Source organism: Panthera pardus, unplaced genomic scaffold (assembly GCF_024362965.1).
Source record: "Panthera pardus isolate Hobbes unplaced genomic scaffold, ASM2436296v1 HiC_scaffold_6, whole genome shotgun sequence".
NCBI lineage: Eukaryota > Metazoa > Chordata > Mammalia > Carnivora > Felidae > Panthera > Panthera pardus.
Window position 1 is genome coordinate 74,995,797 of NW_026526991.1, and position 288,358 is coordinate 75,284,154.

Sequence of the window (288,358 nt, forward strand, 5' to 3'; positions counted from 1 at the left end):
TGAGTCAATGGAGAAAGGTTGATCTTTTTAATGATGGTGCTAGAAAAATTTGATGTTGATGTGCAAAAAAGAGAACTTTGATTTAAAAAACTCAAATTAATCATGGGTCTAAATGGAAAGCCTGAAAATACAAAATTTCTAGAAGAAAACATAGAAGATAATTTTTGCCTTAGATTAGGTAAAGATTTCTTTAATTCGACACCAACATTATAATCAGTATTAGAATAAAGTTGAATAACTGGATTCATCAACATTAGGAACTTCTGCTCTTTGACAGACCGTTAAAATGAAAATACAGGCCGGGGGCCTGGGTGACTCAGTGGGTTGAGCATCTGACTTTGGCTCGGGTCATGATCTCACAGTATGTGGGTTTGAGCCCTGTGTGGGGCTCTGTGCTGACAGCTCGGAGCCTGGAGCCTCCTTTGCATTCTGTGTCTCTGTCTGCCCCTCCCCTGCTCGTAGGTGTGTGTTCTCTCTCTCTCAAATACAAATAAACATTAAAAATTAAAAAAAAAAATACAAGCCACAGACTGGCAGAAGTTATTTTGTAAATTGTGTAGAAAATATATAAAGAACTCTCAAAACTCAGGAATAATACAACTAATAATGCAATAAAAACGAGCAGGGGTGCCTGGGTTGTTCAGCCGTTAAGCGACTGATTCTTGATTTTGACTCAGGTCAAGATCTAAGGGATCCTTAGTTTGAGCCCCACATCAGGAGGCTCTGAGCTTACAGTGTGGAGCCTGCTTGGGATCTCTCTCTCCCTGTCTCTCTGCCTCTCCCCCGTGTACTCGCATGCGTGTATTCTCTTTCTCTTTCTGTCTCTTTTTCTAATAAATAAAAAAAAAATTGCAAAAGATTTGAATAGACACTTTACCAAAAAAGATATACAGATAGCAAATAAGCACAGAAAAATATTCTCATCACTAGTGATTACTCCACAACGAGGTCCATAATTACAACATCAGTAGTCATTAACCCACTCTAAGACACCTATTGGATTGACTAAAATTTAAGAGAATAACAATAATATGTATTGATAAGGTTATGAAGCAACTGGAACTCATATAATGTTCATGGATCAGAAGACAAATAATGTTATCCACTCATATAATGTTGTGGGAAAGGAAAATAGTAAAACTATTTTGGAAAACAGTTTAGTAGTTTCTTAAAAAGTTAAACATTCACATTCCTTATGACCCAGGTATTTCACTTCTAAGTTTTTTTTCCTCAAAACTAATGAAAGCATATGCCCACATAAAGACTTATACATAAATGTTCATGGCGGTTTTGTTTGTTATAGCCCAAACCTGGAAAAAACTAAAATGTCCACTAACATGTGAATGGGTAAACAATTTGTGGCACATCTATACTGTGAAATACTAGTGGACAATAAAAAAGAAATGCTCTATTGATGCACTCAACAAGGTGGATAAATCTCAAAAGAATTTTGCTTAATGGAAAAAGTCACACAAAAAAGAGTACAGGTTATATGATTCCATATATATATGGATATATATATCTCCATATACAATTATATACAATTGTATATACAATTGTGTATATATATATATAATTATACATATACAATTACAATTGTACATATATACAATTATATATATACATATACAATACATATACATATACATACAATACATATATATACGTATATATATATATATATATATATATATAATTATAGAAATGCAAACATCCATAGTGATATAAAGAAGACCAGTGGTTGCCGGGAGGGTTGTTTTTAGTGGTGAAAGGAGGGACTGATTACAAAGGAGACATGAGAAAACTTTTGGGGTGATGGAATGGCTCGTTATTTTGATTGTGGTGATGGATTTACAGGAGTATATATGTATTGAAATTTATTAAATGGTACACTTTAAATATGTGCAATTTATTATATATCAATTATAGGTCAATAAAGTGGGAAAAATTAAGAAGTAAAGGACCTACGGGCTGGGTACTATTTTAAAGTTCTAAACTTTTATTTCTTCTGTTGGCTTCTGTGAGATAAGTCTGGTTACCTTAAAAAAATTCACCTAGGTCTCGTCCTCCAAATTAATTTTGGGCAGCATAAGAGAAATGTCTGGAGTTTTAGGACATTTCCAAAATAGTAATAAACCACAGGTTAATCTGTGATGGGAAAAGAGAATCAGAGAACCTCTGGATTTAAGGGATGAAAAGGGGTGGGCTGGGAGATGAGGAAAGGAGACAAGACTGAAGCGCAGGAAGGATCTTGACAGGGGGGAGAGAGGCAAGACTACGCCTACACATCCTCACGGGCAACTGTACAGATTCTCCGGGCAGGTGGCTCCAAGTGGATTAAAATGTTACAACGTATGGCTGGTTCTGAACCATGAAAACAGTTCCTTTCTGAGTTAGTCCTGCCAGCTGGAAACTCCGTGCTTGGCGCGTTGAGAAGGCGGCCAACCAGCCGACGCTCCCAGCTTCTTTACCTAAAGCCGCGTCCAGCTCTCCGTCGCCCCCTGGTGGCGAGCGCTCGGGGACCCGTAGGCGCACGGGTGAGGCCGGAGGGAAGGTGCAGCCAATGAGGTCATGGCAATGGAGGGGAGCCTCGGGTACCTCCCCAGGCTTTGTCCGCTTCGGCATTCTGGCACCAGCACGGCTGCCCCAGAATCCAGTTTCCCAAATGCGGCGCTCACTCCGGCTCCTCTGTGCTAGCGTCCGTCCAGTGTCATTCGGGTCTTACTGGGTGGGAGTCGGGGTGAGGGAGCTGCATTAGATAGTAGTGACCTCCAGGTTTCAGGGCAGAACTTTTCATGCATTTGGGAACGAGGGGCCGCAGCAGGGCCCTGGCTATAAGGACTGTCCCTATTAGACCCCTATGTTCCGAGGAATTGAGGGAAGAGGGAAACCAGATGGCCCCCTTAAATCCCAAATAGTTTTTCTCCCCACATTAGAGTCCACCCTGTTCCCGCCTTGTCCCAGATATTGATATGTCACTTTAGCACCGCGTACAGAACGTTGGAGATCGTCCTTCTGCCCCATTGTCCTCAACCCTCAAGGGGCCGAGGGTGGGCAGTTCAGAAGCTCGGACCGGCTCTTCGGCCCGAGGGCAAGGACCTCCATGAGTTTTGAGGGTGCGGTGAGGACCAGCGCGGGGTGGGGAGGGGTGGACCTACGGTAGGGGGGGGGGTTAGGAGCGGGCAGAGGCGCCCACACCTCCAGCTTCCAGCTCAGGCAGGCGAACTGCGTGACATTCCCGTCCACACCTGATTGACAGGAGGAGGGAGTCGCGGCCCAGGAGGCGGGAGTGGGTGTGTAGAGGCGGAGACAACCCCAGCCGCACGCCCAGCCGGCCGGGGCTTGCGCTCCTAGACGGTTGAGGTCTGGGTCTCTTGCCCACCCCCCCCCCCCACACCCCCCTCGCCGGGTGGCCCGCTGGCTGCTCAGAGCCTGACACCCAGAGCGTGGAAAGGATCACGGAGTGTCCCTTGCTGGGGCTGCTGCCTGCAAGGAGGGGGCAGGGAAGCCCGGAGCCCCGTGCGCCACTTCCCCGGCAGCCTCGGCCTGGGTCAGGACTGGCTCGCGGTTCCCTCGCGGCTCTGCGCGGGTCCGCCTCCCCTTCCCTCCCCCTTCCCGCGAGCTGCCTCCGCCCTCCTTCCTCTGCCTCCACCCTCAACCCCCATCCCCGGCTGTCGGGAGCTGGGCTCGGAGCCCTCAGTCTGCCGGAGCTCTGCATGTGGGCGCCGGACAAGTCCGCGGCGCCTCCACCCAAGATGGACAGCCGCTACACCAGCACTGCGGGCATCGGGGACTTGAACCAGCTGAGCGCGGCCATCCCGGCCACGCGGGTGGAGGTGTCGGTGTCCTGCAGGTGAGGAGGCTAGCCCTTCCCCTCCCTCCACCTGCTCTCCCGTTTGCTGGGTGGGTAGCGCTTGCGAAGCGCTCGGGGCACCCCGAGGCTTTGCTGGGGTGAGAAGTTGCGCGACGAGTGGGAAGCACCCCAGCTGTGGGTCCGAGTCACCCCCGGCTCCAGTGACACGGGGCGGAGAGCGGGAACGAGAAGCGAGTGGTGGGCTACGGAACTGAGACTTTTCGTTTTCTTTCTGGGAAATGCTGTAAAAGTAAAAGTTGGCTGGGCTGTGACTCAGCGGCGGGAACGCCGGCCGCCGCCCACTTTGCAAGCCCTTTTTACGTCCCAGACCCGAGCTGTTGGGTTGGGTGATGACGGGAGTCGAAGGGGGACAGCATTGCCAAAAGCGCTTGCGACCGCTGCGCGCGGTGGCCCGGGACTCCCTCCGCTAGGCGTGTGCGAACCTGCTAGTGCCACAGTTGGCACCAAACCCGGCAGCTGCCTCCCCACCCACTTCCTGGAGCCATCCAGCTTGCTTCCCCCCACCCTTCCGGGCTTCTTGCCTCGTGCCTGTTAGGTAGAGATTTGGGCTCCAGCCCTGTTTGCAGACGAATCTGTGCCGTACCTGAAATCTGGGAAGTCACGACTTTCTACTTGCAGGCAGTAGACACAGTTTTGAGTGCTTGTAACAACTGACACTCTGCCCAAGGACTGTAAGTTTCAACTCCTTTGCCTGACGTTGCTCGGGTCAGTTTTCCTGTAAACAAAGCAGCATAATTGCTGTTTCGCAGAAGATTTTGAGAAGGAGATAGGCGGACTGTATACTAAATTGATAACGGCACCAGGAGAGGGAGAATTTGCATAATATTGACTCTGGAGCCCACTTTCTTGTTTGCATACTTGGGTCTCTCTCAGTGGAAAACTCTCTTCCCTTTTGCCCACTTTGGCCTCAGGATTGTTTTCAGTGCTTCAAATTCCCCGCCCCCCTCCAATTCTTTTCCTTAGCAAAACTTGCGGTGAGAGAATGTAACAAACAAGGGGAATCTTGGATGTAAATAAACCCGGAAACTTAAAATGCTGTCACCCCAGTCGTACTTTATTTTGCATTTTCACAGGACTAAGTCTAAAGCCCAAGGGATGGATTTTCTTTTTTGTGGAAATTCAAGCACCTGCAACCTTAATTGAGGTGTTAATTAGAGGCGAGGCTTTCGGCTATCCCTGAAACTGTATCCCATGATTGCTTGCTTCCTCTTAAGGCTGACCTCACAACTGTGGAGATAACTAATGCTGATAGTGATAGCTAAGGTGGGGCTCTTGCCTTATTATGTTTATTGCTTTAAGGGTTGCCTGAGATTTCTTCCTGTCAACTGAACAGGTGAAACTATATGGAAAACACTTTTCAGGCATTAATTTCTAGGCCTTTTTCTTTTCCCTGAAGCTGGCATTGGATGCTCGAGGGAAGTCATTAGTATATACACATCATACATAGCCAAAAGTCCTACAATAAGTGTGTTTTCTAGAGTTCTTCTCTGCTGAACATCCTGCAAAGCCTGAATGGCATGTGGCCTGTATCTGGCATGAATATAAAAATGTTATAAATTAAATCTGAGTTTCCCAAAAGCTCTTTAGGACTGATGGGGAAATTGTACCTTCACTGGTCTTTCTACCAGTGGGATCCACATTTAACCACTCTTTTTGTGTGTGTGTGTTGGGTGTGCCTGGAATCTTGTAATTAATTGGCTTTAACCCAGTTTGTTTAAGCTTGATACCTCAGACCCTGGACATCCTTGTTCCAGCCTTTTTTCCGTATCATTGATTTGGTGTCTTGTTTTTTGTTTTTAAGTTTTCAAAAGAAAAAAAAAAAGTCCTGAAATAGAACCCAAGTACTTATAGTACTTACATTGTTGAGAATTGAATCTTGTAAACATAGATGGTGTCCTCCGGGCTTTGGCATAAGAGACCTGGTTACGGATTCTGGCTTTGTGTCTCAGTCATGTTCCTTTGGAGTTCTTAATCTGAGCTCCTTCATCTCTAAAATGAGGATAATTGTGGTATTTATCTTATATAGAATGTTATCAGAGCTTCGTAACATGATGTCTGAAAAGTGCTCACACAATTTGTGACACAAAAGGAAGTGTTAAAACAACATTAACTATTTTGAAATTGGAAATAGTATTTACTGAATAAATGTTTTCTATATGTTTCAGTATGGAATTCTGTAAATATTCCTCTTTTGTTCTGCAGTCAATTAGTAAAGAAGACAGGGATAGAGGCAGTCTTGGGATACCTGCTCTCTCTTTCTCTTTCTTCTTTGATGAAAGTATAAAGAGCGTATATTCTAGGATGTGTGGGGGGAATTTCACTTAGCAACAAGGCTCAACTGGAGGTCTCTCAGTCTTACTCTGGACGAGCAGAGTAGGGAATTCCCTTGCTTTCTATGTTAGAGACCTCTGATGATTTGCTGACACTCCGAAAGCAACTCAGGAATAGAATCCTTTTTAATAACCTCCTTTCATTGTCCCCAGTCGAAGGCCTTTAAAAAAATCTTTATGACATTTTCATCTTCATTTTGGGGGAGGTGAGAAAATTAACAATTGAAGCTTGAAGCTAAATATAATTCACGGAAATCAATTAGTCTATTCCCTCACCAACTGTTTAATGTCTTTTGTATGTCAAGAATTATGCTCTGCTCCAGGAGAAATGTAAGAGAAGTTCTCTGAAAATGTAAAGTCTGGTTGGGAGAGAAGTATTACGTAATATGTGATGACGTCGGACTAAATCCAAAGATGTGGTTCGTGCACAGAGAGGGAAGAGACCATAGTGGAGTGGAGTGCTTGGAACATATTACAAAGAGAAGATGGGGCTTGAGGGGAGACGAGAAGAATGGGCAAGGCTTGCATTACAGAAGGGACAGTAGTATAGCGTGGAGGTTTTGGGATGGCTACAAACTTGGTGTGTAACGTGATGAGTGCTTTTTTCTAGCTGTGTTTATGTAGAGACAAGCTCCTACCCTATGACTTCCCTTCTATCCACTGTTTAGTTCTGCCAGCATTCATTTTTCTCATTATGTTAATTCATAGATTTTTTTTAAGTTAATTGGGTTACCTAATTAAAATGTCTATAGCTGAAATGATACAACCTTACACACATAAAATAACATTTACAACATTCCCATTGTATTCTGAAAACGGATTAATTAGAATGAGGTAAAAACCAGTGGGAAAAATAATATGCAGTAATCACCTGTTTCCCTGGGCCTTTGGTTTAGTGAACTGTTTCCAACACATAATTTTGGTCATTTTCTCTGAGAAGTTAGCTTATCAATGAAAAAAAAAAACAGGGAGAACATTCTGTATTTCTAGACTTTGTGGGTTAGCCATCACATGTAAATTCTTTCACAGCAATAATTTTATAATGGTGATACAACCAATTTTAACTACTCAGGTTGAGGGAAGGATACAAAATGTGAGCCCCTACTTTGTGCTAGATATTCCGTGAGGTCCTATCTGACCTGGCCATGACTCTTTTGCCTAATCTACCACCACTTCTCGCATGAACACTGTGACTGAATATAGTCCAACCAGTATGTGTTTACCATATGCTAGAACTGGTGACAGATAAATGTGGCTGCAATACACGAATAAGTGGTACAGTCCCATAGCACGTGCCGTTTTGCCAGTGAACTGACTTCCTCTTTGCCTATGGGGCTATGCTGAATGCCACTCTCTCTGCCTTGAATAGCCCTTCCTCCCTTCTTCCCCCTTGTCTTTTTGATTAGCTTGTGCTCTTTTCTTCAAGACTCAGGTCAAACATCTCTCTCACGACTCCTCTCCCCAACTGGGTTTTGCTGTTTTCCCAAAGCAGCTGGTATGTACTAGTATCATAGTTATGTTGTTAATTCTTGGTCTCTGCATTCACCTTGAGGACAAGTTTTGTTTCTTGAATAATCCATGTATCCTGAGTCTGGCACAGAATATGTAGTCCATCAATGCTGGATGCTGTCATTCTCTGAATAAATCAGCTGGCATGGAGAGGGCTGCGTGCCTGTTAAAATACAGATTTCTAGGTACCCACACCAGATCTACTCAATCAAAATCTCTGGGACTAGGGCCCAGGAATCTGGGCTTTTAACAAGTTTACCATGTGCTGATGATACACATTAAAATGTTTACCTGTTTGATGAGGAAATGACTGTGACTGTAGTCATTTTATACGGATTAGCAATCCCTGCCCTACACAGGTGCGAGGAGATAACTTTTCAGGGGTGTGCTGGACCAGACTTAAATGGGATTGGGACAGGAATTTGTCCACCAGTTGTTAAATATAGTGGTTATTAAAAATTAAATGATATAAACCTAAAATTAATGCATTATATTTTAAAATAAAGGCATAGTCAAAAGTTGTCACTTCCTAATTGTTTTACTACAGTTCACTGTTTACTCTTTCATGACATCTATGCTCTTTTTAATCCGCGTGGTGAAAATATTATGCAATCTTGTGCTACTGCTCATCTCTTCAGTCCTGTTCAGTGACGTCCTATTGGTAGACTGAAGTTGGCCATGGCGAATATTTACACCATGGAAACTGGCAAATACTGAAAGTCAAGATCAGGGCTTGATTTATGATTTTGTTGTTGTCTGTACTTAAGACCTTCTGTGGGAATCAATTGGCCTTATGGAATTTAAGTAAAAATATTATTATTATTATTATTATTATTTAGAAGTTGTGTGCTCAGCTACACATACTATATGTCGGTAAGTTTATAACAAATTATATAAATACACACATGCATACACACATTTATGCATCTAGTTTTTTGTTTTTTGGTTTTTTTTTGGAGAGCCCATTGTTAAACATGTGTTACTTACATACACCTCACTGTTCAGAGGCCTTTTGTAAAAGATTATACAAAGGAAAAAGTTTGTTGCTGTTGGACTGTCACTATTAGAAATGACACATTAGAAATGACAGTGTCCGGTTCAGCACTTTTGTGGTCTTGCTTCTCTGCTTAGAATAAGTGGGGCCGTGTGGTTTCAGAATCCATGAGAGGCTGTGACAGTTTGCAAGTGTATTGTGAATGAAACAAGAAGATAATTGAAATTCTGTATGCTTTTTGCTTTCTTCACTTTTTCATGTGTTTCTTTCCGCTTCTTCCTTATTCTCTTACTTTGAAGACTTTGTTTTTCTGTTTCTCCATCCACTGGTAGCATATACTTTGCAAGTTTACATGTTACAGTTCCAGTTCCAGACCACCTGGGAAAGCAAATTCGTATTGCAAGAGAGAAAATCTGCTTGGTCCAGCGGGGATTGGCCCAGTTTGGTTGAAGTAGGTGCATTCGCTGTTCTTATTATCTATGGCAAAAGAGGAAAGAGTTCAAACACAGCAATTGGGGTTTATACCCCAGTCCCTGTTGGTTTATCTTTTAGACATATTCTACCCTTTTCAAAAAAGACAAGAAGTTTGAAGTTAATTGTTAACTGATAATGTTACTATATGCTAGGGGAAGTAGAACGCCTGTTATGCTGTTAATAATAGGTAAACTGAGGGCCAAGTGTGGTATGGGCATAGCATCCTATTCTTCTGGCTCTGTAGTTCCTGAAGTCCTGTGGTTCAAAATTGTAGTGACCCCACGATGCTTTTTTCAGCCCTATTTGGGTTTGGCTTAGCCCCAGAGTTTCAGGAATATTTGTACTGGGGCATTTGTACTGTGATCTTAAAGTCTCAATGTGCAAGGTGTCCAGGTATATCTTAGCAGACAAAAGCCTTACTCATGTGGTTGTTCCACCAATGTTTTGGTCTGCCCTTTGTATTTTTTAATATTTGGGGCCTGCGATGTTCTAAAACAGCCCTGGGATGTGGAGAATGTGAGTCTGGACGCAATTCACAAAGCAGGGCCCCAAGGAAAAGGGTGTAAACGTCTGTGCTCTTTTACATACCTTTTTGTGGCAGAACAGGCAGAAGCCTCCCTACTTGTTTCACTCAAGACAGGGAAGAAAAACAATCCCTCTCAAAGGGGTTTTATGCAGTTGTTAGCCTGTTTTATAATAATAACATTTGCTTATTAGAGCCAGTTTTACTTAGCCTTGAAGAGCATGGGTGTGGAACTAGACCAGTTCTACCACTACTGGCTGTGAAACGTTGGAAAGTTACTTAATGACTCTGTTCCTTAATTTCCTCATCTGTAAAGTGGGGAGAATAATAGCCCCTGTGACTTGTATTTGTTTTGAGGGTTAAATAAGTTGTTGCATCTATGTGCGTTAAAATACTGCTTTTCATACTAGTTAAGTACTCAGAATTACAAATGGATATCCATACAAAATAAAAATCGCTCATATTCCATCCAACTATGAATGTTAAAATTGTTTTAATGTTTTATTTTTGAAAGAGAGAGAGAGAGAGAGGGGGAGAGAGAGAGAGAGAGAGAGAGAGGGAGAGAGAGAGAATGAGTGGGGGAGGGGCAGAGAGAAAGGGAGACCCAAAATCTGAAGCAGGCTTCAGGCTCTGAGCTGTCACATAGAGCCCAAAACGGGGCTAGAACTCGCAAACCATGAGATCATGACCTGAGCTGAAGTCAGACGCTTAACCAACTGAGCCACCCAGGCGCCCCAAACTATGAACATTTAGTTCACTTCTTTCCCATTTATAACGCCATACTTACAGTCCCTCTCTTTCCCTTGAGTGTGTGTGTGTGTGTGTGTGTGTGTGTGTGTGTGTATGCTCACATTATATAATGGGATCATACTATATTCTACATAATTTATCTTCTGTATTTTTTGTATTATATCATGTATATATTGCTGTCATTCGTTTTTGAAAAAATAACCCTCTGTGTCTCTAGCCTATTTTATGCACACACTATTTATTTGACTTCTCTCTTATTTTCCAAAATTTATTTCAAAAAGTTACTATTCACAATAACGCTAATGAGTATTCTTATTCACGAACACTTGACAGCAGTTATGTTTTTTTTTTCTCCTGAGGATAGTTTTCTAGGACTGAAGTTATTAGTAAGCTATCTTCTCAAGGGGATTTTAATAGCTTATTTTCATTATTCCCCCCTATTCCTCTTTAAGTGAGCAGAGTCAAGTCTAAACTACTGGCTGCACCTTTCTAAATACTTTTATTCCCATGAGAAAGTTGCATTTAAAGATTAATGAGAATTTGGGGCAGCAGAGTATAGCAGCAAGAAAGTGGAATTAGGAGCCAGACAGATGTCTTTAAATCCCAGTTTTATCCCTTTTTGGAACGTTATTTTGGGTATCTTATTTCAACTTCTAGAATTTAATTTCCTAATCAGTAATACAGAAATGATTTTAAAACTAGATTTATAGTCTTCTTGGAGAGGTAAATGAAATAAAGTCTACAAAGTGCCCAGGAATGTGCCTGTCACAAGAAATGCACTTAGTAGTTGTTAGTCTTAGCTAAGTTTTTTATGAATACGTTACGAGGTGGCATACAAGCAACACAGAAGAGAGGGCACCTGTATTTTGGACAAATTTATAATCAGTATGGGAAGTCATAGAAACGTGAAATGCAGTGTGGGGGAGGTACAGAGTAAAAGTGGTCACAAGAGTGTGGATTTGGAAATGCATAGGAAGTTCCTACAGATTCTACCCCATGGCTCCCAACACCACACAACAACACACACAGTGAGACACGTGGCCCCAATGGGATTTGACAGATTGGAAGTAGTGTTTAACAACAAAGTTTTAGAAGGAAAGCATATTCTTGTATCCCACCCACAAAATCAGTGGGCTGGCATTTAGACAACTCTTTCGTGTCTTACATGTGATAAAACGGATCCAACTAGATGATAATTCAGGCTGATGGCGGAGAAGGTTTTTATTGCCAATAATAAAGTGAGATATATTTAAAAGGTGCCTTGTCCCAAGGGCCAATGTTCACGGCCTGACTTACAATACCTTAGTGTTTTCAAATGTATTACAACCATCAATGTTTATAGCCTCTTCAGCCAGAGACATTAGTTCTTGCGTATTCTTGTTCGAATTATGAGACCTTTTGTCAATTTTAGTCTATAAAGAATAAAACTCCAAGCACTGAGGGAATTATCAGTTAAATTTGTGAAACACCGAAGAAGCAAAGTATCATTGATAGTCCCTGGGAAGCATTTCTATCTGTTAGACCGTACAACTATTCAATTATAAGCTAAAGTAATGAAGTCAAGAAACATGCTATATATTTTATTTAAAGTCAAAATGTATGCGAGACAATGTAGAAAACACTTAACATATACTGATTCACTCAGTCCTCACAATTTCTATAAAACAGGAGATTTATGTCCTATTTTATAGGTGAGGAGATTGAGGTTCAAAGAAGGTTTAAATAATTTGGCCTAAGTCGCACATCAAGGAGGTGGTGAGGTTGAGTTCCCAGTCCATATATGTCTGGTTCTTAGGTGCATGCTTCTGTCCACTAGACATACTCTGGCATTCTTCCATAAGTTACTCATTTTAGGCTTTAAGGGTGGGATTCTTTCCTATCAGTATTGATGTGTTGGGAACTAAAGAGAAAGGACAAAGCTGAGAGACACAATTATAGTAGATGATATCAATACCATCACAAAGGGGAGTACAGTTCCTCTGTGCCGTTTCTGTTCCCTGTTGGTGAGAGCTGTGGGTAGAAACAGTTCAGATGAGTGCCATAAACCTTAACAATTTGGTGTTTGACTTCCAAGTATCGATTCTTACCTTTTTCTGCTGCTGAGTTACCTAATGAAGCTGTGGGAAATTAAGTAATGAGAGGGCTTTTTAACTAGAAATCAGCAGGCAGCGTGAGATGAAAGTTAAATGCTGGACAAAGGTGATGGACCTGGTAAATGAAAAGTAGAGGGAAATTAATTGAATTGACTATGTGACATTCATACATACCATTGGAGTTGAGAACCGACTGCAAGCTCTGTCATTTCCATCCCCTGCTTTCTTAATAATGAAGTCACCACTTAACTTGCTTGCTTTTCAATAATAGATTCCAGGGTTTCCTTTCACGACAAATATGCTCTTCAGAATTCTGTGTAAATAAAATAATTGTTTAGATATTGAAAATGTCAGCAAGTATTCTGACTAACTGCGTTGTGACGTAACTGTAAAAGTCAATATTTTCTACTTGGCTAATTAGTTGCTCTCTCTCTGCAAATATATATATATATATACATCCTTAATATATATATTAAGGATGTATATATATATATTAAGAATATCTCAATTGTCAAGAGAGTGCAGAGAACCAGATATGGTTATAATTGTCATACCTGATCGAAACTAACATGTTTCTCAGCGTTAGTTAGTATATTAGTGGTTTTAGAGTCATTTTGAGAAATTTGCTTCTCAGTGCCCACAGAACTTTATATTTTGTGTCATCTCTGTGTGTATGATGTTGTGGGCATTCTTAACAATCTTTTTTTATCTAAATGTACTCCTGTAAAGGGAAGATCACATTATTTGTGGCTTTCTAGGTAATTGAAAGCTCAATCATTCTTCTTTAATGTCTTCAATAGGTTTTCATGTTTCCCAGCCATAAAGCAAAGAATGAGAGAGAGTTTGGACAGAGCTTATTACCTTGCTATCTCAATGTTCAAATTAATTGTGGAAGCAGAAACACTACAAAGCTGATTGCAATTGATTTTATGTTAGAGGTTTCATCCAAAGCCTCTTTGTAGGCATTGGGAAAAGGAGGCATAATCAATATTAAGTGGGTAGTGAATGTTTCTCCTAATTGGTAATTTGAATTGGTGAATTTAAAAAATGTTTTTGGAGAGAAGTTTGAAGTATACTAGCTGAAAGATGATTGATTTTCAACCTAAGATATGTCTCACAGTTTAAATTAAATGGTTTTAATTTCTTTGTTTCACTGACGTCATTTTGTCACTTGAATGTCATTTATGTGGCTTCTTCTTTCCTTGTGGAATATGTCAGTGAAGTCTGGGAAATCCCCAGGCTTACGTTGTGTTTCTGACACTGCCTCTGTGACCTTTGGCAATGCCACCAGTACTCTGAGAAAGCATCATTTCTTGGATGGTTGAATCCCTGGTTTAGATGACCTGGGATGTCACTCAGAGCTTGATAAGTCATTGGCACTGGAAGTGAGACCTTGAAATACAATGTAAACGTGCTTTGATTTGAGGAAATCTTATGATTGGCAATGCCATTTGAAAACCTAGGCCCTAATTCCAGTGTCTGAGTTTTTAAAGGGATATTAAGGTAGACTGTCTCTAATGCCAACCGCTTCCCACTTCAAAGTCCTCATTTCACTTAATATTCTCCCGAAGGGATGTCAATTCTACTGTTGCTGTTCCAGGGATCTATAGCTAGCTTTCTTCACCCTGAAAATGAACAATGTTTGATATTAATAGATATCTGTGCCTTTCTTTCAATGTACTTTTGTGATATGTTACCCCTGTGGCCCCCCACCCCCCGCCCCCAACTCTTGGCAAAGATAGAGCTTTGAGTGGAGATGGCAAATTGCTTCAATTTTGTGTTTACCAATCAGTTGTTCCTAAGCGCTGGCTGCCTGAAGTAGCACCTGGAAAGATTCTTAGGGAACATCTGGGTTTTGTGGGAAAGCATACTGTCTACATTTGACTTTGACTTTTGAAATAAAGTAAACCAATACCAACATGTATACTATTACTTTTCTATTGTTATAACCTTTAACCTACTTACAGTGTCTGCTCAGTCACAACTTTCTATTCAGCTCGGCTCTCCAAAATGTTTGTTGCTTCCCTTTCCATTCCTGCTGCCAGCCTTTTTGTTCAGGAAGTTGTATTTTCCCCCAAGAACGTTAAAATATTCTCTGAACTATTCTCTGTGACTCCAGAATTCATGTTTTTGGTCTATTCTTCACCTGTTATGTAGTTAGCTTCCCAAACAAAGGTTGAATTATGTGGTTTTCCTTTTGCAGAAACTTTCAGTCTTTCTCCTTTGCTTACAAAATAGAATCCAAGCACCTTAACGTGGTGTTCACAGTCTCCCCTCATCCTGGACAGACATCCCCTGCCAGTCACATCTCAGACATGGACTCTAGCCAAAGTGGAGTACTTGCCAATCTCCATGTCTCTTGTGTATGCTCTTGCTTCTCACCATTGTTGGTACTTTCCTTGAGGCTGAAAAGCCTCCCACCATGCCCCCCCCCCCCAATTTCTGTACCTATCCTTGATTGTGAGGGTATACATTGGAGATATTGTGGGTTTGGTTCTAGACTGCCACAGTAATGGGAATATTGCATTAAAATGAGTCAAATAATTTTTTTGGTTTCTCAGTGCATGCGAAAGTTATGTTTATACTATACTGCAGTCTGTTAAGTATGCAGTAGCACTGTGTATAACAAAACGTGCATTCTTTAATAAAAAATCCTTTATTGCTAACAAATGCTGACCATCCTCTGAGCTTTCTGCAAGCCATCACTTTGCTGGTGGAGGTTCTTGCCTCGATGTTGATGCTGCTGACTGATCACGGTGGCGGTTGCTGAAGATTGGGATGTCTGTGGCAAGTTCTTAAAATAAGGGAACAACAAAGTTTGCTGCATTGATTGACTTTTCCTTCCATGAAAGATTTCTCTCTAGCATGTGATGCTGTTTGAGAGCATTTTATCCACAGAACTTCTTTCAAAATGGGAGTCAGTTTTCTCAAACCCTGCCACTTCTTATCAATTAAATTTATCTAATATTCTAAATCCTTTGTTATTTTAAGAATCTTCACAGTATCTTTACTAGAAGTGGATGCCATCTCAAGAAACCACTTTTCAGGCGCCTGGGTGGCTCAGTCAGTTAAGCGTCCAACCCTTGATTTTGGTTCAGGCCATGATCTCCCTTTTTTTCTGCCCCTCTCCCCCTCTCAAAAAACAAACAAAGAAACAAAAAATGACTTTCTTTGCTCATCCATAACAAGCAATAACAAGCACCCCCTCATCCATTCAAATTTTATCAGGAGGTTGCTGCAATTCAGTCACATCTTCAGGCTCCACTTCTAATTCTAGTCACTATTTCCACCACCTCTGCAGTTATTTCCTCACTGAAGTCTTGAACCCCTGAAACTCATCCGTGAGATTTGGAATCAACTTCTTCCAAACTCTTGTTAATGTTAATATTTAACCTCTTCTTATGAATCACAAATGTTCTTAATGTTGTCTAGAATGGTGAATGCTTTCCAGAAGGCGTTCAATTTTCTTTGCCCAGATCCATCAGAAGAATCACTGACTGTGGCAGCTTTTGCCTTATGAAAGGTATTTCTTAAATAATAATTCTTGAAAGTCAATATCACTCTTTGATCCTTGGGCTGCAGAATGAATGTGTTAGTGGGCATAAGAACAACGTTAATCTCACTGCACACCTTCATCAGAGCTCTTGCATGGTCAGGCGCATTGTCAATAACCAGTATTTTGAAAGAAATCTTTTTTTTTTTTTTTTCCTGAGTAATAGTTCTCAATAGGGGGCTTAAAAGATTCAGTGAACCATGTTCTAAATAGATGTACAGCCATCCAGGCTTTGTTGTTCCTTAAATGGAGAACAGGCAGAGTAGATTTAGCATAATTCTTAAGGGCCCTAGGATTTTGGGAATGATCCATAAGCGCTGGCTTCAACTTCAAGTCACGAGCTGCATCAGCCTCTTGTTAGGGGGTCAGCCTGAGGAGAAGGTATTGGCTTCTCTTCTCTACCTATGAAATCGCATCTTCTTCTACTAGAAGGCTGTTTCATCTACACTGAAAATCTGTTGTGTAGCGTAACCACCTTCATTAATGATCTTAGCTAGAGTTTCTGGATAACTCGCTGCAGCTTCTCCATAAGCAGCTGCTGCTTTGTCTTGCATTTTTATGTTATGGAGACGGCTTCTTTCCTTAAGCCTCATGAGCCAACCTCTGCCAGCTTCCAACTTTTCTCCTGCAGCTTCCTCACCTCTCTCAGCCATCACAAAATTGAAGAGAGTTTGTGCCTTGTTCTGGATTAGGCTTTGGCTTAAGGGAACGTTGAATGTTGTGGCCAGTTTGATATTCTATCCGGACCTCTCAAGCTTTCTCCATATCAGCAACATAGCTTTTATGCTTTCTTATCGTTTGTATGTCCACTGGAGTAGCACTTTTAATATCCTTCAAGAACTTTTTCTTTGCATTCACAACTTGGCTAACTGGCTCCAGAGGCCTACCTTTTTGCCTCTCTTGGCTTTCGACATGCCTTCCTGACTAAGCTTCATCGTTTCTAGCTTTTGATTTAAAGTGAGAGGGGCGCCTGGGTGGCTCAGTTTGTTAAGCCTCCGACTCTTGATTTTGGCTCAGGTCATGATCTTACGGTTCATGAGTTTGAGCCCTGTGTCGGGCTGTGTGTTGACAGTATAGCCCCTGCTTGGGATTCTCTCTCTCCCCCTCTCTCTGCCTCTCTCCTGCTCCCAATCTCTCTCTCTAAATAAATGAATAAACTTAAAAATAAAGTGAGAGATGTGCGACTCTTTCTCTCACTTGAATAATAATTTCGGTATTGTTGAGTCTCAGGGAATAGAGTAGCCTGAGAAGGAGAGAGATGGGGGAACATTAGGTCAGTAGAGTGGTCAGAGCACACACAACATTTACGATTAAGTTCGCTGTCTTCTATGTTATATGGGTGTGGTACATGGTGCCATAAACAATTAGGTGTTACAATAGTAACGTCAAAGACCACTGATTCACAGATCACCATAACAAACAATGCAAAAGCTTGCAATATTAGGAGAATTACCAAAATGTGGACACAAAGTGAGCAAAAATGTTCCTGGGAAAATAGCACCGAGTGACTTGCTCGACATGGGGTAGCCGCAAGCTTCAGTCTGTTAAAAAAAAAACAACAACAACAAAACAAACAAAAAAAAACACCACAGTTATCTGTGAAACACAATAAAGGAAATCAAAATAAAGTGAGGTATGCCTGTATACCATAAAATAGATTCCCAAAGTGGAATTAATAATTTCTTCCTTGGAGTTCCTACACTACATTTCTTGTGGTTTTCTTTTATTCTGACGTAATTATGTAGGTTTTTCGCATGTTTGTCTCTATCAGCTTCAAGAGTGCAATATTTGTCTTACCATTGATTTTCACAAAACCTGTGTGCTTTGCACATGGAAGGAGTTTAATAAACATTTGCTGCCTTATGGACAGATTGGAAGAATAATTCTGGACACATGAATTTACACATGTGTAAAGACATGAATTTGTGTATATCTGTACTTTAAAAATATTGGTTTGTATATATAATAAAAGCATAAAAATGACTTGTCTTACTAGTATAATTTGATAAAAACATACAATGAATCAAACTTAGTTTATCTAAAACATCCCATAAAGTTTTATTTGTGAACAATTGAAAGACAAATAAATAATTTTAAATGAACTTACTTTGCCTCCAAGTAACAAAACTAGTTTTAGAAGTGGACACTTAGTACTTTCTGAATACTGACAGGTATTTTGCTTCTTTAATCTGGGATGAATAATATGTGAAAAAGAAAAATGATAGAATTTGTATGTATGGGGATATCATCTATAATATACCCAAATAAGAACATAAATGAGCAAATCTTTGACCCAAGGAAGATTTTGTCTTGGGGAGAGCTGTTTCTAATAAATGACTTGGTGAGCTGATAAGGTGCATCGACCTGATGGTTTCACTTAGGTATAATCTTGGGGAAGGAGATCTGTTTGGTGGCCTGGCCTCTTCGAGAAGCAACGGGTTTCTTATCTAATGGATTTTCTGTCAGTCCCTGTGTTTTTGTTCCACCAATTTTAGTTTTGTGCCATAAAGTGGTAAAACAAAATTTCAGAAAAGTCTAAATTCAACTAAAAAAAAAGTATTAAGAATGGGATGATGGAAGAGGAAACAATGCTTTCTATAGAAAAAGGAAAAAAAAAAAAACCCTCACAGAACTTCTTCTCATGTGCACAAGTAAAAAATGAATATATTACTTAAGTCATTATCCATCAACCACATTGTTTCCTGGACTTGCTTGGTGATAAAGTTTTGTTGGATAGGCTAAATGGTTTACAAAGTGCTTGTGACACAGCTGAAGTATCTAAGCGCTCAATTGATTGTATTTTGCCTAAAATGTTATATCCTGCCTGATTACAAATCAAATCATTCCAGAGACACTGACCTCAATAGTGGTTCTTACTAGGAAAACAGAAACAAAAACAAAAAACAAAATTATGAAAGTGTTTTGTTTCGGTGAGGGCCATAAATGGATGAATTAGTTTAATACACGATGATATGATGATGATGATTGGTGAATATTTTCCAGTACACATATAAAAAGCTGTGATTTAAAAAAATGAAATTATTGGGTGGTTGTATCATTTTCATTTTGGGGGAATGATTTACACCATCTGTTCTAAACTAGGGTTATCATTATAAGAATTGATTCAGAGATTTTTCAGACTGTGTATGGGCACTCCTTAGAATTCCAGTTTGCCTCCCTCAAGGGAATGACTCCTCAACTCCATTTTCTCTATCCCCCCAAGTCCCTTAGAATTTCTGTCAGTTGAGCCTCAAACCTTGATCTCCTGCCTCTTCTACTTCCACGTTAGCTCTTTAATGTGGCCGACTTCTCTGGTTCTGACTGGGCCCAGACCTATCTGACTCCTGCGGACACCATGGCAAACTGTTTCAACCCCACATCTTGTTCTGTCCCCTTGCCTCCTTCCTGCCATGAATCCTGCTCTTTGGGCTACTAGAGGCCTGTTCAGAAAGCACAAATACCATCATACTCTTACTCCCTTGTGTTATACCCTTTAATTGTCTATACATTAAGGCCATGAGAACGTTACAAACCCTCACTTAGCTATTCAGCCTCTTCTCTTTCTCTCTATGTCCCATCACCCTCTTCTTCCCCCACTGGGCTCTAAAAACTCTTTCCAAAACTCTAAGTCATTTCAGGCCCCCTGTATTTCCTGAGGCAACTATGATGCTTAATCCTTGTTTTTTGTGGCAATAGTTCTGCCTCACTTTATTATCTCACTCGATCGATAGAATCTACTGATGGTTCAGGCATCACTCTCACTATGAAGACATTCCCTGATCCTTCAGGTAGAATTGACTATTCCTCCTTTTCTGTCTTATGTGATGAATTTGTTATACACATTCCACATTCTGCTGCACGCATTTGTTTACGAATCTGTCCTCTTAATAGAATATAAATAATCCAGGGTCAGGAGCCCATGTGTTCATATCACAGTCTCCAATGCCAAATCTTTTTTCTGTCATTTAGTAACTTAGTGTTTGTTGAATAAACATTTGAGAGTATCAGACAACTATTACATTATAAATTCCTATAGGACAGGAACTGTGTTTTCCCTTTGTATCCATTTAATATCTAGTAAAATGTTTTGCATATAGATAGTGTTTACTTATTTATTCAATGTATAGTTGACGAAAGGAAAGTAGAGCATCCCAGATGAATGGAACCATGACTGGAAGGCATTAGTACAGGAAAGAGAGTAACATCATTTGATTTGATAAAAAAAAAAATCAGTTGTATAAAGGCAGGAACAATGAGGCTTGGCTGAACAATTGCCTATATCTGTTTCACTGTGTTATTTTTAGGATTTGTATAATATTATAGGCAGCATGGGTTCATAGTTGCTTCTGAGCTTTATTTGTTTATATATTTATTTTTTGGACCTAGAGGAGTATTTTTGAGTCAGGGGAAATTCCTTGTGTAATCATTAGTAACAAGTATAACAGATGGTATTAGAAAATTATTTTCCATCATCCTGTCTCACCTGGTCATTTATGTTTACACACAAATTTCCTTTCCAGATTAATTCTTTCTGTTTAAAGTTTTTTTTTTTTTTGATGTTTGTTTATTTTTGAGAGACAGAGAGAGAGAGAGAGAGAGAGACAGAGAGAGAGAGAGAGAATGAGTTAGGGAGGGGCAGAGAGCGAGGGAGACACAGAATCCAAAGCAGGCTCTAGGCTCAGAGAGCAGCACAGAGTCCAACGTGGGGCTTGAACCCGCGAGATGTGAGATCATGACCTGAGGTGAAGTCCTAATCTGAGCTGCAGTGGGCACTTAACTGACTGAGCCACTCACGTGCCCCCTAATTCTTTCTATTTAAATTCTGTTGTTGATTCTCAGATTGCTCTTAAGGACATTTCAATTGTTCAATGATCAGTGATCCAAAGAAATTACAGAAGATGTTACTTAAAATCTGGAGGACCGGGGCGCCTGGGTGGCTCAGTCGGTTGAGCGTCCGACTTCGGCTCAGGTCATGATCTCGCGATCCGTGAGTTCGAGCCCCGCGTCGGGCTCTGTGCTGACAGCTCAGAGCCTGGAGCCTGTTTCAGATTCTGTGCCTCCCTCTTCCTCTAACCCTCCCCTGTTCATGCTCTCTTTCTCTCTCTGTCTCAAAAATAAATAAATGTTAAAAAAAAATTAAAAAAAAAAAAAAAATCTGGAGGACCAAAACTCAGCCAATCTAGCCTTACCTTCATAGGCATATTATTTTTCTCATTGGCATAACTGTGCATTGATTAATAAATCTTAAAGAGAGCTGACTCAAGACAACCTTACATATAAAGATTCTTTTTGGCAATATTGAGCCTGGAGACACATTACTTCTTTCCCACATAGAAGCAATATGTTGCTCAACAGTTAATAGATAAACAGTTAGAAAGCCTAGTCATGTGACCAATATATTGTTGAAATGGTGCACAGAAGGCAGCTACCTCTGAGCTGATGTTGACAGAGTAGTGTTAGCCTTCAGCTTTTTACTTGGTGGTGATTTGTGGACCTATCACGGTCACTAGCTCTTAGTGTTTGGACAAGTGATTGTCACCTGCAAATATGCTTTGTGCAATGACTCTGGGAGAAGTAATAAACCCTGAAAATTGTTTAAAATATGTGCAAGGTCATTGCCCACCTAGCTGTTAGCAAGTGAGCTGAAAGCAGTTCCTGCTTTTAGAGCAAGCAGGAGGAGAGATTGGGGAAAATGATGATCCCTAGTCTCAAGTGTTGTGACATAATAAGGGAAATGGTGTAATGTATTAAGGAGCAGAGCACAGGTTTAGAGATGGAAATATTTGTATTGAAACTGCAGCTCCATATTTGCCAACTAAGTTTAGGTAAATTAATCTCTCTCAGCTTTGGTGTATAAGTGAGGATAAAAGTTCCTTCTTGTATAGTTGCTACAAGGATTGTATGATATAAAATCATTTAAGTGTATAGAAAGTTCCTGTCACTTAGCAAGGAACTCTTATTTTTATACTGGTATTCAACAGAAATAGTTGGAAAACAGTGGATCACCTCATGAAGCTGGCAAAGGTTCTCTAAAAAATCTATTATTTTAGAAAAGTGCTACATGCTTGGATAAAAACCCATGTGCACATGCACACACGCATAGACACACATACACAGACATATACACACAAAACCAAGCAGCACCGGAAAGAACAAAGAAGAATGTACAAATCACCCCAAATCCCGCCCAGTGATAGAGCATATCAACCTAGGCATCTCTTTGTGCCTTTTAAAAATTTAAACAGTATCTTTTTAATGAAAAAAAAAAAAAATTGCTTTTTGAGAGAGAGAGTGAGCCGGGGAGGGGCAGAGTGAGAGGGAGACTGAGGGTGTGAAGCAGGCTCTGTGCTGACAGCAGAGAGCCCAATGCGGGGCTTGAACCCAAAGAACCATGAGATCATGACCTGAGACCAAGTTGAGGCTTAACCGACTGAGCTAGCCCGGCGTCCCTCTTTGTGCCTTTATTTAGATATATTTAAAGAATATATCCATTTATATCCATGTTATGATGACTTAGACAAGATGGTAGTCTGTTTTTTTTTTTCTTGGATTTTCTACTCCGGATATAAGTACCTGAACTTGATTTCCTTTCTACAAGCCTGGAGAGCAGGAACTCAGAGCACACGACTCCATGTGAATGATCTCCGCTGCCATCCCGATAAATCCCTTTCCACCGCCTCCACAGAACCCTCACTGCTATTGTTAAAATGCTCCTGTTGACATGCCACTGGAAAGTTTCAGGAGGCCTCGCATGTGGTCTTGCTGTCTGCCGACGCTGGATTCATGTTCATTGCCTCATGGTGTTCTCTGCTGATTTGTCAGGGCTTTGTGGTTCAGTTCTTTCCACGGGGACTGCTACATTCCTAATTCTGGGTTCCATAAAACATCACCATGTTTTCATCCTAAGTTTCCCTCTTTTATGTCACTTACAATTAAATGAGCCTTAATTCACGCAGCTAGTATTTATATCACAGGAGAACACTATCTTAGTGTATTTGCATGTCATTGATGACTACTGAGTATGAACTTCATTTAGCACGTTCAGTGAGTAACTGTATTTCTTTTCTTACAAAATGCCTATTCACTTCTTTAGCCCATTATTTACAGAATGCTTTGCATATTTATAGCTTTAACATTTTATCTACCGTATATGTAACAAATATTGCATTTTAATTTTAATTACTGTATCATTTCTGTGTAGAAGTTTAAAATGCATTTATTAACTGTGGTGCCTGGGTGGCTCAGTCGGTTGAGCACCCAACTCTTGATTTCAGCTCATGTCATGATCCTAGGGTCTCAGGATCAAGCCCCACCTCAGGCTCCACACTGAGCATGGAGTCTGCTTAAGATTCTCTCTCTCTCTCTCTCTCTCTCTCTCTCTCTCTCTCTCTCTCTCTGTCTCTCACTCCCTCAGCCCCTCTCCCCTGCTTGCTCTCTCACTAAAATAAAAAAAAATGCATTCATTATCAATGAATCAATGTTCTCTGAGCTTTGTATAAAGCTTAGAAAGTATTCTTCCTGCCAAGATTTTAAAAACAGTATGTTAAATTTTCTTCCAGTCTTTTTTAATTGATTCTGGCTGATGTTATATTTTCCATAATTTACTTTCAAATATTTCAGCAGAGACAGTATCATATAGATGTGTGTGTTAGATTGTAGAGTTAAATCTAACATATCTTAGGACCACATACTTTGGATGTGATCTGGTAGTATTTGCAGTTAATCAGAAGTCCACACTCCAGAAGTGCCTGCTCTGGACTGTTCTACTCTCTTTATCTTGTTCAACCCTAGAGGGTTATGTTATTAATATGGATATCAGAAATGATCAGATTTGTGGGTTTACCACTTTATGCAACTAGATGATCATAATAAAAAAAACACCAGACAATAATAAGCACTGGAGAAGATATAGAGAAATTGCAACCCTCATTTATTGCTGGTGGGGATGTCAAGTGGTACAGCTGCTTTGAAAAGTACTTTGGCAGTTCTCCACATGTAAAAAACAGAGTTATCATGCGATCTAGAAATTCCACTCCTAAGTATATACCCAAGAGAAATGAGATCATGTGTGCCCATAAAAACTTGTATGCAAATGTTCATGACAGCATTATCGACAAGAGCCAAAAACTGGAAACAGCCCCAATGTGTATTATCTAATGAGCATGTGATATATCCATACAATGGAATATTATTTGCCATTAAAAAGGAATAAAGCACTGATACTTACTGCAACATGGATGAATCTTCTTTTTACGTTTATTTATTTTCAGAGAGACAGAGAGAGAGAGAGAGAGAGCATGCGTGTGCACGCACGTGTTAGTGGGGGAGGGGCAGAGGGAGAAGAGAATCCCAAGCAGGCTGCATGCTAATAGGGGGGCTTGATCTCACAAACTGTGAGATTATGACCTGAACCGAAATCAAGAGTCAGATGCTCAACTGGCTGAGCCACTCAGGTACCTCCAATATGGATGAATCTTAAAAACATTAGCCTAAGTGAAATAATCTAGTCATGAAAGATTATATATTGTATGATTTCATTTAGCCAAATACATAGAGACAAAGTGGATTAGTGATTACCAGGGGCTGTGGAAGGTGGAATAGGGAGTGATTACTAATGGGTAGAGGTTTTGGGGGGATGGATGTGGATGGTGCCAATGTTTTAACATGAGACAGTGGTGATGATTGATTATCGTATATTTCACAATCATTGCCACTATCTCATGTTAAAACATTGGCACCATCCACATCCACCCCCCAAAACCTCTACCCATTAGTAATCACTCCCTATTCCACCTTCCACAGCCCCTGGTAACACTTTAAAAGGGTGAACTTTACAGTAAGGCAATTATATCTGAGTAAAGTTGTTATAAAAGAAAGATATGTATATTAACTAGAAATATTGCACGAGTGAACAGGTCACATACATACCTCGTGAATCCTGTGATTCTGCCATTTGTAGTGGTGCTTTAGGCCTAAGGACTTCCTTGGTTATAGGCACAGAATGTTTAGAGGATTCTCTAGACTGATTTGACCAGAAGGTTAGTTGAATCTTGCTACCAGAACATTGTCACATAAGCCTTACTGTGCTATTTGGAATGCCTGAAATCAGCAACAGAGAGCTGGAACTTGGTTAAACCTGTAAAGCATATTGCCTGACTGTTTTGAGTTCCACTTGGTAACAAATGTTTCTTTGTCAGAATTTGGTCTGAGTCTTGGTAGCAAGGTTATAGTATACTGAAAGAGTTGCATAGTCCTCACAATACTTCAGCAATTGAAGGCAACAGACAACTACCAAAAAGTCCACATGGCATAGAAGAATTATTAACAGTTGATACCTAGGAAAATTATTGGCTTTTATGTATTCATCATGTCTCCAATTGCTTTTTACTGAATTATCTCATTAATTTTGAAAAATTTTATTAACCAATTCTCTTGGTTTTTTTTTCCCTAGGTACAAAATTAAATCTGCAAGCAATGATAATTTGCAATACTGTGTCTCATTATCACTTTATATCTTACTCCCTAGTGCTTCCAAAGTGATGAATGATAACATTAGTTGCAGTTCATTTCATTTTGTTCAGAATGTAGCAGGTATTTAGTGCTATGTTAAGGAATTTGAAGTTTTTGTAGATGTAATGGATTTTATGCAATGAAGCCATTTGATTAGGTTTTACTGTGGAGAACTTTCTCTTGGAGGTGTCTTGACAAATGAACTGAGATACAGGAGGCAGAAAGATGACTTAAAGCTCCAGGGTCTGGGAAGTAGTTGGGACTTGGAAACAGAAGCCAAGGTGGAGAAAAAGCATTAAGGGAGAGAGGGATAGGGAAATGGGGGGTTGGGGAGGATGACTCTGGACTCTGTCTTGGAAGACAGAGATGTGAGTTGGATCGTGTTGCTGTATTAGCGTCCTGTGTAACAAAGGACCACAAACTTGTTGGCTTAAAACATCAGAAATTTATTTTCTCACAGTTCTGGAGGCTGGAAGTGTGAAGTCAGTAGCGGAAACCGAGATGCTGGCCAGGCTGCTCTCCCTCTGGGACTGTGATGGAGAATCCCTTTCTTGCCTTTTCCAATTTCTGATGGCTCCCAGCATGCCTTGGCTTGTGGCTGCATCATTTCAGTCTCTGAGGCCAGAGTCTTCTAATCTCTTTCTGCTTTGTTCATGTCATTGTCTCTTGTCAGTGTCAAATCTCCCTCTGGCTTCCTATTATAAGGATATATGTGATTGTGTTTGGGGCTCACTCAGATAATCCAGAATAATCTCCTCATCTCAGGATCCATGTCTATGCAGGATTTTTTCCTCTCACATTAAGGCACTTTTAGGTTCTAGGGATGAGGACCTGTCTGGTATGTTTGGGAGGGAGCATTATGCTGCCTTCCATGGTTGCCACTTACTGAGATATGAAATGGAGCCACAAGATTGGGGTAAATATAATGAGATTAGTTTTGTGCATGACTTTTTGTTTTTTAAGAAGCTCCATGTTCTGTTTTCAGTTTCTTTTTATCCTGCCCATTTTTTTTCTTTTTTCTTCTCTCTCTCTTTCTCTTTTATTTTTATTTTTATTTTTTGGTTAAATGTTATGTATCATTTCTCTAGGTGAAAGAAGAGGATTGGGTTTTGTACCTTTTTCTGAAAGCTCGTATTGCCCCAAGCTGACCTTACATTACTTCAAACCAATGGGTTCTTCTGTTTACCTTAGCTCGGGCAAACCAGAGCTCTGATATGTCACATTTTGAAAAAGCCTGGGTTTTCTTTTAAGTAATTTCCAAGAATATCAATCATACTGAATGCCTCTAGAGAAGCATAAAACTTTTCAGCATTATCTGCCCCTGAAATTTCTTTTAATATCAAAACCAAATTCAACCCATGCAAAGGTTGAAAATAGTTTTTGTCACTAACTCATTCAGCTCGGCAGTACTAATAAATACTTTAAACAGCCAATTTCAGCAAAACTGAGAAACACTTAAAGCTTATTTTATTTCCAGTTTTAGTGGGGTAATATGTATCACACGTGAAAGAGTTCTCCTTGGTTGCTCAGGCTATGAGAGGCAGCTCTCGAACTGAATTTTTAGTCTATTTGCACAACTTCAAACCTGAAAGTCTATTCTTATTTTCTTGAAAGCCAGATAATCTTGTTAAGTACTTTCCAATGACCCTATCCTTCAGAATTACTTGGTATCTTAGAGTCTAGCTGACTTCAGCTTTTCAGTAAGCTTCAGTTTTTTGTTTTTTTTTTCCTAACATTTATTTCTGAGACAGAGAGAGAGCATGAACAGGGGAGGGTCAGAGAGAGGGAGACACAGAATCCGAAACAGGCTCCAGGCTCTGAGCTGTCAGCACAGAGCCTGACGCGGGGCTCAAACTCACGGACCGCGAGTTCATGATCTGAGCCGAAGTCGGCTGCCCAACCAACTGAGCCACCCAGGCGCCCCATGCTTCAGTTTCAAAATACTTCATTTTTTCATTTCTGAAAGCTTTACTTTTTGCCTGTGCATAATCTGTTTGTCCTTTGCCATAGAAATTGTAGTTTCAAGGCACCTGGGTCGTTCAGTCAAACTTCTGACTCTTGATTTGGGCTCAGGTCATCATCTTACAGTTGTTAGACTGAGCCCCATGTTGTTGGGCTTAGTGTGGGGGTGTTGAGCCTGCCTGGGATTTTCTCTGTCCCCCTCTCTCTACCCACTTCCCTGCTCATGCTTGCTCTCTGTCTCTCAAAATAAATAAATAAACTTTTTTAAAAAAGAAATTGTAGTTTCAGGAAAAATATTTTTTTCCTTAAATTTGTGTGCTAAATTTCCAGAGATAATATTTGTTCAGTGAATAATAATAAAAAGATGACTAAGTGAGTCAAAGAGGATTAAATATTACATTCAAATCACTTCAAAGATGGGATACATTTTCTTTCAGTTGCTCAAAAAAGGTTTGATTTCCTTGTTTTAGATAAAAAAATCTGGGGGTACCTGGGTGGCTCAGTTAAGTGTCTGACTTTAGCTCAGGTCATGATTTCACATTCATGATTTTGAGCCCCATGTTGGACTCTGTGCTGACAGCTCGGAGCCTGGAGCCTTCTTCGGATTCTGTGTCTCCCTCTCTCTCTGCCCCTCCCCCACTCACACTCTGTCTCTCTGTCTCTCTCGCTCTCAAAAATAAATGAACATTAAAAAATAAAAATATTAAAAGTATCTGAAAACCATTTTGTGTGTATGTGCGTTAAAATATGTGTTGTGTGTGTGTGTGTGTGTGTGTGTGTGTGTGTGTGTGTGGATATAGTGGATATATATATATCTATATATCAAGAACTTCCTCGTTCTAGTCTATAAGACAATATAATGCCCAGAGTAAGGACCCTGGGCATGGCCTAGTGACATGGAGCATATTTATGATGCCAGTAAAGAAGTCATAGGTTTTTTCAGTTAATGGATTACTTATTAGGGCAAAGGCCATAAATGCCACCTTCTTCTGTTCTTCTTTCCGTAATAAGATACTTCACCATACCTAAAGTGAAAAATGCTGATGCTTTTGACTGGATACTAAAACCATTCACTCATTCAATTGGTGCATGTTGAGCCTGTGCTTAGTGCTAGGTTCTGTGGCTGCCTAAGCAGTGTTTGATAAAGACCTTGAAGGCAGTCGATGATGCCAAGACTATACTGAATAACAGGTAAATAAAAGGCTCCCAATAATTTCCTAAATTTTAATTAAGCCCAGAATCATTCTGTTTATAGATACAAAACAATTTTTCAGGAGAGATTGTATGATTCAGAGATGTGGTTCTCTGTCCACATGTGGAAAATTTAAGCTGGACCCTGTTTATTTATAGCTTATATTTTTGCTCCTATGGAAAATTAAATACAACAGTATCTTATTTGGCTCTATTCATAAACTATATTTTTGTTTTAATTAAAAAGTAAGTAGATCAATTCCAATCATGTATAGCAGTATAACCCTTTATGTGTAAACTTTGTTGACCACAAGTAGCTGTACTTTTGGAGCTCACTTCATATCTTCAATTTGAAGATTTAGTCCCTAAAACAACTATGTTGTGTGTTTTGTTAAATTAGCACTTTAGAAGGTCACAAATAGCAAAATTGTTTCTACAGTGAAACTATTAACTTTAAAATTCATAACATATATAGAGTAGATTTTCTTGTCCAAATTGCATTTGTGTTAGAATGATGATATGTTTCCCTTTTAAAGAATTTTAAATCAAAAAGAATATTTATCAGGTGATTTCATTTACTGAGTGGGAAAGAATGAGCAGCATGCCTACAGCTTTTAGGTTAACTTGCTTACAGATCACTTTATCTTAATCGATCGTGTTATTCTATGATCACTGTACATATGAAGTATTAGAAGTTTTAATAATCCACTCATAAAGCCAAATTATATATAACAGAGATGGATACTTGAACTTTTTATTTATTTTATTTTATTATTATTATTTTAAATATTTATTTATTTAGAGAGAGAGGGCGTGAGCATGTGTGAGCGGGGAAGAAGGGGCAGAGAGAGAGGGAGAGACAGAATCCCAAGAGGCTCCAGGCTGTCAGCAAAGATCCAGATGCCGGTCTTAATCCCACAAACCATGAGATCATGACCTGAGCCAAAATCAAGAGTCAGATACTTAACCAGCTGAGCTGCTCAGGTACCCCTAACTTTTTACAAATAAGGTAGTTCAAGATGTTCATTTTTTAAGGTTTTAATTACATAGACATACCTATAAATTGTTTTTTCCCACTAGTATATTTTTAAAAATATAGGATAAAAGCTAACCATTGTACGTGATTTGTTTTGATGTTGTATCTTAGTCAATTTGACTATTTTTAGGTTACTGTTCCTTCTCCCCATAATCTACTGTTATTTTCTATACCATCCAATGTTGCTAATTAGTTATTTCTGTGAATTTGTTTACCTAGCACAGTTCAGGTTTCTTCAAATAAAGGAACATGTCTTTAATATTTATTCTATCTTTGGTAGTGTTTAATTAGGTCTTGGGCATAGAGTATTTGCTTGAAAAACACTTGCAGAATTGTCCTGAAGCTTTAAGAAAATTACTATTTTCCAGTGAGAAAAAGACAAGCCTGAGAGGTCGTTTTAAGGGACTAGTCAGCTGTTCAGTATGGGTCTTGGAATGATAATTAATAATAAAAACTAGAGGGGTGCATGGGTGTCTGAGTCGGTTGAGCGTCTGACCCTTGATTTCTGCTCAGGTCATAATCCCACGGTGGTGAGATCAAGCTCTGCATGGGGCTCTGCACTGATCATGGAGCCTGCTTGGGATTCTTTCTCTCCCTTGGCCCCTCTCTCGTGCTGGTCTGTGTTCTCTCTCTCTCTCTCAAAAAAAAAAATAAAAAAAAAAAGAATAAAAACTACAATGATCAAAAAAAAAATTGTGATTTTCATGTTGGTCACTCAGTATAGTTCTGTGCTAATAATGATATGAGAACTATCTTACAATTGGAAGGTGACTTGGGCATAAAATCAGAGAAGGCAGGGTTATAGAAGGAGCTGACTTGTCATCAAGGGGGGGTAGCTTGATGTATCAGTCACTGTTACAAGGGATCAGTACCTATGAGGATTGAATAGTTAAGGGGGAGTCAGGGAAGCCTTTCTCCTGGATGGTCCTGGAAAGGTGTTACTAAATTCTTGCTTATCTGTTCTCCTATTTCAGGTTTCGTGCAAAATACACCTCTTCCATTAACCTAGTATTTCTTCATGCAGGTTAGAGTTTAATTAATTGGGCCTCAGTTTTAGTGATGCTATTTCAATTGTACTCTTTTAAGTCCAGGCATTTTAATTGAAATTTGAGAATGAATGGTTACTAGAACAACTCAGGCAATTCGTGGATTATAATTTTGATTGGGTTATTTCTTCAGGTAAATTTTCTTCTCATATACTGTATTTTTCAATAATTTATTTCAGGACTTTGCTCTCTTTCTTGTTTTGGCTACATCTAGATTTACAGAATAGAAAGATACATTCAGGATTTTTAATCTATTGAAATGCAACATCACATTATAAAATTATAGGCATAAAGGGATAGGTATCCTGACTCAAGCAAATGACAACCCCATGGAGGGAAGAGTAACTTTCCCATATAAATGTTAATGAGTGGGGTGTGTGTGTGTGTGTGTGTGTGTGTGTGTGTGTGTGTGTTGTTTCTTATAGTGCCTCATATGGAAAACTAAGACATTTTTCTATGAATAAATACGGTTATGTTTGGCCTCTTATCCTAATGTCTCTATTCTGTAGTCAGGATCACTCTTCATATTGGTCTATGGACAGGAATTTATTTTATTTTATACTCCAGTGGCTCAACCAGCAGATGTAATGGGAGACCTTCCAGATTTCCCAACCCTCATAGGAAAATAAGTTGTTTCTTTTGGACTTCTCCAGACACTGTGGCATTTTGTAAAGAACAGAGAAATCCAGTTCAGAGATACAGAAGGGTTGACTCCTTTGGATTAGTCAGTCCCAGGCTGTGTGTACTCTTATTCATTTATTCAGTGCCTCCGAGCCTCAGCTTAGCTTCTTTTTTATAAAACAGCCTTTGCAATAACACCTCTTATTTTACTTAATGTGAATGTGCTTTATTTTTAATAGGATGTTGAAAAGGTAAAAACCTTCATTCCTATCATCAAACCAAACTTTGTGATGCATTTTGGTAATTGCTGGCCTTTTACAGTATATATACTATTTAAGAATATTTGCCTTTTCTGAACTTTTAAATTCATACATGTTTGAATTTTATTAATGAAATTTATTGTCAAACAGCAATGGGAAAGTCAAATTGCAAATTTCAGGGGCTAATTTATGATGAGATTATGGAGTTTTATTTCTCATCATATATTGAACCTAAGATTTTTTTATTTCTTTATTTTTGGCCTTACCATGTGTAATATGGACCGTAATGGTTAGAAGAAACCATGTGACCTCTAGAATCTATGTTTTAAAATATTTGTCTTTATTATTGATAGAAATCCATTATTGTATATTTGGGGCTAAAAACTGTAGTGTTTTTTTTTTTTTAAAGAAACTGTAGGGTTTTTTTTAAAGCATGGAAATCACATTATTTTCTTTTAAATATGTGTATAACGTAGTTTTTGAGTCCCAACCACATTGCAATATTTTGCACTATCTTCTCTCCTACATTTTTACGAACTCTGAAAGGAAGAGCTAAATTACATTTTTAAGGACACTAATGAGTGAAAAGCTAGACATATGGGAAGGGCTGAAGAACTTCCACTTAAGTGGAGAAGCACCTTTGTAAATATGTATCACAGTAATTTTTCAAATGAAAATGCTTTAATTTACTGTTTGCTAACCATTGCTGGAGTCACTATGTCTGCTTAGGATACAGAGGATTATTTTAATTTGATTTTTGACTAGTGGTTCTTTGAAGCTGACTTAATTCCAAATATAAATATATCTGATATTTTCTCTTCCTTTTAGGAACATTTCAAGACATAATGTCATTTATTTTGGTCTGTGCTGCATTGTTCTGTTGACTGTTTTAATTTTCTCTTTGTACAGTGATTCTATGGATGCAGTAACTTTTGAGAACCTGAAATAAGAAAGGATATCATTGGATAATATCAAAGGATAACACTGATATTAAAATAGGCCTTTCAAATACCATGGGCAGCACAGATATATGCACATGAGTAGCAGTCCTGAGTGGAGGAATAAGACAGTTTGTAAATATGAGATTTTTAGTATAAGTATTAAGAATAAAAATGTAATTAATGATTACAAATTATTACCCATTAATAAAAGATGAATATGAAATTTAACTTTGGAACCTTTAAATCATTCTAGATAGCCACATTTTTCATGCAAGGATATAGCTTCAAATTACTACGTTTTAGGAAAAAATATGGTTTTGATGGAAACTTTTCTTTTTTATCAAAGTTTATTTTTGAGAGAGAGAGAGAGAGAGCAAGTGGGAGAGGGACAGGGAGAGAGGGGGATGGAGACTTTGACGTGAGCTCTGCTCTGACAACAAAGAACCCAATGCAGGGCTTGAACTCACCAACTGTGAGTTCACGATCTGAGCGGTAGTCAGATGCTTAATTGACTGAATCACCCAGGTGTCCCTAGATGGAAATTTTTCTAATTGCCTTATTAATCAGGGCACACCGAGTTAACTTTTTTTGATTACTCAGGGTTATTGTTATGAGCATATTGTTATGAGCATAAATGACAGCATTACTGTCATTGAAGGTAACAGGATACCCCAGTACCAGAGGAACTGAGACCTTCACAGTTACTGATTTTCCATTTTTATTCTGGTTTAGATACAGAAATATCTGTAAATAAGAACCAGTAGATGCTAATGATGGCCTCTTCTACCTTTTGAACGTTTTATTCTACTGAAAAAATCTTCAGGCAAGATCTGTATGTTCATCTTGAATTCCCAAACCACAATAGCAGTGTAAAATTCCTCAGAATTGATGTCACAGAAATGTCAATAGATGGTGCTTCCCTGTCACCTTCTAATTGTGTGAACTAATGTGATCATGTGCTCTGAATCCAAAACAATTTTTCATCAGTAACAGCTCACAGTTCAATTCAGGAAACATTTCTGACCATCTGTATACTGATTAATGAAGGGATAAAAGGAAACTTGATATAGTTAAATTTCTTTCTTTTTTTTAATGTTTTATTTATTTTTGAGAGAGAGAGCATGAGCAGGGGAGGGGCAGAGAAAGAGAGGGGGACAGAGGATCCGAAACAGGCTCTGCACTGACAGCAGACAGCCCTATGTGGGGTTCGAACTCATGAACCATGAGATCATGGCCTGAGCCGAACTTGGATGCTCAACTGACTGAGCCACCCAGGTGCTCCAATAGTTAAGTTTCTCAAAGAGATTTTAATATAAGAATGTGGAACGTTTTTGATATCAACCAGCTGTAGTACAAGACTGAACAAATAGGCCTCCCTCACCCTGGCTTCCTGAACTTCAGTGATGTTCATTTTGAATAAGTATAACCAGATCTTTGGTGAATTTTTATTTAGTCATACGTGTATACATAATATACATATATAATGTGTATATAACGTATATCAAAGACCTATATATTACAATATATACTCTATATGTATTACATATATAATCTATATAAAGGTTACATATTTATATACATTTATGTATTTATGTAAATGTTTTGGCCTTATATTCATTTAACATTTTCTTTTATTCAACAGAAATCTCCTTGACAGAGACACATTCTCCAAATCTGATCCAAGTAAGTATCTTTTACTTGCTTTTTTGAAACAGTCTACTCATATTTCTTACTTGATTTTGCAAAATTTGTATGAAACTTATAGTTCTTGTTTATTTTTTAATTTAATTTTTTTAAGTTTATTAATTTTGAGAGAGGAGAGAGCACAAGCACTAGCAGTGGAGGGAAAGAGAGGGAGAGAGGAAATCCCAAGCAGGCTCCGCCCTGTTAGGGTGGAGCCAAATGGGAGGCTCTATCCTAGGGAGCAGTGAGATCTTGACTGGAGCCCAAGTCAAGAGTCATATACTCAACTGACTGGGCCACGGGGGCGTCCCCTCCCCTTTTTATCTTAAATACAGTTCTTGTTTAAATATTTGTTTTAAAGAGCAGACAGCACGAAGTGGGATAGTCTCAAGCCCTGCATCTCATGTACCTGGGCAGTAGTCTGGCTAAAGACAGGGAGTTGCTTAGCACTTTGAGAATAAGACAAAGATACAATGGGAGACAGTTCACTTTGAAATTGGAACCTCATGGTATTGCCATATGGTAGAAATTATATTTGAAAGGCGACCATAATGGACCATAATTTTAAGTGATTTAGCCCCAGAGTAAGACTTTTCCTCCTCCTCCTCCTCCTTTTTTTTTTTTTTTTTTTTTGTAAATAAAAGGAGTATGCAAAGGCAGGTTTAACCATGGATGTGCTGAATTTTTTGATTCCTAATTACATATATTGAAAAACTGGAGATAACTTGTCAAATGAAAAAGATAGTTTAAATTAGAAAGCAGCTACAGTAATGTGCACATTAACAAGTGTTTCCAAATCTTGTAGTAGTTACAAATTAATATCCTGCACCTCTTCATCTCTACAAATATGTGGGCCAATGTGGATTAATTACAGGTGGAAGGTTTTGTAAGATGTTAGAATTCTTGAGGTACTCATTGGGGAAAAAGCGTTATAATTTGTGGGTATTAAAAATTCCCGGGGCTCACTTGACAAATGACGGGGAATTTTTTTATCCCTTAATCTTTACCCCAAACACTTCATTTCTCTTTTTGTGACTTCCTTTCATGGTTGACAGGCTTTCTGACCAGTTTACAAATATTGAGGGTGGGAGTTGTAAATGTCATATGTAGACTGTGATATGCTCTAGATTGTCCTTCTTGTGATGACACTGAGCATTATAGGTATTGTAGGAAGAGCTTGCCTTATGTCTAGTAACATAACGAAATATTTCAAACTGTTAAACTGTAGTTTAAAGATTTATGTATATGTGTAGAATAATGTAGATGAAAACATTAGCGAATAATTATTACATGTTTTTGTGCCTAGATCTATGCATGTTAGGTTCTAAAGATCTGATATAGTTTTCATTTCATTTCATTTCACTTATTTTATTTTTTAGGTAGTTTTTACCATTTGATGTTTTACTAGCAAGTTTCTTATAAGAAGAAGGCTAGGAATTAGGAATTTTTTTGTTTTTGTTTTTGTTTTTGTTTTTGTTTTTTTGAGAGCAAGCAAGCAAGTGAGCAGGGGTGGGTAGCAGAAGGAGAGAGAGAGAGAATCTTTTTTTTCTAATTTTTTTTTAATGTTTATTTTTGAGAGAAAGAGAGACAGACTGACAGAACGTGAATGGGGGTGGGGCAGAGACAGAGGGACACATAGAATCTGAAGCAGGCTCCAGGCTTTGAGCTATCGGTACAGAGCCCAACATGGGGCTTGAACCCATGAACCGCGAGATCATGACCTGAGCTGAAGTTAGTCGCTCAACCAACCGATTGAACCACCCAGGTGCCCTGAGAAGTAGAGAATCTAAAGCAGGCTCCGTGCTCAGAGATGAGCCTGACTCATGTCTCCATCTCACGACTGTGAGGTCATGACCTGAGACGAAATCAAGAGTCAGACACTTAACTGACTGAGCCACCCAGGGACCCTCAGAAATTATTTTGATGTAGCTTTCGGACAGCTGGAAAAAAAATTGTATACATTCATATGTTGTATTTATAAAAAGACATTATACATTTATTTTTTCATCTTTTATAGTTTGTGTCTTATATGTACAAGGAGTTGGAAATAAAGAATGGAGAGAGGTAAGAATTAAAAAATTTTTTTAAATCATTGTACTGGAAAATGTGGTATAAGTTAAAATTTGGTCAAGGTGATACTGTCTTGATTTTAGTTATTTTAAGTGTTCTTCAACCCAAAGATTGGATTTTTTTAATTTATGAAAGTCATCTTTGTGTGTGTGTGTGTGTGTGTGTGTGTGTGTGTGTGTGTGTGTTATTTTGGAGAGCAAGAGAGAGAGCATGAGTGGGGGAGAGGGGTGGGGGGTGAGGTATTGAGAGAATGTTAGGCAGGCTCCATGCTTAGCATGGAGCCCTATGCGAGGCTTGATCCCATGGGATCATGACCTGAGCTGAAACCAAGAGTTGGAGACTCGACCAACTGAGCCATCAAGGCACCCCGTGTTTTGTTTTTAATAATCCTCAATGTTTGCCTGATTTATGGCCTTCTTACAGAATAGTCTAGCCTTGAAACTTGTCTCTGTCTAAAGTAAATTTAATAGTTGCAATCCTTACATAATTGAAGTCTGGATTTAAGTCTCACTTTTAGAAGTCAACTGCTGATTTTATAAAATATTACTTTAAAGGATTTTAAGTGTGGAGCTTGATATTAACTATCACCTTCTTTTTGCCAGTTAGTAACTTATTGTTTGAAAATGAGGTAGAAACTCAGTTTCCTAATGCAGACCTACTTTGTTTAATGAAATAAAAACAAGGAGGCAGAATTATTTTAGTTAATTTATATTCTAGAGTATCTCTCCTTTCAAATGGAAGGATGATCACTGGAAGAGAGGGGGTGCATATTAAAATAAAAGGCATTTCTATCTGCTTGTAGTTGCTGGTTATCCCAGGAAGTTAGCGCATTGTTTTAATGAGGTTACAGTTTCTGGTGAGATTTCCCTAGTGAGATCTGTGCTATTTGTTGCCATAGATTGCTTTGCGGCCAGCCATTTTACCAGCGTGTCTCAACTGTGAGATAGAGGATAAGAATAGGTCATTGTAATTTATTCTCAAAACTGGCAGAATAAACCAATTCAAAAATTGCCCCTACTGATAATGGGTCAGCGGGATAGTGAGAACCAGTTTCTCATATTTAATTGTTGCTAGACATTTCCATGTGATATTTTTCTCAAAGTCTATTTATACAAATGTAAATTCATCAGCTTTACCTTACGGCCACTGCCTCTTTGCTCCACGTATAACTAATGGCATCACCAGCCAAAATATCAAACTGCAATTTTTGCAGTCACTCTTGACTTTTCCTCCCACACCTTTCTTGTTTATCAGTTATCCAGTGGTGTGAATTCTCTTTAATCAAAAAAAAAATCTCAAATGAACCACGTCCTTCATTCATTCAGACCTATGTTATCTTAGTCTTCTCTGTTACAACATTCTCGTGAGTGCATGCTTCTCTCTCATTCCTCTAATTTTTCCTGTGATTATTTTCCTAAGAGATATGCTGTCTCTTGTCATTCAGTCTAGAGTTCCCTTTCTCAAAGGCCTGGGGCCATCCAGTGGAACTGCTGACTGACCATAAGAGTCAGGCTAGCTGGGGGTAAGCACTTACTAGGAGTCTTCAGAAAATAACATTACTGGAGGGGCCAATAAAGGAACTGAGATAAACATTCAAAAGATATGGGACCAGGCATCTGGGCCAATACAGATCCCTAGTGAAGAGGCTTTTCTGTTGCCTACACAATGAGATATGAATTTCTTTCTTACTTTATAAGATCTTTCATAATAATAATGACTAATATTCTAAGTTGTTTAGACATATTGACTAATTTAGTTTGTACAATAACCTTAAGAGGTAGAGACTATTATAATTCTTATTTTACACATGAGGAAACTAAAGCACAGAAAGCTTAATTGATATTATGAAGTCTACCCACTTATAAATACTGGAATAGGGATTTCAACCCAGGTCATCTGGCTCCAGAGCCCTTGCTATTACATCACCTTGCTTTGCAGAATCCTTATCTGATCCCAACATTCACATTCTGGTTTTATTGATGGAAGGAAATTCTAGAAATTGATTTTTGGGTTTTATTCTTATTTAAGCTTGACTCTGAATGAAAGACAAATAGGAAAAAGGTCTACTATTTAGGGAAAATAACCATAATAATAAAATAAAACAGAAAACACTATTGTTCTTGTTTATTTTTTCTCCTTGAAGGAGTAAAAAGAGTTAGTAAGAGGGAACAATACTCAAAGGGGGCATAAGAAAAAGTAGAAATTGCAAAAGTGATGAGAAGTAGGACCCAGAATTATCTAGTGTGGATAGGAGCAGATGGAGGAAGATGAAGAGAAAGCAGTTAAGAGGCAGTTTCAATAGACAGCATTTAAGAAGAATTAAGTGTTAAAAACTGGAGAATAGTCTGGAACAGTAGAAAGGAAGTCCCAGATGCAGGAGACAAGCATTTAGGGGCTAAAATCCATTGTATTTAACAGCTAATTGAACTTGCTGGATAAAGGAAAGGTGTGAAGGAATTAAATACATTATGTATATTATTAAATCTCCACAAAACCATGTGAGAAAGACAGTTTCCTTATTTTGAGAGCCAGTGTGATATAGTGGCTAAGGAAGTGCACTTGACCTCTCTTGTTTCTTAATCTGTGATGTGGGAAATGGTGGAGATTCTAGCATATGGTGGTTCAGAGGATCAAATGTGAACCACTGATAACAGTGTCTGGCACATAGTAAACGTTATATGATTAAGGATACATGGGGACTCTAAGAGATCAAAAAAACTTTTATAAGGGTAACAAAACTAGTAAGGGGCAGGTCAGTAAATTCCTGCATTATAAAATTCTGTAGAATTCATTGCACAAGCCCAGCTGTTGATGGGAAAATGACCTATGGGATTTACTTGGCCTCAAACCTAATATGAAGCAGTGGTGTTACGCAGCTGCTAAAAGGCTAATGCAATCTGAGGATGCGGTGATGGATGTGCAGCGCTTGCATCAAAGAAGATAATGCTGTTATGTTGAACTACATGAGATTGTCATTTTCGCATGTCAAAAACGGTCGAGTGTTGGCAATTTCATGTGATTCAATCAGATTCTATTGTATTTTGCTCTGGTGGGAGCAAATCTGGAGTGTTACTTCTCAGTCCTCCATTTGAGACCCCCAAAATGCCAACTATGTATTTTAGGAGGGTTACCATCTTGAAGAAAGGGATAGAGGCTATGCCATAGGAATAAAGGAATGTTTAATCTAAAAAATGCAAAGACTCTGACTATTCATAATAAATGTCTTTAAAATCTTAATGTATTTTCATTTAGAAAATGGGAGTACACTTACCTGATGTTGAAACAAACAAGGAGGAAACAAAAAAAATTTGGCTCAAAGATGGAGAGACAGACATTATTTAATCGAATGTGAGGAAGACGTTTTTAACACTTAAGAGTATCCCACGGTGGAATGTATGTGGATATAGTGGAACTGTAGCCACAGTTCCTAGAACTGTATGCTGGCACTAGAGTGGATGTCCTATATCTGGAAGTAGTCAAACGGGCTGGACTAATTCACCAGGAATGAAATTGGTCTCAGTTCTAATTTCCTAACTAGTCTGCTTTTTTATGAGACTGTAGGGTTCAAAAGAGTTTTCTAGTCATTTTATCAGTTCTTCCAATCATCTTTCAAGTATTGAACATTATTTTACAAGATGACAGCAAAAATCACCGTGGTAACTACACTCAAGATATTTGGAATCAGATAAGCAAAACAATATTATAGATACTTTATTAATAACTTTAAATCCATCCACCCATTTATCAATTTGACATATTTTTAAGTGCCTGTTATGTGGTTGCAATGGTGGGTAAGATTTTTAAATAGATAGTATTTCTGCCTCAAGGAACATGTAAAATATGGTAGAATTCTACCAGCAACTTTAGTATATCTATACTATCAATATACTGATTTAGGTATCACAACTGTGTTGTAATATAGCAGTTGTGTTTGTATTTGAATTTAGTTATATTCTGGAAAAATACATAGTAATTAGCTATATGATTTTATGTTCTGGGATGAATTATCTTTAGATAGCAAGGATTAATAAAAAAAAGGAGCTTAAAATATGTTGAAATAAATGCTCCAAATAAAGAGATGGAAAAAAATATTTAAAATTGATCTGTAGTTGAAATCTGCAATTTAAAAATTATATCTGACACTATTAGAATTACCTGCATATCTTATATAAATTCTAATGACTATGAATTATCAAAAGCTCTTGAAGTAATTGATCTTTTAAAACTAAAATTATATTTCAGTGCATAACAGTTTTGGAGCTAGAAATGATAAAGTGCCATGAATTATGAAAATATGAAAACCTCTTGGTGGCAAGTGGAAACTGCAAAGTGTTATCCCTGAGGATGCACACTTAACTTTGAGAGGTTCTGAAAATGTTGCAACTAACTTCTTTGAGTTAAATTTTAGTTATCCATAGGTAATCTATTTTGTGAATTACCTTTTTTTGTAACATTCTTTTTTTTTTTTTTTTAGACTTTATATATTTATTTACTTTGGGGGCAGGGAGAGAGAGAGAGAGAGAGAGAGAGAGAGAGAGAGAGAGAGAGAGAGAGAGAGAGAGAATCTCAAGCAGGTTCCATGCTGTTGGTGCCAAACCCGACAAGGGGCTCAATCTCAAGAACCATGAAATCATGACCTGAACGGGAATCCTATGCTTAACTGAGTGAGCCATTCAGGTACCCCCGTGAATTACTTTTAAATATTTAAAATTATAGAGTTGGTTTCAGATTCTCTAAGTTTGTATGTGATAAAAGAAAGCAAGCTGAAGTTTTTATAATCCACAGCGATCACAGTTTGGAGGCAAATCTACTGCCACAGGTTGATTACTGTAATTTGACATTGTCTCTGCTTCTGAACCATTCCTCTGACTTTGAGCTATTTTAACATGTATTTATCTCCATACTGAATAATATATGTATAATATATGAACACACAAACATATTCAGAAAGGATGAGGATATTGCTCATAGCCCAGCTTAAACGATACTTTACCTATTTGACTTTTCTAAACTTCACAACTAGAATTTCTACCTTGCCCCTTTGAAATTCTGTAATTTCTGTATGTTTCTCACGGTCCTTGTCACCTTCTTCTTTATATCATTCAACAAATATCATTGTTTTGTTTTTTTTGTGTGTGTGTGTGAACATACTGTCTTTGGAATCTCAGCTTCACTTCTTAACTCAGTGCTCCTTAAAGGTCAACCTCTTGCACAATAGCATTTAGGATAGGGCTTTGTTCTTACAAGGTGCTCAGTTAATATTTGTTAAAAGGATAATTTTGAGGATACCCTCAAACGTAGGCACACACTCAACTCTCATGGTTTCAGAACTTATGAATTGGAACAACCCCTGTAGATCATTGGGTGTAAAGGTCACATTTTTCATGTGAGAACATTTGTGTGGTACACTACCTAGTCATGAGTGCTTGTTCTTCAGCTCCTGATCATAACTTTAACTATATACTTTGGAATGTGAATTACAGCATCCATTGAAAACATATTTACCTCTTGAAGCTTAGGGGATACAAGTTTCATCCTCTCCTTTTTGTTCTATAAAAAATATTAGACTGAACGATCTAAGGTTATTGATATAGGACTGGCAGCTCCCTACAATCTTTAGGCATGCACTATGGCTAAGCCCCTGAGGGTCCTGTATGGCTACTGACACCACCTTTGCTCTTGGATTCACGGTGCAGAGCAACTGAACATTCTGTTTTGTTTAGTCTTCTTTTCTCTTTTTTTAAAAAGATCTTAAGGACAATATACTGTTGAGCATTCAATCTGCAGACATTGTACTCTTCTCATTGGCATTTGAAGGATTCTTGCGGTATATGTCATGACTTCTTCACTGTGATTGCTTGAGGGGATTGTAATGGAAGACATGTGAGGTTCTCTTACAAGAACACTTGCATGGCATACAGTTTAAAGAATTTTGTAGTACCAGTATCTTCGATGGTGTATATAGTCAATATTATGGCATTATTATTTTAGCAAAAATATTTTGTGTGCCCCTCAGGAAGATACCCTATACACTCATTTGAATTCCCAAGGTCAGCTACACCAGTGTTGGAAAGAGACCTTTGGGCCTTGAAATTTTTCTGTTTAGAAAAGGACATAAAGTAGATTGACAAATATTCCTGGTTACAGATAACTAAAAGCTGTGGCTTAATATAAGTGGTCCATTCTTTATAAGGCTCAGGGAAAGTCGATTAACTCTATGAGTATTCTATGACCCATTGAATAAGAATCATACTTTGATAGAACTTTGCTGATTGATTATTAGTTGAAGAATTAGTAGAATAATTTTTGTCTTGAGTTATTTTTTTCCTGCCATTTATTTTTTATTTTTCCAGCTTTATTAAGATATAATGGACATATAACATTATATAAGTTTAGAGTGTACAATGTAATAATTTGATATTTGCTTATATTGTAAAATGATTATCAAAATAAGGCAAGTTAACACATACATATATCACATCCCATTATATGTATTTGTGTGTGTGTGTTATGGTGAGAACTTTAAAAATGGACTCTTAGCAGGTTTCAAATTTACAAAATAGTTTTGTTAACTATCGTCACTATGTATATGTTACATTTTCAGAACTTACTCATCTTATAACTGGAAGTTTGTACTCTTTGACCACTTTTGCCTATTCCCACCACCCCTGGCAACCACTAGTCTGTTCTGTTTCTATGAGCTTTGCTTCTTTTAGAGTCCACATATAAGTGAGATCATGTAGTATTTGTCTTTCTCTGACTGACTTATTTCACTTAGCATAATATCCTCAGATTTCATCTATGTTGTCTTGCAAATGGAAGAATTAATTTCCTTTTTATTAATGGCTGAATTTCTATTCTTTTTTAAAATATGCTTTTTTTAAACTAAATTTTTTTAATGTTTATTTATTTGAGAGAGAGAGAGAGAGAGAGAGAAATAGAGCATGAGCAGGGGAGGAGCAGAGAGCCCGGGGGGACAGAGGATCCCAAACAGGCTCCATACTGACTGCAGAGAAGCCAATGTGGGGCTTGAACCTTTGAACTGCAAGATCATGACCCAAGCTGAAGTTGGACGCTTAACCGACTGAACCACCCTGGCGCCCCTTTAATATAACTTTTTATTGAAATAAAACATACTCAAACCAAAGTGAAAATAATACGGCCTAATAATTTGTTATAGTGAACACATCCATGTAACCACCACCTAGAGCAAAAAATAGAACCTTCCAGCAATCCAGCAATTCTGATTGTGCCCTTCTCTCCTTCTAGATTAAACACTATCCTGAATTCTAACATTATAGAATAATTTGTTTGACCTCCTTGACTCATATTTTTCGCTTCCCACTCTTGCCTCTGGCAGAAACCACCAATGTGTTCTTTGTACCTGTGAGCTTTTTAAATTTATTTTTTATTTATTTTGTTAATATTCTACAAGTAAGTGGGATCATGTAATATATGTCTTTGTCTGACTTATTTACTTAGTATAATGTCCTCATGGTCCATTCATGTTGTCACAAATGGCAGATTTCCTTCTTTTTTTATGGCTGAATAATATTTTACTAAATATAGTAGAATATAGTATAACCCTTTCTTTATCCATTCATTCACTGATGGACACTTAGGTTGTTTCCATCCCTTGGCTATTGTAAATAATGCTGCAATGAACATGGGGATACATGTAATTTTTTGAGTTAGTATTTTTGTTTTCTTTGGATAGATACCCAGAAACGGAATTGCTAAATCATATGATAGTTTTATTTTTAATTTTTCGAGGAACTTCCATACTGTCTTCCACAGTGGCTCCACCAGTTTACATTCCCGCCAATAGTGTAAAAGGTTTCTCTTTTTTCCACATCTGCCCCAACACTAGTAATTTCTTATCTTTTTGTTAAGAGCCATTCTAACAGGTGTGAGGTGCTATTTCACTATAGTTTTGGTTTGCATTTCCCTGATACTTAGTGATGTAGGACACCTTTCCTGTACCTGTTGGCCATCTGTATGCCTTCTTTGGAAAAATGTCTATTCAGATCCTCTGCCTATTTTTTAATTGGATCGATTTTTTTTTAAACCATTGAGTTATAGGAGTTCTTTATGTATTTTGGTTACTAAACCCTTATCAGATACATGATTTGCAAATATTTTCTCCCATTCAGTAAGTTGCCTTTTCATTTTCTTGATGGTTTCCTTTGCTGTGCAGAAGCTTTTAAATTTGAGACATTTGTTTATTATGCTTTTGTTGCTTTTGCTTCTGTTGTAAGACTGAAAAAAATTATCACCAAGACCATGTTAAATTGCTTACTGCCTATGTTTTCTTCTAGGAGTTTATGGTTTCAGGTCTTAAATTTAAGTCTAACCCATTTTGAATTACTTTTTGCATATGGTATAAGATAATGGTCCAGTTTCATTCTTTTGCATTTGACTGTCCTGTTTCCCCACCATTTACTGAAGAGACTGTCCTTTACTTACTGTTTATTCTTGGTTCCTTTGTTGTGAATTAATTGATATGCATAGGTTTATTTCTGATCTCTATTCTGATCTATTTATTTTTGTGTCTGTTTTTATACCTGTACTATACTGTTTTGATTACTGTAAGTTGGTAATATGATCTGAAATCAGGGATTTTGATATCTCCATTGGTGTGCATATTTTCATTTTCAGTACACACTATCACATCATTTTCCAGAATTTTCCATGTGTCATTCTCATTGCAAAGCATTCTTGCTAATGCTTTGTATTGCCAGTCTTTTTAATGTTCCATTCTGGTTAATGTGCAAAGATATCTTGTTTGGATTTTAACTTCCTGCTAATTAATGTGGCTGAGCACCCTTTGTCAGGCCTCATGCCCATTTGGCTATCTGTTATGAAGTGCATGTTTGTTGTTTTTCCCATTTTCTTGTTGATTTTTAGGAGTTATTTATATCGTTGGGATAGGAATTTTTGTTGCGAATATGTCTTGCGAATGTCTTCTTTCCTTTTGCAGCATGATTTTTTACTCTCTGAACTGTATTTTGATGAATAGTCCTTAATTTAGGTCAACATAGCAGTCTATTCCTTTATGAGCTATGCTTTTGTTCTGTTAGAGGAAACTTTCTTATTTGAAGACCATGATGATGTTCCCCAGTGTTATAATTCTAGAAGTTTTATTGTTTTAACTTTTATATTTAGATTTACAATTTCTCTGGGATTAATTTTTGGGTATGGTTTGAGGTAAAATTTACATTGATTCCATATGGTATCTAATTGACCCAGGAACATTTATTGAAGAAGTTTCCTTTCTCCACTGCACAATCATATTACCATTATCATAAATGAAATGACTGTATACGTGATGGCCTTGTTAGGATTCTGTTGTGGTATACTCTGTTTAATAACTGTTTTCATAACTAAATCTGGTTGTTTGTGCTTTTTTTTTTTTCCCTTCAAGATTTTCTAGGCCAAAGATTAGCATTTTTTCTTTTTTTTTCCTTGTAAAGGACCAGATGTAAATAAGGGCTGCATAAATATTTTAGGCTAGGTGGCCCTATGATCTCTCTGGCCATTGTAGCATGAGAACAGCCATGGACAATACATGAATGCTTTATCATGACTTTGCTCCAAAGAATCTTAATTTATTCAGCAGTCAGCAGGCCAGATTTGGCTCAGGGGCTGTAATTTTCTGAATCCTGTTCTAGGATAGTCTTAGGTTTTTACTTTACCACAGAAATTTTGGAATTATTTGCCAGTTTACACACATACATATGCACATATGAGATCTGAGATTGTGTTGAAACTGTAGATCAATTTCAGAGAATTGAAATATGTGAAATAGTATGCCTTACGATCTGTGAATATGGATACCCCTCTATTTAAGTTGTCATTAGTTTCTTTTAATATGTGGTAATTTTTTATGTAGAGCTCTTGCACATCTTTAGTTTGATTTTCCTTTAGTGATTTGATATTTTTATTGTAATGTAACTCATCATTTTTCCTTTTTATTTTTTATTGTGATATAGAAAATATAATTTAGCTTTTGGATAATAACTCTGAAGTGACCTTGCTCAACTTACTAAGAATAGTTTGTGGATTTTTAAAAATTTTCTGCATAAATTATGCTGATCTACACATTAGAATTTTATTTTTTCCTATCTAATCATGATATTTATTGCACTGACAAGTACTTTTTGTACAGTGTTGAATAAAGGTGGTGATAGGAAGCATCCTTGTTTTGTTCCTGATCTTAAGGGTAAAGTTTTCAGGTATGCATCTATTGAGAGGATTATGTTATTGTTCTTTATTTTGTCATTGTGGTGAATTACATGTTTGGTTTTCAGTTAAATATATTTATGGAATAAAACCAACTGATTATGATGTGTTTCCTTTTAGATATATTGCTTGCTATGCTTTGCTAATATTTATTAGAATTTTGAATTTATGTTGTGATATTGATCTATAAATTTCCTTTCTTGTCATAGACTTCAAAAGTTTATTTAGTTTTGAGAGGGGAGGAGGGAAGACAGAGAGAGGGCAGAGGATCCAAAACGGGCTCCACGCTGGAGCAGCAAGCTTGATGCCAGACTTGAACTCACAAACTGCGAGACCATGACCTGAGCTGTAGTCAGACACACTACCGACTAAACCACCCAGGCGCCCCTCTTGTGATAGACTTTAGAGTTTGTTATTTACGCTTAGCCAAGTCTCATTAATTTACTTGAAAGTATTTCCACTTTTTCTGTTCTCTGAAAGAATATATGAAAGGTTAATCTTAAATTAAATGTTTGGAAAAATTTGCTGCTAAAGCATTCTTAGCCTGGATATTTCTTTGTGGGGTATTTTAATTCCAGATTCATTTCCTTACTTACATATATGTTCACCCAAGATATTAATTTCCTCATCTGTCAATTTTGTGTGCTATGTTTTTCCAAGAATTTGTTTTGCTCAAATTCTTAAACTCATTGGTGTAAAGTTTTTTATAACATACTTTTATGATGTGCTTAATTTCTGTGTATTCTATAATGATGCCCTTTTTACTTTCTGATTTTGATAATTTGTATTTTCCCTCTTATTTTCCCCTTGATGCATCTTGGTAGAGGTTTATCAACTTTATTAGTCTTCTCAAAGAGTCAATATTTGCCTTTATTGGTTATTTAATTTATTGTTTTGAGTTTATTAATTATTGCAATTATCTTTGTTACTCTCCTCACATTGTTGGGGGTTTAATTTGCTGGTCTGTTTCTAAATTCTTCAAGTAGATAACAATATTTATTTTTAGTCATTTTTCTTTTCTACTATATGCAGTTTAAAAAAAATTAATGTTTAATTAGTTTTGAGAAAGAGAGACAGAGTGAGAAGAGGGGCGGGGCAGAGAGAGAGGGAGACACAGAATACGAAGCAGGTTCCAGATTCTGAGCTGTCAGCACAGAGCCCTATGTGGGGATCGAACCCATGAGCTGTGAGGTTATGACCTGAGTAGAAGACCAATGCCCAACCGATCGTGCCACCCAGGATCCCCTCAACTGTATGCATTTTAGGCTACATTTTTTTTAATAAGAAGCTTTATATCCAGCAAGTTTGATACGTTGTACTTTTGTTAGCTTTCAGATTCAAACTATTGTTTTTTTAAATTTTGAAACTATCTTTAAAATTTTTTTGGAAACTATCTTATATTTACAGAAAAATTGCAAATATATAAAGAATTTTTTTCCTTTAAACCATTTGAGAATAACTTGCCAATATGATGACCTACAGCACTTGAATACTTTATTGCACAAAGGATGTTCTCCTACATAGGCATAATATAATACTGAGACTTAAGGAATTGACATTGACACATTTCTGCCACCAAATCCTAAGACCCCATTCAGTTCTCACCAGTTGTCTCAATAATACATTTTAGAGCAGACAGATTCCATTCAGAATTATGTGTTGCCTTAGTTGTCATTTTTTTAGGTCTCTTTTGATCTTGAATACTTACTCAGTCTTTCCTTAACTTTGATGACCTTGACACTTTTGAAAATGGAATGTCAGCTACTGTATAGAATTTCTCTCATTTTGATTTTGTGTGATATTTTCCTTCATGATGCGACCTTGGATGAAATCACAGAGGTGATACTCCGTCGCTCTTCTTGTATCCCATCTGGTGGCACAGGATTAGGATTTGTCCCAGTTTGGGTTAGGTTATTTTTGATTACTTGATTAAAGTGATGTCTGCTAGCCTTCTCTACCTAAAAGTTACTTTTCTTTTTTGTAGTTAATACTTATTTTGGGAGGAGACTCTGGGAATTATGTTGGGAAGGTAGTTAATGAGTGTGTGGTGAGATACTTTTTAAGAGTATATAAATATCTCCTTCCTCATTAAACTTTTAATTTATTCATTGATTTTATAAGTGTGGATTCATGGCTTCCTCTTTTATTCAATGGAGTTTTATATGTTATACCGTTTATTTTGGGGTTCAAATTTTCATAAATTTGCTAAATGGAAGCACCTTCAAGTTGGCTTCTATATGTTTTAAAAATGTGCCTTGTCATTCTTTTTTAGCAGTTCCTTCCTTCCTGAGACAAGATGTCTAGGGCTTTTACTCTTTCTCTGGAAATATTTCTTAAATTCTACTTCACACGATATTTGAATAGTTAATCTGGCTCTCTTTTCTTTAAAGTTTGCATAGTTTGTCTTTTTTTTCCCAAGACTTACTTTCAATTTTCTCGTGTTTTTGTATTTATAGTGTGTTACCTGTAAGCAGCTGACACTTGGGCTTAAAAATAAATCTACATCAATAATATTTATCTTATTTGAAGTGTTTAGGTTATTTACAGTTAATGGGATTGCCAATATGTTTCAGTTTAAACCTACCATTTAGCTATCTTTTTAACTTTTAAAAATTTTATTCATATGTTTTAAATTCTTTCTCTCTCATTTCTTTTCTTCTTTGGATTTGACTAAATAATTTTTTTAGCATTACATATTTTTTCCTTATATTAGCTTGTTAGTTTTACTTTCTTTTACTATTTTTAGGAGTTACCCTAAAGATTTCAACATACCTATGACAATTTCTTGATATTTTAGAATCCGATAAATTAGTTTTGTCACAACTTTCCAGAAAATACTTAGTCCCAAAACACTTTAATATATAATGTGTGTGTGTGTGTATATATATATATATGTGTGTGTGTGTGTGTGTGTATATATATATATGTATATATATATATTTGTGTATATATATATTATGTATATATATTGTATATATATACACAAATATATATGTGTGTATATATATACTATATATATATATATAATGTAAACACACAAGATAGTTTATTATTATTTTATATCATCAATATTCTTTTTTATTCTACATATATTTACTCTACTAGGTGCTCTTCATTTCTTCGTGCATTTGAAGGTTTCCTTCAAGCATCATTTTTTAAAAAAAATTTTTTTTTAATGTTTATTTATTTTTGAGACAGAGAGAGACAGAGCATGAACGGGAGAGGGTCAGAGAGAGGGAGACACAGAATCTGAGACAGGCTCCAGGCTCTGAGCTGTCAGCACAGGGCCCGACGCGGGGCTCGAACTCACTGACCGCGAGATCATGACCTGAGCCGAAGTCGGCCCCGTAACCGACTGAGCCACCCAGGCGCCCCTCAAGCATCATTTTAATTTCATATGAAGAATTCCCTTTAAAATTTATGTTGGTGCAATTTTGCAGTTGTGTTGTCAGTAATTGTCTCAATGGCTACTCTTGTAGAGGGATGTCCTTATTTTGCATTCACTTTTCTCTGTTACTTTATTGGAAACAAATACAAAAAGCAATGCAAAAAATGAAAACCTTGGTGAATTATTAGAAGGCAAACACCCATGTAACCATTAACAAGGTCAAGAAATAGAACTTTGTCGGCACCTCAGAATTTTTTTCCATGAACTTTCCCAATCAGAGTACTCTGTTTTTAAAGAGTAATGGTGAGTGTGTTTATGGTTTTTTTATTCAAGTGTGCACTTCTCAACATTACAGTTTGGTCTTGCACATTTCAAAAAATGGTATGTATTTTCTGTGTCTTTTAGTGTACAGCTTTCCCTCCATTCCTTTGTTTTTCTTACAACTTATCTGTTACAGAAACTAGACCATTTGACCTATAGTTCCACAGTCAGGATCTTTTTGACTATATGCTTATGGTGCAGTGCAGTTCATGGGTTTTGTTTTTTATTTTTTGTTTTTCTTTTTTTTTTTTTTTTTTGTATTTCTACAATTTAACAGATTATGTCAGAAAGTTGATCAGACATGGGTTCAGTTCCTTTAGCAAATTTGTAGGTGATGGCGTGAACTTTCAGTAGGAAGCAAATGATGTCTTGTTTTTGGTCTTTTTTGATGTTAGCACCCATTGATTCTTAGTGCTTGATTTTTGTTCTTTTTCTACTTGTTAGTTGGAGTGATGTTGTATTCTATTAACATTAGCAGATCATATTGACATTGCATACTTTATTTTCTCCCTTTTAGCCCTAAATTAGTCTTAGTTCTATAAGTAGTGCTCACCACCACTCCGTATGTCAATATCTCTGTAGTAATTTTGGTTATCTAAAGCTCATTCTCTAATAGATTCTTTGGAAGAGCTCATGGGAACACTATTTATTATTCTTTTTTGTGTGTCAACAACAATTTGTATGCTTTGAATATACAGAACATAAAATTTTTTATTACATTTTCTTTCCTTAAGTATATTAAATGTTACTCATTTTCTTTTGTCATAAAGCATTTATGTCAAAAATTCTAAAGAAAAACTAATTTTATCTTTCTTTAAGCCACATGCTAATGAATTAGAGTTTTTTATACTTGTCTGTTCCTTGCTATGATTTTCCTCTTTGTGGGCTTCTCTTATTTTATGATAGGCCCACTTTGCCTCTGTTCAGTATTTGTTACTTTCTTCTCATTTTCTTTTTTTCCCATTTCTTTTTGATTCTTAAAAACAAAAATATTTTTTTTCCAATTTCTGTTAAGGCTTTATCTATTGTGATGACTCTTGGGTCCTTACTAGTTTATTCCGTTTCTAAAATGCTGTTTTCTTTATTTTATCTTTATTTCCTCTTTGATTTATATCACCTCCTTTCTCAGTACCACTAATTCTGGTTTACACAATTCTTTTAGGACTGTATGTGTTTTAGCTCTGTTTGAAATACTACATTATAGTTTTGGTTTGGTTTTTGATGATATCTTTTGGCATACTTTCATTTCCTGTAGAGATATTTATTCTGCTCTCTAATCTCTCTCTCTCTTTTTTAATGATAACATTGTAATTGAGCCTTGACACCTTTAATTTTCTTGAAATTTTAAAGAAACCTGGGTTCAGATAGCCCTTCTAACTTCACTAGGGTCCTACTTCTGTTCAGTTGTGCAGTCTTCAAAAGTATGGCTCATTGTTGCTGAGATTTCCTGGCTTTGCTTCTCTCTCCATTTTTATGTGGACTTGCTCTTTTCTGTGTCACTGCTTGTTCCAGATAAAAGTTGGGATCATGTTAATTAACTTCTTTTCTCCAGCATTGGGCCTTTCAGCACTAGGATACCCTTGCATCTCTGCAATAACATCCAACAATACATTTGTGTATTTGTCTACCATTTCTGGTTCTCCACTCGAATGCTGGTCTGTTTTAAGTGACTCCATTAGAGCTGGAAGCATGTCTTCATGCCTGATAATAATTGCGGAATATCATATAAGAACAATTAGAGATATACTTGAGGTGTTGGATGATTTTTTGTTTCTCCAGAGTTGGTTTACTTTTCTTCTGGGGAGATAACTAGACTAGGAAAAATTTATTTTAATTCAATATTAGATTTGATTCACCCTGAGCTGAGATTCATTCTTCTTCAGGGTTTCTCTTCTGATTCATCCTTATTCCTTGGTGCAGCCTCTTGGAGCCCCAACTCAAAGCCTTTGTTACCTTATTTAAAAAAAACACTTAGGGGCGCCTGGGTGGCTCAGTCGGTTAAGTGGCCGACTTTGGCTCAGGTCATGATCTCGCGGTCTGTGAGTTCGAGCCCCGCATCGGGCTTTGTGCTGACAGCTCAGAGCCTGGAGCCTGTTTCAATTCTGTGTCTCCCTCTCTCTGACCCTCCCCTGTTCATGCTCTGTCTCTCTCTGTGTCAAAAAATAAATAAACGTTAAAAAAAAATTAAAAAAAACAAAAAAAACCCACTTAAACATGTGGAAAGAAAGCATGAACATGCATATAACCCCTTTGGAGATTTTTAAAAACTCCATTGTCTCCCCTAGTTTGATGAGATTGCTGAAATCAGTTTGGTTGGTGTCTTTTCCAAATACAGGGCCCCTCTTTTGGCATCTCTTTTCTCTGGGTTTTTGGTTCCATGTGTATAATTTTTTATCAGCTCTCTGCTGCCTCCAAAAATATTATTTTAATATTTTGTCTGATTTCTTTAGCTGTTCTCAGTGGAAAAGTTAGTCTTAAGCAACCTAATTTGCCATTGGCAGAAGCAAAAGTTTGTTCTGATCACTTTTGAATGAAAATAATTCCCAGACTTAGCTTTGCAGTGTTTCTGTTTTCTTGCTAAGTTCTCAAAAAAAATAAAGTGAATAAAACTCACAAAAACAAACACACTGAGAATTTAAGAATTTCAGCATTGAAACCATGCTTGAAAGTCTATCTTACAGAATAGTTTTAGGAAGAAGAGAAAATTAAAACATAGGAATTATTCCTTTGGGGGATTTTTAAGATAATGATCAAAAATCATTGATCATTATACTTAGTTTTGAGTATATAAAATTATATATACTAATATATATAATTAGTATATATATATTAGTAATATATATACAGTATATATATATTAGTAATATATATTAGTATATACTTAGTTTTGAGTATATGAAATTAATAATTGTCTACTTTTTAATGAATGTGAATAAACAACATTTATTGTACATCTGTGTGTAGAACTGCTTTTAAATATTCAAAGACTTCAGGGTTAGTGTGAATACATTTTCAAGTTTATTTTCAATTGAATTTAGGTAATAACCTAACTCAGACAATCTAATTTAAAATAATTGGGTATATTAAAATAATAATCTACTCAATTCATTTAAAAATATTTGCCTCATAAATGAAAATTTAACTGATAATATGATAAAAATTAACCCATATTTCCCAATAAGGACCTCTCAGATAAATTGAGTCCATTTTTTTTTCTCTTCAGATGGTAAAACATGTCACTAATCACAGAATTAATGGCAAGCAATGACATGGTTATCAGTTTCTTGAAATACTGTAATTTTTTAGAGTAAGATTTCATCTTAAAATGTTTTAACTAAGGTTTTAAAGTACTATAATTTAAAAATTGATGGAGTTAATGTCCTTTCTGTATTTTATGTGTAACCATTATAGAGAGGTGATCAGGGTGTCTTTTTTTCTTGTTGTTGGCTAATGATTTATGTTCATTCCTAAAATCAGAAGATCCTAAAAAGTGAATAAAAGCCACGTATGTGTAATATACTTTTTTAACCAAGAATATTTTCTCTGTGTGTTTATTTACTTTCTTATCTACAACTACATCTCAATGATGTATAATAATGTAAGACCTAGATAAAGCCTTCAGATTTCCTACTTGTCTTTTTATACTTAAGTGACTTTCAGATCTTTGATCTGTTAAAAAAGAAGAGAAAAGAAAAGAAAAGGAAAGAAAAGTCTTGTATGATGAGATACACAAGAAGACTATATCTCTTTCCATCAGAGGAAGAGGTCCATGGATTTTCTGGTAATCCAAGTGTTTAACGTACAAGAGGAAATGGATACAAATGGTAGTAGTATGTGTGTGTGTGTGTGTGTGTGTGTGTGTGTGTGTGTGTGTGTTGTATACTTTATGCAGGGTGGATATGTATAGTCCTAAACTGAGCTTTTTAAATTGAATTTATCTTAATAGTCTCTTTGCAATACTCAGTTTCTCTAGTCTTCCTGTCTGCTTTCTGGAGACTATGCTCTGTATATCACCACCACTGAGATTTAATTCTAATCTAATAACCAAATTACAGTTGTGCACTAGTCCAGATGACCTTTTTCCTTCATCACTTTTATTTGACAAATGAACATGAACTAGGTGGCTGTTTTGGACCTTCACAATATATTAAATCTTCCTGAACATTTTTCTCAAAACAAAGGTCACCTGCTTGGTGCCATAAATAGATGAATGTTCTTCTGATACTCCTCCCTTGAAGCATTTTAACAATTAGCTGATTTAGAAATCAGGAGTATTTCCAGTCTATCATTTTCTGCAGGATTTGTTCCTAAATTGGAAAAGTAGGTATTTATCTGATTAGCTCAAGCATAAAACAAAGGAAAACTTTTCAAAAACTTGTGTTTTTTTTTTTTTTTTTGGTTAAAGTTTTACAAGAAACAATGTTTTATCTTCCAACAAAATTAAGTTTACCTACTTTTTTCAAATGACTGAAAACTTTCACACTTGCAGAGGAAAATAACATTTTTTCTCACATTTTCCTAATTATAAGGTGATGAAACTTAATACTGTATAATTATGTAAAAGTGCTTGACTGTCTCGTGTTTGGGTATGTTCATTGTTCCAGACGGTATTGTAGTCAAGTTTGCAGGTACTTCTGGCAATCTAGGGTAGTTGATACTCAGAAAAAGACTTTTTATTCATTTATTTTTATATTAAAATATTTTTAATGTTTATTTATTTTTGAGAGAGAGAGACAGCGCAAGTCGGGGAGGGACAGAGAGAGTCTGAGATACAGAATCCAAAGCAGGCTTCAGGCTCTGAGCTGTCAGCAGAGAGCCTGAAGCAGGGCTGGAACTCGAACTGTGAGATGATGACCTGAGCCAAAACTGGACACTTAACTGACTGAGCCACCCACGCACCCCAGAAAAAGACTTTTTATTTATTTTTTTAAAAAGTTTTTAGATGTTTTTATTTATTTTTGAGACAGAGAGAGACAGAGCATGAGCAAGGGAGGGGCAGAGAGAGAGGGAGACACAGAATCTGAAGCAGGCTCCAGGCTCTGAGCTGTCAGCACAGAACCCCACGCGGGGCTCGAACTCATGGACTGTGAGATCATGACCTGAGCGGAAGTCGGACGCTTAACCGACTGAGCCACCCAGGCACCCCAAGAAAAAGACTTTTTAGGATATAACTTTCAATTCTTTCAAATGTAGCTATTTCCTGGGGTATACCATCAATAAATGTTATTAATAATTGTCTTTCCTCCAAGTTTTATTTTTATAATTTATTTATTTTTAAAAATTTTATATATTTATTTTGAGAGTGAGTACATATGCAATCAGGGCAGGGACAGACAGAGAGGAAGACAGAGAGACTCCCAAGCAGGCTCCATACTGTCACTGGGGAGCCTGTCACAGGGCTCAGACTCAGGAACCTTGAAATAATGACCTGAGCCAAAATCGAGTCTGACGCTTAACCGACTAAGCCACCTAGGCACTCCTTTCCTCAACATTTTAATCCTTTCTGATCTGCATAGAATTATATGTGAATATACATTTTCCAAGGAATTAGAAATTTCTTATTTAGTAGTATAAGGCATTAGCTGAGACAAATTAGGTTTCGAGTCAAAAAGATTAATCACTTAGTTGATAGCTAATATATTCCAGCCTCTGGGAAAGAACTAATATATTTCCATGAGCTAAACCAGTCATAATGTATCTGTGATTTCTTATTATTGCCAGTTTTCACTTTTCATAGTAGAATGAATTAAAAAAAAACAAGAACATTGCTTAAAAGTTTTATGCTTCTGATTTTAAAAGTAAGACATAGTCATTGCAAGAAATTAGGAAAACCCAGAAATGCATAATAAAAAAAAAACAATTGGATGATAATTTCTACATTCTTGTATACCTTCCTCTATTTTCATTTCTATCAACATAAACATATATTTATAAAAAAATTTTTGCTGTTTATTTTTGAGAGAGACAGAGACAGAATGCGAGTGGGTTGGGGCAGAGAGAGAGGGAGGCACAGAATCTGAAGCAGGCTGCAGGCTCCAAGCTGTCAGCACAGAGCCTGACGTGGGGCTCGAACTCATGAGCTGTGAGATCATGACCTGAATGGAAGTCGGACACTCAACCGACTGAGCCACCCAGGTGCCCCAACATAAACATATTTTAATCAAAATTGGTATTATACTGTAAGTTATCCTTGATTCTTCTTTCTTTGAATAATATATTATAAATCTCCTTTAGTTAATCATTTGTTCAATTTTGTATAGGTGTAAGTAAAACAGGTATGCATGTCTTGTGCCTTCATGAAGCATACTGTCTAGTGAGGGGACTCTAAAACAAAAGTATAATTACAAAATACAAGTTTTATGGAAGAATAAACAGGTGCTATGAAGGAGAATAATTTTAGTGGTAAGGGACCAGCATTACTGTATTTAGAGCCAGAATGCTGACATTTAAAGAGAGGCTTAAGGGATGAAAAAAGTCAACCATGCGAGAGTGGGGTTAAGAGCATGCCAGGAAGAAATAACAGGTGCAAAGGCTATAGGAGAGAAAGGATTTGGTGAGTAGAGGGATCTAAAAGGCCAACAGGCTTGGATAAAGAGGAAGGGGAGATACTGGCCCATGATGAAGTTCATGAGGTAGACAAGGGTCAGTCCTACAGACAAAAGAGAAGAGGTTTAATTAGAAGTATTATGGGAAGCCATTAAAGACTTTTTGGGTGGTGAAATTGCATACCTGTGTTTACATGTTTTTAAAAGATTATTTTGGATGTGATATGGGGGGAAGAATTGGAGGGAGAGCAAGAGTTCACAAAGATGTGAGTTAGGAGGCCCTTGAGGTGGTCCATGAGAAAGATGAAAAGTTGGAATTAAGCTGTTGACAGGAGATATGGAGAGAGGTAGACAGCTGTGAGGTGTGTTTTGGGGTTGGAATTGACAGCTTATGAGGTGGTGATGAGTAGGAGTCAGTGGGTTAAAGACAAGGAGTTAAGAAGGATGACTCTCATTTATGGCCTGAGTAACTGAGTGGATGATGATGTCATTTACTGACAAGGGGTAGACTTGGTAAGGACCAAGATTGGGTATGGTTGTGATATAAAAAAAGTCTTTAAAGTCAGGTGATAATTCTGAGGGACACGTTAGACAACCACATGTATAAGCCAAGAAGGCAGTTGTGTGCATGAGTATACTCAGAGGTGAGTCTGGGCTGATGCTTGCATTTGGAAGTTACCATCATGTAGATGGGATTTAAAACCAAAGGAGCAGATAAAATCATCTAACAGAAGAGTGAATATAGACAAATAAAGAGGCCTAGAAGTGTGCTCTGACAACTAGAGATTGCATGGCTGATAATCTAGGAAGGAAGAGAAATGGGAGTGTGGTGTAAAAAGCTAGAAAAGACTGCTTCAGAAAGGAAAGTGTGGACAGCAGTGTCCCATGGTGCTAGCGATCTAGTGTGAGAAGGGTCAGAGTGACCACTAGATTTCACAGTGTGAAGGTTACCGGTGAGGTCATCAGAAGGAATTTCAGGGCTTTGTGTTGACTAGCTAAAAATTTAATGGCTACGTTATTAATCTTCACTTGAGATAGCAGAGTATATGCAGTTACCTGTAATGCTGACAAACCAGTGGTCCCTAGGAAACAAGCTTATGGGATGGCTCAGGCCCTGGGAAATTGTTGGCTTTAACTCCGGGGGCTCGCACTTGGAAATTGCACTCTCTTTTCTTCCCTCTGAGTGTGAGTTTGGGTTAAAATCCACTAGAGGGTTTTGGGTGCTAAGGAGTATGGATACTGGCTGGGTTTCTATCTGAGAGTGTTGGACATTTGTTTGGTGCTCTCTTCTTTGGTCTGGGGAGCTTCCAGGCAACAGAAAGGCTGGGAGGGCCCAGCCTGTGTCTGCTTCAGAATTAAACTTCTTGACTTCTGTACTTCTCTTATGGGGTGTGTGGGCACTGCCAGCACGTGGTTACTTGGTACATGTTCTTATTCCCACTTTTTAAAAATTAGAAAACCCTGGATAGGCTCATTGTTGGATCTTCTCAGGGCATCACATGTTTTATTCTGAAATAGAAGAGGGTCTTAGAAAGAATGTAGATATTGTAGCCAAAGTGAATGTAGATTTTGTAGCCCAAAGTTGGGACCCTTTGCCTCAATGTTCTCATCTTTAAAATGGGCTAATAATACCTACCTTTCATGGTTAAAGTAATGTGTAAAAAGTACTTGGAACAAAGTAAATACTCAATAAATGGTGACTGTTATTATTATTGTTCAAAGTAAATGTTCAATATTTTGGACATACTGAATTAGTTACTTGGGTTGTGGTTTACCTGTATGATATTGGTCCATGATTTAAAAAAATTGTCAGATACATAAAACTAGTTCTTTTTGGGGTAATTAGTTAGCAATAGCCATAGTAAATCCTTTGTCATCAATATTTTGTACCATAGTTTTATCATCAAAATTTATGTAAACATGACCTTCACCTTTTACTGGATTATCACAGTTCTCTTATTCCTATTAAAAAATCGTATTTCCATGAACTTTAATAAAAACTGGTTCTCTGATAAAATGACATGCATAATGCTGTTCACAAAGGTTTAAATTCCCTTATTAGAATTCCATGGGAGTGAGAGGGGAAGAATGTAAGCCAAATACAAAAAGATGTAAAATTTGAATATCGCTCTGTCTTTGGAAGCAGAGCCTGGTGGCCTTCCTTCACAGAGGAGGGACTAGAAAGTGTCTTTTCTTGTTTTCCACTTCCGCTAAGATGGAGAGACTTATGTTTTTAAGCAAAAGTGCAATTCACTAGCTTAAAACATGTAAGTGTCATAGGTCCCCATCTGGCTGTCTAGATGCCATAAGAATTAAAGCAAAGCCAAACAAAACTCAAATGATTAAAGTGTATATTAGATTATAAGAAAGTTCTCCCCAAAACATGGTTGATGAACTCTTTTGTGTGGAGAACTTCTGGAGTATGAATACTTGGACCCCTCCAGTTGTAAAAATATATGTTGCTTGGCCTAGTTTTACACTAGGTTAGGAAAAATAATCTGTGATACATTAAAATTAAAGGGAGAAATAACTTCTTTTGACTAGAATGAGATTTGGTTTTCAAGAGGGGAGGATGAGGAGGGAAGAAGGTGTTACAGCTTGTTATATGAATTTTCAGAAGCTGCTTTTCTAATAATGTGAATGAACTCAGTGCTCATTTTTTCTGATTTCCCTGAGGGAATAAGAGGGAATGATTTTGTCTCCAAAGACTTTTTGGTGGTACTTTATTTTATCAAGCCATTGGGATATTTTTTGCTTCTGTTTTCAAGGAACTGTATTACTACAAAGTAGTATACTGTAATAATCATGCAAGACTTGATTTTAACCTCTCTCTTTCTCTTTTTCTCTATAGTTTGGAAGGACTGAAGTAATTGATAATACTTTAAATCCTGATTTTGTAAGAAAATTTATCCTGGACTACTTTTTTGAGGAAAGGGAGAACCTTCGCTTTGACTTGTAAGTTCTGATATAACTTGCATTAAAAAAAAAAATGATTGTTAAAGACAAATTGTGTAACATAAGGCTGGGTCTGGTTGCACTGAATACTAGATTACACTGGCAGGAAACCAGATTAATTCTATTTAGAATGTGTCCTGAGCACTGTCTCTAGCATTGCTTTACATTTTATAGGTTTTTGGCTATATATTTATTGAAAAATTAGTGAGCAATTTAACCATGTAGAAATGCTGCATGGTATATATGGACATTCTTTCAAACCATGTTAAGCCTCAGTGATTTCTTTTCAACCTCTGCATATATTCCAAGGTGATCTCATGTACTCCCATGTCCCCCAGATCTTTGTTTCTCTCAGCCATTTCTTCGTATAGTATATGGATATCTGCCTTCCTTTTATCCCTTTGTGGCCTCATATTGCCAAGGCATAGGATTCTAGAGCCAGACTGCTTGATATTTTTAATATTCTTGTTATTTTGACACTAAATTAAGCAGATCAAAATATTATCGTCAAATTCAACTTCTTGTCCGCAGGGAATCTAGTGTCAGTTTGTAAGATGTTATTTGTTATTGAGTTTTTGTTTCACAGAGGTAAATTGTGGTCATTGTTGAAACATCTGGATATTGTTAAAAGAAAACCTATTGAGAGGGAAAAGTATAACATATGTTATAGCATGTATTTAATAAATTTAAATGATTAAAGAGAGTTTATGAGCATTGCAAGTATTTAAAAATATAAATGTCTTACTTTAAATAGCTGGAAACAATAAAATGTACCAGGCTGTCACAATGTATAGACTTTTTTTGATGAAAGCTATCATCTCTTATTTGAAAAAGTCATCATTTTCTTCTTAATGTAGAAAGTTGTTTACTGTTAACAGTCTTTCTTGTTGTCCCCTAAAATGTGTGCAGTAAAATAACCCACCATGCTTCTGTTTAAAAAAGGAGGATTTTATGCCAGGCCTTTTCCTTCAAGAGTTATAAGAGTTTTCACTATTCATTATATTTATCAAACAAAATTTATTATGGCCTGTTTGGTTTTTATTTTATTGAAACCCCTTCTGAAATAATAAAAATCATACTTAAGAGAAAAAGTAGAATGTAATGGTTTCCTGACCATGTTTATCGTGGAGATTACTCACAGTGATATTATTTAAAAATGACATATAAATCATGTGAATGTGGTTTCATTTTCTCATTGTTCACGGCCTTCATAGCCATTGTTTTTAAGAATTCTCTTTCATATACCAGTGTGGTACTCCCTTAATTTTTTGCCCCTGGTTTTAGACTTAACTTTATCCTAAACCAGCCATTATTTCATGATTCTTGTTCTCTTTATTTCCCTTTCCCTCTCTCTCTTTCTTATTCATTTATATTGTTTTCTCTCATTTAAAAATAGTAAATATTGATTATAAATTTTAAATAATGTAGGCATTTAAAAGTGAAAGTTTTGGCGCTTGGGTGGCTCAGTCAGTTAAGCCTCCGACTTCGGCTCAGGTCATGATCTCATGGCTCCTGAGTTCAAATGCCCTGTCGGGCTCTGTGCTGACAACTCAGAGCCTGGAGCCTGCTTCACATTCTGTGTCTCCCTCTCTCTCTGCCCTCCCCCACACGCACTCTGTCTCCTTCTCTCTCTCTCCCTCTCTCTCTCTCTCTCAAAAATAAACATGAAAAAAATTTTTTTAACATCAGAGTTTCTTGTTCTTCCAATACCAAAAAAAAAAAGGCCCAAAAAACAAAAAATTCACAAATAACCAAAAATGTACATGACTCAATGTATATACTTGCATATGGGAATCTCAGTATTTTGAAAATCACAAATATTTTCCTATTACTTGCATTTTTCAGATACCTTTTTATGCCATTATGTGTGTGTGTGTGTGTGTGTGTGTGTTTCATTCATTTTATGCTGCATAATTTTCATTGTTTGAAAAAACACTATTTATTTAGCCAAACATTTACTGATGGATCCTTTGGCTGGTTCTATTTTTACTATTACATATAATCTTGCAGTGAGTATCCTATTGGGTAAATTTCTTATATATTTTTTTCATTTTCAGAATGTAAATTATTCAGAGTCAGATTTTAGGATGAAAAGATGTATGTGGTTTATATACACAATGGAGTACTACGTGGCAATGAGAAAGAATGAAATATGGCCCTTTGTAGCAACGTGGATGGAACTGGAGAGTGTGATGCTAAGTGAAATAAGCCATACAGAGAAAGACAGATGCCATATTTTTTCACTCTTATGTGGATCCTGAGAAACTTAACAGAAACCCATGGGGGAAAGGAAATGGGAAGGAAAAAAAAAAAAAAGGAGGTTAGAGTGGGAGAGAGCCAAAGCATAAGAGACTCTTAAAAACTGAGAACTGAGGGTTGATGGGGGGGTGGGAGGGAGGGGAGGGTGGGTGATGGGTATTGAGGAGGGCATCTTTTGGGATGAGCACTGGGTGTTGTATGGAAACCAATTTGACAATAAATTTCATATATTGAAAATAAAAAGATGTAGATAAGAGTACTCTTCATGCTAATCTTTGAGACCAACTTAGAAATCTTTTTTATGTTAATTTTTAAAACTTTTAAAAATTTAATAAAATTTAATTTATATTAATTTAATTTTTTATATTTTTATATGAATTTAAATTCATTTTAATTTCATTAAATTAAATTTCATTTTCATATTTTTCATTAAATTAATTTCATTTTCATATTTTATTTTAATTTAAATTCATATAAAAATAAATTTAATTTCTGTCTGTCTCATTGTTTCCCCTTTGTTTTATTTCTTAAAATTTACATATAAGTGAAATCACATGGTATTTGTCTTTCTCTGGTTATTTTGCTTAGCATTATACTCTCTAGCTCCATTGATGTCATTGCAAATGCCAAGGTTTCATTCTTTTTGATGGCTGAGTAATATTCCATTGCATATATACACCACATCTTCTTTAACCATTCATCAATTGATGGACACTAGGGCTCTTGTGTCCATCAATTAGCCAAATAGACATTTTGGCTATTGTAAATAATACTGCTATAAACATAGGGGTGCATGTGTCCCTTTGAATTAGTATTCTTGTATTCTTTGGGTAAATACCCAGTAGTGCAATTGCTGGATCATGAGGTAGTTCTATTTTTAGCTTTTCTATACTGTTTACCATAGTGGCTGCACCAGTTTGCATTCCCACCATCAGTGCAAGAGGGTTCCTTATTCTCCATATCCTAACCAACCCCTGTTGTTTCTTGTATTGTTGATTTTAGCCATTCTGAGAGGTGTGAGGTGATAACTCATTGTAGTTTTGATTTGCATTTCCCTGATGGTGATGATGAACATCTTTTCATGTGTCTATTGGCCATCTGTATGTCATCTTTGGAGAAATAACTGTTCATGTCTTCTCCCCATTTTTAAATTGAATTATTTGTTTTTTGGGTGTTGAGTATGATAGGTTCTTCATAGGTTTTGAATACTATCCTTTTATAAGGTATGTCATTTGCAATATCAGGTATGTCATTTCTCTCATTCCATAGGTTGCCTTTTAGTTTTGTTGATTATTTTCTTTGCTGTGCAGAAGCTTTTTTATTTTGATGTAGTTCCCATGGTTTATTTTTGCCTTGATCCTTGCCTTAGGAGACATACCTAGAAAGAAGTTGCTACGGCTGATGTCAAAGAAGTTACTGCCTGTGTTTTCTTCCAGGATTTTTATGGTTTCAGATTTCACATTTGGTCTTTCATCCATTTTGCATTTATTTTTGTGTGTGGTGTAAGACAGTGGTCCAATTTCATAGTTTTGCCTGTTGCTGTCCAGTTTTCCCAGCACCGTTTGTTGAGGAGACTTTTTCCCATTGCGTATTCTTGCATGAGTTGTTGAAGATTAATTGACCATATAATTGTGGGTTTATTTCTGGGTTTTCTATTCTGTTCTATTGATCTGTGTGTCTGTTTTTGTGCCAATAATAAACTGTTTTGATTACTACTACTTTGTAATATAACTTGAAGTCCAGAACTGTGATGTGTCCAGCTTTCCTTTTCCTTTTCAGGATTGCTTTGGCTATTCAGGGTCTTTTCTGGTTCCATACAAATTTTAGGATTCTTTGTTCTAGTTCTGTGAAAAATGCTGTTTGTATTTTGATGTGGATTGCATTAAATCTGTAGATTGCTTTGGGTAGTATGGGCATTTTAGCAATATTTGTTCTTCTAATCCATGAGCATGGCATATATTTCCATTTCTTTGTTTTGTCTTCTTTCATCAGTGTTTTATAGCTTACAGAGTACAGGTCTTTCACCTGTTTTGTTAGGTTTATTCCTAGATATCTTATTATTTTTGGTGCAATTGTAAATGGGAATATTTCCTTAATTTCTTTTTTGGTTGCCTCACTGTTGGCCTATAGAAATGCAACAGATTTCTGTACATTGATTTTGTGTCCTGAGACTTTACTGAATTCGTTTATCAGTTCTAGCAGTTTTTGGTGAAGTCTTTCAGGTTTTCTGTATATAGTATCATTACATCTGCAAATAATGAAAGTTTCACTTCTTCCTTACCAATTGGGGTGCCTTTTATTTCTTTCTGTTCTCTGTTGTTGTGGCTAGGACTTCCAGTATTATATTGAATAATAATGGTGAGAGTGGGCATCCCTGTCTTGTTCCTGACCTTAGAGGGAAAACTGAGAGATTTTCCCCATTAAGGATGGTGTTAACTGTGGGTTTTTCATATATGGCCTTTATTATGTTGAGGTATGTTCCCTCTAAGCTTACTTTGTTGAGGGTTTTTTTTTTATCAATAGTTTTTTATCAATACTTTTTTTATCAATACTTTTTTATCAGTACTTTGTCAAATACTTTTTCTGTGTCTATTGAAATGATCATATGGTCTTACCCTTTCTTTTATTGATGCAATTTATCAAATTGATCAATTTATGAATATTGAGCCACCCTTGCAACCCAGGCAAAAATCCCACTTGATCATGGTGGTTGATTTTTTTAATGTGTGGTTGGATTCAGTTTGCTAGTATTTTGTTGAGAATTTTTGCATCTGTGTTAATCAGGGATTTTGGCCTGTAGTTCTCTTTGTTGATGGTGTGATTATCTGGTTTTGATATCAGGATGATACTTGCCTCATAGAACAAATTTGGAATTTTACTGTTTTTTGGAATAGTTTAAGAAGAGTAGGTATTAATTCTTCTTTAAAGTTTGGTGGAATTTGCCTTTGAAGCCAAGATCCTATATACTTTGTTCTCTGAGCGCCTTGCCTATGTTTTAGCTCCAATTTTCAGAACCCATTTCTGTTTCATTTTGGTTGCTGTCTGCCAACAGGCTCCTGTCACCATCACAAGCAGCTGCTGCCAGGTGACTGTTTCACCACTGTACCCACTTGGCCCTGGCTTCTTAAGCCCGTGTCCTACTGAGCCTTTATCACTTATATCATAACTGTGGCTATTATAGAATGTCACAAGGGAATGAAAAGAAAGGAAATAGTGCTTTCAAAAGGATGATAGCAATCAAATGTTTGTTAGAAGACGAATGAGCAAAAATTGAGAGCTGGGCTAGTCATTCTGGAGAGGAAACGAAGGTAAAGAATGATTTGCCTGTATGGAGGCTAACGATTGCATTCTCATCTCTACTGAAGATGAGGCTGTGGAAGCCAATGGGTTTTAAAACGTGTTGAGTGCAAGAAATGTAATTCCACTGAACTCAGTGCTGGTTAGTCTTCAAATATCATGCCTCTTTTAACAGATAGCATTTCAAAAATCACTCTGACAAACTAGTGAGTCCAAATGAGAATGTATTGTGGTAGGGAGGCACCTGATACTTATTTCATGTTTCTAAGCTTTCTTGGTATGCTTAGCATGGACAAGGAAAGGCTTAAAGGTAGGAAGAAGTTAGGGCATTGCTAGAACTTAACACACCTCTCTAGTATTTCATGATAAATGAATGACATTGTTCAACTTCACTGTATGTATTTCAGAGACTTCAAGACTTCAAAAGAAAGCAGGGCTCAATCTCATGACCTTGAGATCATGACCTGAACCAAAATCAAGAGTTGGACACTTAACTGAGTCACCCAGGCGCCCCTAGAACCATCTTATTTTGTTAATCATTATACTCTTTACTTTAAAACTTTAATCTCAAACTTCATAACTCTTCACTTCCTCTCCCATCAGTTGGAGCTATTTTCAGCTACTTGCGGGAGAGCAGAGGGTGGAAAAAGGAAAGGGTAGGTGAGCTGGGAGGCAGAGGTGTGGGTCTCTTATCTTCTGAAGAATCTAGACCTTAAAGGGGACAGATGTCACACATTCTACTTGTTCCTCAGCCCTCAGAAGGCACTTCCTAGGACTGTCAGCTGACATAGTTTTTAATGGCAGCCACAGGCTGGACTTGTAGGCAGTTTCTGTAGCTCAGCAGCGTCTGACTGGGGACTCAGATGCTATCTTTTTCTTCAGGCACCTCAGATTTAGGAGATCCCCTTCACTTGACTTTGGGGAATGGGACGAACCTCCCCTTGCCCCCACAAGGGGTAGGAAATAGCCTGTCACTTTATGAGTAAGTTGTGAAGAAAGGTCTGACTGGCACCTCTGAGCTAAGCATATTAGGATCTTTTGTTTTTAGCTTTGGACCTTAGCTGGAATTCCAGAAGTACAGGAAAAACTCTAGTCAACATCTGTTACCTCTAATTGAAAGGTAATCTTTAGGATCAACCCAAATCGGTTACTGCCAATTCAGTAGCAGCTTCAAGTTTGCAAAATTAACATTAGTAAATTTAGGCAGTGGGATGTACCCTTGTAGGTGTAAACTACTTAACTTCCTGCTTGCCAATATGATCTTTCTTAATAAGAGTATGGCATTCAAACATGTAAACGCGCGCGCGCGCGCGCACACACACACACACACACACACACACACACACACACACACACACTTTAACTATTTAGGATGTGGGGTTTATGTCTGAGGGTAAGGACCAGAGTAGTCTTGATACTTTTAGAAAAGTTAGAAGGAAAAGTCCATTAAAGGAAAACTCACGATAATTTCAAATGCATTATAATCCAACATATTATCTAAAGCCATCAGAACTATGCTGCAAATTACATATTTTCAAGAGAGTAGCATTCAAAAAGCTTTGTTAAAGGCAATGAAAGAAGATTATATTTGAAGATACTTAAACTTTGTGATGAAAACAAACTCCTTTTCTTTTTGCTTCTTTTAGCACAACTGAACATACCATGTTATTTTTCCCCCGTCCACAGTATACCCTTTATAGAAAACAGTTTCCATGACTGATTCTTGGGAAGGAACCAGCATAGTTATTTTTCACCTTTGATACTGCTGTAGTTGCTAATTTCAATTTTCTCTTTAAAAGTTGTCTTGAATAAGAAAAATTTCTTGAATAAGAATTTTTTTTTTTGGTGCTAACATCTGTAGGTTTTCAGTAGATGTTGGCAGTTTGCTGATTTAAAATTGTAGGTTACAGCTGTTCAGAGTTGATCAGAATGCCCTAATGTGAAGAAGAGTAATTTGTAATTCCTCCAAGGCAGGTATTTGCCTCATACAATTTGAAAGCCAATCTGTGGTAAACATTCTTAGCTGGGGAGTACGTGAACCTCTGCCCAGCATTGGTACACTCAGTGAACTCTGTTTCTTTGCCTTTTATTGATGGAGATGCTTTGTTTCTTTGTAAAAACATTCTTGTTTAGTGAGAGTGAAGGCTTTAATTAATCTTTAAAAAGGCAGTTAATTTTTGGTAGGAAGCTATGGACAAGGAATGTGAAAGGAGTATAATTTGGGAGAAACACTGGAGCCAGTGTTGAATAAGAAAAAAATATTTTCCTATTCAAGACTTCATTTATTTGAGGTTGTTTTGACTGGTAGCAACCTTTCCATTTCTAGAATTTCTTTAAAATGAGAGGTTAAGGTAATAGTGAGTGATGTTTTCCCAGAATCTTTCTAAGAAATCATTTATTTCCAGTACCAACTGGTCAAAATCAGGACCTAACGTAGTACTATATGAATGTATTTATCTTTCGTAAAATATTCGGTTTCCCTAAGTCCAGTGATTGGGGAAAAGTAACGTCTCCTTACTTTAGCCAAATTTCAAAGTCAACAGTAGCATTTAAAATATTAAATAGAAGTTAAAAGGTACACAAACGACAGACTGTTCCCAGTACCTGCTTGCTTATTGATTGATTGATTGATTGATTTTAAAAGATTTTATATTTTTAAGTAATCTCTACACCCAACATGGGTCTTGAACTCATAGCCCTGAGATTAAGAGTCGCACGTCTCACTGAGCCAGCCACGTGCCCTGAACCTGCTTATTTTTAAATGGTATCTAGAGGAGAGGAATTGCAGTTGTTAGGGAGTTTTAAACAGTTAGGATACTACTGATTCACACAAAAGAGAATGGTTTTTGTGTTTTGTTTTACTTTTCAAACTTTTTTTTTTAATGATAGTACAAAAGAGAAGTTTATAACTTTCTTATCAAGCAGCAGAATTAATGACTGAAAATATCAGGACTTCTACTTAGGTTGTGGAAATAAAAGGACTCAGAGATTGTGAATTGTCTATTGGCATATAGACTAAAGATTATAAGAAACTTCTTAATTTGCTAATTTTTCCCTACTGGTATATTTTTGGTTCATTATAATGTTACTTATTTTTTGGGAAAATACTGATATTTTTTCTGTAGCTCTCTATTTTGTGGAAATAATCTGAGTTTCATATTTTAATCTTTTAGGTATGATGTTGACTCAAAGAGCCCCAACCTGTCCAAACATGTAAGTTCACACTTTATGTTTTTAGGATGATTACATAATATAGACCGCAAAATCATAACATATGATTGGTATTTATGTTGATGCATTAATATTAAAGGTATATTCCCATAAGTTTTCATGTAATAATTGTCATAGAAAATAAATAACATTTTTAAAGGATCCTAGAATAGCACGTGAAGGAAATTCTTAAAGCAAAGGTACCTTTAGTGTGTGAAATGGATTAACCTTATTTATTTATATATTTTTAAAAGAAATTCTTTCAGTTCCCTGCAATGTTTGAAATTAATTCAGGTTGAGCAAGATGAAGCCCGTGTCATTTGGAGAGGCTTCGCTTGTGCGAGAATGAGAAGTACTTGGGTGTAGGGCAGAGTGATTTGCCATTCTTCAGTCCTTGTGGCTCATTTGTTCAACCATATTTTCTAAGTGCCTCCTCATGCTGGCACCATGTCTGCTTCAGAGGGTACAGTATGAGCAAGATGGACATACAGAGTCTGTCCTCAAGTTCACTTACAGTCTCTTTTTTTCTTTTTGGGTCCTGATCTTCCCTCCTTCTACCTATTCCTCTTTTCTCAAGAGCTCTACTTCCCAGGCCATAACTATTCCCTGGGGATGTTTTTAGGTTCAGGGGCAGCAAAGGCCTCAGAGCTAGGCAGATGCAGAGGTTGAGGTCTGGAGGGAGAGTTAGGTCAAACTAGCAGGAAGAGCTGAATGGGGGTGGAGGGGGTGCTGTTTGAGAACAGCATTCTGAAAGTTTAACCAGGTACCAAGTGGAATCTGAATACATGGATGTAGAATTGGCAGCCGTGTCAGAGTTGAGAGGTGGGAGGCTGGCTGGAGTCATGGTCATGCCCAGAGGGTCAGGCGGGTGAGATTTTTTTCACTTCTCCATTGTTGTAGCCTACTGACTAGAACAGATGGATATGATTTCCAATGTAGTTTGGAGAGGAGGGATGTCTTAATTCAGAGAAGAGAAGACACATGAGAGGTAATCCCAAGCTAAGAGGTTGAGAGGCTGATTTGGGGAAACTAGGAAGCTGGGTATGGTGGTAAAAATCACAATTTACTGTTCCTTTCCTTCATTGTAAAGAAGCTATGATATTTATTTTTGTCATGAAGCAAAGAGCAGAATCATTTGATGAAGGATTCAAAGAATAGTCTTTCTGATTGACTTTTCTACAAATTGAAAGCAAATACTGTAATAAGCTCATTCCTCCCCATAAGTAATGCTCATTACCATTGCCATGCTGCCTTCCTGCTCCTCATAAGACTCGGAGCATTGTGGCTGGATATTTAAATTTTATTTGCAAAGCTTTGTGTTGGAAGTTTTCCAAATTCCACTGGAAGAACCAGAAAAAGAATTCCATTTTCTAGTAAAAAATTTAGTTGCAAGGAAAGAAAATGCATTATATTTATTTCACATGTAGGTGGTTAATATTAAAGAGATTTAGAAGCATCTCATAAATGTGATGTGTAGCTTGTCCTTGTAGGAGCTACAGCCAAAAACAGGCCTGGAGGGTTGGGATTGAGACAGCAATTTTCTCTATTTCTTTTTCTCTGAGGCTACATATTCTTTGCATTATGACTCTTCTCTGAGCTTCTGTTTCTCTCTGAAAACCAAGTTTCTCTGTTTATTCATCTTTGTGCATGTAGGAAAAATGAACTCCCTAAACTCTTGAGTGGACATAGGCTTTCAAGTGCCCATTCTCCCTGAATATAATTTCTATGTTTCTCAGTTCAAACTACTTTTTAGAGGGCATGATAACTTGGCAGTTAAGGACTTTCCATAGGGTTGGATATTTTGAGGCTGAGTGTGAAGGTGGTAACATGTGGTCCTTACCCAAGTGGTGGCCTTGAATTCAGGGAGAGACTAGTATATGGGATAAGAAGGTACCTCAAACATGATATAACTATATTTTCGTTAAATAATCCATACTGAGGTATGTACCATAGAAGGCATGAATGTACATATCTTTTAAAATATTTTTTTTTGCAGAATAGCTTTTTATATGTTCCATAAGAAAGATTTCGTGTCTTCCTCCTGACATCTTGACTCTGCTTCACTCTCGTGCTATCTCCTTTACCACCTTCTTACTGCTGCAGTTCTTTTCAGAGCAGCCTGGGTTTCTCCCATCTTACTCTACTGTGTTCTGGTTTTCATTTCTGCTTGAACTATTCTGACATGGGTTAGAGAAAAATATCTTGGCCTCTCTTCACTTTCTGCTTTACCTGTCCTTCCCATTATTTTGGATACAATTGACTGTTCTTAACAAACTCATCTCCTCTTAATTCCACAGAAATGTCTCCCTCACTTCTTTTCTTACTTCTTTGTTTACTCATTATCTATCCTTTTTCAGTTTCTCTTCCTCCTCCTCTCCCTTATTATTGGTTTTTCCTGGTTTTGTTTTCCATTGTCATCTCATCTCAATAAGCTCTCCTTGGGAAATCTCAGCCATTTCCATGCTTTACCCTGATGACTCCCAAGTGTCTATCTCTCTTTGTACCTTAGCAAAAACAAGTTTCCAACTGCTTGTTAGCTAGTCTGCAGAAGCCTAAAACTCAAATTATCAAAAATGTATGACCTCTTCCATTCTGTTGTTGGTCCTCTGCTTGTATTTTCTATCTTGAGAATTATCATCATCACGGTATACTAAGTTAGAAAACGTGGATGTATCGTTAACCTCTTTCTGTCTCACATACCACATCTTGTGAGCTATAAATCCTGTTCATTATAATGAAGTATTATTTCTCTTCTGTCTTCTTTCCTTTCTTACTGTTACTTAATTCAGATTCTCATCACCTTTCTCCCAAAGTATTGCATAGCTTCCTATAGTTCCTGTGGTTCATATTACCTCACATTTTAATGTATTTGTTTACAGTAGTCTCTGTATTATATTTCTTAATATTAAGCAGTCAGTACAAATTAGTTAATAAGTGCCTGAGCTTACAAATGGATGAAGCATGTCAGATGAGGAAGGAAATGTGTTTTGGAATTGTGATATGAATTGTTAGAAATTAGTGTCCCGAATTTCTGTTAGAAATTAACAACAAAAGCCCTTGCTATTTGAAAGCATCCAAGTACAGATTTTATAACTCATTCAACCCAAAATGAGTTCAGGAGCGATTTAGATTAGAGAAGCCAATAAACAAACTAGGTCTACTCCCTGAGGATACAGTTGTTTAAAAGTGTGATTGTCGACCTGCCAACTTTGCAAAGTGAAATAAAAACTGGAACCTTTTAGGAAAGACTGCTAAGTGCGTGGGTTTGCATGTGGAGTGCAGGCACTTACCTTTTACAAAGGGGATTTGGTAGCAAGAGAGACTCCTTGAGTTAACAATAATAAAATCTTTTTTTTTCCTATTCTCATTTCTGATAATTTTGACAGAAACCCATTTCGGGATGACTTTATTTGATTTCCAATATTCAGGGATCTTGGGTCAAATTCTTAAATTTTTGGTACTAGTAGGGAAAATAGAGATATAATATAGCATTGTACCTTAGATTCCTAATACTGCAAATGAATACAGGGTGAGTGGATACAGGATTGGTATACTTTTAACTGATTTTATTTATTTATTTATTTATTTATTTATTTATTTATTTATTTATATTTTTTATTAAAAAATTTTTTTACACTTATTTATTTTTGAGAGACAGAGCACAAGTGGGGGAGGGGCAGAGAGAGAGGGAGACACAGAATCTGAAGCAGGCTCCAGGCTCCGAGCTGTCAGCACAGAGCCTGACGCGGGGCTTGAACTCACTGACTGCGAGATCATGACCTGAGCCGAAGTCAGATGCTTAAATGACTGAGCCACCCATGAGCCCCTATTTTTTTTTATTTAATGTTTATTTATTTTTGAGAGAGACAGAGACAGAGTGTGAGCAGGGTAGGGGCAGAGAGAGAGGGAGACAGAATCCAGAGCTGTCAGCACAGAGCCCAACGTGGGGCTTGAACCCTCCAGCCCACGAACCGTGAGATCATGACCTGAGCTGGAGTCAGACACTCAACCGACTGAGCCACCTGGTCGCCCCTTAACTGATTTTATTCATGGTAGGAAAGTTTGTAGTGGAGAAACATGCACCAGCAACATTACATGATGCAGGCACTGGAATCCAGGGACATTTTCCTTAAGAGGTTTTATCCATTTTATGATTTTCTAGGGAAATTAGTAAAATATTAGCCCCCCCAAAGTGTTAGATCCTGTGAACAAAATCTGACATTTTGAATTCCAGTTTTGTTCTCTAAGTTGCTGTCGAGCCCACTCATCTTAATGCCATTAGCAGAACTGCATAGCATACTTTCATTTGAATAATTTAATTGCACCAGCCAAATCATTAATGAAAAGATTAATAACAGGCCCATAATTGGTGTATCTAGGATTCTGGTGTATCTAGGCGCTCTAGACCAGATGACATCAAAACTGTACTTTGTGTACTAAATTTTCATACACACCAGGCAATCCAAAACGCATTTTTCCATTTGGATGATCTTGGAAGGTACCTGCTAAAATTTTTGTTTAGACATGTTAATAGCTCATTGGATTATTTGGGCCATGAAATACCAGCCTTCAGTGAGGGTGTGTATGTTCTTCAGTATATTTTCTAAATATCATATATGTATAAACTTCCACATGTAGATCAGTTGTTTTGAAAATTTCATTTGAAAGATAATTGTTTGGACCATGAGGTGCATTTTCTCATAGAAAGTGGGGTAATATTTTTCTCATCAGAAGAAAAACCAATTTAACCCATATATAACTGAACCAAATTCTAATGTATTTTCTTAAAATCAGGCAAACAATAAATATATTTAAGTGCTGTTCAAGTGCTCAGTAATGTAGCAGTGTAGAAGACAAACAAGGACCCCCTGTCCTAAAACAGCTTACATTTTGGAGTTGGGGAAGTGGAAGGGGCAAGATTTATTTAATAGAAACAAATGCAAAATGATTAAGATAACTTACTTCTTTATACACTTAAAAGAAATTGATAGTGAGAAACAGTGACTGATGAAGAATGCTAGCTAGAAGCTTAGGTTCCTCTCAACCAGGTGGAGTGATTCTGCACAAGTTCTCATCCTGGGTATACTTATGCAAAGAGAAGAAGGGAACTACTGATAATCTAGAGAAAGAGCATTCCAGGTAAAAGCAACAGCAATGCAAGGACCTTGAGTCAGGAAAATATTTGGAATGTTGATGTGACCGAAGATAGCTACCATATATGGGATTTTGTGAATGATAAGGAGAGCAGAATGAAATAGATTGAAAAGGTACACAGAATTCAGATGATGCAGAGATTTGTAGGCCATGGCTTCAAAAAAAGTTTAATGAATTTCACCGGAAGATGATTTATACATTTAAATAACAACTGACAGCTGAAGTGGAGAATGGGGCTGGGAAGCAAGACTGAAATTAAGGAAACTGTTGGAGGAGAACATGACTGGTTTACCTGTGAACTGGATCTGGTCACTCCCTTCCCTGTCCTTGAAAGGTATGTTCTGCCCACTGGCCTGTTTCATAGACATAGTCTGAGAGAGTAATGGATGTTGAGACCATCTGGACTGAATGTATGACTGAACCCCATTAAGGCCTCTGTAAAAAAGTTGTGATTCTGGCAGGCAAGTGTGGAGATCTACTCATCTTGCAGCCATCCAAGACAGCCTCATAATGTAAGTTCCCTTGCTTATTAAACCTGCCACCTACCAATCTGGAGGGACCTGCCTTTTTTCTTCAGTCTTTCCTTGCCCTCTAGGTATGGGTGCCAGTTTCAGATTTTACCCGGGGAACTCCCCTGGTGGTGACCCAAAAGAGACCAACTGTAAGGCTATTGTGATTTGGCTAAATGAATAGTATTTGGTGGGTATAGCCCTTGAAGGGCTAAGAAGTGGTCAGTTTTGGAATATGTTTTGGTGATATTATTGCTGATGAATTGGATTTCAGGTGAGAACATAAGAAAATAATTTAGAATGACTCTTACGTTACTGGCGAAAAGCCACTGAATAAATGGTGTTTAGTTTATTGCGAGGGGTACATCATGGAGGAAGAGAGTGAGGTGGTGGGGTGAGATTGGAGAACTCAGTGTTCAGAATGGGTTTATGTTGTTTGAGACCCCAATAAGCATCCAACTGGAGATATTGACTAGGCCATATCTGGAGAATAGAAAGATGGTTTTGCAAACCATCAGCCTATAGAGCTGGAACTCATTAAAGTTACCTTAAAAAAAAAAAATCTATCTATATATATATATATATATATATATATATATATATATATATATGCGCCTGAAAAAAATATAAATGGAGAAGAAAATAGAATTTAAATTAGAAATTTTGGTGAACTGAAGCATTTAGAAATTTGAGGGAAGAATATTAGCCAGAATTCGCATTTTTAGAAGCTGGTCAGAACATGTTACTTTTCAATTCAAACCCTTCAGTGGCCTCCCTCTACACTCAGGATAGAATTCACGGTCCTTCGGGTGAAGAACCAGACTCCTGGTTCTCTCTTTAATTCTTTTCCTTGCTCATTCTGTTCCAGGTCCACTGGCCATCTTGCTTTTCCTTGAATGCCCAAGTATATTCTTGTTTCAGAAACTTTGTTTTTGCTTTTCCTCCAGCCTGGAATGTTTTTATGCCAAATATTCACATGGTTCTTTTTCTTACATTATTTAAATCTCTACTAAATTGTCGCTTCCTGAGAGGCCTTTGCAGTAATAACTTTCTTTTTCTATAAACATGCTTTCAGGCCCTTACTAGATGATGAGAGCTAGCTTTTTAAGCATATTCAAGCTAAAGTATTAATGACTGATGTTTTATAAATGAATTATGTTTCCATTTGCATTTCCAGTAAGGGCTTGTAGAATCTTAGACTTTAAGAGACAATGCCTGAATTAGGTCTGATGACAGTATCTTCAGCACTCATTAAGTTATATTAGGTGTGATTGTTTGCATGCAAAGCTGGCCCTTATTTCGAATTCAATATTTAATAATGATTTTGAATGATAGTATTACATTATATTTAATACTATTATCTAGTATCGGATAATGCTATATTATATTTCATATTATTTAATAATAAGTAGTAGTAAGTTTTCTAGTTATTTGGCCTGTCAACTGTCTTACCATGACTACCAGCAGAGAGAATATTTAACTTACTTTCTGTAAGCATATTACACTTCTCGCTTCTTTGCTAATGAGAACAAACATAAAGTGATATGCCCCCAAAAGGTAAATATTTTCCATACGTTTATCTCTGAATAGTATAGCTTTATTTTGTAGTCTCTATATAGCATGGTTTTCAATTAGTTAAATATATATGTTGCGAATAATTTTAAAAATTTGTTAATTTAGCTCAATGGCCATCCCTCATTGTTGAAAGCTTAATTTTCATTCAGTGGCTTACTGCTTTCATTTGGACTCTTAACAAACAAAAACTATTTTTAAAATCAACATTTGTGCTGAGATAAAAGAAATACATTCGACTTTAGAGTATAATTTTGAAACTGTATTTGTAATTTAACCATTGATGTCTAGGTTTAGAAATTTTATTAATCTCTTGGAGGTAGAATAGCATTTTTGAATTATAGATGGATCTATCCATTAAATAGACAAATCCCTGCCTTAAAAAAGTTGTATTATTATGTTAAAACGTGACAAATTGTTTCTTCCAAAATATTGAATCCAATTGTTTCATGTTGAGTTTGCCTTATTTTCAAAATAGCATATAGATGTGCTAACAACCTTAAAGAAAGTAGAAGTCATTATTGGGGAATGGAAGCACCTATATTTGATTATTATAAATGATTGCCATATTAGCATAATATAACTAAGTCACACCTCAGTCTTTATAGTTGATGTGATTAGGATGAATTAAATAGAGAGGTAGTCAGCAATATTAGCAGGGAATACCAGCAATAAAATAGATAATGCCAACAATAAAATTTCACAGGTAATATAAGCTTTCCTCATTAATTTTTTCTGCAATGGTTAAAATATTGTAAAAGCAAAATATTTTGTATTACTTTATCTTGCTCTTAGTGGCTTAGCATGAATATGCTTAATATGAGTTAAATGATCACAAAATGGGTATGAGCAATAAATGGAGGCAAATAGTCTATCTTATCAACAAATAGAATGATTAACTACTGAACAGTTGACTGCACCCAATTACTGAGCTGTGTTAAAACTTAGCTATCATAAATCAGTTTAATGTCTTTTCATCTAAATTATCTATTAATTAGAGATATTATATTTTCAGATGTTCCTTGATCACATCATAAAATAGGAAAGCCATTTACAGACTATCTTTATAAACTTTTAGGAGAAAGATGCCACGCTTTTGAGTGCTTATGAAATTGTTTATGATGATGCTGATGATCAACTACAGTTGACTGGTTTTGTGATAGTGTAGAAATCAGAAATTTCACTTACCATGAAGGCCTCCTGGTTCACTATACCATTGTTTTAAAAATGTCATTCTTTTACATATGTATGTTTATATGTATACTACTTACCATGTAAGATAAGTTAGTGTATAAGGCACTTTAGGATTTTATAATGACACTTAATATGGGTATTTGAATGGGCTATGAGTGTAAAGGGGATATAAAAATACTTTATCCAGGTAATTATAGTATCTGCAGTACTGGAATCTAGTAGTCAGGGATAAGTTTTAAGTACATAGTAATATCCTTTTAACCCCAGGGAGGTAGGGAGGAGAAGAGAAGCATATATTTATTAGATGCTTACCATGTTCAAGTATTTGTTCTAACGGCTTTGCGTATATTATCTGCATATATAATCTTATTAAGTACCTTGCATATAATATCTTATTTAATCCTCCCAATAATTTATATATAGGCATTATTCATTATCTCTATTCTATAGGTCAGGATATTGAGACATAGAGTCATTAGTAAATGATTCAGCCAGAATATAAACACAAACAGTATAGACATTCATAATTCTCACTCTTAAGGAATATGTTATACTGTTTTGCTAAATAAATAAATAAATAAACAAACAAATAAATAAATATAAAAGATCTTTTATAAAGGATGTATCAGAATTTATACTGGTACCTAGCAAGCAAGCAAATAAACCAACAAAACAAGTTCATTTATTGTAAAGTAAGTTACCTTATTAATATGTGTGGAATTATTAAAGTACATAGCATTAATGTAATTTTTATGAATATAGATAAGTAGCTAGCCACAGTATAATATGAAATGTAGTGGAGGAATTGATCAGTAAAAATTGGTATGAAAAAATAATGAAGTAATAAGTTTGAAGGAATTAGAATATTTTGCTCATGCATGCAATTAAAGGAGACGCTCTTCTGAATGTTAAAAAGAAAAAGAAGAGAAATACAGTTGACCCTTGAACAACATGGGGTTTAAGGGTCCCAACCTCCACAATAGTCAAAAATCTGTGTATAATTTTTGACTCCCCCAAAACTTAACCGCTAATAGCCTACTGTTGACCAGAAGCCTTACTGATAACATAATCAATTAATACCTATTTTGTGTGTTATATGTATTATATACCCTAATCTTACAATCAAGTAAGCTATAGAAATAAGAAAATCATAAGGAAGAGAAAATGAATTATAGTACTATACTCTATACACTGAAAAAAAAAATCCACATATAAGTGCAACTGCACAGTTTAAACTATCATGTTGTTCAAGAGTCAACTGTGTATTTGTATAATAATCAGCTAGACTCTGATAGTATAGCAGGGTTTCCTTGGATTTTTGTCTGCATTGTATTAGTAATAAAACTAGATTTAAGTAGTTATAGGAGTAATCCAAAGACTCCTTCTGATGTGCTGATAACTTTTTAACTACCTATGTAACACAAAACTCATGGTTATATTGCTTTGTGTGCTATGCTTTCTGTTTTTTTCTTGTTTACTTTGCACTGCTAGATATTTCAGATTTAATACCAGCATATTGTATTCAGGGCGATATTGGGATATATTCAGGGTAATATTGGTAGAATGCATCCTATATACTAACAACATGTATTTATGTATGTTTAAATAGATTTCAAAACTAAGTTCTATCTGTGTATTATTTAGATTATAAAATAATAATTAAATTTGGCAAATATTTATTGATCTCTTGGCCATTTGAGGGAAAGCACAATAGTTAATATGGCTGAATAAATTGAAGCATTTCTCAATTGCCAGACACCGTGAACTAGATTTGGTCTATGTGTGTGTTAAAGCTGTGGAAACATGCCTGGATTTATTACTGCAAGTTCTATTTTAATGTAATTCTAATGACTCATCAACTGGAACACAACACCATAGTGAGAAACAGTAAAGCAGTTTGTGTTAAAGGTAATTTTTATTTCTATCTTTATCTAACTACAGACCACAATATCTAAAAATAGCCATTAAAGGACACATGTATTCTGTTACCATACTGTGTAAAATGCATACAAAATGTGAAGCATTGAGATGAGTAAAAAATAAAGATTCTGTAGAAATTTCCACCGCAAGGAGTAGTTAGTTGACAAACACTATATGCTGATTTTTTCACTGTGAGTAGTAAATGTGTTGCTTGATAAGGAGTACGGAAGCACAGACAGATTAAAGGAACTACAAAAATGCTATAAATATTTAGGGGCAAAGTGTGCAATAACTATAGAGATAGTGTGTACAGATGCATGCCATAGCTTTTTGGTATACATTTTATTTTATTATTTTAATTTCCTTTTTGTTCATCACTGATGGTATTTGTGTGTTCTCCGTTTGCTAATACGTCTTCTCTCGTAAGGATATGCTCAGTACTTCAGTTGTGTTTTCTTGAGTAATGACAGCACAGAACAGCTTTTGGTGAGACTTGGCCATATCCATTTAACATGTAGTATGCACAGCTATCTATCAGTATTAATATTTTTTAGAAAAGAGTTCCAGAATCCCCCATGCTTTTCACTGCTAACGCAGAACAATGATCTATTCCAAATCTTTAGTATTCAGCACTTTCTGCCATGAGACTTAGAGAAATTTAGGTTGTTTTTTTTTTTTTTTAACCCATAAACATACCTGTAAAGTCTCTTTTGAAATTGGGAAAGACATGTTGCTACTAAGGATATTTAATTTAAATATGTCCAGGCTGTACCTTAAGTACTTTCTAATTACTCAGAATCAAAATTTAAAATGATTTGCACTTTCATGAAGGTGTTGTAACTGAACTAATGTGAATTTGCTCCTTAGTGAGTCACCAAGGTGGAGATAACACCAGATGGAGTTGTCACACAAAGGAATCAATTTGCAGCAAATAAGGAGATCATGGGGAATAACTTCCAAAGCCCTGACTCTCCGAGCAAGAGTGGGTGGATTCTTTTACTTAGGGTTAGGATGAATATTTAGAAAGGGGAACCCTGTCATCATATGTAGAGGTGGGCATAAGGTTGCATGTTCACCTTAAGAAAAAGGCCTATACCTATATTGTGTGTTATGTTAATGAGGCTTGTGTTCCTCCTTGGACAGATAATTTAGCATTATATTGAAGTAGGAATAACTGTCCTTCACTCCATAGTCCGTCTGCGCAGGTATGAGTCTGTGGTTGAGCTCAAACTGATCTGGATGGTCTGGGCCTCTGGAACTCTTTGCCAAGCCAGTCGTTATAGCTTAAGGGGTAGTTTCAGTTTCCATCATGGATGCTGTGCCCGTTGGGCCTTTTGCCTGAGTTGAGTAATAGATAAACTGGAAAGAACTTAAGGAAAAATGTGGGACCCAAAGGTCATTGGGTACAGACAGGTGAGCAATACAGGTTATGTCTTGGGTTTAGCTGGTGATGATGTCATTCTGGAAGCCACCAAATTTCAGATCCAGAGTATTTTCTGTCCCTCCCTTCTTGTCCCCACTGTCCCCCTCCCCATCCTCATCATGTGCAAGGATAGTTTACACCAAATCCTGTCACTCTGCTCTGCACTGTTTCCTACCACTTGCTACAACTTCAGTTTGGGTCTTAACACTTGGCTTCTTATTAACTGCTATAGCCTGATTGATCCAGATTGCAGATTTTACCTCATTTGTCAGTCCATTCTTCACACTGGTACCCATGTAATCTGAATGTACTGTTCTAATGGTACCCCTGCATTGCTAAAAGACTTCCAGTTGCTTCTGATTATCCTACGACAACTTCCTTGTTTGTTTGTATTTGACCGGCCAACTGGACCTTCTACAGTCTGACTTGGCTCTTCATCTTCAATTCTCCCCTTTACTTGAAGCCCATTCTTTTCTTATTACATTCTTGCCTGTAACTCTGATCTGTTCTCTAGGATTATTTAAGGGAGGAAAAATAATTCTCCCTCTACCCTTCTTATTAGCCTCTGTAATAAAAAAGACGATTAATAGGAGAAAAACAAATGAAAGTTTAATAACATGCTATACCTCCTGTATACATGGGAGATACTAAGGAAAATGGAGTAACTCCCTGAAATGGTCCAAGCCTTATACCATCTCTAACTAAAGACAAAAAATGTTGGTGAGTGGGGAAGCGTTATGGGAGGTTTTCAGGCAAAGCATTTTAAAGAGGGCATAGTTTATGCAGATTTAAGTCTCTGCCTTCTCCACTGAGAAGAGATTTAGTAACCCCCTTCATCCTAGGAAGACAGCCTTAGAAATGGAAATTTTTCTTATAAATGTAAATGTCTCCTGCAAAAGGCTAACTTCTAACCTGGTTTTCTGAGCTTCCCCCATGTCTGCTATTTCTGAAAAATAATTAGCCTAAAATAATCCTTATGCCAGGGCACCCAGGTGGTTCGGTCGGCTAAGCATTGGACTCTTGATTTTGGCTCAGGACATGATCTCACAGTTGGTAGGATCGAGCCCTGTCAGGCTCTGCACTGACAACATGGAGCCTGCTTGGGATTCTCTCTCTCTGCCCCTTCCTTGATAGCACTTTCTCTCTCAAAGTAAATACATAAACATTAAAAAAATAATAATCCTTATGGCAAAGAGATATTTTTGGGTAGCCAATTCTCTTCTCTTTTAACTGGAATTGTAACTGTACTCAAGGAGTTCACTGCCTGGAGTGCATTAAATTGAACACAACCGAAGGAAGTGTTGAAAGCAAAGAACTTTTTATTACTTTTCACAAGTAAGGAGCTGGAGGCAGCTCTCAAAGCACTGTCTGTCCCTGAAATTATTTTTTTTTTTATCATTAATTTTTTTATTATTTTTTTTTTTTTTATTATATTTTTTTTTGTTTATTTTTTACTTTTAGTTATACATATTCTATTATTAGGCACTTGGTTCAATTCCATATGCCTAGAATGTCACCATGCTAGTACATGCACCTATGTTCAAACAACAGGTGGAAAAATAGGCGGAAAAATCTCATTTATAGGAGGGGATCCTAGTTTTATAATGAGCTAAAGGTAACTAACTGCAGGACAACTTAGGTGAGGGGTGGGGTGGGGGAACTTCTGCAGGTCCTCAACTCCAAAATGTCTCAGACTGACTCAGCTGGTTCCTGTAAGGGTCTGTAAGGGGTTATCAGGTGAAAGAAGCACCTACCAAGGGACTAACAGGTGAAACACCTTACTGGGTATCTGTTGGGAACTGCTGGTTTTTGCAAAGCGAAACACACTCCTTCCCTGCTTTTGTCCTTTCCCCCTCCTCCCTTCTCCTGATAACTTTCAGCCCTTTGATCTGAGTAACTTCCCATTGTATCCTAGCTAACAGAATATCCAACTCTCTTCTCTCCATGATCTGATTTCTACTTGGCTCTCAAGGCTTACTGCCTTTGGGAAATATTACCCTGACTATCCTAGTCTCCAGCATGGACTTCCTTCATCAGACTTAGAACACTCTCTCCTTTACTTTTTAGAACTGAATACATAGCTTTTACTTGCTAGGCATTTAAAATTTTTACTTATTAAAAACTTTGAATATTTTGTTTCTTCATTCCTGTCCATCCTTCTTAGGGCTTCCCATGGGCCAGTTCTCTACAATTTAGGGAGATCTTCCACCTTCTCTTTTAGGACAGATTGAAATCCTATACAAGCTAAACTAGAGTGTGTGTCTCTCTCTGAAATACTTCCATATTTTCTTGATTCAACACGTCCAGATGATGTTGGAACTCGTATTTTATTGGCATGTGAAATTGCATTGTGTTTATGATATTTAAATTCTTAGGCAGCATATTAATCTGGAATCAGAACATCTGGGTTAGTCTGCTATTTCTGACTGCTCAGACCATGAAAGAAATCAACCTCCTGTATGATTAGGATTTTCTTTATATGTGAAACAAAGATTAATAACAGATCTTTCATTGTGCAAGGTTATTCTGAGTCTTGAAAATAAGTATAAGATTGTACTTGAAATAAGGTACATCTAGTTTGTACATTAATGAACTTTACAATGTATTACACTTAACCTATTTTTAGGTATGTAACATATGCTAATATTAACTCGTGTAATATTAACTCGTTCCTCCTCAAAACAACTGTGAGGGGAACTAGTACAGGTTAGCAATGAGGAAACTGGAGAGCTTAATTAATTGCCCAGTCCCAGGTAATGAGTGTCAGTAGTGGAACAGACACCTGGCTGTGTGGCTTGGGACCCCCTCTGTAGCCACCTCACATAGCCTGTGTGTAGGTAACGCTGAGTATTGTTAACCACCTCTGCTCTGTGTTTTCACAGTCTACCTCCTCAGCCCAAAGCTTACTAGTTTCAGAGATATCCAAAGCCAACTGTGGATTCAAATCCTGGAACTTCTTTCTACTGTTGTTGTAATTTCAAGAAGAAAAAGAAAGTAAAAGCAGTTTCCCGCTTACTTGCATTAACAAGCTAGCTGCGATAAAAGGACAAAAGGCTTTGCCAGTTTGCAGGAAAATGACATGCTAAAATTCATGCTTGTTGAGCTCATTTTATTCATTATTGGGAGTCGGGGAATTCAGTATTTCAGCAATGAAACCAATACAGATATGATGTACAAAATATGTAGTGTAAAGACAGCTTGAGAACTTATGAGCTTTAATCCTTTTGTCTATTTTAGGACTTTCTGGGACAAGTGTTTTGTACATTGGGGGAGATTGTTGGTTCTCAGGGAAGTCGCCTGGAAAAGCCAATAGTGTAAGTATTTTTTAATGCAGACAATGAAATGTTAACTCTTCAGTTTTTATTTTGGTAGTTTGGAATTGGTAAATATGTGGTTGTAGACCAAAAGTGGGTTTAAAAATCTTCCTGAGTTTTTTCTTCTAACAAAATTGTTCTGACATGTTTGTAAAGAATCATTTATATTTTAGCTGTCATATGCCCTGCTGCAGAATGTTCACAAAATGAAAGGAGGAGACTTAAAAAAGCAAATGTATTGTTTTCTGTTTGGTTATAGTATTAATTCTTCTGTTTTTAAGAATTAAACATTTTGAAAAAGGTATTTTCCTCCTTTGGGCTAGGGACTATATGTAGCACCATTCTTCATACCGTATGTTTAATAAATGCATTTCTACTGATTGAGATTGTAATAATTTTTACTACAAAATTGGGTGAAAAAGAAAGTAAGTGTATAAAGATTAAGAGAAGATGATATCTCAGAATTATGTATTCTTCCTTCACTTTCAGTCACTGGGATCATATTTCATTTTCAATTTCAGATCAATTGCATGGGATGATCCTATTTTTCTCCAGTTCCAAATAAGACAGCAAACTAACTCCAGATATTTCTCCTAAATCTTCCCCCTTACTATCCTCCTTCCTCCTACCCTCACCCAATCTCAATTATTTGGATTCATTTAACTGTTCATAAAAATCAGATGATTTAGTAAGAATACTGAGAAAATTGCAGAACTAACCACAATATCAAAAGGTTTGGGAAATTTGGAAGTCAGATTCCTTTAAGAATCTCAAACTCATAAAATAAATTTGTCAAAACTTTCCAAAATTATTCACCTTTGACATCCAAATACTTAAATGTCCAAGGGCATCATTCTCACATTATCTGTATAAAATTGAACTTTATGTTTAGTGTATTCTTTTCAGGTTAATAAGAAATCTATGAATTCTCACTTCTCACTTATTAACTTATTACTTAGTGCCAGTTTGAAGACTTTTGCATATCAACTACCTTTTTTAACATTCTTTCATGTATAATTTTTTTTATCTTTGTAGGATTTGTAAGCTTATAATTCAAATATGTTTATGCTCACTTTAATATGTCAGTAAAAAGTAATCTGTAAGACAAATGCAGATAATTTTATTAAGTATATATAATTATTACTGTATTGTTGAGTCTAATGATTTAGGCCCATGAAAATTCTTGGAAGGTCACTGAATCACCCTTTTTACTGAAAAATGAATCAATAACATACACAATGCTACCTCAGAGGTGCCTTTAATATTCTTTGAGAGAAAACAAAAGCAATTAAAATAGAGAATTTTTATTTCAGTGTAACAGAATAGAGATTTTTATAGAACTTGCACTCATATTTTTAAATTGATCATTTTACTGGTTATTTTTATCTGGTGTTATTTTCTCCATAAAAGGAAAATATAACTCTACTTTCATAAGACTATTAAATTACTTAAAATTCTTCCCAATAGAAAATTATTTTTATGTTGGTCTTGAAACATGTTAAAAAGTTGATATGTTATTGGTTGGGGCATGTGGTGAATAGAATATAGTGTGAAATGTGGCCCTTGTTCAGGTCATTCGACAATTTCCATTAGACAAGACCAACAAAAACACAATTAGGCTAAGGGGTGAAGATGTCTAGAGTAATGATTATGCAAATGTTGAGAGTATTTTCTGGCAGTTGCATCATGATTATCTTATGTAATCAGAAAAGACGAGATGCCCTTTAGATTTTTCCTAGCTCCTGCTGAGGTTGGAGTAGCATAAGTGAGACAAAGCCTTGGAAACCTGTTCAGGCAACACGAAGCCATTGTAACCACCTGCTTTGCTTCACCTATAGGGTATTTTGTAATTTAGACAAGTTTATCGAAAGTGTTGATATTATATCTATCTTACTGACCAAGGTAGAATTCATTCAATGTTGTAAAGTGTATGTAAGTAATCTTTTATTCAACCTTGGACCTTACTAGGCAGTCTTCTCAGGCAAATAAGTATTAAGAAAAGGGTTACTGAGAGCAGATGCATCTTCTGTTCAAATGGCAATTTACTCCTTTACCTCAACATCAAATGAAAAGCAATGAAAATCATTTATCCTTTTTGTTTAAAAGTGTAGTTGGGTTGAGGAAGAGAGTGAAATGTTATTTTCATGGAAGTTTTATCTACCCATAATGTCGAAGTAGCCCTTAAAATTAGCAGGTCCACTAGATGGATGCTTTCAGATTCCACCCTCATCCCTGATCACCTTTAGTCACTGCCATGTATTTTTTTTTCCTGTACGTGGTTTTTCAAATCGATCGAATGGAGAGATGGGAAAGTTGGAAGGTATGTGATACTTCAGTGGAGGAGAGAATGGTTTTGGAAGAAAGGGTAGAGCCAGGGAGAATATTGGAGATGATGTAAGGTCAGGGAAGTGTTTTCTCACAGGAAACTCAATGACAACCATAACTTCTAAAGGAGGATACCATGTTTTATCACATAATACATAAACATAGTGGAATATCTTAAAGCATGGCAGAAACAATAAACTTTGCATTGGGAAATAATACGTATCTGACATCTTTACACTCTTACATCCATTGCTCACAGTCCCCTCTGTCTCCTCCTGCCCTGCCCTCACCCCCACCCCCATGGAGTGAACCTGCCCTGGTCAGGGCTTAGCTATCCAGTCAAAGATAACATTGTAAAATGGTCACTAAACATCCCATTGTTTTTCCATGGTTGATTCATTGTGGCTGGAGATAAAAATAGAATTTGTATACTCTCCTGTTGTAGCCGTTACTTTTGCGTATCTTGTTAGGGAGTTGGAGGATTTTCCCTGTCTGGAAGGGTATAGGCTTTGGAATTGTAGCACAGGACACCTCCGGAGGCAGATTATCCACCTGCGATTAACAAAATTGACTCATCCTGAATTTAGAAAGTCTCCCTGTGTCTCAAATGTTATTTATCTTAAATAGCATTATCCAAGTGATTTAGGGCTTATTCACCAATTTGTTTTAGATGAGAGATTTATTTTCCAGTTAGTTTTCCTTTTAAATTCTAAGTTACTCCAAAGATTCTATCGTTTTCTTCCCTTTAAAGCCTTCCCTTTAAATGGTCTAGTTTAAATTATTTTCTGTTAAGGCATGAAAAATAATTTCTTTTGGCTTTTGAATTGCGCTTGTGTTATAATATCTCCTCAGTGTTGGGCTTTTACAAATGATGATAACTATAAAATATGGAGATTTAAAGCAGATATACTAGAGCTTTAAATTGTTTGTTACTCACCAAGCCTTTGAAAACTAAGTTATATTTATTTCAAAGGAAACATGGATTTCTAGTGTATAGCCTCATGCTCTATTAAATACAGAATGTGAATTTAATGTTTATTTATTTTTGAAGTTTATTTTTATTTTTTGAAAGACAAAGAGAGAGACAAAGTATGAGCAGGGGAGGGACAGAGAGAGAGGGAGACACAGAATCCGAAGCAGGCTCCAGGCCAGGCTGTCAGCACAGAGCCCAATACAGGGCTTGAACCCACAAACCATAAGGTCATGACCTGAGCCGAAGTCAGACGCTTAGCCGACTGAGCCACCCAGGCACCCCCAGAATGTGAACTTAAAATCACTTCTTATTTTCTGTGCTTCAGTTATTGTTGTCACTTTTATTGTGAGATTCTCTTCTTTATGAGAATAAGAATTAATTTTTAAGGAGCGCCTGGGTGGCTCAGTCGGTTAAGCGTCTGGCTTTTGGTTTCACCTCAGGTCATGATCTCACAGTTCGTGGTATCAAGCCTACATAAGGCTCAGCACTGACAGCATCGAGCCTGCTTAGGATTCTCTCTCTCCCTCTCTCTGCCCCTCCCCTACTTTTGCTGTCTCTCTCTTAAGGTAAATAAACTTTAAAAAAATTATTTTTTAATATTTTGTAGGAACTTAGGTTAATTTTTTTTGAAATTGATGTTCAAGAATTTTTAATTTACTTTTTAATAGCAGCTCACGATTTTCACAATTTCCAGTAATCAGTTCTGTTGAATTCAAGTTTTGAGCAAATTTGGATTCAAGTTTTGAGCAAACACATTTCTCATATCTTAATTCCATCTAACATTTTGGTCTTTTCCCTGAGCCCTCCTAAAATGACTCTTGTGCTACTTAATTTGTCTGCAACACTTACTGTGTCTTCCTATGACTCATTGGCTCCTCGCTTTAGATCGTCCCATTATTATTTACCATTATACCCACTCAGCAGTGTGTTTTCTCATGCTGTGAGATTGTATCCAATTTTCTGCGTGATGCTGTCAGAGAGTTTTACTTCTTCTATCTTTAGGGAGCTCAGTGATGGATTCGGCAAAGCCTTCCAAAATGCTAGAATCAGCACCAGTTTAAGAAAGATTGCCATTCTCTTCTCTGGGAGGAAAGCATTTATTATATTCATCAAGTAATAGACCTGTTTGTTCCTGTTACGCTCATCCAGGCATGACTGGTCCTGTATAAAAGGATGGAGTGAGGAGGCAGGGACTGGTTGTGATTAGAAGGAAGATTCTTACCCTGGAGAGGAGGGGGAACTCCATGGGTAATTGAACCGGCAACTGTTTTAGCTAAGGGAAAAGATTATGTTCTTTGTAGGGTGGCTGTAGCAGCTTGTGATCTAGGCAATCAGGAGTGGGTAAAGGATAAAGAGAGGGATCTAAGAGTGATTAGTGAACAGTACAGTGAGAAGAGTACAGGGACAGGGGCTCAAAGGCAGGTGATAATTGGAAGACTGGCTTGCAGCTGATGGATGGACACTGGGATACCAACTCTGATAAAGGGTTTAAGGACAGAGCACATTGGGTGCTGAAGTTCAACAGGAGAAATGTGGAGAGAGGAACAGAGCAGAAGGGAAGCTGGGGAATAATGTAGAAGTAGAGGGCTTGGGAGGGACTTGAGGCAAGAGACTTAAAGGCTTGCCTTAAAGATCTGGTTCAAATGTGGCCTGATTCTGAAAGCTATTTTGTAGCTGTGGGTGCATGTAGATGAAGTCAGTGTGAGAGGAATAGGAGGAGGAAGAATGGGAGAATAATTAGTCTTGAAGGTGAGAAACATCCAAACTTAACGATGAAGCAGAGCTTGTCTTTATTGTGCAACATTTTGTATGTGAAAATATAGTCAGCTTTGGGGGAAATTTTGACCTTCAAAGTCATCTTGACTTTAGTAACTTCCTTGCAGAGTAGATTGATATTGTTATACTCCCTGTTTTTTAATTTATTTTTATTTATTTTTGTTTCTTATTGGAAAGAGCACTGGGCTGGAAATCAGAATATGATGTTTTTAGTACCATGCCTGGTACTAACTCACATGTTACATTACAAAATTTGTACATCTGTATTAAATTTCCATACCTGTGGGTTACATTTGTAGTATGGAAACTTTAGTCTAGAGATAAATAAGTAGCCTCTGTAACAGAGTTGATAGGACATGGGCTTTGGGGGCAGTCAAATCTGGGATCATAATTTATTGGGTGTATAATTTGAACAAATTGCTTTAAATTCCTGAGCTCCAGTTTCCTCATCTGAAACATATGAATAATACACTTTTAAGAGAGCTATTAAAGAAATAACAATACTTTATACAATATTTTTGTCATGGAGGACACTGGAATTTAATAAACACCCCAATTGCAGCTATTATTAATGTTGTTATTAAATATAGCTAACGTCTTTTAGGAAAGACCTTAAATGCAATCACCTAATAAGCTCAGCTTTCCATTTCTCCTTCCCTCTCTTCTTTCCTTCCTTTCCTTTTTTCCTTCCTGCCTTTCTGTCTTTTTGTCTTTCAGTATTTGCTTCCTTAGAGAAGCATTTAGCTAGGAATTCAGTAAGATTAGATAAAGGACAATTTTGAGCCAAAGTATATTACATATATATAAATTGTTAAGTGTTGACCAAATATAAATATTAAACATTATTTTGTCTATTCTCAGTTTCTGCTTGTCATTAGTTTGGGTTTTATAAGATAGTGGGTTTTTGTTTTTTGGGTTTTTTTCTGGAAATGCCCTGGATTTTTAGACCATTGCCCAGGTTCATATGTAATTGCAAAATATAATCTAAAGGACAATATCAGTTGAATTATTTTTCTCTTATTTGCAAAGATCACATTGATGTGTGTACATGTTTATAATTTTCATATGATTCCAACACATTAAAAGTTGAACCACTGATTGCATCTTAGAGAGATGTTAGGTGCTTCACTGATCTAGCCTAAGCATTTGTCTCCCTTTGGGAGAGTCTATATGAAAAGTTGTGTGTTCTCTAAAGACTAAAAGTAGAGAGAATTTCAGTACATTTCCTTATGTATCTTGCACCAGATTATGAGTCTTCCATATAACAGAAACTTAGTAAATGTTCAACTGGCCCACTTTTTTAACATTCATTTGTGGATCTGAGCTCATGCTCTGGAAAAATCTGCAGAGATGTATTTATTTAACCTGAAAGAGTGACTGCATACAGCTGTAAGCCCCCACACTTCTCTGCTCTATGCAGAAATTCCAGTTGTTCTTGGTAAAGGCATATAAATTAGGAACTGTTCTGATTAGATAGGCTTGCAAAGAATATGGCCAGTCATGAAAGATATGGATAAGATAAATACATTTTTTCTGAAAATAGTCCTTAATATCATCATCAAAGGCAAGCCCTAGAATGGTTGATCTGCTTTTCTGATTTGGATGTTATTTCCCTGTTCTTATGAAGCTTATGTACAAGTAACTCCTTTAGGCATCCAAAATTGAGAAAGAAAATAAAAGGCAAAATTATTTTATCTAGGTGCTTATTATTTAGACTGTATTTATTGACTGGATTTGTTTACTTTTCTATCAGATACCACCTCAGTTTGGTAGAGGTTCTAAGGATTCTTTTTTTTTTTTTTTTTCTTCTCTTAATTCATTTATTCAACACATCTTTACTGAGAATATATAACGGACCAGGAACTGTTAGGTACTAAGCATACAATTATGAAAACACAGTTGTTCCTGTCCTCATGGAGATAATCACCTATTCATTAAATGAATAGTCATACAAATAAATATAATTACATATTGATATAAACCCTATGAAAATTGCAGTACTGACTTAGACCAGAAGATATAGGTCATTTTTAGTAATTGAATTTTTATCATAAATACAGTGGGAAAAATCATGATTTTTGTTCAGAGAGGTTCTTTCACTTCTGTGTGCAGAATGGTTATGGGTAGTTAACAGGAACAATTAGTAAGTTAATTACTGTTGAAATAATCTAGTTCAGAGTAGACAGTAATTTGGACTAAGAAGATGAGAAATAAGCCGATCAAAATATGTTTTTAATATTCATTTCACAAGGATTGATGATAGGCTGATAGTCTTGATTGAAAAGGATTTCAAGGAAGGCTTACAGATTTCTTGCACAAGTAACTGAATGGATGGATGTATCATTTTCTGACAAGGGGAATATCATCCATGTCTGGGCTTTTCACAGTTGATCAGTGTTTTAGGAAGAGATGAGTCATTCTATCCTTGTATTGCAAGGTGTAAACATTTGCAACATTCTTTTTTGTTTGTTTATATTTGTCTAACCTCATTGAGTTGGATTAAAAACTGATAAAGCTGAAGGAAAGAACTGATAAGATGTGATCTGTGTTATTTGGAAGATGGCTTCTAAACTAAATAGTAGCTTCTTGTTGAATAAACCTACTTGTTGAATAAACATTCCTCATTTCACTTAGTTTTAGTATCAGACAAGTTTCTAAAGGGTTACCCTTAGTATAGACAATGTTTAGAGATTATGTTGGGATAAAATCTTTCAGAGAAATTATAGGTTCCTCTACAATGAAATTCATTGTTTCTTTCTTCTTTCTTCCCTCTTAGGTTATGGCATAATTTGCTGATTCTGGGATTCAAGATGTAGCCCAGGGAATATTAGTTTTATAGTTAAGCAAACTAGTTGTAAAGAAAGACCTTTATGGGCCAACCTTAGAATAAGAATCTTGGTCTGAGCTCTAGCCCACTGATGAGATGAATGTTTGGAACTAACATTTGGGGATTGTCTCTGCTCCTGTATTTATACCCAACTGGTTTTTGTCTTCAAAGCAATTGAAAGAGAGCAGTGAATTTTTAAAAAAATAATACCAGTGGCTAACTTGATTGAATTCTTATAAGGTGTCAGTCAATATACTACCTGCTTTGCACTTAAAAGTTCTGTAACCCTTACTGCACCATTGTGAGGTGGATAGGTATCATAATCATCCCCATTCATTAGAGAAAGAAACTGAGACAAGGATTCTGGAGAAACCGCGCTTCAAATAGAAGTTGTCTGGCTTGTGACCCATGTGCTTAACTACCGCATTATAATGCCTTCAACAAATGAATATATTTATATATGGCTCTGAAGGAAATTGAATTTTTTAATTTTATTTCATTTTAGTAATGAAAAAGTATTTACTTAAAAGTCAAGAACGTCTCTGAATGATAAGACGAGCTTTCAAGATACCCATCTTGGCTTAGGTCATTTCAAGGATGAGGTTCCTTTGCACGATGTCTTACCCACACAACTCTTATGCCAGCACAGTCCAGAGTAAAAACAAAAATTCCTGAGGTAAAAATTCCCGAGGTCATCTCCAGAGCGGTTTGTTTCTTGCTTCTGTCTTGAGTCATGAAGACTTAGCTTCTGTGGGCTATACCAGGTTTCCGTAGGGGATGTGCTGCACTCTTCTGTTCCCTAGGATGATTAAGAGAACAGCAGTAGCCCTGTAAGTGAGGAGAAGAGTGGCTTTCCTGTGCCAGCTATTCTCATTCTAGGGTTACTGCGCCTGCTCTCTGTGGTCAACTAGGGTGACAGAACCCTTCTCTAGGGGTAACATTAAATTTTCTCAGAGCCAACACAGTCTAAATAGGAAGACTATTGGAAGGAATTTTAAAAATAAATCCATATCTAGTTTTGGAAAGAGGTAAATAAGTGTGTGATGTTTTTTCCTGATCTTTTAGAAAATCATCATTCTGAATTCAGTGTGTTGACCAGTACATAGCACCACGTACTCATTCTTCCTGGTCATTTCTTCCATTTGGTAATGCAGGATGATGTGCTTCCATTTCTAAAAGCAACGAGCTTTCTGCTGCTTTCTTCTCTTTCAGTGTTCAGGGAAGAGAAATTAAACATATTGTCAGGGGTTTTATTTATATTATTTTTGTTGAACGCCTTTGTGAGTAATTATCCTTGATTGGGCCACAGTGCCATTTTAGGTACAGGCAGATTCTCACAATGCAGTAGGCTGCTCTGAGAATGTATTCTAGTAAGTGAAAAATCTCAGTAATCTTTGCAACTCACTGTCTGCTTTGATACCAGTATTGGTTAGAGCCAGTAATCATGGAGACAGATCAATTGAATCTCAACTGTTTCCCAATTGAGTTAATTCCGATGAAAGACTCTAAACATGGAGGGCAATTTAGTAAACTGACATTTCCAAATACATCTAGATTCCAACATATATTTTTAGTCATTTGCATAAACGTATTGTGTTGGTTTTTTTTTTTTTTTTTTTTAGTATAAATATACCACTTCTAGCTAACTGAATTGTTGGCTTCTCCCAACATTTTAATAAAGGTTTTTACCTTCTCCCTTTCATACTATTTTTGTTTGTTTTAAGTTCCCTGTTGTCCTTTCCTAAACAGGTCTACTTAAACAATAATCAAAGGAATACACAGTAGATGTTCCTGTTCTGTTCTTATTAATTCTTCTGTTCACCATGACACATGTGGGTTCCACAGCATGATGGAGCAAAGCCCCTGAACAACCTCCTAAAATTCAATCAAGCTGCTGAATGCCTTTCCTCCATCCTTTTTTTCTTTTAACAATTGTGAAAAGACTTAAAAAGAAACCATTATATCCTCTGCATTGTAGAGACCTGTTGTTGTGCCTTGTAAATGGTAAGATTTGGTAAATGTTTATTCAACTATATTTTCCAGAATAAGAATCAAATTTATATGTTTTTCTCTTTTTTGTTAAGAACACAAAATGTCTCTCCTGCGCATTATAACTTTGCACTTCAGGGCTTGGAATAGAATTTTTAGATTATAATAATGTTGCTACCTATGCATTTTACTACATCACAAATGTAAAGGGTACTTGCAATAATATTAGTAACCTAATATTTCTGTACGTAGATGGACAGATCTAGTTTATCCCAGCTGAAATAATTTCTTAAAAATTTTTGGCATATGTGGTATTTAAGAGCTAGGATCACATCATTCTTGTCAATAGTTACTTTTAAAGAAAATTTTCATCTCCAGAGATTATAAACAGTTTACTTTGTTTTTATTACTGCAAAGCTGTGTCTCAAATCACCGATTGTGTATTCCTCATAATTCTGTACTGTGATAATAACTGCCTTGCCTTTCTTTTAATGTCAGCATTTACATTCTGACCATAAAAGAAGACCACATTTAATTTAATTGTAATTTTATTTTATTTTATTTTTTTATTAAAAAAATTTTTTTTAATGTTTATTTTTGAGAGAGAGAGTGAGACAGAGCATGAGCGGGGAGGGCCAGAGAGAGGGAGACACAGAATCCGAAGGAGGCTCCAGGCTCTGAGCTGTCAGCACAGAGCCCGACGCGGGGCTCGAACCACGAACCATGAGAACATGACCTGAGCCAAAGTCGGCCGCTCAACTGACTGAGCCACCCAGGCGCCCCTAATTTAATTGTAATTTTAACAATTACAGGGGAGCAGATGGATTTCTTGAGCACAGTGTTTAAAAATTTCAACAAAATTTGCTATTGCCGTTTTCTGGCATTTAACATATTTTAACAGTGAACGTCATATATTTTCTTTTGTGATAACTGATAGAGTAAAATCTTAGAAACAATGTCTTCATAATTTTTAGAGACAAAATGTATTGCCTGGAAAGATAAATGTATGAGATTTAAATTAAAATATTCATTCGTTTTGAAAAACTACTTGCATGCATCTTTAGTTTTGCCTTTGGAAATGACATCATTTCTTCCTGTAATTAGATTTCAAAAGAAAACTAATATACGAAAAGTATGTTTCTTTTTGCTTGAACATCAGTGTTAGTTTTCAATTACTGAGCTATTTATGTGGCTTTGATTTTTTCTTTGTTTAACAAGAAACATTTGGTCTCTTATGTCATCATCCCCAGCTATTTACCTTCTCTGTATCTACACTTGTGTGATCTGAGCACCTCAGTGTCACAGTCCAGAATCAAATGGTCCGGTGATACCACTGAATCCTGATCTCCAGCCCGGCTTCAACCTTCTATGCTCTGTCATTCTTGTGGGTACATTTTTCCTTTCTTCTCAGCAGCTTTTCCAAAAGGCTACAAATAACTTTCTTCAAGCCCTCTGTCACATAACCTTTCTTCTCCTCACTCTTAGCCTTTTGCTTTTACAACTTTACCTTTTTACTTTCAGAGAAAATAATATCATAAATACTATTAGTTGCTGCATCTGTTATTTAACACTCTAACACCCTGCACCAAGAGCTTTCCATATATTGTACCATTTAATCTTTCCTCAACCTAGCAAACCAGAGATTATTAGTCATAGTTTGCAGATGAACAAATGAGGCTTAGATAAGTCAAATGCTCACCCAAAATTTGGAGAGGAAGGAAGCCAGGAGCTGAGGTGCTTTTTAAAACTCAGGTGTGACCCCTTAATCGTTCTCCCATTTTTGGCACACTACGGGGGAGATTTAGTTTACCTCCTCCCCTCCTGGTTTAGTTGAGCATATGTTACTTTTCTCCACCTGAACAACTGCCTTCTTCTAAACCCTGGATTGCACTCCACACAGACATCCCTAGAGACTTTGCTTCCGCCCTGCCATCCTCCAGACACATAACTCTGCCTCTACCTTACGCTGTGGCTCTGCCTCCGTTCTTCCCATCACAGCAAATAATCTTCAAAGACTTCTTGCACAGCTGCTCCACCGCTCCACTGCCACTACCTCGTCAACCCACTTTTCATGATTCCACTTAAATGTCTTGCTTGGGGGCTCAGCTACCTCCTGTGTGCCATATCCATAGATGCTTGCAGTTCTCATCTTACCTGGCCTCTCTGTGGTGCTTGTTGCTGTTGATCAGTTCTTTCTTGAAACTCCTCTCCCTGTGCTTTCATGACACCGTCTTTCACTGGTTCCCTCATGGCTCCCTGGATAGTCCTCTTACCTGCATCATGGGCCAAACAATGACCTGAAATTGTGCACAAAATGCTGAGTGACATTTTTCTCCTGAAAATGTCTCTGGCTCTTATTAGAGTCTCAAATGTGTCTGTCACTTAACAAAGTTTAACACCTACACCCTACAGGATATGTTACTCTGGATGATGTCTTATATGTCTCTGATTTCAGCTGTCACCTATATGACAATGATATCACATCTTATATCAATCATATTTCTTTTGTTGGCTCCAGATGCATGTATATAGCTGCCTACCAAACATAGATGTCTCAAAGAAATGTCAAATTGAATATGCCCCAAAGGTGAATTTGTCATTTATACCATCAAAATTCCTCCTGCTGTGTCCTTTCTCTGTGATGGCACTGCTAGGCAGTTTCTAAGCAAGGTAGGTGGGAGTCCTTTTATGCCCTTTATCCCTCTCTCCTTCCTTGCTCAGCAGCCAAGCTGTCCATCTTCACTTCCCCTACTCTTTTGCAGCAACCCCTCTTACTTAGTTGTACAGCTCTTCCTGACCAGCCTTGATGTCTGTAATTACAGTCCGCACCAGTTTCCTCTGCATGCAGTAACTCCTACTGGTCTTTTTAGAGTCAGACGTAGAATTCAGCTCCTTCTTCAGCTCTTCCCCATACCCTGTTGGGTAGAAAACTCAATCTGCAATGGCACTTGACACCCACCAGTGTACTCTAATATTCCTAAACACACATTATCCTCTGAGCGACTTGAATGTCCTTCATTGGATCATATTCTTACATCACTGTGTCTGATCCTTGTGTCTGGAAGGCATTTTATGCACTTTGCCCCACTTGCCAATTTGCACCCACCTTGTTAGACACAGCTCCTGTCACCTTCTCTGAAATCTTTCTGGTCTCTACCAGACTAGGATTGGTGCCCATTGTTAGTGTAGTACCTGAATCTTTGTTCAGTTATAATATTCTTCATCCTTTATTGTTTATTTCTGCATCACATGTTTTGCATTTCACTACAGGGCAAGTGTCAGTTAATTCTTTGCATAATACTTCTCCTTAAACTCTACGTCACTTCTCCCTCACAATTCAAGTGTAACAGAGCTCTCATATGTGAATAATTTATGTGTTGCCAAATTTTAGTGTAATATTACATAAATAACTCATTGTGCCACTAGGTACTACATTAATTTTTTTCATTCAATTTTTTTGAAAAGAGTTCATTCAGTTTGAGTTGTTTTTGTCCCAGTTCAAATAGATCGGCTTAGCATGGAAAGGTGTTGGATTATCCTTTATCCAGTTAAGAACTAGCTCTTATTAGAGTCTAGGTCCTTTCTCCAACTGCCTCCAATTGGGGATTTATTACTGCAGTTAAGACTAGTCCATATGTTAAGTTGGCAAATTTTGTACTGAAGATTATCTCTTAATGCCATTACCTACACAGGTGAAACACTTAGAATTCCCATTCTGCTTCTTTAGCTGCCTAACATTCTATATCAGGAACTGTTTTTTCATATTTTATCACCTCTTCCTTTTTCCTGCCTTCAGTCAGTGAATATACTTCATCCTGTTATTATCTGGCCCACTCATGATTGAGCTAGTATAATCACCGAATTAGTACTAAGTTTGAACAGAAGTCATGCTACTGGCTTAATTTGTTAGTTTTCTTGTACATCCATATTGAGTTACATTATTTCTCTGGGGACTTCTGAAATCACTCTCTTAAATCAAATGCAATGCAACTCAACAAATGCTTAGAGAATGTCAATATCAGATGTCTTTAGGTGTAGACAGGCAGAGACGGCGATGCACAACCCTTCCCCTTCTGGAGCTGCCTGCTTTTGTGAATAATACATGTAAGCACATGATAATAACTATAATGTATGGAATACTTGCTCTGTGCTGTTTATACACATTTGATATTAAAACTGAATTATTAGTCCTCAGATGAGGATACTGAGTTTCAAGAAGATTACACAACTTGTTCAAGGTCACAGTCATTAATTGATGTACCGGGGATGTGAAGTTAGCTTTGTGGAACTCTCAAATGCGGTGCCTATGTCCAGGTCTTGTAAGACAGCAGGAGTTTCTACAAGGTAGAGAGGGTGGACGAATCAACTCTAGTTATGAGAGTCAGAGAAGCAGCATTTGAGTTGGGCTTTGAAAAATGAAGTGTTTACCAGGTAGATAGCCTAAAGATGAATCTGAGATCCTAAAAATTTTCAATATTGAGAAAGGCTGATGAAGGAGATATTTTAAGGCAGGAAGCATTGTAGATTACTGAAGGCATACCTCTTTAGTGATGTGACTTACTGCCTTCAGCTCAGCATAAGCAAATTGATTTTCAGAAAAAATATTAAGCTTGATAGTAGCTCCTTCATAATGTTATTAAGTGTGATGTTTCATTTTTCATGTTTTCAACGTCTATGACTGAAATTCTACTGCATATATTTTCCTGTGACTTGATTTGTTGCTCAAAATTGTGATAGCCATATATGTAATGTGTGATGTGTGGATGTGTGAAGTTATACTTTACTCATTTATTTCATTACTGTATCAGTTTTATGAATTATAAACAGATTTACCTAATATTAAGTTGGTGGGCCTTTATAGCTTCCAGTTTTTTTTTTTTCTGTATAAACAGTGCTATAATAAAAACTATTATATATCTCCTCATTGGATATAAAATATAAAATTATTTCCATATAAAAAATATTGGATGTCTTCTTACTATATGCCTAGGAATGAAATTCTGGTGTCTTAAGGTAGGTGTGATGTGGAAGGGAGAATTTTGGCCCATGACCTTTGCTGTCTAGCGTCACACCAATGGTCATGTTACTTATGTGGCAAGAGGAACTTTGCAGACATAATTAAAATTACTATTCATCTGACTTCAAGATACAGAGGTTATCATGAATTATCTAACTAGGGTCAAATTAATCACATGAGCCTTTAAAAACAGGAAAAAAAGCAAAAATACAAATAAAAATTAAAATTAGAAGCAAAAGGCAGAACAGAATATGAGAGAGATACAGCTGATGCACGTGGGGAGGTCAAAGGACTTCAAAGCATGGGAAAGACCTGACCTGCCTTTTCTGACTGAAAGATGTAGGGGCAACATGAAAATCAAGAAAAGGCTCTCTGTTCTTTTTCATAGGTCTATTTGTCTGTCTTTGTGCTGGTACCATACTGTTTTGATTACTCTGGTTTTGTAATATGTTTTGAAATTGGGAAATGTGAGTCTTCCAGGTTTGTTCTTTGAAATTGCTTTGGCTATTTGGGGTCACTTGAGGTTTCATATAAATTTTAGGGTGAGTTTTTCTACTTTTTTTTAATGTTTATTTTCTTTTGAGGGGGGGGGGAGAGAGCGAATGGGGTAGGGGCAGACAGAGGGAGACACAGAATCTGAAGCAGGCTCCAGGCTCTGAGCTGTCAGCACAGAGCCCGATGCGGGGCTTGAACCCACGAACCGTGAGATCGTGACCTGAGCCGAAGTCGGATACTTAACTGACTGAGCCACCCAGATGCCCCTCTACTTTTTTTCTGTAAAAAAAAAAAAAAAAAAATGACACTGGGATTTTGATACGGATTATGTTAAATCTGTAGATTGTGTTGGGTGGTATGGACATCTTGACAGTATTATCTTAAAATCATGAACACAGGATGTCTTTCCATTTATCTGTGTCTTCTTTAATTTCTTCCAGTAATATTTTATAGCTTCCAGTGTGAGAGTCTTTCACCTTCTCAGGTTATTCCTAAGTATTTTATTATTTTGGTACTATTGTAAATTAAATTATTTTCTTAATTTCCTTTTTGGTTTGTTCACTGTTAATATATAGAAACATAACTGGTTTTTATGTTGATCTTGTATCCTACAGCTTTGTTGAATTTATTAGTTCTAACAGTATTTTTTACTGTGGAATCTTTAAGGTTTTCCACATATAACTTATATGACATAACCTTCACTTCTTCCTTTTCAATTTGGATGTCTTTATTTCTTTTTCATACCTAATTGCTCTGGATAGCACTTCCATTATGATGTTGAATAGAAGTGGCAAGGGTGGACATCTTGTTTTCTTCATGACTTTAGAGGAAAAGTTTTCAGTCTTTCTCCATTGAGTATGAGATTACCTGTGGATTTTTCAAATATGGCTGTTATTATGTCGAGATGTGTCATTCCATCCCTAGTTTGCTAAGTGTTTTTATCATGAAATGGTGTTGAATCTTGTCAAATGCTTTTTTGCATCAATTGGGATTGATGATCATATGGATTTTGTCCTTCATTCTGTTAATATGATATATTAAACTGACTTGGATATGTTGAGCCATCCTTGGATTCCAGGGACAAATTCCACTTGGCCATTGTGTATAATCCTTTTAATGTGCTGTTGAAATCAGTTTGCTAGTATTTTCTTTTGGATTTTTGCATCAATATTTATGGGGGATTCTAGTCTTTTTCTTATAATGTCTTTGTCTGGCTTTGGTATCAGGGTAATACTGGCCTGTTAGAATGAACTTGGAAATATTCCCTACTGTTCAGTTTATTGGAAGACTTTTAGGAAAATTGATGTCAATTCTTTAAGTGTTTGGGGAAATTCTCTAGTGAAGCCATTTTATCCTGGACTTTTCTTTGTTAATAGGTGTTTGATTACTGATTCAATCCCCCTACTAGTTACTTATCTGTTCATATTTCCTATTTGTTCATGATACAATTGTTAGATTCTGTGCTTCTTGGAATTTATCCATTTCTTCTGTGTTATCCAATATGCTGGTCTGTAATTGTTCATGATATTCTCTCATAATCCTTTTTATATCTGTGGCATTGGTTGTAATGTTCCCTCTTCCATTTTTTTTTATTTTAGTATTGTCTCTCTTTTTCTTAGTCCATCTAAAGGTTTGTCAATTTTGTTGAACTTTACAAAAACACAGCTTTTAGTTTTATTTGTGTGTGTGTGTGTTGTTTTTCTATCATCCATTTTTAAATCTCTGATCTAATCTTTATATTTCCTTACTTCTGCTAGTTTTGAGATTACTTTGTTTTGTTTTTCTAGTTCCTTGAGGTATAAAACTCGGTTGTTCATTTGTAGTCTTTGTAAAAATTTATTTTATTAAAAAATTTTTTTTGAGAGAGAGCAAGAGCAGGGGAGGGACAGAGGGAGAGAGAGAATCTCAAGCAGGCTCCATGCACAGCATGGAGACTGATGCAGGGTTCAATCTCACAACCATGAGATGATGTGAGCTGAAATCAAGAGTTGGATGCTTAACCAACTGAGACATGCATGCAGCCCTGATTTGTAGTCTTTTTTTTTTTTTAATATATGCATTTACAGTTATAAACTTCCCTCTTGGCACTTCTTTCATTGCATCCCATATATTTTATTTTAGTTTGTTGTATTTTTATTTTCATTGTTTCAAGATATTTTCTCTTTAAAATTTTTTTTTCTTTAATGTTTATTTTTGAGAGACAGAGTGTGAGTGGGGGAGGGGCACACAGAGGGGGAGACACAGAATCTGAAGCAGGCTCCAGGCTCTGAGCTGTCAGCATAGAGCCTGATGCCGACCTCAAACCCACAAATTGTGAGATCATGACCTGAGCCAAGTCGGATGCTTAACCAACTGAGCCACCCAGGTGCCCCCAAGGTATTTTCTGATTTCCTTTGTAACTTTCTCTCTGAACCATTGGTGTTTAAGAATGTGTTGTTTTATTTCTACATATTTGTGTAGTTTCCAATTTTCCTTCCACTATTGATTTCTAACTTCATTCCTTTGTCATTGGAAAGCATACTTTGTATAATTTCAAGCTGCTTGAATTTGTTAAGACTTGTTCTGTACCTAATATATAGTCTCTTCTGGAGAATATTCCATGTGAACTTGAGAAGAAGTATGTTCTGTTGTGTTGGAGTGTGATCTTTATGTCCATTAGGTCCAGTTGGTCTGTGATGTTGTCCACGTCCTCTATTTCTTTACTAAACATTGGTCCAGTTGTCCTATCTATTATTGAAAAGTGGAGTGTTAAACTTTCTTACTATTATGTGTTGGTATTGTATTATCTTTTATTAATACACTGCTGCATTTTTGTTTAATACTATTTTGTTTATTTTTTTGCATGCAAAATACTAAACTAGTAGAATCTCACAGGTCTTATTTTTGTTATTGTGCAATTCTGAGTATTCTTTCCTGTCTGCTATTCCTTCTTTTAATAATGAGTTTTCAGAAATGTCTTAAAAATTGCATTTGTCATTAATTTCTAACTCAAATTTTTTTGGTCAATAAATGTGATATAGTTTAGTAAATATTCTATGACATAGTGTGTGGTCAATTTTAGTAAATGTTTCATAAATTAAAGCAAAATTTTGAGAATGAGTGGAAATCACCGAAATGAAAAAGGGGCCTTGAGTGGTTGGTAGGGTGAGTATTCTGGGTGAAGCAGGGGGGAAGGAGACATCTGTTATGGATTCAAGGAACAAAAAGCATGGCTCTGTTCAAAAATGGCAGAAAAGATGAAATTAGATATTTTACAGTGAATGTATTTTATGAAGGATATTATGTCCTAATTAATCAGTTTGGAATTATTGTAGGATCTATGTAGAGCCACTGGAAGATGGAAGGCTTCATGGTTAGAATTCATGATCAAATCAATCTGACATCCATGGAGAGGATACATTAAAGGAGTACCAGCTTGGGGCGCCTGGGTGGCGCAGTCGGTTAAGCGTCCGACTTCAGCCAGGTCACGATCTCGCGGTCTGTGAGTTCGAGCCCCGCGTCAGGCTCTGGGCTGATGGCTCGGAGCCTGGAGCCTGTTTCCGATTCTGTGTCTCCCTCTCTCTCTGCCCCTCCCCCGTTCATGCTCTGTCTCTCTCTGTCCCAAAAATAAATAAAAAACATTGAAAAAAAATAAATAAATAAAGGAGTACCAGGCTGAGACCAGTTAGGAACATTAAAACTACAGTCATCCAAGCAAAAGAGTAAAGGTATGAACTAAGGCATACCTGCTAGAGGTAATGGAGAAGTAGTAAGAGATATGGAAAAATGTTACAGTTAGAAAACTAAAACAAACAAACAAACAACCCTGATGGCAACAATCAACAAAAAGCAAAATCAAACTAAACAAAAACAAACCACCCAGTCTCTCAAGAGACCATTTATGTGTCATGTGTCAATTTTGGAAAGGATTATTTCATCTTTAATAATTCTCTTGACATGTCTCTTCAGCTGTCTTGGGGATGAGTTCTATTATTATTACTATTATTATTATTATTATTATTATTATGTGTTGTAAAATATAATAGAAGAATAGTAGTATGGGAAACTTTTCAAAATAGACTTTTTTGAATAACTTTCTATTTTGATATAATTTCAGTTATACAGAAAATTGACTAGAATAGTACCAGAAACTTCTGGATGCCCTTTACCCAGAATAACAGACATTAACTTTGTCCGAAGTGCTTTTATCATTTTCTCCCCCACCTTCTTTCTTCTTATCCCCCTCTTTGATATTCTAGTTCTAGTAGTAAGTTGGAGGCATTGTTGGAGACACCGTGCCCCCTTTCTTAAAATTCTTGAGTGTGTGTTTCTTAATAGGGAGTTGATGATCAAAATCAGGAAATTTCACAGTGATACAATGATATGTAATCCATACTCCATATTAAAATTTCAACAATTATCCCAGTAATATCCATTAAAGTGATTTTTCCCCAGTCTAAAATTTAGTCAAGAATCATACATTGTATTTAGTTGTCCTGATTTTAGTCTCTTTCAACCTGGAATAGTTCCTCAACCTGTCTTTTCTTTCGTCACATTGTTTTTAATCTTTTTATTTTAAAATAGCCGTAGATTTATAGAAAAGTTACAAAGACAGTACAAGGAGTTCTTATACATTCTTCACCCAGTTTCTCCTAACATTAACATCTTAATTACCAATGGACATTTGTCATAACTAGTAAACCAACATTGATACATGACAGTTAACTAACTCCAGACTTCATTTGAATTTCACACTTGTTTCTTCCATTAATGTCCTTTTTCAGCTAATGTCCTTTTTTCTGTTTTACAGTTCAGGTTAGGATACCACATTGCATTTAGTTATCCTGTCTCCCAGTATCTTCTGTTTTGTGACAATTTCTTACTCTTTCCATGTTTTGATGCCCTTGACAGTTTTGAGGAGTATTAGCAGATATTTTGTAGAATGCCCCTCAATTTGGGATTGTCTAACGTTTTTCTCGTTGTAGGTTTGGAGGGGAAGTTCACAAAGGTGAGGTACCCTCATTAGATCATATCAGCAGTACATGATATCAACATGACTTATTGCTGGTGATGTTAACTGTAATCACTGGGCAAAGTCATGTTTGCCAGATTAAAATGGTCACTGTAAGGTACACATACTCTTGTATAGTATGATGAGTTTTTCATGTTTTGGAGCTATACTGTTAGATGCATAAAGTATTGAGATTTTTATATCTTTCTAATTAATTGAAACTTTTGTTAATTACATAAGAACTATTTGTAGCAATATTTTAAAATTTAAAATCTATATGTTTAGTATTAATGTAGGTCCACTGATTTTCATTGGGTTTGGTTTTTTTTCGCCTAAGCATATCTTTACATTCTGTTCTTTTGAACTTTCTAAATTCTTAAATTTTGATATCTGTAGTAAATAGCTTATAGATGAATTTTATGTTTTTTAAGTTTTTTTAAAAAAAATTAATGTTTGTGCACTACTAGGCATTTATCCACGATGTACAGGTTTGCTGTTTCAGAGGGACACATGCACCCCCCATGTTTACAGCAGCACTATCAACTATAGCCAAGTATTGAAAGATCCCAAATGTTCATAGATGGATGAATGGACAAAGAAAATGTGGTATATACATATAATGGAGTATTACTCGGCAATCAAAAAGAATGAAATCTTGCCATTTGCAACTATGTGGATGGAACTGGAGGGTATTATGCCTAGTGAAATTAGTCAGAGAAAGACAAAAACCATATGACTTCACTCATATGAGGACTTTAAGAGACAAAACAGATGAACATAAGGGAAGGGAAACAAAAATAATATAAAAACGGAGGGGGACAAGACAGAAGAGACTCATAAATATGGAGAACAAACTAAGGGTTACTGTGGGAGTGAGGGATGGGCTAAATGGGTAAGGGGCATTAAGGAATCTACTCCTGAAATCATTGTTACACTATATGCTAACTAATTTGCATGTAAATTTTAAAAAATAAAAAATAAAATTAAAAATTTTAATGTTTGTTTATTTTTGAGAGAGATAGAGCACAAGCAGGGGAGGGGCAGAGAGAGAGGGAGACACAGAATCTGAAGCAGGCTCCAGGCTGTGAGCTGTCAGCACAGCACCCGATGCGGGGCTGGAACTCATGAGCAGTGAGATCATGACCTGAACCGAAGTCGGTCATTTAACCGACTGAGCCACCCACGTGCCCCTGAATTTTATGTTTTTTATACAAAGTGACAATATGATTTTAATCTGGACCATTTGTTTCATTATCAAATGGCTTAGTGACTGTTGCCCTGGATTTATTTCCATTACTTTCTTACTGCTTTCTATCTGCTCTACCCTTTGTTTCTTTAGTTTCTTTTGAGTCGGTTGTATTTTTAAAACACTAGTTTACAATTTTCCTATTCTAAACTTTAGGTTATAAAGTCCTTTAAAGACTGTAGTTTTGCAGAAGTTTTAAAGCATATGCTTAGAGGTGCCTGGGTGGCTCAGTCGGTTGAGCGTCCAACTTTGGCTCAGGTCATGATCTCACACTCCGTGAGTTCGAGCCCCACGTTGGGCTCTGTGCTGACAGCTCAGAGCCTGGAGCCTGCTTCGGATTCTGTGTCTCCCCCTCTCTCTGCCCCTCCCCTGCTCATGCTCTGTCTCTCTCTGTCTCAAAAATAAATAAAAACATTAAAAAAAAATAAACATACATGCTTAATTTATCGAATTCTATTCACTTCAAAGCATCTTGTCCTTTCTTCTTGAACAAAGAACATCAGAAGATTTAACTTAAATTCTCACTCTCCTAATTAATCCTATCATTTGTATTGTTATGTAGTTTTTAACATTTTGATTCTTGTCTTATATTCAATATTTATTAAGATTTATTTGTATTTTACCACTTCCTTTATTGTTTCTTCTCTCATTGCAGACTTCCCATCTGTGATCATTCTCCTGTAGTTTGAAGTCCTTTAGAAAGGCCTCAAGCAAGGATCTTTGGCTATAAATCCTCAGTGCTTACTTGTTTAAAATTATTTGTGGGTCATGCTTGTTCTTAAAAGGGATGTGCACTGTATACATTCCTAGGGGGATAGTTACTTTTTTCAAACACTGAAGACGTTTTCACTTGTCTCTCACCTTCAGTGTTCTTTCTGAAATTCCCGTCCCTGTAGGCAATCTGTCTTTTCTCTCTGGCTCATTTGAACATGTGCCCTTCATCTCTGCTCTTTTGCTATGGTCCTCTTATGTGTATAGGTATAAATTTACTTTTATTTATGCTGCTTGGGATTCATTCAGCCTTTTGAGTCTGGAAATTGATTTTTTACATCACTTCTTGGAGTTTCCCAGCCATTCTCTTGTCAAATATTACATCTTCTCTATTCCTTCTTCTCCTTCTGAACCTCTGATGATATGTATATTAAAACTTTTATCTGGTTCTCCATGTCTGTAAACCTCTTTATAATAGTTTCCAGTACAGTCTGCCTCTCTGTACTGCATTGTGGATAATTATTTTACATCTGTCTTTCAGTTCACTAATTCTTCCGCTGTGTCTAATCTGTGGTTAAATCCGTTCACTGAGTTTTCATTTTCTATTATTTCCAGAAGTTCCTTATTTTTTCTCCAAATATTCTCAACTATTTTTATTATCCTTTGCTAGTTACTCATATTTCCATATCTTTGTTTAAATTTTAGGTATATTATGCACGCTTACATTCTGTAAATTATTCATAATATTTCCAGTATTCTAAGTCTGTATTTGATGCTGTAGCCTGTTGTTTCTAGACACCCTAATACATGGTACAGTTTTCCTTTAGTTTTTTTGTGATACTTTGAAGTGAACTCATATGTATTTAAAAATTTTTAATGTGAGAATCTTTCGAGATGTAGTTAGAAGGCAAACTCTGCAGAGATGTTTTCCATTTACCAGTTACCTATGATCACTTCAACCAAACAGAATTCTTGGTTAGAGTTTTTTATAACTACCAGGTAGTGAAAAACTAACAAGACTGTTTGAGGTATGAATGATTAGGAGACTTTTTTTTTTTCTCTTTTATTCGTCATCAGGTTTTAAGGCAGGGATTTACTTTTTAGGTCTCTCCCAAGTGAATGTTTGTATCTAATTCACGCTACAATCAGGCAGTGTAGTAATTGTGATCCAAGCTCTATGTTGGTATTAGTCATTTATTGAATTCTCCACCTTGTGAGTCTTTCCCTCCCCCGCTTTTTTTGGTCTCTTATTTTTATGTCCTAAGGCGTCATGAAAAAGAAGCCCAAGATCAAGCTCTACAGGGTCACCTCTGCTTGTCTTTCTGGTTTTTCTTCTTCAGGTTCTGATTGGTCCTTACTGTTTTTGCCAGGTTACTAGAGCATTTATAAAGACTTTGTGGCAAATTTTATTCAGCATTTTACAGTCTTTTCAGGTACACATTCAGTCAGGGTGTTTAGTTTGTCATAACATGTAAAATGTAAACCTGGAAATTGACAGATAGGAGGGAAAAAGGTACAGCTAGATTACAAAAATTAACCGATTAAGGTTGCTGGAAGGATGCTAAAAAAGATGTATGTAATATTCCAAGGAAAGATGTGCAAGAATAAATTAATTGATCTTTTAGTCATAAAGACTTGGAGAAAATGGAAGATCCTGACATGTAGTTAACCTAATGGGGAGGAAAGATATAAAGAAAACAAAATGTTGTGATAGGCGGTTTACTGCACAAGCTATGAGATGACATTTTTAGTTCAAAACCAAGTGGTACTCTCCAGAGGAAAATATTACAGTAGAAAGGAAGAAAGGATAGAGGAGTTTTAGAATATGTATAATTTACACTGTTAAATTTACAACTCAGCCTTTTTATTTATTTATTTATTTTTTTGCCTTCTTCCCAGTTAGGCTAAGAGCCAAGTCCCTTTACACATGGAGAACAGGGGATTATGTATTTGTTGCATCCATGCTGATATAGATTATCAGATATGAATTATATTCTTGAGGACAGACACCCTTGTTGGGCTGCAATTCCACAACTTGTAGGTCCCAGGAATAACAGAAGAGTCTGAACTATGATTTGTGATGGGACAAAAGAACCATGAAGTATACTATGAGAGCATTAGGATTACTCTTTGGGGGATTCTTATGGACTTGTCTCTGTATTCCCTCATGTAACGCAGGGAACCATACACACACCTTGCATTTTCCTAGTGCACTTTTGTGTCAGCTGGAATCTATGTGAGCATAAATATACCAGATACATGTACAAAGAAAAATGTGTGCGAGTTTGATTTTGCTTAATTTTGCTTATGTATTACATATTTTCAGTGTATATGGAGCACCTGCTATGTGTAGACATTTAACTCTATTGCTTCACAAGAGGTCTATGTCATGAACCTTTACTCTTATGGATGTGATAATCTACTTGAGAAAAGACAGGGAAAAATATGTGATGGTAACAAGTTAGGAATAATTAAATGCTAAACTTGTGTTACTTCAAGTGCCATGGGATTGTGGAGAAGGCCGAACTTTGTGTGAGGTCGACGGGATGAAGTTTCCTGGGACAAATGGAACTTCTTCTAGGGATATGGAAGGTGTGAGGTGAAATAGGAAGCAGTTAGCATGATGCGGTGTATCAGGGCATGGGAATGGCCATAAAGAGGAAATGAACACCAAGAAATAACTATGTTGATGAAAGGGGAAAGAAATATTGAAAACCAAGGTGAGGAATAGGTTTTAATCACATAGTAGAAATTTTAGAACCCATGGGAGGAAGTTTTATTACATTATAGATATTATGTTATATATTACGTATGGTAGACAATATGAAACTGTTGATGATTCTTGGGCAGATGTCTGATATGTTTAGCTTCATTAGGAAATGTGGATATATAGGATAAACTCAAGGTTGAAACTAGGACTACATTTTGTTAGGAAAGAGCTCATTTCTTAGTAGGATGCTCTTTATTTGGTTCCATAAAAATAAAACATAATATTAGTTTATGATATAAAATTAACATAAATTATTAATCTTTATAAATATATTTTTGTTGTTTTAGAGGAATTCCAGGGAAGAAATGTGGTACAATTATACTTACAGCAGAGGAATTAAACTGTTGCAGGGTAAGTAAATATTTCTTTGGTTTAAAAAATATTTCCTATACTTCTGAAAAATATTTTTGAAACTATACTTAAATGATTAATTCTTGAGTAATTTTATAATTTAGACTATGTTATATAATTCTGTGGTCTGTAAGACATCATTTTAGATACTTAGCACTTTAACCAGAGAGACTACATTTATAGTCCAAAAAGGATATCAGTTATTGTAACAGTCTTTTTAAGAAATAGAAATTATTAAAATAAAACCTAATGTCAGTGTCATTAATGGGGGAGGGGCATTACTATTAGAAATTATCAGTTGTACCAATCAGTTCAGTCCCTGTAAAAATTTTAAAGCCTTCTGTGTGATTTTCAAGGAGTGTTTCTATTCGTTTGCCTTTAGTCCTTTTGCATAACATACTTGTTTGTCCATAATTCTAATTGAATTAATTTAAAATTTATATAAGCTCCCATCTTTTGTTAGCTTGGGAAGCTCACGTTTGAAGAAAGGACCAGCTACTATTCCAACTAGGAATATGATGATATAGACTGCACAGTCAGTATTTTTAGAAAACTGCTATTTTTGTGATTTGCTGATATAGCCATTGACTCATGTTCAGTGATTTTACTGTCATCAAGAAATGAGGTGATGTCTTTGACACTCCACACTGGAACTAATGATAGCTCTCTGAATCTGAAGTCAATATTGACTATTTAGTGTGGCCCAGAGGATCCCTGGGAATTGTTGTTTCTGGGAGGGGAAAAAAGAAGATTGTCCTGGATTAAACCTCTGGGGTTTTTTATTTTCAACTTTTGCTTCATAATTTTAGGAACAGAAGTTCCCAAAGAATATTAAAAACTTAATGCTTAGACACTGGCTGCAGTTTTCGTATAGAGAACTACTATTTATTATCTGAGTGTGTAATTATTATCTGATTATGTAACTTTAATCTCTAGAGGTTGTCTTTAAAGATAATTACTATGGCTTTATATGCATAATATATTTCTAAGACAATATGGTCAGAATCCTGCCAGCAAATGATGGAAACTGAAATTTTGGTGGGGTAGGGAGTGGCCAGTGAGATAACAAAAGGGAAAGTTAGTAATAATGTTGTGGAGCTGATTAAACAAGAAATATTAGAATTTAAGTAGTTAAAATGCATTTAAATTGAGACCCTCCTCTTCTTCCTTCACTCTTTTTGGGGTATCTGACTGCTTAGATCTGTTTTTCATGTCTAAAATGCCCAGAGCCTAAATGCCCAGTACAATGCTGTTAAAGACCAAACTAAGTTGAGTTCTGGATTTGTTATGAATTTGTGTTTTATCTTATGAAATCACTTGACTTTTCTGATTTATTTTCCATATTTGCAAGTGGGGGGAAGCCAGATGTGAACCAAGTCACCAGAGTATTTTAAAAAATTCTCCCAGCTCTCATAATTGACTATCGTGACATTAAATCTGAAAGTATAACATACATGAAAACATTTTATGTATACTAAAAATGCATCACAAAAAGTATAACACTTTAATTGCAGAAATATTACTTACCGTCTTATTCTTTGTTAAAATGACACAATGATTTCTTAAAATTATATCATCTAATGATCATTTATACTTCTTGTCTCTAAATTTATATACGTGTATATATGTATTTTGTACAGTGAGGGAAGAAAGAGAAAGTGAGGTTCAAGGCCAATACGATACATGTTCTTTGTGTTGACATTAACATGCTATTTTGCCAAAATCTTGGTGTTAAGGTGATTTTGTGTTATGCCAGTGAACACATGATTATTAGTTCCATTTCAAAATAGAACCAATATACCAAGGGCATAGATTGAGTACGGCCAGGTTGCATCTTAAATACCTTCCACTTTAAATTCTATTGTTTTCCTTGGAAGAGCAGAAAGGAACAGGAAAGCTTACATGCAAATGAAGTAGAATCTGTTACTTAGTCATCTAGAGACATTTACCACTCTTTCTGCTACTAAAGCCTTTAGAATATCTGGAATTATCTTCCAATAAGTAAACACATATTTATTATACTTAACAATTATAGATCTAATATTTTAAAAACATTGCTTAGAATCTAGATTTAACTTGACTTACGTATGGTGTGTTCTCAGTCTTACCTACAGCCTTATTGATAATCAGCATCATTGAGGTGTATAAACCTTGAAATAATATTACTATGCTCATATAGTAGAAGAAGCAAATATATTCAAAACAATGTTCATAGTTACTTCAGAAGAGACAGTGCCTGTTAAACGTACATTTAAGGGTACCTTGAAAATACCAAGCATTATCATAGAAATTTGAATGAAATAACTATTTCACATTTGACATCCTACAAATTGGTGTTTTTTTTTCTTTAAAACACATTGTTAGTTATTTACTTGGGCATAACTTTGGAATCAGGGCCCCTAGATTTCAGTCTTGCCTCTTTCAATATTCAGCTGGGTGAGTTTATGTTCTTGGAGCTTTAATTTCTGCATTTGTAAAATGCTAGATGTCTTGATATCTTCCCCAGATAGTTACTTGGCAGAATAAAAAAGGGGCAGCATTTGAACGATGTGTAAATTATAAATTTGTACAAATTTTTATTTTTACTGTGATATTTTTTTTAATTTATTTATTTATTTTGAGGGAGAGAGAGACAGTGCAAGTGGGGGAGGAGCAGAGAGAGAGGGAGACAGAATCCCAAGCAGGCTCCGCACTATCAGCTCAGAGCCCAATGCAGGGCTCGATTTCATGGACCATGAGAACATAACCTGAGCCGAAATTAAGAGTCATATGCTTACCCAACTGAGCCATCCAGGTGCCCCTTAGTGTGATAATTTTAATTATCTCAACCTAGTATTACATTATTTCAAAATGCAACTTTTGTAATATATCTATCAAATGCCAGCATAAGAATTAATGCAATTTTTTAAATTATAATTATTTTTTAATGTATTTTGAGAGAGAGAAAGAGAGAGCTGGAGAGGGTCTGAAAGAGACGGAGAGAGAGAATCCCAAGCAGACTCCTCACTGTCAGTGCAGAGCCCGATGAGGGGTTCGATTTCACAAACTGAGAGATCATGGCCTGAGCCGAAATCAAGAATTAGATGCTCAACTGACTGAGCCACCCAGGTGCTCCAGAAATAATGCGATTTTGCATCAATTTGCATAATTTGATAGAGTTGTTCACTCAGTGCTTTAAAAGTAGCTTGAAATTATCCACAAATAATGTTTTTCATTCTGGTTAATTGATTGATTCCACAATATTTACAAAACATGCAATATGCTAGTCTCTGGAATGGATGCTTAGAGCACAATGGTGAGAAAAAACAACAACAAACAACCCCTGTCCTTGTCTTTAATGAACAAGTAGTTTGTGGGAAAGACAGACAGTCAGATGACTATGCAGGTAAATATGTCATGATGTATACAAGTGATCCAATGTGAGAGAGTACAATGGAGAATCTAATTTATATTGGAGAGGGGATCACTGCAGGCTTCTTTGAGAAAATGACATTTAAGCTTAACCCTAAGGAATGGTTTGCCAGTTAAATGAAAGAATTCCACTGAAACGCACAACTTGCATAAAATTGTGAGGAGGGAAGGAAGTGTGTCAGGTGTGTGGTGGCAAAGGGCTAGGAGTGGGAGATGATGGAGACAAAACTTTGGGGGATGAAGGTGGAGAAGGCTGCTCAGAGCCCATTTAGGGCTGGGCTTTGTAGACCATGTTAAATTTCTGTGTTTATCTTCAATACAAGAGAAAGCCTTGAAGCATTTTAAACTATGAACAATATTATTTCTTTTATGTTTGGGGAACACCATGGTGTCTACTGAATGGAACATAAGTTGGAAAGTTGCAAGAGTAGGAGGGGGAGAAAGGAATAAATGCCACTGTGCATGTCCCAGGCAAGAGGAGATTGGCTCAGACTAAGGGGAGGCCAGTGTAGCCAGACTGAAGATTTGAGAAATCTTTTAGAGGTGGAATGGTGTGACTTGATGGTTTGGATAAAGGGTCAGGAAAAGGAAGGAGTCAAGGGCAGCTTCCTTGAGCACTCTGAATGGATGACTAACCACTAATTGAGCTGGGAAGATTGCAGAAGGAGCAAGTTAGATTTGAATGAGTTAAAAGTGCCTGTGGCGTATTCGAGTGGATTTCTTCCACAGGAAGCTTATTTTACTGGTGTGAAGCATTGAAGACAAACCTTAATTCTCTCAGGTGGCATAAAGCACAAGAGATTTAAAAAACACAACTTTGCAACGATGCTTATATATTTCTAAAAATAAGTAAATGCTTGTCTTTTCCTCCCAGAAATTAGTTTTCTTTTGTGTTAGATGCAGATGGAATCCCTGCTAAATGACTAACTTGGGTAATTGCAAAACATATTTCCCCCAAGTTTATACAATTTAGTACACTGAAAACAATCTTTATTTTTTATTTTATTTTTTAAGGTTTCTTTTTTAAATGTTTATTTATTTTTGAGAAGAGAGTATACATGTGCATGCAAATGGGAGAGGGGCAGAGAGATTGGGGGACAGAGGATCTGAAGCCGACTTTGTGCTGACAGCTGAGAACCCAATGTGGGTCTCGAATTCACGAACTGGGAGATCATGACCTGAGCCGAAGTTGGATGGTTAACCAACTGAGCCATCCAGGCACCCCAATGTTTTTTAATCAATTATTTTTTTTGCAAATCTTAAGGAGTATAATTTGAAAAACTACAACTTGATATTACATTTACCAGTGATGAAAAGTTGTTTCATTAATATTTAATCTCTGTGAAGATTTATTCTCAATTTGAAGTATGTACATTTCACTAATCTATTATGCATTTTGAGTATATCAGAATGTTTTTTTTTGGTGGTTTATGTTTTGGTCCAGGCACTTTGAAAGAATGTGTGTGTGTGTGTGTGTGTGTGTGTGTGTGTGTGTATTTTTTTTTTCCTGTAGCAAGAACAATATCCTGTCCCTTGTTCCTAGAAAACTAGAGATCATCAAGATGGTTTTCTCACTGCTTCCTTAATAGTAAAGAGTTTTTTGCTCTTTCAACCTCAGATTTGAAAGGTGATCATGGCTGAGAGGTTTGAAGTGTTAGTGGTGCCCATATTCTTGCCTTTGTTCTTTTAATTTTCTTTAAAATACATATTGGTTATTATGCCTGTTCAGCAGTGACCTCTGCTATGAGTGTTCCTCTGTTACGAGTGTTCCTCTGGCAGAAGTTACTGCATCGGTGCTAAATTCCAAAGTAAAATGACACTATACCAATGCTTTGAAGACCAGAAATCTAGAGCTATAAACTTCTAAAAGAGCAGAAATATGTCTTATTCATCTCTCTGTTCCCGGATTCTAGTCTGAGTACTTGAGAAGTGTTTGCTAGGTAAGTGAATGAATGAATGAATGAATGAATGAAAAAGAGACATAGCATCATCTCTTGTACAGTGTTCCTTTAAATGCTGAAGTAATGGGAATTTTAGGTGGATGTTTATTTCTTTTTTATTTTTTTGAGGGAGAGTGAGCAGGGGAAGGGCACAAGGAGAGGGAGAGAGAGAATCCTAAGCCAGCTCTGCATCCAGCATGGAGCCCAACTTAGTGCCGTATCTCACAACCTTGAGAACATGACCAGAGGCGAAATCAAGAGTTGGAAGCTTGACTGACTGAGCCACCTAGACACCCCTACGTAGATTTTAATAAATAATTGCTGGACTCTGCAAAATAAAAAAGTGGTGAATAAGAGTGTGCCTTTGTAGTCATAGTTAATACCAAATAGTATTTAAAACTGCAACCTCTTGGTTGAATCTGAATTACTTTGACACTCTATGTCTTTTCAAAATTGTTAGCATCTCTTTTCAGTTAAAAAACCAAATCAAAATACTGATTTTTATTTTTAAATTATTGATTTCTACCTTTCAAAGGTACTTCTCCTACATAATTGAACAATGTTTAACTTCCTTAATGTATGATACTCCAGCTTGTTTACTTTTAAGCTAAACCATGTAGCTTATGAGTGCTTAAATATATACATTGATAACAACTACTGGTTTGGCTTAATAATTAACATACAAGTGTGTAATTAAACTACAGAGAAACATGAAAGTGCTTTACTTTTCTTGAAGCCCAATATAATAGGAATTATTATTAAGACATTGTAATACACTTACGTATAATTAAAAAGGAACCCTTTTTCCCCCTAGATAGACAACTATGTGGTCAGTCTGGATCTGTCTTGTACCTCATTTAGTGATCTAAAATATCTTAACACCTAATCCATGGCAGATATGCAGTAGATGATAAGTAATTATTTCCTGAGAAATTAAAAAAGTTATGTTCTAAAAATGTGTACTTGAATAACTGAAGGTGTGAATGGAGATCTTGTATTATAATATTGAATATCTAGAGTCATACTTAATATCACTTTTCCAGGGAGAAATGTTAGAAGTTATAAAAAAGTATTAGTTCTCTGACTAGAACAAAAACTTGCAGAGTCAGTTTTTTAGTCTCACAATCCTTTGAAAAGTAATTTATGTTGTCCGGGATTCTTGCACACTTGGCCATTTGCATTAAAATGGTAAATTTGTTTTCTTGTCAAGTCTTGTGATCTGCAGTTTCTAGTTATTTATAACCCAGGTTTTGAGATATTTTATTAATTTTGTTTGTAGGATGCTGTTCTGATGCAATTTTGTGCGAACAAATTGGACAAGAAGGACTTTTTTGGAAAGTCAGACCCTTTTCTTGTATTTTATCGAAGTAATGAAGATGGCAGGTAGATTTATCTTTTATGCTTTTTGACTCTATAGTAAGAATGATATTTGAATGATTATTTTTTCTCAGAGAAGCTCAGTAAATTGATAAACAGTAACATATTTTGGTATTTTAAAAATTGATTTGATTTTTGCATCTCAATAACAATGTGTAATTTTACAAGCATTTTATATGTTTTGTGTGATGTTTAAAATGAATGATTTTTCAGCTTCAAAGAAATATTTCTCCTGTACTTTCCCTACACTTATAATATTGCCTTAATAGTATGAAAGAGTTATATTTTTGTGGAAATCTAAAATGCTAAAACTAAGGTTTTGGGTTATAAAATTGAAAAACCATCTTTTTTGAGAAGGATTTGGATTTTATGGGTTGCTTTTTACACTGCAGGGTTTGGGATTTTTTCCCAATAATATTTACCTAACATGCAATAACATTTGTCATTACATTTTTGTAGTTTGAATTCTTTTGGCAGTCATGATTAGATTGGTTTCTACATGGCTTGAAAATTTATCCATGGGTTGCAAAATATGATTTAATATGTATGATTCTATCATTAAATATATCTTATTTTTTCTGTTGTGATTCATATTGTACTGTCAGTATCTGTGGGCAAGTTTAGTGGTAAAATTATGGGCTAAGGTTCTATTGCCCAAGTTTAAATCATGGCTTTGCTACTTAATAGCTATGAGACCATAGGCAAGGTTTTTAACCCATATGCAACTCAGTTTCCTCATCTGTAAAATGGGCTAAGAATCACAGCTGCTTCACAGGGTTGTTGACAGTACTGAGTGAGTTACTACACAAAACAATGGAAGCTTGCTTAATACATAAAACATAAATGTTAGCTGTTATTGTTATTATTAATCTTATTGTATAGTGTTCCTTTTTTTGTTTTCCTGAACTGCGTGCAAAGTATTAGCTAAAGGGAAAATATTATTTCACAGATTAAAAATGAAGGGAACAGAAAGATAAAAACCTGTGACTACTGCTACACTTACAAATGAAATTACCCATGTTAATGTTCTAAAACAAGTATATAAAATGTTACATAAAAATAGAATATTTGCTACTTAAAATATTGCTACTGAGCAATATCAAATGATGCTTTGCTCATTGTGAGATTTTTTTGGATACAACTGAGCAACTGTTGGCGATGCTGTTAGGGTGTCATATTATCACGTTTTTCGTACTTCACTTCTATCTTGGTGGTAAAAATGCTGATGTACTTTTATCCATGTGAAAAATATGGGACAATGAAGAAAATAGTTACTTGCCAGTCATTTCAAAGGTGGAAAAAAACTAAAGAGTGGTTCAAGATTTTTTAGTCAAAAGAGTGTTATCTCTCATCCTGTCTGAACTACTTATTTTCTGAACTTTCTATTTTTGTTACTACTTTTCTTTATTTATAAACATTAATTGTATAATTAGAGAATCTCAGTCCCTCACACATGAGTTATATTATGAAAATTAATTATGTGTGTAAAAAATGGTAGTAATTTATTCATTAAATAAAATGTCAATATTAAGAAAAGAGTACAATTATTCAAAAAACTCTCAAGTCATTTAAAAACTGTTGCTAAAATTTGGTGAATCTCATTTCAGAAAACTTTCCATTTTATTACACACAGCAAACTAGGTCACCGTCTATATTCAAATATATATTTTAAAGCATATATGCTAGTGCATTATGTATATTTATGCTTTGTTTTGATGACTTTTGAATGAGTAAAAATGCTTTTACTCCTAACTTTTTATGTGTAAGTCTCTATTTTTAACTGCAAAGATTTTAGCTTTATTTTTAACATTTATTTGAATATGAAGCTATTTCAAAAATTGTCTGTTGCTTACTGTGTTTGAGCCTCATTTTATAAGATAGGGTAAAACTTAGTTTTAATAGAAGCATTAATAAAGATCCTTAACAACCTATGATTATAAATTCTTATTTTCTTGCTGTCACATTTATTTAGTAACTTAAACTGTATTCATAATTAGATAACAATGTCCCCTTGGAATAGCTGCTTTTTTAGTAAAAGGTATATATAATCCTATTTGGTGTATATATATATATATATATAGAGAGAGAGAGAGAGAGAGAGAGAGAGAGATCTATAAATATAGATATATGTATTTATGTAGCAATAAATATAGATCAATAAAGTAAGTCACTTTCTTAAGAGCAAAGGTTATCAACATATTTAATTATTATGGCTGGTTATACTATGAACATAACAGAAGTTCTGATTTAACCATAAACAAAAAGACCAAAAAGTTAATAAATTGTTGGGCATGTTAGTTTGAAGGTAGTCAGGCGGTTGCTCTATCTACCTATCCATCCATGTATCTAGATATCATCTATCTAGATATCTGTCTCTACCACCATACCAAAGACTTGATATATATAAGAATATGATACAAGAAGAGAAAGTCCCTTTGTAGATTTTTAATAATGTATTATGAAGGGAGGTGGATTCCTGTTTCTAAACAGGACAGTTGACTTTTGTACAAAATGGGTTTAAATTCCACAGGTCCACTTAAACGTGGACTGTTTTTTCAATGTTTTTATTTTTTTTTTGAGAGAGAGAGTGAGTTGTGAGAGTAAGTGGGGGAGGGGCAGAGAGAGGGGACAGAGGATCAGAAGCAGGCTCTGCACTGACAGCAGTGAGCTCCATGTGGGGCTCAAGATCACGAATCATGAGATCATGACCTGAGCCAAAGTCAGATGCTCAACCGATTGAGCCACCCAGGTGCTCCAGATTTTTTTTTTTTTTGATATACTACAGTACTGTAAATGCATTTTCTCTTCCTTATGATTTTTTCAAATAATGTTTTCTTTTCTCTAGCTTACTTTATTGCAAGAACACAGAATATAATACACATACAAAATATGTGTTTATTGTTTATATTATCGGTAAGGCTTCTGATCAACAGTAGACTATTATTAGTAGTTCAGTTTTGGAGGAGTCAAAAGTTACATGCAGATTTTTGACTGTGTGGTTGGTTAATGCCTCTAACCTCTGAATTATTCAAGGGTCAACTGTATATGTAATTTTGAGGGCAAAATTACATATTTTGGGGAGAGAGAGACATAGTGTGATCTGGGGAGGGGTAGAGAAAAAGGGAGACGCAGAATCTGAAGCAGGCTCCAGGCTCTGAGCTGTCAGCACAGAGCCCGACGCGGGGCTCGAACTCACAAACTGTGAGATCATGACCTGAGCTGAAGTCAGAGGCTTAACCGACTGAGCCACCCAGGTGCCTCTCTCCCCATGAATTTTTCTTAACCATTTTTGTGTACTGTCTTTTCTTATTTGATTCCTTCTGTGTTTTTCCTGCCTATTCCTTCCTTATGTCCTTTGCTTTTCTTCCATCTTAGGTATCTCAATGACCCTTTTTTGAATCTTCTCAGTCTGTCTTCCATCTTTCTTTTCATGGCTTTTGCCCCTAAAGTGCTTTTGGGTGAGTCAACTCTGAGAACATATAACCACAGATCTGTTCTCTTGAGCTTGTGAATTTAGTGGCAGGAGTTTGTTTAGATGGGCGAGGGTACTACCAGAAAGGGGATAGCACTAATGCCATAAATCTTGTAATGAATACTTGATCCTTTTAGATTATGTTTCTATTTGATCCCTTAGTAGAAGTAGACTTTTCTTGACTGAGAGGAGGAAAATCAACTGAGAGCCTTTTTGAAATGAGAGTATTGTCTTGTGGGGGTTATGTGCAGTATGTCCCCTACAGTGATTATGTCATATTCTCATGTTCATGACTGTTACTGGGGTCCCTGTGTTTGAAACACTTCATTACTAAGGTCTTCCTGAGGATTGGGTTTGGGTATCATTCTGGCCAGGATAATTTCATAGCTCATGAACTTTGCATACATTTATGTTAGGCAAAAACATTTCCAGGACCTAATTGATATATGGAGATTGAAATGGTTCGGTGGAAACAACATTGGAATTTGAATCGGAAAACCACCTTTAAGGCTACATAGATTTGACCTCTTATTGTGTACTCTTTAGATATATAGAGCCCATGGTTTAGATAAAGAAAGAACTATAAGCTGGGTTGTCTCACTATAAATTCATGATGTTTACCTTAAGTGGGGCCCTTAGGCCTCTTCAAGAATCCTACTTTTTAACTTAATCCACCAACTTTCCCTCTCTCCCAGGCACTTGAGCACATCTGCTCACTTTCTTCTTTGCTGATGATCATGCTTCCTATTTCATAAGAAAATGGAGGCAGTTGGAGAACTTTCTCATGATCCCATCACAGCATCTCCGGTGCACTCTGCCTTCTTGAATGTTCCTAGAGAATGACTATCTGAGGTCCCAAGGCCAACTTCTGCATTGATGCCCTGGATCCCATCCACTTTCATCTATTTAAGGACATTGCTGAAGCCTTTCTCCCCTCTCTCTTATGCATCATAAATTGTTTCCCTATCTACTGGGACTTCTCCTTCAGTATACAACCTTGCTGTTTTTTCTTCCATCTTGGAGAGAAAAATTTAAAGTAACGAAAACCACAAACTTTCTAGGGACTAATCTATCCCCTGAAGCTACCCCCAATTTCTCTTTACAGTTAAACTCTCCAAACATATTGTTTCCACACTCTGTTTCTGTTTCTCTTTTCTGTCTTCAACCCACCCAACCAGGTTTTTGTTCTCAGCACTATAACAAGCTAATCTTGTTGGGCATACATAGATATTTTTCACTGTTTGATTTGTCATCACAATTTTTATAGAGATTATTTACAAAGCAACTTTAGAATTTATTGAATGTGCAAAAGATCATCTTTCACAAACTTATTGCGGAATCTCATTGCTTTGTGTTGTAGTGAGCTTATCGTTAAAGTTTTAAAACAAATCTCTTTTTGCTAAATGATATACCAGCCACAGAGAGACTGACAACATTTGTTCTACACAAGAAAGAAAAAGAAGAATTACTGCTTAAGCTGTATATAATAACTGAATTATAAAAATAACTGAAAACTTTTTTTTTTACAGTTTTACAATTTGTCATAAAACAGAAGTTGTCAAAAACACTCTAAATCCTGTATGGCAAGCATTCAAGATCTCAGTCAGAGCATTATGTAATGGTGATTATGACAGGTAAAATAAATGACGACTTTTCTGAGAGTTTTGAATATTTACTATAGATTATGTATCTGATAATCTAAGCCAAATTTAAAAAAATTAGGGTGCTTCTTTACCTATGTAAATGTGTATTTTCCAACAGACGATTTATTCAGAATTTTTGAATAGCTTTTTTTTTTTATTCATGATAATTTGGGGAAGAGGGATAATTTGACTAAAGTTTGGTTCAACTGATTGATTTTCCAAGGCCAGAAATACGCAAAATGCTAAAAATACATTAAATTTTAGTTTGTTTTGACATATTATTCAAAAGTCACTGTAGAATTTTCATTGCCTCAATGCTTTAATTTGGCATTATCTTTCTGGAGTGGAATAAGTAAACGTAGAAGACTATGACTACGTATATTATCAACTCTGAGGCATTCTTGAAAATGCTATTATTATTATTATTTAACTTACATCCAAGTTAGTTAGCATTTGGTGCAGCAATGATTTCAGGAGTAGATTCCTTGATGCCCCTTACCCATTTAGCCCATCCCCCCTCCCACAGCCCCTCCAGTAACCCTCTGTTTGTTCTCCATATTTAAGAGTCTCCTATGGAAAATGCTATTTGGCATCACTGTTCTCATGGATGTTGAATCATAAAAGTTATATAGATGGAGGACAGGGAGATTCTGGTGCTTTACAAGTAACTGGGTGAGGTGACCCTGAAGATCCTCCCACAATATATCTTAAGATTTCTTGACATTAAAGTTTTTTTTTTCTTTTTCAAATAGAAGTTGATTATGAGGTTTATAATTAAAGCCCTTACCCCCAAAGGAAAAGCAAATAAATAGAAAGTAAAAACCCAATATCTTTGCTATTTTATTTATCTTGTTACTTGAGTATTAGAAAAATGCAAATTTATTCTATTAACTAGTGTAGAAGGAACTATTGATTAGCAGCATGTCGTTAAATTTCCTTGAAAATTGAAGTTGAATGTCATTTTTATTCATTTAACAAGATCATAACTTTACCTAACTGAACTCATTTTGTAAGAAAGTGGTTCTTGCAGTGTGGTTCTTGATGAGCAGCATCAGCATCACCTGGTTTAACTTGGTAGAAATTCAAATTCTTAGGCCCCAACTCAAGCCCACTGAACTCTGGGCATGAAGCCCAACAATTCAAGGTGTGAGAAGCTTTCCATGTGATTGTGATTCATGCTAAAATCGAGAAATCCTGCTCTAACACAATGGTTTTCAAGAGTAGGAAAGTAGTTGCAGACCTTCTCATTGAGGAGCTATGTCAAATTCCGCATGCTCCTCCCATATACTTTCCCTATGCCTTTGAAGAATCAATAAGATTTGAAAAGCCCATTTTAAGATATAAATCAAAATATAGTAATAAAATCAACAAAATCAACTTCAAACTATTTCATGGAACCTACATTATTTCATCTAAGAAAATCTGCAACTTATTTTTTAATGCTCAATCTTGTTATTTTAATCTTACTAAGTAACTTTATGTGTATGTTTTCCTCATGGACAGAACAATCAAAGTAGAGGTGTATGACTGGGATCGAGATGGGAGGTAAGACAATCTCTTCTTTTATTCTTGCTCTTGAAATTTGTTTTCTTTAAAAATATATCAATATGACCATATGTTTTAATTTTAATCTTCAGATTGCAGATTGTGTGATGTTGCCAAATGTTACTGAGGTGCTTACATGGGATTTTAAGCATTAGTGTAATTTTTCAATTTGGAGAATAAAATACAGGTCTTCCTCATTTTTAGTAACATTGCAGATTTTCAACTGGGACTTGATTTTTCATTGGAAAACTTACAGATGTCTTATATAGCTGCATAGTAGTGATTCTCAAATGTCTGTGCCTCATAATTTCCCTGAAGATTCCTATAACTTTTTATGCCCTGTCATCCATGGGAACACTTGAGTACCCCTAACCCCCTAAAAAAGGCACATACCTCACAAACAAAACAAAACAAAACTCTAGAATTATGTCTGGTGATTGCCAATGTTCAGAGCTCCAAAATCATGGTTTTCCTCTGCATATCACAGTACATGTTAAATACTAACAAAGAAGTTACACACTACTTTTTTCTCTTTCTTCTTTATTTTTCCACTGTTTCTACTGTTTTAAGTAGGATTGATACTGAGGTGTTTTTAAAAACTATTTTTTTTAACATTTATTCATTTTTGAGAGACAGAGCATGAGAGTGAGGGAGGGGCAGAGAGAGAGGGAGACACAGAATTTGAAGCAGGCTCCAGGCTCTGAGCTGTCAGCACAGAGCCTGACGTGGGGCTCGAACCCACAAACTCAGATCATGTTCTGAGCCAAAGTCAGATGCTTAACTGACCCAGCCACCCAGGCGCCCCAGTACTGATGTGGTTTTAAATGATGTTAAGCCAAGGGACCCAGAAATGCTCACATCTCACTTTGCCCTAGGTCATTCCTTTTTTTTTTTTTTTTGATATAATTTATTATCGAATTGGCTTCCATACAACACCCAGTGCTCATCCTGACAAGTGCCCTCCTCATTGCCCATCACCCATTTTCCCCTCTCCCCCACCCCCATCCATTCATTTGCATACATGGTCCAATTGGTGACATGAATTTGGCCCAACTAGTATTTTCTCCTTTTTGTGGACTGATAAGGGGGGATGGAGAGAGAGGTGAAGATACTATCCCACACTTCAGCTCTCACCAAATAATTGGTTTCATTCTTCAAGTGGTATCTCAAGCATGACTGTGCTAAAGCATCCTAACACCATTTGAAGTTACTCTTTTTTTAAGTTTATTTATTTATTTTTGAAAGAGAGAGAGCACAAGTGAGGGAGGGGCAGAGAGAGAAGGAGAGAGAGAGAATCCCAAGAAGGCTCTGTACTGTCAGCGTAGAGCCCAATGGGGGGGGGGGGGGGCTCGAATGGGGGGGGGGGGGCTCAAACTCACAAACTGCAAGATCATGACCTGAGCCAAAGTCCAGAGTTGGATGCTTAACTGACTGAGCCACCCAGGCAACCCTAAAGTTACTCTGAAAGATAATCAATTTCTACATGAATTCTGGAGAAATCTCAGTAGAAAACATTATGTTTTCTCATAGAGACATATGCTCGCTCCATTGCTTCATTAAACTTTATTCACTGAGAAAATGAGTTTTGCACCTCAGAATAAATAGAAGAAATAATGCCAATCTGAGTAAAGCAGGACTTTATGCTTTATATCATACCCTGTTTTAAATTTTAATTGAGAATGCAACAATGGTGGCCTTTCTCTATTAGGAAATTAGGGAAATTTTAATTTGAACACTTTGAAATGAAGTGTATAAATTCAGATTTCATTTGCATCTATGACCTTTAATCTAAAATTTGCAGACATTGTAGATGTTTTATTGTCCTGCTTTGAAAAGTGAGATTTTATGACTCTCCTTCTGTCTTCCAGTCTACTTCTGAGCCACAAAAATTTTGAATAGTTTTGGAGATCAGAATTACCTTGGAATTTAATTATCATTTTTCTTTCTTTTTTGATATTGGAGTTTTGAGCATATGATTTATTGAATATTTTTAATATGCCAGGTATTCTTTCAGCATTTTTCATGTTATTCCTTATTTAATTTTCACAGTAGGAGATAGGTAGTGTATTAATACTATTTTACAGATAAAAAAATCAAGGCAAAGAAGTAATGTGCCTAGGTCACACAAGTAACAAATGGTGGAGCCAGGACTTGAACCCTGGCAGTGTTCTTCGTCCAACAGTTCACTCATAAATAATACACTATATTTCTCTAACATTATAATTATAAATCATGTTATATAAATAAAAGCCTTCAACCTGGACATTGGTCTTACTCTATGATTCTTTGGCAATTGATAATGTTGTAATGAAGAAGAATGCAAGTACTATTTAAGAAACGTTTTAACGTAAGTATGCCATTACCTAACATTTTATATTACTCAGAGAGGTGGATGAAGCATTCCTAGGTAGCAAGTCTTATGTAACAGGAAATTAGGAGAGGTAAATGAGTATTTCAGATTTTGAAAGAATCTTGATAGCTATCCAATTGATAAATGAGCTCTCTCAGATTATGAGAATAAGAGCTTGAGTGAGAACAAGCGCATGAGGGAGAGTAGAAATAGAAAGATGGGGGGATTATAGAATGTAGTTAAAGGAAGTGAAGCATTTGGGTCATTAGATTAGGGTGGTTTTTTTTTGATATACAATGATTTACTTTTGAGACATGAATTTAGATGGAAAGAAAACATTTAGGTGCTGAAATTTGATGAACTCATCTTGTCATTGGATCTTCACCTATTGGTGGTGGTGGATCCCATGTTGATTTAATTTTAAATTCCACCTCCATATACCATCATTAACAGCATGTTCAAAAGAACTCTCAGGAGTAAGACTGTCTGACAATCAAAAGGGGATGATGGTGGCAGGGGAAGAATTGTTAGGGGGAACTTTGAACATTCCTTGGAAATGAATTATATGATTAGCAGAATAATTGCAGGAGTGTATTATAATTTTATAACTGGTTTAATAATTTTTTAACGGGTCAAAATGCTCTTTCTTTAATCCAGAATATAGATCCATATTTTAATCTAAGAAACTTCAGTGCATAATTTTATATGACCCGGGTATAGTAATTAGCTTTTCAGTGTTAGCAAAATGATGTTTGAGAATGACATATAAAAAGAAAAATTAAAATAATTAATTTTTGATAAGTCTTTCTTCTAAATAAATATGATTTATGAAATTTAAAAGGCACATTAGTCTCTAATAACAATAATGCCTAAAAGCCATAGAATCTAGATACTAGTTTTATAATGTGTAGTAGTCACTGTGTAGATTGTTCTACAAGTTGATATTCCAGCTTGTGGTTACATATGCTTATGATAACATGGTTATTATACTTTCTACACACATTTTGCTTATCTGACATAATTTCCCAATGTAGATGTTCTTTCCTGAAATCAGGGTGAACATGATTTGACATTCATTATATTTCATGATACAATGTAATTATCAGCAGAAACTGTTTCCTGTTGTCTTTAGTATTTGTCATGAATCATGTACATGTATCAATTTTTAAATTCTGTATCTAGGTTGAGAACTTTTGTTTCCTCTATTTAGAAAAAAGATTATTTACTCAGTGGATTCCTCTCACCTGTTTTTGACAGCTATATCAGCATTGTCCAGTATAAATATAATGCAAATCACATATGTAATTTAACATTTTCTAGTAGCAACATTGAAAACTAAAAATAAACCAATGAAAATGATGTAATAATATATTTTATTTAATTCTATATATGCAAAATATTATTTTAATATAGAATCAATATCAATATAATTAGTAATGAGACATTTTACATTTTTTATACTAAGTCTTTGAAATCCGGTATGTTATTGATGCTTGCAGCATACCTCATTCAGACTGACTATATTCCAAGTGCCCTACTGCAACATCTGGTTGGCAACTGTCATACCAGATAGCACGATGTAAAGTTTAATTAAACCCATATAATATACATCTTAAGTAACTTTATATCAGCTCTTTGTTTTATTTTTAAATCAGTTTTATTTGTCTGTATGTCATAGTTTTGAGTGTCCCCTTACAAAGTGGGGGAAAACTGTCCAGATATCTATATTATTTTGTGTATGAATTTAACCATAGGTAACCCACAAAGTAACCTGATCTGTCAGTTCAGAGAGAATATTTCAGTCAAGAATTTAAGTGGACAATGCTTGACAGTGTTACTTGCTTACAATCACGTTTTGTTTTACTAGCTAGGGTGCTTCAGATAAGTGAGGTGATAATTATATTCGCAGATTAGGAACTTCACGAAGTGGTGTGATTTGGGGTCAGAAATCTAATGGTATGTTTAACGTAATTCATCAACTTGAGATTAATTCTGTAACAAACATCTTGTGCACCCTGATGCCTACAAAAATGTGGCAATGCTGTTGCGCAAGTAACCAGTTGACATTAAAATGGGTAGCCTGAGCTAATTTGCAACAGAAGAAATATAGTCACTTGTCCTTTTCTATTTAAACACCTTGGCAGTGGTCTGAGTGCAGAGACATTGCTTGACCTTAGTATGAATAATCAGTGTAAATGTACCAATTTTCAACAAGTTAAAACCACTTTACTAAAATCGTCTCCATAATCCCCACCATTTCGTCAAGTGATGTGAAGGAAGAATATTTAAAACCTCATTTTAACAATTGAAAAGCTGAAGTGCTGAGAAACTGACTTGTCTGGGTTACAAAGCAATCAGTGGTAGTATCTTTGAAAAGCTTCAATTGCTTGAAGTAGCTTCAGCTGACTTTGTGGCTCTTTAAAATTCAGGGAGCGTTCACAGAACAGCTCTGCGTTAAAACCTCGTGGCTCTGATGTGGGACTGATTGTAAATGGGCCACCGAGTAGATCGCTATCTCTCGAAGATGACTTCATGAAAAGGCTGAACTAGTGAGCTGCCAGTCATAAAATTTGACTCTTGAAATGTGCTGAACAAGGAGAGTAAAGGTTTTATTAGCGCTCTGCATGGTGTCTAATGTAGTCGTTTTAAATAGTGACACTTAGAATAAGTGCAAACTTCATTTATCTGGGAAATACCATGTAAGTGCTATCTATCATTTTCTAGTCTGTTCCCTTTGAAGATAGTTGATAAACACACTTGATGTTTTAGTTCTGCAATTATGCATCATCATGGTGTGAAATAACAGTCATTCTCGGTCCAGTGCCCCACTCAAGAATTTACTTGTAAGTTGTCTAAGGCATTTATAACTCATTTAGGAGAAGCACATGCAAACCTTTTGTAGTTTTTTCATTACTTAAAATTTTCTCACTTACTCTAATTAAACTTTCCCTAACAATAGCTGTCTGATTGCTTGCAGTTAACCCTGAATGTCCTAAATGTGTATTCACTTTCCTTTTCTTGTTCCACCACCTCCACTCCTTGGAGACTTTTTAAAAATGTAGATAAATGGAATTTCATAATCTACGTGTTGTTTACTGCCTTACCGTTTGTTCCTCCACCTCCTACGAATTTAGGTAATGATTTTCCTCACATATAGTTTGTGGGGTTTTGTCCCCTTTTCCCTCCAATCTATAATTCTTACCCTCATTAAAGACTGATTTAATTATGTATATGATGATATCTAAGGTGGTAATCATTTTTGTATGTCTCTATGTCCTAATAGAAATTCTATTAACTAATTTTGAAAGAAATTGTTATTGAGCATTTATTATGTGCTAAACAATTTGTCAGGCTAGTGAAAATACACAATTCTAATCTTTATACAAGAATATTTTAATTTTCTTTAATGTGTTTTATATGTCCTTCCATTTCTGTGTTAATTTTTGCCTGTTGGTTTTCTGTTCTGGTCCAATTTAAATTTAAAAAAAAAATTTTTTAAATGTTCATTTAATTTTGAAGGAGAGACAGAGCATGAGCAGGGGAGGGGCAGAGAGAGAGGGAGACAAAGACTCTGAAGCAGGTTCCAGGCTCTGAGCTGTCAGCACAGAGCCCAACGTGGGGCTCGAACCCATGAATGCTGAGATCATGACCTGAGCCTAAGTCAGATGCTTGACTGACTGAGCCACCCAGATGCCCCTCAGCCCAAGTTAAATAGTCTCAAATTGTCTGAAAGCTTTTCCTATACATCTAAATTCATTTAATCCCTCTCTTTTGTGTATTGTGTTTACCATTTAGGAATGCTAATTAGCATATCTAGCATATTATGATTTATGCTGAAATTTTGTTTCTGCTTTAGCTGTCATATTAAATTGTAAACTCCCTGAGGTTAAGGACTGTATTTTGTCTTACTGTTTCCCACAATGTAAGTTACAGTGTCTTTAATGGAGTAGCTTCTTGTGTTATTTCAATGTTACAGAAGAGAGTATTTGAAATAACTCTGTTGTCTTTCGGATAAACACCCAATCCTCTATCAGTTATGGTTATTTATCTTCTCATTTCTGCCCTTTACTTGAAATTATGAAATTATCTTGAATGATGTTAGCAATTATATCTCTTTAGTTGAAACTTCAGGCAGTAATTAATTCAGCTGTCATTTTCTCACTTTTTAAAAACTATTTGTAGACACCTTAGATTTTTTTTTTTGTATTTAACAAAGAAACTGAGTCTATTTAATTATGTCCAATGTGAATTAATCATCAACTTCACCGCTAAATCTGCCTTTCCTCTCATAGGTTTTATTTTATTGTGAGATTACCAGGGGTGATATTCAAAATGTTTATCAACCATCAAAATAGATGACAGCTGTGCAATTAAAATAGGTCCCTGGAAACCCTTTTCTTTGTCAGGGTCAACTTTCTAATTGTTGGATTATAGGGTGACCTGGGGAGCCCTAGGGAAGGTCCTTGGAAACTGGAGTAGTAGGAAAGGCTCATAAGAGATTGAATTGTGAAGAGTAGACAAAGAGGTTCAGAGTAGACTCACTCTGAACAGTGGTTAAGTAGACAAATGTTTTTATATTTTTACATTTACTTGGACTCTACTGGATTTCACTCTCCAGTGTTATCTCCAGACATTATCATAATCCCAGGTTTGCAGACTTGAAACATGATATTGACTCCTCCCTTGCTCTCAGCTACCATTTCCAGTCATTTGCCAAGTCCAGCATATCTAAGAAATAAGTAATGAAATCATGCCATTATTGTAATTAATGTGAATTCATGATTTTCCTACAGTTAGTTCTATAATTTTTTAGTTTCCACAAGGTTAAAAGGTGAAATAAATGTGGATATTTATGAAAAGAGTGTAAATATTTGTTACAAGGCTAAAATTGGTATTTATTTTGGCAACAGTATCATAATTCAACATTGTGATGGGAATAATTTGTTTTTAAGTCTATGGATACTGAAAGAATAGTAAAGAGAGCAACAGTACAGTAGAAAAAGTTTTTACAGTGCAGTTTAGGGAAAGAGAAAAGGAATTGGAACAAAAGAAATCCTGAATCATAGTAGTGGAGAAACAGAATTTTTAGTCATAGGATTTATATAGTTCTAGAAAAAGAATAACGGGAATTTGTAGAGAACTGTTGAGAACTGTTGAGAATAGCACAGAACATTCTGGCAAACTCTGGAAAGAGGGAAAATGGGTGGAGCTGAGGTTTTATAAATGTGTGTCAGAAAAGATGTGGGTTACAAGTCTGTGTTTTCAAAACAAGTGATTTTGTATCTCAATGCCACCATTGCTGAATTAGGATTAACTCATTGACATTGTTGGGAAGGAAAAATTTTCCTTTATCCTTCAAGAATCTTTCAACTGGTCTAAGATTTAAATTGGCATAAGACAGATTAACAAGAGAAAATCAAACTTAATTACCTATATATGGGAGTGCCATAAAGACTATAAGGACCAGAGGCAGCTAGGCAATTGAGGCTTATATCCCATTCAGAGTTAAGGAGAAATGGATAGAGGTCTGGGACTTCAAAGGGAAAGAAGATTTATTCACAGGAAGATAAAAAAAGAATAAGTGTTTGGTAAGAAATGTTTGCTGGGCCCTACAGAAATAATTGGGACACAGGAGGAATTTTAACAAACAGACTTTGATAGGTCTGTTCACCATAGGAGTTTTATAGGGGGTTTACCTCCCTGCTTACTATACCTAGTTCATAGTATAGTAATCTATGGTGATAGTTCCCTTCCTGGAGTTGGTCCTCTATCTAAATTCTGTTAGGCAATTAGGTGGAAGGTTAAAGGTTCTTCCAAGCCTTCTGTTTCTTAAAAATAATCAGCATAAAATAATCCACATGCAAAAGAGGCACATTTTGGGGGAGGTTGGCTGGCTCAGTTAGAGGAGCATACGACTCTTGATCTTGGGGTTGTAAATTTGAGCCCATGTTGGGTGTAGAGATTACTTACATGGATAAAACTTTAAAGAGACACATTTTGGAGTGGTAAATGTCGCTCCCCTACATCACAGGAAAAGAACTCAAATTACCTGAAAATGTTACTTTTTAATTTGGCTTATCAACATGATTTAGTAGTAAGATCTATAACTCTCAGGACCCAATATTCTACAATAAGTCAGGTTCAGACCTGCTGGGAAAGAAGCCTGTGTTTTCAAGGCCGGTCAAGTTTTAATTTAGAATGAGAATAGGAAGAATGACAAATTGGAAAATAACCAATTGAGCATTTTACATGATTTGAAATAATTTATGTATAAGATTTAAGTAAGATTTAAGTTTAATTAAGAATTAATTAAAACTCATACCATTGACCAAAAAATAGCCACATAAATGAAAAGAATAAAACACAAAGAAAAGAAAATAGAAGACTACAAAATAATCTCTCAATTTGGAAGGTCTTTCCAAACATAATAAGAGATGGAGCTAAAGGGTCCTTTTTTAAAATAAACTTTTTAACATTTTATTTATTTATTTTTTGAGAGACAGAGAGAGACAGAGTGTGAGCAAGGGAGAGGCAGAGAGAGAGAGGAAGACACAGAATCCAACGCAGGCTCCAGGCTCTGATCTGTCAGCACAGAGCAGGAGGTGTAAAATAAACTTTAATTCAACGTTAATGTAGTATAGAAAAGTGCACACATCATAAATATACAGCTCAATGAATTTTCACAAATTTGAATACAGCATTCAATACAGTATATTCAGCACCCACATCAAGAAACAGCTTTACCACTGGGGCTCCTGGGTGGCTCAGTCGGTTAAGTGACTTCCGCTCAGGTCATGATCTCGCCGTCCTTGAGTTCGAACCCCACATCGGGCTCTGTGTTGACAGCTCAGAGCCTGCTTTAGATTCTGTGTCTCCCTCCCTCACTCACACTCTGTCTCTAAAAAAGTAATGAATGTTAAAAAAAAATTAAAAAAAAAGAAAGAAACAGCTTTACCAGCACTGCAGAAGCCTTCCTCTTCCCTCTTCCATTCATTATTTCCCCTCCTTCTAGTTAACCACCTTCCTGACTTCTGTTAACATACTTCAGTGTTGCCTGTTTCTGAATTAAACAAATGGAATTAAGTAGTAGGTACTCTTTGGTGTCTGGCTTCCCTCAACATTAAGTTTGTGAGATTTGTTTATATTACATGTGATTTATCTTAATTTTTTCATTCATTAAATTAATATGTATTGCACTCTTATTAGTTGAAGAGACAAAAACATCTAAATCATATGCAAATTCAATCAGTATTTTCCAAATGTAGAATTCTAGATCCTATTTTAATATCGAGCAATAACAAAAAAGAAACCTTTAACTGCACTTTATTCTCCATGAAAATTAAGGTACCACCTGCTTTACCTCAGAAGGTTGTGATTCAGGTTCCTGTTAGCATCTCCATGGGTTCTTAGTTTTTGTCCTTAAAATTAAAACCTTTCTGTTTCTATTATATTTTAAAACATTCAGGAATAATTTCTCATATAGATGCTTTTAGCCAAAGAACAGTCTCCTAATGAAAGGAAGCAGAGTTTTAAATACCATTTCAATTGATGGACACTTGTATAGGCAAGATATTCAGTCATTCAGCTCTGAAGCAACACAACATTGTTTCTTTTTGGCCTTTTTATTATCATCTCATGCCATCCTTCAGACTATTTTGCAATTTGTAATTGTAGTCTGCAAAAATACAGCCTATTTATATTATAACATGCATGAAAAATGTGTTGAATTTTCCAAAAGAAGAACACAAAGCCCTACCTCTTCTTCCCATTCATGGTAATTGTTTTTCACTACGAAGTTAACATATTTGTGGGGCGCTTGGGTGGCTCAGTTGGTTAAGTGTCTGACTTCAGCTCAGGTCATGATCTCAGCGTTCGTGGGTTCAAGCCCTGCATCAGGCTCTGTGCTGACAGCTCGGAGCATGGAGCCTGCTTCAGATTCTGTGTCTCCCTCTCTCTCTGCCCCTCCCCTGCTCACATTCTGTTTCTCTCTCTCAAAAATAAATAAAAAGTTAAAAAAGTTTTAAAATTAACATATTTGTGACTTCAGGTATTTTTATCATGTGTATCCCAAAAGATTTTTCATTCATTTTCAAACAGGTTTTCTTTTTGCTTATATTGAAGAATATCTTGCACATCTCTATAATGATCTCAAGTGTCATCTCCATTCTATAAGATAGAAAACCTTGAAGTTTTCCTGTAATCAAGAGTAAAATGTGTTTTTTCATTTATTGCCAGAAACATTGTGGACCATTTGCAGCAGCTGGAGATGTAACTTGAAGCACTTTTCCTTAACATAATACCTCTCCAGATACAGATACTGGTTCAGTAGGCTTAGGATACAGTCTAAACATGAATTGTTTGAAAAAACTCCCCAGGTCAGCCTAACTCAGATTTGAGTTGAGAACCATTTTTAGAAACTCACTCAATCTGTTAGAAATGGGAAAACTAAAAACTAAAACTAAAACTACAAAAACCTTACTTATGAAATCATTATTTTTTCCCCTGAGATTAGGAACTGAATATCAACACAATTAAATAGGACGAATGCTTTCTTGAGCATCTATGAAGTGCAGATTGCTATCCTAGTTACTACAGGCTAATTAAAAAATGATTCACACACAGCCCATATGGTCTTGTAGAATGTACAGTACCATTCTAGGAGCAAAATACCAGGCAGGGCGTGTTCCTTGAGAAAGGTATAATGTGTTGTTAAATTTTAGAGAAAGACAAGTTCATATCTGAGCAGAAGTGCCAAGATGTGCTCATGACAAAGTATGATAGGTGATTTATCTGAAAGGAGAGTAGGGATTTTAAAAGAAGGGATTTTGTGAACCCATTAAGTAAAGGATTTTGTTTTGGGCCTGTGATTGTGAGTATGTTACAATGTATTAGAGGGAATTAATGGGAAATACAGATACATATACAAAGGTAGGTCAGGACCATATGATGGAAGGCTTCTGATAGACTGGAGAGTATTTTCTGAATTCCATTGGAACTTTGGAGTCATTAAGAGATTTTGTTACTGAATAATGAACCAAGGACATTCTAGCACTATGAGAGATATGGGAAAATATTTGCAGAATGATTTGGAATCAGGGAAACACAGAAGTATAAAAACTAGTTTAGAGGTTAAGGAGGTTTTGGGGATAGTAATGAAACTTATATTAGGTTGGCAGTAAAGGCAATAAAAAATCATAAAACCCTTGCTGTGAAAAACAACTAAATTACATTTTGAATATGCATAGAGCTTTGCAGTTTACAAAAGTGTTTTTCACCACTTTCTCATTTGATCCTTATAAGAATCCAGTAGGTATTATTTATTATCTTCCTAGTTTTGCTGATAAATGAATTGAGGTTAAGTTTTTTGCTTCAGATTGCATGGTTTGTGAGCTTTTCAGTTCTTTATACAAAATGAAGCTAGATACTAGAGCCAGTGTTAAGGAAATGGAGTATATAAGTTTGTAGCTGCTGGATGGTTACAGTTGAAGACTGAAGTAAAACACAGATCTCATATTCTGAATGTAGTTGAGAATGAAATATGCACATCACTAATGGAAATAGGGGGTTGCTAACTTGTCAGTTTGTGGAAATTGAGGTAGCTACGATGAACCTGATTTTGGACTGGGTGAATTTAAACTTTTTTATTAGCTTTTTTCTTAAAGTTTTTATTCAAATTCCAGTTCATTGATATACAGCGTAATATTAATTTCAAGTATACAAGACAGCAATTCAAGACTTTCGTATAATACTTAGTGTTCATCACAAGTGCCCTTCTTAATCCCCATCACCTATTTAACCATCCTCCCACCCACCTCCATTCTGGTAACCATCAGTTCTCTATAATTAAATATCTGTTTCTTGGTTGGCCTCTCTCTCTCTCCTTTTTCTCCTTTGCTCATTTGTTTTGTTTCTGAAATTCCACATGAGTGAAATCATATGTATTTGTGTTTCTCTGACTGACTTATTTTGCCTAGCATAATAATAACTCTCTAGCTCGATCTATGGCCAAGATTTCATTCTTTTCTATGGCTGAGTGATATTCCATTGTGTTTATATACCACATCCACTTTATCCATTCATCAGTTGATGGACACTTGGGCTGATTCTATAATTTGGCTATTGTAGATAATGCTGCTATAAACATCGGGGTGTATGTATCCCTTTGAATTAGTATTTTTGTATTCTTTGGGTAAATACTTAGTAGTACAATTGCTAGATTGTAGGATAGTTCTGTTTTTAACTTCTTGAGAAAACCCCATACTATTTTCCAGAGTGGCTGCACCAGTTTGCATTCCCACCAACAGTGCAAGAGGGTACCCCTTTCTCCACATCCTCACCAACACCTGTCATTTCTTGTGTTGTTGATTTCAGCCATTCTGATAGGTGTGGGGCGATGTCTCATTGTAGTTTTGATTTGTATTTCCCTGATGATGAGTGATGTTGGCCATCTGGGTGCCTTCTTTGGAGAAATATGTATTCATGTCTTCTGCCCATTTTTAAATTGGATTTTTTGTTTTTGGGGTGTTGTTTTATAAATTCTATATATATTTTGGATTCTAACCCTTTATCAGATATGTCATTTGCAAATATCTTCTTCCATTCCACAGGTTGCCTTTTAGTTTTGTTGACTGTTTCCTTAACTGTGCATAAGCTTTTTTTTTGATGAAGCTTTTGCTTAGTTTTGATGAGAGACTCCCAAATGTAAACCTAGAGAATGGTCTCATTCAAACAGTATTAGAACTCATGATGGCCTCATGCCAGAGGAGCAAAAACATTCAGATCACCTCAACCTAATTCTGTTGTGCTCTCTTCGACCATACCCAGCTCTCTCTTCCTAACAGATACATATATTTTGAAGACCTGGCTTTGCTTGCTCTCCCCCCAAGATTGCTTTTTTCATTCTATTTCTTTTTTTTTTTTCATCCCCAATTCTTTTTTAAAGTTATATATCACAGGGGAGAATGTATATCAGGCTGTTAGAAATATGAGACTAGGGGATGGGAGAGATGCTGGAATATAAATCAAAGGTATAAACTGGAGAAACATCTACCTCAAAGATCTCTTTTACACAGTGGAAGTACATGTAATTACCTACTGAGAGTTTTGAGGGAAAATTCTACAGAGCTGGTCATAAAAGTCTTCCAATTAAATGAAACTTCTAGTTGTGAGTGATGAAAAGATTCTGATAGTAATGATGCTGATCATTTATGCAATAGGATTTACTGATATGCATTGGTCACCCATTATTTTCTCCATGATTCTAAATACCAAGATGATTTGAGATTTTGTGTTATGCACATGTGTTGTATAGTTGTACAGCGTTTGTCACTCACCTACTAGTATTCCAAATACACATAAAACTAAGCTTAGTGACAACTGAGTCCTGGAAAAAGTTTATTAAAATTTAGCAGGTGACAAGGTCACTATAGATGTGCATCTGCCAAATACCTTTACTTTGTGACAATTTTAATATTTCATCGAAATTGTCTAGTCAGAAAGAGAGAAAATGAATAAGAGAGACTGTGGTGTGTACAGTCCTTTTGTTATATAAATTGTTCTACAGATAGCTTGGGAATCCCATTTTAAGATCATGCACCATACAAGTTTTAAATTTAATTTGGTATGCCAAGGAATTTTACACATTTCCTCTCAATTCTCAAAAAATTCTCAATAAAAAATATTATTATTGTTCTTTTTCCAGACATGAAAACGAAGGAAAATGTGGAAATGGTTTTTCCATTTTACATGACTAGTAACTAGTCATTGGCTGCAAATCAAACTACTGCTTATTCCTCTATCTTTCTAAGCACTGCTTTTATCTCCCATCATCTTTCGCTTCTTAGTGTAGGAGAAATGGAACATGGTATTCAGAATTCCAGAATCTTTTCTTTGAAACATGAGTTCTTAGCTTTAGCGTTTGATGTTGACTATTGTAGACATAACCTGAGAGAATTAAAAAAAGACAAAAATACATTGTAGGCATGTATTCATGTTGCATTTCAATCCTGTTTGGGAAGGAAAATTTTATAGTTGCTGATCCGGAGAAAAATTAAGACACATAGAACACTGCCACTACCAATAACAATTTAGGTTTGGTAAATATTTGTATATGTTTCAGTGCTTGGTGTTATTTATTTATTTTGTAAAAAAATTTTGACCAAATGATTGACATATGTCTCTCTGGTATGGATAGAAGCTCAGTTTCCTAAATGATTTTATGTCCTAAAGGTTGATTGGCTGCACCCCATCAAGGATTTCTGCTCTGATTTTGATATTTAAGCTCTAATGTTCAACTATGAGATTCTTAGTTCCAACCTGTTTGGGTACATAATGCTGGTACTCATAATTTCTAACTGATGTCTGTACTTACAAGTTGAAAAGGGAAAATAAAGCCTTAAAATAGCTTTACTTAAAATATACAGGTAATTACGTTTGAATTATCTAAATAATTGTCTCAACCACTTCATTAGAAATAGAAGACAGAACTTTCCTTTGTGTGTACATTTCATAATATTTGGAATAATTTTTGCATTGTAGTTTAAACCAGATAGTACAGTTTACATTCACAGTTGTTACTAAAAATCAGCAACATTTTAATATTAAGCTAACCTCGTATAAATTTGCATTTTTGGTATTGCACTGAATTTGACACCATTAAAGAATATCTGAGAATAAACCATTCTTTTGGATTTTTCTAATCTGTTCTATATATATGTTTATTTTTTTAATATGAAATTTATTGTCAAATTGGTTTCCATACAACACTCAGTGCTCATCACAACAGGTGCCCTCCTCAATACTCATCACCTACCCTGTCCTCCCTCCCACCCCCCATCAACCCTCAGATTATTCTCAGTTTTTAAGAGTCTCTTATGGTTTGGCTCTCTCCCTCTCTAACTTTTCTTTTCCTTTCCCTACCCCATGGTCTTCTGTTAAGTTTCTCAGGATCCACATAAGAGTGAAAACATATGGTATCTGTCTTTCTCTGTATGACTTATTTCACTTAGCATAATGCTCTCCAGTTCCATCCATGTTACTACAAAAGGCCATACCACTTTCTTACACCATTCACAAAAATAAACTCAAAATGGATAAAGGACCTGAATGTGAGACAAGAAACCATCAAAACCCTAGAGGAGAAAGCAGGAAAAAAACCACTCTGACCTCAGCCACAGCAATTTCTTACTTGAGACATCTCCAAAGGCAAGGGAATTAAAAGGAAAAATGAACTATTGGGACCTCATGAAGATAAAAACGTCTGCACTGCAAAGGAAACAACCATCAGAATGGGAAAAGATATTTGCAAATGACATATTGGATAAAGGGCTAGTATCCAAAATCTATAAAGAACTCACCAAACTCCACACCCGAAAAACAGATAATCCAGTGAAGAATGGGCAGAAAACATGAATTCTCTAAAGAAGACACCCAGATGGCCAACAGGCACATGAAAAGATGCTCAACGTCGCTCCTCATCAGGGAAATACAAATCAAAACCACACTCAGATATCACCTCACGCCAGTCAGAGTGGCCAAAATGAACAAATCGTGAGACTATAGATGCTGGCGAGGATGTGGAGAAACAGGAACCCTCTTGCACTGTTGGTGGGAATGCAAACTGGTGCAGCTGCTCTGGAAAACAGTATGGAGGTTCCTCAAAAAATTAAAAATAGACCTATCCTATGACCCAGCAATAGCACTGCTAGGAATTTACCCAAGGGATACAGGAGTGCTGATGCATAGGGCACTTGCACCCCAATGTTTATAGCAGCACTCTCAACAATAGCCAAATTATGGAAAGAGCCTAAATGTCCATCAACTGATGAATGGATAAAGAAATTGTGGTTTATATACACAATGGAATACTACTTGGCAATGAGAAAGAATGAAATATGGCCTTTTGTAGCAACGTCTATGTGTATATTTAAACAGATTAAGTGTAATTGTTTGGCATTGAGGTTCAGTTAAAGGAAGTACTCAGTAACAATCTTTTGACTAGGAAATAAAAGGTCCTTAAAAACAGCTAGGTATTTTTTTGGTATCACAATTTCTCCTATGATTAGTATTTATTATATCATGTATGTAAGGCTGTCAAAATTTGCAGTTTTAGATTTTTAGGTTGATTAAATACATATAGTTATAATACAAGTGGCATATATTCATTTCAATTGTGTATACTTTGCTAAGGGGTGTTGCAGAATTATTGGCAACCTTTTCCAGAAACAAAATTTTTTAAATTTCCAGATTGATATGTACATAAAAATGTATGAAAGTACATGAATATTCATAGATTATGGCACTTCAGTTGTTTGGTTTACTAGCACTATTCTATGATTATACACCACAATAGAGATAAAAGCTTATAAACATATTTTTGGCCACAATTGGTGATTTTGTACATAGAACAAAATAAACATACAAACGAGAAGAATTTTCTAATGTGCCATTTTCCGTTTATGTTTAAAATGAATTCACAATTGGAATGTTTAGATTTATAGAAAACTATCCTTACATTTAGATCTTCACACATTCATAGTGCCCATCTGAAGTCATTGCTATCTAAATAGTTCTTTAGTGTTATTTTTCCTAAAAGTGTAGAATAGGATAGTTAATATGTGGAAAAACTCTACTTTAGATCACATGCTAATACATTTGCATATATTACAGAATAGTCTAAATGAACAAGCCAATGAAATATATGTATTATAAACATATTGTAACCTCTAAATTTAACATATATTGATATTAGGGCTGCTTTTATGGCCATATTCTAATACAATATTTTTCTTCCAAGAACCCAAAACAAACTTCTGTTATTCTGTTCAGAACAACTGAAGTTAATCAACTCACCTTTTTTTTTTTTTATTTATTTATTTTTATTTTTTAATATATGAAATTTACTGTCAAATTGGTTTCCATACAACACCCAGTGCTCATCCCAAAAGGTGCCCTCCTCAATACCCATCACCCACCCTGCCCTCCCTCCCACCCTGCCCTCCCTGCCCCCCCATCAACCCTCAGTTTGTTCTCAGTTTTTTTTTTTGTTTTTTTTTTTTAAATTTTTTTTAACGTTTTTATTTATTTTTGAGACAGAGACAGAGCATGAACGGGGGAGGGTCAGAGAGAGGGAGACACAGAATCTGAAACAGGCTCCAGGCTCTGAGCTGTCAGCACAGAGCCTGACGCGGGGCTCGAACTCACTGACCGAGAGATCATGACCTGAGCCGAAGTCAGCCGCTCACCCGACTGAGCCACCCAGGTGCCCCTGTTCTCAGTTTTTAACAGTCTCTAATGCTTTGGCTCTCTCCCACTCTAACCTCTTTTTTTTTTTTTTTTTTCCTTCCCCTCCCCCATGGGTTTCTGTTATGTTTCTCAGGATCCACATAAGAGTGAAACCATATGGTATCTGTCTTTCTCTGTATGGCTTATTTCACTTAGCATCACACTCTCCAGTTCCATCCATGTTGCTACAAAAGGCCATATTTAATTTTTTTCATTGCCACGTAGTATTCCATTGTGTATATAAACCACAATTTCTTTATCCATTCATCAGTTGATGGACATTTAGGCTCTTTCCATAATTTGGCTATTGTTGAGAGTGCCGCTATAAACATTGGGGTACAGGTGCCCCTATGCATCAGTACTCCTGTATCCCTTGGATAAATTCCTAGCAGTGCTATTGCTGGGTCATAGGGTAGGTCTATTTTTAATTTTCTGAGGAACCTCCACACTGCTTTCCAGAGCGGCTGCACCAATTTGCATTCCCACCAACAGTGCAAGAGGGTTCCTGTTTCTCCACATCCTCTCCAGCATCTATAGTCTCCTGACTTCTTCATTTTGGCCACTCTGACTGGCGTGAGGTGGTATCTGAGTGTGGTTTTGATTTGTATTTCCCTGATAAGGAGCGACGTTGAACATCTTTTCATGTGCCTGTTGGCCATCCGGATGTCTTCTTTAGAGAAGTGTCTATTCATGTTTTCTGCCCATTTCTTCACTGGGTTATTTGTTTTTCGGGTGTGGAGTTTGATGAGCTCTTTATAGATTTTGGATACTAGCCCTTTGTCCGATGTGTCATTTGCAAATATCTTTTCCCATTCTGTTGGTTGCCTTTTAGTTTTGTTGGTTGTTTCCTTTGCTGTGCAGAAGCTTTTTATCTTCATAAGGTCCCAGTAATTCACTTTTGCTTTTAATTCCCTTGCCTTTGGGGATGTGCCGAGTAAGAGATTGCTACGGCTGAGGTCAGAGAGGTCTTTTCCTGCTTTCTCCTCTAAGGTTTTGATGGTTTCCTGTCTCACATTCAGGTCCTTTATCCATTTTGAGTTTATTTTTGTGAATGGTGTGAGAAAGTGGTCTAGTTTCAACCTTCTGCATGTTGCTGTCCAGTTCTCCCAGCACCATTTGTTAAAGAGACTGTCTTTTTTCCATTGGATGTTCTTTCCTGCTTTGTCAAAGATGAGTTGGCCATACGTTTGTGGGTCTAGTTCTGGGGTTTCTATTCTATTCCATTGGTCTATGTGTCTGTTTTTATGCCAATACCATGCTGTCTTGATGATGACAGCTTTGTAGTAGAGGCTAAAGTCTGGGATTGTGATGCCTCCTGCTTTGGTCTTCTTCTTCAAAATTACTTTGGCTATTCGGGGCCTTTTGTGGTTCCATATGAATTTTAGGATTGCTTGTTCTAGTTTCGAGAAGAATGCTGGTGCAATTTTGATTGGGATTGCATTGAATGTGTAGATAGCTTTGGGTAGTATTGACATTTTGACAATATTTATTCTTCCAATCCATGAGCAGGGAATGTCTTTCCATTTCTTTATATCTTCTTCAATTACCTGCATAAGCTTTCTATAGTTTTCAGCATACAGATCTTTTACATCTTTGGTTAGATTTATTCCTAGGTATTTTATGCTTCTTGGTGCAATTGTGAATGGGATCAGTTTCTTCATTTGTCTTTCTGTTGCTTCATTGTTAGTGTATAAGAATGCAACTGATTTCTGCACATTGATTTTGTATCCTGCAACTTTGCTGAATTCATGTATCAGTTCTAGCAGACTTTTGGTGGAGTCTATCGGATTTTCCATGTATAATATCATGTCATCTGCAAAAAGCGAAAGCTTGACTTCATCTTTGCCAATTTTGATGCCTTTGATTTCCTTTTGTTGTCTGATTGCTGATGCTAGAACTTCCAGCACTATATTAAACAGCAGCGGTGACAGTGGGCATCCCTGTCGTGTTCCTGATCTCAGGGAAAAAGCTCTCAGTTTTTCCCCGTTGAGGATGATGTTAGCTGTGGGCTTTTCATAAATGGCCTTTATGATCTTTAAGTATGTTCCTTCTATCCCGACTTTCTCAAGGGTTTTTATTAAGAAAGGGTGCTGGATTTTGTCAAAGGCCTTTTCTGCATCGATTGACAGGATCATATGGTTCTTCTCTTTTTTTTTGTTAATGTGATGTATCACGTTGATCGATTTGCGAATGTTGAACCAGCCCTGCATCCCAGGAATGAATCCCACTTGATCATGGTGAATAATTCTTTTTATATGCTGTTGAATTCGATTTGCTAGTATCTTATTAAGAATTTTTGCATCCATATTCATCAGGGATATTGGCCTGTAGTTCTCTTTTTTTACTGGGTCTCTGTCTGGTTTAGGAATCAAAGTTATACTGGCTTCATAGAATGAGTCTGGAAGTTTTCCTTCCCTTTCTATTTCTTGGAATAGCTTGAGAAGGATAGGTATTATCTCTGCTTTAAATGTCTGGTAGAACTCCCCTGGGAAGCCATCTGGTCCTGGACTCTTATTTGTTGGGAGATTTTTGATAACCGATTCAATTTCTTCGCTGGTTATGGGTCTGTTCAAGCTTTCTATTTCCTCCTGATCGAGTTTTGGAAGAGTGTGGGTGTTTAGAAATTTGTCCATTTCTTCCAGGTTGTCCAATTTGCTGGCATATAATTTTTCATAGTATTCCCTGATAATTGTTTGTATCTCTGAGGGATTGGTTGTAATCATTCCATTTTCATTCATGATTTTATCTATTTGGGTCATCTCCCTTTTCTTTTTGAGAAGCCTGGCTAGAGGTTTGTCAATTTTGTTTATTTTTTCAAAAAACCAACTCTTGGTTTCGTTGATCTGCTCTACAGTTTTTTTAGATTCTATATTGTTTATTTCTGCTCTGATCTTTATTATTTCTCTTCTTCTGCTGGGTTTAGGCTGCCTTTGCTGTTCTGCTTCTATTTCCTTTAGGTGTGCTGTTAGATTTTGTATTTGGGATTTTTCTTGTTTCTTGAGATAGGCCTGGATTGCAATGTATTTTCCTCTCAGGACTGCCTTCGCTGCGTCCCAAAGCGTTTGGATTGTTGTATTTTCATTTTCGTTTGTTTCCATATATGTTTTAATTTCTTCTCTAATTGCCTGGTTGACCCACTCATTCGTTAGTAGGGTGTTCTTTAACCTCCATGCTTTTGGAGGTTTTCCAGACTTTTTCCTGTGGTTGATTTCAAGCTTCATAGCATTGTGGTCTGAAAGTATGCATGGTATAATTTCAATTCTTGTAAACTTATGAAGGGCTGTTTTGTGACCCAGTATATGATCTATCTTGGAGAATGTTCCATGTGCACTCGAGAAGAAAGTATATTCTGTTGCTTTGGGATGCAGAGTTCTAAATATATCTGTCAAGTCCATCTGATCCAATGTATCATTCAGGGCCCTTGTTTCTTTATTGACTGTGTGTCTAGATGATCTATCCATTTCTGTAAGTGGGGTGTTAAAGTCCCCTGCAATGACCACATTCTTATCAATAAGGTTGCTTATGTTTATGAGTAATTGTTTTATATATCTGGGGGCTCGGGTATTTGGCGCATAGACATTTATAATAGTTAGCTCTTCCTGGTGGATAGACCCTGTGATTATTATATAATGCCCTTCTTCATCTCTTGTTACAGCCTTTAATTGAAAGTCTAGTTTGTCTGATATAAGTATGGCTACTCCAGCTTTCTTTTGGCTTCCAGGAGCATGATAAATAGTTCTCCATCCCCTCACTCTCAATCTAAAGGTGTCCTCAGATCTAAAATGAGTCTCTTGTAGACAGCAAATAGATGGGTCTTGTTTTTTTATCCATTCTGATACCCTATGTCTTTTAGTTGGCGCATTTAATCCATTTACATTCAGTGTTATTATAGAAAGATATGGGTTTAGAGTCATTGTGATGTCTGTATGTTTTATGCTTGTAGTGATGTCTCTGGTACTTTGTCTCACAGGATCCCCCTTAGGATCTCTTGTAGGGCTGGTTTCGTGGTGACAAATTCCTTCAGTTTTTGTTTGTTTGGGAAGACCTTTATCTCTCCTTCTATTCTAAATGACAGACTTGCTGGATAAAGGATTCTCGGCTGCATATTTTTTCTGTTTAGCACACTGTAGATATCGTGCCAAGCCTTTCTGGCCTGCCAAGTTTCAAAGGAGAGATCAGTCACGAGTCTTATAGGTCTCCCTTTATATGTGAGGACACGTTTATCCCTTGCTGCTTTCAGAATTTTCTCTTTATCCTTGTATTTTGCCAGTTTCACTATGATATGTCGTGCAGAAGATCGATTCAAGTTACGTCTGAAGGGAGTTCTCTGTGCCTCTTGGATTTCAATGCCTTTTTCCTTCCCCAGTTCAGGGAAGTTCTCAGCTATAATTTGTTCAAGTACCCCTTCAGCACCCTTCCCTCTCTCTTCCTCCTCTGGGATACCAATTATGCGTATATTATTTTTTTTTAGTGTATCACTTAGTTCTCTAATTTTCCCCTCATACTCCTGGATTTTTTTATCTCTCTTTCTTTCAGCTTCCTCTTTCTCCATAACTTTATCTTCTAGTTCACCTATTCTCTCCTCTGCCTCTTCAAGCCGAGCCATCGTGGATTCCGTTTTGTTTTGCAATTCGTTTAAAGCGTTTTTCAACTCCTCGTGACTATTCCTTAGTCCCTCGATCTTTGTGGCAAGAGATTCTCTGCTGTCCTGTATACTGTTTTCAAGCCCAGCGATTAATTTTATGACTATTATTCTAAATTCACTTTCTGTTATATTATTTAAATCCTTTTTGATCAGTTCATTAGCTGTTGTTATTTCCTGGAGATTCTTCTGAGGGGAATTCTTCCGTTTGGTCATTTTGGAGAGTCCCTGGCGTGGTGAGGACCTGCAGTGCACTTCCCCTGTGCTGTGGTGTATAACTGGAGTTAGTGGGCGGGGCCGCAGTCCGACCCGATGTCTGCCCCCAGCCCACTGCTGGGGCCACAGTCAGACTGGTGTGTGCCTTCTCTTCCCCTCTCCTAGGGGCGGGATTCACTGTGGGGTGGCGTGTCCCGTCTGGGCTACTTGCACACTGCCAGGCTTGTGTTGCTGGGGATCTGGCGTATTAGCTGGGGTGGGTGGGCAAGGTGCACGGGGGCTGGAGGGGCAGGCTTAGCTCGCTTCTCCTTAGGTGATCCACTTCAGGAGGAGCCCTGTGGCAGCGGGAGGGAGTCAGATCCGCTGCCGGAGGTTTGGCTCCGCAGAAGCACAGAGTTGGGTGTTTGCGCGGAGCGAGCAAGTTCCCTGGCAGGAACTGGTTCCCTTTGGGATTTTGGCTGGGGGATGGGCGGGGGAGATGGCGCTGGCGCCTTTGTTCCCCGCCAAGCTGAGCTCTGCCGTCCGGGGGCTCAGCAGCTCTCCCTCCCTTTGTCCTCCAGCCTTCCCGCTTTCCGAGCAGAGCTGTTAACTTATGACCTCCCAGATGCTAAGTCGCGCTTGCTGTCGGAACACAGTCCGTCCGGCCCCTCCGCTTTTGCCAGCCAGACTCGGGGGCTCTGCTTGGCCGGCGAGCCGCCCCTCCGCCCCGGCTCCCTCCCGCCAGTCCGTGGAGCGCGCACCGCCTCGCCGCCCTTCCTACCCTCTTCCGTGGGCCTCTGGTCTGCACTTGACTCCGGAGACTCCCTTCTGCTAATCCTCTGGCGGTTTTCTGGGTTCTTTAGGCAGGTGTAGGTGGAATCTAAGTGATCGGCAGGACGCGCTGTGAGCCCCGCGTCCTCCTACGCCGCCATCTTCCGGAACCCCCTTCTTTTTTTTTTTTTTTTTTTTTTGAAGTGAATAGGAAAATGTATTTTATGCTTTTGAGGGGTGAAAAATTTTTACTAGAAAGCTTAATGACTTATACAAATATGCAAAATCAGTAAATCCCAAAGGGAGAACTTATAGGCAGACATTATTTTTATTGGGTTGCGTAGATATTTCTTTCATTTCCACTAGAAAATTCCCAGATATTATACTATATTTTAAGGACAAGTTTTTAATTAAGCTTATCATTTAAAAGGAAGAACTTTTACACATAAGTATTATCCTATCTAAGCAACCCAAACACCAATTCACTGGGTACTTTTAATTCTTTGATTAATGTTTTAGATTTGTATCTCTTGGGAACTCAGTGATTCTGAAATTTTGCTTCATAGTCTCCTGGAGCCTCATTTGGTTCAAAAATGTATTAATTTATTCAAGCTTCTAACACACATGGAAAAACTTCTATGATGTGGGTTATTCTATTTCCATATTTTAATACTTTGAAGATATTCACACTGTTAAAACCATTAAAAAGTAACATGCCTCAAAAACACATAAAATTATTAAAGTATCTCAAAATGCCTAAAACCTTTGTTTCTCCATAAATAGTATAAGAAAAAATAATTTTCACTTCAAGAAATATAATGGGTAATAATGTAGGAATTCAAAGAAAGTATTATAAATCTTGAATGGCAATAAATGATTATTACTTTTGTATTAATATAAAAATAGCACACAATCTCCAGTGGTGAAATTCTTGCAAATCCAAAAGTTCTGAGCTGTCAAGTAAGATCTAAGTCAGTCACCTCTATCTAAATGTGAAATTTCACCAAAGTGGGGTGATCTTTTTTTTTTTCATTTTTTAATGTTTATTTTTGAGAGGGAGGGGGAGAGAGAGAGAGGGAGACACAGAATCCGAAGTAGGCTCCAGGCTCAGAGCTGTCAGCACAGAGCATGACACACGGCTCTAACCCACCAGCCACGAGGTCATGACCTGAGCTGAAGTTGGCTGCTAAATGGACTGAGCCATTCAGGTCCCCCCCTGGTATTTTGTTGTTGTTTTGCTTATTATAACAATACTATTACTATTCTCATTCAGCTGAAAAAATATCACTCACTGGCTGATAGTTTAAATTTCAAAAACAAGTTAGTGTATCACACAGACCTTCCTTTCTAGAGATTACTGTTCAAGGTAAAAACTAGAATTCAATCACTTTGAAATTATAGAGAATAAAGTATGTGACATGGATTACATAAAATAGTACAAGTTGATGAAATTGGAGAATCTAACTTCCGACCTTATCTCAGTTAACTTTTTAATTAATATAATCCTAGAAAAAAATATCTAAAGATCCTGGCTAGCTAAAGAAACTTCACCCTACCTTTCAATGGATTAAATTGCATTTGTGAAATTATTGGTAGGTAAAAGTGATTGTATATTAAGAATTTTTGGCCATATACAGTTCACTTTGTTTAATGAAGCAAATTTTTATTTGCCTGATGATATATTGGTGCATTAAGCTTATTAGAGGCAATAGAAAAGAATCAAAGGTAATTATTTTTTTAAAAGTTAGATTTTATGTGTAGTTGAAATTTGCATTATATCTAGTAAATACACTTGGACTTTAAATAATACATTTATAAATATATATTATAAAAATACTTACATATAAATATATATAAGAAAATATGTCTATACCCTGTATTTAAAAAAATGGAGTAGATATATAGGCACACAGTTTGAGCTTAAATGTGATAAATCATCATACAGAAGATTTTCTTTATGATGACATATATCATTTTCTATATAAATGTAAATCACATCAAAAATATTATCTTTATCTGAAAATGTGTTGTTTGTCCCAAGTCTTTGTATAGATGTAATAAATAAATGAAAATAAAGTTAATAAATGAAATATTAAATAATAATAGATATAATACATACATTAAAATGTACACTTACATAGATGTAATATCATATATTACTATGTAATATTTTATATGAATTTATACCTAAAATGACAATAGTATTTATTATATATATATATGCTATTTATATCCTTTTAAATTTTTGTCTGTATTAGAAATGTATTAAGGAGCTGGTATGGATAAGACTGATAAAATTAGCCTAGTTCTCCTGCTGAATTCTTGATATTTGATATGATTATATCTGTTTTCCTCTTTTTTTAAACTTTTTTTTTTACATTTATTTTTGAGAGACAGAGCGTGAGCGGGGAGGGGCAGAGAGAGGGAGACACAGAATCCAAAGCATGCTCCAGGCTCTGAGCTGTCAGCACAGAGCCTGATGTGGGCCTCAAACTCACAAACTGTGAGATCAGGACCCCAGCCGAAGTCAGTGCCCAACCCACTGAGCCACCCAGGCACCCCTGTTTTCCTCTTGAAGGCCCAGAAGTATTATTGTAATCTATGGAGGGAATAAACCAGGACTTTACAAATTAAAAAAATTACTTTTGTAAGAATGTTTATAATCTTTGTTTACTAGCACAATTAATAATCATAATAATTCTGCAAATTTATAGACAAATTCTTAATCTGGGAATATTTAAAGGTTATATTTCTAGATTTTTTTTAAAGTAAACTAAATTCTCTGTCAGGATTTGAGGAAGTTACAAGGGAAAAGAAAGATTTGATTTTGTTGAAATTTTCACATAGAACTACTTCATTTAAGAATCAGTAGGGGCTGGTATTCTCTTGTTTAAAAAGCCCCAGAAAACCAAAACATTCTTAGATGCTGAAAAGTCTTGTCAAATTTGAAGGCTTTGACTAGAAGAAAAGCAAAGAAAATTAGCAAAATCAGGCACAGCTGATAACAATATTGGACTCATAAAGATGACTTTTAGCTGATAACAATATCTGGACTCATAAAGATGACTTTTAGTGTTGATTGTGAGAAATCACAAATCTGAGGGCATAGTTTACTTGTGATCGTGGAGTTAGTGGTTTGGTTTCAGTCACCTCTAGAAAAACACTGCTGCTCTCCTACAAATACAGGTTTAACCAGTAAGAATGTCTGCAACCTATGAGTTTAATTAGGGTCACCATGACTACACTTCAATTAAAAGTGTCTCTCACTTCTGTGACTGCTTAATCTCTAGCTAATTTTAAAAATGTTGTTATGCTTGCTAGGACTGGACCAGATTAGACAAGATAGAGGAACATGGGAAGGCAGTATGTTTAAATACCAATGGAGGAGACTTTAGCATCCGGGGCTGTTGTTTCCATGGGAAAGATCATGCCCATTTTTGAGCTGGAATCTTTTCAACATCCTAGAGAAATTGTCTTTAACACATAATTTGTTTACAAATCCTTATGTGAGAGGTCCTTCAGCACACACCTGGCACACGGCACACTGTAGTGTATGTACTCCAGAGGAAAGGAATCGCATTGGAATAGTACAAGCCACAGGTGTGTGTAACTCCAGAATATCATAACGCAGCATATATCAGTTCATAAGCCTATTACGTCCTCCCAAGTTATTTTGATGGAAGCTTTCTTACAATTATATATATGTGTGTCTGGAATCATATTCTTAATAATTGGAAAAAGGTATCTTAGTAGTGTCTTTTTTGAGGAGTTAAACACTTTTCACAGAAAAAAAAGAATCAAATGAATTTTCTGAGTCTGTTTTCAAAACCGTAAGTAGACATTGCCTCCCATTTTTCGGTGAAGACTTAAGGACCCCAAAGTTGACTCACTCCAGACCACATGGTGGTAGAGAAAGGGCTGAGATGGATTCGGTACATACATGCCATTTGTATACACTATGTGCAAAAGTAGTTTATTGACAGTCAAGAAAGTAACAGTTATCTGTCCCAAGGCAGGGTGGCCTTCAGGAAGATCACCAGAAATGCCCACAGAAGGCAATATTGCCTGCTTCTCTTTTCTCTGCCTCTGGTGGGATTGTGTGGGTGCACTTCTGGGGAAAAGAACAGTTGTTCTCATTACTGTCAGAGTTGTTTTAAGGAGGTAGAGAGAGTGATGGTGGTTACTGTGATTGGCACTTGTGCCAGTCTTTTAGACTGAATATAGTCTGAGGCAAATCTGTTCATATGACCTGCAAGGTAAGATCACAGCATGACTGTGATATTACCCTGAATCTAGTTCCAACTTTCAACAGTGCCCATTTACCAGGCAATGAGGTAGATGCTGAAAACATGGAGATGAGTTTATCACCTTTCTCACCTTCAAGTACGGAGACTGAGAGGGGAGCTATGTAAAGAGCAGGTACAATACAATACAGGTTTGTGACAGTAGAGAGATATTGGCTTCTTTAAAAGCAAAGAGAGAATGGCATGAAGCAGGAAAGGCTTCTTGGAGGACATAATAGCTAGCCTCCATAGTATAGGTGACGCTGGGAAAGAAGGTGCCAAAAATGGGAGAGGGGGTGTGGTGGGAAAGACACATTTGTTAGGTAGGGACTGTCCTACAGGTTTCAAATGTAAATGTCAGTAGACACAATCGCCATTTTTCCACTCTTAGTGGAGCACAGAAATAATTGTAATATACAGATTTTATTTAACAATTTAATCACTTTGCTCAAACAAGGATTTTAGAGGCAGACTACTAGCTATATAGTTGTAATCAATTTGCTTTAAAAATCTTTATTTCCTCAAATTCTAAGCTATATAGTCATAATCAATTTGCTTTAAAAATCTCTTTATTTCCTCCCTTATAAAAAGTAGGGAGAACAAATTAGAGAGGTAAACAGACACAAATCAGATAAGCAGCCCTGAGGTACACTTTATTTTGTAAATGCAAAGACATAACATAGAATAATTATTTTAGATGCAATTAAATTAACAGGAAATAGCAAAGCAGTATTATTAAATCACAAGGAAATTGTTGGTTGTGATTTATTGTATAGTGATAATTGTTTCAATATCACAGTATTGAAAATCATGAACAGATAAAAATGTTAAAGCAAATTAAATTTTTTTTTACCTCAGTAAAATCTGGAATAGTTGATGATAGGGGAAAAGATAATTATAAATCAGTGAAAATTACATTTAATACTTTCTTGAGAGTATTTATCTATGGCGTACTAAATAATTTTTTAAGTAAGACAAGTTACAAAGGAAACTAAAAATGTCCATGTGTTCAAGAGATCTATGATGAAATTGACCTGGGAATGAGTCCACTTATCCACCCAAATTCTTAGGATGTATTCTGGAGACAAAGCACCTTATATCTAGGGTTGGCAAGTTTACTGCTACCTGCTTTTATGCTTTATGTTGATAACCTTTCAACAAATCCTCACTTCTTGGTCATCCATTTCTCTGGCTCTGAATAGATACAATAATGTGTTTTCTTTATCTCGCAGAAATGTTGTCTTGGAGGTTGAAATGCAATTTGTGACTCACTTAATACATTTTCTCCTCTACAACACATCATAGCATTGCATTTATATGACATGCACATTCAGTGTTTTATTCAAAATGATAATCTTGAACAAGATTCAGAATGGGAGGAGCAAATATTTTATTCATTCTTCCATTTATTTGTGTCCTGTCTTACTCTGAAAAGGATCCAAGGTAATTTACAGAAATGCATGTAGTAATATATGGTGAAACTGGGCGAGGAAATTGAAGCAAAGGGGGAAATTAGGGTAAGAAATTTGAAAAGCCTGCATAGGACAGCACATCATGCATACATATCCTGCAAGAAATGGCCATACATCTGGGTGTAAACCCTCTAACAACTAATGCAGAGGGGAAAATCTCCATTTATTAATAAACAGGGTGCTTTCAGATTAGGAAACACAAATGGAAGCACAAAAGTGCAGATTCATAAGCATTGAGTCCCATTGTTCATCATTCAATTCTGTAGAGAGTAACAAATTTACCAAAACAAAACAGAACCAAGTATCAGAGAAATGCTTCTTAGAGAGCTCCATAATGACTTCAACAGGAGCACATCAATGTGTGCCGTATGATAAACTTGACCATTGCAATTAGGTCCAGATTTGCCACTCTGCTGGACTTTATCCAAATGGGTATTACATGTTCTTGAGACTTGACTGAGTAATTGTATTTACTTGAGATCAGTAAATATTGCTTCTCTCTACCAAGTTTTCGATTAGTGTTGAGTGGTGGGAATTTAGTGTTAATAGTAATAGCTGCATATTGAATTTAAACAGTTAACCAGATGAGGATTACCATAGTCAGAAAACTACCATATGGGCTTAAGTGATCCAGAGTTTATTTTAAGCCCTCTATGTTAAGTCCCCACCATTAGTGTGGTAAGTTCTGTTATATAAGGCTTGGCCACAGTTACCAATACCAAAGCATTGTGCTTGAAGTGCTCTAACAGAATGTTTTATCTCTGGAACTCTTTTTTTTTTTTTAATTTTTTTTAATGTTTATTTACTTTTTGAGAGACAGAGAAACTGAGCATGAGCAGGGGAGGGGCAGAGAGAGAGAGACACACACACAGAATCTGAAGCAGACTCCAGGCTCTGCACTATCAGCACAGACCCCAATGCGGGGTTCGAACCCACAAACCATGAGATCATGACCTGAGCTGAAGTCGGATGCTTAACCGACTGAGCCACCCAGGCGCCTCGATCTCCGTGACTTTTAAGATATTTGAAGCACGCACAGCAATGGAGGAGGATAGATTCTAAACAGAATCTCTATAACTCAGTTTTTAAGGTCTCAGTGAAAGATACCAAGGTTATGAGCTTCCACCTCTGAAGGTCAAAGAAAATTATTCCACTTATTAGAAATATGTAGCACTAAAGTACTATATTATAATTTTCCTTGTGTAACTTCAATGAGTGATTCCTAGGAGATTGGGTTCATACATACAAATATATTTACCACTGTTTCCAACCCTCTTTCCTTTCACATTTTCGTGTGTGTAGATATGCTTCTGGAAGTCAAATCTAGAAGGGGTCAGCGTGGTACACCTATAAAGAGGGATGTCCCATTTCGAATATGTGTAAGATCTTTGACATAAGGGAGAACTGAGAGGCTGGAATCTAAATGAGCTGTATTTTAAATAATGTTATAAAACAATTCCTATTGCAAAAACTCTACTGAAATTAATGGCAGCTAGTTTTCTCTTCCAAATGCCATCTTCAGAAATCAGTAATTTGGTTGGCTAGATAATTTATTTGTTGGTTGTCACTGGTCATCAGGTCTATGGAGGTTTGATGGATTTTAGTGATTCGCAACTAAGCATTAAACCTACCTCGGGTTTTGGGATATATATATATATATATATATATATATATATATATATATATATGGTAATAATGAACACCTTGCATTTGCAAAGTGAATGCGCCAAGCTTAAATTCTATGATATAAATAACGGTGACATCCCTTATGGTTTGTTTTACCACTTTAGTTCCTGTAATCTTTATCTTCTTCCTCTGTCGCATTACATTTCACCACTGCACTGAAAACCAGCATTTCTTAGCAGTGTGTGTTCAGATTACATAGGGTAGCAGAATACAAGTCCCCTCTAAACTACCGAATGCATAACATGTTTTTTAGGTTGCTAGGTAAACTTCAGTAGTCACATTGACAAAGATTTTATGGTGAGAACTAACACGTACGTTTAGTCAATTCCTATCCCTCCCCAGCTAAACTGAGAAGACACCTGTAGAAGGCCTGCTTTCTGAGAAGGCAATGATGATTGTTTCAAGATGAAAAAACTCAGAATAACCATGTTGATATTAACAGTATACTTTTAAACCATTATTATTGAAAATGAAATTTGGTGACTATTATCCATGTTAACATGGGATACCCTTGAAAAATAATGTCCTATTACATCCTGGTCATTAAGTTTTAGGAGTTTTGTATATTGTATTTGTGATTATTGATGTAAATAATAGTAAGTTTTGAGTGTCTTAAGCTTTAATCCTTTTTGAATAAATTATTAATCGTTTTGGTAGTATAGATGATGAAATGTCTTTGAGATATGAGTTATTAAAACAAGTACCATTTGAAATCTTAATGTTCAAATTAATATTTTATAAATATTAATCAAATTGGGATAACTTGAATATTATTTGAATACTAACACAATGTAATTTTTGAGTGTACATAGTTCAGGGTTAAAGAACAATGAAGTTATGTATGGATTCTCTTTTAAAATATGTTATTAAATTATTCTCATAGTAATTTTTTCATGATTAGACTGTACGTTTGCGAAAAGCTTTAAGGTATAATTGGCAAATGTATGAAAGCTAATACTATATATTTTGCCCTTAATTTTAGTCATGATTTCATTGGAGAATTTACAACAAGCTATAGGGAACTTTCTAGAGGACAATCACAATTCAATGTATATGAGGTAAGGGGAATTCTATTCTATTATTATTTTCCTCTGGAATAAGTAAATTTATGCTCTGAAAGTATAGATTTTGTAAAGGATAATTGGCAAAGGTTAAGTAAGTACCAATATACGTAAGAATCTTTAAGCTTATTAAACACACTTGTTTTGGAGACTGAATGATATTATTTCTCTTAAAGTTCCATGATGTTTTAACTCTGTTTTGAGAAATTTAAACATTCTTGCCAATGAAGCTTTTTATTATTTTTAAACCTTCAATATGAATGCAAGTTCATTTTTTCATAAGCCTCACCCTTTGTGTTTTGCCTTCCTACCAACCTCCTCCCCCAAACCTCCTCCTCTTTTTAATAAAAAGAGAAAAATAGGTGTTTTCATTATGTCACCATGGTGTTATAAGATTGAGCGACTTCCCTGTTGTTTAGTTGAAGACTGAAAGGAATGACAAAGCTTGATACAGTCATGAAAGAAATCCAGGTTATTAAGGCAAGCACAGTAGTTGTTTCTGCCTTAAATCTACCTTGCCAGTTAGCTACCAGATATGTTTTGAGCACATGGTGTGTTTTGGCACTGTTAATACCTGAGCTAAGCTACCTGTACATTCTCTATAATTTTTTTTATTTAACAAACATCAATAGGAAAGGAGAATATTTTAGTATTAGTCAATAATCGTAACTCTCCCTGCCAGATTGACACTAAAATTGTACCCTCTTTTAAGTTAGGAGTGGAGCACTTTCCTTCTTCTATGGCAGTAGCATTTTATTCATTCACTTATTCATTCATTCACTTGTAAAAATGTTTATCGCATGGCTTTTATATTCCACATTCTCTGTTAAGATGGTTAAAAATTTCAGAGATACAGAGATGATTAAAAATTTCAGTGTGTAAGGGAGACTAACACATGAAATATGGTTTTTTATTTTAAAACATTTTTTTAATGTTTATTTTTAAGAGAGAGAGACAGAACATAAGCGGGGAAGGAGCAGAGAGAGAGGGAGACACAGAATCTGAAGCAGGCTCCAGGCTCTGAGCTGCCAGCAAAGAGCCCAATGTGGGGCTTGAACTCACGAACTGTGAAATCATAACCTGAACCGAAGTTGGATGCTTAACCAACTGAGCCACTCAGGCACCCCTGGTGTATTTTGTTAAGTGCTAAATACTGTATAGTATTTTACTTAGTAGAGTATGAGATATTATAGAGCAAACTTCCCAGGCAAGAGCAAAGATGGGGTAAGCATCAGTTTTTCTATCTGCGTCTTCCAGTGACGGAATATTAAGGCTCCGTATAGGCAATGAAAATAATAGAAGACAGGTGGTACTTACCGATCCCTGTTTTCTCCACCTATCCTCGGGCTTCTATATCTCCAGCAAAACCCAAGCTTTTAAAACCCCCCTACAGCTTTCCAGACTGGTTTTGGCAGATAAAGACCTCTTGTCAGTTCCTGAGCTGATGGGATTACCTCCAGAACTGCAGTCATGCTGGGTTGCTTTTGAAGCTGTTAGGTCTGCACTAGTATCTATGGTTGGGGGTGCTTTTATCAGAGTCTTGAATGGGCATGGATTCTATCTCATCCCTGGGTGGATGAGACTGGCTCTAGTACTTTATTCAGTAGGCTGGCACTGAACCAGTGTTCCTCTTGAGGGTATACAGTAGGGTCCTCAGTCAGTTGGCCTATTACTAAGTGTGAGGATGTGTGTGGCTCCGGCCAGCACTTTTTGAGAACTTGTGTCTGATCACCTGATGGGTGTCTAAGCAGGACTGGCTGTGGACCATGCCTAAGAAGGTCAGCCACTGAGTCCCATGGCTGTTTCAGGTACCATAGCCGAGACTTTGGTCTGTAGACCTGGCTTTGGAGGTACAGATGGGCATGTCTCCCACCAGGTCCCTGGGTGGGCTTCCTGATCAAGATCAGAGGGGCTGAGGCCTAATAAATATAAGGATATTTCATGATCTCCTGAGGTACAGACATGTGAGTGTCCCCTGGTGGGTCCTTGTGTCAGCAATACTGCTCACAAACTATAGCTGGAAGGAGCTGAAACTAAGTATTGGGCCCTTTCAAGGTCTGGACAATTGCAGACAGGATTGTTTCTTACTGGGACCCTGGACCCATAGGACTGTTGGTGGACTGCAGCCATGAAGGGGCTGGAGCAATGTATAGAGAGCCCTTTTGGGATCTCTAAGCTTGCAAAGAGCTTTCAGGATCTCCATGCATGCAGACAGGAGTGTCTCCTGCAGCCTTCATGTACCTGCAGGCCTTCAGGTTCATTTCAATAACATGTATTTGCACTCTGCTCCAGCCTACCTGGGCCAATTGCTTTTTCCTCTTTCTCAAATGTTGTGTCTTTCCTTTTTTATTGTAGCCTTAGTTTAAATTGATAAAGTTTAGTTCAAATACTACTTATTCATAAATTCTTTTAACTTTCTTTACCTGTCAAATGTTTCCTGTGTATTTTGGATTGGGATGTGCTGAAGGATCTTCTCTTAAAGCACTTATGTGTTTTTTTATCCTATTAGATCAACAGATTTTACTCATCTTCATATCCCCTATGTTCTTTGGTGTCTTATATAATATAGGAGTGCAAGAATATTTTCCTCATGGAATAAATGGTCAAAAATTAAATCTTAGGTCCACAACCAGACCTTTACCAATCATTGCATAGCCTGGATGTCTGGTGGAAATTACTGCCACTGACAGCAAAAGAGTAACAGAGCCCTCATATATGCACATAGCCAGGTGATTTGCTATGTTAGTGTTCTTTACCTAATAACAAATTTACGTCTCCCGAATATATTCTTCTTTGCTATACATAATTATTATTATTTAGGACCTAGGATGTTAAAGGTCTCTCTTGCATCAAGAAGATACAGCTGGATAAGGGTAATCAATGCATAAAGTGATTGAGAAGAATATTACTGAAAAAGAAATTTTTTTTTAAAGAAAACAGTCATGAGTAAATTTTATAGAGAAATTTTGGCCTAAGGACTGTACAGGAATCATAGTAAAGGCATTTGTAAATGAATAAATGCATCAGCAGTGAAGACAGCAGTTTGAACTACACATTTTTTATATATTTTGTATAAATCCTATGTATGTTATGTATAAATCCTAACACATTGTAATTATCTGCTTTCAAGGTGGTGAATCCCAAAAAGAAAGGAAAAAAGAAAAAATATACTAATTCGGGAACAGTAAGTCAAATTTTATGTTATTCACTAAAGAGCCAAATAAATGAGTTAAAAAAAAAAAAAGTGTAACATTTACATTGAATAGCACTAAAGACTAAACTCTTGAAATTTCCCAAAACCCAGACAGGGCCTGTCTTGGTAATGTATTATGGATTCTTATACCCTCGGGAATGGGAGTTTTTGTTTTTTGTTTTTGTTTTTTTCTTTTTTTTTTTTTAACGTTTATTTATTTTTGAGACAGAGAGAGACAGAGCATGAACGGGGGAGGGGCAGAGAGAGAGGGAGACACAGAATCGGAAGCAGGCTCCAGGCTCTGAGCCATCAGCCCAGAGCCTGACGCAGGGCTCGAACTCACGGACCGCGAGATCGTGACCCAGGCTGAAGTCAGACGCTTAGCCGACTGAGCCACCCAGGCGCCCCTGTTTTTTTCAATTTAACCTAGGATTTTAATATGAAGGTGTATAATAGAAAAATGAACTTGCCGTGGGAATGGTTGTAATGGAGAATACCTTATAAAAAGTAGTGACCCAGCTTCCTGCAGGTTGTCCTCAGGATTCTGTGGCCTCTGTGGGAAGCTGAAGTTTTGTTATGAAATCTTCATTGAGTGGAATCACACTAGAGAGAATCAAGTAGGTGTGAAAAAGTGTGTTAGTAAGAATGACTATACTCTTTACAGGCTACACTTAACTATTAAGACTCATGGCACATGAAAGTACTTGCTTATAGTGTGTTAAGATTTGCACCTTGTAGAATGCAGGTCTAAACCGGGACAGGAAGGTGTCGATGAAAGTATCTTAAGATTGTGAAAAAATCTTAAAATCATCCTATTCCTTCTTTTTGGAGAATTCAAGTGTGCCTTTTTTCCCCCATTGGAGTATTATTAACACACAATGTTATCATTCCAAGTGATTGATGCAACAATTCTGACCATTATTCCATGCTCACCACAGTAAGTGCAGTCACTGGATTTCACCATACAACCTTATTACAGTATTATTGCCTGCTGTACTTTTCATGTCTGTGATACTTCTATTATAATATACTGAAGATTTTTATCATCAGATTAAGTTTTCTTAGGAGAAGCAAAATCTAAGTTCTCTTCAAGTTTCCTTTTAAAGATGTATACTGCAAGACACTTAAAATATTAGATAGCCCCATTACAAGAACATGACAAAAGCACACCTTTCCTCTCATAAGGTTTAACTCACTGATTCTGATTTTTTAGTTTTAACTATGTTTCAACTCCTTTAATCTTTCCTTTTATCTAAAATGGGAAGTAACACCGTGTCATTGTAAATAATTTCCATGCTATTCTTCAAAGGAACTAAACTGCTCATGGGAAGGAGTTAGTTAATTTTTTTGACCCTTTTCCTTCTGCTAAATTTAAATATAAGAGCAGTCAGTCCTAATGGATTTTAATAAAGAATAATATCATTATTGATTTTCAAAATGTAATGTTCCTCTCTAATATGAACTATGAGTTCCTCTCTAATAGTTAGAACAAAGTCCATTTAGGTTTCCGTTAGTACCAGCAGGTAATTTTTGCCTTGTTTCTTCCCTTTTCTTTTTCAGGTAACCTTACTCTCTTTTTTGGTAGAAACAGAAGTTTCATTCCTTGACTATATTAAAGGAGGGTAAGTCATTCTCTGAAATTGTTTCATTGCTTAAACATTTCTTTCATTGTGTCTAGCAAGTTCTACCACTAGGTAACAGGCAACTGAAATGATCAACTTTAATATAGTCTGATGGCAGCCTTTTTGCACTTGTGTTACAGACTTCAGGAGATAAACACAAAGAGCTATTACTTTGGGGGAAAACTGTAACTTTCCTTTGACCAAGAGAAAAAAATTTCATTGTGTTAATAGTAGTTGCAGATAAAGCTATTATATGTACTTTCAGAGAGTATTTTCACTTGCCTAACATATGGGACTTTTTATATGCACTTTTTATTATTTTTGAGATAGAAGAAAAGCTTAAGGGCTTGTTGTAAGTGTATATTTGAGCTCCAGAATATTAAAGAATGTATCATGTCATAAAATCATAATGCAGAAATGAACGGTGAATAGTTACTTAGTTGCTCCCTACACTTCCAGGCAAGAATACATTTCAGAAAAAAAAAAAAAAAAATGTTCTTGCAACCTTTCTTGAAATGTTTCAGAGTCCAAACAGGGTCTGTGTTGGTAATATATTATGGATTCTTATACCCTAGTGAATGGGGAGGGTTATTTTTTCCATTTTGTTCCTATTTTTAACCTAGTTGTCCCTGTTTTTTTTAGGGACAAGCATCCCCAGAGATAGAATACAATCATTCATTACCATACCATCTAAAATGTCCACGTATTATAATTTATTTGCTATTACTTACATTTACAACATACAAAAATGGTGAGAGGTAAATTTGAATGTGTTTAGTAACTTCATGACAAATAATAGCAGCCAGAGACAACACACTTATAAACCTCTTCCTAATTATGATTTAGCAATCTTTTTTTTCCTAACACCAGTTCACGGATAGAATGCCATGAGGCGGAGGAAACGGATGAGGAGGCCAAAGGAACAAAGATAGTTGACCAAAAAACAGAGAGCTTGACCTTTTTGCTCTTAGTTAAGGAAACAAACAAAAACCAAAAACTATACTTGCTTAAGTGGAAAACCAATGCTATATATGGACATCTTGCAATGTGCCACCTGGCTGCACAGACTCAGAAGCTATGGTGGTTGTTTCCATAAAGTTAAAGGAAAATGTACTAAAGTAGAAAAAAAAAATGTTTGCTGTTAAAGAAAACCTTCAAGAGTGAGCCTGTGAATAAGGAGAAAGGAGATGGATCTTTATTTAGCTTTACAAACCAGAAGGACAGCCAAACTCAATTGGTGTGCTTGTCCAAAAAGGATGAGAGGAGGTGGTGTTTTTAAAGCTTCAAACCACAATGAGGGAGAAATTTCAGTTGGTATCATTTGCTCAGTGATTGGTTGGCCTCTTTTGCTCAGTATTGTGGGTTGGGGGGAAGTTTTCTAGGTGTCTAAACCTCAAAATGATTATCCTGATTCTAGTAAGTGACTGTTCTGTGACCTCCAACTGGTGACAGTTGCAAGATGGACTCAGAGTTGTCAACTGTTCCTTCACCCCTTTTCCTCTTCATTTCCCCTTTTTGATCACTGGTGTATGAAACATCACCATGGTCAATTATGGTGGGGGAAACTCATTATGGTAGAGTTCCTTGTTGCCCAAGTGCTTGTCTGCTTGGTTCTATCCAGTCCTTCATAGGGGGCATAGGGATATACATTGGAGCAGTATACACAGAAGCTTAAGTCATCATAATTAGCTTGGGAGTGGAAGAGGAAAAGAGAGGCACTTCTGGAAACAAACAAAACATATTTTATATAGCAACCAGATATTTAATCCAAACATTAATAGTCTCATTCAGTATTGTAGTCCAGGTTTAAAGATATTTCCTATTTTGTTAGGCAACCAACTAAAGAGATTGAATGACGGTAGGTAGCTTTTAATATGTTGGAGGTGGGTTTGTTGATATTGTGAAGTCAAGAGCCCTGTGTGAATTTTTTTTTTTTTTAATTTCTAATTCCATGTTGAACAAAGTATTTACCCAGGAGTAACAAGAGATATTAGCAACAGCACAGACACCCCCTTGTTCTACCAACCAGTAGTCAAGTGCTATTTGATTGTCTAGGACTACTGAAGCAAGAGAGTCCCAGGATCATTGTAAATTTTGTAGGGCTGAACCAGTTTCGTGGGATAATTCCTATAGAACATTTGTGAGATTACATTGGGTGGGTTTGTGATAAGAAAATCCTCCCCAGGGGGCCAGCATGCCTATAGCCAGACCAAATCCAACAACTATTATACCTAAAGTCCTTTGGGTTCTATTAGGGGTAGAGTTGTGGGTAGGGTAGACAGATTGGGTTATATGAATCCTAGAGTACAGTGTCCAGTGACCCAGGTATTGTTAATGCTTTTGAAGGCTAAGGCTTGGTTAGTTCTTCCATAAGGGTTTCCCATATAAGGACAGATAATTAAGAGGGCTGCCACAGATAAAAATACACCCTTCAAAACCACACCAAGATTCAGTTGCTCATGTTTTATTGCTCAGAGTGGTGCTTTTGATAATGGGGAAGGAAAAATTGGCACAGAAGGAAGATAGGGGTCCTGCAACATAAGGTTTGTGGAGATCACAGTAAGGATAGAATTTGGGATTAGTTTGATTATAGCAAAACCTCTTACATATATTCCACTGATGAGACTTTCTATATGTCATTCCCTGGGAAATCACTGGACCCAAGTATTGATAGTAAGTTTCATCATTTGTCTTTTGTTCTGCGATGACCTGGTGGAGGGAAGTAGCATTAGGGGACATGGATAAAATATGGTTGTAGCTTGATAGATTATAGTGATCAGTGACTGCAAAAGTGAGATTTACATCTGTAGAAACCAGACTAGGTCCCAGGTGGACATATCTTATTTAAGAAGTGAAATTGTGTACAGGAGTAATGTCAAAACAAGGAAAGGAGGTTAAAGCAAATGGGGTTAGGGTACCTTTGAGAGAGTGAGGGGTAACAATTATATTTGACTAGAGGTGTTGTGCATGATCTTAATGATCATTATCTGTGGGACAATCTTCTTGAACCAAGGGGAGTTAATAGAGAGTATTTTTGTATTTGGTTGGGGTGTTGTGTGGGTTATAATAACATACCCAACAATTTTTAGGGGGTATGTTTGGGACATGGGCTATGTTTGGGAAGGCTTAACAATGATATTAGTATTCCAATCACAGGGGTTCTCTCTTTGATAGAACATAGTAATACGGATATTGTTAACTGGTTTTTCTTCTTGAATTTGTATAGGAGTTGAGAACAAAGGGTAGGGACTATAGGACTAAGTCTTATTAAAGCCTGAGGGTCATTAAGGAAGTCTCCATTTAAGAACTCAAGCCACAGGAAGAGCTAAGGGTCATAAAACTTCAAGCCAGTCTTGGGAGGGGGCAATAGAACAGTGATGAAAATGAGACAAAAGGGGAAAAAATAAGAACTAAAGTAAAAGTAGAGTTCTAGGTTGGTGCTGGATCTCGGGTTTCAGTTATTTCATTGGATATTGTCTGTTTCAGTTCTGGGTCTTGGGATATCTTCTGGAAGGGGAGTGGCTCACCAGTTGTTTTCAGGATCTGGAGTCCTTTTTAAATGAGAAATGTGAATCCATGAGTTGGGCCCTGGTAGCTTTGTTGCACACGAGTTGGTTAGCAATACCTAATAAGGTCCTATTTTGGCGGTAGAGAATCTTTAAGTTGATGTCTCTTCAAGTATACTGGATCTCCAGGCTTAAGGTCATGAGTATTTTCTTCATCTCCCAGGAACATTCTGTAAAATGAATCTTTAACAAGTTTGGCCTTTTCATATGTATTCTGCAGAAGTCCCTTACAGTACTGGAGAATTTCTCCTTGTAACAAAGTGGAGGGCAAGTGACCCTTGATTAGGTTCATAGGATGCCTAGTGATGATTTGGAATGGAAACAATTGAGCTTTTCCAGTATGGCTAGATTTTAGATAAAAGGACAAGAGGCAGGGTTTGGGACCGGGTTTTTTTTTTTTTTTTTTTTTTTTTTTTTCAAATGTTTATTTATTCTTAGAGAGAGAGAGAGAGAGAGAGAGAGAGAACTGGGGTTGGAGCAGACAGAGAGGGAGACACAGAACCTGAAGCAGCTGTGAGCTGTCAGCACAGAGCCTGATGCAGGGTTCAAACCCAGGAACCGCGAGATCATGACCTGAGGTGAAGTCGGACACTCAACCAACTGAGCCTCCCAGATGTCCCTGGCCAATTGAGTTTTGATTATGCCATTAGTTTGTTCAATTAATCCTGAGGGGTGAGGATGGTAGATGCAATGAAAATGTTGAAAGATGGATTAGATTTTGCAGATCTTAAAAAAAAAAAAAAAAAAAAAAAAAAAAAAAAAAAAAAAAAAAACACCGATTTTGCAGATCTCTTGGACAATTTGACCAGTAAAATGGGTTACTTGATCACTATGTAGCTGTCAAGAAATACCCCAATGGGGAATGATTTTTTTTCTAATAGGTTTTTCGCCACTGCTTTAGCTGTTGCCTGCCTACAAAGAAATGCCTTGATCCAGTGAGAAAACTTACAGATCATTACCAATACATATTTATATTTGGTAAATGGGAAAAGCTGGATGAAATCAATTTGCAAGATGTCAAATGGCCCACTGAGAATTGACCTAAAGCAGCATGATATGGTTCTGCAGGATTGTGCAAGGGGAAAATTTTTGAAATATTTGTTGGGCAACAGTTGGAGATGGTTTCCGATACTGCTGTTGTGCCCACTGGACAATTTTACTTGTGCCCTAATGTGCCATATTTTGGATAAATTTTTAAAGGAGCTCTTTGGGCTCTTTTTAGTAGTTCAGGTTTGTTATTTGGTCCCACCCAAAGGTTGTCTTGGAGAAGTTCTCATAGGAGCCTTGTTTCATCCATTTCTCCTTTACATCTTCAGTCATGTTTTGTTGAGTTTGTTTTAAGTAATTTGGGTTAAGGGAATGAAGGTCATACAGATGGTTGTTTGTAAATCAGAAGTTTGAAGCACCACATTTTTGGCAGCCTGGTTAGCATGATTGCCCTTGGCTTCAGGGATATCAAGGTTGAAATGAGCTTGAATTTTTATAATAGCTAAGCCTAAAAGGGAAAGAGAATGGTGTCAAGGCAGTTTTCATATATAAGTTTTGTTTTTATGGATTGGCCAGAGGATGTTAGAAACTCTCACTGTTTCTGGAGCATACCAAAATCATGGGCAACCCCAAAAACATATCTGCTCCATAGACAGTGAGAGCTTTATTTATTGCCAATTGGCATACTCTTGTTAGAGCATGTAATTTAGCTTATTGGGCCTAATGAGCCTGGGGCAAGGAGCCTGCTTTGATCTTTTTTTCAGTGGATACTGCAGAGTATCCTGCACTGTATTTTCCTTGACCATTTTTAATGTAAGATCCATCAATAAACCAAGTAAAGTGTGGATTTGGTAGGGGAAATTTATGAAGGTCTAATTGAGTAGTAAGTAATGAGTCAGTTACAAGGATGCAAATGAATTCAGTTGAATCTTTGAGGGGTAAGGGAAGTCAGGTAGCAGATTGAGAAGAGGACAAGAGTGTGGAATGATTGGAAAGGATAGATGGACTGGCGGATTGATGTTTGGTGTGGTGGGAATCTAAGAGGTTTTTTTTTTTTTTCCAAATGTTTATTTTTTTTTTATTATTTATTTTGAGGGAGGGGTGGGAGGGGCAGAGGGAGAGGGAAAGAGAGAATGCTAAGCAGGCTGTGCTCTCAGCATGGACCTGACACAGGGCTTGATTTCATGACCACTAGATCATGACCTTAGTGGATATCAAGAGTAGAACACTTCACAGACTGAGCCACTCAGGCTCCCCTAAGAGAGTTTTAACTCTATGTGGGACTAATATCTATAGGGGAGAATTTAGTACGGTTGTTTTTTGTTTGTTTGTTTGTTTGTTTGTTTGTTTGTTTGTTTGTTTGGTGGCAGTAAGGAGTATTAAGGTGCCTGCTAGGGCATGGAGGCAGGGAGGTAATCCTTTGGCCAAAGGGCCTGATTAAAGTCTGCAATACCCTGTAAAGTCTGTGGGGCATTGTTGGCCTCCATACCTTTGGGTCAGGATTCCCAAGGTGTTACCAGAAAGTTCATGGACTAAAAGGAAGGGCCTGTTGGTAATTAGCGTATCCTAGAGTTGGGGAAGAGATGAGCTGTTTTTTTTAAAGGTATGAAGGCATCACAGGTCTCTTGAGGCCATGGGTTAGGGTCTAGAGGGTTGCAGTCAGGAGAGCATATGAGGGAACATTAGGAATCCAAAGGTGATAGGATCCAGTAAGACCCAGGAGACCTCATTATTGTCTTTTAGTCTGGGGTTGAGGGAATCGCGTGATGGTAGTTCCGTCTGGTTCTATTTTTAGCCCAACCGGTGTTAAAAGGTGGACTAGGAATTTGACAGAGACAGAGCAGAATTGTAATTTATCTGTAGATACTTTGTGTCCTTTGTTGGCTAATTGTTGGAGAAGATACTTCATGTCAATGAGAGAGGCCTTTAGGGTGGGGGGGGGGCATAAAATTGTTTATATATTGTAATAGTATAGATTTCCCAGGGAAATCAAAATCTTTCAAGTCAGCATGGAGGATTTGAGAGAAATAGGGCTTTTTTGATATGTCCCTGGGGTAGGGCTGTGCAAGTGTATTGTTGATTGTTCCATGTAAAAGCAAAAGGATAATGACTTTGGGGGTCCATGAGGATGTTGAAAAGGGCACTGCACAGGTCAATAACAGAAAAAGTAGTTGTTTTGGTGGGTATGTTAGAAAGGAGAGTGGAGAGGTCAGGAACAGTAGGGTGATGGGTTGTAGTGTTAACTGCCCTAAGGTCCTGAACAAAATGCCATCCTCTATTATGGGATTTTTAACTGAAAAAATGAGAGTATTGCAAGATTTCGTACTAGGCATGACCAATCCTTAGTTGATAAGGTCTTGAATAATATGAGTTATTCTTTTAATGGCCATAAGGCTTGACAAGTACTGCTTAATATTAGATAAGGACTTTGGTGGATCAATTTGAATGGTTATTGGGGAAGCTGAAATTATGTGTCCTATATTGGTAGAGGAAGTTGCCCATAACTGATCAGGTACCTTTAGGAATGGGAGGGCAGTGGACTGATGGAAGAATAGTATTTGGCAGATAGATAGAATTAGGAATTCTGAAGATTGAGACGGCAGATCTAAAAATATTTCCTTTTTCCTTTTTGTGGCTGATTAGTCACCCCGATCATGGTAAATACTTTTCTACTCCAAGGAAGGGGATTGGAAAATAGAAAGGGATTGAAGACTGACTAAATTATTCCAGAGTCTATGAGAATGAAATGGTCTTCATTTTGAATCATTATAGGAATTTCTCCTGTGGTGTTTGCTAGGAGAAAGGGAAAAATCCCCTTTGTCCTCAGAGCATCCCTAATCTGATAAGGGAATTGTGTTTGAGATTTGTGGATTCCATTGGAGGAATCTTTTGTATTTCAGGCTTTCCTTGTTGAAATGTCTAGGTGTTTTGCAAAAGAAAAAGGGTTGTATCAGTTGAGCTGGATGTTTTAACTTGTGGCATGGATTTGGGGTTTGCTATTTGTAAAGCCATAAACTTCATCATTTGTTTTTGACAGCTCAAAAGTCTATTCACTCACCTTTCTTTTTCTCCTTTGACAGCTTTTGCCACTCTTTTAGCAGTGGTTGCAAGGGTAAAGGAGTTTTGGTCTGCGAGTTGGCGTCATTTTATTTGACCAGAGTTGAGACTGAATCAAAGAGGCCCTCTGGAAACATTGAATTAAACAACTCGGTTGCTCTTTTATCCAATCTAGGGATTCCAGAATCAGACAAATTTTGTTTTGAATTATCAAAAAGCTCTGAAACAGGTTCTTCCTTTTTTTGAGTCGTTTTTTGTATTGCCTTCTAATTTGTTGGAAGTGGCCACATATAGGGAATCACATTGATTAAATTTGCAGCTATTTTTTTTTTAACTTTTTTTTAACTTTTAGAAGGTTTTTCTAGGGTTTCATTATAAGGAAGTTTAAAATCCCATAGGGAATCTTCCCATCCAGATTTATCCATCCATTCTTGGGCCTGTGTAGGTCCAACAAAGCATGCATACTAGTTGGTAAAGGTCAGGAGAACCTAGAATGTAGGCACTGATAGTCAATGTTAGTTGTCAAGTAAACTGTTCTGAATTTTGGGGTGGGGGTAGGAAATTTTGGAAGATTTAGAAGTTCTGTTTTGGACCAGGGGGGTGAAAGAAAGTACCCGACTATCAGAACTAGGGCCAATAACTCCGACTTTGACTTTAAAGAGGCTATGATGAAATCATTGGTTCATTTAGAAGCTTCTGAGTACCAATTAAAATAGACTTCCTATTGATGTTGTGAAGTAGGATAGTTTTGCCTCTAGAGTTCTGCTCTTACATATACCAATTTAGACAGCAAAGGTGCCCCAACGAGGCCAGTGAGGTTTTAAACCATCTTCAGTAATTTGAACCCAGGTTGAGACAAATGTACAGCTCCCTGGGCTATGGTTTTTATACATAAAACCAGTGGAGGGGCTAGATGACAGCAGATCAGCAAGAGCTCTTTCTGAGAGATTGGTACCCATTTTATATTGGAATAATCCCTGCGTGAATTGTTAGCAGTTCTGAAGTGAGGAAATTTCCTGAAAGAAAAGTCTCCTGACCTCTTCCAAGGTTGGAGATGTGAGAAGACTGTACCTTAATCACCTCCTGGGATTATAGAAGCCACAGGAAGAGAAGCAACAAGGGGCTTCCATGTATACTTTGGCAGGTCCAGAGGTTCATAGGAGGTACCTAGGAGGTTGCTTCACATCCCATCCTCATCGCCCATTGCTAAAGAACTTCAGGAACGAACCTATGAGCAAGGAAAAAGGAGACAAATCTTTATTTAGGTTTGCAAAAGGACAACCCAACACAGTTGGTGTGCCTATCTGAAGAGATCAAGGGAAGGTGGTGTTTTTAGAGCTTAAAACTGCAGTGATGGAGAAATTTCAGATTGCTCAGTGATTCGTTGACCTCTTTTGTTCAATATTGTAGGACAGGTCAGGAAACTTTCTAGATATCTGAACCTCAAGATGTTTATCATGCATACAGGAAATAGCTGCTCTTCCAAGAACTCTACAATAGGCGGAAGTTGCAAGATGGAGTCAGAGCTGTCAACCTCTCCCTGGCCCCTTTCTCCCTCATTGCCAACTCTCCTTAGTATTCCAATGTCTATGCATATTTTTATCTTTAGAAGATGGAAAATGGACAGTTGAATTGGTCATAAAAAATAGATTCTTGTAGGGCCGCCTGAGTGGCTCAGTTGAGCGTCTGACTTTGGCTCAGATCATGATCTCATGGTTCATGAATGTGAGCCCCACATCAGGCTCGCTGCTGTCAGCACAGAGCCTGGAACCTGCTTCAGATTCCCTGTCCCCCTCTTTCTCTGGCCCTCCCCCCCCTTAAGTAAAACATTAAAAATAGATTCCTGGGGCACCTGGGTGGCTCATTTGGTTGAGCATCCAACTTCGGCTCAGGTCATGAGCTAATAGTTCGTGGATTCAAAACCTGCGTCAGGCTCTGTGCTGATAACTCAGAGCCTGGAGCCTGCTTTGGATTTTGTGTCTCCTTCTCTCTCTCTCTCAAAAATAAAATAAACATTAAAAAAATAGATTCCTGGGGTGCCTGGGCGGCTCAGTCGGTTGAGTGTCTGACTTCAGGTCATAATCTCACAGTTTGTGAGTTCAAGCCCCGCGGCGGGCTCTGTGCTGACAGCTTGGAGCCTGGAGCCTGTTTTGGATTCTGTGTCTCTCCTTCTCTCTGCCCCTCCCATGCTCATGGCTCTGTCTCTCTCTCTCTCTCTCAATAATAAATAAATGTTATTAAAAAAATAGATTCCTGTCTAAGTAAACACCTTAGGAGCTATAAATAATAGTTGATAAAAAAAAAAGATGGTAAAACAATGGACATTCCTTAACATTCTCTTTATAAGATTTTTAAAAAAGTGCTTGCTATGTCTGGCTATAATTAGTGTGATGAAATAATGATCAGAAGCTTTAAGTGTGAAAATTTCCTTTTGGTTTTTGTTTTGTTTTCTTTTACTTTGTGACCATGTGAAATGTGTATTTATATGAAAGAAACACCCTGTATGTTTTGTCAGCAGTGCCAATCTAGTAATAGTTTGATGTGAGTCTACTAGTAAAAGACATTTTCAAAATCTGTTACCAATAAATCTCTTTTATTGGTTGTGCATATTCTCCTTTTGAGGATCCTTAGGACTAATTACGCCAAATAGGTTTTCTACAGTATCTAGAGCAATGATGGTCTTGACTATATCATGTTATCACATTTTTCTGCTGCTTATAACCTCCAAGATTCTTTTTTTTCTTTTTTGACTTACACACTTCCTACGTATAGGAAGTGTGTTCTGGAAGAAACACTAGTGACGTTTTTTTGCCAGATGTCTGTATATAAATGGAGTCCCAACCTATGAGGTACACTTTGTTCTAATCATATCTTCCTGTCTTCTAATTCTTCCTTTATTTATTTTTTTTTTAATTTTTTTTAACGTTTATTTATTTTTGAAACAGAGAGAGACAGAGCATGAACGGGGGAGGGGCAGAGAGAGAGGGAGACACAGAACCGGAAGCAGGCTCCAGGCTCTGAGCCATCAGCCCAGAGCCCGACGCGGGGCTCGAACTCACAGACTGTGAGATCGTGACCTGAGCTGAAGTCGGACGCTTAACCGACTGAGCCACCCAGGCGCCCCTAATTCTTCCTTTATAAGAATCCATTTTTGATTTAAAAATAGGGCCAGGGAAAATAAAGGTTGAATTTCAATCTAACTGGACTTATATTACTTTATATATGGATATATTCAGAACATAAACAGAACATAAAAATGTTATTTACATATAATATGTTATCTTCATATGTAGGTATATATATTAAATGTATTATCTTTTAAATATATTGCAATTACACACTTACCTATTATCATTATTTGTAATATGTATAATATAGAATTGTTAATATGCTGTTTCTTTTGATGATGAAATACACATCAATAGACAAAATAATTATCGTAGTCTGTCTTTATGTGTCTTTGCTCTTAAGGACTTGTTAAGCAATTGAGGAAAGAATTTAAATTCTGATTTTTATTAATGATACCATGAGGTGGTTTATCACGACACTCCTCATGACATATAATGGCAGACAAATAATTTCATATAGCCAAGTTTCAGTTTCCTACAGTTCACACGAGTCTCTAGTTCTATAGTTTATCTGTGAAATGATGGCATTCAACTAGATTTTCCAGCTCTTTCATGGCCTTAATGATACTTATTTTCCAGTTCTCTGAAGTTATTGTTTATATTCTTACAGAAGACTGACTCTAACCTATCAACTTACTACACAATGTAATTTGTATATAATAATAGCTAGCATCTTCTGACTACTTATGTGTCAAGCCAGAGCTAAATGCCTCATGGGAATTAACTTTAGTCATCTTTCCATTGGTCTCTTTCCCCTGGTGCTCACCTACTTTCTCCTCTTTCTTTCATGAGTAATATTTTCATTGATAATTTTCCCTTTTTCCAAAAATCATTAAAAAGAAGCTCATTTACTTAACTTTTAGTCTGTATGTATGTAATATTTATGATCTAATTGATGTCAGTCAAAAATACAGTTTAATTTACCTAGCCTAATGGAAGGTGATTGCTTAGCATGCGGAATATCTAAGAATTTTATTATTAGATATTTATGAAGATTTAAACTTCATTTAACTGTGAGTTATGGGGATTGATCAGAGTACTTACTTCATAGAATGCCTGATGGGTTCTGATTATAAGAAATGAAGGGTAAAGTTTCATGTTCCTAGCTTTCTTAAAAATTTCTGTTGGTATGAAAATAACAAATTATAGCAATTTGAGAGGAAAACACCAATATGAAAACCAAGGTGGAAGTATAGCTACAAATATCTAATCTAAATATTCAGTACATTATTTTTATTTTTATTGATAAATTTCTGTCAATTTTTTTTTTCCACCTGTTTAGACATCGAAACATTTTGGCTTTCTACCCTTGCTATTAAGAAACTCAACCTCCAAGTAGATAAATGCACTGCAGTGAAGGGAAGTCATGTAAAAAACAGACACATAACTACAAAAAATTTCTGAATAATAGTAACATGGAATATAATGAGCTGCATTCATTTTAAATTAGGAAAATTATAATAATTGACAATTATGTATAGTTTCAGTAAGTGGCTACTGACTTTTGTGAACATCAGTCAGAATTTCTTACAACTTAAAGTCTTAAAATTGTTAAATACTTTGGTTTTATTTCATATTCTTCATTATTTTTTTTTCAAAAATGAAATTCTTCTTTTTTTCTTATTTTATTAGTGTTTTATATTCAGGTTTGGGGGAAAGAAGTATTATGTCTCCCAAATTTTAGGCATAAAAATATTTGTGTTTTGCATTATAAACATAAAGTGTGAATGGTAAAAAGGAAAATTAGGTAAAATGAACATAATTTAGTATGAAGCTAGATCCTCTGTAATCATACCTTCTAGAGATGATCATAGTTAGATATTTGTGTGCACAATATTCTATAATGTATATTTTGTTCATTTAAATATATTGTGTATATGTATATATCCTTGTCAGTACTTAATCTACTTTATTTTAAGTTTTCCATTATATGGATGTACATAATTTAGTCTAAAATTTTTCTGTGATTGGGGCGCCTGGTTGGCTCAGATGGTTAAGCCTCTGACTTTGACTCAGGTCATGATCTCGCAGTCCATGAGGTCTAGCCCTGCACTGGGCTTGGTGCTGACAGTTCAGAGCCTGGAGCCTGCTTAGGACTCTGTGTCTCCATCTCTCTCTGCCCCTCCCCACTGGCACTCTGTCTCTGTCTCAAAAATAAACGTTAAAAAATTTTTTTTTTTAATTTTCATGATATACACTTCAGTTGCATCCGTTTTATTTTCTTGTTATAAACAACGCTGCAATGTTAAAATCCTGGTGCAAACTTTTTATGTACGTTACTAAGCATATCTACAGGGATGTTTCCTAGGAAGAATGTTGTTCAATGAAATGGAATGTATATTTTATAGTTTGTTAGATATTTCTAAATTGTGTTGCTGAAAGGGTAGCAGTAATAATCATTTACACTCCGAACACTTTCATTTGTATGTGAAAGTTTACTATATCCTTACCAAATAGTGCCACTCCTTTTTTATTTTTGATGAATTGATAATGTTATAAGTCATTGTCAATTTTTTTTTTTTTAGAGAGAGAGAAAGAACAAGCAGGGGGAGGGGGCAGAGGGAGAGAGAGAGAGACAGAGAGAGAACCTGAAGCAGGCTCCACGCTCAGTGCAAAGCCCAATATGATGCTTGATACCACAACCCTGGGATCGTGACCTGAGCTGAAATCAAGAGTCAGATGCTGAGCTGACTGAGCTGAGTCAGTTTTTATCCATGAAACCTCTGTTTATTAGCTCTTGTGATGTCTTTTGTAAAAGCTCATGTCTTTGGAAACCCAAGTTTCAACCCTCCCCCCCCCCCATTTTTTTTTGTTGTTGTTGTTTTGCTTTTCCTCTGCTCCTTCTTCCACCAGTTCTACCTAAAAGATTTAGTATTTTCAACTTAAGACAGAAGACAGAAAGGTAGCCGAAAGCTACATCCTTTAACTGTGGTCAAGTCTTCAGCTGAACTTCCCCAGTATTCACATCTTAGTCTTTGATTGAACTCCTCTTCAGCATACATCTCATAAGACTCTTCTTAATTTAGCCATCTGTTCTTCCCTTTTATCCTGTGATTACACTGAAGAACAATGAAATAAGCTGGCACTTTAGGCTGCAATCAGCCAAGCAACCCAAAGTAGTATTTTGGAGGTCATATTAGTACATTTGAAGATTTGTGGAATTATCAAGGTTAGCTTTTTTGAAGAACTGCTATGCCATCTTTCCAAGTAAGTATGATATTTCTGAAGTGATTGGAACAAAGTGTTCAATTCCACTTTGTTTTTATAATGAACTGTAGTAATTACTCACTTTTAACTTGCAGGAACATGGCAATAGTTGTTACAGGTGTTTGTGGATTGTTTTATGGCTGACTTGGGTTAGCATCATTGTTGCTAATTTGGGTAGTATCAGTTCAGGGGCCTATTCATATTTTTTCTAATCTAGGAGAAACTCTTGTTAATTTATGATTATGCTGAACTTTAGTTGACAAGTAAAGCTAGAGGTCTTCAAAAAAGTTAAAAAATCATCATATACAATATGAGTAACAGTTGGTATTCTGGCTGGCTCTGGGCTATCCAAAATAAAGTTAGTTGAGATTTTCCTGCATTTATTTTGTGCTCTGCATTAATTTTGTAAAATATTTCCCTTGCATGTGTAGGAGCATGAGAAAAGCAAAAGATGGCAAACAGGTGACCGATGTGGAATAACAGCTTGTGATTAAACTCTTAGAAAGGAATTCTTGAATTTCCTTTTAAAATTTCGTCTCTCTTCTTGTGTCAGCTCACAAAAAATAATTCAATAGAAAATTATAAGAACATTATTTGTTTTCTCATGAATCTAAGTAGAAATTATGCAGAGTTAAGAATGAACACATTTAAATACTAAACAAAATTATTTTCATAGTCCTTTAATATTTTCTATTCAAAGGAACATGATAGCCTAATTTTTAGTATTGGGTGTTCTAGGTTTCCATTGCTTTCGTTGTTATTGATGTAGATATTTACATGAAAATATAACCCTGATTGTTTGTGAAGCCATACTTTCATTCACAATCTCAGTTCCTCAAATATTCTGTTTAGCTGTGATAGTCAGGTTTATGGATTCAGCCACACAGTGAGCATATGAGACCGATGCATTCTAAATCAGCCAATATTTATGCAAATATTCTCTGAAATAAAAATCTGATTTTTAGAACTTGTTTTTGGTGAAACAGTCCTGTGCTTTTCCTGGAGCATGAGACATATTCTATGACTTGAGGTCATAGAGAGGTTTATTTTCTAAGTACAAGACTAATATCTATAAAGGAGGTCTCACTGTAGAGTAATAAAAACTGCCTCTTTTGGATTGTTGAATATGAGGTCATTTTTTTTAAATTATACTCTGTACATTTATCCCAGTAGTTATTTTATTGTTTACTTATTAAGAAATCATTTTAAATATTAAAAATCTGATATAATTAGCAACTAAAGATATTTATTCAGGAATCTCTAATCTATGGCTTTGAATACCCAATAACTACTAATAAGGACAATGTGAGATTCATATAAAGTCACAACTGCTCTGAAATCTGAGATTCCGCTTTAGGGTAGCATTATCATTATTACAATTATTATCTGTGAAATGTGTTTATTGACTTCTACAGATCTGTAAAATACATATTTCTATATTTCCAATGGATCACACTATAACTATCTCAGGGTAGAATCATAAATATTAATTTGGTTTTGTCTGCCCTTCAGTCCTCTATGTGTCTGAAGTCTTCATGAAACTCTTCACTCCGCCAGTAACATGACCAAGAACAAATATCTATAAAGTTTTCCATATCTCTTTGACTGGCAGATGAAGGAGGAAAACAGATCACAAATTCTGCATCTGAGTCTAAAATTCATGTTCACATGACATTCATGTCAACATTGAATCCTAGTCCATGCTTTATTAGACTATTAAATGTATTAGAAACTTGCAGGACTACAGACTGTCTTTTTCTTCCTCTGACGAAAGCCCAAACTCTCAACCAACCTCCCATGAGCTACAAAAGTCCCTACCACTTATATGGAGTGCTCACTAGTTTTGTTGGGTGTCATTTTAATTTGTCTGTTTATATGATTTATCTTCTCAAGGAGTTTGGCAATTTTAAAATATTTTTAATAGAGCTAAACACCAAGTAACCACTGAATAAATCCACATTAGTGAGAAAGCTATTTTAACCCTGTCTTTCTACTCTTTTTTCCCCCAAATCTCTTAGCATAATGAAACGTTATAAACAAATACGACTTTTAAACAAAGAGTGTGACAATTCAGTGACCTATGTTATAAACCCCCGTGTCTGTGTCTCTCAGACTTTATCTTCTTTCCACAATGCATTTCACAATCACCAAACAAAACAGATAAATCAGGGTTTCTGGAATAAGAAAAAATGCTTTTTATGTTGCCTCTGCCAGAAATTATCTCAACTTCACTGATATCTGGGTTTGTAGTGACTTCAAGGAAAGACGAGATCAAGATTAAAACCATGGACTGTTTGTTTTCCCTCAGATCTTAGCAGAAAGGGACCATGAGAGAAGGTGATAGGTAAAACACTAAGTGGGATAATTCTGGGAAGGAATTAAAATCATAAGTAAATATTTGACAAAACGTCAGGTCAATTGCAAAGATATGGTTGCTGATAACTGAGGCAGTGCATAGTAGTGATCAAGAATTTAGGTTCTGGCATTAACTGCCTAGTTCAAATTCTAAATCTGTTTCTCATTAGCATAACCTGTTTCCATTTATATGAAATAGGAATAAAAATAATAGTGCATATCTCATGCAGCGGCTATGTGGATTCAGTAGCAGAGAGTTAACCCCAATAAATGCTAGCTACTATTTTTCTGAATATTTTGAACTTGTTTAAATTTCCAATGTGTCCTATCTCATTTGGTCTTCATAATATCACTGGTGGTAATTGTCCTGCTTATCAGAGACATGGAGAGAAAAAGATATATTCAAATTTACAGAGTCAATAAAAGTAATTGTTTATAGTTCACTTCTCTTTGGAGGAATTGCCAAGACATTCCCTACATTCCAATTTCAACCCAAACTCTTGATCCTGATTCTAAAATTTGTCTGAAATTATAAATAAAAAGTTTATATTCTATTTTTAAAAAAGTAAGAAGTCTTTGAGGGGATAAAAAAGCTATCTACCATTATAAGCTAATTTTAAAGGCTAACGTGGGCTTTTGATACTGCTTATTTTAAGGGTGAGTTAAATATCAGTAAGTCCTCTTATCAACAAGTTCCATAAGGATTTCTATTCCTTAAAAATACTTGAAGCAAGTTCAATGATGTTGTAAAATGTTTGCCTTACTTTTATAAAATTGGGAGCGTTATATTGGATAGGTTGCCTCAGGGCGCACATCTTGCCAGAACATGAAATACTGTAAGTTGGTTTTTTTTTTTTTCCTAACTAATCCAATTTCTTGTTTGAAAACTGAATATCCCTGTCTAGGTTTTTTATAGTGTTTCTTGTTGTGGCACCCAAGTGTTTTATATTCATCAAATCAGTGGAGAGCTAAACCCTGCAACACTGAATGGGGGTAAATCTAATAAAAACAAAGCCATTCTGCCTTCTATAAATACATTCACACAGAATATTATCATCTATAAACTAAACTAACCTAAACTAAGATTTAGAAAATAAACTTTTATGAATATTAAAATTCATAAACTTTGTTTTGGTTAATGCATGATTCTGATTTTTACATGTTTAAATGCATGCTTGAAAAGGCTAGAGATGTCCAGGTACATCTTTTAAGAGTGTGGTTTCATTAACAGCTTATGTTATTTTTCAAATGATTTTTTCAGAGGCATTTATTTCACAGTCCAAGGAAACTGCATGTATGTTTTGTCATGAGAACTAGCACTAAGTTAGCCCAAACATTGACAATGTTTTGTATCAGGCAGTTTCTTAGTTATATTTTATGATCAGAGTATGCACTTCTAGCCACATATTCTCTAACATAGTTCCTCTCTGGTGGGCAGTTGACCTGGTGGGCAGGTTGTGATAGAGTAGGAGAATTTTATCATTTACATTGTTTAGAATTGCTGATTTATGCTTATATTAAAATGTGGACCGAGTATTAGAAGATTAAATTATTGGTTTTAAATCATCTACGGACAATGCACTTCCTACTGTCTACACTGGTTGGGAGTTTATTACCCTATCCTTGATATACCAATGACCAACACTATGAGAAGAAGTAATGAAAAAGAAATATGTGTTAATGTTAAGAGAGAACTGTCTCTTGTGACCCAGCAGAGGAAAGGATTCATATGAACTAGGAGACGATGACATGGATTCTTCAGGAGATTTGTCCTCCAGCATGTAGAGTAATTGTTATAAGCAGGTACTTCAGGGTTTTATTTTTATTAGAGGACTTCTTCAATGTAGCTATTACCTGTTTATCATATGAGAAAGCTGGGGATCAGAGACTTGGTAATCTTGCAGAGGACTCACAACTAGCTAGCTAGTTATGACTCTGGGTTTCAAGCTCCTCAATCTATGAGTCAAAAGTTCATAGTATTTCTACTAGGGTTCACTACCTCTTCAGCACCTACCTCACATTAAATGGGATGCTGTTGGATAGTGCTTGCATTTTTGTTTGTTTGTTTCTTTGGGGTGATGTTTTATTGTTTATTTTGATTAGGTCAATTGTAAGATATTTCCTAAACTAGCGATTTGAAAAAACTTTGGCCATCTTGTAATACCTTTCTTGATAAGAAGCTCTTTAACTGCAAGACTCTGTGAAGTTGTACTTCAGAACCCTCTTATTGTGTTAAAAAATACTGAACTCAATCTTCAAAGTCTAGAGAAAGCACAAAGGTTTGGTAATTGATGAAAATTGGATTTAGTAAGGATCAAGAATATTAATGTAAATAGTTGAAGAACCACATTGTTTGTCCCATTGCTTTTCATTCTTACTTTTGACATTTTACTGATCCATCAGAAATCCAGACTGTTTGGAAAGATAGAAAAGAAAATAAGGCACGAGTCATAGCTTACAGTTACTTTATGCCAAGGGATTTTGTTGATACCCATCTGGGAGGTACCCAGATAACACCATTTATAAAAAATCATTTATTTTTGAGAGAGAGAGTGTGTGTGTGTGGGGGGGGGGGTTGCTGAGAGAGTAGGGGACAGAGGATCAGAGGTGCAGTCTGCACTGACAGCACAGAGCCCGATGCGGGGCTTGAACTCATGAACTGTGAGCTCATGACCTGAGCTGAAGTCAGAATCTTAACCGACTGAGCCCCCCCAGGCGCCCCCCAGGTAGCACATTTCTACTGTGCTGCAGTTTGGAGTTGGGCAGGTTGGGACCTTTGTAGCTGGTATAAAGGAAAGAAAATCTGACATGGGAGAGTCAGGTTCTGAGAAATAACCTGAATCTCTGGTAGGTCCAGAAATTTGATAAGCACTGCGAGCTCCAGTTTTCAAAGAAGTATGCTAACTCAGATCCGAAAAAGCTAGCGTCAATAATGGTGATAAGGGGCACCTGGGTGGCTCAGTTGGTTAAGTGTCCAACTCTTGATCTCAGGTCATGATCTCAAGGTTTGTGGATTCAAGCCCCATGTCAGGCTCTGCGCTGACAGTGTGAAGCCTGCTTGGAATCCTCTCTCTCTTTCTGTCTCTCTGCCCCTACCCCACTTGTGCTCTCTCTTTCTTTCAAAAATAAATAAATATACTTTAAAATTTTTAAAAAAATATAATGGTGATAATAAGCATCAACTACTTATTGAGTGCCTGCTAAAGGACAGGTGCTTGTCCTCAAAACAACAATTCAAGAAGGTTTTATTATCCTTAACTTAGTATAAATGAGCTGCAGGGAGGTTAAATAGCTTTTGCAAGATCATATTGCAAGTAGGTGAAAGTGTTTATATTTGAATTTACATTTGTGTATCTCAAAGCTTGCCATCATTCTAGATCTCACTTGCTGAGGGCAATTAATCCTTTGACTTGTTTATGGGCACGGGAAGCAGGGATTTTGAAGATGCAGCAAAATTTAGAATCAGGTAATGTTTTTGTTGTTGTAATTGTTAGGTAGTTAAACTACTTTTAAGAAAAAGGGAAAAGCTGATAAAGGAAAGGGTTTAGGCCATGGTGAGCTAGTGGTAAGAAGGGTTGGGCTGGATGATAGTGGTGCCTGAGGCAAGTGAACCAGAGATTCAGGCTAGATTCTAGAACCCAAGAGAGAAAGAGAGTGCATGTCGGTTTATCAAGGCAGAAGCATAGTCTTGGTGCCAGCGTGGCGAGAATAAGAGGAATATTAGAGCTAAGTGGGCATCTCAATTTCATTTAAGCATTCTAAATTCCAACAGCAGGTGAATCAGAACCTGCATTTGTCAAGATTAACTTTAAAATGGAGGATGGCAACAGTTCATCTTTCATATTGATAATGTTCAGTTTGTGTAGCTGAACAGAATTTGAAATTGGGAAAAAAATAAAACGGTCCTGCACACCCTCATCACAGTTGTTTGTTCTCAATAACAAATTCATAATGACAGTTGTAGAAAAGTTGTCCAAGATAGTATTACTGTGTGTGTGTGTGTGCATGCACATGCACAGAGATGCATGCATATGTGTCATTTTCTTTGACATACATATATATGCTTGTTTTCTATGGATCTTTGCTCTGCTGGTTAAATCTTCCGTGTTGACATCTGATTTGTCATTTACAGCTTTTGGAAAGGTGGCAGAGTAAAATAAGGACATTTTCCAAGTATATATTTTAGCAGTACTAGGACATATGCATTGAGAAGTCTTATGAGATGTTACTACTAACTCATGAAATTTGGCAGGCATGCCTTTATTTATACTGTATAATATAATACTCCTATCCAGGTTTCTTGAAATTCTGTTCCTTCTTGTCTGCTTCTAAAATGCAAAATGACAGCTAAAGTAACGCTTCCTAAGCAGAATGTTTCAAGGATTTGTATGTGATCATTTTATGAATATTCTGCCAGGAGTCATCTTGTGCGACTTCAGATGTTTTACTTTGATGCTGATTGATTTTTTTTTTTTCCAACATTAGGCTTCGTGCAATACTAAAGAATGAAAAAGGATAACAGGATTACTGGTGCAGATGTTTTGTTTGGTTTACTTTTATGGCACAATTCATTTATCAAAGTCCTCAAGAAATCTGTCTTCTAGCTTAAAGTTATAGTATTGCTAGCAACTTTCTTTAAAATTTTATTAATTAATATTTCCAAAATACATAGAATGTAACACTTGGTATAGCAACTATACATTATAATATGAATGGAAACTTGGGAATCCTGGAAATAAATAAGCTGTTATCCACAGTATATGCACAGTTGAGTTTTAGGTTATGCTGTTGATTATGAATTCTATGATAAACTGCTGTGCTATTTTTGTCATTTTTTTAATAGTAAAAGCTACAATAGTAAATAAACTCTAGGAATTCAAGGATAGTTTTTGTTTTGCTCCTGTTTTCTTAACATAGTGCTTGGCAATCAGAAGATGCTCTATGAATGTTGAATTGTAGTTTTTTAAATGAATAAACCCAAATGGTATGATAAGAGGCTCCCTCTCTCTTTCTTTTTTCCTTCCTTCTTTTCTTTCTTTCCTTCCTTCCTTTCTTTTTTTTTTAAAGTTTTCTCTTCTTTTTTTTTTAATACCTCATTATTTTGGGGCTACCTAACTGGCTTGCTTTTGTAATTTAGTTTATTTAGCTAGAGGTTTTGTTAGCTAGAGGTTTCAGTCAGGTAGTTTAATAATAAATATCTACTCTTTTTTTATTCTTATATACAGTATAGCTCTTTAATAGTCATGCCTTTTCCTTATAGTTTTGCTAGGCACAGCTTTGGCTTTGAAAGGACCATTGTATCTCTGATTACTGAATTTTTTTAAAATCTGCAACTAATGCTTCTAAGAAGTTGGAGGTTATGCTACACATCCTGGGCTCTCCTGGAGAACAGATTAGAAGCATGCATAAAATGAATGCATTCGATCACCCAATAAATACAGTGAGGTTCCAATATTGGCAAAGCATTGTGCAGACAGTGTTACAAGAGACAGTTGAATCAAGACAAGGTGTCCCTACAACCTAAGGGAGATTGAATCAAAGACTCAACTCCTAAACTGCCCTTTATAATGTGCTAAAATATATGTTCTTGAAACTCAGAGTTATTTTTCATTTCTAAAGAGGTGTCATTTGAAAAAAATAACATAAAAAGATATTTATACTGATAATTTTGTGATTTATATATTTAACAACATACTTGGTAGATGAGCTAATTTGCCCAAGCACAAGAATGTGCCCTGGCATTCTTATCATAAGGATACTTGTATAGGATCATTTTTGTTTGTAACATAATAATCACTATCTTTTATTGTGTTATTATAGTCAAGCAGTTTATAAATATCTAATTGTAGAAACAGAGTAGTATGTATAGAGTTTATGAATGTGGTCTTTGAAGTTAGATGTGAATTCAGATTTCAATACTGGCATTTATTACTTGTGTCAAAAATTATGAAGTTTGTGAGCATAGAATCCTTGTCTATAAAAGGAGAATAATGGTGTCTTTTAAAAAATATTATGAAATTAGTTGATATAAGCTATGTAAAAGCACATTTTATATGCTTATAGTATATAATGTGTATCTGTAATCCACATTATATATATATACACACATATAAATATATAGAGATATAATATTTCATTTAGTTTTTCTGTTAGTTCTTGCTATTATTGCGTGCCAGGCACCTGACCTCTGAGGCACCATGTTTTGAAACATGACTAATGTCAGCAACTGGGTTGCTGGAATTGAAACCCTGTTCTTTCAGATGCAAAAGCTGCACCTTTCTAATACACCATACTACCCTCTATTAACACCATACTACCCTGTATTACAGTCACTTCTCTCCCTTGCACCAGAATGACGAAGCAATGTGCTGATGGTGACTGTTCTTTTCAGTTCCTCAAAGGGATTTATTATCTCAAAATGTTCTCCCAGATGTCTCAAAAACACTCTTTTTCTAAAAGTTTTTAACTCCTTTGGTTCATACGGGTTAGTGTCATGCTCCAAATTAGCCTATATTCTTAGCCTATAAACCTAATTTCTACTGAAAAAAATTGCTTATAGCTATAAAGAGAATCTGTATTAGTTTTATTAAATGCAAAGCACAAAAGGTTGTTCATTCCTTAGGAAAAAAAATGTGGAATATGTTTCAGTACCTGAATAGTCTAGGGATTTGGAAGCTGAATTTGTAGAAAAAGAAGGAAATATTAGTATAATTTATACTCAGAGAACCACAAGGGACCCTATGCTGTAGTACCCATCATCATCATCAACCTCATCACCATCGTCATCATTATATTCGTAATCATCAGCACCATTTAAATAGCAGTTCCAAACTTTGAAGTATTTAATGAGTTGTGCAATATGTCAAAAGTAATTTGTCTCTAAAAATAAGGTGATTTATAGCACTCATGTTTTCAAATGGCTTACTTTTTATATTAAATTATTTTTTAAATTAGGTGTGATTGTATGTTATCCAAGTAATCATCTCATTGTTGCTTATTTGTGGGTTTTTTTCCCCTTGTTTGCTAAGAAAGGGTTAAAATTACATACAGAAAGAGTCAGAGATGTGTATCCAAAAGAGTGAATTTTTTTATGAAAATGCTACCTTTTAGGTTTCTATCAGAAAAAAAAGGGAAAGAAAACAGAACTAACCCAGTAAAATAATTTTGGGGGACTGTGCTGAAAATTTAAACTATATATAACCAATATCATCTATATAAATATTTATCTATGTCTATAAATTCACACACAGAGGAATACTGATGGATCTGAAATGCTTCATTTATGAGGAAAGCAGAAGAAAGTCCTGTGTGTTCAGGATTGTGGAAAGAATTGGTTTAGGAATGATATTATTAGAGATGATTTCAGCTGTGCCACACTTTTAAGGGCATAATAATTCAACAATGACTGCAAGATGGTTTTAAAAGCAAATTGATAGTAAATGCTGGCATTGGAGACTGGCAAATCGTTATTTGCAGTTTGACTTCTTTATTATACGACCCTCACTTAGTTATTGTGTTCCCAAATAGGAGCTATTTTTATTCCTAACACTCGTTTTCATATTTTACAGCTGTATGATTGTAAAGGTGTTTTGCCACGCTTTTACCTTTTAAAACTGCCTATCTTGATGCAATCCGGTATATACTATATTTTAAGAAACTTAATGATGCTAAAAAAAAAATAACACAAATGGAAGTCAAACTCTTTTTTTATGAGATTATTTCATTATTAATGATTCTTGTTTACTTGTATTCTAGAACGCAAATCAATTTCACAGTGGCTATTGATTTTACAGCATCAAATGGTGAGTATTCTGACTATCCACTAGTAAAAAATATTAGCAATTAATTGAAAGATAGTTATTTTCATGAGTTTAGATATTTGATTCCTACATTTATATCCTTCTGAACTGTTGTTTCATATAAAATTCAGGTAACTTTTCCTTTCTTTTTACTATTATGAAATAGTTCAGGTATACAAATGACTAAAGGGAATGCAAAAAAAAAAAAAAAGGCCTAATAGTCCCATTCAAATTTATTAAATATTGAAGTATTATAATTTTTATTTCACATATTTTTTTAAAAATTTAGATCTAGTTAAGCCCATGGTGTGCTCTGTCCCACTCCTTCCTTCATCTTGATACATAACTATACTGTTGAAGTGTGTTGAATTATCCTCATTTTATAGTACCTTAAGTACCTGTACTTTATGCAACTCTCTTTGTTTTTACTTATTTGTTTTTAAAAATTACTCATGTTAACATATTTACATTTAATTTAGAGGGAGTGTCATGTAATACCCCATTATAGATATTCATAATTTGCCTATCAAACATTTCAAAAAGAAAAGAGAGTCAGCTTTTTAAATCTTATTTTGAAGTAACTTTTTCTGAAACAGAACAATCATTTGAAATGAGTGATTATGTATCCTAATAACTTAAATCTCATTATTTAACTTTTACCAGAATTTGCCATCAATTTATATTTATCTAGTTTTTCCCCCTAAATTACTTATTGTGCTTATGGCTCTCACATTATATTCCCTTTACTTCACACTTCTCTCAGTGACTCACATTGCACAAAATAGAATTTTCAGGTAAGAAAGAACCTTAGAGATCACTTACTCCAATCATCCTCTTATATAAATGAGGAAACTCATATTCATAAAATCATTTTACTAAATACATCTTGGCTTGTTAGTACTAGAATTAAGAATAGAGATGAGACCAAAATCTAATTGAACTCACCTTTGATTAAATATGAAGTTTATTCTTCAACACTATGATTTCAAGTTAATTATTTTTATTCATGTATTTTATTTAGTAAAACATGAAACATAGAATAAAACAAAGTCTAAATGATTTAAAACACTACTTTTATTCACTAATGAACATTAGCACAACTAGAAGAGCAAGAATCTATTGAATAGGAAGACACAAGCTACTGAAACTGACTTAAAAAGACATAGACAATCTGAATAGACCTATAATAAGAGATGGAATTTGTAATAAAAAAATACCCTCAAAGTTTATCAGGGTCCATGTCCATATAAGCTTCACTGGTGAATTCTACCAAATATTTAAAGAAGAGTTGCCATTAATTCTTCACAAACTCTGACGAAAAATAGAAAAGGAGAGAATACTTCCCAACTGATTCTATGAGGTTAGTATTACCTTGATATCAAAACTAGACAAAGAAAAGAAAAACTAAAGATCAATATCTTTTATGGGTATGGATATAACAATCCTCAATAAAACACTAGCAAACTGAATCCACCAACATATTAAGAAAATTATATATCCTAAGAAAGTAAAATTTATCTCAGGAATACAAGGTTGGCTTAGGATTCAAAAAGCAAATAACATACCATGTCAATAGAAGAAAATGTAAAAATCACATCATTCTCTCAATTGGTGCAGAAAAGAGCATTTGGCAAGGTCCAACATATTTTCATGATAAAAACACTTAACAAACTAGGAATTGAAATTGACTTACTAACCTTATGAAGGGAAAATATGAAAAACCCGTACCTAGCATAGCTTAATGCTTTCCCCTAAAATGAGGTATAGGGCAAGGATGACTGCTTCTGCCACTTCTGTTCAGCATTCTACTGGAAGTTGTAGTCATGGCGATCAGGCAAGATGAAATAAAAAAAAATCCAGGTTGGAAAGGAAGAAGTAAAACTATTTCTATTTGCAGATGACATAGTCTTGTGTACAAAAACCCTAAGGAATCAATTCACTAAAAATCTATTAGAACTAAGAAATGAACTTAGCAAGATGGAAAAATAAAAGATCAATATATAAAAACCCGGTCTTTTTCTATGTATTTCCAATGAAGAGTCTGAAAATGAAATTATGAAAATTCTATTGACAGTAGTATCAAAAGTAATGCAATACTTAGGAAAAATTTAACAAAGTGAGTGCAAAGTTTATACTCTAGAAACTATACTCTGAAAAAAATTATTGAAATAAATTAAAGATCTAAATAAATAGAAAAATATACAGTTTTCATGGATTGGAAAACTCAACTGTTAAGAGGACATTTCCCAAAGCAATCAACAGATACAATGCAATCTCAGTCAAAACCTGAAAGGCCTTTTTTGAATAAATGGATGATTCAAAAATTCATATCGAAGTTCAAGGGACACAGAAGAGCCAAAGCAGACATGAAAAGAGAGAACAGAGTAAGAATGTTCATACTTCCCGTTTTTGAAACTTACAGCAAAGCAACAGTAATCAAGACAGCATGATGCTGGTATAAAGATAGATATATAGTTCCATGAAGTTGAATGGCGATTCCAGGGATAAACCCATGAGACTAAGGTTAACTGATTTAAGAAAGGTGTCAAGACAATTCAATAGGGGAAAGAATAAATGGTCTTTATAACAAACAGTGCTGGGACAACAGGATAGCCACATGCAAATGATTGAAGTTCGACCTTTTTCTCATATCAAAAACAAAATTAACACAAACTAGATCAAAGACTTAAATGTATAAAAGGCTAAAAGTATAAACTATTGGAAGGAAACATAGGGATAGACCTTCATGATCTTGGATTTGACAGTTGATTCTTAAATAACATTAAAACACAAGTAACAAAAGAAAAAAAATTAAGTTGAACTCCATCAGAATAAAAATTCTTTTATTCTTCATAGGATACTATTAACTAAGTGAAAAGACAAACCCCAGAATGTGAGCAAATATTAGCAAGTCATACATCTCATAGGGGATTTGTATCTAGAACATATAAAGAACTCTTATAATTCAATAAAAAGACAAATAACCCAATTTAAAAATGGGCAAAGGTTCTGAATGACCTTTCTCCATAAAAGATGTACCCATGATCGTTAAGCACATGAAAGGATACTGAGTAAACTTAGGTATCAGGAAATGCAAATCAAAACTATAATGAGATAATATTTCACACCCACTAGAATGGCTATAATCCAGGCATAAGGAGTGTTGATGAGGATGTGGAGAAACTGGAAGCCTCATGCACTGTGTGTGAGAATGTAAAATGGTGCAGCCACCTTGGAAAATACATTGGCAGTTTTTCAAGTTGTTAAACATACAGTAACCATACGACCCAGAAATTTCACCCCTAGATGAATACACAAGAAAGATGAAAACATATGTCCACACAAAACCTTGTACACAAAAGATTATAGCAGCATAATAGCCATAATGTGGAAACAATCCAAATATTCATCAACTAATAAATGGTTTTCAAAATGTGGTATATTCATATAGGAGAATACTATTCAGGAATAAACAGGAATGAAATATGAAGTGCTGATACATAGTAGGACATAAGTGAACCTTGAAATCATCATGCTAAGTGAAAGAAGCTAGTCACAAAACACTACATATTAATCTATTTATATATAATGTCCAGAATAAGCAAATTAATAGAAACAGAAAGTAGATTAATCATTGTTTAGAGCTGGGCTGGATGGAATGATAAGGGAGCAATAGTGAATAGGTACAGTGTTTCTTTTTGAGGTAATAAAAATGTTCTAAAATCAGACTGATGGTTGTAATTATCTGTGAATATATTAAAAATCATTGAGTTGTACATTTCAAGTGGCTGAACTGTAAATTATGTGAATTATATATCAATAAAACTTCCTTAACAAGAATGTATTCAAGTGTGATTTTTTATAAAGGTATAATGTAACTCTAAAACAAAATCAAATATAAGTTTCATTATATCCAGTGTTTAAAGTATTACAAAATCCTTAAGTATAGAGTTCTAGCTATGAATAAACATTATGGAATCTGACTGCCTAGATTTACATTTGAATTTTATCAGTTTTTACTATGCCAGTAGGGGTAAGTTATTTAATCTGAAAAATGGGTACAATAAAATAGTACCCATGTTATAGGTTTGTTGAAGGACTTACCTTGAAGTAAGGTGTTCAATACATGTTAAATTCCCTGCTATCATAATTATTATTCATGTAACTCGGGCCCCAATGTTATCAACCTACCACAAGTTCATTTTCATATGCATTGTTGCAGATACAGAGATAATACAAACATGGTCCCAGATTCAAAGAATGGACAATTTGGCAAATTTTTAATTGCCAGATTTTGTGGTGCAGAACACAAGAGTCATTTGAGTAGGAGAAAAAAGACTATAAGTGTTGGAATAAACAAGGAAGGTTGTCTGGTGCAAATAAAACAAGCTGCAGAGAATGAAGTGAATTTCAGGACAAGGTGGCAATTGAGGCAGAGATAGGAAGGAAGATATCGTTAGTGATACAGTGAAGAGACTGGTCTGACACAGATGCCTGAAAGAAGTGACGTCCTTGCATGAGTGGGATCCAGCCCTGCTCTGCATGATAGGCGAAGATGTTTAGACATGCTAGGGTATGAGTGGTATTTGCATTTTAATTTTAAGTTATGATTTTCTTAATGAGATAGAATTAGTCGCCTTATTACAGCCAATAGGTAACAACTCTTCTTATATTTGAGAGTTGTGTTAGATAACCACTTAGTCAAGTAATGATATTGCTTCCCTGTGGCTCCAGTGGGCTTTTGACCAAGTGCAAAATTCTAATTTTAGAATAAAGTGTCAATGAAAAATTGCACCAGACAATTTAAACAGGCAAGGAAGACATTATTCAAGACTGTTGACATAGAGGAAAGTCTACTGGAGGTCGAGTCTACTGGGATATAGGGAAAAAATTGAACTCAACTCCTCAAAAACAAAAGGTGGGAGGGATTTTAAGTGCTTCTGTGATCTAATGAAAAAGTACTGAGGGACCTTACAGGGGTCATTGGCCTGTTTGCTAGTCAGCACTTATTGAAGCTAGGCTCCTACCTTCCCAAACAGACTAGGAGATAGGAGTGCTCTCTTTCTCCATGATTACATTTCAAAGGGATGTCTCCAGGTCCTAGAGAAAGACATCCCTGGGTAGTAGAAGATTTACATCTCAAAGGTGCAGAGAAAGAATTTATAATTGCAAGTTTTGTAAAGCAAATGCTCTAAGAAAAGGAAGGTCAGGGGTCTATATTTATGAAGAACTCTTTCCAAAGTTTAGTCAAATCGAGAGGAATGAATGTTAAGGCTATTTGGTCAGAAGATACTTTTTCAGAAATTTTGTCATGTGGGACCAGCCCTTGAATGCGGGTAATCCTTTGGAAATACAGCTGCATTTATGTAATGCATTATTTTTAGACCAAAAATGTTCTGTGTACAATTATATGTATTATAAACCAAGGGGATATCTCTTCTTAATTTTGTTTCTCTTTGGATCACAAGTGCTGATTATTATTTTTTTTTTTTTTTCTTATCAGAAAAGAACTGTGCCCTGAGGCTTTCCTTCTTCAGGCAATGTTTTAATGTAGAATTGAGCTTTATGTGCTATTACAAGTCCCATTTAGCTTTCCATTTTCACTTAAGAAACTAAGTGGACTTTCAAGCGGCCTTTGTGCTGGTAATTAGGACAACTCAATGTGAATCTCAATGTATTTGAGTGGTAGCACGTATATTTCTTTCTGACTCAAATTCATCTCTATTCAAATCCAACACCCTATAGAGTATAAGTATATTGAAATTTCAGAACCTTGTGGATGACCCAGACAGTAATAACAGTAGCAGTTAAGCCTTACATTTCTATGGAGCTTTGGTATTTTTAATCACTTCACACATAATCTCATTTTGTCCTTCAGTAAACACTGTGGTAGGATTTATTGCAGACGTTTTATAGGTGTTGTCTTGAAAATTCTGAGACTGGACTTTGAGCCTTCTGACTCTCAGTTTAATGTATAGTTAGAAACAGTGAAGAATTTTTCAAATACAGATATTTAATTAGCTTGAATTTGAAAATCGCTATGCTTTCTTTTCTTTAAGTGATTAAATTGGGATATTTCTCAAATATTCAATTTATGTTTGTAACAGAACTTTAGGAAGCTTTGTAATTATTGAAGCCCATTAAATTATTTGAGTCCTTTAATTATAGGTATAAGGATTCAAGGCAAAGGCACATGATTTTTTAAAAATAAAGATGACAATAAAATCAGTTTAACAAAAGTATTTAAATACTTCTTCTGTAAATGAGATTCAAAAATAGCCTGTGGCATTGACAGTGAGGAATAATTTCTGACAAAATCTGCATATGCTTTGGCATATCTTTGGAAAACTTTCTACATGTCTGTATAATGTAATAACTATTTCTATGTTAATATCCATCCAAAAAGAAACTATTTGACATAGTATGGATGTAGGCAGAAAACATAATTTTAAGTATTTCATTCTGAAATAGACATCAAGAAAATGTTGTCAAGAAAATGACATCTTTACTCTAATCAGTTATGTTTGAAATATTTTTTCTGTCATCAGGCAACCCTGCCCAGCCCACTTCTCTCCATTACATGAATCCTTACCAACTGAATGCCTATGGAATGGCCCTGAAAGCAGTGGGAGAAATCGTTCAAGATTATGACAGTGATAAAATGTTCCCAGCTCTAGGTTTTGGTGCAAAACTGCCTCCAGATGGAAGGATATCTCATGAATTTGCTTTGGTAAGAGTACATCACAAGGATTTGATCTTTTGAAAAAAATAATATCTTTTAATGTTGGTTCACTACTTATGCTTTAGTCAGTCACGTAGCAACTCTTTTGACTATAGACTCAGCTCAATTTTGCAAAATGATTGATTTAGAAGTGTGATATAATGGAAGAAAAAGACAGTGAAATAGATTAGTAATAAATATATCTATAGTGCATCTGGTTTCAGAGGGTCTAATCTGGTTGTCTATTGCTATATGACGAACTCCTTAAAAGTTAGAGGCATAAACCAACACTATTTCATATACTCATAATTTTGGAGTCAGGAATTTAAGCAGAATACAATAGGAAATGATATATTTCTTCAAGATGTCTGGGGTCTTAAGTAGGATGCCTTGATTGGCTAGAGGTGGCTGGAATTGTTGACTAGAACCATATATCTGGGCTTCATTTTGGCTGTTGGTTGGATTGCTCAGTTCTTCTCCATATCATGTGTTCTAGGGCCAGCATGTCCCCTAAGATGGCTTCTTTGCTCATATCTGATACTCAAGATGACTGAAATAGCTGAGTTGCCTGGACATCTCTCCCTTTTTCAACATATGACCTGCCCATGTGGTTATCATGGACCTCAGCACAGTATGGCCATCTCTTGGTAGTCAGATTTCTTACATGGCAGCCAGCTTCCCCAGAATGAGCATTCTAAAAGGCTGAGGCAGAAACTGCAGGGCTCTCTATACCATAGCATTAGAAATCCCAAAAAGTTGTTTTTGCTAAATTCTCTTAGTCAAGCAAATCACTAAGGCCAGCCAAGTTTCAAAGTAACCTTCACCTCTCAATGGGAGGCTCTCTCAAAGAATGTGTGACTATCTTAACCTACCATGTTCAAATTTAAAGGATTAGTTATGACTAAAATTAATTTCTTTTAATGTGAAGCAATAATTGTGGCTATAATTATGATTTCAATAGAATGGAATAGATATGACTGAAATAAATATTTATCTAGTTAATGTTTACATAGATCTAGTCCATATTTTGTGATTGAAGATAAGCAATGTTGATAATTGAAGATAATGCACTCTGTTTTCCAAATAAACTCTACAAAGATAATGCTTATACACCCAGTCAGCCTTATTCTCCCTGTACTTTCTGATCAAATAATGGGAAAATCAATATAGGAATGGTTGCCTGTCATTTTGGAAAAACTTTGGCTTTTTCTGTTTAGAAGTGCTTCCCTACCCTCTATACATTTCAGGAGTAAATCCTTGCATCCCCATTATCTTTGTAAGTCTTTGCTGTTTTTATTCATGTTACAGAAGCAATGCATAATCAGAGATTTTTTAGAAATTCTGCAAGCAAAATAAAAATAATAATACTACCATTTTTTGAGTAATTACTGGGTGTCAAGCCAAATATTTACAATCATTTTCTTATATGGTCTTCATAAAATTCCTATGTGGTAGGTATATCATGACTGTCACATTGCACCACTCTAGGAAGTGTCAGTCATATTGAATATAGTTAAAGAGTGTCCCATGTGTTGTATAATTCAGCTTAGGGTCACAGGAATTAACCAGGATTCCAGAAGACAGGACTTGAACCCAGATCAGTCTTATTTTAGAATACATGCTCTTTAACTACTACTAAAGCAAATTTTATAACAGTACCTATATGAATCCCACCTCTCAGATATGTGCTTTTTAACACCATGATAGAGTATGATTATGATACATACATATGCACACACACACTTCCTGAAGCTTTTGTATGATTAGATTTAAACTTCCTTAAATATCTTTTAAGAGCAGTATTTTTACATTTTTATTTCTATACTTATCCTTGCTTATCTATTCCATTGCCCACACAATTTCAGGAAAGGTTGCTGGAGGCTTTAATTCTTTCTTCCATGAAATAGCCCACATGCCACATTCCCACTGTCATATAAAAATAAATATCTATTGGGATTTTGTTGTGTCTTAGAGAATTAAAATCTCCCAGAAACTTATAAAACCATGAAAATCACTCATGTGATGCTAAGTCTTAAGTGCTTCAGGAAAAAGGTCATGAGCTATTTTAAAGCTTAAGAAAGAGAATAATTATGTTAAACTAAATGGGGCTTATTAATTTTTCCTTCCATACATTTCTTCTCACCCTTGTGTATGGTTTTTTTTTCCCTTTTATCTCTCTCTCTAAACCTCTCATTTTCTGCTTTTCCTACTTCCAAATTCTTTCCTCACAACAAAACCGATGCAAATATCTATTGCCACGGAAGGATTTTTTTTTTATTATTTGCATCTTAAAAGTTCTTGAACCCAACTCAAATACTTACAGGATAGAGATCATACCCCTTTAAAGTTATGAAAAATAGTCCCCCAAATTGAAGATGAAAACAACACTGATGATAGCGCATGAACTTTAACATTACTAACTGATTAATTTTTTCAAAGCACTTTTGTTTTCTTGGGTAAATAAGACAGGTAAGACTTAAGTAGGTCTTCAAAGAGTTAGTATTTGATTTGATTTTTTGCTAAACTATTCTGTTAACTTCATCCTTAACTGTCTCTAGGTGCTGAAATGGCAAATAGAAAAACTGTCCCATATCAATCTAACAACTAATATACTCTGTAATCCCAACAAACCCTCATATTTTCATGGTAAGAATTTGTGATGTGTATTCATAAATATTAATCTATTTATCACACTGAGTTCAAGTAATCTTTCAGTTAGCAAGGGAGGCCTTCTTAAAAATTAAATAACCCCTCATTGGTGAGTTTAGGGCTAACACAAATGTTGAAAGTTGAACATAAAAACTTATTTTTTTATGTTTTCTTTGCTGTTAATCCAAAGGGTCTCAGATAAACCCCAGCTTTTTATTTGAAATATGAATAAGAATATATTCATGTATTCCATAGTGGAAAAAGAACAGGGAATGGGAAAAGGAAAGGAAGAATGTGCTGGTACCCACCACATTAGCACAAATGTTGTGAAAAGGAGTCATTGCTCTCCTCCCATTGTGATTTTGATGACTCCTTAAGGTGTTATAACGGAAAATATAATAGCATAATAGTGTGGAGCTTTAGAGGAAGTATTTGTAATGGGCATGAGGCCAGTGACCCTTAAAGGAAAGTCTCCTGCAATGATCAATAGAGAAATGGTACACCTGTCCAAGTGATTTTTCATACTAGATCTCGAAAAGTGCTGGCCTACTTTTCACTTATCTTGTCATTTATAGATATCTGCACAATTTAACATGTGTGTGTGTTGTCATCCATCTAGATGCTAACAATCTGGGGCGTCTGGGTGGCTCAGTTGGTTAAGCATCCGACTTTCAGCTCAGGTCATGATCTCATGGTTCGTGAATTCGAGCCCTGCATTGGGCTGTGTGCTAACAGCTCAGAGCCTGGAGCCTGTTTCAGATTCTGTTTCCCTCTCTCTGTCTCTCTGCCCCTCCCTGGCTCTCACTGTCTTTCTCTCTCAAAAATAAAAATAAACATTTAAAAAAAAAATTTTAGATGCTAACAGTTTAACAAGCAAGGGTCTTAACACTGTATGCATAAAATACAAGCTCAACAGATGTTTATTTATTGAATAAAAGGGAGACTTTTCCCCACAGTAAGCAATCTCTGGGCAGCAGCAGATACATTTCAAAGAGTAAAGTAAAAACTCCTTAGAGCTTCTGTTCAACATTTTGTCAGCTTGTTAGGCCTGCTGAAAAGTATTATAGGTTCTAGGCAGCAGCAGAGACTATATATAGTCTTCTCTTTTAGAACTGAATCTAAATATTCAGTACAATCTTTCAGGGAACCAAATGGAGGGGAAAATGGAGAAGGGCCCAACTCCCTCCCCACACTTAAGTCTGCACTGTGGGAGTAGTGCTCGTTTCAAATTCTGCTCTTTATGTGCTATGTGTTCTACAAATTAACATTCATTATTTTATAAATGGAAAAGGTTGTTAATTAAAATGGAAATATAAAATAGGGCATCCACTGCCCCCTTCATTAATAAACAACAAAATTGAATGCACTTATTTTCAAAAATATCCTGTGCTTTTGGGCTAGTTGCACACATGAGCTCATTTTAATTTGTTTTAACAAGTAAAAACTAATTGCTTGTTAGTAATTAGTAACTAACACATAATTGGTTTGTGAAAGGAGTTTTAAACAGACTTAAAAAAATCTTTGTGTAACTCATTATAACTTTGTTATTAAAAGGAAAATCTCATTTTAATAGCTGTAAATTATTTTAAATAATCCTGATATCATGCCAAGCATATATTAAAAAGTGTATAATTTTACATCATAAATATTTTTATCATCCAACTCGTATGAGGAATTCTTAGAGCAATTTATTACAGAATTAGGACTAATGCAGAAATCAGTGCTTTATAATTTTTTTTTAATGTTTATTCACTTTTGTGAGACAAAGAGCATGAGCAGGGGAGAGGCAGAGAGAGAGGAGAACACAGAAATCGAAGCGGGCTCCAGGCTCTGAGCTGTCAGCACAGACCCCGACACAGGGCTCGAACCCACGAACTGTGAGATCATGACCTGAGCCGAAGTTGGACGCTCAACTGACTGAGCCACCCAGGTGCCCCAGAAATCAGTGCTTTAAATATTCCATAATGATGAATAGAACATCCACTAATTATCTTTCCACTAAGAAATAAAATGGTGAGAAAAATGGTGACCTTGTAATTTCGGTTCCACAGGAATACAGAAAATATATTATTTTCTAGAAATATAAACCCTTAGTCAAAATGTTAAAAGGATAATGAAAAAGTTGCTCAGAACCATCTTGGTTTGTATTTCTCACCCTAAAGGCAGATATGGAATACATTTTTATATGCTAAAAATCAATAATGAGTTTTAATTTTAATCAGCTTCATATCTGATTAAAGGAAAGAACACCGTAAAATTTTGTTTAAAGGAAGGTTAAATAGGTCAGCTCAGATTAACATCAAAAGCAATCATTAACTGCTTTGTGCTAAATATTAAGCTTTTACATTATAATTTCAATCAATTAATGTAACCAATTGTATAATATAAAATTATAAAGAGGTCTATATTATTATAAATTATAAGAGGGCTTTTATTATTTTTATGTTTTTAAAAATTGACATGATAGTTAATGAATAAAAAATTTGATGAAAAGACAAAATTAATAGGAAAAAGTGGGTAAAAAATTCCTCTCTCATAAATGGCAAAATTGAAGTGGTTGAAATAACTTTGGGGCACAGTTATCTAAGCTCTCAGTGCCTTAGTTTCTTCATTTGTAATGTGGAGATAATGACAATACTTTATCTGCTTTTTTTAGGGTTGTTATAAAATCTATATAATACATATAAATGCTTTAGTGTAAAGCTTAGTATATAAAATTCAACAAATTTTAGTATAAATGGCCAGTGATTGTTCAGATATAAACATGCATCATGAAATTATTATTAACTATGTTTAAATATAATTAAGGTCTCTAGTGTTTTAAAATGTATCTATAGTTTTTAATACTTCTCCCCTTTCAGACGTGGAGCCTAACTCCCCTTCCCTTGAGCATAGGCTATACTTAGGGATGCATTTTAGCAAATAGATTAAAGTAGAAGTGATGGTGTGCATCTTATGAGACTGGCTTATAAAGGGCATTGGGGCTTCCTTCTTGCTGTCTTCTTGGATTGCTCATTCTGAGGAAGTTTGCTGCCATGTTGTAAGAACACTCAAGCAGCCCTGCAGAGAGACCATGTTGACCTCCTGCCGGCAGCCATTTAAATGAGCCTTCTTGGAAGCAGATTCTGCAACTCTGGTTAAGCTCTCAGGTGTCCAGGTTGGCATACTGACTGCAAACTCATGAGAAATGCCAAACAAGAACCATCCATTAAGCTGCTGCTGACACCCAAAAGATGTTGAGATAAGAAATAATTACTGTTTTAAACCACTAACTCTTGACGTAATTTGCCACAAAGCAATAGATAACTAATATACTGCTTCATGTTATTTGTTAAATCTGGTCTAGGAGAATTAACCCTCAAGCATTTAAGGTATGGAAAAGCTGGTCTAGGTCTCCAGGTGTAAAGTTGCCCTTCTAGGTGCCATCTCCAGAATAAGAACCTAATGGCAAGCTCATTTCCCTTAAAGAACATGGATGATTCTTTGATTCTATTCCTTTTACCTTGTCTTGACATTTCTCACACCAAATTGCATTCCTTCTCTGCTTGGGGTTATTGCAACATGAAAATGTGCATGTGGCAGACGTTTCATAGTTTTCCTTCTATGAGGTAAAACTGAATGGATAGCAATTTTTTTCTTGATTTTAATAGATATCACTGCAGAAAACTCAGAAAAGACTAATAGTTTAAAGAATGAAAAAAAGCCACCAATTATATGTAATCACCCAGAGTTAACCACTGTTAATATTTACTTCTTTTCAGGATTTTTGTATGTTCTTCTCTACATATTCACAGACATGTGTAAAATGAAGCCATTAATTATGGAATGTTGTGATATTCAGCTTCTCAAGATTATTTAGAATTTTCTGCGGTTCTTTTTATGAAGAGTATCAGTTTTTAATGACTATATATTAGATTCATCATATCATAATCTACATAATATATTGTAATCTGTTGTTGACCACTTAATTTATTATGTTTTGCTATGATATTAATGTGCTTCCAAAAAATCTGTGCTTCCAAAAAATCTTTGAGAAACATATCGTTTCTCTTTTTCATTTGATCTTTATAGACACTATTAACTTTTACTCTTTTTTGCCTGTAAATTCTGCAGAATGGAAACCCTCAAAATCCCTACTGTGATGGCATTGAAGGAGTCATGGAGGCTTATTATAGGAGTCTGAAATCTGTACAACTGTATGGGCCAACCAACTTCGCTCCTGTAATTAATCATGTAGCAAGGTAAGTGGACAGAGACAAGATGTTTATCCCAGTGTCCCAGACAGCAGTGAAATTATATTATTGTTACCATGACTCCACAAATGAAAAGTATTTTCTTCTAATTTACCTCTAAGAAAATGAGGAAAAAGATACAGTGGGAAGAGTCTCCACTGAGCTATTGTAATACTTTGCTGAGAACTTTACAGCAAAATCTCAAGTGAAGAAATATACACTTAGTTATTATCAGAACCTGTATTTGTTCAACCAAGAAAAATGTTCTATTCTTTGAAAAGGCAGCCATGAGAGCAATAACAAGATCGATTATGATCTCAATGGTGTAAATCATTCAATCTAATATCACATCCCATGGTAACATAGAAGTAATAAGAGACCAAATTCCATGAAGACAACTAAAGTCTTTCAGTGATAATATAGGGCACATTATTTTAACCACTCTGAAATTAATATAATAGCTAATTTTAAGAATTCCCAGAGCTTTACCTGTATATAGTACATAGTATTGAGTTCAGAATATAATTGCTTATGATTCCAACTACATATTCTAGAAAAAAATTTAAATGTAAAAATGTACACACTTATCATTTTCTTCATCAGTGTATAAACAAATAAGTTAGACACCACTTTTAAAATCCCTAAAAAGTTTGACCCAGTTGCAGATCCTATGAAACACTGCCTTATTTTTAGAAAATTTAAAAAGTGTAGCTTTTGTGTCCTTCCAAATATGTAGTAAGAACGTGAAAATACACTGCATTTGGATAATTTTATCAATGCACAAAGGTGATATGAAAACTCAGTTCTCTGTTTAAAGGTTCTGGTACTGAATCATCTCCATACTGGACATCATGAGTGACTTAAATGTGTTCTACTTTCCATTATCTGGGACATAGACAAGATACTAAAATACCCCTGTATTGGGGCTGACCTCAGTGGAACTCTGCTGTGGAAGTCCACCTCAGGTTGACAATGATACATTGATGACCATTTTCTGAGTGTTTTTGAAATATTAGCTCAGGTTTTTGAAATATTTCCACCCACAATCTGTTTTAAGTTATGAATTTTACATCTCAACTCTGGACACAAACAACTAAAAAAAAGGATTATTTATGGAATAATACTTATCATATATTTCCTTTTTATTTCTATGGTGTCCTATTATTTTATTTCTATGGTGTCCTAATATATAATTTATTGTCAAATTGGTTTCCATACAACACCCAGTGCTCATCCCAACAGGTGCCTTCCTCAATGCCCATCACCCACTTTCCCCTCTCCCCACCCCCCCAATCAAGCCTCAGTTTGTTCTCAGCTTTTAAGAGTCTCTTATGGTTTGCCTCCTTTCCTCTCTGTAACTTTTTTTCCCCCCTTCCCCTCCCCCATGGTCTTCTGTTAAGTTTCTCGGGATCCACATATGAGTGAAAACATATGGTATCTGTCTTTCTCTGCCTGGCTTATTTCACTTAGCATAACACTCTCCAGTTCCATCCATGTTGCTACAAATGGCCATATTTCATTCTTTCTCATTGCCAAGTAGTATTCCATTGTATATATAAACCACATCTTCTTTATCCATTCGTCAGTTGGTGGACACTTAGACTCTTTCCATATTTGACTATTGTTGAAAGTGCTGCTATAAACATTTTGGTACAAGTGCCCCTATGCATCAGTACTCCTGTATCCCTTGGGTAAATTCCTAGCAGTGCTATTGCTGGGTCATAGGGTAGCGCTATTTTTAGTTTTCTGAGGAACCTCCACACTGTTTTCCAGAGCGGCTGCACCACTTTGCATTCCCACCAACAGTGCAAGAGGATTCCCATTTCTCCACATCCTCTTCAGCATCTAGTCTCCTGATTTGTTCATTTTAGCCACTGTGACCAGCTTGAGGTGGTATCTGAGTGTGGTTTTGATTTGTAATTTCCCTGATGAGGAGTGACGTTGAGCATCTTTTTATTTGGCCATCTGGATGTCTTCTTTAGAGAAGTGTCTATTCATGTTTTCTGCCCATTTCTTCACTGGATTATTTGTTTTTCGGGTGTGGAGTTTGGTGAGCTCTTTATAGATTTTGGATACTAGCACTTTATCCAATATGTCATTTGCAAATATCTTTCCCCAGTCCGTCAGTTGCCTTTTAGTTTTGTTAATTGTTTCCTTTGCAGTGCGGAAGCTTTCTATCTTCATAAGGTCCCAGTAGTTCATTTTTGCTTTTAATTCCCTTGCCTTTGGAGACGTGTCAAGTAAGAAATTGCTGCGGCTGAGGTCAGAGAGGTTTTTTCCTGCTGTCTCCTCTAGGGTTTTGATGGTTTCCTGTCTCACATTCAGGTCCTTTATCCATTTTGAGTGTATTTTTGTGAATGGTGTAAGAAAGTGGTCTAGTTTCATTCTTCTGCATGTTGCTGTCCAGTTCTCCCAGCACCATTTGTTAAAGAGACTGTCTTTTTTCCGTTGGATATTCTTTCCTGCTTTGTCAAACATTAGTTGGCTATACACTGGTGGGTCTAATTCTGGAGTCTCTATTCTATTCCGTTGGTCTATGTATCTGTTTTTGTGTCAATACCATACTGTCTTGATGATTACAGCTTTGTAGTAGAGGCTAAAGTCTGGGATTGTGATGCCTCCAGCTGTGGTTTTCTTCAATATTACTTCGGCTATTTGGGGTCTTTTGTGGTTCCATACAAATTTAGGATTGCTTGTTCTAGCCTTGAGAAGAATGCTGGTGCAATTTTGATTGGGATTGCATTGAATGTGTAGATTGCTTTGGGTAGTATTGACATTTTAACAATATTTATTCTTTCAATCCATGAGCACGAAATGTCTTTCCATTTCTTTGTATCTTCTTCAGTTTCCTTCATAACCTTTCTATAGTTTTCAACATACAGATCTTTTACATCTTTGGTTAGGTTTATTCCTAGGTATTTTATGAGTCTTGGTGCAATTGTGAATGGGATCATTTTCTTTATTTGTCTTTCTGTTGCTTCATTTATTGGTGTATGAGAATGCAGCTGATTTCTGTACATTAATTTTGTATACTGTGACTTTGCTGAATTCATGTATCAGTTCTAGTAGACTTTTGGTGGAGTCTATCGGGTTTTCCATGTAGAGTATCATGTCATCCGCAAAAAGTGAAAGCTTGACTTCATCTTTGCCAGTTTTGATGCCTTTGATTTCCTTTTGTTGTCTGATTGCTGATGCTGGAACTTCCAACACTATGTTAAACAACAGCAGTGAGAGTGGACATCCCTGTCGTGTTCCTGATCTCAGGGGGAAAGCTCTCAGTTTTTCCCCATTGGGGATGATATTAGCTGTGGGCTTTTCATATTAGCTGTGGGCTTTTCATAAATGGCTTTGATGATGTTTAAGTATGTTCCTTCTATCCCGACTTTCTCAAGGGTTTTTATTAAGAAAGGATGCTGAATTTTATCAAATGCTTTTTCTGCATTGATTGACAGGATCCTATGGTTCTTAAATTTTCTTTTATTAATGTGATGTATCACATTGATTTGCGAATATTGAACCAGACCTGCAGCCCAGGAATGAATCCCACTTGATCATGGTGAATAATTCTTTTTATATGCTGTTGAATTCGATTTTCTAGTATCTTGTTGAGAATTTTTGCATCCATATTCATCAGGGATATTGGCCTGTAGTTCTCTTTTTTTGCTGGGTCTCTGGTTTGGGAATCAAAGTAATGCTGGCTTCATAAAATGAGTCTGGAAATTTTCCTTCCCTTTCTATTTCTATTTTTTTTTTCATATATATACATATATATATATATATATATATATATATGTATATATATATATGTATATATATACAGGTCTTGACCCACAAAATTGATTTCAAAATCCACTAATGGGTCATTACCTGTAATTTGAAAAACATATCCTAGCTAATTATATTAGCCTATGTGAGTAGTGTCATCTGTACTCTATTTCCTAGTTTTTTGATGTTTGTCAAATAAAGCAGTATCAAAAAATAATATTAGTACAAAATAAATTATAGTTGTCTCATTCTCTCTCACCCAGTACTATACAGATGACTGTCTTTTATAAAAAGATAGAAAAAGGATAGGATTTCTTTTGTGTGAATTCATGCTAGTTATGATAAATGTTCTCGAGGGTTTACTAGTTAATTTTATATTTTTTACCCTGGATATCTCTACTATTAAAGTTAAACTTTTAGATATACAATTTCTAGCTGCATTTCTATATACCATTTAAAACTGTAGGCTCTATACTGTCCTATTACCATTTTTCATGTATTGTCTAGCATTTTAAGAAATTCTCAAAGATAGGGATAGATGCCAGCTAACTATCAGATTCTCAGCAATAATCCATGATCTAATAATTCTTTCTTATTTTTTTTAATGAGAGAAAATAAGAAACACATACGATACGGCTTTTGAGGAATCCTCTTTTCCTTCCAATACAATCTGAAGTCTCATGTATCTATGTCTTATTATGAAGCTACATAAGAAATGCTTTACTCCTTTATCTTTGAGAATAGGTTTACTTTAATTTTTAAACTTTTTATTAAGACAGACAATTTCTGTTTGACCCAAAATCACCATCCAAAAAATTTATCAGTTTAAAAGACAAGGTACCATTTTTTCTAAATCATGAGAAGTTCCATAGTTACAGTGTATGAGACTCCTGTTTTAAATAAAACTCAGTGAGTATTTTGTTATTTTGAAATGCATTCATCAGTTCTTCAACATGCCCATCATATAGGAGGTAAGTGTACTTAACAAATGTTTAATAACTGAATTCTGTATGTTAAGGTATTTGTCATTAAAAATACATTTTGTAAAATAAAAAGCAAATGGTTTTTTGCTTGATTTTTTCTTCTTATAAAGTGTGTTTTCTATATTGATAAAAGCTTAATTTGTGATAGTTTTCTATTAACATTTTGAAGAATTCTTATTCTTTTTAAGAATAATAATTTTAACCGTATGCTCATTTTTAGAACTTAAATCTATTTTATAAGACTATTGACTTTTTAGATAATATTGAAATAACAATATTGTGAGTTAACACCCAAAGCATCATGTTTGTGAAACTTGAAAGTTCTTTGTGATGTTCTGAGGTTATCCAACCGCTTGCTTCTAATTTCCTGTCTTACCAGTTTTCCTTTCATAGAGTTGTCTAGGGAATAACATTTCAGACAATGTAAAAATCCCACTCAACATCCATTGGTGCCCTGTGACAAGTTTAAGTTTGAACACTTTGGTTTGGTATTTAAGAACTTTTAATATCCAACTACCACCACTCATCCACTTTCATTTCCCGCCACATTCTCCCAAATGTGCCATACTTCAGCCATAGAGAATCATTACTTCTGAGCTATGAATTGTCATTTTATGAATACCTTTATCAAAACACTCACTAATTTGATTCCACTCAATTGTTACATGTAGATTTTTTTCTCCGCTGAAGACAGGAATTGTGACTTAATTATATATATATATATATATATATATATATATATATGTGTGTGTGTGTGTGTATATACACACACATATATATATAATTATATATAATATATATATACACACACACACATATATATAAATACCATGTTATAAATTATATTTAAATTAAATTATATTTAATATTTATGATAATAATATAATTTATAATGTATATGTTATAAACCAACATAAAACCCAATTCTTTGCATTTACTAATAAATCCACACCTATTTGTTTAATTGAATTTTCTGTATACCATGCATTATAACTACATTTTAATAAGCGAGTTTATAATAGAAAACTGAAGGAACTGTTAATGATAATACTTAGTCTATTTTAATGACCTATGGAAAATGTGATTGTGATAGATACCTACTGCATGAGGCAGGGTCCTCAGGAGAAACAGAACTAATAAGACATACAAATATAGATATATAGATAAATTTATTTTAAAGAATTGGCTCATGCAATAGTAGGCACTGACAAATCAGAAATTTGTAGGGAAAGCTGGCAGGTTGGAAACTTAGGTAGGATGATATTCTTGCAGTTTTGAGTCAGACTCCCTTTTCCTTTGGGAAAACCGTTTTTGTTAAGGCCTTCAACTGATTGAATGAAGCCCATCCACATTTTTGAGATAGTCTCATTTACTTAAAGTCATCCAATTGTAGATATTAACTATATCTTCAAAGTAGCTTCACGGGAACTAGATAACTGGCTATCAGAGCCTAACCAAGTTAACATGTAAGACGATCATGCCTACCAAAACTAATGCGTGACCGTTATGTTGTACACTGAAAACAAATTTAAAATCAAAGAAATCCTTTCCATGTATGAATTTATTAATACACCTAATATCTATAACACTATGTTTAATTCTCAATAACTAGCAATAGGAGGAAGAAACATGTTAAGGAAATCATGTGTCTATAGAGACATGGTTGTAATAGAGTGGAGTTTACTCATCCCCTGACTAATGTCAGTGCCCTCTTGGATATATGGCGATTACTATTTTTACATTCCTGTTTACATCTTCAAAATTTCTCTTCATCTAGAATTCTACCTCAATAACTTTAAGTTATTTGAAATATATTTTGTTGGTATTTTTTACCAGCTTATAACTTGAAAATAAACTAATATACCAATGAAAGTATCAATTATCTTTTCAGGCTATCATGAAAATTTTACTATTCCCTTGACTTGAATAATATGCATTATTTCCTAACTACTAGTCCTCTGTTTCTTGTGCCTAACCAGTTACTAGTTTTGAGGCTGTCATATTTCAGTTTCTATGAGGGATCTATCAATTTCTAACTACTGACTAGATTTTTGTATCTAGATAGCTAGATGCAGGTAATCAACTAAAATTAATTTTCAGTTTTGAACCCATAGTCTGTCTCAGACAATGTGCTCAATGCCATCATGTGGAATATTTGTTTTAATCTTCACAATAACTCTATGAGCTGTCAGTAGTGTTATTATTCCTATTTTATTGATGACAAAATGGATATGGAAGAGTGGCCATTTGAGCTGGAGCTAAAATCCCTAACAGAATAATCTTATCCCAGATAACTGTTATGATGCCTTGCATAAACTTAAGCCCTTTTAGCTGTGCTCCAAAGATAAAGGCACATAAAAGAAAGTGCAACAAAACTACATATGGTTGTGGACACACTCTGTCACTTCATCACACTGCCAAAAATACAACTTTGTAACATAAAAATTACTGTTACTTTGTATTGAAATATTTACATATTAAGATTTAACTAGTAAGATTTAATTAGTATTAAAATTTAATTCATTGCATATATCAAAATTAAACTACCTAAATAAAACATTCTTGAGTCAGTTTCTTATCTTGTTGCCCTCTTTATTCCTATGAACCAATAGTAAGCTGAAAGAATATCCCAGAAATCTGAACCAACCACTTATGCACTTTTATAAACATGATCCCAGAAAGTTGCCTGACAAAAGACTCCAGGGGAATGCGTTTGAATTCCAAACCCCTGACAAAGTTAACCTCTCTCTCAGATTTATCACAGTAATATTAAAATATAAATTATGGATTGCCTATATATGAAAAAAGACATTTAGCAGGCTTTTAATAATAAAAGTTTTAATTATGCAATTTACAGAAGGATTCATCATCAGTTTCCTTTAAGCAGCAAGCTTCTTTAATACCTTTAAAATATAATTTGAATCTGCAAGAGTATATATCAGGGTTACCTTCTGGAAGATAGATTGAGATGTGATCAGCCTCTACTTAGCACGTTTCTGTAGCATTTCAATTATTTTATCACAAATTATAATATTTTAAAGTGGACTAAATTAGAAGAAATGGTAGCTCAAAATATGATTTTGTTTGAAACTTAGCTTTACTTGCAAAGTGCAACAGTATGTCCACGCATACAGCAAATGCCATAGAAATCATGGCAAGTTTTAAAAGATTAATTTATGGTGCTTTTGGTGATAAAGACTAAAATAGATTGAATAGTTCTTATGTAAAATGAAATTTATTTTCAAATTAGTGCATCTGGCAGTAGTGAGAGCCACACAATAAGCTCATATATCTTTCTACAGCAAAGTTAAGAAATATAAAACATTAATAAAAGCACATGTTTATTATAAAGTAAAATGCAGAATCCCTATGAAGTTTTAAGATAAACAACAAAGAAATTCCAGGTTTACTATATCTGCTTCAGGTTCTATTCCTAACTCTTCTGGTGGTATGAATATATTCTCTCCTTCTCTTAGGTAAATAGTTTCTGGTGAATCAAAAGAAAACCAAAATGAAAATATATTAAACTCAGCAATGAAAAGACATGGAGTGGCTGGATGGATAAAAAACAAGTCCCAACTATATGCTGTCTATAAGAAACTCAACTTAGATCTAAGGACATACATAGGCCAAAAATGAAGGGATGAAAAAAGATACTCCATGCACATGGTAACCGAAAGAAAGCAGGGAGGGTGGCTGTACCTCTATCAGAGAAGATAGACTTTAAGTCAAAAACTGGCACAAGAGCCAAAGAAGGTTATTACATAATAAAAGGGTCAGTTTATGTGATATGTTGATTGATATACACAGGTTTCCTCCAAGTTTTCAAAAGTTCACATTACACCACTTCACTTTTACAAAAGACCTATATTAGGATCTGTTTCCACTAACCAAAAGAAATCCAGAGATTTTTGCTTTTATGAAATAGATTGCAGTGTTTGTTTTACTGCAAGTGGTCATAGAGGCAGCGTGCATCATGAGCATGACAGTGATGCCACCAGGCCCCTTCCCTGGGAACTACACTCAGCATCTCATCATCAAGGTGCCTTAGCTTTGAACCATGTCTGTGAGCATCTGTGCTTTATCTCCACTTATTCTGTGCATCTGTTAGCAAGATGTGTCCTAAGGTGTCAGAAAATCTAAGATAGACTATTGTTTAGGTCTGGGAACCAACACTCAAAAAGTTCCATATAAGCTAATGGTACTTGCTTTTTTTTTCTACTTTATACCATTTCTGCTTATAGAAGATTTCATAGCAAAGCTCTACTTTCTGATAGTGGGAGAAACGTTCATATTCATGAAGTATTATTCAGCCTTAAAAAAGGAGAGCCTACCATTTGCAACAACATGGATGAACCTGCATAATGTTATGCTAGGTGAAATAAGCAAGACTTAGGAAGAAAAATGCATGATCAGTGAAAATCACTGCATGATCTCATTTATATGTGGAATTTTAAAAAGTTTAATACATAGAAGCAGAAAGTAGAATGGTGGTTAGCAGGAGAAGGGAGGTAGGGAAAATAGAGATATTGGTCAAAGGATATGGAGTTGCATTACGTAGGATGAATAAGTCTAGAGATCTAATATGTTGCATGATGACTACAGTGAAATACTGTATTGAATACTGGAAATTTGCTAAAATAGTAAATATGGGAGCTATGTGAGGAGATGATATGTTAATTAGCGTAATTGTAATAATCATTTTACTCTCTATGTATATATCAAACCATCATGTTATATATCTTAAATAAAATATTTATCTTAAAATGAAATTTTTCTTAAAAAGTATCAATTCAACAGGAAGATATAATCATTATAAATACGTATGCACCCAATATCAAAGCACCTAAGCAAAAAATTGACATGTATGAAGGGACAAATAGACTCCAATACAATAATATTAGAAGACTTCAGTACCCCACTTTTAATAATGAATACATCATCCAGATAGATGATCAATAAGGAAACTGCAAACTTGAGCACCTCTCTGGACCAAATGGACCTAACAGATATATACAGAATATTCTACTCAGTAGCTCCAGAATACATATTCTTTTCAAGCACACATGGCACATTCTCTAGGATAGATTATAGGACACAAGGCAAGTCTTAATAAATTTAAGAAGATTGAAATAATTCCAAGTCTCCTTTGCAAACACAGTAGAAAAAAAAAAAGAAATCAGGAAGATTCATTAATGAATAGAAATCAACATACTCTCGAATGTCCACTGAGTCAAAAAAAAAATACAAAAAGAATTGGGGAATATCTTGAGATAAATGAAAGAACAATATACCAAAACTTACGGAATATTGTAAAGGCACTATTAAGAGGAAAGTTTATAGCAATAAATATTGCATGTTAATAAAGAAGAAAAATCTTAAAGGATCTAACTTTACACCAAAAGGAACTAAAAGAAGAAGAAAAAGTACAGGTTAGCAGAAGGAAAGAAATAATAATAATTAGAGCAGAAATAAATGAAATAGAGAATAGAAAAACAATAGAAAAAATTGACAAAACTAAGAGTTGGTTTTTTGAAAAGGTAAACAAAACTGACCAACCCTTAGACTAAGAAAGGAAAGCGACAAGACTCAAAAAATGAAAGAGAAAACATTACAACTGATTTCACAGGAATAAAAAATATCATAAGGGATTATTATAAACAATTGTACTTTAACAAATTGGACAACCTAGAAGAAATGGATAAATTCCTAGAAATATACGATGTACCAAGAATACATCAAGAGAAATAGAAAGGATGTACATACCAATAACAAATAAGGAGAATGAATCAGTTATCAAAAATCTCCCAACAAAGAAAAGGCTCAGGGCCAAGTGGCTACAAGGCATATCTTACCAATGACTTAAAGAAGAATTAATACCAATTCTTCTTAAACTGTTATAAAAAAAAAAAATAGAAGAGCAAATACTTCCAAGTTCATTTTATGAAGCCAGCATTACCCTGATAATAAAGTCAGACAAAGGCACCACAAGAAAACTACAAACCAACATCCTTGATAAACATGGATGTCAAAATCTTCAACAGATTATTAGCAAACTGAATACAAGAGCACATTCAACGAATTATCACCATCACCAAGTAGGATGCATTTCTAGCATGCAAAGATGGTTTGACATATGCAAATCAATAAATATGATACAACACATTAACAGAATGAGGGACCAAAATCTCATGACCATTTCAAAAGATAGGAAAAAAACATTGATAGAATTCAACAGTCTTTCCTGATAAGAACTATCAACAAATTAGGTACAGAAGGAATTTACCTCAACACAATAAAGGTCACAGCTAACATCATACTTAATGATTAAAAAAAAACCCAAAAAGTAAAAGCTTTCCTCTAAAATATAGAACAAAGCAAGGATGCCCATTCTTCCACGTCTATTCAACATATCTCTGGAAGTCTTAGCCAGAGCAATTGGACAAGAAAAATAAGTAAAAGTCATCCAAATAATAAAGGAAGAATAAAATTACCTCTGTTTACAGATGACGTGATCTTACATGTAGAAAACCCTAAAGACTGAAGGAAGTAAAACAAAGCAAAATAAAGCAAAACAAAAAACCCATTTACTGATGAACTCAGTAAAGTTTCAGGATACATAATCAACCTGTAAAAAAGTTGCATTTCTAAACAAATAACACACTATCTGAAAAGGAAATTAAGAAAATAATCCCATTTATAAAAGCACCAAAAAAGTAAAATAAAATACTTAGGCATAAACTTAAGGAAGTGAAAGGCTTTTATAGTGAAAACTATGAAACATCAATGAAAAATTGATGCAATGAATGCAATGAAAAAATTAAAGCAGACACAGATAGATGGAAAGACATGCCACATTTATGGATTAGAAAAATTAATATTGTGTAAATGTCCATACTACCCAAAGTGTTCTACAGATTCTGTGCAATCCCTACCCAAATCTTAATGATATTTCTTGAAGAAATAAAAAAAAAAACAATCCTAAAATATATGTGAAAGCACAAAGGACCTTGAATAACTGAAGCAATCTTGAGAAAGAACAAAGCTGGAGGCAAGCATCACACTGTCTGATTTTAAAACATATTCCAAAGGTGCAATAATTAAAAGAGCAAGGTACTGAAATAAAAAAAGCGTCTATACCAATAGAATAGAATAGAGATGCCCAGACAAAAACCTGCAGGTTTTTGCCAAAAGTGCCAAGAATACAAAATGAGGAAAGAATTATCTCTTCAATAATTGGTGTTGGGAAAACTGGATATACACATGAAAAAGAATGAAATTGGATCCTTTTACTACCACTCACACAAATTAACTGAAAATTGATTGAACGTAAGACATGAAACTATAAAACTCTTAGAATAAAAGAGAAAAAACCTTGACATTGGTCTTGGCAATGATTTCTTTGTCTTGGCAATGATTTCTTGGGTATGACACCAAAAGCACAAGCAGCAAAAGCAGAAATAGACAAGTGGGACTACATCAAAGTAACAAGTGTCTACACAGCAAAAGAAACCATCAACATAATGAAAAGACAACCTACAGAGTGTGAGAAAATATTTGCAACTTATATATTTGATAAGGGGTTCATTTCCAAAATATATAGGGAACTCATACAACTCAATAGCAAAAATGCAACTAATCTGATTTTAGAAATGGGCAAAGGACTGGCACTGACATTTCTTCAAAGAAGGCATACAAATGGCCAATAGGTATATACAAAATGCTCAACATTTCTAATCATCAGGGAAATGCAAATCAGAACCACAGTGAACTATCATTACTTTACACTTGTAAATGGCTTGTACACTTGTACATGGCTATTATCAAAAAGTCAAAAAGATAGTAAGTGTTGGTGAGGATATGAAGAAATTGGAACCCTTGTGCATGGTTGGTGGGAATTTTAAATTAGTGCAGCTGCTATGAAAAGCCAACATAGAGATTTCTCAAAAAATATAGAGCTACCAGAAATCCCACTTCTGAGTATACATCCAAAAAAACTGAAATCAGGATCTCGAAGAAGTGTCTGTAGCATTATTCACAACTGCCAAGTTATGCCAATGGGCAACAATGCGATATTGTGCACTTAAATTTTTGTTAAAAGGGTAGATTTTGCATTAATATTTTTTTTACCATGTGCACACACATAAAGGGGACACAGGAAAATTTAAGAATGGTATATTTATTACTGTGATTGTTTTGATGGTAACATGAATTTATGAATATGTTCAAACTCATCAAGTTATATATCTTAATTCTGTGCAGTTTTTTTGTATACCAATTATACCTCAATAAAGCTGGGGGAAAAACTATACTAACAACTGAGACTTTATGGGTGATCAGAAGTGTTGGAAGAGAAATAAAAAGTAAATACCAAAAAAAAAAAAAATTCAGACAGTTAAGCCACTTGAAATGATATTTATAGAAATGCATAATATTTTACTTTCTGTATTGTTTCTGAATCTGGTAAAAATTTGCCATTTTAAGAGCATCATTTGGTAAGAAGAGCAGAAAAGCTACATTCTTGTACTCAGAAGCTATTTATAGTCTTCCATTAATCTCATGAAATATAAAACCCTGTTTCTGAAACATAGTAAGAAATGCTTTTTAAAAATAATGGGTATTGGGGCACCTGCATGGCTCACTAGGTTAAGCGTCTGACTTTGCTCAGGTCATCATCTCACAGTCCATGGATTAGCCCCGCGTGGGGCTCTGTGCTGACAGCTCAGAACCTGGAGCCTGCTTCAGATTCTGTGTCTCCCTCTCTAATTTGCCCCTCCCCTGCTCATTCTCTCTCTCTCTCTCAAAAATAAACATTAAAATTTTTAAAAAATAATGGGTATTTAAAAATTAAAAATGAATACCTGACAGAGATTACCTGACTTCTTTTAGTAAGAAAAAAAGCTAAGCATTAAATAGAATAGTCTCAAATCTGGTTTGGACTGTTTTTCATTGATTGTGTAACCATCAAACTTATAAATTCCTTAATGGAGAAGATCATTTGTTCAATATTGTGAGAATAGTTTTGACTATACATTGTGGAACCAGTTCAATGCTATTTTTATAGGGTGTGAACATGACACTTAATGTATTCTCTTGATCAGCCTATGAAATTACCATTTTGTTAGCTGCATGAGCAATTATGAGTTTCTCTAGTCTATGGAAAAGTTGTAAACATTTTTCTTGTCCATATCGTTGTTAATTCTGCTCTCCAAGAAATAAGTTTTGCCCTGACATATGTGATTCGTCTGTCCCTGATCTGCTCAAATTTGATTCCTTTGGGTACTTCAGGTTATGAAGGAATTTTATTGGTAATAAGTAGATGTTTTCTTGAACCCAGTTTCTCTGTGATACTATCTTTCTGTGATTCTATGATACATAAATATTCAATGAGTTTTACAGAAGTCGACCAAAGTCTTCTCATTTACTGTTTATCTCCCAAGAGTACCATAATGCTTGCTTGTTACTAGCTATGACCTGCATACTAATTATATTCTAAAAATCATAAAAGTTATTCTTATTGAGGGGCACCTGGGTGGCTTAGTCCAACTCTTGATTTCCACTCAGGTCAGGATTTCACAGTTGGTGAGTTCGGGCCCCGTGTCAGGCTCTGCACTGGCAGTATGGAGCCTGCTTGGGATACTCACTCACACTCTCTCTCTCTCTCTCTCTCTCTCTCTCTCTCTATGAGTAAATTAACTTAAAAAAAATAAAAGCATTGTCTTAAAAAAAAAAAAAAAAAAGGTATTCTTGTTGAGAATATAACTTAGATACCCAGAAGGTAGAACACAATGGAAAAAAGAGGTATAATAAAACATAACATGCATAAAATTCACCTCTAAATTACTGAGTATTACTTGGTGAGAACTCTGATAAACTTCAAGAACTAGAATATACTCATTTTTTAAAAAAAATCGTTAATGTTTATTTATTTATTTTGAGAGAGAGACAGAACGTGAGCGGAGGAGGGATAGAGAAAGACACAGAATCCAAAGCAGGCTCCAGCCCTGAGGTGCCAGCACACAGCCCAACACGGGGCTTGAACCCACAAACTGTGAGATCATGACCTAAGCAGAAGTCAGACATTTAACTGAGTGAGCCACCCACGCGCCCCTAGAATATATTCTTATTACATACCTAATTTTTGTCTTTGTTTGGTATTCTTTTCCCCATCTTACATCAATTTAACACATATTAAGAACTTGAATTATGGGGCCACCTGGGTGGGTCAGTCCATTAAGCATCTGACTTCCACTTAGGTCATGATCTTGTGGTTCACGAGTTCAAGCTCCATGTTGGGCTCTGTGCTGACAGCTCAGAGCCTGGAGCCTGCTTCAGATTCTGTGTCTCCCTCCCTCTCTGCCCTTCTCCCTTTCATGCTCTCTCTCTCTCTGAAAAATAAATGAACATTAAAAAAATTAAAAAGAAAAACTTGAACTATGGATGTGTCAAAAAGCATTTCTTCTGTTGCATTTCTTAGGTGAAATTCACGTAACATAAAAGTAACTTTTGAAGTTTACAGTTAGATGATATTCAGCACATTCACTATGTTGTATAATCATTACCTGTGTCTAGTCCGAAACAAAAAGCATTTATGATTATTGTCTTTATAATAATCATACCATTTATAAAACTGTATTATATATTGGGTAGCATGCATGCGGTTTCTGTATTAACAATACAGAGGTGTGTAATCTTGATTTTAAAGGTAAAGAAATAAAGTTTAGATAGATCAAGTAATTTACTGAAGATCATATACATAATATGTTGCTTAGCCAGGGTATCTGTTTCTGAAAGCTATATCCATTCCTTTGTGCTAAACATACCCTCATCCATCTCACCTTTTATTAGTGAGTGAATTTCCAAGGCAGGCAGGCTTTTCTGTGTGCTGGCATGAAGTAATGTTGCTGTGTTCTAGTGTGCTATTTCAGAAAAATGTATTGAGAGCTTGCATGATATAGATTCCTAATGTAAGTTTAAATATTTTCTTGAGATTAAAGGTTTGTTGACTATTGCGATTATATTTAGCAACCATCACATACAAAGGAGGTGTTTTATTTTCTGAGGTATTCTTTATCTTTTTATTGCTTTAGGTATGCTTCTTCCGTAAAAGATGGTTCCCAGTATTTTGTGCTCCTGATTGTGACAGATGGTGTTATCTCGGATATGGCTCAAACCAAGGAGTCCATAGTCAATGTGAGTAGGGATCGTTCAGTCTCGAGCTGGCTAAGTGACAGCATGGTGCTTTCAACCTAAGTTGAAAGAGTTAATGTTAGTTGACTTAATAGTGAAACAAAATGCTCATGCTTTTGCAACTGATTGCATTCTTATCCTTATCCAGAAAACTCAAATGTATATGTACCATTAGTTCATAAAGACTAACCTAAGCAGTATGGATAACTGTGTTATAACAAAATTATTTTCCTCCCAGAATAAAAAAAAAATAAGATGATACCATCACCTTCATGTGCATGAGTGTGCTCACCTCTACTAGTTGGATGTACTTGTACACAATCTTACAATTTGTACAAAGTATTTCTTAATATTTACATTTCAATTATAGGAGCACTGTACTGACATTCTTATTTCTATATAACTGGAAGGGACTGGACTTTATTCAAAAACCATCCTTGTATAATTCCTAATTATTTATTTTTATGATTATTTGTCTTTTTATTAGATTATAATCTATAAAATCTATATTTATAGACTATTTTTTTTGAGAGATGGCATGAATTGGGGAGGGACAGAGAGAGAGAGAGAGAGAGAGAGAGAGAGAGAGAGAATCCAAAGCAGGCTCCACACTGTCAGAGCAAAGCCTAATGTAGGGTTGAACACATGAACTGTGAAATCATGACCTGAGCTGAAGCTGGACGCTCAACTGACTGAGCCACCCACATGCTCCTAGACTATATTGTATAGAATTATATCTTACTCACCTTTCCATGTCCAAGTTTAGACATATTTGGCACAAAGTTGACATTTAGTGAAAATGGGTTTCATGAGTGCTTTGCATATCATAGCTCATAATTATTAATAACATAGGGAATATATAATTAGCTGTTTGGTGGAGGATCATATGGGGGGAAAATTATAGACATTTACTGAAAAAAACATACATAAAAAGCAGTTGAAGTAAGGCTTACACATTTATTTGTTATTTTTTAACTAGAATTACTTGGGTTGAATTCACCTTGATTTCCTTTATGTTCTGGTCAGTGGCATTCGTGTGCACTTGAAAATAGGAATTTAATAATTTGGGATTAAACTAATAAGACATGATGTATTGAGGACCAATTATTCATAATTTGATGATCTTCATGCTGAAGATGTGGTTGGTACAGTGTTCCTTTTCTCTATTGCTGGATCTCACATTCTGACCATTAAATTCTTTAAAATGATTACATTGTTTAAGTGATACATATGATGGGAAAATATGCAAATATTTTTGAATCAAATATTCAGTATCACTCACAATCCCATGGATATTTAATACATAAATTAATCATTCTAATACTAACTTTCTGTAATTATCATCTGTATTCACTCATTTACAATGAAAATTGCTTTCCCTAACTTTGGGTATAAGTGGGATAGAGTAGGGTACTACTCTTTCACAAATATAGTACCATTTTTCCCTTACAGCGACTCAAAGATTTTTTATGGGAGAGAAAACATGAATAAAATGCCCAGAGATACCCTCAGTCAACTTAGGAAGATGTTGGCTGAGAATAGCAAGTGAAAGCAGATGTGCAATACTTTTTATTTTTCATATTGTCCAAGGCTGGTCATTCCCAGAGAATGTCCCACTGAATAAGTGTATGTACAGTTAGTTCAAAAAGAATGAGTAGAATCAAGCATATTATTGTGATGTGTTCAAACCTATTTTAGTGAACATCTGAAAAAAATATCAAAACAGGATATTATTTTCTTCTTAAATTATAATTCTTTTTTTAAGAAGTCAACTTCTTAATTGTAAACCAATTGTGTATTCTCTTTGAAGGCTTCGAAACTTCCAATGTCAATAATTATAGTGGGTGTTGGACCAGCAGAATTTGATGGTGAGTAATAAAATTTTAATAGTATTCCTTGGGAATTTATTTACTGATTCATCATGCTGTAAGGTTTCTGTTACTCTTTTTTTGTATATAAGAATGTGAATATGAATGTGGATCTGTATATAATATCCATGTACATAGAGACGTAAATGTAGATATCTCACGATGAAGTCTATTCAGTTGAGCAAAAGAAGAGATTGTCTTCTGACTAAGCCTTATCTCTCCAGTATCTATTAATTCAACATGTAGGTTTCTACTCCATTAGATATGGTTTGTACCCCAAAATAATATTTTTTATGAGTGACAGAGTGATAAATGGAGTTGTTGTTCCCAAGGCAAAACACACTCTGGGTTCACTAAAAACCTTTAAGGATGAGCACTAAATTAATAAACCATTAGATTGTGAAGAGAGATGTTAACACAAGCATAATATGCTACTTTAATGGATTTTCAGACACTAGCTAGTTGATAGACATTAGCTTTATAAATATATAAGTTCTGTCATGTGAAAGAGCAAAGTAAAATGAAAATGGAACTGAACATCTGAGATTTAATGACACTTTATAAAATTATGCTAAATTGAGTTACTGGGTAGTTCTCTGTTTGGGCTCAGACCTTGTTCAAATGCCAATTAAGTGACTGGTGTTTTTGTAACTAGTGATCTGGGGTAAACTTCTTTAAGGATAATTTGTTCCCAGTCATCTGGTGAATTCCTTTCAAAGACAACTATGCTAGATGGCAACTGCATGATCACATGGCATTCACCTGGTTCAGGTGTTTTTACTTTAACAATGACTTTATTTAGCTTGGGGCTTTGGAAATGAGAATAATTTTAGAATATTTAGAACAAGCTTTAGTACATTACAGGTTAATTTAAGCACATAGGTGGCTGATTATACTATCATCATTGCTGGGATGATTCTCCTTTAACCACCAGAGCCGCCTCCATAAGGATAGTATAGATCTATCCATCTCAGGTAAAGCACGACAGGCAAAGTTGTTATATTGCTGACCCTGGAAATCCTTTCTTTCGATTCCACGGTTGGTTGGTCATGCTTTGCTTCATTATAATCTTCCAGTGTCTAAAGCAAAAGTCATTTAGCTCTGACTGCTGCTGCTTCTGCTAATATTTTCTCTGTCTTTGAATATTCACATCTGTTTGCATTGTATGTCAGGCATGAATTTGAGACAACCTCTCTGCAGTCAGGAAAGCTAAGGGACATCTTTCTTGTTAATGCTTTGTGTACTTGATCATCTGCATTAATCAGTGATTGACTGTGATTCACAAACTTCACTAAATGCTAGGGTAAAATAACTCATGCCTTCTTCGGTTATAATTTGCATTTGCCTTAAGGATGCACCTCTCACTAGGTGCATCCCAGGTCTCCCCAACTCCTGTGGAAGTCTGAGGTTAGGTGTATGACCTAACCTCATTCACTTGTTCCTCAAGAGCCTGCACACATCATGTGTGAATACAGAGCCACTGACCCTTCCTGGCGTGTATTTCTGGTCATATATTTCTATTCAGAGCAGCAGGCACAGTTATTTGGGTACTCCCTCATCCAACTGCCACAGCTATTTATTTTCTTCATTTCTTTTGTTCTCAATGAATTATTTATTAAGGTTTGAGGCATGATAATTCATCATTTCCCTCTCTGACTTCCCAAACTGAATAAAAATATGTAGGAATCCCTCAGATGAAGACCACAATATAAGCATTATTACTAATAATGCAGAACTGAAGAATTTGGGTTAACCTCTGCACAAAATCAGACTTGTCACTATTTTCCTCCCAAGATTAAATGACCTCAGCCTTCTCTCCAGGCCTCCTCTGTGCAAGGGTAGAGCCTGGTCTATTAAGCACACCACAGGGAAAAAATACATCCAAAGCGAGGATAGCCTGTTCCTAATCAGAGAGATTTCAAAGTCAGTCCCTTCTCCTTTTAGTAATCCCATAAATCAATTAGTCCTCTTTCCATGTAGAAAAAAGAGTGAAGACTACAGGCAAAGAGGGAAATTGCCTTCCCAGTAGAATTGCTTCCTGGGTATTAGAGTGATACTTTCCTCTGGCAAACATGGGGACAGGGAATTAGGTCCTGTGACAACTGACTTGTGCTTTCACCATGACAGAAGTTTTAATAGGATGGGAAAACTTCGAGGCCAGTACTAGAAAAGTAGACTATTCCTCTAGGAGACACAAGTGCTTTTCTAAAGTATTTTTCTTTCTCTACTCTCAAAATACCTCTCTTCTCTCCATGGCTAACAAGAAAAGGACAGAATACTCATGTTTCACATAGAAAATCTTTGACTTCCATTCAGATTGTGCTGTCCTGTCAAGAAGAGCCTTTCTCTCAGCACTTCCAAATCTGCTGTAGAGTAAGTTTAAATATTACACATAGAAACTGACATAAGGAAAGACTGAGATAAAACCTGCACAATCTGAATCTAAATCTTGCACATTTTATCAGTTAACTACCTAAATCCAACATCCAAACACTTTTGACAAGAAGGACATTATTTGCATGGGCAAGAAAGGTAGTATCTTGCCATCCATTCTTTGAAGTTAGATGAATTGGGAATAACCTATTAGATTAATAAGTATTCAAATTTCTCATTTCTGTATTTTTAATGAGAACAATTTAAAACTTTCTGTGTAGTTTTTCCCCCAATGCATTGTCACTCCACCATAAAGCATCGTCATTGAGAAGAAAGATTTCTCAAGGCAGGATTTCTTTATCCTTAAAAGGCAAAAAGTCAAATTAAAGCAGCATCGGGCTACCTGCTTTAATCAGAGTTAGTAGAATGGGAGAAGTAGATGGGTTCTAGTTTCATTGTGTCTTGCACAGCTAGAAAGAAGTACATCTCTGTCTCTTATAGACCTTTTTTTCTAAGAAGTACTTGTGGGGCTTACCATCTCAGGCTCCTTGTGGACCAGATGCAAATCTAGAGGGTGAATGGTACCCTTCCACCACTTTCATGCCCTGTCTTTTTTCCTTGCTCTCAAAAAGATAGCCTCCATTTCTTGCAACAGCAGCTTTTTAATTCAAAGGATGTGCTGAAAAGTGGGAGTTATTTTATAGGATCTTGTTCTTCTATGTTATTATTATCTGGATGACTGTCCATTTCCTTAATTGGAATGAAACACAAAGACTGATGGAGATCATAGGGACCATGGACAATGACATCCAGATTATCACTGAACTCTTGTTTCCCAGTAGAGAGTAAAGGAGAACTTCCTGCAATTGCTAGGTTGTCACCATCATTGAACATTTATGTCTCAGAAGTCACATGAAAATTTTGAAACAAAACTAAACCGAAACAAAGGAATTAACATTGAAAGTATTTGAGCATCATGACATTCTTATTTACATCCCTAATAAGTATGGAAGAAAGATAGATATTTTGTATGGTAATTTATTATTATTATTAGTAGTAGTAGTAGTAGTATTTTAATCCCAATATAGTTAACATACAGTGTAATATTAGTTTCTGATCTACAATAAGTGATTTAACACTTCCATACGTCACTCTCTGCTCATCACAACAGGTGCAGTCCTTAATCCCCATCACCTATTTCACCCATCCCTCCACCCACCTCCCATTTGGTAACCATTAGCTTGTTCTCTATTATAAAGAATCTGTTTCTTGCTTTGTCTCTCTTATTTTTTCCCTTTGCTCATATGTTTTATAGGTATTTTGTATTTTAATAAGTTAATTATAGTATACACATTTTACTAAATTATGACATGTATATCTAAGCAAATTATAGAGTGGTAGCTCTCTATCAATTATGTGCAGTAACAATGTTTCAGCCCAGATACTGACTAATGAACATGTATATAAAAGTAAAAATTTAAAACAGTGTTTTTAACTCAGATGCATTATCCAAACACTGAAGAAAATAATGAAAAGGTTCTGGCTGAGCTGTAGTTTTTAGAGGGTGAAGAGGCAAACATAATTGCAAGTGGTCACTGGAGTCTGGTGAATGTCATGTGTATACGAAATGAATTATCAGTAATAGAATTATACTTTTAAACACAAATTAGCATTCCTCATGTAATTAATTATTTAGAGAATTCTCACTGAAAACTTAATAAACTCTGGAAAATGTTCTTAATTGCAGTATTACTTTACTTTATTACCAGCTGTTCTATTACATCACAGCATTTACAAATACCAGCTGAGCTGATCTATGTAATGTTGAAATTATTTCTTAACTAACAAAAAAAATCATACTTCAGAATAATCACACTTTATTCAATCAATATAAGGTAGAGCAAATGCCTCTGTTTTAAAATCCATTAATAAGGTAGAAATTGGGCAATATATTGGATATACAGTTTTGTAGTTTCTTTCTTTTTTTAAATTTAAATCCAAGTTAGTGAACATACCGTGGATTTGTTGTGGTTTCAATGGGAATAGAGTTCAAATTGTTCCTGGTAATTCTGTGATTACTGTCAAGTTTCTTAAATTAGAAAGAAGACAAAAGTTGAATGGATTAGCATCACTTGCCCAATCAGTCATGTAAGCATATAACCCAGAATTGAGAACCTCTAGGATGGGGAGATATATCTATACTACACTGGCTCTTCCATTTTTCAAGGGTCACATGAGGTCTTGGCTAGCTTCCTTCATTTGTAACATTTGCGCTCAGTCAAGTTCTGTGGTAGAAATGACTGAGGAGATGGGATCCACAAGCCTTCTGCCCTGACATAGGATGCGTTGCTACTTCATACATCTTGATTTCCTATCACCTGTGTTGTTTTAGTACATGACTGAAATGCGCTGGATAAATGGTCTTATTTTATTTTCAAGCCATGGTTGAATTGGATGGAGATGATGTAAGAGTTTCCTCCAGAGGAAAATATGCCGAGAGGGATATTGTACAGGTAAGAAACTTAATGGAAATTATTCATTTTGTTCATTGTGAGGAACCTGTCAGCTCTGATTTGTAAATAAACAACTTACATTGAAAGCAGGACTGTCAGTTTCTGTTTAATTTAGTTGGTTGATTCTCTATGAGATGCGTGGCAAGTAGGGCCTAGAATAAGTACCTAGCGATTTTTTTCTTCTATTTCAAGTTCACCATATATAAGATAGAAATGTTAATAAGTGTCTTTTCCTACTTTAATATTACCAGAAAATATCATAGAGGTCGTTGGTAAAATTAGAAGCCAGAAACATAACAGACTTTTTAATGATGCTTATCCATTATGTACTCCTCAATAAAGACTAAGTATATTTTAAGACAGCTGATTACATTTCAATGTAAATAAATTTAGTGGAAGCAAACCAAAACTATAGATATTTACATAGTCTACCTAGATTGTGGTTAGAAAAGTGGAGAAATAGATTTAAAGATTCTATGTAATATAGAATTATATATAAAAATATAAATAATATATAATTTAAGTGTAATTATATATAGATGTTATATAATATAATAATATATGATATACAATAACATAACAACCTATGTAATATATATCATTTACACTTGTTATAATCAAGAAAAATATGTAACTAAAGCCTACTATTCTAGGAGTGAATAGAAGGGAAAAATCTGCAACCAATCATTATAGTTCAAATTTATCATTGAAAGTAAGCATTTAATTCAACTAAATGGCTACATACTTTAGAGTTTCCATACTTTTAGGATTTTACAAGGGGGGAAAAAAGCTGTGAAGTATACTTTTTTAAATATGAAAGCAAAGATCTCAGCACCGTTTAAGCACATGCTATAAAAGTTTTGAAGGGGCAAACAATGGACTTCAGTGTTATCTCCTAAATAATAACCTGTATTTTCACCTAAAAAGCAGTCATTAAAAGAATCCCACAGAATTTAGAATCCTGTGGAATTTGGTTCAAATCCCAGTTTGGCCACTGTGATGATTTGAATGAGCTTTCTAAATTTCAGTGTTCTGGTGTTCTGGCATTGTTGTTAAGATCAGTAAGGGCATGTGTATAAAATACATTTCTGAAATAGAACTCAGTAAAAGACAACAAAACTGATTAAAATAATTTGAAGGAGAAATATAATCAGTAAGTATGTTAATATAGAGATTAATGTTGATAAAGATTTAAAAAAGCATTGTTCTTTATCAGGCAGCAAGATTAAATTTTAAAATAGAAACATCTATATAACAGTTTTTTTAAAGATAAATATGATTTAAACTTTTTAACCTAACGTTCTTGGTAGACTAAAAAGAACACATGCACATGAATGATTAGGTTAAAAGCACCTGAAAAAGGGAACATGATGATGTGGTCATTTATTTAAGTATCCCGTGGTGTTTTGTTTTCATAATTAGACACATGATTATTCACCTTAACCTTATTAGCATAATTATACGTCTAAGTAATTACACTTTATCTAAAAGCTCTTCATAATGTATGACTCACAGTTTCCAAAAAATCAAATTACTGAAGGGAAGTATGAATTTGAAGTTCTTTGGAATGTGTTATGCTGCTATTGTAATGCATTTTTCAAAATCAGTAGAAGCAACCTCATGTCCCATAGCGTCATCATAATGCATAAGGGAAACTTGTTACTATTTTCTTCCTTTAGAGGTAGTTAAGCTTGCCCACATGGTTAAGGTTACCTTTAAGAGGGCTAATCTGTTATATTAGTGAAAAACAATAGTCATGCCTGTTAGCATTTATAAAATAAAAATGTCCATGATCATGAAAGTATTTAGTCTCTCAGTGGAAATACTTATTGTGGAGAATATTGAGATTGAGATGCCTAGATCTATGAAAGTATAATATTGTCACTCTGATCTTGAACAAGTCAAGTAATCTTTCTGAGCCTTAATTTCATTACCTCTAGACTTTAAATTCTTTCATCTCCACTCTTTTCATGATGTGAATCTCAGAAGAAGTTAAGACATGAAAATACTTGCTATAATCATGTTTTTTCTCCTTGCAAGTCAGACAGAATCCATGAGACAGACCAGCCTGCCACCTTAAAGTGACATGGGGATCCCCAATGATCCTGAAGACATCTGGCAATATAACTAAATATTCAAGGAATTCTATCACATAAAGTTGAACTGAAGTGAAAGAGTCATTGGATCTTACAGATATTGAATAGGAAATTAAAATGTGCCCAGGGAATTAATAGCCTCTTGAATGACTGTGACTTCTTGACTTGTATGCCTACATTTGGTTAAGGACATTTAATAGACCCTTCTCTAATTTCATGGAGAAGATCCTAGGTGGTTATTGGTCTTTTCAAAATACTTAGCAAGGTAACCATTTACCTTGCTAACAACACAATATCACATTGTGTTGAAGAGGAATTAGCATTCTCTCTCACCTCAAATAAGGTTTTACAAACTTTTTCACCATCACAGTTTTCCAGGTTCTACCATACACTAAAATGTTATTTAAATTAGTTATTTGCGAAAAGGGGTTTATGGAGGATTGCCGGAAGATGGCGGCTTAGGAGGACACTGGGCTCATCGCGCGTCCTGCTGATCACTTAGATTCCACCTACACCTGCCTAACTAACCCAGAAAACCTCCAGAAGACTAGCAGAACGGAGTCTCCAGAGCCAAGCGCAGACTAGAGGCCCACGGAAGAGGGTAGGAAGGGCGGAGAGGCGGTGCGCGCTCCACGGACTGGCGGGAGGGAGCCGGGGCGGAGGGGCAGCCTGCTGGCCAAGCAGAGCCCCCGAGTCTGGCTTGCAAAAGTGGAGGGGCCGGACGGAGTTTGTTCCCACAGCAAGCGCGACTTAGCATCTGGGAGGTCATAAGTTAACAGCTCTGCTCAGAAAGCGGGAAGGCTGGAGGACAAAGGGAGGGAGAGTTGCTGAGCCCCCACAGACGACAGAGCTCTGTTTGGTGGGGAACAGAGGCGCTCGGCAGCACCATCTCCCTCGCCCATCCCCCGGCCAAAATCCCAAAGGGAACCAGTTCCTGCCAGGGAACTTGCTTGCTCCATGCAAACACCCAATGCTGTGCTTCTGCGGAGCCAACCCTCTGGCAGCGGGTCTGACTCCCTCCCGCTGCCACACGGCCCCTCCTGAAGTGGATCACCTAAGGAGAAGCGAGCTAAGCCTGCCCCTCCTGCCCCATGCACCTTGCCTACCCACCCCAGCTAATATGCCAGATCCCAGCACCACAAGCCTGGCAGTGTGCAAGTAGCCCAGACGGGCCACGCCACCCCACAGTGAATCCCGCCCCTAGGAGAGGGGAAGAGAAGGCACACACCAGTCTGACTGTGGCCCCAGTGGTGGGCTGGGGGCAGACATCAGGTCTGACTGCGGCTCCGCCCACCAGCTCCAGTTATACACCACAGCACAGGGGAAGTGCCCTGCAGGTCCTCACCACTCCAGGGACTATCCAAAATGACCAAACGGAAGAATTCCCCTCAGAAGAATCTCCAGGAAATAACAACAGCCAATGAACTGATCAAAAAGGATTTAAATAATATAACAGAAAGTGAATTTAGAATAATAGTCATAAAATTAATCACTGGGCTTGAAAACAGTATAGAGGACAACAGAGAATCTGTTGCTACAGAGATCAAGGGACTAAGGAACAGTCATGAGGAGCTGAAAAATGCTTTAAATGAAATGCAAAACAAAATGGAAACAACGACAGCTCGGATTGAACAGGCAGAGGAGAGAATAGGTAAACTAGAAGATAAAGTTATGGAAAAAAAGGAAGCTGAGAAAAAGATAAAAAAAATCCAGGAGTATGAGGGGAAAATTAGAGAACTAAGTGATACACTAAAAACAAATAATATACGCATAATTGGTATCCCAGAGGAGGAAGAGAGAGGGAAAGGTGCTGAAGGGGTACTTGAAGAAATTATAGCTGAGAACTTCCCTGAACTGGGGAAGGAAAAAGGCATTGAAATCCAAGAGGCACAGAGAACTCCCTTCAGACGTAACTTGAATCGATCTTCTGCACGACATATCATAGTGAAACTGGCAAAATACAAGGATAAAGAGAAAATTCTGAAAGCAGCAAGGGGTAAACGTGCCCTAACATATAAAGGGAGACCTATAAGACTCGTGACTGATCTCTGTTTTGAAACTTGGCAGGCCAGAAAGAATTGGCACGAGATCTTTAATGTGCTGAACAGAAAAAATATGCAGCCGAGAATCCTTTATCCAGCAAGTCTGTCATTTAGAATAGAAGGAGAGATAAAGGTCTTCCCAAACAAAAACTGAAGGAATTTGTCACCACTAAACCAGCCCTACAAGAGATCCTAAGGGGGATCCTGTGAGACAAAGTACCAGAGACATCACTACAAGCATAAATCATATAGACATCACAATGACTCTAAACCCGTATCTTTCTATAATAACACGGAATGTAAATGGATTAAATGCGCCAACCAAAATACACAGGGTATCAGAATGGATAAAAAAACAAGACCCATCTATTTGCTGTCTACAAGAGACTCATTTTAGATCTGAGGACATCTTTAGATTGAGAGTGAGGGGATGGAGAACTATTTATCATGCTCCTGGAAGCCAAAAGAAAGCTGGAGTAGCCATACTTATATCAGACAAACTAGACTTTAAATTAAAGGCTGTAACAAGAGATGAAGAAGGGCATTATATAATACTTACAAGGTCTATCCATCAGGAAGAGCTAACAATTATAAATATCTATGCGCCGAATACCGGAGCCCCCAGATATAGAAAACAATTACTCATAAACATAAGCAACCTTATTGATAAGAATGTGGTCATTGCAGGGGATTTTAACACCCCACTTACAGAAATGGATAGATCATCTAGACACACGGTCAATAAAGAAACAAGGGCGCTGAATGATATATTGGATCAGATGAACTTGACAGATATATTTAGAACTCTGCATCCCAAAGCAACAGAATATACTTTCTTCTCGAGTGCACATGGAACATTCTCCAAGATAGATCATATACTGGGTCACAAAACAACCCTTCATAAGTACACAAGAACTGAAATCATACCACGCATACTTTCAGACCACAATGCTATGAAGCTTGAAATCAACCACAGGAAAAAGTCTGGAAAACCTCCAAAAGCATGGAGGTTAAAGAACACCCTACTAACGAATGAGTGGGTCAACCAGGCAATTAGAGAAGAAATTAAAAAATAGATGGAAAAAAACGAAAATGAAAATACAACAATCCAAACGCTTTGGGACGCAGCGAAGGCAGTCCTGAGAGGAAAATACATCGCAATCCAGGCCTATCTCCAGAAACAAGAAAAATCCCAAATACAAAATCTAACAGCACACCTAAAGGAAATAGAAGCAGAACAGCAAAGGTAGCCTAAACCCAGCAGAAGAAGAGAAATAATAAAGATCAGAGCAGAAGTAAACAATATAGAATCTAAAAAAACCGTAGAGCAGATCAACGAAACCAAGAGTTGGTTTTTTGAAAAAATAAACAAAATTGACAAACCTCTAGCCAGGCTTCTCAAAAAGAAAAGGGAGATGACCCAAATAGATAAAATCATGAATGAAAATGGAATGATTACAACCAATCCCTCAGAGATACAAACAATTATCAGGGAATACTATGAAAAATTATATGCCAACAAATTGGACAACCTGGAAGAAATGGACAAATTCCTAAACACCCACACTCTTCCAAAACTCAATCAGGAGGAAATAGAAAGCTTGAACAGACCCATAACCAGCGAAGAAATTGAATCGGTTATCAAAAATCTCCCAACAAAGAAGAGTCCAGGACCAGATGGCTTCCCAGGGGAGTTCTACCAGATGTTTAAAGCAGAGATAATACCTATCCTTCTCAAGCTATTCCAAGAAATAGAAAGGGAAGGAAAACTTCCAGACTCATTCTATGAAGCCAGTATAACTTTGATTCCTAAACCAGACAGAGACCCAGTAAAAAAAGAGAACTACAGGCCAATATCCGTGATGAATATGGATGCAACAATTCTCAATAAGATACTAGCAAATCGAATTCAACAGCATATAAAAAGAATCATTCACCATGATCAAGTGGGATTCATTCCTGGGATGCAGGGCTGGTTCAACATTCGCAAATCGATCAACGTGATACATCACATTAACAAAAAAAAAGAGAAGAACCATATGATCCTGTCAATCGATGCAGAAAAGGCCTTTGATAAAATCCAGCACCCTTTCTTAATAAAAACCCTTGAGAAAGTCGGGATAGAAGGAACATACTTAAACATCATCAAAGCCATTTATGAAAAGCCCACAGCTAACATCATCCTCAACGGGGAAAAACTGAGAGCTTTTTCCCTGAGATCAGGAACACGACAGGGATGCCCACTGTCACCGCTGCTGTTTAATATAGTGCTGGAAGTTCTAGCATCAGCAATCAGACAACAAAAGGAAATCAAAGGCATCAAAATTGGCAAAGATGAAGTCAAGCTTTCGCTTTTTGCAGATGACATGATATTATACATGGAAAATCCGATAGACTCCACCAAAAGTCTGCTAGAACTGATACATGAATTCAGCAAAGTTGCAGGATACAAAATCAATGTGCAGAAATCAGTTGCATTCTTATACACTAACAATGAAGCAACAGAAAGACAAATGAAGAAACTGATCCCATTCACAATTGCACCAAGAAGCATAAAATACCTAGGAATAAATCTAACCAAAGATGTAAAAGATCTGTATGCTGAAAACTATGGAAAGCTTATGAAGGTAATTGAAGAAGATATAAAGAAATGGAAAGACATTCTCTGCTCATGGATTTGAAGAATAAATATTGTCAAAATGTCAATACTACCCAAAGCTATCTACACATTCAATGCAATCCCAATCAAAATTGCACCAGCATTCTTCTCGAAGCTAGAACAAGCAATCCTAAAATTCATATGGAACCACAAAAGGCCCCGAATAGCCAAAGTAATTTTGAAGAAGAAGACCAAAGCAGGAGGCATCACAATCCCAGACTTTAGCCTCTACTACAAAGCTGTCATCATCAAGACAGCATGGTATTGGCACAAAAACAGACACATAGACTGATGGAATAGAATAGAAACCCCAGAACTAGACCCACAAACGTATGGCCAACTCATCTTTGACAAAGCAGGAAAGAACATCCAATGGAAAAAAGACAGTCTCTTTAACAAATGGTGCTGGGAGAACTGGACAGCAACATGCAGAAGGTTGAAACTAGACCACTTTCTCACACCATTCACAAAAATAAACTCAAAATGGATAAAGGACCTGAATGTGAGACAGGAAACCATCAAAACACTAGAGGAGAAAGCAGGAAAAGACCTCTCTGACCTCAGCCGTAGCAATCTCTTACTCGACACATCCCCAAAGGCAAGGGAATTAAAAGCAAAAATGAACTACTGGGACCTTATGAAGATAAAAAGCTTCTGCACAGCAAAGGAAACAACCGACAAAACTAAAAGGCAACCAACGGAATAGGAAAAGATATTTGCAAATGACATATCGGACAAAGGGCTAGTATCCAAAATCTATAAAGAGCTCACCAAACTCCACACCCGAAAAACAAATAACCCAGTGAAGAAATGGGCAGAAAACATGAATAGACACTTCTCTAAAGAAGACATCCGGATGGCCAACAGGCACATGAAAAGATGCTCAACGTCGCTCCTTATCAGGGAAATACAAATCAAAGCCACACTCATATATCACCTCACACCAGTCAGAGTGGCCAAAATGAACAAATCAGGAGACTATAGATGCTGGTGAGGATGTGGAGAAACGGGAACCCTCTTGCACTGTTGGTGGGAATGCAAATTGGTGCAGCCGCTCTGGAAAGCAGTGTGGAGGTTCCTCAGAAAATTAAAAATAGACCTACCCTATGACCCAGCAATAGCACTGCTAGGAATTTACCCAAGGGATACAGGAGTACTGATGCATAGGGGCACTTGTACCCCAATGTTTATAGCAGCGCTCTCAACAATAGCCAAATTATGGAAAGAGCCTAAATGTACATCAACTGATGAATGGATAAAGAAATTGTGGTTTATATACACAATGGAGTACTACATGGCAATGAGAAAGAACGAAATATGGCCCCCTTTGTAGCAACGTGGATGGAACTGGAGAGTGTGATGCTAAGTGAAATAAGCCATACAGAGAAAGACAGATACCATATGGTTTCACTCTTATGTGGATCCTGAGAAACTTAACAGAAACCCATGGAGGAGGGGAAGGAAAAAAAAAAAAAAAGAGGTTAGAGTGGGAGAGAGCCAAAGCATAGGAGACTCTTAAAAACTGAGAACAAACTGAGGGTTGATGGGGGGTGGGAGGGAGGGGAGAGTGGGTGATGGGTATTGAGGAGGGCACCTTTTGGGATGAGCACTGGGTGTTGTATGGAAACCAATTTGACAATAAATTTCATATATTGAAAAATAAATAAATTAGTTATTCGCAAGAATAGAAATACTCTTGGGGAGACTGGGTGTTGCAGTCAGTTAAGCATCTGACTTTGGCTCAGGTCATGATCTCACAGTTCATGAGTTGGAGCCCCACATTGGACTCTGCTGCCTGCTCATATTCTGTAGAGCCTGCTTCAGATTCTGTGTCTTCCTCTCTCTCTCTGCCCCTCTCCCACCTGTGCACGCGCGCTCTCTCTCTCTCAAATATAAATTAAAAAAAAATTTTTTTAGTTTGACAAAAAAGAAGAGAATACTCTTAAATACTTAGAATAATGGGGTTTCAAGGGCACACAAGGATAATGTTGTCAATCTTCCCATCAGAAAATACCTAAGGCATCACAATCAATAATATCTAAGCCATCACATCAAATACTACTGGCTAAAATATTATCAAAAAATAAGGTCTGTTTAGGCTCTCTTACCTTTTCACTGCTTCCAACTTCTTATATGTTGAAGCTAATCAGGTTAATACACTGCAAATGGAACCCAAATTTTTTAAGTGGCCAAACAAAAGCCTATAACTGCAAATAATAACAAAAGCCAGAAGTAGCTGAGTTTCAGCAGAAAGTTGAGGGTAGTGGATGGGGTTCTCATTATTATGTGAAACCTTCAGTGGCTTCCAACTTCTTCATATAATAATAATATTGAGTCATTTATTAACTTCGTTGTATGCTAGGCAGCTACTTTCACTAAATCTTTAATTGAACTTATGCAGATACTTTGATTACATTTTATGAAAAAAAAAAAAAAAAGAAATGAGTTTCAATTCTTGTCCATAGTCATGTAGCTAGTAAGAAGTAGTCAGGATTTAACCTTAAAATGTCTGATTCTAAAATTCTTAACACAAATTATGTATAACTTTGATTCTATAACCTAACCATAGCATTTAAGAGTCTCCGTGATCTGACCCCAATCTTCCTCTTTAGCTACACACACACACACACACACACACACACACACACACACACTTTGTATAGATAAATAGGACTACTAGCTGTCTTTGAGTCAACATTTCCATTGTTCTTGCTTTTATTTCCTCTTATTATTTCACCTGGAATACTCTTCTTCCTTATCTGTGCTGATTAAAACCCTACATTTTGAAAGATCCCAGTATAAAGCCTTGAACAAAGCCCTCTGTACACCTGAGCTGATTTCCCCTCTGTCAATTTGTTCATATGTCACTTTATATCATCCTAAATACTGGTCTCTTTTTACTTTATGGTAGTTTATAAATGAGGAAACGGAGGCAGAGGACGAGATGTTAAACAACTTGTGCAAAATTACTTAAGTCATAAATTGGTAGAGCCAAATTTCCAACAGAGTTCTGATTCCAAACCCTGAGTTCTTTCTGTTACAACACACCTACTCTCCTAAAAGCCAAAATTCTACTGAAGATTATTAGGCTCTGTTTCCCTTTTCATACTGCTGTAGTGGTTTATATATCAGGGTTAGATTAATTTAGGTTCAAATAATGACCAATACTGATAACTATCTGACCTTGGGTAAGTTAACTAATCTAAGTTTCAGTTTCCTCTTCTGTCAATTCAAAATATGGGTAACATGCTAATAAAAATTAAATGAAATATTGTATTAAATTTTTTTGCAGAAGACCTGTTACCTACCAGTTGTTCAATAAGTGCATTAACACCAATATTAGTTACTGCTATTAGTGAGTATGTTGGCATAGTCTAATGCAAAGGCATTTTTTATGTCAGTATTTCATAGTAGCTATACCCTGACTTGGGACACTGTAGTCAGCCTTGTGTGTGATTATATTCATTGCCTCAAGATTGAATCTCATCTGACTATAGTATAAACAGTAAGCAAGATGAGATCCTATGGTTGTTTTTCTAAAACTTAAATGAGTTATTTTCTTAAATCAATATATGTAAAGGCTTTCAATATTTGTTTGTTTGTACTATGGATTGGCCCTTGTGTATAAAGCAATGTCATTTCTCTTGGCTGCATGCAGCTGTTGGCCAGCCTATCATTTACTTAAAATTTATATTTAAATCATATTTTCCATTAAAAGGAGAATAATAACCTTGAAGGCTTAGACTTGAAAATCACTAATGGAGCTCTGCACAGTAGGAACAATCGAGTAAAATTGAGCAGAACAGCAACTAAAAGTCCATTTGCCCAAACTGATTCAAACTTGTTTTCACAAATAGGCAAAACCAGCTGTTAGAGCTGCCATGTGGAACATTTTCCTTATACTGCATGGATGCTAAAAAAAAAAAAAAAAAAAAAAAAAGTAGAGTATCAAGGATATAGTATATTTCTACAGAACAGAATGCATTTGTTGGTATTCTTCAGACAAATGTGATAAATTAGTGAAAATTAAATATTGATTTATCCCTCTAGACTGAACATTTTAAGGGTCTGAGTTAATATGTGGTGATAGTCAGTGATGAACGCTCATCCACAAATGTGTGAGCAATATTTTGAACAGGAGGTCCCCGGGTACAGTGACCAGAAACGAATGATAAAAAGAGACAATAATCAGAGTGGTCTGAGAAGTTAAGTGGAAAACAGATTGTAGAAGGATATGAGCAGTAGTGTTACAGAGGGCATATTTTGTCCTAAAATCCGTAAGATCTGGCATTAATAAGAGGTCAAGGAAATGAAGAGTCACTTGTCATTTTCATCTCTCACTTAGGAGAGTACCTCATGACATGATTGAATAGCTCAATGTTCTTTTGGGAGAGGTTTACATAATTTAGGTTAGTGAGTAGAAAGTTCTCAACGTTTTTTTTTTCTACTCCCAGCACACATGTGGAATGAGCTGTACTCCTGTTGGTAACAGGAACCCGCTATAGCAGTGATTCTCACCCTGGGACCAAGGACCTTCAGTATTCACGGGCCAGGCAGAATTACTGAACAAACCTAAGTTCAATGTGATATAAACTTTCCTCTTCAGCTGAAAACTATATTTCTTCTTACCCATGATTTATAAACATATTTTAAATAAGAGCAGAACTACATGTATTATGACAATAGCGATTGTGAATGTGAGTTTTGACATCCCAGAGCATCACGACATTCTTAAAAATGAATTGTAATGTCCTTCAGTAACAAAAATTAGCAAATCTCATAGCATCTGCTGGAAATATGAAGCAATGGGTGTTTTAAAATAACAAAAAGGCCGGGAATTACTATCTTAGATGCTAATAACGATATTATACTCAAACTTGATAGAGATAAAACTGATAAAGGATATTCCTTGTATTTAATGTTTGATATGAATGTAAATAGGAAACTATTAAGAATATAGTTTCATATTTATATTGAATACATACATGTTTGAGCTGGTGAGTAATAAATAATACTAGTGATGATTGCAATGACTACCTTGTATGGCACATATTATGACTTGAACACTGTTTTAAGCAGTTTACATGTTAACTGATTTAATACAGCAACCTAATGAAGTAGGTATTACTGTTTGAAGTAGGTATTATTATTTTTATTCTCATTTTTAGAAGAGGAAACTGAGGCAAAGAGTGGAAAATCATCTGTGCAAGATCATGTAGCTATTAAGTAGAAGAACTGGGCTCTGAACTGGGGAAAGTCTAATTCCAGAGTTTGGGAGAATAGGGGGTAAAAAGAGAAAAGAGTTTAATGTCCCTGGCACAGAAGAAAAGTAAAGAATCCAATGAAAATAAAAGAGCAAAGTTGAGGTCAACACTTGATCTTAGCCAAAAGGCCGAGAAGCAATGAGGTAAACACACAAACAGGTAGGATCAACTGTTTGCCGGAGGTAACACCATCCTTTCACTGAAATGTAGGTATTAGCCACAGATTTCTGAAAAACTGAACTATTAGGAAAAAAAAGTTTAAAGGATAGTCATTGTATACTAAACATATTGATACCTTATTAGTAGTTTATTTTTAAAACGCTGTGTCTTTTAAAAGAAGAATGAGCTAAGCTATAACAATTAGATATCTTCTTCTCATTAATCCTGTCTTGTTGATTCCTATTTTCTCACTTTTCTAATTATCGTTTCAGAGAAAAAAATAAACCCCGACTTTTTTTTGCACTTCTTTGTTGTTGTTGTTGTTGTTGTTAAAAATGTCATCTTGTCCAAAGTTAGATAATTTAACCTCACAAAAGTTCACATCCCCTTAGTTCTCTTCTCAGTTGAAGACTATATTTGCTCTGTTAGATTTTTCTTACCCTTATTAGTTACCTTCAGGGGTAAGAGAAAGCTTCGTCACCTTTCTACAGTTTTCTAAAAGCTAGATTGAGTTTTCTTCCTGGTTAGCAAGACAGGGTAAAATTAAAGTCATATAGGTTGCTTCTGCCTACAGTATGTCTTATTTTATTTTATTTAAAAATTTTTTAATGTTTATTTATTTTTAAGAGATAGACAGAGACAGAGTGTGAGTGGGGGGAGGAGCAGAGAGAGAGGGAGACACAGAATCTGAAATAGGCTCCAGGCTCTGAGCTGTCAGCACAGCTCAATGCGGGGCTCGAACTCACAAACCGTGAGACCATGACCTGAGCTGAAATCGGCCGCTTAACCACCCAGGCGCCCCCAGTATGTCTTATTTTGAAAAGAAAGTAATTTTCTACTCTTGCTTAAAGAGACTGTGTTCACTGCATACAAGGTATTATACCTGCTATTTGATTTCTTAAAATTTTAATTTGGCTTCTCTGTAGGAACCTGACCATTTTAAAACTTGCTTCTTCATAATAGTTGTTTCCTGAAAGCACATCTTGAATAACTATGTAAATCAAAAGTAACTTTCAAAATAAACTTAAAACAGTTATGGCATAGTTATAGAGATGGGAGTGTGTTCTCTCTAGAGGAGAAAAAAATAATTCAGGCTGTTAAATATTATAATCCGAAATTGCTTCAACATTCTCAAATGTCTTCGCTATACCTTTTCCCTAAGACCTAAAATTACTGTGTTTCCAAACTATCACAACATTAACAGTTCAAACATTTCCAAGTGGCTTCAAGAATCATCATGTCTCTGAGGGGAAATTGAACTAATGCCCTCAAACAGCACATTTTTATTAACTTAACCATTACAAATGAAGATAGAATCAGGCAATTTATTGTCAGAGTATTTAATGTTGAGCTGATAATGGCTCTCACGTAATTGCTAATGTGAAGATAGTGCAATTATTTTTATGTGATATAAAAATAAGAATGGTGATATTTCAATAAGAATGCCAAATCTCATGCTGAATTCTTTTTCTTTTCCATTCCAAATAACAGATTAAAAGAAAAAACAATATCTGGGACATGTGGTTTTATGTTTTAGTAATAATTAAAAATACTTCACGTGTGTTTAGGATACCCACTTCTTTTTTTTACCCTCCACTGGATACTATTTCTGATTGAAAGCTGAATTAAGCATGTATTAACTCCATCTGACAGAAAACCGAGCCCTGAAGAGGTAAATGCTCCAAGTTATTGGGAATCAGGTTAGGTATAGAAGTCAAAACTGCAGAACACATGTAGCAACATGATGGACCTGTCGGGAACAGGAGATTAGAATTATCGGGAGGAACAAACATAGAAAACAATTCCATCCCTTTTTTAAAGTATATACATTAGAAAGGTTTGGTCACTGTAGTAGCTGTTGGTAATGAATCAAATCTCTTTAAAATGCGTAGTAATTATTATCCATCTAACCACTACCCCAGGCTTCTTCAGTTCTCAATGAAATGTTTACATATGTTGATTTTTGTGTCTATTAAATAGCATGCTTTCTTTCTTTCACCTCTGTTGTAGTTCGTGCCATTCAGGGATTATATTGACAGAAGCGGAAACCACATACTGAGCATGGCTAGACTGGCCAAAGATGTCCTTGCTGAGATCCCTGAGCAGTTCCTGTCCTACATGAGGGCCCGAGGAATCAAGCCATCGCCTGCACCCCCCCCATACACCCCGCCTACACATGTGTTACAGACTCAGATATGACTGTGCTCTGAACTGCTAATGTTAATTACACATCAGTTAGAACTGCTGAGTCAATGCTTTGCTCCTGGTGCTCTGTAATGAACCAGGGAATGAGATCCTTTTCTCAGTTTGTTTTCAGCAGTACTGGTTAACATGCTTTCTTGGATCCAAAATTAATTCTCTTCCTAAACCAAAACTGTAAATATGGTTGTTGCATGAGCAACAAAAAAACAATTGTTTAAATGCTTGAAGCAAAATATGGATGTCTTCTCTGAATCTTTTTTTTTTTTTTTCTTTTGGACAGAAACAGCTAATTTCCAATATATTGTTGGGAAAAAGCACAAACTATGTTTTTAACTCAAACACTGTCCTCGACTGCTGTGTGTCTAGGAAAGCAGTCTCTCTGTATCAATGTTTACATGTTACTACTTTTTAAATTTCAATACTTTTATAACTGTTCTTAAGAATAAGCGTTTTGAATATTGAATCCTTTGTCTTCTAAATTGCAATAGCTATAATCACAAGAGCAATATCTCTTTGAATGACTGTCTGGACAAATGCAATTGCAAACAAGGGGAGGGAAAGATACTTTCATATTTCTCAGTAAGTGAATTGTCTTACGAAGCTGCATCTGCTTAGTAATGAGTTCCTTTGCATTGTTTGCCGAGTGTGGGAGTTTAAGCGTCGCAGGTGTGTATCCTGTAAGGACATGCATTTTTCATGGGGTTTGGGTTCTAAATTTAGACTGCCGTCAGTTTATGTTTTGTAATTCTCCGTAGAAATAGGAAAAAGTCAAACATCGTGAACTGTAAAATGCACAGAAAATACTTTGTGTAAAAAGTAGCGTCTTTATATTATAATGCTATTTAAAAGACTAAAACCCAGAATATTTAACTGTGAAACATGTAGCAGAAGTTTTAAACTTTTTATTCCATTCTACCTTGTCTAGATATTTTAATTCAAAGGGATACTGGCTCTGTCAATTTGGACTTCTAGTTCTCACCTTTCCATGTGGCCATGCAGGGTGCACAGGCTGGAAGTTTTTTGTGTAATTCCCAGTTAAATACACACAACCTGTGACTTAGTGCACAACACATTTGTGAAATAACCTACTCCTACATACAGAACTGCCTGTCCACAATTAATTGTAAAATTTTTGCATGTACAGTTTTTACAAGAATTACAGTTTTGTGACGTTGTGTCTGAATTAAAGCATTTCTTTAGAACAAATGGCCTTAAATTCTCACAGAATTCCTGGAAATGATTGTGAATTGCCTTCAAATAATAGAAAAGTGTATTTTTTTTTCTTTTGTGTCAACAATGTAACTGCTTTATAATATTTTTCCTTACTTATGCCCTATTTACTACTTGGTTTATTTCTACTGTATGTTGTTCTCTTTGTCCCAAGTTGACTTAGGGTGACTTTTATAAGCATGAAACTATTTTAATGAAAAGAAAAATATATACACCCACATATCTCACAGTATCAATGTTATATAATTATGTAATAATAAATTGTCCATTTTTAAGTATGTATTAAAATCTTTAAAAGGATAACTATTTGCTCTATAAATTTTATGTGTGAGTGACATGGAGTGTGATGATTTCCCTTATTGATCTTAAATAATTTTGCCAGTAGAGCTTATTAACCTCCTGAATTTTTTAATTTACCTTCATCAGCCCAAAGAAACAAAAGTGAATATGGTCAGTATTCTTTCTTGTGAACATCAGTTATTTTTCTTTGATCTCATCAGAGGAAATGAAAGATGTCTACTTTCTTATCTAACTAATAGTGTACCCAAACCTAGTGGGGGCACATGGCTGAGAAACAATCTTCAGTTATAAACCTTGCCCTGTGTATGGTTGAGAATAGTGACTGGAAATGCATGTGATGTTAGTTCTATATGTTAGGTTAGAAAATACCCAGTCATATCTCATCATTGCATAAACGAAGAAACTAAGTCTGAAGGGGCTGATTTATCTAAGACTGTAACTAGGACAGAACAAAAGTAACTACCTACATTTTGTGGACCATCATTAGGGGCTTTACAATGAAATATCCCAGAAACATAAGCCATAAATGCAAACACATATCAATATCTGGACATACAAACTAGGTATGAAGGATATGCAAACATTAGATAATGAGAGACAAGAAAGGTAAGTATTGAGAGAAGAGTGATAGCTCCAAATCATAAACCTTGCTGCCAAAAGCAGATTAGGAACAAAGGTTCTGGATGCTCTCCTCTCTAATCCTATCCCTTTTCTTCTCTGATGAAAGCCATTTTAATTCTAGGATGAGCCCTTGGGCTTCTATTCAGGCATCTCCATTACTGAGTTATGTAATATGAATTCCCATTGCTTCCCAAATGAATATAATATTAAAATCATCCAGGCTTATCTCATCCTTTTCCCCAACTGATCTGAATTTATCTGGAGTCTCAGACATAGTTCATACTGTTTCCTCCCATCTCTCCTTAGGCCTCCACCTAGAATACCCTTTGTATCTTCTAGCCCAAGCCTCAACTCTTAACCATATTCTTTAAAACTTCTGGTGACAATAATTTGCACCTTCTGTGAACTCATCTATGTGTTGCATTTTAGCATATCCATTGCCTCCTATTTTTTATAAACTATTTTACTTTGTGTGGGGAATCTTGATACCTCCCCAAAGTTTTTTCCAGAATGTAACATGGGGAGAGAAGAAGAGGTGGATACAACTTTGAATGGTGGTGTGTGGGGGGAAGAGGGCCACAGTAGGAATAAGGTTGGAGGGCAGGCTGTTTTGTTCTTCAGATTTAGTGAAGAGAATCAGGTGGGCTCATATATATATATTTTATTACTGTAGCTTATCCACTGAGGACATAGATTTCTCTCACAAGGATTAGGATGATGTGATTATTGTTTCCTAGAGGAAAAGCAACTGCCCAAGATTTCACGGAAAAGCATGCTTTTCCCTTTCAGCTTGTGTGCATTTTAACTATTTTACGTCTTTGTGTTACTCAGATGTGTAATTGACACAAAATGGCAAGCTACTTAATAAAAACTCAAAGACTAATTTCTGTCATTAGCACAAATAAGATACTCTTCCTAATAAAGAAACAGAGCTGAGGATCAGACTGATTGTGAGTGCATGTGGTATCGCTTAATAAAGACTGAAAGGCTGGAAATCTACTTGTAAAGAGTTAAGATGGTGCAGGGCTTTCCCATCAGCGAGTCAGAGATCCCACACAGGTTCTTGCCATGAAGATGGGTGGAAGGCCTACACCTTGCTGACGAACTACAGGGTTTACACCTTGGGGTGTACTGGGACTCCAGTAACTGGGAGCTCCCAGGATCCAGCATCCTTATTGGTTAACCTCAGGATATCTTACATTCTTTTTTTTTTTTAATGTGTATCTTGACTGAAAAAGACAGTAAAGCTCTGCATGACAGAGATTTTTTCTCAAATAAGCTATGAATGCCCTTATGATCATCTCAAGTTTGCATTAATCACATACATCTTTTTACATTGAATGACAATTTCTGAGAAAACTTTCTTGCCCTGTCAGTCATCTCCATAAACATCCTACCACTCACAGAAAGAGTAGGTTCCTTAACCTCTGTGTCACTAGATGACTCACAAGACTTCAAGGAATAAAATCAAAGGGATTCAGTGTTGTTTTGGCCCTTAGAGTAAACAATTCTAGATGACCTCCCCTCCTCCTTACCATTGCTGTGCTCCTCACCCCACCTCCTCTCCAAATATTCTTCCATTTGCTCTGAGGATCCCTGAAAGTCATTGAGCAATTAGCTTTTCACTCCACAAAATATAGGGAGGTGCTTAGATGAAATGCATGGAACTTTTAAGAATTAATAAACACATTTTATAAATCTACAGACATAATTGTATCAAGGTTTTGTTTTTTTTTTCTGAAAGGCTTTCCTTCATCAGATTTTACAATGTGATTTTGGTGAGGAAGACTTGGTGTATCACAAGCATACAAATGCTGAAAAGAGTTTCTTTGAAAATGTGAAAGAGGAAACAGGGGAACCCGCAAATACAAGCCTGAGCTCTGTTTATCACTCTCTTCATCGATGATCATCCCGGCAACATTCACACTCAGATTTCATGCTTCACAACCAGAATAAGGAGCCACTAAATAGAAATATTTTCCCAGTAGAGAGTACAGTAAATGCCCCATAACAAGATCATTTTTCTTTAAATTAATGTGACCAACTGCTATTGTAACTGTATGGAAATATTTAAATATTTTAATTTTAATATTTAAATATTTGATATTAATATTTAATATTAATCAAAATATGCTAACATATACATGGATGTCCCCAAACATAATGATTGTACTAAGATTATTGCTTGATGACATACTGGTTCTGGTTCCTACCAAACTTCTGAACAGTTTTAGAGGAACCATCTTCAAACATCATAAGGCTGGGTTGTTGCTTATTTAATACTTTATCAAACCACCTTCAACCCTATCATCTTTTATTGCTTTTACTGCCTGGGCCTTGGAGATTCTCTGAATGTCAAAATCCAAGAAAAAGATGACCACTGAGCTCTTACCATGGAAAGAGCAAAAGCAAACTGTTTTTAAAGATTTGCTCGTTTAGTTTTAAAGCAAAAGTGGCCATGACCTTGTGATTTTCTCATCACAAAGTTATTCACTCATTTAATTTCCATGAAACAGGACTGCTGGATATTCTTAATATATTTAGATAAGCTGATTTCATACAGATAGCATTTCCTATTAGTCAAAGAGGTGGATATCACTGACCTTACAATTAGGAGGAAGGATGAAGGAAGGAATACATTTAAGGCTGGCTTAAAAATAGCTTGTCTTTCAGAGATCGTCCTCACCTTACAAAATAAGTTAATCAAAATTACAAAAAACTGGTTTGGTAATTTTACAGTGAACAACCGGTTTGATAAATCCTACAATTTCCACAAGATAATTCTGACAAGCAACACTAAATAAGGTATCTATCAAATCTTTTTTTAAAATATTTAAATCTATGGGGTGGGTGCCTGGGTGGCTCAATCGGTTGAGCAGCTGACTTCTGCTCAGGTCATGATATCGGGGTTGGTGGGTTCAAGCCTCAGGTCCGGCTCTGTGCTGACAGCTTGGAGCCTAGAGCCTGCTTGGAATTCTGTGTCTCCTTCTCTCTGTCCCTTCCCCGCTCATGCTTTCTGTCTCTCAAAAATAAATAAACGTTAAAAAAAATTAAAATATTTATATCTGAATCTACCTAAAATTAGCAAAATTATTTTACCATTTCACATCCAATAATAACAAAATAGGGGCGCCTGGGTGGCTCAGTCGGTTGAGCGGCTGACTTCGGCTCAGGTCATGATCTCACGGTCCGTGAGTTCGAGCCCCGCGTCGGGCTCTGTGCTGACCGCTCAGAGCCTGGAGCCTGTTTCTGATTCTGTGTCTCCCTCTCTCTGTGACCCTCCCCCATTCATACTCTGTCTCTCTCTGTCTCAAAAATAAATAAACGTTTAAAAAAAAAAATAATAACAAAATAATTCTATAATTAAGAGATGGGCAATTCAACATGCACTAATTCTGCATTACAAGATTTAAAAGAAAATGCGGGAACCTTGAGAAAACCAAATAGCAATTATCAGCAATCCTCTTAGGTTCATCAAGAACAAACTTTCAAGTCCCTAAACATTATTTGGACCTAATAACAACAGAAAAATTTATGATACCATTTTCAAATCCTGAGTTGGGTCATCAAATGGTAGTCTGAGAAGATGAAGAATTATAGGTAGTTTTAGTTTTAGTTTTTCATTTATTTTCTGATGGTGCAGAGCAGTTTTAAATCAATGATTTGAAATCTAAATCTGAAGGATTATATATGCACTTGGCCTCTTCCTTAAGCTTGTTATAAAATTGCTAGAAGCTTCACCAGGAGCATAACTCATTACCACACCATGTATTAGAGTCAAAAGATCTGAGTTTCTATCTCAGCTGATTTTAGAAAAATATCACTTAAATTTCTAATCCTAATTTTTATCATTCATATAATGGGGTGATAGTTCCAAGGGTCCTTAACGCACTATCCTTCTGTGATCCTCTCAAAGACAGAAGTTATTATCATTGGAGCACACCCTAAGACTTGACCCTTTAAGATCCTGATGGGAGGATTTTATTGAATGAAAGTTGATATATAATGAGCTATCAAGGAGCCTTCTCAGAGAGTGACCAGCAAGTAAGAAAGCTCAGCTTCTTATTTAAAACAGCAGGCTATTAGCTTACCCGTTAATCTAAGTCACATATTTTCACCATTCTCTTCACCTGAGAATCTGGAGTGTATAGGAAAGATGAGAGAAAAAGCCCAAGTCCCATTGCTGTGTGAAAGTCTTTGAGTTTATGTACACATGCCCCAATGCCTGTTTCCCTGCCCTTTTCCTCCTGTCATTGATTATACTTTTTTCTAAATGTTTATTCATTTTTGAGAGAGAGAGAAAGAGCAGGGGAGGGGCAGAGAGAGAGGATGGACAGAGGATCTAAAGCGGGCTCTGTGCTGACAGCAGGGAGCCAGATCCTGGGCTTGAACTCGTGAACCGTGAGATCATGACCTGAGCCAAAAACAAGAGCTGGTTGCTTAACTGACTGAGCCACCCAGGTGCCCCGATTACATTTTCAATTACTTGTTTGTTGTATGTATTTCGGTTTTGTTGTGAACTGCATAATAGCAGAAAGCAGATGAGTCTTACTCACTCTTCTCTCTCTCACATATAACATAAGGCCTAGCTCTTAGCAGGACATCAGTCGAATTATTGAAGTGAATTGAATCAAATGGTTGATCACTAAGAATGTTACATTAGTAACTGGGTATTCTAAGATAAACCTGAATCACAATGTATCCAGATGGAGAGAGATCAGTAAAAATCTTAAAACAGCACCCAACCTTACTTTTCCCGTATTTGTTTATCCCTCCTCTAAACCCGACCCGTGAAAGGGAATAAATAGAGATTAACAGCTTCTCTCTATCCACCTGCTCTCAGGTTTAATTAGCAGTGAAATTGTCAAAAGGCAGGCAGGCAGGCAGCAGGAGGGAAAGAGATAAATGAAGCTCTGACACAATCTGATAGCCACAGGTCCTGACTCAGGGTGGTCTGCGTCGAAAGTATTCGTAAAATGCCAGGATCCTATGTTATTTCTCCTCTGACCAAGCATACTAAATAAGACAAAACAAAAGACTGTGAAGTCCACATCTTACCTTAAAAATGAAAGTGGCAAGAATTTATATTAATTTTTTTTAATATTCATTTTTGAGAGACAGAGAGAGAGAGAGCAAGCAGGCAAGGGGCAGAGAGAGAGAGAGAGAGAGAGACACACACAGAATCTGAAGCAGGCTCCAGGCTCCAAGCTTTCAGCACAGAGCCCGATGTGGGGCTCAAACTCGTGAACGTGAGATCAAGACCTGAACTGAAGTCAGATGCTTAACTGACTGAGCCACCCAGTTGCCCCAAGAATTTATATTTTAGATGTTGAAAAGTATAGTGTATCCTCACTTCTGCCTTTTATCTGTGTTTTGTGTATTTCCAAGTGGATTATGCATGTTTGTGTGTGGGATGGTGGCGAATATATACCTTCACTCATGCATGTACCTGTAGCCATCAGTAAATGTGATGGCACTAAACAAAGGCATTTGTTACAGAAAAAATGACAATGATTTACAAGCATTTATTGCCTTTCCTGGTGCTGATAATCCTGGGGCAAGTATTCCCAGCCTGTACAGAATGTAGACAAGAACACAGAAGGTTAGAACTTTGCAACTGCATTCATAATAAGACAGGTTGACTTGCAAATCCTACTGTGCTAATATTTATGATTTGTAATGTATTCTTGCATCCTCTGCTTAGCAACAAGGGAAAAGGGTTTAATGAATATGAATTTGGCAGTGGGGAAGAAATGTGGAGGACTATAGTTATTACATATTGGCACCTTAGCTCAGAATTCCACCCACCATTTGATAAGATTGAATTCTATTTAACTTTCTAAGAAGAAATGAATAAATACTCAAAATGCTATATGCATCCTCTGTTAGAGATAATCTATTTCCTATAACTATTTGCTAAACCACAGCAATTTATTTGGTTTAGCAGTTAATCACTTACACATCACTATCTCATATGTAACCTCTGTCTACACCTGTCAAAACTCTGCTCACTCAGTTTCAGCTCAAATGCTGCTTTTCACCAATGTTTTTCTCTGCATTCCTTAGATTACTAGGAATCAATGCCTCTTTTTATCCAGGCTGTATATAGACATTCTGCTCTGCCTCTCTAGAGGAAGGCTATGTTTGCAGTGCAGAGGTCTTACTGCCCTAATACTATAGGGGGTCGATCTAAATCTGAGGTTCATTAACAGGAAGTCCATCTGCCTAAACATGTGAGTCACATTCTCTAAAATGATCTTCGTCAGAGATAAAGATTATCTTTATCTGCTTTACTTCTTTGTCCTATTTCTCCTTGCTTCAGAGAAGAAGGAGGTGAGTTATTCATTCTCTCAAAGACCGAGTTGTTTGCCTGCATTGTTAGTGTCCTACGTGGCTCTGCGCAGCCACTCTTAACTTGGGTTCCCCCTGCCTTGCAGGATAGAACCCACAATTCTTAGTTCATGTTTTCTCCTAGGGCAGAACCCCAGACAAAATCTTAGGTGCATGCAGTTTATTAGGGAGATAATGTCCAGAGTGGCAGCAAATGATTTGGGAAAGGGATGGAAAGGGAAAGAGGGAAATCCATTATAAGAGTATGTTATCAAAGTCACTGGAGGCAGCAAGGCTCCATCCTGACTCCAAACTTCTAAGGATCCTGTAGAATGCTTCCCAGAACCATCCACCTAAGGACTGACTAGGAGAACTATTTATCTGTAAGTCCTCTCTCCTGTTGCTTGGAGTAGCCTGTACTTTCGGGGATGCTCACACATGCTTGAGAAATGGGTACTTTAACATCTATGGCACTGGAGCCTTTCCGGGGTGAAAAGTTAAAGACGTGTAGTACAGGTTTGAGGTCAGACATTTTCTGCATAAGGTGAGTCGAAGCCTGCATCAAGCCAGCCATGGCTGAACTTAGAAGTGAGGGTAAGAGAATGAGTTCGGTCAACAGAGGCATATGTAACACTGGGCCTTCAAGATTCAACACTGAGCAGGCATTACCTATATTTGCAGCCTCATATCCTTCCAGTTCCTGCATGAAAGGTAACTTGTATTAAAGTGCATGCAGTTGTCCAAATACACCATTCCATTTCATTCTCCTTGCTTTTCCATATTCCAGTGCTTTCACGTTCTCACTGCTCCTCAGCTCCCAAAGCTCTACTTAGGTATTTCTACATAAGTTCATCTTTCCTTCCTTTATATTCTTTCACTACACTGTAGTTATATGTGCTATTTAGCACATGCAATACCATGTTTATGTAATGCAACTATTTTACTGAAGCATAATATTCAATAAAAATGCAAAATTCCTGAGCACACTGTTTAATGAATTTTCCCAAGATGAACACATCTATGTAACCACCATGTAGATAAAAAATATATTACCAGTAGCCCTCCCTTTGTCCCACTATAAACACAAATTCCTCCTCAAAGTAACCACCATCTTGACTTTTATCACTTTAGGTTATTTTTGTCTTTTTAAAAAATGTTGTCTAATTGGAATTATACAATTTGTATTCATTTGTCCAATTTCTTTCATCGAATATCCTGTTTGCGAGATCTAAGCACTTGTGCATAGCAATTTTTTCCAGATCTCTATAGTACTCCGTTGTATCAATATCTAACAATTTAGATTTCTTTATTAATGGACATTGAGGTTATTTTAAGCTTTAGAATATTATGAAGAAAGCTTTGTGATTAAAATTGTACATGGCTTTTGATACAAATGTGTATCTATTTCTATTAGGCATATACCTAGGAATGTTTCTTGTCTTAAAGTTTACTTGGGCCTACATTAGTTTAGCTGAGATAGACTTCTTTTGCTTAGCATTCTCCTGGTGTGTGTGGGTTTTTTTGTTTGTTTGTTCGTTCGTTTGGGGTGGGTTGGGGTTTTTTTGTTTTGTTTTTTCAATCTTTCAGTCTTTCTTATTCTTATGTTTAAGATTGCTGTTTTGATAGCAACATTTACCTGAGTTTATATTTCTGCTTCTCCAGGAACAAGCTTTGAATTTTCAGTGGGTATGCACGCCTGGGGTAATGCTTATAGATGGGTAAGTCTGTCTAACTCTGAGGTTGCATATTAGGGAGCCCTTCTTCCAGAAGTCACATTAATTGGTTTGGGACTAATAACTGTCTTAGTGATAAGGGTGCACTAGTGTTAACAGTGCATACATCATGTTTAGTTAGATTAAAATTTAAAATAAACAATGAATAATGTTTTAGAATAAGTATGTTCTGAATATTACATGGGCATGGGATATACTTATCCTAAAGCATTATTCATTGTTTATCTGAAATTCAAATTTAAGTGGGTATCCTATGTTTTTATTTGCTAAATCTGGCAAACTTTGGTAATTTCAGTTTGATAATCAAATATGAGTATTTTGCCTATTAAGAGTTGATGTAATTACTGATACATTTAAGTTAATATTGGGCATCATACTATTTTTTTAAAATTTACTCCACTCAGGGTGCCTGGGTGGCTCAGTTGGTTTGGTGTCCGACGTTGGCTCAGGTGATGATCTCACGGTTCATGAGTTCGAGTCCCGCATTGTACACTGTGCTGACAGATCAGAGCCTGGAGCCTGCTTCAGATTCTGTGTCTCCCTCTCTGTCTGCCCCTCCCCTACTCTCTCTCTGTCTCTCTCTGCCTCTCAAAAAATAAAGAAACAAACAAAAAAAATTTACTCCACTCATGTTGTATTTTTTCTTCTTGACTAATTTTTGATTAACCAAGAACTTTTTTGGCTGTTCTCTTGTAGAAAAACTTCTGTTTCTTGAGAGAAAATACCAAGTATTATTTGTCTTTACCTCCCAGATTCTAGCAGTATCTGTTCATATTGAGTGTTCAGTGGATGTTTGTCAAATGAATGAATGAACGAATGAGGATATTTGTTGTGCTTGGCACAACGAATCAAACTAATACAGTTTATCAGCCATTGTATGGGATGAAAAAATCCCATAAAACAACAAAAATCTTAACAATCATTCCAATGTCTTAGAAAATAATTCTAATGGCGTCAACTAAATCTGCATTTTGCATATGTCACATAGCTCTAGCCATCCTCTTCCCAATTAAAATAGCTCATATCTCCTTCCTCTTACCTTTTTCTTTTTCTCCCCTTCTGGGGTTTCAGTTACAGGTCCTATAAATTATTATACACTTCTAAAGTATATCCCATTTATCTTTCTTTTTGTGCTTGAGCTGGATATTTTTCATTAATCTATTTTCTATTTGATTAATCTTCTCTTGAATCCAATCTCCTGTTAAACTCATCTATTAAATTCTCAATTTCAATTATTGTGTTCCCCCTCTCCATGTGATTAATTTTATAAATTTCAATTCTTTAATGAAAATTGCTACCACCTCTTCTACTTTTCCAGCCTATTAACCATAGTTATTTTAAAGTTCATATCTGATAACTTGAATACCGGCATGTTAATGGATCTATTTATAATTTTTGTTTAGTCTCTTGTCCTGTTTCTTGATTTGCCTGTTAATTCTTATTAACCTGAAACATGTAAGGTAAACCTTATTACCTGAAACATGTCTAAAAAATTATTAGAATTTCTAGAAAACGTGTTCATTTATTCTTCATAGACTACTCCCTACTTTCCTATAGGATGAATCATACTGAGTCACTTTTATGTAATCAGGTGCTGAGCTGTTTCAAGGCAGGAGTGCGTAGGTCTTTGGCTAATTCTACCTCTGCTTCACCCTGGCTCCTAGTGTGCAGCTTTGCAAGGGTTCCGAATAAGATTGTAGGGTATCTACTAGGTTCTTTCCTTCATGGCAGCTCCAAATGCTAAGTTTTGTTACCTTAGCTCCATGAGATTGTTTAAGTCTTTGCTGGATTCTCTTTCTTAGTAGCTGCTCTCAGCATTTTGTCTTAAACCTGTAACTAGACTTTACTGGTTCAATCCACCCATTCACCAGATAACCTCACATTGTTTAAACCCAGTGGTAGGCCTGGCTAACCATAATCTGATATACTTTTACTTTATTCTAGTTACTAAGGTCTTAAAAATACTGATTTTGCCAAATAATAAATTTAAGAAAACATGACAATGTTCTAAAATTGGATCGTAGCGATAGCTGCACAACTCTGTACGTTTACCAAAATAAATTAATTTTACATTTATAATGGGTTAATTTCATGGCATATAAATTATACTTCAACAAAACTTTTTTTTTAATCCAGAAAAAAAGTCACCTACTATGACAGGAGTGACCATTTTAAGAGACATTACTCTAAAAGAATTACCTTATTTTTTTTTCTTTACCTGCATTCAGTTTCAATTGTTTTAGATAATAAAAAAAAATCAGTCATTCCATAAGTTGTGCATCACCTTATTTGCTTCGTATCTTCCTGACCACTTTTCTAGTACTTTCAATAACAAATTTTTGGTGAATAAATTTGTGAAAGGTGTACAAACTCCTTCTTTAACCCATTTCTCTTATAATTGGATAATCATGGGATGAATTTATGACAAGTTTGCAAAAAGGAGCATTGACCACAGTATTTTGACAGGACCCTGGTAAAGAGAACCATATGTTGGCTTACGTTCAGGAAAGAAAGAATTAGTGTACAAGGTGAAATTCATAACAAGGTTGGCAAACATTTATTAAGTTAAGATGTATGGAAAAAGCAAGTAATTTTGAAATAACTAATTGAGATAACTAAGTTGGATTGTTGCTTGGCCCACAGCGAACATTCTTGGTGGCTATTTTTCCTGTATATAAGTTCCAAGGAATTTCAATTCTTTGTAATTCTTTATTCCATTTCATTTGTTTCTTAAAGAACTTAGGTGTATCCCTTTATTTTTTAAATAAAAAGCAATGAAATAGAGGAAAATAATAAAGGAAAAATGAGAAGAGATAATATTTACAATTTTTCATCTATTTACTTATTTGTTCAAATTCCCTTTTGGCCAATTTTTCCTGCTATAGTTGTTTGAGAATGTTTCCATAAAATATTAAATTATATCACGTACTTGAGTAAATGCATGCAATTACTAAAGAACATTATTTGAATAAGCATATACCTTATAATGAAGGTGATTAGCATCATTTCAATACACAAGTTCCTTTATGGTTACTAAAGAGTCATTATCTCTAAGGCAGAGAATATATGAAGCTAAAGCCTCACTACTCGAGGTATTCATGTTGCAAGACAGCTATAGTAGAAAATAATCGGGTCTGGAAGTGTTCCACACTGGCATTTAAATTGGAATTACCCACGAAAACATCAATACACTTTTAGTTATTTTTTTCCTCAGTGTCTGGAATTAACAACAGGACCATAGGGCATTTGCTGGGGATTAAAGTCTAATAGCAGTTTCTGGCCAAATCAGCTTCAAACCATTCACTTCAACTACTCATTATACCCTAGGATATAGTCCAAAGACTGTTTTATCTATATCTATATCTATATCTATATCTATATCTATATCTATATCTATATCTATATCTATATATCTATATCATCTATATCTATACCTATCTATATCATCTATCTATATATATCAGCTATCTATATCATCTACCTATATTTATATTTTACATTTTGTCTTCCCATTGCTAAGAATTCCCATTATTTCTTTTTTTGAATGGAAATCTGGTCTACTGTCAGAATGATTCTACTGGTGATTTGTATACTTTTCACTTTAGTTAAGGTTTGTCTGTCATCAAATGTGACCCCTGCATATTATTATATTTGGTAGATCTTTGCAAGTAAAATTCTCCATCTCCTCAAAACTGGCTGCTGCCAATTTGTGTCTGACCGCCCACTTTCATGATATAATGCCAATTGGATTGTGACACTTCTGTGCTTAAAATTCTTCAATAATTCCCCATAGCCTTCAGGCCAAAATCCAAACCCCTTTGCTTGGCATACAGAACTCTTAATAACATGCCTGATTCCTGCCTGCTACTTCACACTCATGCTCATTTCCCACTATTGTCCCTACACAACCTTTGTTTTCATCATTTGGAACTTTCTGTAGCTCCCTCAGTCATCAGGCTCTTGAGCCTGCAGCTTTCTCACTTCAGAATTTTCATTCTTCTCACTATACCCTTCATCTAATTACTACCAAAATATAGCCTTCTTTTCTTCCATTCTTGTGTACATTCTTGATCACAGTCTTTATGACATTGTGCTGTCATTGTGGGGCTAATAGCTGTTCTCTTGTAGAAAAACTTCTGTTTCTTGAGAGAAAATACCAAGTATTATTTGTCTTTACCTCCCAGATTCTAGCAGTATCTGTTCATATTGAGTGTTCAGTGGATGTTTGTCAAATGAATGAATGAACGAATGAGGATATTTGTTGTGCTTGGCACAACGAATCAAACTAATACAGTTTATCAGCCATTTTATGGGATGAAAAAATCCCATAAAACAACAAAAATCTTAACAATCATTCCAATGTCTTAGAAAATAATTCTAATGGTGTCAACTAAATCTGCATTTTGCATATGTCACATAGCTCTAGCCATCCTCTTCCCAATTAAAATAGCTCAAATCTCCTTCCTCTTACCTGTCCTCCTTTCTTATCAGGCTATAGAAATCTTTTGTCTTAGTTTTAAACCAACTATTCAAATTTTAGAATCCTTCAGTGAACTAAAAGTTGTTAAATAGTTACGTGTCAAGCCAATACTTCATTTTATTATCTATTAAAACACTAAAACAGGGGTGCCTGGGTGGCTCAGTCGGTTGGGTGTCTGGCTTCAGCTCAGGTCATGATCTCGCTGTTCGTGGGTATGAGCCCCGCATCCGGCTTTGTGCTGACGGCTCAGAGCCTGGAGCCAGCTTTGGATTCTGTGTCTCCCTCTTTCTGCCCCTCCCCTGCTCATGCTCTGTCTCTCTCTGTCTCTCAAAAATAAACATTTAAAAAATTAAAAAAAATAAAAATAAAAATAACCCACTAAAACAGACAGACTATGCAGAAGCATCAGTATATACCAAGTCAAGTCGGTTTTATCTGTGCTTCAATACCTGATTCATATAAATCCTTTCAAGGGATTCCCCAGAGACATTTTTAGTTTGAAATTCATAGCTAAATCAGAAGCTATTTATAAAAACATTCTCACCAAAATTTTCTTTGTTCTTTGATTTTTAATTGTCTTAGCCATCCCCACTTCTTTGTACTTTTCATACTTCAAGATGATTTGTTCAAAATACGGATTATTTATTTGTCATACCCTGCACTCTTCTGAATTGCTGTCTATCCAGGAATGATGATTTAGTAAAAGAGACAAGGGCATACTCTGAAACTGCTCTGCTCATGTGTGTTCTTCCCTTTGGATGAGCCCTAGCCATGACTTTGGAGTTGTAAAAATGTTGGTTCTTGCCATTGCCAAAATCAATGAAATAGTTACTAATTAGCTCTGTAAGTAGTGACACCAATATTCAATCCAGAAATCCAGAAATCACTTTTAAACCTTTCTCTCCTCTTGTCCATCTTGTCTACACTATATCTTAAATTTCAATTTCCTGTCAGACTTTTCACGTATATCGTGCAGCCTCTGCTTTGGAAGTGTTCCAAATATGATGATCTATCTAAGTAGTATTCTGATCACAGAAGCCAACAATGTATACAGTTCTGGAATGACTTCAGAAGGTTACTCATACTCAGAAGGTATCATCTCAATTTGCCAGATAAAGTTAAATTAGGAAGAAAAATAAACATTTTCAATTTAAGGGATGAAAGGTGATCCAACAAAGGTGAACAACAACAACAACAACAACAAAATCTGTTGAAAGGTCTTGAGATGACAATTTCTGATGGTCCTACCTGTCCTCCTCTCTCACCCATGACTCTGCATCAGTATGGTAGTTACTCAGCAAAGAACTGCTGAATTGAAGGCTATCATACATTCAAAAATGAATACTTTTTCTCACAAACCATTGTTGTGAAGTATTCCTTGCTCCTGGTTTTTCTTTAAATGTATTTTCCCAGACCGTTCTACTAAATATCCCTAAAAATATCTGAATGAAATTTTGCCCATTTAATCTTGCTTGTTTGGACTGTGTAATCCATTTCAAAAGATAATAAAAAAACACAACTGTGTAGATATTAGCATAAATAGCATTGTGTGTATTCTGTTTGCTCTATTTTCCATTTACTTTTATTAGATGGATCAAATAACGAATAAATACCTGTTTAACCTTATTGGGTGCATTGTCCCATGCCCTCTTAACTCTTACACATTTTATCCCCAAAGATACCATTCAGCTTTGGTGGTATAGTGGTGAGCATAGCTGCCTTTCAAAAGATGCCGTTCATTCACTTACAAACATTTAATGAGAACCTACTGTTTGCATGAAGCTGCACAAGGACATGGAAATCCAGCAGTAAAAAACAACAAAATAACATTCTTCTGCTTTCATGGAACTTACTTCTTACTGGGAATGACACAAAACAGTGACTAAGTTTCTAAAACAAGTCCCTGACTTGATCCATTCCAAAATATTAGTTACATATAGTCATTATTGTTTGTATAATTAGATTGTCAAAACTAAAGGAATAAACTAGACAGTTGGAGGGGTGAGGAAGAGAACAAATTTTAAGTTATTTATTCAGACATGCCCTTAGTGTCTTTTATTTAGAAGCTATAGATTTTTAACATTAAATTGGCTTCACATTTTTATCAGTGTTACCAGAACATTATATATGGGTTAGCATTGTCACAAAGATTCTACATAGATTATTTTTCCTTTAAATGAATTTCCTTAAAATGTTTATAGTGCATCCATTTTCCTGAGTATGAGGAGATTTATGTACATAAAAAGAAACAGTCCTTTTGAAACCAGTACCAATATCACATAACATTTATGATGGAATACTCAGTTGTAAGTTTTTTCTCCTTCCCATAGGCCACTATCTGTGCTAAAGCAAGGCTTAGGTAACTGCTATAAAAGCACTCTTATCTTATTAAGCCTCTTGGGTAGACAAAAATAGGACACATTTAACTCAGGTGAATGAGAAAAATCTTTAAACTTCCAGGTTTTGATATTTTTATGTGTGGGAGGGGTAGGCATTTACAGGGAACAAGCAGATTCTCAACAAAACAGTATTTTATTGATAAATGAATGTTATTTTCCTTCATTGTTGCAATAGGATCTAGTACCTTTCATTCACAATAGTCTATGAAAACTTTGGAAAATTCAGCAGTTTGAAGCACCAATGTGGATAATGAGAATCACCTGATCCACATGCTCTGAATGGATACAATAATAGTCTGTATTACAATGAATGTAGAATTGCACCCTTCTTCAGGGATACCCTTCTTGTAGAATCTGAAAATATGCAGCCTGTAAAGAGCTGGTATTTTGGAAGAGATGTGAAGCTTTCCCAATAGAACTCAGCTCTTATCATTCATTCATGCATGCATGCATTCATTCAACATGTATTTCTTAAGTGTCCATGTAAGGAAACTAGTGTCAATATAAGGAAGTCCCCTAACTTCCTTAAAATAATCAAGTCCCAACCCTCCCTAAAGTTCAAGAATGCTCATGTTTCCCTTTCCTTTGGGAATTGCTCCCTAACTCTTGCTGCCACTGCCATAATGACCTTAGGATTTTCTTACAGACTAAATGTCAGGCATTGTGAACATATTAGAGAATACAAACATAAATAATGCATGGCTCCTACTTACCCTCAAGGAGCCTGTATTCCTGAGGGAGAAGAAAGGAGAGAGATGCTATTTTTTAAAAAGTTTAATACATGTTACATGTGGGTATTTGCAGAAGGATTAATAAAGCACAGAACATCTTTTAGGTAGGTCAAGTCTTCCTAGAGATAAAAGGACACATGATGCTACTTTCTAAACATGCATAGAAAGGAGTTAAGCAGATAAGGAAGGTAGCACAGGAAGAAGGATGCAGGCATTTCAGACAAAAAGATTCAGAGTACAAAGGCACAGAGGCACGAAACAGCACAGCATCCAGGGAAATATAAGCACTTATTATGGATGGAGCAAAGGATATATTTAAGGAAACAGGAGTAAATCTAAAGAAGTAGATGGAAGAAAATTTATGAAAGAACTTACATCTTAAGGTTGAGGAATTTGAATTTTATCTACTACTACTAGAGGACTACTAAGGATTTTGAGCAGTGAAGTAAAAGGATCAGGTTTATGAGGTGATGAGCCTAGAGGCAGGGAAATTTGGGAGGAGATCATTGTGTTCATCTAGACAAATAGGGTGAGTGTCTGAAGGCATGATGAAAATAATGATTATTGAAAGGGAGAAGATAGAATGGTGTTGAAAGTGACCAGGAAGGAATTTGTGACTGAGTTTTGGAGTTGAGTGAGAAGGAGGAACATGAAACACATCTAAGGTTTCGTTGGGGGGAAACTGGGTATATGTTGGTGCTTGGTATAAGACATAGGATGGAGGATGAAGGAGGTGAAGCAAGTATTTCATTGCCAAGTTTGAAATATCTGTGCTACCTCCGTGTTCAGTAGGCCATGCATATCATACATCTGACACCAAGAAGGAAGTTCTGGGCTAAAGATGACTATACTGATATTTAAGAGTTTTCAGTGCTACCATTTGCATCCTATACTGTTGAAAAAGGCTATAAAATGTAAAATTTAACCAAACAAATGTGGTACTATGTTAGAATTACTAACATAGAATTACTATGTAATTATGTTAGAATTACAGTATCTCTAGACCCACTAAATTTAAACACAATGCATTAAATGAAAAGATATATTTTTTTATAACTTAGGAACCCTAAGTATGAATATCTTTAAAACTTGTATGCAGGACCACTGTAATGCAATTAAATCATGTTATAAAAGAGGCCATCAAGCAAGATAGAAAAAGTGCAGAAAGCTACCATTTTTCTTTCCTTATAATTTTATTATGCATGAGGTGGAGAAGAGCTGTTTTACAGGGGTTTTACAGTGACCAATTAGTTTAGCCCAATTATGAAAAGAGCCTAAATGTCCATCAACTGATGAATGGATAAAGAAATTGTGGTTTATATACACAATGGAATACTACTTGGCAATGAGAAAGAATGAAATATGGCCTTTTGTAGCAACGTGGATGGAACTGGAGAGTGTGATGCTAAGTGAAATAAGTCATACAGAGAAAGACAGGTACCATATGTTTTCACTCTTATGTGGATCCTGAGAAACTTAACAGAAGACCATGGGGGAGGGGAAGGAAAAAAAAAGATTAGAGAGGGAGGGAGCCAAACCATAAGAGACTGTTAAAAACTGAGAATAAACTGACGGTTGATGGGGGGGGGGGGGGGGAGGGAGGGAAAAGTGGGTGATGGGCATTGAGGAGGGCACCTGTTGGGATGAGCACTGGGTGTTGTATGGAAATCAATTTGACAATGAATTTATATTAAAAAAAGAAAAGAAAGAAAACAAATGGCCTAGTGTGCCATGCCAGGGAGTTTAGATTTTAACCAGGTGATGGGAAGCCATTGAAAGATTTTTGGGTTTTTTTAAGTTTATTTATTTATTTTGAGAGAGACAGAGAGAGCAAGAGCGAGGGAGGAGCAGAGAGAAAGGGAGAGAGAGAAAGAGAGAAGGTAGGCTCAAGTAGGCTCTGTGCCATCAGCTCAGAGCCCAATGTGGAGCTCAATCTCACAAAACTGTGAGATCATGACCTGAAAGACTTTATGAGGGAAATAACATTACCAGACTTAACGTTATATAAAGTTAATGCTAATAGCAGTGAGAATGATGAGAAGGAATGAGGGAAGACTGTGATCAGGAGAGAAATCTGATATGTTATTTTAATAATCTAGATAAATTTTGAGTCAGACACTTACAATAGAACAGGTAAAATTCCAGGAACTAGTAATAATAGTATTACTGTATATAAAGAGCTTGTAGTTATTGAGTATTTTTCCTGTACTAGGCGCTTTTCAAATCCTTACATGTATTATTTTACTTAATTCTCATAACCGCCCTATGAAATAGGTATTATTATTTTTTCCCATTTTTTTACATGAGGAAACTGAGATACCAAGAGACTAAGTAACGTACCTGAGATTATACAGCACTAGGATTAAGTTATGGTACTAGGATTCACATTAGATATTGTGATGCTAGAATCCTTGCTCTTGACCATTATGCCTCAAAGGATTCCTTGTCAAAAAGAATGGATATCCTTGGGCTTTCTGAACACATGGGGCTTATGTAGTAGTTATGAGTCATCATGTGAAATTAAAATTTCGTCCAAACAATTTAATTAGATTGTCAATAAAGACCTGGAGAAGGAAGAGGCAAAAAAAGTTGTGTCTATATTGTTGAAAATTACTGGATTTCTAACACCATTATATTCACTGTTCATAGCATTTGACTAAGAGTTAGAAAACATTAATTTCATCTCTGTCCTCACCTAGCTGAGTGACCAGCCTATCACTGAGTCTTGTACTCCTAATTTAACGGATGAACAGGCTGGACAAAATTATTTTTAAGGCTTCTTCCAGGTCTAACATTTTGTAATTCTGAGTGTCAGCCAAGAGGGTGCTACAAAGCAGCTATTGGTTTGGCTAAGGGGACAGAAATCCTTGAATAAGCCTGTCATCTGCAGCCCATGTGAAGCTTTGGCAGTAGTAATATGCTTGGCAAATGATAGCTTGTACCAAGCACTCAGGGTAAATTCAACTGTTCTTGCCAAGAATTAATTGCCTCACTCTGTGGTCACCTTCATCTCAGGCTATTGGATTAGTTTGCTTGGGCTGCAGTTATTAATGCAGAAATGAAATTTGAAAAGTCAGGGGTAGCCTCCACAAAAACATACTTTATTGATGCAATTTATAAGCAGTTCCAAGGCCAAAGAGAATGGTCAACTAGGGGTGCCGATGTAAGTAAAATATCTGAGCATGAAGCATTGTACAATAGCAGAACAATATCATATGTTTATTTGCTCTTGAGAGTTTTTCTATTCCTTTTTATTTGAATAAAAGCAAATAGTCCAGCTAGGTTAAAGTAAAAATTCATCTTTCCTTCTTATACCCAATTCCTCGAATATCACTCCTCAGGAGTAGCCACTATTTGCAGTTTCTTTCATATCATTTGACAAAATCTATTACTCTATAAGCATCTATGATATTCTCTCCTTCTACATACACACATTTGATTATTTTATATTTGTTTTTCTGAAACTTGCTTTCATTAATGAATATATGGACATCTTATCTACACATAGAAATAAACGCTGTTTGTTTGTTTGTTTGTTTGTTTATGGCTGCTGATGAACCATAATTTTTTGCCTGTACCAGATTTTCTTGGCTATACCATAATGTAACAAAAAATCTATAATTGTGAAGTTATAGAGTTATTATTAATTTGAAGTGTTCTTTATACATGCAGAAAAGTTTTATTTTGTCTACATATATTGCAAATGATATTTCTATATTAATTTTTTTCTTTATAAAAATATTTCTAAAATATAGAAATTTACTGCACATATAGTATTTGGCTATAAAACTATATGAGCAGTAAAAATTGTTATTACCTTACTGTACATCTTCAGTTTCTTTTATGCCTTTGCATAATACTTTAATTTTTTAACATTTAAATATTTGATCCATGTAAAATTTATTTTGATATAATAGATGATAAACAGAACCAGGTTAATTTACTAGTGAGCTATTTGTCCCAGTAACATTTATTGAATGCCTCAGCTTTTCCCACTGACGTTTATATGCTTAATTCCATACAGAGTATCTTTAGTCTTATTTCTGCTCATCTATTCTCTGTTTCCTTACAGCGGTACCAATATTTTTTATTGAAGTGGCATTTTAATATGTACAAATATCTTGTATGATTACACTCTACCGTTATTCCATTTTCTCTTCTTTTTTAATTAAAAAACATGTGGGGTGGGGCGCCTGGGTGGCTCAGTCAGTTAAGCGTCCGACTGTGGCTCAGGTCATGATCTCATAGTTCGTGAGTTCAAGCCCCATGTCAGGTTCTGTGCTGACAGCTCAGAGCCTGGAGCCTGCTTCAGATTCTGTGTCTCCCTCTCTCTCTGCCCCTCCTCCACTCATGCTCTGTCTCTCTCTCTCCTTCAAAAATAAGTAAAAACATTAAAAAAAAATTTAAAAATTGTGGGGATAAAAATACAGCACAGACAATATAATCAGTAACATTGTAACAACTTTTTATGGTGACAGATGATAACTACACTTACCACGATGAGCATTGTGTAATACATAGAATTGTTGAATCACTATGTTATACACCTGAAACTAACATAACATTGTATGTCAACTATGCTTCAATAAGCAAAAGAAAAGAAAGAAAAATACATAAAATAATATTGATATGGAAAAGTTACGTTAAAGAGAGTACAGTTTGATACTGAATCAATAGTTGAAAGACTACTTTTTTTTTAAGTTTGAGACTCCATTATTGGTGTATAGAAATGTAACAGATTTCTGTAAGTTGATTTTGTATCCTGATACTTCACTGAATTTACTGAATTACTTTACTGAATTTACTTTACTGTATCAGTTCTAGCAGTGTTTTGATGGAGTCTTTCGGACCTCTACATAGAGTATCACGATGTCTGCCAGTAGTGGAAGTTTGACTTCTTCTTGCTAATTTGGATGCCTTTTATTTCTTTTTGTTGTCTAATTGCTGTGGCTAGGACTTCTACTTATATGTTAAATAACAATGGTGAGAGTGGACATCTCTATCTTGTTCCTGACCATAGAGAAAATGCTCTCAGTTTTTCCCCATTCAGGATGATATTGACAGTGAGTTTTTCATGTATGGCCTTTATACCTACATTGTTGAAGGTTTTTATGAATGATGTTGTACTTTGTCAAATGCTTTTTCTGCACTTATTGAAAGGATCATATGTATTAATTATTTTATATATTTGGGTGCTCCCATTTGGGTACATGAGTATTTTCTTTCTTTTTTCTTTGGAACATAAATATTTTCAATTGTTGTATTTCTTGTTTGTCCCCTTTATGATTATATAATGCTTTTCTATACACTAATAATGAAGCCACAGAAAGAGAAATTAAGGGATCAATCCCATTTAAAATGCATCCAAAACAACAAGATACCTAGAAATAAACCTAACCAAAGAGGTAGAAGATCTGTACTCTGAAAACTATAAAATACTGAAAAAAGAAATTGAATATGACACAAAGAAATGAAAAAACATTCCATGCTTATGGGTTGGAAGAACAAATATTGTTAAAATGTCTATATTATCCAAGGCAATCTAGACATTTAATGCAATCCCTATACATATACCAATGGTATTTTTCACAGAATTAGAAAAAACAATCTTAACATTTGTATGGAACCACAACGGAGCCCAAAGCAATCTTGGAAAAGAAAAGCAAAGCTGGAGGCATCACAATTCCAGACTTCAAGTTATATTACAGAGCTATAGTGCTCAAAACAGTATGGTACTGAGACAAAAATAGACACACAGATCAATGGAACAGAATAAAAAAAAAAAAAAAAAACACCCATAAATGAACCCACAACTAATGGTCAACAAATCTTTGAAAACACAGGAAAGAGTATCCAATGGAAAAGACAATCTCTTCAACAAATGGTGTTGGGAAAACTGGACAGCTACATGTAGAAAAATGAAAATGGACCACTTTTTTACATCATACACAAAAATAATTTCAAAATGGATTAAAGACCTAAATGTTATACTTGAAACCATAAAAATCCTAGAGGAGAACACAGGCAGTAATTTTTTGGCATGGACCATAGCAACTTCTTTCTAGATATGTCTCTGGAGACAAGGAAAACAAAAGCAAAAATCAACTATTGGGACTTCATCAAAATAAAAAGCTTCTGCACAGCAAAGAAAATAGTCAACAGAACTAAAAGACAATCCATGGAACAGGAGAAGAATTTTGCAAATAACATATTTTATAAAAGGTTAGTATGCAAAATATATAAAGAACTTACAAAACTTAACACCTAAAAAAATGTATAGTCCAATTAAAAATGGCAGAAGACATAGACATTTTTCCAATGAATATGTACAGATGACCGATAGATACATGAAAAGATGCGCAACATCACTCTTCATCAGGGAAATCCAAATCAAAACTACAATGAGATGTCACCTCATACCTGTCAGAATGGCTAAAATCAATAATACAAGAAACAACAGGTGTTGGCAAGGATGTGGAGAAAGGAGAACCCTCATGCACTATTGGTGGGAATGTAAACTGGCCAGCCACTCTGGAAAAAAGTATGGAGTTTCTGTAAAAAGTTAAAAATAGAACTCCTTACCATTTAGCAATTGTACTACTAAGTATTTTCTGAAGAATACAAAAATACTAATTCAAAGGGATACATTCATCCTGATATTTATAGCAGCATTATCTACAATAGCCAAATTATGGAATCAGCTTAAGTTTTCATCAACTGATGAATGGATAAAGATGTAGTATGTATATATACAATGAAACATTATTCAGCAATAAAAGTAATGAAATCTTGCCATTTGCAATGACATGGATGGAGCTAGAAGTATTATGCTAAGTGAAATAAGTCAGTCAGAGAAAGAAAAATACCGTATGATTTCACTCATGTGTGGAATTTAAGAAACAAAAGAAAAGTCCAAGGGAGAAAAAGAGAGAAAGAGAGGGAGAGGGAAACCAAGAAACAGACTCTTAATTATAGAGAACAAAGTGATGGTTACCAGAGGGGAGGTGGGTGGGGAATGGGTGAAATAAATGATGGGGGATTAAGGAGTACACTTGTGATGAGCATTGGGTATTGTATGGAAGTGTTTAATTATCATATTGTACACCTGAAACTAATATTACACTGTATGCTAACTAACTGGAATTTAAATGAAAACTTAAAAAAAATGTTTTAAAAGACTGAATCTCAAATATGAAAGTAGTTTGATGAATAGTTGGAAGAACAAAGAAAGTGTTTTTTGTTTGTAATGTTCATTTATTTTTGAGAGAGAGACACAGAGCATGAGGGGGTAGGGGCAGAGAGAGAGGGAGACACAGAATCCAAAGCAGGCTCCAGGCTCTGAGCTCTCAGCACAGTGCCAGATGCAGGGCTCGAACACACAAACTGTGAGATCATGACCTGAGTCGAAGTCAGACGCTTAACTGACTGAGCCACCCAGGCACCCCCAAAGAAAGTGCTTTTTGAGAGTAAGTTGCTATGACTTTTTTTATGTTTATTTATTTCGAGAGAGAGAGAGAGAGAGAGCAGGGAAGACGAAGAGAGAGAGAGAAAGAACCCCAAGCATAGAGCCCCACACGAGGCTGAGTCTCATGAACCATGAGATCATGACTTGAGCTGAAATCCAGAGTCAAGCACTCAACTGACTGAGCCACCCAATCGCCCCTTGGTACTCCTTTTTACCTCAAAGTAATATGTAAAGATTTTAGCGTGGATTTCCTACTAACAAGGACATACACCCCACACATGAATTTGATTTCTTTTTGCTTTGAATATTTACAGGTATTAAAGTTAAAGTTCTGGGGCACCTGGGTGGCTCAGTCAGTTAAACATCTGACTTCAGGTCAGGTCATGATCTTGTGGTTCACAAGTCAAAACCCTGCATCTGGCTCTGTGCTGACAACTCAGAGCCTGGAGCCTGCTTCGGATTCTGTGTCTCCCTCTCTCTCTGTTCCTCCCACTTGTGCTCTGTCTCTCTCTCTGACTCAAAAATGAATAAATGTTCTTCTAGGGCAGGTATGTTCTTATTTTATTTATTCATTTACTTATTTGTTAAACAAATACAGATTTAGTGTGCGCTCGCACACACACAAACGTGTGTGTGTTTGTGTTGTGTGTGTGTGTGTGTGTGAGTGTGTGAACATCTAGAGTGCTAATAATGTAGGTCCTGGCTGCATGGTTATGTTCACTTGGTGAACAATATTCAAACTGTATACTTATATATGTACTTTTCTGTAGGCATTCATGCTTTTAAAAGTTCTAAAATGTGATACAATTAACTTTTAAAAATCTCATGTAATGGTTTCACAAAAAGAAAAAAATTGAGATTCCTAAATAGCAGCTTGGATCTACATGTAAATCCAAAAGTTTTATGACTATATTTGCCTATTTTGTAATATTTGTCATTTGTTATTTGTGAACCAAGGGCTTTGTCAAAGCTTCTGTCTACTACACTGTTGAATGATTTCTGCCAATAAAATACAGAAAGAATTACATCTTCTTTGGCTAAACTTTATGGTAATACAAATGTTAGATCATACAGGGTGAACTGTATACTGAATCTGCCTCCACAGACACAGCATACATATGTAAAAATTCAAATAGTTCATAGCTTTGTTTCTTAATAATTCTTGGTATTCACCTCTAATTATGATTAATTTGCAAGACTTTTGTATTTAAATTCTGTCATATTTACTACCTCAAGTAGACTCTAGAAGTTTTTGTATTTGAAATGAGATTTTCTTTGTGTTTGGTAGTTCCTATAAAATGATCTATTTTCTGTTTGATTTGATAACTGCATCTCCAGTGGCAAATGAGAGGGAAACAGCAAATTTGAACAACTTAGTCTTTAAAAATGCCATCAATAATTATGTTTTGTTTATTAATATAGATCCCAGTGATCGGAATTTTCTTTATGCTACAAAATGTAGACATGTACACAGAGAGAGCTACTAAGCTGCCAATACCAAAGGGTTATACCTTCTATTAGCACAGTAAATGAATCTGAACCTAGTATAGACTCTGCTGCACTTCTACAATTACCTGGTACACTTTGGAAATAAAGAAGTGGGAATGCAATCAACATAATTATATGACCAAGCTCTGGAGGAAAGATTTCAGAGTTAGGGTAGAGTATATTTGGAAGAGAATAAATATAAAATGACCTGAATCTCCAAGAAACTTAATTTTGAGAACAAGTTGCATCAAATAAGTAGTTAACTAAGTTCTAGATACTTCTGGAAAATAGTATATGTTGCCATTGAGTCATTTTGAGATTAAATAAGAGCCTGTCTACTAAAAGGATGCTTCTGAGTGACGACCAGGGAACTAGAGAGTATATCAACAGTGCTACTCTACCAACTTTGGCATTCTCCAAATCAGCTCTACATGCACAACACTACTTAATTGAGAAACAAAATTCGGAACTGACCCTTGAAAAATTATGGGCATTGGTAGTCTAGATAAAAGTGAAGTAATGTCTAAAGGGAAGGGAGACTACAAACTGGCAGCAATAAGGAATTTTTAAAAATGTGTATATGAACTGAATTATATTAAGAGTTGGAGACTCATAATCTATCATTAGAACTTTACGTTTTCTGATTTTCTGTGATTTTTGTTCCTGATAAAGCTTTTTTATCAAAAGCTTTTCCATTTTCCTGGATGCAGATGGGTGGTGGATGGGGATTGTAGCGTCATGGGAACTTAAGTTGGATATGGAGGTTAATAATATTTGCTTGGGATAACTCTATGCATGTATGTATGTGTGAAGTATGAGGCATTGAGGCAGATGCAGGGAGAAGGCAAATAGAAGTCTAGATGACTGCTCCATTAGTCTTAAAAAGATAGAGAATCCACATATAAGCCAAAGAAAGCAAGATATCTGAACAAGATCAAAGATGAAAATGGAGTGTTGTTGATAATATAGGCATGATTTTCCAAACCCCTGGGTAGCTGGCATGACTTTTTATAAAGAAACATTAAATACATGGACACTTTCCTGGTACTAATATGAAACGCCTAATTTCTAGTCTGCCATTCTGTTATCTACAAATCCAAACTCTACCATCTTTAATGGGTTGGGTTTAGTCATACTTCCTCAACAAAGTCTTCAGTAATGAAAAAAGTTAGTGATTCTCAATAATGGCTGCACAATAGAATTAATGATGAGTTTTCTATGTTTGTTTTGTTTTTAAATTTCAGAGTCCATACCTGACCCCAAATAAATCATATCAGGCTCTCAGGAGGTGGGTTCTGGGTTATGTCACAGTAGGGGTATTTTTAGAATTTTCTCAAATGCAGTCAGGCATAAAATTAGACCTCTCTGATCTTCTTCAAACTTTTACAACTAAGAGTATATGCTATGGAATCTGATCATAAAGTACACTTTCTTCAAGTTTCCTGTAATAATTATGTAGCTTTCTTATACTATTTATCAACTTGTAAGTTAATTTGTTCTGAGTCAGTGTATGAATGGCTAAAATTAACTCAGGAAACAACAGATGTTGGCAACGATGCGGAGAAAGGGGAATCCTTTTGCACTGTTGGTAGGAATGCAAACTGGTGCAGTGACTCTGGAAAACAGTATGGAGGTACCTCAAAAAATTAAAAATAGAATTACCCTATGACCCAGCAACTACACTACTAGGTATTTATCCAAAGGATACAAAAATGCTCATTTGAAAGGGCACATGCACCCCAATGTTTACAGCAGCACTATCAACAATAGCCAAAGTACGGAAAGAGCCCAAATGTCCACTGACTGATGAATGGATAAAGAAAATGTGGCATTATATATATACAATGGAATACTACTCAGTGATCAAAAAGAATGAAATCTTGTCATGTACAACAACATAGATGGAACTAGAGTGTATTATGCTAAATGAAATAAGTCAGCCAGGGAAAGACAATAATCATATGATTTCACTCATATGTGGAATTTAAGAAACAAAACAGGTGAACATAGGGGAAGGGAAGGAAATGTAAGATAAAAACATAGAGGGAGGCAAACCCTAAGAGACTCTTAAATACAGAGAACAAACGGTGGGGGATGGAATTAAGGAGGCACTCACTGGGATGAACACTGGGCATTATATGTAAGTGATGAATCATTGGGTTCTACTCCTGAAACCAATACTATACTGTATGTTAACTAACTTGAATTTAAATAAATAAAATTTAAAAAGTAATACAGCGTGAGGTTGGGTGTGAATAATACTAATTAATTGGCTGAAAGAATGAATGGCTCAAGTAAGGAACAACTATTAGCCTATATTTGATCATCTTGATCCAGTAATCTTTTCAAAAGAAAGTGCATTTTAAAATCATATATCCTTAGATTAATGGTCTTAGAATATGCAGCAGAGATGGCTAATTGAATCTTAGTATCCGTTTTTCTCCTTTTGCTGTGATAATAGAATCTCTGATTGTTAGCTGAAAAGATGGCTCCCCATAAGGGAAAGATGATATTTCCATCTTTTTTTCTAGCTTTGTGTAATCAAGATCTGGCAAAAGGTGCATAGGCAGAAATGTCATAACATATGCCTTTTTGAGACTGTCATGTGTTTTCTTGGCCTCTTCTTTTGGAATCATCCTATATTTTGCTGCCTGAAATATGGGTATGTGAGATTGATTCTATGCATGCAAGTGTAATTTGATAGTAAGATGTCTGTGACATCTTGAGAAGCCATATTCACTTTGGGTTACCTTCTAGGTGTTTTATATAGGACAGAAATAAACTATCTTATATTTAATTCCAGGTTATTTTGATTTTTGTCACTTATAGATAACCTTAATTCCAAATAAAACACATTCAAGCTTCAAAGTAGGGTGTGGCACACAACAGAACTCTAAAATATTTGGTATTGTTTCTGTCAGGTACTAAGCAGGTAAGGTAGAGATATTGCAGACTGGAAAGCTGGTCACCCTCATTATGCTATGGAAAAATAGATGTAGATAAATTGTTGTCACTAATGTCTTAAAAAGCATCCTGCATAGCCACTGAAAAATAATACGAAAAATGTATTATGTCATCTATGTTGGATGCTTCTGATCTCACCAAAGTAGGGATGAAAAAATATATACTTCTGCTAAAATAGGCATTTTCTACCTATGACCTGCATTTAAATTGAGAAAGAGTCTGTAATTTGAGGCTTTGTATGTTTAAAAAAAGCCAACTACTTTGTATTCCAATTTGAAGCAGTTATGAGTGATGATGGAAAATGTTTAATAGGTGCTGAGGGCCGAAGCGACTTTTAAAAGTAGTTTCCTTTAATTCTTTGCCAAAAATGGAGGAAGCAAAAAAGTGAATTAACCATTTTGCCTTTCTGCTCAATTCTGTGGTTTCATATGGCCTTATGATAGGCTCAATTGAGAGAAGGGAATGAATGGGCAGAGCCCAGTGGTCACTAAGTAAGAGGCTAGAGTTGCGGTCTAAAAAAAAAAGATGTCTAATGAGATCTTTGGATTTAGTTACTCACACATAGAACAAAGAAATCAGTTGTTTAGCATATTTTCAAGAGAATTCTTCTGCTAAACAAATCCAACTTTGATCTGGAGTAGCCTTAACTCCTAAAGCAATCCCTTAATCCTCAAACATCCAACACCATCACTGGGTTCTGAAAGCATGCAGGTCTCAAAAAAGGTATCCAAAGAAACTTCTAGAAGCACGTCCAAGGACTATGGAGGTCGATGGAAAGAAATACCTTCCCAGAGTGTGAGCCAGAAGCTATCAGATGGGCTCTCCAAGGTACTTGTTCATCATAGAAGAAAGCTTTTGTAATACCTGCCTATAAAATTTGATAATGTCAGTTAAGAATCAGTTACTGCATGCTTTTCCCATTGTCCTCTTTTCCATATGTAAATTTTTATTGTCATTTTCTGTACTAACTGCTTTAATATATTAAGTAAAAGGCTAAGTTTAACTTAAGGGATGGTCAGAAAGAGCTACTATTGAGTTAAATGGAAAAGAATATGCATCACCCTCAAATCCTGGGTTTGAGACTAGATGCAGTGAGAGGATAGGACATTGAGATGTCTTATTTGAGGAGGAAGTTATTCTATTCTGCAAGAAGGAGGGAGTACTGCTGAGTGTTTTGGAACCCAAGGAGGCTGATTATTTCAGAATCTAAATTTTGTCCCTCAATATTCATGATCTAACTTTTTGTTACTAGAATTTCTGATTTTTAGCTCTCCTGCTTGAATTAAATACTATGTTTCTTAGTTTCCCTTTTGCCTATTGCCACACAGCCAGAGATGCACAAGCATAAGTGTTTTTCCTAAGGGAAAGAGCACATGTTCTCTTTACCCACTGTTCTTCATTTCTTTCTTCCTTCTACTTCCTGGATTAATGATGTTGCATCTTGGGCCATGAGGTCAGGCCTACGTGCAGAGTTTTAACAACATAAAAGCTAACGGGTCCTTGGAACTATAACCTATTTGGACCAACTTCTGGGATGTTTATGTGACATAAAAATAAACTTCAATCTTGGGGCGCCTGGGTGGCTCAGTCGGTTAAACGTCAGACTTCCGCTCAGGTCATGATCTCACGGTTTGTGGGTTCCAGCCCCACATGGGGCTCTGTGAGTTTGAGCCCCATGTGGGGCTCTGTGCTGATGACTCAGAGCCTGGAGCCTGCTTCAGATTCTGTATCTCCCTCTCTCTCTGCCCCTCCCCCCACTCACACTCTGTCTCTCTCTCCTTCAAAAATAAACATTAAAAAAATAAACTGCAATCTTGCTTAAACCATATTCAGGTATATGTCAATAACTGCTGAATCTGACGTTAACTAATGCACAAGACATCTGATTCAGTCATAGACAACCTACTAGAAATTTAACTTCAGAGGGAAGAGACTTTGATTTATGTCTTGATTTATTCCCAGCACTTAACACTCAATAAGCAAATTTAATTAAATGAATAAATGGATGAATAAACTAATAAAGAGACTCTAAATAGGATACAGGAAGTCCTTCTATTACATTAGCAACAAGTAGTAATACAAATGTGGTACAGTGTTCAAGCCATCATAATACTGGTGACCTTTTTCAGAAATCTCTATATGTTGCCAACTTGATGTTTCTTAAAGGATGGTGTGTTTCCTTAAATTCAGCACTCCCAGTCTGGTCAAACTAAGTCTACAATGAATCTATGACATTGTTATTGAGCTAGATTCTATATTCTTAAAAAATTTTTTTTTAATGTTTATTTATTTTTGAGAGGAGGAAGGAGCAGAGAGAGAGGGAGATACAGAATCCAAAGCAGGCTCCAGGCTCTGAGCTGTCAGTAGAGCCGACATGAGGCTCGAACTCACGAACCATGATCATGACCTGAGCCAAAGTTGGGTGTTCAACTAACTGAGCCACCCAGGCACCCCTATATTCTATATTCTTATTGGTACATTTAAAAAGTATATGAGGTTTTCAGGATAATGCAAAGTATTTCATCCCAGACGGCATGGAATCTCAAATTTCAGAAAATGTTATGGGGCACCTGGGTGGCTCAGTCAGTTAGGCGTCCGATTTCAGCTCAGGTCATGATCTCACGATCCGTGAGTTTGAGCCCCACGTCAGGCTCTGTGCTGTCAGTTCAGAGCCTGGAGCCTGCTTTGGATTCTGTGTCTCCCTCTCTCTCTGCCCCTCCCCAACTCATGCTCTGTCTCTACCAAAAAATGAATAAACGTTAAAAAAAATTTTTTAAAATTTCAGAAAATGTTAGAGAAAATTTACGTGTTTATTAAAAATTCACTATGCAGTCTTTGAGACCCTGATTCTGTTGATTTGTCATGTGGTCCAGGATTCAGCATTTTAACCAGTATCCAAGGTAATTCTGATGGATCATGCTTAGAGATATAATTCTATAAGGAACAATTTTTATAAAATAAATGTTTAAAATGTAGCATAGATATTTTAAGTATTTCAATAGCCTGAAAAATAATAAATTATTTTATGTGCTTTTGCAATCTTAAGAGGCTTGTTTCTAGCCACTGTGTATAGGATTGTTGATGTTGCTAATAGTTTTCTTTTGTAGCTTTAGGCATTTTGTTATAACATCTATTCCTTGCCATCGTCCTTTGGATCATTAACAGAAGGAGCCAAAAAATAGTGATTATGACCATTTGAACCAGACTCCCTGGATTCAAAACCTGGCCTTGACCATTTTTACCTCTGTGATCTTAAACATTTTCTGTAATGGAAATGATTATGGTACCTACTTCATATGGCTTTCTGAAAGGAAAATATGTTAATATTTGTAAAACACTCAGAGCAATGCCTGTCACATGGAAACTATACCAAATGAATAAATACATAATTAAAAGGCTTCTCAATTCTTCTGCATCAAACCTAAATTCTTAGGAAAATGGAAAAGACTTGCTTAATAAATAATGTTTACTATAGGTTTATGATCCTAATTATGCACAACTTTGATAATTTTTTTCTTTATTTCCATATAATGCAAATATATTTAAACTCATTGGCATAGCAGTATCTCCTAGAGCTGGATAGCCAATGATACATCTGTAAACAATACATAAAAAGACTGCCTTGAGCACCATGTAGAAGATACCCCTTTGTTAGTACTAAAATAGTTATACAATTCCTATCTATTCCTTCTCCCACTAAAACATGCAGCCAGGCTATTCTTAAGTGGTCAATTTGAAAAAAAATGAATTTCATCTCTTTTTTAGATCTGGATCTATTACTTAATAAAGAAGTTAATGAATAGTAGTATAGCCTTAAGGCAAAAAGCCAAAAAAAAAAAAATAGGAGAGCAATAAGAAGAAGAAAGAAGGGAAAAAAGGAGAAACAGAGGAAAGAGAAGAAGAAAAGTAAATGAAGGTGCTTTGTAATGTCACAAATTTGTAATGAGACCTTGAATTATGCAGAGTTGTTTTAACTGTGGGTTTCTTTGTTGTGAATAATCTGATGAGCCTATACTACATGGCATGTAGTGATAAATTAACCTTGAAAGCAAATGTAGGGGCATCTGGATGGCTCAGTTGGTTATGCTTCTGACTTCGGCTGAGGTCATGATCTCAGGGTTTGTGAGTTTGAGCCCATGTCAGGCTCTCTGCTGTCAGCACTTGAGTTAGTTTTCGGATCCCCATCTCCCTCTCTCTGGCCCTCCCCAGCATACACATGTGCACTCTCTCTCAAAAAAACAAATAAATAAATATTTAATGAAGAAATTTAAGTTTAAAAACCAAAGAAGCAAACGTAGATTTTATAAGCAGTCTTTAGTTAAGGAATTCAAGTTTTTAGTGAGAAAGTCTTTAAGGAATCTCCCTAAAAAGGAACCACAGAGTTCATTCTTGACATTTGTTCCATCTAACTGCTTCATTCCAAGAATAGAGATGTCCTGAAATGTATCAGTAAATGGGTGATCCATAAAACTCCATAAAATAGGATTCTTAATCCAAACCATATGGTCCCTGAATGGGTTTTATAGAGTGGTATATGTATATAAAGTGGTGAATGTGCCCACAGGTGCATTTTGCAAGTGGAGAGTTTGCATGACTCTCATAAGTATCTCCAAGTGGTTGGTAATACAAAAAGAAGTTAAGAACCACTGCAAGAAGGAGATCTAAAAGATGTACACTATGTTTGCTATTACTGGCATTTTTATCAGAATGGTGATGGCAAGACACATTTAAAGTGCTATAGGTCCAAGACATTGCTGCAATGATGTTTTCAATTTTCTCATCTCATGTTATTTGGAAAGTGAATGACAGTTTATTTATCTGATGATAAACCTTAAAAGTTATAAATAATTCTTTCCTATTCTTCTGTGATAGGCCAACGATTGCCACTGCCTTTTACCAAGAGATTATGAATATGTTACCTTATTCAAATAGGAACAGGACTTTGTAGGCATGATTAAGTTAAGGGTCTTGAGATGGGGAGAGTATCCTGTGTTACACAGGTGGGCACACTGTAATCACAAGGCTCTTTGTAAGATGGCAATTGGAGAATCAGAGAGAAGAGAAGTGACCAGAGAAGCAGAGGTGGGAGAGGGCAGACTGAAAGATGTTACATCACTGGTTTTAAAGATGGAGGAAGGTAATAAGAACCATGAATGCAGATGGCTTCTACAAGCTGGTAAAGGCAAGGAAAGGAATTCTCCTCTAAAACCTCCAAAGGGAACAGAGCTCTTCTGGCACTGTGATTTCAATCTTCTCCCTCTCCCTCTCCCTCTCTCCCCTCTCCCCTCTCCTTCTCCCTCTCTGTCTCTCTCTCCTCCACAGCACTAGTGATTCTTTTCTCTCTCAGATCATGTCTCCACACCTCCTTACCTTCCGTGATTTGGTCTCTTTTCTCCCTCTAGTTGTGTAGCTTGTTCTCTCAGCCCTAAGATCAGTTTCCTGGGTGTTCACAATGATTTGATATTTATCTAGCTGTGTTTAAGGGATAAGGCCTACATAAGGGCCTCCTACTACTCTGCTATCTTAACTCCTCCTGGGATCATTTTCTTTTTCAACAATTTTTTTTTAATGTATTATTTTATTGATTGATTGAGAGAGAGAGAGAGAGAGAGAGAGAGAGAGAGACAAAGTGTGAATAGGGGAGAGGCAGAGAGAGACAAAGACAGAATCTGAAGTAGGTACCAGGCTCTGAGCTGTCAGCACAGAGCTGGATGCGGGGCTCAAACTCACAAACTGTGAGATCATGACCTGAGCTGAAGTCAGATGCTTAACTGACTGAGCCACCCAGGCACCACTCAGATCATTTTCTTAATTTCCCTTTCTGCGACTTCGTTATTAGTGTATTGAAATGCAATGAATTTCTGTATATTGCCTTTGTATCCCATGACTTTACTGAATTCATTAATCAGTTCTAATAGTTTTTTGACAGAGTCTTCAGAATTTTCTGTATATAGTATCATGTTATTTGCAAATAGTGAAAGTTTTATTTCTTTCTTACTGATTTGGATGCTTTTGATTTCTTTTTGTGGTCTCATTGCTGTGTCTAGGACTTCCATTACTATGTTGAATAAAAGTGATGATAGTGGACATACTTGTGTTCTTCCTGACCTTAGGGGGAAAACTCTTAGTATTTCACCATTGAGGATGGTATTCGCTGTGGGTTTTTCATATATGACCTTTATTATGTTAAGATATGTTTTCTCTAAATGAACCTTGTTGAGGGTTTTTATCATGAATGGATATTGTACTTTGTCAAATGCTTTATCTGAATCAAAATGATCATATGATTTTTATCCTTTCTCTTACTGATGTGATATGAACCACACTTAGATCCTGGAAATAAATCCCACTGATCTTGATGAATATTTTTTTAATGTATTGTTGAATTTTGTTGCTAGTCTTTTGCTGAGAATTTTTGCATCTATGTTTATTACAGGTATTTCCCTGCTGTTCTCTTTTTTTGTGATGTCTTTACCTGGTTTGGGTACCAAGGTAATGCATGCCTCACAGAATGAATTTGGAAGTTTTCATTCCTCTTAAATTTTTTGGAAAAGTTTGAGAATAATAAATATTAACTCTTCTCTAAATTCACCTGTGAAGCCATCTGGTCCTGGACTTTTGTTTGTTGGAAGTTTTTTCATTACTGATTCAATTTTATTGCTAGTAATCTGTCCATTCAAATTTTCTATGTCTTCCTGAATCAATTTTGAGAAGTAATATGTTTCTAGGAATTTATCCATTTCTTTTAGGTTATCAATTGCCAATTTGGTGGCATATACTTTTTCATAATATTCTCTTATGATGGTTTGTATTTCTGTGGTGTCAGTTATTATTTCTCCTCTTTCATTTCTAATTTTATTTGAGTCTTCTTTCTCTCTTTTTTGGTGAATCTGGGTAGAGGTTTATCAATTTTGTTGATCTTTTCAAAGAACCAACTCCTGGTTTCATTGATCTGTTCTATTGCTTTTTTAGTTTATTTTTGTTTATTTCTGCCCTGCTCTTTATTATTTACTTCTTACTACTGGTATTGGGTTTTGTTTGTTCTTTTTTTCTAGCTCCTTTAGGTGTAAGGTTAGGTTATTTGAGATTTTTCTTGCGTCTTGAGGTAGGTCAATATTGCTATAAAGTTCTCTCCTACAACTGCTTTTGCTACACTCCAAAAGTTTTGGACTATTGTGTTGCATTTTCATTTGCCCCCATGCATTTTTTAATTTCCTCTTCGATTTCTTGGTTGACCCACTTATTGTTTAGTAGCATGTTCTTTAACCTCTCAATATGTTTGTGTTCTTTCCAGATGTTTTCTTGTGGTTGATTTCTAGTTTCATACTGTTGTGGTCAGAAAAGATGCACGGTATAACTTCAATCTTTTTGAAATTGTTGAGACTTGTTTTGTGGTCTAACATGTAATCTATTCTTAAGAATGTTGTACATGAACTTGAAAACAATGTATGTTCTGCTGTTTTAGGATAGAATGTTTTGAGTAAATCTGTTAAATCTATACAGTCCAGTATGTCTTTCAAAGTCACTGTTTCCTTGTTGAATTTCTGTTTTAATGACCTGTCCATTGCTGAAAGTGCAGTGTTAAAGTTCCCTTTATTATTGTATTACTATCTATTACTTCTTTTATGTTTTTTTATGAACGGCTTTAAGTCTCTGGGTGTTTTCATGTTGGGTGCATAAGTATTTACAATTGTTATATATTCTTGTTGTATTGTACTCTTAATGATTATATACTGTCCTTCTTTGCCTCTTGTTACACTTTGTTTTAAAGTCTCTTTTGTCCATTACAAGTATTGCACCCCAGCTTTCTTTTCATACCATTTGCATATGAAATGCTTCCCCATCCCTTCCCTTTCAATCTGCATGTGTCTGTAGGTCTGAAATGAGTATCTTGTAGTCAGCATATAGTTGGGTCTTTGTTTTTATTTGTTCTGTCACCCTATGTCTTTTGATTGGAGCATTTAGTCCATTTACATTCAAAGTAATTATTGACAGATATGTATTTATTACCATTTTGTTACTTGTTTTATGGCTGTTTTTATAGGGTTTTTTTTTTCATTCTTTTCTTCCCTCTCTTCTGTCACAATTTTTTTGGCTTTCTTTAGTGATTGATATACTTGGATTCCTTTCTTATTATTTTTGGCATATCTATTACTTTTTTTTGATTTGCAGTTACCATTTGGTTTGTATATAACATCTTCTATATATAGAAATGTATATTAAGTTTATGGTTGCTTAAGTTTGAACCCGTTCTTTACTCCTCTCCTCTCCATGTTTTAGGTGTTGTACTTTATATGCTTTTATTTTGTGAGCCCTTTGACTGATTTTTACAGATATATTTATTTTTACTACTGTTGTGCTTTCTGCTTTCCTTACTCTTCCTAATGGTCTTTCCTTTCTATTCAAAGGTTCCACTTTAACCTTTTTTTTGTAGGGCTCCTTAGTGGTCATGAATTCCTTTAACTTTTGTTCATCTGTAAAACTCTTGATCTTTCCTTCTGTTCTGGATGATAGCCTTGTTGGATAGTGTATTCTTGGCTGGAGGTTTTTTTTCTTCCAGCACTTTGAATATATCATGCCACTCCCTCTGGTCTGAAGAACATAATTAAACTTGGAAATAGGGAAAATACTTTGTGGGACTGTCAGACCATCAAATCAGTTAATCAATCGATAGCTGAGGCAGTTTAGCTTTCCATTATCTGTAGGAGTCAAAATAAAACCTTCAAATAAGAAATAAGATACATTATCTGTGACTTAAAACATATTAAAATACCTGCTCTCCGCAGACCATAATGAGCAGAAAGAAAATGCTAATAAAAAGTAAGATCTACTATCAGTTTATGAAAAAAAAAAACACCTTGATTGTAAGCATGATGGTTTCTAATCAATATCATTGACTTTTTTTCCCAAGGAATATTAGCATTAAAAATCTAATTGTTCCCCTCATTTGTCTCTTTTAGCAATTTCTGTCTTGAAAGTTGTATATTATTGTTAGGTTTTATGTGTTGTGTTCTTCTTTGCAATTACTTTGTTGTTTTATTTTTTTTAAATATTTTATTTTGCTTCTTCTGGAATTTTTAAATTATATCTTTGTGTCTACTCAGTCTACTGGAAATGGACCATTTCTTAGATGGAAGACAGTTCTGGAAGCTTTAAAGAATGTTGGACTGCCTTAGCTTTGATAAGCAACTCTAGCTTTTATGGCATTAAGGGAACTTTGGGGGATTAGTTCCACTAAGCTTACCATAGTTTCAGCTGAGGTGACCTAATCACAGTTGCTACCCCTTGTCAAGACTGATAAGGTGTTGTTTTTCAGGGTGCAATATGTTACCACCCACTACACACCTCAAGATAAGATGGCAAAATAGAAAGATAGAGAAAGTGATGTCTCTTCCAATCACATTAACAATTTTCTGGGAGCATAGAGGTCGCATTCAAGATACATTGCCAAGACAGAAATTTGTTTCTGGCTCATCACAATTTTTTTTCATTTTCTGAGACATTCATAGCTATCAAAACCAAACCGAAAAAAAAAATTCCAAAAAAACAAACAAACCCTTTTGATATAGCTAAAACATTGCTACAGAGAAAGGAAAATTTAGGTACTCTCACATTTATTTTATTCTTTAAAACTTATTTATTGGGGTGCCTGTGTGGCTCAGTCGGTTAAGCACCCGACTTCGGCTCAGGTCACCATCTTGCGGTATGTGAGTTGGAGCCCCGCGTTGGGCTCTGTGCTGACTGCTCAGAGCCTGGAGCCTGTTTCAGATTCTGTGTCTCCCTCTCTCTCTGACCCTCCCCCGTTCATGCTCTGTCTCTCTCTGTCTCAAAAATAAATAAACGTTAAAAAAAATATTTTTTTAATTTATTTATTTTGAAAGAGAGACAGAGAGAGAGAGAGAATCCCAAGCATGCTCCATGCTGTCAGCATGGAATCTGACATGGGGCTCATGAGATCATGATGTGAGCAGAAAACAAGAGTTAGACACTTAATTTACTGAACCAACCTGGTGCCCTGGTACTCTCACATTTCTTAACTCTTTCTTGACTATTGTTAGTTACTATGTAGAATCTTCTGCTCTTTTTGGCTTTGCCATTATTTTATGTATACCCTTTGATTCCATTCAATACATACAAAATATGTAATGTAATATTTTTATAAGAAAACATTTGAAGAGAGAAAAACATGGAAAGAAACAAAACGTCTAACAATAGGGATTTAGTTCAATAAATTAGGGCATATGAATATAATTAAATGGTCTTAAACCAGTAAAAATGATACAGTAGAAGATTGGTGACATATAAATGTTCTAATGATAAAGTGAGTAAAGGAGATATATATGGTAAACTTAGTTAATGCTGTTCTGCTCTGTATTGTTATAAAAACTCCTCCTACAAATATGGTACTTCTATTGAAAAAGTACTGTATTCAAAGAGAAAAATAAATTAGGAAATTACATGGCCAAACTCACCAGAAGAAAAAATGGCATTTTCTAATTGCTATAAATGAAGGGGAAACATAACAACAGAACTTCAGGGTGTTACTGAAGTAACTCTGAGGTATGGGAACTGGGATAAACTTGACAGATTGGAGTATTGTTGCTCATGTTGGAACAGGAGCTGTGGTTTTGGCTTCACATAAGGTGGTTAGTTGGAATCAAATCCTTTGCAAAGAAAAAAAAAAAAACCATACAAACACACAACAAAAAACTGGATGCCTCTATTGGCTACAATGTCTGTGAAAATTGGATTAGGAAAACCACAGATCCAAGAAACATGCCAACTACTGAGATCCATAAGTGGAAAAAAAGTAACTTTGGAGAAATGAAAATCTCAATCCCAAATCACATGCTGTGAGGTTTGAATGTTTACTACTCATAAGGTTGGAAGCCAAAAATTAATAAATTAACACTGGTCTCAGCAGAAGCTACAACTCACAATACATGAGACTCCCACAAAGAAAATCCACCCTTATTGAAGATGACATACAATTACACAAACAAACAAACAAACCTCTTCAAACTATGCATGAAAATTAACTGCAGTGCAAAAAGAGTCAACAAATGGAACACATTTATTAATATCTAAACTACTAGGGATAAAAATGGTATAAATATAACTATCAAATGTTGATGTTTACAGTTATTAAAGAGATACAAAAGAGGAATAAAATCTACAACGAGAACAGTATAGAAATAAAAAAAGACTGCAGTAGAGCCAAATCAAATCTCTAAGAATGACAAATATAATTATCAAAATTAAGAGCACGATGGGCATATTGTATGGAACATAAACTCAATGGAATAGGGATAATAAATTTGAAAATACATTTACTAGTTTATGTAGAATGAAGTATGGTGAGATAAAGACACAAAAATACTTATGGACATGAAAAATAGTGAATGAAAATCTAACATCCAGTAATAGGAGTTCTGGAATTAATAATAAAGAGAAGGCTGGAAGTATAATAGTCCAAGACAAGGAAATGGTTGATACTTTTCTAATATTGAATGGTGTTATTAGTTTTGAGATTGAAGAAGTTCAAAAGAGAGGGTGAGTGAAAATAGATCCATTCTTATGCATCTCCTAGTGAAGGATAAAAATCACATAATAATCTCAATTGATATTAAAAAGGCATTTTATAAAATTCAAAATCCTTTCATAATAAAAACACTCAACACACTAGGAATAATTAACCTTGGAATAGTAAAAGCCATTGATAAAAAACCCAGAAAGACTATCAAACTCAATGATAAAAGAGTGAATGCTTTTCTTTCAAGATCAGGCACAAGATGGGGTGCCTGGGTGGCTCAGTCGGTTAAGTGTCTGACACTGGCTCAGGGTATGATCTCGTGGTTTGTGAGTTTGAACCCTGCGTCGGGCTTGGTGCTGACATCTCAGAGCCTGGAGCCTGCTTGGGATTCTGTGTTTTCCTCTATATCTGTCCCTCCTCCACTCGCACTCTCTCTCTGTCTCTCTCTCTCAAAAATAAACATTAAAAAATAAATAAATAAAAGATTAGGCATAAGGCAAGAATCCTTAGGCACAACTCAATGTCCTTAGTAGATATAGGTCTATTCAGATTTTCTTTCTTCATAATTTAGTCTTGGTAGGTGTTGTATTTCTAGAAATTTGTTCATTTAGGTTGTCTAATCTGTTGATGAACAATTGTTTACAGAATTCTCTTACAATGATCTTTATTTCTGTAGAATGAGTAGTAATATCCCCACATACATTCAATTTTAGTAATTTGTCTTCTCTCTTTTTTTCTAAGTCCATTTACTTAAAGGTTTGTCAATTTTACTAATCTTCATGAAGAATCAGTTTTTGGTTTTGTTGATTTTCTTTATTGCTTTTCTATTCTCTGTAATATTTTTGACTTTGTTCTTATCTCTATTATTTCCTTCCTTAATAGCTTTAGATTTAGTTTGTTCTTTTTCTATTTCCTTCAGTTGTAAATTTAAGTTGTTGATTTGATATCTTTCTTGTTTTTTCATGTAACTATATAGTTATCGTTTTTTCCTTTAACACTGCTTTCACTGTGTCAGTTAAGTTTTGATGTGTTGTATGTTTGTTTTCATATGTCTCTAAGTATTTTCTAATTTTCCTTGTAATTTCTTATTTGATCCATTAGCTTTTTAAGAGTATGTTTTTTAATTTCCATAAATTTGTGAATTTTTCTGTTTTCCTTGTTATTGATTTCTAATTTAATCCTTTTGTGCAGAAAACTACTTTCTATGGTACTTCTTTTTAAATGTATTGAGACTTAATTTATGCCCATATAGTCTATACTGGAGAATGTCCCATTGTGCACTTGAGAAAAATGTGTATTCTGTTGTTGGGTAGGGTTAGATATGCTTGTTTTATGTGTTTTTCCAATCCTCTATTTCTATACTTATCTTCTGTTTGTTCTATCCATTACTGATAGCGATGTGTTGAAGTATCCAACTATCAGTACAAAAGTATTTCTCCCTTCAGTGCTGTCAGTTTTGTTTCTATTTTGACAGCCTGTTATGAGATGTACACATTTTTATAATTATTATATCTTCTTGCTTTTTTGAACCTTTATTAATATATAATGTTCCTGTTCTCCTATAAATTTTTTTATTTAAATCAATTTTGTTTGGTATTAGAATCATTCCTGCTCTCTTTGGCTATGATTTGCATAGAATATCTTTTTCCAACCCTTCACTTTCACTCTATTGGTGCCTTTGGATCTAAAGTAAATCTCTTGTAGACAATATATAGTTGGATTATATTGTTGTTGTTGTTTTTAAGTCTATTTGGCCAAGCTCTGTCTTTGGAGCCTTTAATCCATTTATATTTAAAGTAATTACTGATAAGAAGAGACTTACTTCTGTCATTTTCCTATTTGTTTTCCATAGGCCTTATAGTGTTTCTTGTCCCTTATTCCCTGCATTTCTGTCTTCTTTTGTGTTTAGTTGAATTTTGTAGTGAAATGTTTTCATTCTCTTCTCATTTCCTGTTAGGTATACTTTATTGCTATTTTCTTTGTGGTTACCATGGAAATTACATTTAACATTCTAAAGTAGAACACTCTAATTTGAAATTAAACCAGTTTAACTTTGATAACATGCAAAAGCCTTGTTCCTATACATCTCTAGCCCCACTCTCATTCAGTTATTAAAATTACATCTTACATATTGTGTGCAAAACATAGATTATAGTTTTTTTTATGCTTCGGTCTCAAATACATATTTTTGGTAGAAAACAGAAAGTGAAGTTACAAAACAAATTTATGACATTTCTAGCTTTTAGACTGAAAAAATTCAATGTATTAATCTCTTAAATAATGTAGAAAGCCAAAAGTAAAGTTATAAACCAAGGTTACAATAATGCTAGCTTTTATAATTATCTATTTATTTGCCTTTACTGAGTCTTAATTTCTTCATATGGCCTCAAGTTCCTCTCCAGCGTCTTTCATTGCAACCTGTAGAACTTCCTTTAGCATTTCTTACAGGACAACCCTGGTAGTAATGAATTCCCTCATCTTTTGTTTATCTGGGAATGTCTTAATTTCTCCCTCACTTTTGAAGGACAATTTTACTAGATATAGGATTTTATTTACTATTGTGATACTATACATCTGCATAAAAAACATGGTGTTATTGTGGGAAAATGATACTATATATTTGAAATTTTGTTAGAGTCTAAAATAAGTTCTTTAATATTAGGAATTTCGGGTCTTTGTATGCCAGGCTTTTTAAATTCTGAGGTGAGTCAAGTCATAACTGTATCTACAGATCATGGCAATGAACCCTGCTACGTCTCATAAGTAATGTGTTCTAAACAAAGAGCTGAGCCCCAGATTTTCACTGATCCCTAACAGAATCAGGATTGTCAGTGTGACCAAATGTTTGTAGAAACTTAAGAATCAGTAGTTTTCAGAAAGAACAAGAGCAGAGGAAAAAAACATGCTGAAATGAAGATTCTAGATGTATTTACAAGTAAATTCTTGAAGCCCCGGTGCTTTGTTTATAAAGCTGGCATCAATTTATAAACCAAGCAAGATCTAGAACAAGTCACAGTTCATCTTACACCAAAGATTCCACTGCTCTTTTAGTCTGACTTGGGATACCCAACAAATCGCTGGCTCAGAGCCAGAGTAAGCACTACAAAAAAGCAAACACTTATTTTTAACCTGAAGCATTTATTTTTTAGTGATTATTTCCACCTGGCAGAACAGAAACCTCTGTGAAAGAAATAAATCCTGCTGCTGCTAAGACCAGTTAGCTATGACACTTGTCAAAGGTCACAACAGCATGCAGAGAGATTTCTTTATTTCTTACTTTATTACAGAGGAATGTGGATCTCACATTCCTCACATTCCTTAGAAGATATTTTAAAGATTAAGAGGGTATAGTTTTCAATTCAGAGTTTAATATCGTGCAGGAGAATATATTTATAAAATTTCTTTGTTTATGGAATCCAACACACACACACACACACACACACACACACACACACACATAATCAAAGCATAAATTCAATGACATTTTCCTCTAATGTAGCAAATCTACGTTGCATAAATTACCAGAGAGAAAAATTCCAAATCTATGAATAGCATACTAGGCTTTCATCCCCCTTTTCTTTCAGTAAGAATCTCTTGTGAATAAAGAAGTGAACAGTAAATCTGTGAAAATAAGAAACTTTATAATCTCTTCAGCCTGATTTATAACTGGAAGGATTGCATGATAGGTGAAAAGATAGAAAATTATTACCCAACCTCCCTATCCCCAAATATCTTCTTAATATATTCCAGGGAACCACAGAATTGTTTATAATTTGTTAAAAGGACTGTAGGGCAAAAAACATAATCATCTATAGCATTCTTCTTGATCTAACAAAGTAATAGACCTAATGGTCATGAACTTTATATTCAAACAATATTGCATTATTAATGAGTGTTGGAAAATAGCAATTATTCTTTGAGTACTGCTTAGACCCCAGCACTCTGCATACATTCTCTCTAATCCTCACAGAGCCTTGTAATGTGTTACTATCCACGTTTTACAGGGAAGAAACTGAGATTTCTTCAATGTCATATAATTAGTGTCACAGTATATCAAGCAAAGTTACATGGGGGAAAAAGGAAACCTTCCAATCAGAAAGACATTCAATAATGTTGCTTACAAAATTGTTGCAAGGGTAGGAGAAATGTAGTCTAAGGGGCTAACTTAGGACAGTTGGTTTCTAGGTCATGTCACTGTAGTTGTGATCACAGGGGTAAAAGCTGTGATTGGTGCTTCTACAACTACTGCTGACATCACAACTGCATCACATCCTGTCACACACTTTGTGCTGTTAGAACATCCTTGTTACCTATCACAGCCACTGTAAAATGGTCCCCATCTCATTCCTACTTTCAAAAACCTATGTGAATAAATTTCACTGGCAGAAACAAAAGCACATCTAGAAGTCTAGCTGTAAAGGAAAAGTATTTTAACCTAACAGCTCCTGTAACACAGAGGGCAACGTAGAAAAAAAGTGTGAATGAATGTGCTTCTACTTTATAATACAATGCACTTCTTTGTTTGCTTACCATTCATACATATATTTTTATCAATAAAGTTCTCAATGCCAACAATGACAAAAATTAAACTAAATAAGCACTCTTAACTGACATAATACAACTCTTCCATGTAACTTACACTATTCTTAACAGGAAGAAACAAAAATGCCTTCTGTCACTGTTTATATCTTAGAGTTGATGTTCATTTACTCTATCTCTATCATCATTACACTTTGATTTTCTATCATCTGAGGATTAAATTTAAAAGTTTAGAATTATTGGCTTTATTCTGTATAAATTAGTAAGGAAAAGGGAGGGGGAAATATGTTTGTGATTGTGCACATAAAATAAGAAATAAATTATGAGTAGCTCTTACAGAATCCTTGATTCTGCAACTGAGCACTAAAGGAGATTAAACTACTAAAAATAGAGTACCCAATGTAACGTAGATAGAGAGCCACTTTGGGCTTCTTAGCAATGGCAATTCTACGCCTCGGAGACACCATGAGTAGTTGTCTTACATACACCAGACAACAGAGGGGGAGAGAAAGATAGACTCCTCCAGGCCTATTTCTAGAAGACATTCCTGGCTTCCAATCTCAGTGTCTTCACCTTGTAACATCAGGAATTGAGACAAATATATCTTCTATGCATACTGGCAGGTCCAAAAGAAAAGAATGATGGGCAGAATTCTGTATGCTCAGTTCTTCTCTATTCCAAAGTCTCTCTTCCTTTTAGGGAGGAGCAAATTGGAAAGGATGATGGAAACTCTCCATTTAGTTCAAAGAGCGGAGCTTCCTACTTCAGAATACAAATGAGGCATTAGGGCAGATGAAGAGAGAATGATTCTTGTACATCAAGTGTGAGAGCAAAATTTCACATGCAAATTTTTAAGACAAATTATCTGCTAATATCAGTACTGCCATTAATAATCAGCTGAAGGGAGAACACTATGAGAGACTATGAATTGGAACTTTCCTGTATAATAAAGAAAATTAAAATAGTTACTTAACTGGTGTTAAGATCACAGGATGAATGTTATATTTTTAATTAATTATCAAGGCAAGATTGATCATTGTATTACATAAGGAATACTTTAAGAGCCCAGATTACTATAAGATTTTTTTATGAGTAAATTTGCAAAACAGGATTTGGTTATTAAAAACAAATGGTATGCATAGGTCTCTTTTTCTTAATAGTCTTTTGGGGTTCAGATTCCCTGAACCAATGTTCAAAAGTCACTCTCAGTTTTAAGTTTTTATTATAAAGCTTTCTAAACATTTATACTATTGGGATTCTGCCAACTCTTATCTTGAAAAAACTTTTTTCCCCACTCCATTCCCATGAGCATAGGCTGGCATACACTTTGATACTTTACTTTTTCACCTATGACTTGGGACATCCTGTCCCCATCCTCCTTGACATATTTCAAGGAATCAGTGCATATTGCAAGGAATCAGTGCAACTTCTTGCCATCAGTTTTAGTAATTTTAACACCTACATTGCGAACATCTGTAATCCCCTGGCTGCCAACTAAGATCAGTCATTTTCATTCTTTAGCACTGAGATAGATGCTTTATAATCTGGAATTATGGCATCTGAGTGTAACAGTGTACTTACTATTTATTTTAAATGTACTAGAAACAAGCAGAAAAATGATGGGGAAAGAGCCTGTCAGCTCTTGCTTGCTAATTTCAAGAAAAATAATGTCATACTCTGAGAGCATGGTCTCTACCTACAATTACACACATATTGTTGCAAATAAAAAGAGATAGGAAATTTACAGATAATAATGGAGGTCAATCAATTTCTTTACACAGCTCAAAGTAGGAAATATTGTAAATTGATGCGTCTCATCAAGGAGCTGTTCTGATACTGATGAGATATTCATTTATTTCCCTATCAGATTTACATGCACTGTTTTGGCTTTATCAAAAGCATTTACCTGACTAGTTCCAAGCACACTTTACAGCAACAGAGAGGCTGTCTCCACACAATTTCAAAGTTCTGTTGATTAATCTCGTGTGTCAAGCAACTACAATACTCCCGAAACAGTTCCAATGTTTCTAAAGCCCTTACCTTCATTCTAAGACACTTTCCTAGCTGTTGATAACAACAAGAACAGATCTTAAAAGTGGACTGCACAGGAAAGCAAGAAGCCATAATGTAGTGTAAAACAATTGTTGGCTAACTTGATAACTAGATGGATGTATAGGAAAGTAGGTAAATAAATATGATAGGTAAATAAATAGATGATAGGTAGGTAGGTACATACATACATACATACATACATACATAAATTAGATTTGCTGGAGAAACTTTCACTCACCAAAATGTAATGGAGGATGTCATTAAATTTTTCTTAAGAAAAAGATTAATGAAATCCTTTGGGTGGATGGTGACATGGTCAGAGAGTGAGTTAATTTTTCCCAAATATTCATTTTTCGCTTCTTTCTTGAAATAGAACCCTCAGGTTTTAATTGGACTCGGTTGCCCCAAATAATTTTCCAGGTTCCCTTGAAGCTATTGTGTGACCAGACAAGAAATACTAGAAAATGGAATTAAGCAAAAGTATTATGTGCAATTTCTTGGGAAAAGTCTTAAACAGAGGTGAAAAAGTCATTCCTTTCTTTTGTTGCTTTCTCCATTGTGCTGATTGGAATACAGATGTCTGAAGTTTGAGTAACCATCTTGAAACATAGAATGGGAGTCAGGCATGACCAATGGCAGAGAAACAAGCTTTGGGAATTCTGATAACTGTCACCATGGCATATTATACCAGCCTGAGACTAATATTGTGGGTTGCTAAAACCATATTCAAATAGCAAAATATGATCATAAATTGTCTTCTATGAGTGTGGATTTCTGATACTTAAAATATCCTTTCTAAAAGTATGCAGTGATGTGCGTGGGTCTATAAGTTTTGAGTCAGAAGCCAAAGGGTTTGAATTATTTGCATTGTAGAGAAGAGAAGAATTTTAAGTTTTGGAGGAAGTCAAGAAAAGAAGAAGAGTAAACAGAAGGATGGAGTCAAGAGATGGAGAGAAAGAAACAACACACAAATAAATCCAAAGAAATAAAAACAAATGTCAACAACACAAAAGCATAAAACAATTATGGCCAGACAAAAGGGATTTCACAAATTGTATTGTAAAGAGTTTTAATATGTTTGCTTTGTCTGTGCTATAAATCTTCTTCCCTATTTTTCTTCACAATCATCTGTAAAATCTAGATAGCTCACTAAGATGCGTGTGTGTGTGTGTGTGTGTGTGTGTGTGTGTGTGTGTATGTATACAGTTTTTTCCTTTTGAGTTGAAACCATGATTCTGAACAAAATGGAATCAATATGTAAGGCTATAATAGACAAGGATTTAGTTGAATCACTAATACCTGAGATACTCTTCATTTTCTTTTCCTTCCTATGCCACTCAAATATGAAGTCCTTGAAGAGAAGAACTAGATTTTGCTTAATCTCTGTACATGTCACACATAGTGAGTATTGATAGAGAAGCAGCCCAAGGACTAAGGGCTATAAGCACTTATTGTAGGGGAGATGAGGAAAATCTACAGAGGCAATAGAGGAGTGGTCACTCCAGTGTAAGGAGAACCAAGAGAAATTTGTGTGCCAGAGGCAAAGATGAAGAAAATGTTTTAGAGGAAAAGTGGTCAATAATAGGAAATGTTGCTGATAAGGCAAGTAAGATGAAAACTAGAATTAACCCTATAAATTTGGCAAGTTGGAGGTCACTGGGAATACTCACAAACACAGTTTCAGTGAAATGGTAAATAGTTGGACTGCACAGCAAGGGAGAATGAGAAAAGAATGAGAGATAATGAATATAGACAATCATTTGAAAGAATTTTGCTATAAATGGGAGTATAGAAACTGGGCTGTAGCTGGAAGAGGATGTGGGATCAAGAGGATCTTTGCTTTATTAAGATGTCAAGAATGATAGCATGTTTTAATAATAATGGGAATAACCAAATGGAGAGGAGGGAGAGAGTGATGAGTTGGAGAGAAAAGGGAGACTTGTGTTAGCAGCAGCCTTGTGCTGGGAATGGAAGCCTGTGCACAACTTGAAGACAGTCTCAGTAGGAACATGGGTCACTGATCCACAGCAACAGGGGGAAAGAAAGGGTATAAAGATACAGATGCAGATGGTCTGGACATGTTTGAATGCAATAGCATATGAAAATAGCGCATATTACATTTGAAGTTATTTTTTAAAATTTATTTTGTGGTTAAGGGGTATCTCTTCCATTAGATTTCAAGCTTTCTCTTTGTTTAGAAAATGTGTGCCTAACCCACCACTGTGTTCTCAGCAGAAAGAATAGTAGCCAACATTCAGTAAGTGCCCAATAATGGATGAGTGAATGAATAATGCCCATTACTACCCCCCCCCCCACACACACACATACACACACTTCAATTATATCATGCTTCTGTAAGTTTTAGAGGTCATCATTCTAGGAATTCTAAAATTCTAGGCTATTACAATTTCCCAAATTCCACATAATATTCATTACATATGAACAAGATAAAGCATTCTGATTTCCTGCCATGTTTACAGCTCTCTGTTACAGAAAAAAAAAAAAAAGCCACAGGTTTCCTTTCACATTTGTACCACTTGAATCCACTTCATGGTGACAATGGATTGGGAAGACAGCAGAGGCTCTTGAAATGGGCGTTACTGTGAGAGCTCTGCAAAAGCTCACATCTGTATTGATGAGGAGAGGGCATCTGCATTGGATGGAGCTGAAACACCTTCAGGTTTTCCCCTTCTTGGGGCATATGAGTGAAAGATACAGAAAAATAAGGCAAAAGCCAAAATACAGAGAAAGCACTAAGAAGAAGGCATGGGGCACTGGGATGGCTCAGTTGGTTAAGCGTCTGACTCTGGATTTCAGATCAGGTCATGATCTCATGGTTTGTGAGCTCGAGCCCTGCATTGGGCTCTGTGCTGAGCAGTGGGGAGCCTGCTTAGGATTCTCTCTTTCCCTGTCTCTCTGCCCCTTCCCTGTTTGCAATCTCTCTCTCTCAAAATAAATAAATAAAAACTTAAAAAAAAAAAAAAAAGAAGTCATAAGGTAGATAGCAGTGGAGGTAAAATAGGTGGAGAGCACTTCAGTCACTGTAATGTTGGTGGCACCAGACTAAGGAGCAAGGGAGGTCTTCTAGGGAGCTTGCTGGATTTGGAGGATTGCTATAGTCACTACAGTAATCTGAATGATGGTTCAATGTTTAATAACACCTGGCTCTGTGACTCCTTGTTCTTCCTGCAACAACACCCTTTGAATTAAAGTAGTAAGAGCATGAGTCTGTCAGTCTTAAATGCATTACTTATACTGAATTCTGTTTTTCATGGTACATTCTCTTTGATGTCATTATTAAACTTTGTATTTTCCTTATGAATATCCATATTAGTGCCAAATCATTCAAACTATAAAGTTTGTGAAGATAGAGCCAATGTCCAGTTAATTTGAAATATGGGGTATATGGGATAATTGTAGAGTATAGTTATAGATTTACTAAGTATGTGGGTATTTTTATTACTTAAAGCAATTGTTTTTATTCTTACATGACTATTACTAAATGCACAGCTTGGTAGGAATAATACATTTCAATTAGAAAGTAACTATTATTTTAGTTAGATAGCAAATACTTTTTTAACTAAAAATGTATTTACTTGTGAAATCATATTTCTAGTTTCTGACTGCTTGTCAGAGCACATAGATTAATTGTTCAGTAACATCTTCCATTTTCCTTTGGGACTTCCCATTCTATGTTTATCTACTTTAATTTTATCCAATCAAGATCAAACATGGCCTGTTGTTTTGAGCTTTCAGCTGCTGTATATTCACTATATCATGACTCTTCCAAAGAGTTCTCTTTATGTCTACATTATGACTTGCTTTTAATAGTCTTTTTTAAATATGAGATTCTATGTCAGTTTAGTTTTGAAGACTTAAACCTCTGTCGTTTCTTTCCAAAGACTAGGATTCTCTTTTTATTTTTCCCCTTTGATCTTTTAAGAACAATTGAATATAGTAGAGTGGATTTTTAACAAAAACTAACAATAGCCTCAAAATAATTTTTGATATTGATAACGACTTTATATCACCTCATTGCAAGAAGATGGCAAATATAAATGTGATTATATTTATATATTTATATATTATGTATTTTATATATAATTATATATAATGATTTATAATTATTTAAAATTATTTATAATTTTATATATATTATATATTTATATTATTTTTTATTTATTTAATATATAATATATTATATTATATATATATTTATATATTTATATACTTGTGCTCAACTTAGCACCACAAACATCTTGCAGGTCTATTTCTAGATTAGTTAACAGTGAAAATCTTTCTATGATATTTTGTTGGGTTTATTCAAAAACATAGTATGAAAATTCTGAAAAGTATTCTTTGGGAGTATATATTTTAAAAAGGAGTAGCTAGGGTGAGGTAAAATGGTTTGATATGAGCATTTCCTTTAGGTGCCAAATATGAAGAAGAGGAGCACAGTAACTGTTTAAGTTGTACTTAAATCTATAGATCCTGACTAGAAGGGGACCTTCTTAACATCATTGGATACCCCATCTCCCCTCATTTAAGCCATATGTCATTTACAAGTGGGGCTAAAAAAGTTTCCACTACCATGTATGTGAGGCAGAATAATGCCCCCCGAAAGAAGTCCACATTCTAAACTCTGGAACCTATGAATATGTTAGGTTACATAGCAAAAGAGAATTAAGGTCGCGAAAAATTATGGTTTCTTATCATCTGACCTTAAAATAGGAAGATTATCCTACATTATTCAGAGTGGACACAATATAACACAACGATCCTTAAAAGCAAAGGAAGGAGGCAGAAGATAAAGTCAGAGAAAGAGATGGAACAATGGAAGCAGGGTTAGAGAGTTGTTGTGTTGCTGGCTTTGAAGAGGGTAGAAGGAGCCATGAGCCAAAGAATATGGGTGGCCTCTAGATGCTAGGAGAAAAAACGAAGAAATGGATTTCCCTTTAGAGCTTCCAGAAGGAATGCAGCTCTATTAACACTTTGATTTTAACCCCATGAGGCCTGTGTTGGACAAAATTGGCAATGATAAATTTGTGTTGTTTTCAGCCATTAAGTTTGTGGTAATTTGTTATGACAGTAAATAGGAGCCTAATACAACAGGTATAGGAGTAAGGTAGTAATTCTTTGTTATCGGAGAATTTATGTGATGTGCTGACTGGCTATCTTCACTTTAGTGGAAAAAGCTTTGACTCTGGTTCACTCAAATATTCAAATTCAAAAAAGCCAAGATCAGCATCAAGATGGGATGGGTCTTCTTTTTAATGTTTATTTATTCTTGAGGGAGAGAGACAGAGTATGAGTGGGGGAGGGGCAGAGAGAGAGGGAGACACAGAATCCAAAGCAGGCTCCAGGCTCTGAGCTGTCAGCACAGAGACAGACACGAGCCTTGAACTCATGAGCCGTAAGATCATGACCTGAGCTGAAGTTGGATGCTTAACTGACAGAACTACCAAGACTCCCCTAGATGGGATGGTTATAACTGGAAATACAAAGGCACAAGGAATATGACAATCTAATCACAGCAATATTTGATAAGAACATTTTTCCATGTACAGTTACCACATGAATTTCCAGTATTCCAAATATATCAATTTATCTGATTTATGCCAACTTGAGCTCTCTTGCATATTTTGACTGCACAAACTGTTTTTCTGATTTTTCATACTAATCACCATTTTGAGGGAAGATATTTATAATTTGAAGGTCTGCATTGTCTACAAGGCTTACTTCTCTTTGAATTTCAGGGCCTCAAACTGTTCTCAACTTAGTTCCTTTGGAGGCATGCTTCTGCCTCCTTGAGTATCTTTTTATTTGAAGTCTCTTTTTCCTGTGCTTTTATCAGATACAGGGTCCCTTCTTTTCATTAATTCCTGGATTTTATATCAAAATTAACTTACAATGGAAAGTAAAGCCATTTTAAACTGTTAAAAATATGACAAACATTTATTGACTGCTATCTTTGAAGCACAGTAGTAAGTGCTAAAGAAACAAGAATAAAAATGACAGGATACATTCTGCCAAGGAGCTCAAAATTTAGTGATGGTCCATGCAAATTATTTAAACAATTGTAGAAGTGGGCTAATTGGGACTTGCATAAAGTGTTCTGAGAGAACAGAAAATGAAATAGCAAGAATTAGTAGGAGTTCTTCAGTTGGATCAAGGGAAGGGGCATTCGAGCCTGTAGAAAGCACATAGGTAATAGTATGGAGGCTTGAGAAGCCATGGAAGGTTTGCAGAATCACATCCTGCAACAGGGTATGCAGTGGGGATGATGAAAGAAAACACCCAGAAAGGATTTTGTCTGAAAAACTTTATCTCTTAGCTTGAATATTCGTGAAATAACCCTCCCTATGAAATTCTATTGGCCACAGATGTTCCACCCTTACATTCAAAACTTAACTGGGGCACCTGGGTGGCGCAGCCGGTTAAGCGTCCGACTTCAGCCAGGTCACGATCTAGCGGTCCGTGAGTTCGAGCCCCGCGTCAGGCTCTGGGCTGATGGCTCGGAGCCTGGAGCCTGTTTCCGAT

General features: G+C 35.9%; 1 protein-coding gene across 2 annotated transcripts; it reads left to right on the forward strand.

Moving 5' to 3' along the window:
* The first annotated feature begins 3,394 nt into the window (after positions 1-3,394).
* Positions 3,395-235,486, forward strand: CPNE8 (copine 8). Of its 2 annotated transcripts, XM_019452437.2 has the most exons (20): positions 3,395-3,853; positions 34,310-34,350; positions 36,368-36,414; positions 59,768-59,871; positions 68,601-68,640; positions 83,647-83,723; positions 109,130-109,193; positions 115,824-115,927; positions 120,923-121,027; positions 122,540-122,581; positions 154,245-154,320; positions 157,454-157,507; positions 159,077-159,138; positions 183,194-183,240; positions 189,786-189,967; positions 196,721-196,848; positions 212,678-212,780; positions 214,588-214,645; positions 219,458-219,531; positions 233,762-235,486. In XM_019452437.2, exons 1-20 carry the CDS (start codon positions 3,717-3,719, stop codon positions 233,948-233,950), a joined length of 1,734 nt encoding a protein of 577 aa, XP_019307982.1. In that variant the 5' UTR covers positions 3,395-3,716; the 3' UTR covers positions 233,951-235,486. The 2 variants fall into 2 exon arrangements, with proteins under 2 accessions (XP_019307982.1, XP_019307983.1); XM_019452438.2 differs by lacking the exons at positions 212,678-212,780; positions 214,588-214,645; positions 219,458-219,531; positions 233,762-235,486 and adding an exon at positions 205,064-206,359.
* The last annotated feature ends 52,872 nt before the right edge of the window (positions 235,487-288,358 follow it).

Bases quoted from the DNA above. Each gene is read 5' to 3' on its own strand.
- CPNE8 (XM_019452437.2), top strand. From the start codon at position 3,717: ATGTGGGCGCCGGACAAGTCCGCGGCGCCTCCACCCAAGATGGACAGC. The intron at 3,854-34,309 runs GTGAGGAGGCTA...TTTATTCAACAG, and splicing joins GAGGTGTCGGTGTCCTGCAG to AAATCTCCTTGACAGAGACA. The intron at 68,641-83,646 runs GTAAGTTCACAC...TGTCTATTTTAG, and splicing joins GCCCCAACCTGTCCAAACAT to GACTTTCTGGGACAAGTGTT.